General features: G+C 42.2%; 2 protein-coding genes across 8 annotated transcripts in view; both read left to right on the top strand.

The window, feature by feature from the left end:
- The first annotated feature begins 1,704 nt into the window (after positions 1-1,704).
- On the top strand, positions 1,705-130,968 carry LOC126176644 (integrator complex subunit 9). Its single transcript, XM_049923805.1, has 13 exons — positions 1,705-1,939; positions 2,137-2,328; positions 2,418-2,620; positions 10,988-11,189; positions 17,686-17,819; positions 47,343-47,455; positions 47,530-47,710; positions 47,787-47,919; positions 48,421-48,523; positions 58,951-59,156; positions 74,421-74,606; positions 111,481-111,681; positions 130,212-130,968. Exons 1-13 carry the CDS (start codon positions 1,931-1,933, stop codon positions 130,329-130,331), a joined length of 1,983 nt encoding a protein of 660 aa, XP_049779762.1. The 5' UTR covers positions 1,705-1,930; the 3' UTR covers positions 130,332-130,968.
- Positions 130,969-219,652: 88,684 nt separating this feature from the next.
- LOC126176655 (nucleolar transcription factor 1-A-like) overlaps positions 219,653-243,793 on the top strand; it is a 204,461-nt gene continuing 180,320 nt past the window's right edge. For 2 of the 7 annotated variants that reach the window (XM_049923850.1, XM_049923824.1), the window contains exons 1-3: positions 219,665-219,805; positions 220,150-220,278; positions 221,246-221,338. The gene's annotated coding sequence lies outside the window, so the exon portion shown is untranslated. Of the gene's footprint in view, positions 219,806-220,149; positions 220,279-220,659; positions 221,071-221,113; positions 221,133-221,245; positions 221,339-243,793 lie in introns of those variants that run through there. The other 5 variants (XM_049923844.1, XM_049923816.1, XM_049923857.1 and 2 more) reach the window with 3 other exon arrangements.

The following is a 243,793-nucleotide window of genomic DNA, read 5'->3' as shown; positions in this document are numbered from 1 at the left end:
GTGCATCCGTGCGTCGCTGCGGTCCGGTCCCAGGTCGACGGGCACGTGCACCTTCCGCCGACGACTGGCGACAACATCGATGTACTGTGGAGACCTCACGCCCCACGTGTTGAGCAATTCGGCGGTACGTCCACCCGGCCTCCCGCATGCCCACTATACGCCCTCGCTCAAAGTCCGTCAACTGCACATACGGTTCACGTCCACGCTGTCGCGGCATGCTACCAGTGTTAAAGACTGCGATGGAGCTCCGTATGCTACGGCAAACTGGCTGACACTGACGGCGGCGGTGCACAAATGCTGCGCAGCTAGCGCCATTCGACGGCCAACACCGCGGTTCCTGGTGTGTCCGCTGTGCCGTGCGTGTGATCATTGCTTGTACAGCCCTCTCGCAGTGTCCGGAGCAAGTATGGTGGGTCTGACACACCGGTGTCAATGTGTTCTTTTTTACATTTCCAGGAGTGTAGTTGCTAGTCTCATTTTATTGTTTCACCAGTACCTGATAGGGCAACTCCTTTTTTCTGTTGTGTAAGTAAGATTCTAGTCAAGCAAGCAATTAGTCGTTGATGCCATAGAGTGGAAGTTTTCTCACTAATGTGATATGTTTTACCCAGTCAGAAGCGTTGGCAAAGTTTCAGAAATCTCCGTAGGATATTTTCTACAGTTCAGCTCATCTAGAATTTATTTTATAAAACTAAATATTGCTCCCTCTGGGGAGAATCCTCTGCGACAGCTGAGCCAGGAGTGTGTCAGTAACTCATCTTGTGTTAGGTTTTACACAGCGTGCAGTACAGTAGCCTCTAAAATATTTTTGAAAGAAATGGCATTGGAGAGATAAGCCGATAAATAATACATGTTTGGCACCATCTTCGCGTATTGGAACCACTGTCCTCTATCAACTTAACACAATGTTCTGAGCAATTTCTTCTGTAGAATAAATATTTTTTTCATTTTGTCTACATTGCTTCAATAGAGTATGGCATGGTACAGTACTGAGGGAATGTGTGCTGACAATCCCTTGTGCTGGTAAATCTAATGAGAGAAATTACAAAACGCAAAGGATGTGTGACTAATAATGTTAGTTAAGTCTGCAACGATATTTTTAAATACAGTATTCCCGTTTGCCATAGGATCAACTGCTGTTATTCTTTCTGTTAAAGAATTAGAAGCCATTGCCTTCTTATCTCGATCGTTGTAATTCCTGGTATTAACTTTCTGCGAGTGTATGTGAGTCCTATATATTCTAGTAAATTCAGCAATGAACGCCCGAAAGCGCTAACATGTACCAACCAGTTTACAATTAGCTATATACTCATGGACGACAAACGCTGTATTGAACGAGCAGCTGAATCGATCACAATTTGCTCGTTAGATTTGTGGCGATCGCCTGTCTGCGCGCTACTATTTGTTTCCGTAGATGTGACTGTTGCCCATACATTTAAGCAATGTTGTCCAAACCTCGGTTCCAACTTCCAGGTTTGGCGTACGGTATATCTCATTTCTGCGCATATCTGCTGACGACGCGCTACTATCTCTTGGCAGATGTTACATGCTCAAACTTTCTTGCGCAGAAAGAACATTGTGTGCAGAGGACTCTATCTTCAATAAACTCACCCTCAACCATTCTTGCGCAGGTATAGTTGCGCAAGTATTCAGTTTCTTGTGTGACCAGTGAGCTCTGTACTGTAGTGGTAAAGATGATCTCTTCCGGCGGCTACACTCAGGGAGCTTAATACTTAAGTCTTTACCACTGTTGTCTTTAATACCGCGAGTTGTGAAAAATTTGGTGTTGTGTGCTGTTTGCGTGTGTGTGTGAAAAGATGTAGAGGAAAGTACTCTTTGTTGGATTGGTTTAGCTGTCAGGATGTGTTGTACAAAGCATGCAGACTTGAAACGTTGAAAAAACAACTGCAATTTTTGACAGTTACTGAAAATGAAGCTTGTGAGTGTTAACATTTATCAGTGTTGGAATAACTTATAAGTTTTTTTATATTTGTGTCATAATTTTTGCCCAGAACTGGGTGGGTGTCGAATTTATGTTTTTTATTCTGATTAATTAAATATTATGTAGAATTTTTTAAAATAACATGTTGAAATTTTTGTTCTCTAGTGTAAAGTAGATTATTTACTATTTTGCAGTATTGCTTGAGCAGCGATCCTAACAAGCCTTGCCATATATTGAGGTTCAAGGAAATCACATTAATGCTTGACTGTGGCTTGTCAGCTCAGACAGTTCTTAATTTTTTACCTTTGCCATTAGTACCGAGTGCAAGGCTAAGTAATTTGCCAGGATGGATGCCAAGAGATGTGTCCGATCCGCAGTTGGAGGGAGTATGTATCTTCTGTTGTTGTTTTCTATCTTTAGATCTGTCGCGTGTATGAATTAATCCAGGACTCTCATAACTATGTTTCCATTCCAGGAACTGAAAGAGTGTTGTGGAAGAGTTTTTGTGGACTCTGCACCGGAATTTTTCCCACCACAACCGAAGATTGTAGATTTTGCTGAAGTTGATGTTATACTTATATCAAATTATTTATGTATGTTAGCTCTCCCTTTTATTACTGAAGGCACAGGATTTGCTGGGGTTGTATATGCCACAGAACCGACCCTCCAAATTGGAAGGTAAGAAATAGTGAGTCAGTTGATTTTCAAATATATTTAATCAGATGTTTTCAGCAGACAGCAAGATTAGCTAATAATGTTTCAATGTAACAAGGAAATGGGAACAGAATTTCTTTTTTTAGCCACTATATTTACAAACAGTAGGCATATTTAACTGATTGCAAACTGACAACACCTCAAAATCCTGCACCGGAACTGTAAGCACATTTGAATGAAAACATTTGATAGTCAGTTTCAAAGGCAATGTCCCTCATGAAAATGGCTGTGGTACATACACCAAGTTACAAATGGAGCTAAAACTCTACAGAAATTCATGCATGTTTCTTATGTACATTCTGTCTGTACGTTCTGTTTCTACTCCACCCATCACTGTATGAGTGCGGCAGCAACATCTTTAAAAACTATGTAACTGTGAAGAATGTCTCTTCCTATTCACATGATTGTGAATGGGGCTGGGGTGCTGTTCAGCAGTAAGTATGATGATATTGAATAATGCATTTGTTTTTTTAAGGACCAATTTCAGTTTAATACAATATTCTTTACCATGGGAAAGAGTGTATGCTTGGTAACAATACAATAATAAACTGGATAACTGTGTAACACATTACTAAGGGTGAAAATAACTGACAATTTAACTACAAAGTGTAAAAGTTAAAACATAAGGGCTTCCTCTAGGCAGTTCATATTATTTAGGTGTAGTGAACCAAATTGTGAGGAAAGTGTTTTTAGTCTAATCTCCCACAATATAAAACACTTAAAAAGGTCCTGGGAATGCAGTTTACGGAGCTACGCACACATTCAGTATTTCAGAACCCAATCATTATGTTATTCTTAAGGAAAATATTATTGGTACTATTCAGGGGATTTTAAATGGTGTTGTTGTTGTTGTTGTTGTTGTGGTTGTGGTCTTCAGTCCTGAGACTGGTTTGATGCAGCTCTCCATGCTACTCTATCCTGAGCAAGCTTCTTCATCTCCCAGTACTTATTGCAACCTACATCCTTCTGAATCTGCGTAGTGTATTCATCTCTTGGTCTCCCTCTACGATTTTTACCCTCCACCCTACCCCCCAATGCTAAATTTGTGATCCCTTAATGCCTCAGAACATGTCCTACCAACCAGTCCCTTCTTCTTGTCAAGTTGTGCCACAAACTCTTCTCCCCAATTCTATTAAATATCTCCTCATTAGTTATGTGATCTACCCATCTAATCTTCAGCATTCTCCTGTAGCACCACATTTCGAAAGTTATCGTCCATGTTTCACTTCCATACATGGCTACACTCCAAACAAATACTTTCAGAAACGACTTCCTGACATTTAAATCTATACTCGATGTTAACAAATTTCTCTTCTTCAGAAACGCTTTCCTTGCCATTGCTAGTCTACATTTTATATCCTCTCTACTTCGACCATCATCAGTTATTTTGCTTCCCAAATAGCAAAACTCCTTTACTACTTCAAGTGTGTCATTTCCTAATCTAATTCCCTCAGCATCACCTGACTTAATTCGACTACATTCCATTATCCTTGTTTTGCTTTTGTTGATGTTCATCTTATATCCTACTTTCAAGACACTGTCCATTCCGTTCAACTGCTCTTCCAAGTCCTTTGCTGTCTCTGACAGAACTACAATGTCATCGGCAAACCTCAAAAGTTTTTATTTCTTCTCCATGGGTTTTTATACCTACACCAAATTTTTCTTTTGTTTCCTTTATTGCTTCCTCAATATACAGATTGAACAACATTGGGGAGAGCCTACAACCCTGTCTCACTCCCTTCCCAACCGCTGCTTCCCTTTCATGTTCCTCGACTCTTATAACTGCCATCTGGTTTCTGTGCAAATTGTAAATAGCCTTTCGCTCCCTGTATTTTACCCCTGCCATCTTTAAAATGTGAAAGAGAGTCTTCCAGTCAACATTGTCAAAAGCTTTCTCTAAGTGTACAAATGCTAGAAACGTAGGTTTGCCTTTCTTTAGTCTAGCTTCTAAGGCAAGTCGTAAGGTCAGTATTGCCTCACGTGTTCCACATTTCTATGGAATCCAAACTGATCTTTACCGAGGTCGGCTTCTACCAGTTTTTCCATTCGTTTGTAAAGAATTTGTGTAAGTATTTTGCAGCCATGAGTTATTAAACTGATAGTTCGGTAATTTTCACACGTGTCAACACCTGCTTTCTTTGGGATTGCAGTTATTATATTCTTCTTGAAGTCTGAGGGTATTTCGCCTGTCTCATACATCGTGCTCACCAGAGGTATAGCAATAAATATAATTCCTGTACATGTCAGTGTTACAGTGGTATTCATCCAATGTATACTTATACAGCTCTCATTGCATAAATAATTTTTTTTTAAAGATATAGCTATGGCACCACATTTCTCAAGATTTCATGTCACATTCATTGGCTTCCATTGCAAGCTGGAGCATGGACTATGCTACAGATCGATCTCACCTTGACCTACATAAAAAAGCTGTACAAGCAAAATAACTATTGTCAACATTCAGTTAAACTGAACATGCTGACGTAAGATGTTGACTTCATCCCATGATGTAATCGTGTTGTGATGTTATGAGTTGCACGTACAAAAAGAAGACAACAAAATACTGACAGATTTTTTGCTTTCCCTGTGTATTATTTTTTGGAAAGTAGATTGTGGTGACAGATTGATACATAGTGTAGCCCAAAGTGTAAGGTATGTGGAAAGGCAACAATTTGGTTGTGAATTGGCAAAGCCAATCAGTTTTAGTCCTAATTATCTCACTTGTGGTGACATCCAGTTCTGTAGTCTAGCCCAAGGTCTAGGGTAGGTTGAAAAGTGTCAGGTTGTGAATTGGCAAAACAGTATCAAAGGCTTCATTTAATGTCAGCTTTCTCTTCTCTCTCTCTTTTTCCGCATATAATAATTCACGCTACAACATTGTTACATTGCAGGTATACGAATGACGAGTATTTAGGGTCAACTACTACTCTGTTCCCTGCTCTCAGTTAAATTAACACATGGTACCAGTAAGGCTAGAGTGTTTTTTGGGATATAAAATAGCAGCTGTGTCTCATTTACATCATACAACTCATGGTTGCAAGTAAGAGTGAAAACCACAGTACATATGTCGTTTATACTGCAAAAACATTCTAATGTATTAAGGGGGATAAATGTCTATCTCAGTATTTCCTCAAAATTCTTCATATTTTAGAAGCAGTGTACTACTCTGTCTCAGTATTTCCTCAGAATTCTTCATATTTCAGAAGCAGTGTACTACAAATACAGAGGCCCGTCCTCTTTACTTTTTTTAATTTTGCACTTGGAGTCGGGACAGGTTCCATCAGACTGGACAGAAGCAGTAATCACACCAATCTTTAAACATGGAAACAGAAAAGATTGTAACAACTACAGAGGTATCTCTTTAATCAGTGTTGTGGGTAAAATCTTCTCAGGTATTGTTGAAAGGAAAGTGCGAGTATTAGTTGAGGACCAATTGGATGAAAATCAGTGTGGGTTTAGGCCTCTTAGAGGTTGTCAGGACCAGATCTTTAGCTTACAGCAAATAATGGAGAAGTGTTATGAGTGGAACAGGGAATTGTATCTATGCTTTATAGATCTAGAAAAGGCATATGACCGGGTTCCTAGGAGGAAGTTATTGTCTGTCCTACAAGATTATGGAATAGGAGGCAAACTTTTCAAGCAATTAAAGGTCTTTACATGGATAGTCAGGCAGCAGTTAGAGTTGACGGTAAATTGAGTTCATGGTTCAGAGTAGTTTCAGGGGTAAGACAAGGCTGCAACCTGTCTCCACTGTTGTTCATATTATTTATGGATCATATGTTGAAAACAATAGACTGGCTGGGTGAGATTACGATATGTGAACACAAAATAAGCAGTCTTGCATATGCGGATGACTTAGTTGTGATGGCAGATTCGATTGAAAGTTTGCAAAGTAATATTTCAGAGCTAGATCAGAAATGTAAGGACTATGGTATGAAGATTAGCATCTCCAAAACGAAAATAATGTCAGTGGGAAAGAAATATAAACAGATTGAGTGCCAAATAGGAGGAACAAAGTTAGAACAGGTGGACGGTTTCTAGTACTTCGGATGCATATTCTCACAGGATGGCAACATAGTGAAAGAACTGGAAGCGAGGTGTAGCAAAGCTAATGCAGTGAGCGCTCAGCTACGATCTACTCTCTTCTGCAAGAAGGAAGTCAGTACCAAGACTAAGTTATCTGTGCACCATTCAATTTTTCGACCAACTTTGTTGTATGGGAGTGAAAGCTGGGTGGATTCTGGTTACCTTATCAACAAGGTTGAGGTTACGGATATGAAAGTAGCTAGGATGATTGCAGGTACTAGTAGATGGGAACAATGGCAGGAGGGTGTCCACAATGAGGAAATCAAAGAAAAACTGGGAATGAACTCTATAGATGTAGCAGTCAGGGCGAACAGGCTTAGATGGTGGGGTCATGTTACACGCATGGGAGAAGCAAGGTTACCCAAGAGACTCATGGATTCAGCAGTAGAGGGTAGGAGGAGTCGGGGCAGACCGAGGAGAAGGTACCTGGATTCGGTTAAGAATGATTTTGAAGTAATAGGTTTAACATCAGAAGAGGCACCAATGTTAGCACTGAATAGGGGATCATGGAGGAACTGTATAAGGGGGGCTATGCTCCAGACTGAACGCTGAAAGGCATAATCAGTCTTAAATGATGATGATGATGCACTTAGTTAATGAATGGCGTAGCTCCTCTAGTAAACTCCATGAGCACATAAATTTCTTGTGCCCTGTATGTCAAAGTATGAAGCATTTGCTTGTGCTGAGCTTGTTGACAGTAGTTATTAGCCTGTAATAACTGACCACAATATTATTTTGCATGCCCTCCCATGGCTGTTAAGGAAAACAGTATTGTGGTAAGAAAAATGTCACAGTGTGAATGCTTTTGGGACAAGCGTGCATATGCTATCAAGTGGTACAGCAAATCCTCTTGAAATATCATTGTAAAAACTCGTCATAAGCCAACTGAAGCACCCTCACTCCCAGGTGCAATATTATTGTGGTCAACTAATAGATAAAGATCAGTTTGTGTTGCCAAGATATAGGTGCTATATCCTTGCATACTTTCACAATTTGTTGTGACCAACGAATACACAGGGTAAGGAAGTTGATGATATGCAGGAAAAAATACAAACTTTCTGAACTACAAAAAATTACTACATAATGAAAGTTAGTATTACTTCTAAGGTTTCTGGAGACACCATGGTACCTGTGCCGGTTTGTGACAATAGATACACCTGCATCTATTGGCAGTTTTATAGTAGAAGTGACAAGACGAACCTTGTTTTTTACAGTTACAGTGGATGTGGTGCAGTTGCTTGCTGTATCTACCTCAACCAAATGCGTAATATGATTTTGTATATGTGTAAATGGTAAAGCCACAGTCTTGTTGTTCACCTGTAGTTGACAATTGTTTTCACCTGCGGCTGTTTGTACTTTGCAGTTGGAAGCAGGCAACATGGCTACCCGTAAACAGGGATATTCTTGCTCTTATCTGCTACTTAGTGACTTGGACATGGAATGCACCTGTGCCACTTCATCACTGCAGCTTAAAATGTGAGAAGAAATTTCGATAGTATTTCAAACTCTCATTCTTCTTCAGGTTAGAAAGGAAAGGTCAAGTGCCTTGTCAGCATTGTGTTTCATGCAGTCACCTGCCACTCCACACTTTGTGTTAAGGATAAATCAGTGGTCTGTTCTCTCCCTCTTTCCTTTAACTGCTCAGAAGTTTTCATTTTTGTGTGTTGTTGTTGTTTGAATCCATCGTAAAATGTGTCGAACTAAGAAGCTAAACAAATTTTAAGTATCTAAATTGTCTGTATAAATTAATACAGTTGCAGCATCCCCCATCAGCACTTCTTGATGTATGTTTCAGTGACAAGTCTGTCATTGGTAACTATGGGGAGTACATGTTGTTCACAATATTTGCTGGTTTTGATACATTATAGTTTTTTTGGTGGTTAAATGAATCTCTAAATTCCTGGCATGAACAAGGTTTGCTTCATGCTAGATAAACTGGAGATGAAACACAATAAATAATCAAGGTTGTAGGATAGCAGGCTATATAATCCAAGGAATAATCCTCCAAATAGCATCATGCACAACTTCAAAATCACTTCAGATATGTGTAGTCAGGTAATCCATGATATTTATGCTGCAGTTTGGTATTCCTGTGGCTAACGCCAATGCATTATAATAGATGAGCTCAGCATGAGATGAATTACAGCAAAGTTCTTTCTTAATGTTTTGAATGTTATAATTAAAAAAAGGTTCAGTTATGTATTAAACTGCAAGCATCTCTTTGAGATGACTGAAATTTCCTGTGCATGGTCATAACTCACATTAAAATGCAGCAGCAATCTTGACAGTGTACTGAAAGTGGAGGAACAGGTGGACTTAATTTGGGAGAAACAGACATAAATCCATTGTTGGCAATTCTTATTAATATTTCCCATGGTTTCTCTAAATCAATTAAAAAACACCCAGAATCATAAACCCCTCACCTCATTCAGATTCACTTATGACATCTTTGTGATCTGGATTGAGGGTGAGGACATCCTGTCCACATTCCCCCAGAACCTCAACAGCTTCTCCCCCATTCGCTTCACTTGGTCCTACACATCCAAACAAGCCACCTTCCTAGATGTTGACCTCCAACACAAAGATGGCGACATCGGTACCTCCGTCCATATCAAATCTACTAACCACCAGCAATACCTCCACTTCGACAGCAGCCACCCATTCTATACCAAGAAGTTCCTTCTACCTAGCCACTCATGGCCGTCACGTCTGCAAGGACGAGCGGTCCCCCTTGAAATATACCGAGGTTCTCACTGAAGCCTTTACAGACGATAATTATCCTCCCAACCCTGTACAAAAACAAATCTCCTGTTCCTTATCTTTCCAGTCACCCACCATCTCCCAAAGTCTCACATTGCAGCCACAGAGGAGCATTCCCATTGTAAATCAGTACCACCCATGACTGGAGCAAGTGCATTACATTTCTTTGCCAGGGTTTCGACTACCTTTCGTGCCATGAAATGAGAACTGTCCTGTGCCCACTATCCTTTTCACACCTCCCACAGTGGTATTCCACTGTCCACCAAACCTACACAGTATACTCGTACATCCCTACACAACCCCTGATCCCGTCCCCTTACCTCAAGGCTCATATTCCTGTAATAGACCTAGATGCAAGACCACAAACATCACCCACCCAACAAAGGCAGGGCTATCTTTGAAACCAATTGTGTGAAGTGCAAACTAAACTGCAACCCTTGTGCTGTGTTCTATGTGGACATGACAACCCTGTCTTCGTGAATGCCCACCAACATACTGTGGCCAAGAAATAACTGGACCACCCTGTTGCTACCACCATCACCCTACACGACATTATTTATTTCAGTGACTGCTTCACAGCCTGTGCCATATGGGTTCTTCCCACCAATACCCATCTTTCTGTAACCCTCCTGGCCCCAACCTTTGTTAGTCATTGTTCTCACGCATCTAGCCCCTTCCCTGTTCCCATTCCAGCACTACACAGCCCTCCATTCCACCAATGAATCCTGTCTTTTTACTTCTCTCAGACTCTCAGACTTTTCCGCTGCCCCCCCCCCCCCCCTCGCCCACCCCCCTGCCCTCCGTCTTACCTCATGACTGCACCTAGCTGACCTACTCTCCATCTCGTACCAGCACACTCCCAGCAACGCATTACCATCCCGCACTCCTACACTGCCATTTCTCCCCCTCTCTGCCCTAGCCTCCTCCTTACCCCTAGCCAGTTGCCTCTCCCATCATGCAGTGCTGCTGCTGCTCGTAGTCTGCCTTTAGCTGCCAGTGACTGGCTGTGTGAGACAGTTGAGTTTGCACATACGCGTGTGTGTGTGTGTGTGTGTGTGTGTGTGTGTGTGTGTGTGTGAGTGAGTGTGTGAGACAGCTTCTCTGCTATATGGTGAGTAGCATTTACCCATTTCATAATATTGTTGCATTCCATGCTGGATTTTTCATTGTTTGAAGACACAGATAAGAGTATAAATTAGGGTAGTGTCATTACTTACGTGTTTCGTAGACCAGTAATGGCACCATTCACAGTGAAGTGTGATGGGAATGTGGGGGGGGGGGGGGGGGGGGGGCATCCTTCTGTAAGGTGAGCAGCAATCTGTCCTTTCCATAATACTGTCTTAAGAGTGCTTGTTCGAATAAGGCAGTCACATTTTGAAAAGTTACTTAGGATTTTATCATACTTGTCAACATTCAGTTAATTTAATTTTGTCATTGTATGTTGTGATTGATCTTTTCTTATTTATTTGCTTTATTTTGATGTAGGTTGTTTCTTGAAGAGCTGGTTCAACATATTGAACAAACACCAAAGGCCACAGTTGCTACACATTGGAAGGAACAGCTGCATGTCCTACCCCCACCTTTATGTGACAGTCAAAAGCCTCGAAACTGGAAGCATATTTACAATATGCAAACAGTAAATGACAGTTTATCAAGAATACAAATGGTGGGGTATAATGAGAAGTTGGTAGGTCTGTCACTTACTACATTGTATTTTTGCTATCAGAAAAAAAGTGATTGAAAACATTCGAAAATTATGCTTTACAAATAGGTATGAGAAATGGAGGATTTCTAACAAATTAGACATACAATGTTTCTATATGTTTTATTTTATCTTTATTTATTAATATGTTTGTTCAGAAATTTCCTGTACAGTATTTCATTTGGTCAGTTGTAAATATTTTATGTTTTATAATTCTACATTGTTGCTGTAGTTGTTTTTAAGCTTGGCTCAAACAAGTAGAGGAATGTGGTAAGACCTTTAGTATCAACTTGCTCAGAGTACAGTTGTACTCTGCAAACCACTGTACAGTATATTGTGCACTGTTCTAGTTTTGCCTCTTTCTGTTCCATTCACAAATTGCTCTAATGTTATTGCCATAGTCAGTTTAAGATGCAAGATTAGTAATATGTTACTTAACTCTTTTTGGAAACTGCATTCTTGAAATTTTTGCTGTGTCTTACACACCCAAGAAGAAACTGGATGAGCATCTTAGTGACAATTTCGTGTGGAACAAACCTGTTACGAAATGCGGCTCGTCTCTGAATTTTCTCTATCTCCGCTGTCAGTTTTACATAGTAAGGTGTAATGGTGACAAAAATTCCTCATGGGTTTTGTCCAATTTTCTGATTGCAGTATAAACTCAAAGACAACTACAGTTAAAGAGAAGCAGAAAATCACACAAACAGACCTCACAGAAAATATTTACTTAAACCAATGCTCTTGAAAATGAGAATAAACCCTCAAAACACATTCTAAAAATAAGTAACAGTTACAATTTTTCATTATGTAAATCATACTCTGAAATGGTTGAAATGAGTTTTCGGAGAGCTACCTCCTCGTCTATGAATTACGGTCCTATAGAATTTTACAAGTGAGTCTCCATATGAAATTTGCCTTTCTTACAAGCAGATTTGTATGTTCATGACACATTAACCCATTAGTGCTCCGATGATGGATTTTTTAAATGCATTGATAAATAGGTATTTACACTTAAAAAGCAGTGTCCTTACATTTCTAGTTTTCATGGAATATACTGTACTGTATTTGTAACATGAACTACTGTTGAGAACAAAACATCCATATATATGAAAGGGTTATACCTGTTTTTGCTTGAAAGGAAAAAGTTAAACGTGAGTACAAAATACAAATAAGAAACAAAAACAACAAATTATTTGGTATGACAGGCAGCAAAACATTAAACATAAAGAATCACATCACATTTCTTGCAAGCTGATATCTTACTGTGCTGTGCTGATATCTTACTGTTTATTCCAACACATCGTCTTCATTTGAGAGTCCATATTGTCACAACCAGATGGTTCATTCCATCGAACTGCTACATTACTGGAGTGTGGGGTTTTTCCAGGTCCTTTCAGTGGCTTCAAATACCTCCCCTATGTCTACATCTAGTCTCTGCAAATCAATGTGAGGATTCATGGCAGAAGGTACATCCCCATTGTACAGGTTACTAGGGTCTTTTACCCTTTCATTCACATATGGGGTCCGAGCAAGGTAGCGCAGGGGCTAGCACACTAGACTCACATTTGATAGGACGGTGGTTCAATCCTGCATCAGGCTGTCCTGATTTAGGTTTTCCGTGATTTCCCTAAATTGCTCCTGGCAAATGCCGGGATGGTTCCTTTGAAAGGGCTCGGCCGACTTCCTTCCCCATTCTTCCCTAATCCGATGAGACCAATGACCTAGCTGTCTCATCTCCTCCCCCAAACAACCCAACCTACATATGGGACATGGGAAGAATGATTGTTTAAAGGCCTCTGTGCATGCTGTGATTAATCTAATCTTGTCCCACAATACCTATGCAAGTGATACATAGAGGTTTGTAGTATACTTCTTCAATTGAAGCAGGTTCTTGAAATTTCATAAATAGGCTTCCTCGGGATAGTTCATGTCTATCTCCGGGTCTGCCAGTTCAGTTTCTTCAGCATCTCTGTGACATTTTGCCACATGTCAGACAAACTTGTGACTATTTGTGCTGACCACCTCTGTATACGTTCAATATCTCCCGTTAGTCCTATTCAGTACAGGTCCCACACCCTTGAGCAATATTCTGGAATGGGTTGTACAGGTTATTTATAAGCAATCTCCTTTGTAGACTGATTGCATTTCCACAGTATTCTACCAGTAAACTAAAGTCTGTCACCTACTTTATACACAAATGAGCCTATCTGATTGTCTCATTTCATGTCCCTATAGTGTGTTGCATCCGGATATTTGTATGAGTTGGCCTATTCCAACTGTGACACATTGATTTTATAGTCATAGGATTCTATGTTTTTTCATTTTGTGAAGTGCAAAATTTTACATTTCTGAACATTTAAAGGAAGTTACCAATCTTTGCGCCGTTTTGAAATCTTGTCAAGATCAGACTAAAAATTTATGCAGCTTCTTTCGGGCAATTCCCCAGGATTTTAGTTTGTAAACGAATATTTGTAGATGTAGTTATGCATTTCAGCTTTTGGTTTGCTACCCCCAACTTCAGTTCCTGTCTCATTCACTAGGAACTGGATACTATCATTGGTTCACAAACAGTCTGTACAAGCATCACAGTTGAAAATTTCCTTCTTACCTCCAAGACCTCCAGAAACATTGGCAACTGTGTATAGGTAGCCTTGGGAACTACTTCGATAGAAGCTAGTGCAATTTTCTTAAAAAAAAAATTTTGGATGGTTACAGCCTCCACTGATGATTACAGTATGGTTGGGGAGCTTATGGAAAAGTGAACTGAGCTTTGTTGAAACTGTGCAAGGCTGCTATTCTCAACCTCCCATGCCAGTTAGTGGAATGACATGAGTATGAAATCGGAGCCCAGATGAAAGGCATTGTTTTTTCCAATGTGCGCCACAGGTTGCAGTTGGTTGCATCCTGTTTCCTCAGTAGTTTCTGGAATAGCTTTGTGAACATGTCGAATGTGGTTTTCAGGGGTACACACGTATTGCACCTGTTGTTCTTTGCTGTCATTTCCCTAAGGGTACCATTATTTATCTTTTTTTTTTAGTGCCAGTGATTAATAGACTCCTACCCTTTGAGTTTGCCTTATCTTGACACAGGACAGAGCAGGTTTCGCCAAAACATGGAGTGAGTCCCACTGGCTCAGTTTCATTGAAAGGCAGCATCTGAAACCTGTTGATCATGGGGACGGTAACACACCCTTTGTCCTCCCGTGTTAAGAAGTATGGCAGGAGCCAGTGCAGTGATTACTAAATGCTCATTCCATTCCTTACTTGTTCCTGCTGCCGCTCCTTTGCGGGCTGCAATAACATGTTGACTGGAGCTAGAGTCCTCAGCATGATCATCTGTGTCAAGGGTTTCATCCCGAGTCTTTCACACATGATGATATTCAGAAGACTGCCATCATCAGGCCATTCACTTTGTACAAGAGCGTCTTCATGAGCTTCAGCCTCCGTAATGCTGCCGAAACGTGACGGCACTTTCTGGATACCATCTTGCAAGGCTTGGCCTGGTATTTTGTGTATGTGGATGAAGTCCTCGTTTTCTCCATGATGCCCAAGGAACACTTCAAATGCCTCCATACAATCTTCAAATGCCTCTGAGATGCCAATGTCTCATCAAACAACAAAGTGCTTCTTTGGAGTTAGTAAAGTGGTACTCCTGGGTCATACCATCCTCACTGATAGCTCACATCCCCTGCCTGATAAGTGCAAGCCATCCTCAATTTTTTGTGCTTTGAGATGTTAGGGGACTCTGACAATTTCTTGGCATGTTAAATTTCTTGCACTGCCACATGACACAGAAGACTCCAAATATTGAAGCAAGACTTTAGAATTGGATGCGCTAATATCTTTTATCTGATTTTCTTTACAAGTGCAGTCCTTTTTCCAGAACCCTCCCAAAAAATCCACATCTTATGTTTCATTTCCCAATACTGATTTTGCGTGTTTATCCCATTTGATATCGATAATTAGTAGTACCCCTAAATACTTACATGATGTGGTATGCTTGAGATGATCACTGCTTATCTTGTAATACAATACTATTGTTCTTCCTCCTTGTCGTGAGCTTATCTTATATCTATTCATATTTAAAGAGAGCTAAATGGGAATATTGTGCAAGTACTTCTGCATGTCCACGAAGTTGGCCACTAATGATACTTTTCTGTAGATGCAGCATTGTCATAGAATAATCCTTTAGTAGTGATAATCACTGATTGTGTAATCCAACAATAATGGCTATTTTCAACAATTTACACGCAATGTTACATTTTTTAATTTTGAGAATCAAACGTCTGCCCATGTACCGCACATCCTGCCATAGTGCACTGAGAATATTGCCATGTATGCATCAGTCGCAGTGACAGATGGACCACACTACCCGGAAGCAGCGCCCTCGCTGGTGGAACTGTGACGAGTACATTGGAATGAAATGGCATAAGGGATTCCTTGCGACTCCACAGGTGCAGTGTATACCATACCACTGAATCCCAGGGTAGTAGCCTGAGACCTGTTGACTGTGGTAAAGGTATCTTCCAGCTGTTTCTGGAAGGTGGCTAATTTTCCTCTTTCGTTGCACACAATAGGAACAGTTTCTACCCATTTTGAACTGTCTCCTACTACAGAACAAAACCAAGCGATTGAACATGAATGAAGGAATTATAGTAAACCAGCTCTTGGATGAACAGTTAAAAGTAATTGATTTGTGTGGCTCTTAGCTATGCGAGCCCCAAACTACATGACTGCTGCAGAAAGTGGAATATAATGCTTTGTAGTTTCCTGATTTGAATTTTGATTTGAATATTTGGTGAAGCAGGCACAAGTGTCAAGACTAGTGTGTTTAGAGGATTAGTGCAGTGGAATTTTGTACCTACATAAACTGTTTGTAGCTTACATTAACTGTTGATTAGTGATATCAGTGTAGAAAACTGAACAATGTTTGTGCACCAGTGTACACATAGGCTGATGAGCCAAAATATTATGACCACTGCTGACTGCCAGATAGACTGCTACCTGCTGGCATTGCACATGATGTGGTAGGAATGTATGTAAGTGGCCCAGAGGTGAATCATTTTAATGATGATGTGGGCTACAAATTGAGATATCCTCTGGTAGAAGCAACTTTGATAATGAGGTGATTGCTGTTGCCCAGCACTTGGGAATGACCGTTTTGGAAATGGCAAAGTTGATGAGCTGTTTGCCTGCTGCTGTTGTGAGCATCTTTAGAAAGCAGTTGAATGACAGCAAAACCATGAGTAGATGACAGGTTGTTGAATGTCCATGCCTCGTCACAGAAAGTGGTGGTCAGAGACTTGCTCACACTGTAAAGCAAGATAGGTATCAGTCTGTGAAAATCTTACAACAGAGTATAATGCTGATGCAGGCACAACTGTTCTGTAGTGCACTGTTCAATGCACATTGTTGAACAATTAGCCTCACAGCAGAAGACCCCCTGTGTGTTCACCTGGTGAGATACTGACATTGTTGTGTGAGGATCGTAATAGTCAACTCACGTTGATGTCTTGGCCACCAAATTCACCTGATTTGGGCTCAGTGGAGCACATCTAGTATGCCATCAGGCACGAGCTCCATACCTGCAGGCCATTGGTCCATAATCTACAGGTATTACACAATTTGTGTTTAGATATTAGGTGCCACATACCTTCAGAAACCACCAAGGACTTGTCAAATCCTCGCCATCCAGAATTGCTACTGGACTGCATTCCACAATCAAGCAGATAGTCATAATGCTTTGGCTCATGAGGATGTTATCACATCAGCCCTTGATTTGAAGAAATAAGTATTGCCAGTGATGATGCTGGAATAGGTAGTGGTGAAAAGATCAGTAATGTGAAGACCATCACAAACTCAGCCAGAACAGAAATAAGTTGAAGAGGAGCACAGGGGTTGGCCAGGTTGTTATGGGAAGAGTAATGGTTTTGGGGTATAGTTTCAGAAAATCGCCACCCAGGAGGAAAGTTCATTGGTTTATTCAAAGCAGGGATCATGTCGTGGGATGAAAGATACATCCCATTCTTTATTTTCAGAAGAGTCAGTAGTTTTGGAATTGGTTTAGGTAGCAGTGAAAATGTGCTTGTGAAGCAAGGCGGTGAGGTAACTGTGAGAAAAGGAGATAATTAATAAGAGTAGCTGTGTGTTTGTGTAGCAACCATTTGTACATATTTCTGCTGTCCATCTGATAAATAACTACTCTTCAAAAATAATTGAATAAGTGTATAATATATTATCAGTTCTTTTGTGCTCCTTGTTTCAGTTGATTTTATTGTGGTGAGTGTGTGAAAGTGATTCCTTCAAATATGAGTGTTATTTCTTCTGCACTTGTATAATACGCAGTAATTCTGCCATTTCATTGATCAGCCTCCGTTCTGTGTGTTGCGCTATGGTGAACATTGTTTGTGGTTGTCACTCCATTAATTAGTATTATTTTATCATTTATATATTTTTTTCAATGTTTTCTATTTGTTTACTAGGATGTGTATGGAGGTTTGGGAGTAATGGCTGTGAGTTCAGGTTACTGCCTGGGCTCCAGCAACTGGGTTATAAGTTCGCATTATGAGAAGATTGCCTATGTGAGTGGATCCTCAACACTTACAACACATCCAAGGTAAATTATGGCCTTATAAATTGTAGCTGAAGCCATGAGCAGTTTTTGCATAAGAAAACACACAAAAGCTCAGGCATGTCAATTGATACTTCCCAGCAGTACACATTTAATAATTATACTTAACATGTCTCCCACTGAAAAGAGTGTTTTAAATAATTTGGTTTGTATCAAAATTTTCACTGATATGAATGAAGTTATTGTGATACTGTAAACAGTCTGTCCAAATCATTTATAAATATCTTGCCCATTATGTGAGCAAGTTGTACTACAGTTTCACAGTGTTATGATCATTGATGTGCTTGCTATCAGCAGTGTCCCCTGTTGTATTGGACTGTCAAACATAGGAAAACTGCACACTGCTGTGATATGCTCCTACTGATTGATTGTGCAGTAATATCATCCTTACAGCAAGTTACAGTTGCTCATCAAAATGGAAATTAATTTGAGGAAACTGATGTTACATGGAGGAAGTATGGCTGCCCACTGCTTACTTTCATGAGGTGAAATTCCTTGTAGGAAAAAATACCTACCTTTCGGAATATTTATGCTCCTTTCTCGTGAAGGAAAGAGGGATTGATTGTGGAAAGTTGGAGAAGGGAAGGGGAGGGAGAGGAGGGGTGCAGTTCACTCAGGTCGTGTATTAAGAAGGGACCTGCCTGGTGAGAGAATGAGGAGGCGTTTTCTGGTTTCAAGCATTTTTATTGACAATGCCTGAATTTTCACATCCTAAAGATACGCAATGTTGGGCCATGATAAAAATATCTTTTGCATAGTGGCTTTCTGGAGTGGCAGGAGGGGTTGATTTAGCCCCCACTCCCTCCCCATTCTCCCCCTCCACATCATTTATTAATAAAGAAGTAAAAGTCTGAGCTAAAAAGTTATGTGATAGGTTTAACTGCATACTGTTGCTAGACCTAAGTAAAATGAACCATAATGAACACTTAAGCCATGGACTGCACTTCAACAGAAAAGGAAAGGCCAAGCTACAAGTTAAATGAATCAGGCGAGAAATCTTTAAAACAGGATGACCCTGTTACCCTAGATTAGAAGCAAGAGGCTTATATACACTCCTGGAAATGGAAAAAAGAACACATTGACACTGGTTTGTCAGACCCACCATACTTGCTCCGGACACTGCGAGAGGGCTGTACAAGCAATGATCACACGCACGGCACAGCGGACACACCAGGAACCACGGTGTTGGCCGTCGAATGGCGCTAGCTGCGCAGCATTTGTGCACCGCTGCCATCAGTGTCAGCCAGTTTGCCGTGGCATACGGAGCTCCATCGCAGTCTTTAACACTGGTAGCATGCCGCGACAGCGTGGACGTGAACCGTATGTGCAGTTGACGGACTTTGAGTGAGGGCGTATAGTGGGCATGCGGGAGGCCGGGTGGACATACCGCCGAATTGCTCAACACGTGGGGCGTGAGGTCTCCACAGTACATCAATGTTGTCGCCAGTGGTCGGTGGAAGGTGCACGTGCCCGTCGACCTGGGACCGGACCGCAGCGACGCACGGATGCACGCCAAGACCGTAGGATCCTACGCAGTGCCGTAGGGGACTGCACCGCCACTTCCCAGCAAATTAGGGACACTGTTGCTCCTGGGGTATCGGCGAGGACCATTCACAACAGTCTCCATGAAGCTGGGCTACGGTCCCGCACACCGTTAGGCCGTCTTCCGCTCACGCCCCAACATCGTGCAGCCCGCCTCCAGTGGTGTTGCGACAGGCGTGAATGGAGGGACGAATGGAGACGTGTCGTCTTCAGCGATGAGAGTCGCTTCTGCCTTGGTGCCAATGATGGTTGTATGCGTGTTTGGCGCCGTGCAGGTGAGCGCCACAATCAGGACTGCATACGACCGAGGCACACAGGGCCAACACCCGGCATCATGGTGTGGGGAGCGATCTCCTACACTGGCCGTACACCACTGGTGATCGTCGAGGGGACACTGAATAGTGCACGGTACATCCAAACCGTCATCGAACCCATCGTTCTACCATTCCTAGACCGCAAGGGAACGTGCTGTTCCAACAGGACAATGCACGTCCGCATGTATCCCGTGCCACCCAACGTGCTCTAGAAGGTGTAAGTCAACTACCCTGGCCAGCAAGATCTCCGGATCTGTCCCCCACTGAGCATGTTTGGGACTGGATGACGCGTCGTCTCACGCGGTCTGCACGTCCAGCACGAACGCTGGTCCAACTGAGGCGCCAGGTGGAAATGGCATGGCAAGCGGTTCCACAGGACTACATCCAGCATCTCTACGATCGTCTCCATGGGAGAATAGCAGCCTGCATTGCTGCGAAAGGTGGATATACACTGTACTAGTGCCGACATTGTGCATGCTCTGTTGCCTGTGTCTATGTGCCTGTGGTTCTGTCAGTGTGATCATGTGATGTATCTGACCCCAGGAATGTGTCAATAAAGTTTCCCCTTCCTGGGACAATGAATTCACGGTGTTCTTATTTCAATTTCCAGGAGTGTATATATACCTCACTTCTGTTCACTTGAAGGAAAGCTGTAACTACGAAATAAGTGACCAGTCATTGCAATACGTTACTAAAGACCCAGTTAACGCTACAGGTGATTGTAAAAATTGTAACCCAAATAAATGTTGATGGTGTTAGGACAGCAACCAGCCACAAATTTACTTTGAGTTCCTTTATTCAAAGGAAACCGTTACTGGTTTCGAATCGTTGCGATTCATCATCAGACGGTTTACACGCTTTCTTTCTGACATTTGGTGTGTTTTTATAGATTAATTGTCCTAAAATATAAATAAAACATAATTACAAATACGCCACGCACAGATGGTTGCGTTACAGATTTTCGTTGCGTGTGAATTACGTGAAACATCGGTTTCGAGTGATTGTTTTCATAACGTTCGTCCATTCAATGTAAATGCATTCCCACTGCATCCTCATTGTTGCACACATAATAGTTCTCACTGTACACTTTAGATTTGTCGCTGAGATCATTTCAACCACGCACCACATGTTTTGATACATACAAAGAGCTTACAAACAATGAGTGTCACAGATGCTATGATATATCGTAACATTTGACGATGATGTCCTATGTTTGGAAAGGATCATATATTCATTTACAAAACTGTAATGCCTTTTATATTAGTACAGAGAGATTGATTTTTTTTTTTTAAATCTGATATTGCTAATTTAGTTATATAGTTTTTTTATATATATTTAGAACTATATAGGTGAAATAGTATATTATTTTATTACATTTGGCAGCATGAGAATTATAGTAACATATAAATTTGCTACTTGATCTGCAGATAGGTGTATTAATATTATTTGCTTTGGAGGCTGGAAAGTAATTTTTGGAAATTTTTCAGGAAAGGGGTGTTAGCCAATGTAATTTGTGCAAGGTGTTAAATCAGCAAGATGTTCTGTTAATGAAAACGCGTTTTAATGTTTGATATCTCAGACACAGATTGAATTTATTGCAAATATTCATAGAGGAACAAACCACTCTTATGTTGGTTACAGATTCTAATCTATAATAAATTATGGATTAGAAGGTGACTTATTAGCAAACAGTTGTTGCAGTCAATGCCATTAAGATGGTGGTGTGGAGTTTGTTAGCAAACATGTAGTAGTTAAAAAAATCTTTTCTTGAACACCGCTCTGCAGGTGGTTCAGTTGAAATGACACATGTCATGCTCCACAGTAATGATCTTAAGTAAATAAGCATAAAGTGATTGGTGTGTATTGTCCACCAAATGTAATATGCTTTGTTGAGAGATTTATTAGAATAGGTGGCCAGACTGGTCCTAGTGACCTTACTATATTTGGTGACATTAACACAGATGCAAATTCTAATAATGCAGTAAATTTGAAGCTCACTGATGTATCAAGCTCAGATAATTTTGTAAATATAGTACGCTCGGACAATAATGACACATGCTCCATTAGAATAGATTATGTTGCAATCATCAGAAATATTATAGATAAGGTAAAGTGTAGTAACCTAGACTTTAATTACTCTGACCACTTTTTTCAGGTGGTAGAGTACATAAATTGAGCTACACCAAAAATAACAAGGGTTGTTCTACAGAAACAAACTGAATATACCAGAGGAGAATAGTGACTCTGTGTACAAGCTGAAAGGGTCTGACAGCAAATGGAATGAGTTCTATTTAAGCCTGGTGAGCAACCTAAAAGGTTGTTAAGCATTGCTGAAATGCAAATAATCGTAGGCTGTAGCTTCCACTGTGTCAGATAGGCTCAGCAAGAATATACATGATCTAAACCTGCTTTATATAGCTGCTATGGAACAGATTTTTAGGGAAAATACAAGCAGGCAAAGAAAACATTTAAAAGTGAAATTACAGACAATAGGAAGTAGATTAACCCCTTAACTTTAAACCCCAAGTTCTCATTTTTATTACCTTAGCAGACCTTGATATTCTTCCACCTGTAAGCTCTCAGGTTTTCAAATCTCGTTCACTGCAGTCCTTAACAAACACCTGCGGTAAGTCTCCCGAGACCCACTGTTGTGGGTGACTTTTCTGAAATCTAGCCCTTTTCCTAGACCTCTCTATCCTTTTCCTTCCCCTTCAACCCTTCTGCCTGCTGAAGGAGCCACTGGCTCAGAAAGATTGCCTAATTGTACCTTTCTTTTATGTGTGTGTCGTGCCTCCACTCGATGAGTAATTTTTTACCTAACTTTTGTAGTATGTGACCTATTTTGTAAATATAATTATTTTTCGTATTATACTGCTAGCTCCAGGCAAAAAAATAATATAAAGAAAGTAAATGAATAAATAAGACTTTGTGAGGATATGAGCAGTGAGGGGAGAAGAGTGTCGATCCCTTCCCCTCGCCTATTCCCCCTACCTGATGCTGACACCATTACAAATATTTTGTGCTTATACAAAAGTGGAGGTGACACACTCAAATACAAAAGAAGCTCTTCCAATTAGTGCTGATCTTCTCCACTACTGGCAGAACCAGTAAAGAGTCTTCTCATTGTGGGCAAACTGTATTCCATTCTGTTACATCAGCATTTCTGTGTTCACTGTTGTTCATCTGTAACTGCCAGCATAGCATTTAATTACTATTATAGTATATGATTTATGATCGATTTAGCCCAAATACCTCAATAGCAATATAGACCACTGAATAAAATAATGGAATCCTATTATAAAATCCAGTTGCAGTTGATTTTACTTCTAGGTGTTGTAGCCCTCAGAGATTAATGGGATCACTTTCTCAGAATATGTCAGTTTAATTTTTATTTATTTATTTATTTGTTATGAAAGAGTGCCTGTCGTGCTTTTGTTGGGGCATAATGTAAAACTGATAAAGCAAAGGATATAATCATTCAAAGCAAGTATCTTGTTTCGGCAAGTACCTTGTTTGTGAATGAGTTTGTGTAATTTCAGCACCTCCTGGTTTCAGTGAAATATTTAAGCATTGTGTGAACTACAGCAGACATTGCCACAGTAAGAAGTCCATGCAGTTTTGTATTTGTCATCACTCATTGTTACTGTACCACAGCAAGACAAACAAAAATACACCATGAAGAAGTACATGGTAAAATAGCTCTGATGCCAGTGGAAGTAGTTGACAATTCTTCCCTGGGTCGATGCAGATTCTTTATAATAGGAAATTCTAAGGAATTGGCAAATTTTGTAAATGACCATTTCCATGGTATGACAGAGGAGTTGCAGCAAAATCTTTCTAAAACATATGTATCACTCACAGTGACTTACACAGCAAGCACAATAATGATGTTTCCCACAACAGAGATTTAATTCGAGAAGGTAATACAGAAATTAGAAATAAGATGTCAGCAGTGATAGATGAGGTCACCAGTCTGTGTTCTGGAGGCACACATAGGCAGCATACGAGACATATTAACTGAGTTCTTTATTTCATTTTTTTCCAGAGTACCTAAAGCATGCATTAGTTGTATCCTTACTAAAGAAAGGTAATACAGAGAGTATTGAAAACTACAGGCTAGTTTCACTACTGTCGCCATTCTCAAAACTGGGTCATGATAGACAGACTAATGAATGACATAAATAAATACATCCTTTTCAGTGAATCACAATTTGGTTTCTGAAGTGGGAAAAATACAGTATTGATTGTTTCAGAGTTCACATAAGTGATAATTGAAGCTCTTAAGGGGCTCCGGAAAGGCTCAAAATCATGAAAAGTTCAATTTTTACTTTTTTGCGTTTTCTGAATCTGCAGACTATTACCTTTTAATAGATATATAATTTATTCAATTCCGAAGACTACAACTATTTTTAAATTATTTTTGAAATGTGTTCTACATGGGCGTGACCCACTGTGGCGCTGTTAAACTGCTGTCAAATGGTGTTATTATTAACGTCCGTGTTCATCAGGTACATTTTAGTGATGTGAGATAAAGTATGTGTTGTGGCTAACCTGTGATGGTTCAATATATATCGCTGGTGTGATTGTCGATTGTTTCATGTTTATTTACTCTGTCGTTATCTCGAAAATATTCGTAATTAATTCTGTTTCTTGAGTCTCTGTTTTGTTGAAGTATAATAATGAGTAAAAGTAAAGTTATTAGAAATCCTCTGAAAGCTTTTAAGAAAAGGAGAAATGTTGGAAAGCCAAAGGTATGTGTTATTACTGTAAACAATAAAGACGATAACCAAGTGAGTGAACCTAACCTCTCAAGTACACTTGCCCATAGCAGTCAAAGTGGGAAAGAAAATACTTCACAGAAGAAGCTTGGTTCAATGAGTGAAAACTATGAATGTTTTATGGGCGAATCGGAAGTGAATGAAATATTTGATATGTCGGTTCTCAAAGGAATTTTTTCAAACTGTGTAAGATGTATTCATTGTAGTGAAGTTGGTCTGGAACTCTCCATAATAAAGCACGTAGGACTTGCTAGTGAAATACAACTGAAATGTGATAAGTGTTCATACATGACCACCTTTTGGAACAGTGTTGCAGTAACTGCAACTGAAGAAAATGGTAGCAAAATCTACGAACCCAACATTGGATTTGTTTATTCCTTGCGTTCAGTTGGTAAGGGTGCTACTGCAGGTGCAATTTTCTGTGGCATAATGAATCTTCCAAATCCCCCAACCAAGTTTACGACCTATAATAAATTAATAGGGTCTAAAGTAGAAGACGTCTGTATAGAATCTATGAATAACGCTGTGGAAAAGGCAGTAATGGAAAATAATGGTAACAGAGATTTGACTGCAGCGTTCGATGGTACCTGGCATAAACGGGGACACACATCTCTTCATGGTGTAGTATCTGCCACCAGTATGTATATAGGGAAAGTTTTAGATGTAGCAGTAATATCAAAGTATTGTAGATGTCCACAAAAATATAAAGGTACACATGAAAATAATTGCAAAGCTAACTATAGTGGCAGTAGTGGAGGAATGGAAGTGGCTGGTGTTGCCAGTATATTCCAGCATTCTAAGGCGTGTGATAAAGTGCGATATGTTAATTACCTTGGTGACGGTGATTCTAAAAGTTTCAAACATGTTCAAGGACTGAAGCCCTATGGTGATGATGTTGTAGTGCAGAAATTTGAGTGTATTGGACACGTACAGAAGCGAATGGGAACAAGACTTCAGTGACTGAAAGCTTCGTACAAAAAACAAAAACTCAGTGATGGTAAAGGGTTGGATGGGAAGGGAAGGTTAACTGACAGTGTAATTGACAAAATACAGACCTATTATGGAATGGCTATTAGGAAAAATACACAAAGTGTCGACGAAATGAAGAAGGGTGTTTGGGCTCTTTTTTTTCATACTTCTTCAACCGATGAAAATCCCCAACATAGCTTGTGTCCCAAAGAAGAAGACAGTTGGTGTAAATATAACAAAGGATTGCTAACTGGTGAAGTGTACACTCATAAGCATAGTCTGCCTCATGCAATAATGGAGGTGATAAAACCTATTTTCAGAGACTTAGCAGCACCTGAATTGTTGAAAAAGTGTATTCACTGAAAAACTCAAAACCCCAATGAAAGTGTAAATAGTGTTATATGGTCGAGAATCCCCAAGACTGTATTTGTTGGAATAGAAACACTTCACTTTGGTGTGTATGATGCTGTTGCGACTTTCAATGATGGCAACATTGTAAGGTGCAAGGTATTTAGAAATATGGGAATGAAGATAGGTTCTAACATGGTACGAGCGATGCTTGCTTTAGACAAGGAACGCCTTCGGGCTGCAGACAGGGCTGTAAAGAGTCTAGAAATACAAGCAAGAGTAAACAGGAGGAGGAACAAGAGGAAGCTGGAGGAGGAGTTTGCAGAGGATGAAGATAATCCATCCTATGGACCTGGAATGCACTAAAAAGTTAATCCAATCTTTGTCGCTCGATTCCCAAAACTTTTATTTTCTCATACTAATTACATGTTTTCTAAGTATCTTCCAAACATATTTGTTTCAAACTTTCAGTAAATGTTACACAGTACCTTCTGCATAATTTAACACAGCCTTTTTCCAAAAAACTGTATATTTTTGAATATATAAATAAAAAATTGCAAAAAATGTTGTGAATTTTCATTACAATTGAAAAAAAATCATCTTTAATAACTGAACTAAAATTTTGTAAAATCCCTGTGTTAAGTTGTAGCCCATATTCCAATAAATAATCTGTAAAAAGTTCAACTTCCTACCTCAAATACTTTGTGAGGAAAGATGTAATTTATAAGCGTTATTTTAACATTGCAAGTATAGGGCGTTCCGGAGCCCCTTAAGCAGGGTAACTGTGTTATCTTAATATTTCGAAGGATTTTGATGTTATTGACCATAAAATACTTCTAGTTAGAAGCAGTAGGTGTAAGAGGAACAACAAACTAGTGGTACCAGTCTTACCTGAGAAACTGGTTGCAAAAGTTAGCGACAGCACAAATCTTCTGATGCTAAATTTTTAGTAAAACAATTGTTAGCCAAGAAACATATATTGGGTAGAGTGTTGGGTCCAGTCAATACTATCTGTAGAGGGGAGTTGAACCATATTACTGCACAGAGCAGCTGGTTTTTGGGTGCGGCAGAACTATAAATTTTAATATGGTTCCAAAATGATGAATTGAACAAGACAATTAAGATACAATTCAATCATAAAATCAAGTGCCTTACTGGAAATTGCCTACAGTATTGTGAAACAATGATAAATGAAGTGCTGGAGTTGGTCACCATGCTAGCATCTTTTAAAATAGTAAAGCTTGCTAGTGACGTGTTACCAACCAAATTTCTACCATATTCCTACACAGCCCTTGGAATGTATGTATGAGGGTCACTCCAAAAGAAATGCACACTATTTTTGTAAAAATACAGTTTCCATTCATCATGTGTGAAAGTTTTGCAGTGTGTAGATAAATCTTTCCTGTTTGTTTTCAAACTTAGTTCAACCTGTTCCCTTGAGTGGCGCTGTCACAGCACGTCTTTAAGATGGCTGCTACACTTGACGTTCGTCAGAAGCAACGTGCTGTCATAGAATTCCTGTGCTGTGAAAACGAGACAGTGGGAAACATCCACAAGAGGTTGAAAAAGGTGTATGGAGATGCTGCTGTCGATAGCAGTACAGTTAGTCGGCGGGCAAGCAGGTTACGTGATGAAAGCGGGCACGGCAATATTGAGGATTGTCCTCCCAGTGGCAGGCCTTGTACTGCACACACTCCAGACAATGTGCAGAGAGTTAATGAATTGGTGACTGCTGACAGACACATCACAGTGAACGAATTGTCATGCTACGTTGGGATAGGGGAAGAAAATGTTTGCAGAATACTGAAAGTGTAGGCGTTAAAGGTTTGTGCCAGGTGGGTTCCCAGGATGTTGACAGTGGCTCACAAAGAAACAAGAAAAACGGTATGCAGCGAACTTTTGGAACAGTACGAGAATGGCGGAGACGAATTCCTTGGAAGAATTGTGACAAGTGATGAAACATGGCTCCATCATTTTTCACCAGAGACAAAGAGGCAATCAATGGAATGGCATTCACCCAAGGAAAAAAAATTTAAAACCACACCTTCTGTTGGAAAAGTTATGGCTACGGTGTTTTTTGATTCCTGAAGGACTCTTGCTTGTGGACGTCATGCCAAGTGGAACCACTATAAATTCTGATGCATATGTGACGACACTGAAGAAACTTCAAGCTTAAGTGAGTCGTGTTCGACCACATTGGCAAAAGCAGGAGGTTTTGCTGTTGCACGACAATGCACAGCCACATGTCAGTCAAAAAACTATGGAAGCGATCACAAAACTCGGATGAACAACAGTGAAACACCTGCCTTACAATCCTGATGTGGCTCCATGTGACTATCATCTCTTTGTGAAACTGAAGGACTCTCTTCACAGAACAAGGTTTGAAGATAATGACTCCCTTGTGCACGCTGCCAAACAGTGGCTCCAACAGGTGGTCCAGAATTTTACCGTGTGGGTATACAGGCGCTGGTTCCAAGATGGCGTAAGGCAGTTGAGAGGGATGGAAATTATGTGGAGAAGTGAAAATATTGTTCCTAAAGGATGTATCTACACACTGTAAAACTTTCAAACATGTGAATAAAAGATGGAGTTAAAAAATAAGTGTGTGCATTTCTTTTGGAGTGACCCCTGTACATCAGCTTGAAAGCCACTAAAAAAACAAAAAAAATTTATAATTCATAGTACGATATAAATTTTATGATATTATGATAAACACTCAGATGGACATGTGAAAGTGTGTGTGTGTGTGTGTGTGTGTGTGTGTGTGTGTGTGTGATATATATAATAGAGGGAAACAATCCACGTGGGAAAAATACATATAAAAACAAAGATGCTGTAACATACCAAACGAAAGCATTATTATGTTGATAGAGACAATAAAAAACACACAAATTTCAAGCTTTCACAACCCAAGGTTGCTTCATCAGGAAAGAGGGAAAGATGAAAGGATGTGGGTTTTAAGGGAGAGAGTAAGGAGTCATTTCAATCCCGGGAGTGGAAAGACTTACCTTAGGGGGAAAAAAGGACAGGTATAAACTCGCACACACAGACATACCCATCCGCACATATACAGACACAGGACAGGTATACACTCGCGCGTGCACACCACTCCGCGCACACACACACACACACACACACACACACACACACACACACACACACACACACACGAGTGTGTACGCGTGAGTGTATACCTGTCCTTTTTTCCCCCTAAGGTAAGTCTTCCCGCTCCTGGGATTGGAATGATTCCTTACCCTTTCCCTTAAAACCCACATCCTTTTGTCTTTCCCTCTCCTTCCCTCTTTCCTGATGAAGCAACCTTGGGTTACGAAAGCTTGAAATTTGTGTGTTTTTTATTGTCTCTATCAACATACCAACACTTTCGTTTGGCAATAACAAAAAGCAAGGTTCAGTGTCAGGGAGGGGTGGTTGAGAGGGAGTTGGTTAGAGGTGGCGGGGGAATGGAGGAATTAGTGGACAGAGGGAGTGGGGAGGAGAGTAAATGTGTATCCAATTCTCATACGTATTTAGTAACTGCAAAGCATTACCAAGTTCGCCAGTAAAGAAATAAAGATAATTGTCATCATATGAGGGCCTGACCATTCCTAAGATAACTATAGCAGTATTACTGAGAAAAACACTTTGTATTATCTAAATCTACATACATACTCCGCAAGCCACCATATGGTGCATAGCAGTGGGTATCCTGTATCACTACCAGTCATTTCCTTTTCTGTTCCTCTCGAAGATAGAGCAAGGAGAATTTGACTGTCAGTATGCCTCCATGCATGCCCTGATGTCTCTAATCGTATCTTCAAAGGTCCTTAAGCGGAATGTATGTTAGCAGCTGTAGAATCACTCTGCAGCAAGCCTCAAATGCTGTTTCTCTAAATTTTCTCAGTAGAGCTCCTCGAAAAGAACATCACCTTCCCTCCAGTGATTCTAATTTGAATTTCCGAAGCATATCCATTACACTGGCTTGTTGTTCGAACTTACCAGTAACAAATCTAACAGCCTGTATTTGAACTGCTTTGATGTCTTCCTTTAATCCAAGCTGGTGTGGATAGCAACCACTCCAGCAGAACACAACAATGGGTCACGCTAGGGTCCTGTATGCGGTCTCCTTTACAGATGACCCTGACTTTCCTGAAATTCTCCAGATAAACCGAAGTCAGCTATCCCCCTCCATACTACAGTCTGTACATGCTTTCTCCTTTTCATATTGCTTTACAACATTGTGTGTAGATATTTAATTGATGTGACTATGTCAAGCAGACAACTGAAAGGAAGGGGAAACTACAGCTGTAATTTTTTCCGGTGGCATGCAGCTTTACTGTATGGTTAAATGATGATGGCGTCCTCTTGGGCAAAATATTCCAGAGGTAAAATAGTCCCCCATTCGGATCTCTGGGTGGGGACTACTCAGGAGGACGTTGTTATCACGAGAAAGAAAACTGGCGTTCTATGGGTTGGAGTGTGGAATGTCACATCCCTTAATCGGGCAGGTAGGTTCGAAAACTTAAAAAGGGAAATGGATGGGTTAAAGTTACATATAGTGGGAATTAGTGAAGTTCGGTGGCAGCATGAACAAGACTTCTGGACAGGTGAATACAGGGTTATAAATACAAAATCAAATAGGAATAGGTTTAATAATGAATAAAAAACTAGGAATGTGGGTAAGCTACTACAAACAGCATAGTGAATGCATTATTGTGGCCAAGATAGGTACGAAGCCCACGCCTACCACAGTAGTAAAAGTTTATATGCCAACTAGCTCCGCAGATGATGAAGAGATTGATGAAATGTATGATGAGATAAAAGAAATTATTCAAATAGTGAAGGAAGACAAAAATTTATTAGTCATGGATGACTGGAATTCAATAGTAGGAAAAGGAAGAGAAGGAAACATAGTTGGTCAATATGGAATGGAGTTATGGAATGAAAGAGGAAGCTGCCTGGTAGAATTTTGCACAGACCATAACTTTATCATAGCTAACACTTCATTCAAGAATCATAAAAGAAGGTTGTACACATGGAAGAAGCCTGGAGATACTGGAAGGTGTCAGATAGATTATATAATGGTAACACAGAGATTTAGGAACCAGGTTTTAAATTGTAAGATACTTCCAGGGGCAGATGTGGATTCTGACCACAATCTATTGGTTATGAACTGTAGATTAAAACTGAAGAAACTGCAAAAAGATGGGAATTTAAGGAGATGGGATCTGGATAAATTGAAAGAACTAGAGGTTGTAGAGAGTTTCAGGGTGAGCATTAGGGAACGATTGACAAGAATGGGGGAAAGAAATACAGTAGAAGAAGAATGGGTAGCTTTGAGAGATGAAATAGTGAAAGCAGCAGAGGATCAAGTAGGTAAAAAGACGAGGGCTAATAGAAATACTTGGGTAACAGAAGAGATATTGAATTTAATTGATGAAAGGAGAAAATACAAAAATGCAGTAAATGAAGCAGGTAAAAAGGAATACAAACGTCTCAAAAATGAGATCAACAGGAAGTGCAAAATGGCTAAGCAGGGTTGGCTAGAGGACAAATGTAAGGAAGCATGTATCACTAGGGGTAAGATAGATACTGCCTACAGGAAAATTAAGAAACCTTTGAGAAAGAAGAACTACTTGCATGAATATCAACAGCTTAGATGGAAACCCAGTTCTAAGCAAAGAAGGGAAAGCCGAAAGGTGGAAGGAGTATATAGAGGGTCTATAAAAGGGCGATGTACTTGAGGATAATATTATGGAAATGGAAGAGGAGGTAGAAGAAGATGAAATGGGAGATATGATACTCTGTGAAGAGTTTGACAGAGCACTGAAAGACCTAAGTCGAAACAACGCCCCGGGAGTAGACAACATTCCATTAGAACTATTGATAGCCTTGGGAGAGCCAGCCCTGACAAAACTCTACCACCTGGTGAGCAAGATGTATGAGACAGGCGAAATACCCTCAGACTTCAAGAAGAACATAATAATTCCAATCCCAATGAAAGTAGGTGGTGACAGGTGTGAAAATTACCGAACTAGCAGTTTAATAAGCCACGGCTGCAAAATACTAACACGAATTCTTTACAGACAAATGGAAAAACTGGCAGAAGCAGACATTGGGCCCCCCCTGCAGGTTCGGGGGTAAGAATAGGCCCGCAGTATTCCTGCCTATCTAAAAGGAGTCTCAAACGTTTTGTCGTTATGTGATGGTCCCCTCTCGGGATTGACCTCCGTGTTTCTAAATTTACCGAAGAGCGAGCCAATTGGGGAAGGGTGCCTTACGTGGTGCACCTTTAGCCGGCTTTCTCGTTGTTGCTTTGCTGTCCTGCTCGTTTTCCATCTCTTGGGCGAGGATATGTCCTTGGGTGTGATTACCTCGCTGCACTGTGCAGTGTTGCTTTTAGCTGCGACAACGACCTTGGACATTTTTGCTCCTAAGATCCAGCACGGTAGCCAGTCCGTTGTGGTGGGGCTGCCATGTACCCTGTTGGTTGTAGCCCCCTGACAACACAGGGATCGCTCTACTGATGCCTGAGCCGTTAACTCCCCACGTATGCCAAGGAGTAGATGCCCGTCTCCCTGGGGCATCAGGACTCCCAGCAATGGCTATCCTGCCAGGTGGCTATTGCTGCGGCTGGGTCGCGCCCGTGGGGAGGGCCCTTGGTCGGAGTAGGTGGCATCAGGGCGGATGATCAGCAATGAAGTGTGGTACATCATCTCTCGCTGGCGGCCAGCCGTCAGCAGTTTCTAAGCGTTCCAAAGCTCACTTTAAGGCTAATGTGTATGACCCCAAATCGTTCCCCTCCCTGGCCACACCATGGGAGGAACGAAAGGCTATGAATGACAGCAAAAGGTATTCGCCCCGGTATCTCGTCTGTACCAGAGCTGATGGGGAATCGTTTGTGTCTGTGAAGCCTCAGTTCTTTGTAGAACATTTAGAGGACAAGTTCGGGGAGGTGGAGGGCTTGTTCAAAATGTGGTCAGCATCAGTCTTAATAAAAACAGCATCCTCTGCCCAGTCACGAGCCTTGCTCGCTTGTACGAAGCTGGGGGATGTTTCTGTTACTATCACCCCGCATAAAAGCTTAAGTATGGTCCAGGGCATTATTTTTCACAGAGATCTTCTTTTACAGTCCAATGACGAGCTGCGTGCCAACTTAGAGCGACGAGGTGTCCATTTCATCAGGCGCATCCACCGGGGTCCGAGGGATCATCAGGTTGCCACCGGTGCCTTCATCTTGGCCTTCGAGGGTGACACATTACCTGAGAATGTCAAGGTGATGGTCTACCGTTGTGATGTCAAACCCTATATCCTTCCCCCGATGCGGTGTTTCAAGTGTTGGAAGTTCAACCATATGTCTTCTCACTGTGCTTCCACCCTCATCTGCCGCGATTGTGGTCGACCATCCCATCCTGATTCTCCATGTGCCCCGCCTCCCATCTGTGTCAACTGCGGGGAGCACCATTCCCCTTGCTCGCCGGACTGTAAGATTCTCCAGAAGGAGCGGAAAATAATGGAATACAAGACCCTGGATAGGCTGACCTACACTGAGGCTAAGCATAAGTTTGAACGACTGCATCCAGTACACATGATGTCCACTTATGCTTCCACTGTCACTCCTGTTACAGTTCCCATAGCTGCACCACACACCGTTAGCTCTCAGAGCCAGAGAACCACACCTGCCCCCTGGATGGTGGGGGGGGGGGGCACTAAACTCCCTGTTGCTCCTGCTCCATCTACTTCAGGAGCAATGCCCCCCCAACCATCAGTGACATTAGCTCCCCCTTCCCAGCCGGAGAAGCGTAAGACTTCTTCAGCTCCTCTTGCAAGGAAGGGGTCCCTTGTGGACCTCCCTTCGCAAGTTCCGACCGGTACACAAGCGGACACTCTCAAGTGGCTCAAACAACCACCGGTCCCTGGTCCTAGGGCCTCACAGTCGTCGTCTGTCCCTAAGACTGGCCCAGTGAAGCCCTCCCAGCCTGAACCACCGAAGGCACAGCGAAATAAGCCGAAAAAGAAAAAGCTACCCAAGAATCCCAACATTGCGGTGGCACCCGTCCCACTGCTTCCTACAAGCTCAGCGTCTGAGGACGAGGTCGAGGTTCTGGCATCTGCTGCAGACCTGGATCTCGCTGGCCCCTCAGACGCCATGGATGTCACTCGCGCGGGTACTGAATCGGTGGCAGCGAGTGAACAAGCGGCGTAAATTGCCTTCCCAGTCCCTTCACGCCTTTCTCAGCCATGGACAATATCATCCTCCAGTGGAACTGCAGCGGTTTCTTCCACCATCTAGCTGAGCTCCGACAACTTATCACCCTTCACCCTTTCTTCTGCATTGCTCTTCAGGAAACTTGGTTTCCAGCAATGCGAACCCCTGCCCTCCGTGGCTATAGAGGTTATTATAAGAACCGGGCAGTTTATGAAAGGGTGTCTGGTGGTGTCTGCATCCATGTCCTTAACTCTCTTCACAGCGAGTCTGTCCCTCTACAAACAGCTTTAGAGGCTGTCGCTGTTCGGGTGTGGACGCCACAGGCTGTTACCGTCTGCAGTCTTTACCTTCCAACGGATGGTGATGTTCCACAGCATGTCCTGGCTGCACTGATAACCCAATTGCCACCACCTTTCTTGTTACAGGGCGACTACAACACCCATAATCCTCTGTGGGGTGGGTCAGTGGCAACAGGTCGAGGCGCCACAATTGAGCACATATTGGCACAGCTCGATCTTTCCATTTTAAATGATGGTGCCGTCACTCACTTCAGCATGGCACATGGCACGTACTGCGCCATCGACCTTTCGATCTGCAGCCCTAGCCTCTTACCTTCTGTCCAATGGAGAGTGCATGACGACCTGTGTGGTAGTGACCACTTTCCGATCTTTCTGTCACTGCTACAGCGTCACTCTTCTGGGCGCCCTAGCAGATGGACTATGAATAAGGCTGACTGGGACTTGTTCTCCTCCATTGCCGCTATTGAGCCTCTCTCTAATGACGCCATGGATGTGGTGGTTCACTCGGTCACCATCGGCATTGTTACTGCTGCAGAATCTTCCATTCCCCGTTCCTCTGCGTCCCCTCGGAGGAGGACTGTGCCTTGGTGGTCGCCTGAGATTGCTGAGGCGATTAAAGATCGCCGGCGGGCGCTACAGCGTCACAAGCGACATCCCTCCATTGAACACCTCATCACCTTCAAACGGCTGTGTGCGCGGGCCCGCCGTCTTGTCCGCCAACGCAAGCAGGAGTGCTGGGAGCGGTATGTGTCCACCATCGGCCTCCATGTCTCTCCATCGCATGTCTGGGCCAAGATCCGACGCCTCTATGGCTATTGGACCCCTGTCAGCGTCCCTGCGCTCTTATTGAATGGAGCAGTTTGTACAGACTCAGATGAAATTGCCAACAGCTTGGCAGAGCATTTTGCTCTGAGTTCCGCTTCTTCCAATTACCCACTGGCCTTCCGCTCCATTAAAGAGCAGATGGAATGTCGGCACCTTTCTTTTCGCACCCACCATCCTGAATCCTACAATGTTCCATTCAGTGAGTGGGAATTTCACAGGGCCCTCGCTGCTTGTCCCGATACTGCACCTGGCCCAGATAGCATCCACTGTCAGATGCTGAAACACCTTTCAGTGGACTGCCAGCGACGGCTCCTCGACCTTTACAACCGTATTTGAGTCGAGGGTGAGTTTCCGTTGCAATGGCGGGAAAGTATTGTTATCCCCATTCTGAAACCAGGCACGAACCCTTTGGAGGTGGACAGCTACCGTCCCATTAGCCTCACCAACGTTCTTTGCAAGTTTCTTGAACTGATGATGAGCCGGCGGTTGAATTGGGTACTGGAGTCTTGGGGCCTTCTGGCTCCGTCTCAGGGTGGGTTCCGTAAAGGCCGCTCCGCCGCCAACAATCTGGTGAGCTTGGTGTCGGCCATCCGTACTGCCTTTGCCCGCCATCAGCACCTGGTCGCTGTCTTTTTCGACATGCAGAAGTCGTACGATACGACATGGCTTCATCACATCCTTTCTACGCTTCATGAATGGGGTCTTCGGGGCCCTCTGCCGATCTTTATCTGAAATTTTCTGTCATATCGTACCTTCCGCGTGCAAGTCGTGGCCTCCCATAGTTCCTCCGAGTCCAGGAGAATAGGGTACGACAGGGATCTGTCCTCAGTGTCTGCCCATTTTTAATTGCAATAAACGGGCTCGCTGCAGCCTTGGGAAATTCTGTCTCCGCTTCCCTGTATGCTGACGACTTCTGCCTTTACTATAGCTCTATTGGCATTGCAGCTGCTGAACGTCAGCTACAGGGCGCTATTTGTAAGGCGCAGTCTTGGGCTGTCGCTCATGGGTTCCAGTTTTCGGCAGCCAAGACCTGCGTTATGCATTTCTGCCGGCGACGCACTGTTCACCTGGAGCCACGGCTCTATCTTGACGGCGAATTTCTTGCTGTGGTAGAGTCACATAGGTTTTAGGGGGTGGTTCTTGATGCCCGGTTGATTTGGCTGCCTCACATTCAGCAGCTTAAACAGAAGTGTTGGCGGCATCTTAATGCTCTGCGATGCTTGAGCCACACCAGCTGGGGCGCTGACCAATCTACACTCTTACGGCTCTCCCAGGCGTTAATCCAGTCTCGTCTGGATTATGGGAGCCTGGCTTATGGCTCAGCTTCCCCATCTGCGTTGTGGGTGCTGGACTCAATCCTCTACAGCGGGATACGCCTTGTCACTGGTGCTTTTCGGACCAGCCCTGTGGACAGCATACTTGTGGAGGCGGGTGTCCCTCCACTGCGGTCCGGCACCAACGTTTGCTGGCCGCTTATGCTGCCCATGTTTTCAGCTTGCCCGGGCATCCTAACTATCGTCTACTGTTCCCACAGTCACACGTCCATCTTCCAGAACGTTGGCCCAGGGCTGGATGTAGGATCGCGGTCCACATCGGAGAGCTTCTCTCCGGGCTTGGGGCTTTACCTCTTCCGCCTTCTTTCCGGGCACCTCTGTGTACACCCCCGTGGTGTGTGCCTCACCCTCGCCTTCAGCTGGAATTGGCACAGGGCCCGAAGGACTCAGTCCCTCTGGAGGCCTTCCACCGCCGCTTTCTTTCCATCCTTGCAATGTATCAGGGCTCTGGCATTGTTTACACTGACAGCTCGATGGTTGCTGGTCATGTTGGTTATGCTGTAACTCTAGGGGACCATTCTGAACAACATTCATTGCCGGCTAGCTGCAGCGTTTACACTGCTGAGCTGGTCGCCATCTTTCGTACCCTAGAGTATATCCGTTCCTGCTCAGGTGAGTCTTTCGTGATCTGTAGCGATTCCCTGAGCGGTTTACGAGCTCTCGACCAGTGTTTCCCTCGTTCTCGTCTGGTGATGGCTATCCAGGAGTCCCTGCATACTCTCGCCCGTTGCGGCCCCTCTGTGGTCTTTGTTTAGACCCCAGGCCATGTTGGGATACCCGGCAATGAAAATGTTGACCGCCTGGCGAAAGAGGCCACCAGTAAACCACCTCTGGACATTGGCCTCCCGGAGACTGATTTGCGAGCAGTCCTCCACCGTCAAATTTTCTCGCTTTGGGACGTTGAGTGGCGCGATCTAACCATGCCCAATAAACTCCGTGTTATAAAGGAGACAACGACTGTGTGGCATTCCCCCATGCGAGCTCCTCGCAGCGACTCCATTGTCCTTTGTCGGCTCCGTATTGGCCACCCCCGGCTGACGCACAGCTATTTACTGCATTGTGAGGACCCGCCTCTATGTCAATGCGGGTCTGCTTTGACGGTGGTCCACATTTTGTTGGACTGTCCACTTTTAAGTGTGCTCAGGCAGACGTTTGCGCTGCCTGATACGCTCCCTGCCATTTTAACTGATGACTCTGCCATGGCATGCTTAGTTTTACGTTTTATTCGGGCAGGGGGTTTTTATCATTTAATTTGAGTGTTTGTTATGTTTTTTGTATTGATTCGGGCCTTTGGCCTACGATTTTAAACTGAGTTTTTAATGTGTCTCTCGGTGGTTGGCTTCTCCTTTTTTTGTTTCTATGGTCGGCCAACCACCGTCACACTCTGTGTGATTTTATTTCGTTTTGTCTGGTCCTTGTCTACGTTTCTCTTGTTCTGTGTCGTCTGTCTATGTTTCTCTTGTTCTGTGTCGTCTGTCTACTATTCTGTTGCACGTTTTTTATTCTCTGTGTGTATTTTTAGTATTTGGAAAAAGGGACTGATGACCATCACAGACTGGTCCCTTTAACCCCCACAAACCAACCAACCGACCTTGGGGAAGATCAGTTTGGATTCCATAGAAATGTTGGAACACATGAGGCAATACTGACCCTACGACTTATCTTAGAGAATAGATTAAGGAAAGGCAAACCTACGTTTCTAGCATTTGTAGACTTAGAGAAAGGTTTTGACAATGTTGATTGGAATACTCTCTCTCATATTCTGAAGGTGTCAGGGGTAAAATACAGGGAGCGAAAGGCTATTTACAATTTGTGCAAAGACCAGATGGCTGTTATGAGAGTCGAGGGGCACGAAAGGGAAGTAGTGGTCGGGAAGGGAGTGAGACAGGGTTGTAGCCTATCCCTGATGTTATTCAATCTGTATATGGAGCAAGCAGTAAAGGAAACAAGAGAACAATCCAGAGTAGGAATTAAAATCCATGGAGAAGAAATAAAAATTTTGAGGTTCACTGAGGACACTGTAATTCTGTCAGAAACAGCAAAGGACCTGGAAGAACAGTTGAATGGAATGGACAGTGTCTTGAAAAGAGGATATAAGATGAGCATCAACAAAAGCAAAACAAGGGTAATGGAATGTAATCAAATTAAATCGGGTGATGCTGAGGGAATTAGATTAGGAAATGAGACACTTAAAGTAGTAAAGGAGTTCTGCTATTTGGGGAGCAAAATAACTGATGATGGTCGAAGTAGAGAGGATATAAAATGTCACTGGCAATGGCAAGGAAAGTGTTTCTGAAGAAGAGAAATTTGTTAACATTGAGTATAGATTTCAGTGTCAGGAAGTCGTTTCTGAAAGTATTTGTATGGAGTGTAGCCATCGATGGAAGTGAAACGCGGCCGATAAATAGTTTATACAAGAAGAGAATAGAAGCTTTCGAAATGTGGTGCTACAGAAGAATGCTAAAGATTAGATGGGTAGATCACATAACTAATGAGGAGGTATTGAACAGAATTGGGGAGAAAAGAAATTTTGGGTACAACTTGACTAGAAGAAGGGATCGGTTGGTAGGATATGTTCTGAGGCATCAAGGGATCACCAATTGAGTACTGGAGGGTAGCATGTAGGGTAAAAATCGTAGAGGGAGACCAAGAGGTGAATACACTAAGCAGATTCAGAAGGATGTAGGTTGCAGTAGGTACTGGGAGATGAAGAAGCTTGCACAGGATAGAGTAGCATGGAGAGCTGCATCAAACCAGTCTCTGGACTGAAGACCACAACAACAGTGACAAGCAGCACATTACTAATACCGTATTTGAACATTATGGTTTTTAAAAGTGAGCACAAATAGTCTCAAACAGAATTTATTTATTTATTTATTTATTTTTTTGTGGTAACTGGTTTTGATCAGTTTTTGACCATCTTCAGACCTCATACTATGACGGTAGGCAGTGGCAGTGAACGGGCGGCCGTTATAATTCAAATAAATGTTTTTGCGATTGAGACCATTAGTGCTCATTTTTAAAGTACTTTTGCCACACCCATGCTCTACACGAGAAATGTCCTAAAAAATTACATTATGGATTTGTTTTTCCTACTCATCTGCATTAACTTACATTTTTCTACATTTGGAGCTAACTGCCATTCATTACACCAACTAGAAATTCTGTGTAAGTTATCTTGTATCCTCCTACATTCACTCAAAAATGACGTCTTCCCATACAACACAGAATCATCAGCAAACAGCTGCAGACTGCTGTTTACCATGTCTGCCAAACATTTATGTTCATAGAGAATAATAGTGGTCCTGTCACACTTCCCTGGGGCAGTCACTACGATAACCTCGTCTCTGATGAACACTCGCCATCGAGGACAACAAACTGCATTCTGTGAGTTAAGAAGTCTTAGAGCCTCAGTTTACCTTCCATTCGGAAAGTGGGTGCACTCAGTGACTGTATGTGACTTATAAATTATAGAGTGCAGCAATCAGTCATCCCTTTTAGATTTTATTATGCAAATACATATTTCAGCTAGTCGCTAGCCATTCTCAATGTGCTATTTTTGTTCTCAATGTGTGTAAGGCCCTGTTGTTCGGGCATCAGTCACAGTATTCAAAGAACTGTGACTGATGCCCGAAGAACAGGGCCTTACATGCATTGAGAATAAAAAATAGTGCATTGAGAATGGCTAGCGACGAACTGAAATCTGGATTTGCATAATAAAATCTAAAAAAGACGACTGCACTCTATAATTTATAAGTCTTAGAGCCTCTCGCATACCTTGGAACCTATTCTGTATACTTTGCCTTCATTAACCATCAGCAGTGTTGTGCCACGTCAAATGATTTTGGAAATGGAATCTGCCTGTTGGCCTTCACCCATGGTTCGCAACATCTTTTGAGAAATGGGCAACTAGAGTTTTGCATGAGCAGTGCTTTCTCAAACTGCGTTGATTTGGGGACAGAAGCTTTCCTTTCTTAAGGAAATTTGTTGTGTTCGAACTGAGAATATGTTCAAGAATTTTACAGCAAACTGATGTTAAAGATATTAGCTTTTAATTTTGGTGATTTGTCCTTCTACCCTTCTTATATGCAGGCGATACTTGCACTTCTTCCAGTCACTTGGGACTTTGTGCTGGACGAAAGATTCACGATAAATGCAGACTAAATAAGGGGCCAGTGCTATAACGTACTCTTTGTAAGACTGAATTGGGATTCCATCAGGACCTGGTGAATTATTTGCTTTCAAATCTTTCTGTTGTTTCTCCACACCAGCAATGCTTAATACTGTGTCCCTACATACAGCAGTCTGTGCAATGACCAAATGGTAGTATGTTTGTATGATGCTTAAGTATGAAATTTAAAACTTCATTTTCACTTTTGCTGTCTTCCACTGCCACACCAGACAGGTCATTGAGAGACTGGATAAAAGCCTTAGACCCACTTTGCGGTTTATGTAGGGTTAGAATTTTCTCAGGTTTTTGGCAAGATCTGTTGCTAAGATATGATGGTGGTAGTAGTTATAAGCTTTGTGCATCAATCTTTTTACAGACACACAAATTTCTATTAACTTTTGCCTCTCGTTGTGTGCATGTTCTCTTTTGAACTGAGAGTGTAACAGCCTTTTCTGCCACAGCATTTTTCAAATTTCTTTGTTAAACCATGATGGTTTTTTTCCATCCTTAATCAACTTACTTGGCACATACTACTCCAAGTATGATTTACAGTCTGTTTAATCTCTGCCCATAATTCCTTGTCTGTTGTATTGGAACTAAATAATGTCAATTCCTTTTGGCAGTAATTCTCTCCTATTCTTCTTGATTGATTTATTATATTTAGTAACCAAAGTCGCTGTGATGATATCATGGTCACTAACCGCTATCTCTATACTGATGCCATGGACTAGGTCAGGCCTGTTTGTAGCTATGGGGCCTAAAACATTTCCAGTGTGTGTGGACTTTGAACCAGCTGCTCAAGACAGTTTTTAAAAAAGTGTTCAAAAGAACTTAGGAAGACTGTCTGTATCCACTGCAATAAATCCATACATGCCCCAGTCTATACACGGTAGGTTGAAGTCATGTCCAACTAAAATTGCGTGATATAGGTATTTCCACATTACTGACTGTATATGTCTGGCCAATGGCTAAAACCGTCACAGCAGAATTGGGTGGCTGGTAAAAACATCCAACAATTGACTTAATTTCACCTGGACCTGTTACACATGACCAGATAACTTCACTGTTACACTCAAAATTAACCTTAATAGAGACAATATTTTTGTCATCTACAATGAACACATTCCCTCCTATGGTGTCTAATCTGTGTTTTCGATATATGTTAAATGAATTGCTAAATATATCGGAGGCTCCTATTTCAGGTTTGTCAGCTCTTGGTCCCAAGAATAAATTAAGCATGAGAAGTATCCTGGAAGGCAGTAAATCCAGGGACTTTGTTATGAACACCTCGACAATTTACTGATAAAATTTTGTCAGTCAGTGTGTCTTAACTCTGAACGTGATCTGATTTCACTATCTGTGAGTATCTGGTGAGTGTTCACCAGAGAACCTCGACTTAACCACCTAGCCTTCAAAAAATTATAAATAAATAAATAATGGATCTGCTTTTAATGCTATTTACATTACTATTCTTCTTGTTGCTCTCCTCTCAATTTTTTCTGTTCTGTATGTATCTTCCTGTAAGTTTTCCCACTTTCCCTTTCCACACTGTGTTAAAGCAGTGCTTGAAAATTCCACATGGGTGGCAAAATCTGTGGAGCAAACCCTGAGTCCAGTTCTATTATTAATATATATCAGTGACTTTCCAGACTGTATAAGACACAGAGAAAAGGTTTTCTTCACTGATGACAGCAACATTATAGTCACTGATAATACACCAAAGCCCCTATTGTGGTTACTTACTACACCTATGTAAACCAATTTCTTACCTGTAGGATTCTCTTTGGGGATTTGAAGGCACAAAATGTGGACAGAATTTGTGAATAGTACATCTATTTAAAAAAAATAATTAAAATAGTGTTCATACGTAATGCATTCTACATATTCTAAGATTAGTGTGCTTAGAGGACTCAGGGTAGAAGTTGATGATGAAAGGGTATAACTGCAGTGCCTGTCACATTACAGTACTTCATCTCGGTGTAATGCTTTTACTGGAAAATTGTGTGTAAAGATCTAAAGTTCATGATAGTAATTTACTGCTGTTCTACAGAGTTCAACATCTCACTTATCTTTGAGGGTGGGGGTGGGGATGGGGGGAAGGGGTATGTTGCCTCAGAATTTCAGGTGGATTGAGGGGAAGGCATAAAAATGCAGATTTTGGGGTATAGATGCAGTTTTCTGAACAGACTGGACTTACTGCAAGGGGCATAGCAGCAAGTTCATGGTCCATTAGTCGCCAACAGGTGTCTGTAGTGTAGGTAGCCATGCTTGCTAAACTATGTTGTCTGTTGTTTGTTTTCTGGGGCAAATTGTCTGTAAATCAGAGAACTTTGCATGATAAAGACTAAATGAATAAAGCACTGCAGGCGTTAAAACACTGATCATATATTCGGGTGGATGGAGTTTGCTCTGTCCGGCCATCCTAATATAGATTTCCTGTGGTTTCCCTAAAACATTTCAAGGGAATGCAGGGATCATTATTTCATCAGAGTGTGTGTGTGTGTGTGTGTGTGTGTGTGTGTGTGTGTGTGTGTGTGTGGAGAGAGGATTACGGACATTTTTAAAATGTTAACAAAGAACTATTTTTTTTTTTTTTTTTTTTTTTTTTTTTTTTTTAAGTTACATGACTTTACATTTGTTGTTGTTGTCTTCAGTCCAGAGACTGGTTTGATGCAGCTCTCCATTCTGCTCTATCCTGTGCAAGCTTCATCATCTCACAGTACCTACTGCAATCTACATCCTTCTGAATCTGCTTAGTGTATTCACCTCTTGGTCTCCCTCTGCGATTTTTACCCTACATGCTGCCCTCCAGTACTCAATTGGTGATCGCTTGATGCCTCAGAACATATCCTACCAACCGATCCCTTCTTCTAGTCAAGTTGAGCCACAAATTTCTCTTCTCCCCAATTGTATTCAAGTTATGTGATCTACCCATCTAATCTTCAGCATTCTTCTGTAGAACCACATTTCACTTCCATACATGGCTACACTCCATGCAGATATTTTCAGAAACGATTTCCTGACACTTAAATCTATACTCGATGTTAATAAATTTCTCTTCTTCAGAAACGCTTTCCTCGCCATTGCCAGTCTACATCTTATATCCTCCCTACTTCGACCATCATCAGTTATTTTGCTCCCCAAATATCAAAACTCATTTACTACTTTAAGCATCTCATTTCCTAATCTAATTCCCTCATCATCACCCGGTTTAATTCAACTACATTCCATTATCTTCGTTTTGCTTTCATTGATGTTCATCTTATACCCTCCTTTCAAGACACTGTCCATTCCTTTCAACTGCTCTTCCAAGTCCTTTGCTGTCTCTGATAGAATTACAATGTCATCGGTGAACCACAAAGTTTTTATTTCTTCTCCATGTATTTTAATTCCTACTCTGAATTTTTCTTTTGTTTCCTTTACTGCTTGCTCAATATACAGATTGAATAACATCGGGGATAGGCTACAACCCTATTTCACTCCCTTCCTAACCACTGCTTCCCTTTCATGCCCCTCGACTCTTGTAACAGCTATCTGGTTTGTGTACAAATCGTAAATTGCCTTTCGCTCCCTGTATTTTACCCCTGCCACCTTCAGAATTTGAAAGAGAATATTCCAGTCAACATTGTCAAAAGCTTTCTCTAAGACTACAAATACTAGAAATGTAGGTTTGCCTTTCCTTAATCTATTCTCTAAGATAAGTCGTAGGGTCAGTATTGCCTCGCATGTTCAGACATTTGTATGGAATCCGAACTGATCTTCCCCAGGGTCGGCTTCTACCAGTTTTTCCATTCATCTGTAAAGAATTCGTGTTAGTATTTTGCAGCCGTGACTTATTAAACTGATAGCTGGGTAATTTTCACACCTGCCAACACCAGCTTTCCTTGGGATTGGAATTATTATATTCTTCTTGAAGTCTGAGGCTATTTCACCTGTCTCATACATCTTGCTCACCAGATGGTAGAGTTTTGTCAGGGCTGGCTCTCCCAAGGCTTTCAGTAGTTCTAATGGAATGTTGTCTACTCCTAGGGCGTTGTTTTGGCTAAGGTCTTTCAGTGCTCTGTCAAACTCTTCACACAGTATCGTATCTCCCATTTCATCTACATCGTCTTCATTTGCATAATTTTGTCCTCAAGTACATCGCCCTTGTATAGACCCTCTATATACTCCTTCCACCTTTGTGCTTTCCCTTCTTTGCATAGAACTGGGTTTCCATTTGAGCTCTTGATATTCATAGAGGTGGTTCTCTTTTCTCCAAAGGTCTCTTCAATTTTCCTGAAGGTAGTATATATCTTAGTGATGTATGTCTCTACATCTTCACATTTGTCCCTGCTTAGCCATTTTGCACTTCCTGTCAATCTCATTTTTGAGACATTTGTATTCCATTTTGCCTGCTTCATTTACTGCATTTTTGTATTTTGTACTTTAATCAATTAAATTCAATATACGTTCTGTTACTCAAGGATTTCTACTAGTTCTCATCTTTTTACCTACTTGATCCTTTGCTACCTTCACTATTTCATCTCTCAAAGCTACCCATTCTTCTTCTACTGTATTTCTTTCCCCCCATTCTTGTCAATCGTTCCCTAATGCTGTCTCTGAAACTCTCTACAACCTGTGGGTCTGTCAGTTTATCCAGGTCCCATCTCCTTATATTCCCACCTTTTTGCAGTCAGTTTTAATCTACAGTTCATAACCAATAAATTGTGTTCAGTGTCCACATCTACCCCTAGAAATGTTGTCTTACAATTTTGAAACCTGGTTCCTAAATCTCTGTCTTACCAGTATATAACCTATTTGAAACCTTCCATTATCTCCAGGCCTCTTCCATGTGTACAACCTTCTTTTATGATTCTTGAATGAAGTGTTAGCTATGATTAAGTTATGCTCTGTGCAAAATTCTACCAGGCAGCTTCCTCTTTCATTCCTTAACTCCATTCCATATTGACCTACTACGTTTCCTTCTCTTCCTTTTCCTACTATTGAATTCCAGTTATCCATGACTAATAAATTTTTGTCTCCCTTCACTATTTGAATAATTTCTTTTATCTCATCATACATTTCATCAATCTCTTCATCATCTGTGGAGCTAGTTGGCATATAAACTTGTACTAATGTGGTGGGTGTGAGTTTCATATCTATTTTGGCCACAATAATGTGTTCACTATGCTGTTTGTAGTAACTTACCCGCATTCCAATTTTTTTTATTCATTTTTGAACCTACTCTGTCTGGCCATCCTGATTTAGGTTTTCCGTGATTTCCCTAAATCGCCCCATGCAAATGCCAGGATGGTTTCTTTCAAAGGGCACGGCCGACTTCCTTCCCCATCCTTCCCTAATCCGATGAGACCGATGACCTCACTGTCTGGTCTCCTTCCCCCCAAAACAATCAACCAAACCTACTCCTGCATTACCCCTATTTGATTTTGTATTTATAACCCTGTATTCACCTGTCCAGAAGTCTTGTTCCTCCTGCCACCGAACTTCACTAATTCCCACTATATGCAACTTTAGCCTATCCATTTCCCATTTTAAATTTCCTAACCTACCTGCCCGATTAAGGGATCTGACATTCCACACTCCAACCCTTAGAATGCCAGTTTTCTTTCTCCTGATAACAACGTCCTCCTGAGTAGTCCCCGCCCGGAGATCCGAATGGGGGACTATTTTACGTCTGGAATATTTTACACAAGAGGACACCATCATCATGTAACCATACAGTAAAGCTGCTTGCTCTCGGGAAAAATTACAGCTGTAGTTTCCCCTTGCTTTCAGCCGTTCGCAGTACCAGCACAGCAAGGCTGTTTTGGCTAGTGTTACGAGGCCAGATCAGTCAGTCGTCCAGACTGTTGCCCCTGCAACTACTGAAAAGGCTGCTGCCCCTCTTCAAGAACCACATGTTTGTCTGGCCTCTCAACAGATACCCCTTCGTTGTGGCTACACCTACGGTACAGCTATCTGTATCGCTGAGGCACGCAAACCTCCCCACCAACGGCAAGGTCCATGTTACGTGGGGGGAGGGATTTTACATTTATGAATGTATAATGAATGTCAGCATCTTCTGTGCACAATAGCTGAATACAAGTCTCATACTCATGCATGATAAAATCAGTTTAATTGTTTTTCAAGTTTTTGTACCAGTACAACATGGAAAAAGCAACTGGTGTGACTGACTAGTGAACTGTACATTATAGTTTAGTTTCCTCACTGTGTAAGAAAAAAAGGCGATCAAAATTTAAGCCCACTTGGGTCATTAATTCCTCCTCTTTCATATGACCTGAATTGTATCAGTGAGCTCAAAAACTGCTTATTTTACAGGGTCACAACTTAGACAGAAAACAGACTTTAAAGAGGTTTATTTACATGCTACAAAACATGAATGAGCTCTGTTGTCTCTGAACTTCATTGACATGGTCATCATTTAGTGTGTCATAAATGTGCTACAGTGGAACTGGCCATGAGGATTGAAATCACTGTTCCTGTGACAACAACTCATTATTAAAGCTTTTTGATCTTTTTGAATAAACTGAGAGGACTTAAATTTTCAGTACACTACTCTCTGGGTTGAAAGACTACATTTGGAGAGTGTTTGTCTTACAACAATTTTTATTACTTCTGCAATAGCCTCCTTTGTACCCCTTCTGTAAAATTTGAACTGGATTTGAAATAGCTATTGAAAGATCTATATAAATTCATTTACTAAATGATATCTAACTTTACAGGCCAATGGATCAAGTTGCTTTGAAGAATTCAAATGTTCTAATATTGACAGGCCTAACACAGACACCAACTGCCAACCCAGATTCAATGCTAGGAGAACTCTGCATGACAGTTGGTAAGTGTTTCATATGCTTTTGTGTATGGAAATACTATGTACAGCATTATTATTTTTCATTTCAACTTTCACAGCAAATACATTACGATGTGGTGGCAATGTTCTGATACCGTGCTATCCTTCTGGTGTTGTATACGATCTTTTCGAGTGCCTGTCAAGTCATCTGGATAATTCGGGGATGTCAACAGTACCCTTATATTTCATATCACCTGTTGCAGATACATCATTGGCATATTCTAACATTCTTGCTGAATGGTAAGTATAAATTGGTAATAATTAGCACTATTACATTGTGAACAACATAGTTGTTGAAAAATTTAATGAATTTCAGGTTATCAACCACCAAGCAGAATAAAGTCTACTTGCCCGAAGAGCCATTTCCACATGCATTTCTTGTTCGAAATGGGCGCTTGAAACATTTCAAACATATTTTTACAGAAGGTTTCAGCACAGACTATCGTCAGGTTTGTTTGTAACCCTTTCCAATAAATCATCTAAAAGAGGCGTTGAGTCACAGACAGGCATGATGAAAAAGAGTGCTAGAGATCTTTAAGATTTTGGACAAAGTCCTTCTACAGAAGTAGAAAATTCACACACGCCCACACTCACAAACTCATGATCCCTGTCTCTGGGCACTAATGTAGTGCATGTATTACTTTTCTACTTCTGGAAACTGACTTAGTCTGAAAGCTGATATATTTCCAGTGTTCCTTTTTGTTGTGTTCGTCTGCAACCCAACATCTCATCTGTGTGGTGAGTAGCGACCTATCCTTTATGTAATGTTGTTATACCATCCTGGACTTTACATAGTTTTATATCAAGCCTAGATCACATGAAATTAAAATGTCTGTTATTAGCAAATAAAAACTTAAAAAATAATTGTTTATAATAATAACTACTCAATTAAATATTTAAAATTTTAGATTTCAAGGTGTACAAGCTAATTTCCCCTCCTTTTACTGCAGCCCTGTGTTGTATTTTGTGGACATCCCAGCTTGAGGTTTGGAGATGCAGTACACTTCGTGGAGTTGTGGGGCTCCAATTCTCTCAACACTGTAATTTTTACTGGTGAGAAAAAAATTATGTACAGTATCTGCTTCATAATTACCCCAGTTTTTGATCTTTTTATAATTTGATATGCAAGCTGTCAGTTGCTGTTGATGTTTGCAAATCTGCAAATTGTATTGAAACATTAGTGGTATTGATTTGTTTATCATATTTTAAAATTTTAGTTGCTTGCTTTGCTGAAGTTAATAGTGCATTCCACCTAACTGACAGATATCACCTCAGCTTTGGTATTGAGAGCTTCAGTTGTTCTCAGTTTAGGCATTATAGTTAAAAATTGGCACAAATAATCTTGAAATAATTGGCAGTTCATGTATTTATAGCATCTTGGTGGCAATACTGAGCAATATTGTACAGTGCGAAGATCGTATTCAGGAGGACATTGCTCCAAATTCCCTCTGGGCCATTAAGATTTAGGTGTGTTCCTTAAATATCTTACAGCTAATGTCGGGATGGTGTCTTTGAAAAGCAGATGGCCCATCTACATCCACAACTAAATGACTACTCTGAATTCACACTTATGTGTCTGGCAGAGGGTCCATTGGACCACCTTCAGATTACTTATCTACTGTTCCACTTTTGAACAGCGTGTGGGAAAAACAAACACTTAAATCTTTCCCTTTGAGATTTGATTTTTATTCTTTTATTTGATGATCATTTCTCTCAATGTAGATGAGTTCAACAAAATATTTTCGCATTCGGAGGAGACAGTTGGTGTCCAAAATTTTGGGAAAAGATTGCATCACAATGAAAAACCCCTTTGTTTTAGTAACTACAAGTTGTGTACCATGAGACACTCTCCCCTGTTTTGCAGTAATACAAAATGAGCGACCTATCTTTGGAATTTGTGATGTCATCCATCAATACCATCTGGTAACTATCCCATACCGCACAGCAATACCGTCGCAGAGGGCAGACAAGTATAATGTAGGCAGTCTCTTTAATGGACCTATTCCATTTTCTCTATTATTATTATTATTATTATTATTTATTTATTTATTTATTTATTTATTTATTTATTTATTTATTTTTTTGCCAATAAAATGCAGTCTTTGGCTCATCTTCCCACAACATTATCTATGTGATCATTCCAGTTTAAGTTGTTCATAATTGTAATCTCTGTGTATGTAGCTGAATTTGTGTGATTTATTGGGATTTGACAGATTCAGTATTACCGTAAATGACCCCACACTTTGCTATTCAATCAGTTGCCACTTTTCGCATCACCTTGTCTAAATAACTTTTCAGCTGGTTTTGATCCTCTAATGCAGGCCGGACATGGGATGCCAAGCTTCACTTGTGCAGTGTGTGTGGGCCATGAGCAGGCCAAGGCCTGGCCTGTCACGTGGTTTTGCTTGGTCCTTCTCAGAAATATATGGGACAGCACGACATCTCATTCAGTATTCCAGTGTGACATTTTTCAGTTGTCACAAGTGTCTAAGCTTGTCAGAATCATTCTGTCAGTGCTGTTTAACCTTCGCTATTTGTTTGTTGTATAAAGTATGTTCACAGGTTGTGTGGCTGTTTGCACAAAAAGAGGCAGTCTAGCAATCTATCATCAGTGCTTGAAAATTAATGGGAATGACGGAAAAGAACCTAAGTGAGTGGCACTGCATATTTGCTATGAAACAACATTGCAATACCATGCAGAAAGAATTTAAAGATTTAGTTCACAATAAAAGAGCAAAAAATCACAGTGACAGATGAGATTCATTGTTCTGTGCATAAAAAAGCACTTTGTGCTAAATTTGCAGTCCTGGAACATGTGAAGAAATCAGTGGTATGAATAGTAAAATTTATGAACATGCACATATTATTCCGCTGTCAGATGCAAACAATTTTCAGTGGAACTGAATAGTGTGCATGGAGACTTCATATATTGCCACAAAGTATGTTGTTTAAGTCAAGGGGCATGACCAGAATGATATTTCGATTTAAAATTTGCTATTGCTGAATTTGTGACGGAAAAAGGAGTGCAGGAATGAAAGTTAGAACACTCGGAATGGACTGCAGACTTAGTGTTTCAAGTGGACTTGACTGCACACTGCTCACAGTAAAATGTTGTGTGGGGTGGCAGGTTAAGTTTAATAAGAAATATTGTATTTATTCATTTGTCGCCGTCTTTTACAGGGGGCGGGGGGGGGAGGTAAAACGACCAATTAATGGTTTAGTCCGATTGTGAGGTATAACCTCCATGAATACTATTACGTAGGAACTATCTACTTCAATTTCACTACAAGGCAAACTACTTCTGACAGCAATAAATACTCCACCACCAACCGTACTTGATCTACCTTTTCTGAACACTGTTAGATCGTTTGAAAAAAAAATTTGACTGAACTTACTTCCGGCTTTAGCCAGGTTTCTGTACCTGTAAGTATTTGAGCTTCAGTGCTTTCTATTAGGGCTTGGAGCTCTGGTTCTATCCCAACACAGCTATGACAATTTACAACTACAATACAGATTGTTTCTACAACTACCTTACTATGTTTTACCCTCTAACCTAAAAAAACTGCCCAGTCCCTTCCACACAGCCACCCCTACATGTGTAGCCGCTTCCTGTGTGTAATGGACTCCTGACCTATTAAGCAGAACCTGGAAACCCACTACCCGATGGCACAAGTCAAAGAATCTGCAGCCTATGTGGTCACAGAACCACCTGGACCTCTGATTCACACCCTCCACTCAGCTCTACACCAAAGGACCGCAGTTGGTTCTATCTATGATGCTACAGATGGTGAGGTCCGCCTTAATCTCATAGGCAAGACTGGCAGCCTTTACCATTTCCACAAGCCACCTCAAACCAGAGGGAATCTCCTCCGATCCAAAGCAACACACTTCATTGGTACCGACATGAGCCACCACCTGCAGTTGGCTGCACCCTGTACTCTTCATGGCAGCCAGAAGCACCCCTTCCCACATGCAGAATGACTCCTCCCGGTATGCATACGGAGTGCACACTGGCTTCCTTCCCTCCTTGGCAGCCATGTTCCTAAGGGGCCCAATTATGCACCTAACATTGGAGCTCCCAGCTACCAGAAAATCCACCCTCTGTGAATGCCCAGACCTTGCGAGCTGAGAAGCTTCCTCTGGAGCAGGGTGGATGACCACAAACAGCTTAGAGACTTTGTCAGCCACAGATAGCGGCCAAAACCTGTTCGTGAAATGAACCAGGGAGGTCCTATGATTGGCCCCTCGGAAAGTCTTTCACTGCCTACAAGACTTTGGAATGCTCTCCCACTCGACAACGGGTGAGAGGTCAATCTTAAGTGCAGACAGTACCCGAAGTGGCCACAGCTGTGGACCGACTGGGGGACACGTGGAACGTGCTCGATGTCCCTCCCATCCCCGCGTCCGACACCCCCCCCCCCCCCCCCTCCTCTGCCCACCAGCGATGCCCCTTAACAGCAACCTCAAGCTGTGTGATGAAAACCAATGCAGCCTGGAGCTGTGAGCAAAGGGTCACCAACTCATCTCGCATTTGTACACAGCAAGCACAGTTCCTATCCACTAGTGAAGTTGCTCCTGTTTGAAGCTCGTAAAAATATGCAGAAAACTAACGGTGAACTCAGCTTATTAGCAGCAGGAATTCGAAGTGCTCTCTCACTGACGGTCTAACCGACACTGAGTTACACTAACTGAAAGAAACAAAAGCCTATACGACATGAGGGTCGATAACAACGGCGGTACTGTACACTACACTGTTATTAAACTAAAAGGTTGTGCCTGGTAAGCACTCGAACACACAAGAAATTACAAAAATAAACTAGTAACTACGCAGGAATCTGTAAATAAGACACTCCTGTTGACAGCTTGTAAAAATATATGACAAACGAATAGTGTACTCACCTTATTAGCAGCAGGAACATGAGGTGCTCTGTCACAGACGGTTTATTCGACACTCCATCCACTGCATTTCGCCACAGTATGTGCAGATCACAGAATTCTTATTCTGCGCTCATTTTCATCGCCCTGTTGTGGTCCGTTTAATAAGAGTGCTACCATGTTTTTTCCACGCCAACTCCTTTGTGGCCACCTTTACCCCCACACAACACTGGTTCACGCACGTTCACCTCAACATTGTCAGCCCACTACTCTCCTCCAACAGGTATGATATCTGCTGACAATTATTGACAGACTTACTCGCTGGCGGGAGGCCGCAACTATCCCAAACATTTCAGCCGAAACTGTGGCACCAGCCTTTGTTCAGACCTGGGTATCATGCTTTGGTTGCCCATGCAACATCACTACGGATCATGGGCACCAGTTCACCACGCCACTCTTGCGATCTCTGGCAGCCAACTGTGGCTCCAATTTCTACCATACTGCAAGCTACCATGCTGCAGCTAATAGCATGATGGAGCGGTTCCACTGCACACTTAGAGCCCCTCACATGTTATTCTCCTGAATGGTCTGTTGCCCTACCCCTGATACTTCTAGGCCTGCAGATCAGACAAAACTGATCTGGGAACTTCGGCTGCTGAGCTGGTACATGGACAGCCACTCGTCATTCCTGGTGATTTTTTATGGAAGTGACCGTGCTCCCTCCTGACAGCACCATCGCAGGTTTCATGATGCAGCTACATGGCCAACTGCGACCAACACCTCTGCAACGGCACGGTGCACACCATACCTTCATCCACTGTGATCTCTCAGCATGCACACACGTCATGCTTCAGATGGATGCACACCAGCCTCCACTTTGCCCTCAGTATTCAGGCATGCACCTGGTGTTGCGATGCAGGGACAAGAAAGATTCTCCATTCATCTGAATGGAGTTGCGACAACTGTCTCCATAGTCAGGCTCAAGCCAATCTAAGTCCTAAAGCACCCTCCAGCCAATGACCACAGCACCATCAAGGTACAGTTGCCCCAATGTACCTCCGGATGCAGCCACAGCACCATCAACAATTCACCAGATACAACATAGGCCTACACTGTCCCCTCTGGTGTCCCTGACGTGCCACCAGCTGTTGCCACTGACAGTGTGTCCGACACACCACCAGCCAATGCTGACTCTGGTCCACTTCCAGCCGACTACATGAGTCACACTCCTCCCAGTGCCTGGGACTCTGATGTCACCACTGCACTACCCTTCTCACAGCCTCCACTTGACAGACAGTGCCCCATCGCCACAGGCTCCCGCCAAGCTCAATAGTTTCGTCACCACTGCTGCTAGCACCTGCACCACTGAAGCAGCGACACTACTTCACATGCTCCTAACGCTGCATGCAGGGGCTGCCCATGACCCTCCTTTCAACGGAAACCACAGCAAGGGCACAGCAACAACAACCCTTGCAGCCCCTGAGCAACCATCACCAGTCAGCTTCAAACACCCCTCTGCATAGCTGATACCGCTGCTTTTCTCATGAAGGGGGAGGGGGGACGTGTGGTGACTCCTTTCCTCACCTTCATCTGTAGCAGCAGATGACTGACTGCTTAGACCGGCAACCAGCCCTACAATATCCTTGCTGGTCACTTCCGCCAGAGGGAGAACTTAGATAGCCATGCTTTCCAGAACCTAGGCATGCCAAACCATCGCTCGACCAGTCTCTTGTTCTGCTCCAAAAAGGCAACATCCCTGGCCATGCTCTCAGCAGCTCACCCATGCCATGTGGCCTGCATTGTTGTGTGGCATATTTTGCCGAGGTGTACACGAGCCGCAGAATTCTTATCCTGCGCTCGTTATTGTCATCCTGTCGCCATAAGAGTGCTACCATGCTTTTTCCATGCTGCCTTCCTGAGCTGCATCTTCATGAAGCGATTCTACTGATTACACGAGTACAAAGCCTGATGTCAGATGGCTGGTTCATCATCCCAGTATCAGCAATTGGAATACTGCTCACAGTGTAATGCGTATAGTGCAGTGAAGTGCAGTCCATGCCAGGACTACCAGGCTGATTTATTACTATTCTGTGCCTGGCCATGTTGACATCCCTTTGGCACCAAGTGCACCACTGAAGCAGGTTTTTCCACACCACCAGATGAAGCCGAACAAAGGTTATAAGCCATCCATGGTCCAATCAAAAACAAGAAGAAGAATAAGAAGAAGAATGACCTATAGATTTACTACAAAGCCAGAGGGGGGGGGGGGGGGGGGGGGGGGGGAACTGGCCTCAGCTATAAATAAGCAGCCATGAAGGGTTGGTTCAAGTTGATAAAAGATTATTCAATCTCCAAAATGACAATATGAGCAAGTAGATGGGTAGCAAAATGTTGCATTTCGCTACTATATAACAGGGTGCCATTTTTAAATGATAATCAGTAAGCTTCATAATTATTATAATAATAGATTAAGTTGATTGTTATGAGCATGGTAGTTGATACACGACATGAATATTGCCATAAGAGGGTCACATACTGCAAAGCAAGTTTCAGCTGTGATGACTCCCTGACTGTATGCAGCAGTGTTTTGTTAACTTCACAAGAATTCATATCCCTTATGTTCACTGTTCACTTTACAGCCCTAATTACTCCTGTGAACACCTCTTAATCCTCAGTTCTCAACAAACTACCCCATTTCTTTTCTGTTTTACCAGTCAACCTCCTGCTCTTCCTTCTCCCCGATTTCATCTCCCTTTAATGGACGTGAATTTTAAAAACTTGAAATTTATTTAAAGTTCATATGCTGATGTCTCCCATGATTATATTTGTTTGTTCAGTAAGTACTGTCTTCTCGTCAATTTGTTCATAGCCTGAACTTTTCATGGATGGAACAGCAATGTCTTAAGATTAGTGTGTATCCAAGCCTTCATACAGTGTATGAATTAAATGTTCAGCATAGAAAAGTCACTAGAAATGGAGCACAAGCTTATATGGAGGAAGAATGGGAATGAAATCTTCTAAGAAATAAAGCAAAAAGTGATGGAAGCCAAATAAACCAAAAAGTGATACCCTGTGGTACGTAAAACAGATCAAAACAATGTTGCAAAAGTAACATAAAAAGCATGTCAAATTTAAAAGAACACAAAATCTCCAAGATTGGTAACATTTTACAGAGGCTTGAAATTTCGTGCACACTTCAATGTGAGTGCTTTTACTAGTTTCATAGTGAAACTCTGTCTAATAATCTTGCAGAAAATCCAGTAATTCTGGTTGTATGTAAAGTGCAATGGTAGCAAAACACAATCAATGTCTTCGCTGCACTATGGCAATGGTAAAGCTACAGAAGACAGTGCCACTAAAGCATAGTTACTAAACCAAGGTGTATATGCGGTCAAGGAAAAAAAATTCCCAGATTTCCTCGTTAAAAAATACGCTTTTTCCGTGTTAAGTGACGGTATAGATTCCCTCTTGACTACAAAACTTATCAACCCTTTGAATGGTTAATGTTTTATATACTGGTGTAGAACTTCCAGGCACTTTAGAAAACAAAACCCAGTTTAAAAAAAGTTTGACCTTTGATGTGCAACAACATGTACACTGTGTATTTTCATATTGTGAAACTATAAATTAAACAGAATCCAGGATGGAATATAACAATATTACGAAAAGGAAAGTTACTGTTCACCACATAATGGAGATGCTGAGTCTCAGATAGGCACAACAAAAAGACTCTCACAATTAAAGCTTTCAGACATTAAGGCCTTTGTCAACAATAGATGAAGGCTTTAATGGCCAAAAGCTTTATTTGTGAGAGTCTTTTTGTTGAAAGTGTAAATTCAAATTCCAACAAACACAGCACATTAAATACCTCACATTTATGTCATTATTTAAAATAATGACACAAATATCTGGTCTTTTGGGCTCGAAATTCTTCTAAGTGGCTGGGCCTCAGAGCACCAAGATTTAAACGAGATCCAAATGGAATGTGATTTAAGAAATTCATCACACATTCTCATACACAACATAATTCATCTTTCATAAAAGGAAATTTACTTTGAAAGTAATGCTTTTCAAACCACCATACCCAAAATTTTCCCAAAGCCAATCAGAAATATGTTCATTTCAGCAGTCGTCAGAAAGCGACAGAAAACAGGCGTTACTGTGTACGTGCAGCTATTACTTACATATTTATAAAGCATTAAGAGGTCTTACATTATGTCACAACAGAAACAGGACATCAAATGACACTTCAAGAGCATCGAAATTTTGTAAACCGTAAAAAATTCATAATTCGGCTTGAAGTGCACTTTTGTAAGTCCAGATTTACAATGAAGAAGCCCCCAAGCTAAAATTATGCTTTTCAGTGTAGTTTTCATACCAGTACTGTATTATCTCAAATTTGGTTCTTTATTATGTCATAAAAGCACATGTGCCAGAAGATGAAAACATGCACTTGAAATTCGGCAAACAGTTGGAACTAGCCAATACTGTGGAATGGAACATTTCATTTGAAATTGACTGCCTTCATGAAGAAGATTAATAAAAGCCAAATTTCTTTAGCAAAACGGCAAAAATAACTTCATTGTTGAAGGCAATTAATGCTTGACTGCCAACATGGAAATAAAATAAAATCAGCAAACAAACTAATAATATATTTTAGCCTTCTGTTTATGAGAATGTATTTTAATTCACTTGATAGCTCCTGGCCACAGAAATCTGTTTTGTTTTCATCTGACATGGGAGCTGTAAACGAAGAGGAAACAGAAAAATCACTAAATGTAAACACTGGTCACATGGAAACTACCTCCACCCCTGCCCCCCGCCCCCACACACACACACACACACACACACACACACACACACACACACACACACACAACCTTCTCAGACTGCTCTGTGCAAGCGCAATCTGGCAGCCTCGGTGCGCCAGGAAATTTTCCCAGTTAGTATCTGGCTGCTTGCTGCTACTGCTGATACAGCAAACAGCCACACTTCAAGTAGCCAGACATGGGAGACACTGTTCATACGCCACTCAGCTGCACAAGCACATGAGTCCACTGGTCAAATGAACCTTAAGTAAACAGTTATGACATCACATTCACTGAAAGAGGTTTGTTGTTACGATTGCACAGTCTTCATTCTAATGCCATTGACATCTTTTGCTGCTGTAAGACACTTGTGTGTGCACAGTGTTTGGTTGTTGTAACTAAAGTTTTATTTTGGTTTTTTCTCTCATTTATGTTTATTGCTGCGGTATTATTCTGCAGCAATGTGATATAGTATTATTCCTTGTTAGAATATAAGTTCTTACCAGCGAAAATTACAAAAATTTAACTGAATATTGAAACAAAGAAAAATTCCCAATTTCTGAAAAATTCCCATGTTTTCCCCGATTTTTTCCCAGATGAGAAAATTCCTGGTTTTTCCGGATTTCCCAGTTGTCCTGGAGTGTATGCACCCTGTAAACATAGTTCTCCAAAACTCATTCACCAAAGCAGACTAAGTAAATGTTCTCGAATTTGACTCGAGAGTCGCTACCAACACTAGTAACTTATCCTCAGCTAATGAAGCAGCTTAAATCATTTAATAAAGGCAAGTCTTCCAGTCCAGATTGTGCACCGATTAGGTTCATTCCGGAGTACACTGATACAATAGCTCCATACTTAGCAATCATATACAACCATTCACTCAATGAAAGATCCCTACTTAAAGACTGGAAAGTTGCACAGGTCACACCAATACTCAAGAAAGAAAATAAGGGAAATCCACTGAATTAAACACACAAAGGACTCAAGTCAATTTGCAGTGTGCTTCTGGAACGTATACTGTTTTCAAACATGAATTAACTCAAAGAAAATTACCTATTGACATAGTCTGCACAGACACAGAAAATACCATTTATGTGAAATACAACTAGCTCTTTATTCACACAATGTAATGAGAGCTATTGTCAATAGTCTCAAGTTTATTCCAGATATCCAGAAGACTTGACACCATTCCTCACCAGTAACTTCCAATCGTGTTGCGTGCCCATGGAGTATCATCTCAGTTGTGAGAGTGGGTTTGTGATTTACTGTCAGAAAGGTCATAGTTCATATTATCTGAAAAACAGATTATTCCTCAGAGAAGTTTTATAGGTCTTCTGCTGTTCCTGACCTACGTAAAAATTTAGGAGACAATCTGGGCTGCCCTCTTTGATTGTTTGGAGCTCATGCTGTCATCTACCATCTAGTCAAATCAGAGCAGGAGCAGCCAAGATCTTGGCTCACAGGCCGTGCCTGTGCACATGTGCCAAGTGCTCAGCCTCACTTCACATTTTCCCCATTGCCACATCACCCTGTCAGAGTGTGAGGATGACAAGAAGGGAAAACTGAGCGCACCACTTTTAAACAGCTGTACAGTCTCACTGCCTACTACTTGCTTTTATTTTTCACATTTGTCAACAACATAGGTCACAAACAAAACAAATTTTCAGTTTTATTTAATTATTTTTGGCGCACTGGAGACGTAATTTTTTTCTGGTACAAACTGTCTGCATGTGGATAGATACATATTATTAATATGGTTCTTATCCTCTTTTAACATAGTTTGATTTTCTTTTTCAGAGCCTGATTATCCATATCTTGAGGCACTTGCTCCATTTCAGCCATTGGCTATGAAAGCCGTGCATTGTCCAATTGACACTAGTCTAAACTTTACACAAGCAAACAAACTCATCCGAGACTTAAAGCCAGGAACATTAGTGCTGCCAGAATCTTACAAGCAGCCTCCTATCACTGCACCTCATCGACTGGATTTGGTTATTGATACGGTATTGTCTTTTTATTTTTTTATCTATTTATTTATTTATTTATTTATCCACATACTTGCAGGAATTTCAGTCACACCAGATAAGAGCTTCATTATCATTACCATGATATATTGCTTAAGAATGGTCATATTTCTTGTGGAGATTAAAGTTTATTGCTTATTGCTGGCATCCAAATGTCTTCAATTGCTGCTGATCCTGTTACGAAATCATTACAGATTATCAGTTGTTCAAATTGTTAACTTTAATTTTGCTTATCGTACTACAAAGGCTTTCACAGTTGGTATTTGCGTCCATTGTGGTTTTTTGTTTTATGGACATTGGCCCATGGTCCAAGGAATATTTCTCTCCCTAACATTTTGCTGTCCAATGCTGGAGACATCGTGAGAGACTATAAAAGACGCAGACAGCAGTAGCAAATTTAAACACTCAGCAAGCCAAACTGTTTGTATGTATTCACACAACGGTCAGTTCATGACATCACTAGACTGCTACGTAAGATATTGCAGGTGTGCCAATATATGTTAGGGTGGTTGTGATGGGGAAGAATTGGTACTGTTTACCTTACTTCACACCTAAGTGCCAGAACTTGTCTAACTTCTATCTTCCTCTTTTTCTCTAAAGTTACGTGTATGCATGTGGGTTTCTATGGCCCCTCTGTACATTCTAGCATAGTAGTAATTATTGGATGTATATAAAATCATATTATCGGAGAAATGAAGTTGCTTGTTCCCTGATCTTACCGCATGTTGTGCTAGTGCCGATTTATCTGTGTTTCCCAGGCAACATTTGTTCTTGTTCCTTAAACCTGATGTTTAAGCCTCTTTCTGTAGTTCCTGTGTGCACTTGACTGTATGTGTAAGGAATTTTATAAATATCTGTCATGGAAAGTGGTGGGTGTAGGTCCTTTACAGTGTTCTAATACTAGTGCATCTTTCTTCTTGGTTTAAACACTGTCTTCTTAGCACTCTGCTAATGCAATCTGTGACATTTGTACAATTGGGATGTAAAATCTCCTTTTAGTTGGCTCTTTTTCATTGGGAAAATGCAAATCTTTTAGTGTCAAAATAATTTAATTGGATAGATAAAAAATCTACTCACCAAGTGGCAGCAGAACACACACGTAAGATGGTTGTAATTAGCAAGTTACGGGGCTAAGTGGCTCCTTCTTCAGGCAGAAGGGTGGAAGGGGGAGGAAGAGGGGTGAAGGAAAAGAACTGCAGAGGTCAGGGAAAATTGTTAGATTTCAGAAAAGTCGCCAGAACTGCAGTTCAGGGGAGACTTACCGCATGGGATGAGAAAGAAAGATTAATTGTTGAGGACTGCATTGGACGAGATTTGAAAACTTGAGAGTTTAAAGGTGGAAGACAGGGTAACGTGGAGACAGATTACTGCTTATACATTGTACACGGGTTAATAAGAGTGAAAAAGCTTAGTCCGTTGTACATAACAGAGGTGGGAGGGTGTGGTGAAAAATATATGGGTAAGACAATGAAAGATGTAGAAAACTAAAATTGAGCGGAGAAAATAGCAGTTACTGTGAAGAAATTCTGAGATGGAAGAAATTAACGTAAATTAAGGCCTGGTGGGTGGTGAGAACCAAGGACATGCTGTAGTGCTAGTTCCCACCTGCAGAGTTCTGAGAAACTGGTGTCTGGGGGAAGAATCCAGATGGTATGTTTGGTGAAACAGGTGCCAAGATCACGATTGTCATGTTGTAGAGCACCTCTGTAACAGGATATTGCGAGTAGTCAGTATACACCCTCTTCCTATGCCCATTAATCCAAATTGACAATTTGGTGGTAATCACGCCGATGTAGAAGGCCAAACAGTGTTTACACAACAGCTGGTATTTGACGTGTGTTGTTTGATAGGTGGCTCTCCCTGTGATAGTATATATTTTGCCTGTTACAGGGCTGCTACAGATAGTGGTAGGAGGGTGCATAGGGCAAGTCTTGCAGTGGGGACAGTCACAGGGGTAGGAGCCATAGGGTGAGAAGATGGGTGAGAAGGAGCGTAGGGTCTGACATTGTGGAGATTGGGAGGCCAGTGGAAAACTATTCTAGGTGTGGTGGGCAGAATTTCAGACAGAATGGATCTCATTTCAGGGCATGATTTTTGGAAGTCAAGCCCCAGTCAAAGTAGCTGGTTAACTTATTCCAGACCAGGATAATCCTGAGTCACCAGTGGTGTGCTATGAAGTAGTTTTTTGGAGGGATTAGCGGTATCAGGATTGGATGTGATGGCGCAGGAAAGTTGCTTTTTAACTAGGCTGGTGGGCATTTACGTGTAGTGAAGGCTGAGGTGAGAACGGTGGTGTATTGCTGTACAGAGTCTTTGGTGAGGACGAGATCAACATCCAGGAAAGTGGCATGGGATTTGGAGTAGGACCACGTGAAATTTAATTGGGAGAAGGTGTTCAGAGATTCCAGGAATTTTAACAGGTCCATATGGTAAAGATATCGTCAATGTACCTAAACCAAACCAGGGGCTGAAGACCTATGGGTCCCAGGAAAGTGCCTTTCAGGTGACTCCATGAAAAGGTTGGAATAGGAGGGAGCCATCCTGGTTCCCATGGCCGTACCCCAGATCTGTATGCATGTCTGCCCCTCAAGGTGAAGTAGTTGTTGGTAAGTATAAAGTTGATGAAGGTGAGTGGATGCATGTTATACGTTTGGGATCAGGTCGTTGCTGACTGAGGAAATGTTCACCAGCAGACCGACCACGTATGTAGGGGATCTTGGTGTAGGGGGAAGTGGCATCAGTGGTGACAAACAAGGTGTGTGGTGGGAGTGGGACGGGTAAGGACTTCAGACAATTTAGGAAATGGGTGGTGTCTTTGATGTAGAAGGGGAGTCGTTGTACTATGTGTTGCAGGTGTTGATCAACTTAGGCAGATATACTTTCAGTGGGAGCTTTGAAGCCAGCAACTATAGGACAGCCAGGATGTTTGTGGATCTTAGGAAGGAGGTAAAATGTGGGGTGCGTGGTTTGGATGGGGTGAGAAGTTCTATGGATTGAGGTGTTAGTCCTTGTGAGGGGACTGGGTTTCAGGGAGGGACCACTGGTCAGTTTGAATCACAGAGATGGGATCTTGATGGCAGATGCTGTATTTAGGGGTGTCAGACAGCTGTTTTTGGCCTTCACTAACATACTCCAGTATCAGTCTTTTCCCAAATATCATGATGCAACTTATTATTGAGGAAAATGTGTAGCTGCATCAACTTACAGTTCACAGCTGCCAGATCATGTTGCATGTGATAAATGCACTTGGAGTTGCTCTGCCTGTGAATGGTCATAGATCTGATGCACAGCTGATGAAATTCTCATTGTCAGTAAATTCAATGTTGTCGAGGTGTGTGTACATTGTAATGAAAAGGTGAGAGAACTAAGTAAAAGAGATCTCGTCTTTGTGTGCCATCCAGAAGTTTAACGCTTCTTGGCATCTTTTCCTCATAAAGGCATTTAATCATTCTTTGCAGGTGTCATTGCTAAGTTTTTTATTTTTTATATTTTAGATCTTGCTCCAAGGCATATTTTTCTTTGATTTTCTAATGCTGCAGACATCATCAGAGACTATAAAGAATCAGCACTAGTGATTTCAAGCAAGTGCAACAAGCCAAACTGTTTGTATATATCCATGCACTGGTTAGCTAGTGAAATCACTGGACGGTATTACAAAATATCAGACGTGTATGGTGGAGCTTGTGGTAGGGAAGAGTTGTGTAGTTTAAGTTGTACACTGATAAGGAAAAATTGCGGGAAGTCATCCCTTCGGACACTGAAGATATTTAAGATAAAGAAAACTGTGATTGCGAGCCACTAAGGGCTGCTCGTTACTTGCATGGTGCAGGTTGCAAAAGGGACTCAGTTTTCTTTATCTTAAATATCTTTGTGACTAATGTCCTTTTGGCATATTATTTTATAAATGACATATAAGTACTGTCAGTCTTCTACGATGATTCCGTACTTATACCCTATCATACGTTTTTAGTCATTATTCTGTGACCATGTTATAGAATATAGACCATTCTTTGTTTTAAATTCTGAAGAACACACTCCTAGCAGTGTTGAAACCAGGTTAATTTGTCAAAAATAGTGACCGAGGGCTGTTTCTCTTTCAATTGTAACTATTCATGGTCTCTGAACGTGCAGCCATGTACAAAATTTTGTGAAAAAGAAATTTTGAGTTAGTTCAAAGAATCTGGATCAGAAATTGATGCTGATGATTTTGAAATTGACAACGGTATTTCAAAAACAGACAGTAAATATAAATATCATCCAGTGTGAATAAGGATCACAGTTATATTCACGGTAGCTTTACTGACTCACATCTTGTATTTTGAAGGTAACGATGAGCGTCCTGAAAATGGAAATGAGCTACCAGATGAATTAGAAGAATGTTATTTGGGTAAATGACAATGTTCGACCCCAATTACTTTTCTTTGAAGGTGCAAGTAATGTTTTAGCACCTTAGGACACTGAAAGCGCCCAATTTGATTGTTGGGGTGTGTTTCTTGACGAATAAAATAACCCTCAGGTTGCTTTGGGCCAATTGGTCTGCTGTGAAGCTGCATTGGATGCATCAGTTTTTTGCTGTGCTTATTCAGTGTGCCTTGTGCACAAAACAAATATCACTGACTATTTGAGCAACAAGCTAATGTTAGATTCCTCTTTATCTGAGAAAATTGTGAAGAGAGACTGATTTAGATCAATTTTTTAGTGCTTCTTTGTGGATAACAGTGACAATTACATACACGGGGAGCAACCGAACCATTATCTTTTACACAAAAACTTTGTATTAAAAAACAAGAACAGTTTTTTTTCCTGAGAATTGAACAGTTCATGGAAGTTTGCGTCCTTTTAGCGGAAGAATTCGGATCAGAGTGCATATCAAGAGAAAGCCAAACAGGTATGCTCTAAAAATGTATGGAAAGGTCTGGTTGAAAATTACAAATCATTTAGGAAGCCAAGCTCCATACATTTTGTTTGTGTGCTCAACAGCAACACAGCGCCTGTGCCTTTCGGTGAGTCATCTCCTTTGTTCCTAAATAATAGATATGCTATAAAGCTTCTCAGTCTTAGTAATTCTGCAACAAGCAATGTTTTGAACGGTGTAGTATACTGGTGCACAGTAAAAAGATAATAGTGCACATTCAGTAGTTTTGTTTGGGTGACACATTATATAAGGACTGGTTTTGTACAAGTATAAGGTTATTTGAAAGATTATTTGATTAGGGCACATGTGCTGTTGGCACAGTTATGAGGAATAACAGGCTTGCCACAGGAATTCAAACAAAATAAACTAAGAAGAACTGAAGTGGTATTAAAAAAAAAAGCCATGTTAGCAATTCACTGGAAAGACACTAGGGATGTGTTTGCCTTGTCTACAAAAACACAGCCTAACAAGTAGTGTCACTAACATAAAATCAAAATTTGGAGTGGGAGAAAAGCTGAAGCCTGATCTCATACTTGATTATAAGAAAAATGAAATCAGTTGGTGATTTCCAACCTTTCTACTGCCTCTTAGTATTCCAATTTCCAAAATTATACTGTAAATATATGATGAATATCAGAACACCTTAAATAAATGTGGGGATAAAGGATTATGATATATGTTTCAGTAAAAAAAGTTTTGCTTTTCTCTTTCATCTTGTAAACAGGAGCCATACAAATAAATCAAAAAAGTGTGTGACTTAAGATGGACTGCAAAAGTCACTTTGGCCTGACTGGAGTGTGTTAAACCAACAATAAATGTGCATGAACATTTGAACATAGCAGAAGATCTGTATATAAAATTCCTACATATGCAGTCAAGTTTACATAGGAATTACAAAAAGGACACAAGAGCAGTTGTTGTCTGGGGAACACAGATAAATATGCAGTAGCAGAACATGCACTGGCATTGGGAAACACCAAATTTGTTCCTTTTTATCTAGAGCTAATCATTACTACTATGTTTGGATGTACAGACAGGCCACAGAAAGCTAAACGCATATAAATAACTTTAACAGAAAAGGAAGAGGATTAAAATCTGACAAGGTGTGGACATTAACACTAAATAAAGCAAACAGTAATAATCCTTCTCCACCATAAGCTCTGTAACACATCACTAAATTCTATGATCTTGGATATGGTGATGTCACCAGCTGACTATTGCATGGATATGTACAAACAGCTTTGCTTGCTGAGTTTGTTTAAAGTTGCTACTGCTATCTGAGTCTGTATAGCTTGTGATGAGATCTCCACCACCAGAAGATGAAATGATAGCTATGGAAATATGCTTTGGACCACGGCCTAAAGCTCAAGAAACAAAAATCACAATCAATTGTGGTAGTTTATCTTCATGGTGTTGCTTCTTGGTACTATGCACAAAAAATATGTGAAATCTGCAACTAGATATAAGGAATTCCAGTTGCATAACCAGTCCAACATTTTGACATGGCTGCATTAAAAATTTGTTGTTAATTTACTATATTAACAAATCCGGCAGTGCATCACAATTGCTAAATATGTATGGGAATTGGATGATACATATCCTCCTCCCCCCCCCCCCCCCCTATCTCTCTCTCTCTCTCTCTGTTCATTTGCTTCTTGCCTGCCTGCCCCCCCCCCCTCCCCCCCGTCCGTGAACCACATTTATTACCAACAAAATGTTGATTGGGAATCGAAGTCGTTTGTACTGAATGGGTACTTCATTTGGGATTGTTGGTATATTGGGTGTGAGAGACCTCTCCAGCTATTGGCTCTGTAAGGATAGTAGCTTCAATGACAATATTTGACATAGTTTTAACAATATAAGGAAGCAGTTAGAGACCTGCTCACTGTAAAGATGACTCACTGAATTGCATTCCAGTTCGAACTGCTGGAGATGACGATCATGTGTGAGTGAGGTGTTCTTGCTTGTGTGAATGAATGTGGGTGTGTTTTTTCTTTTCTGAAGAAGGCTTTGGCAGAAAGTTAAATGTGTAACAGTCTTTTTGTAGTGCCCGTCTGCAATGCATTGTGTCATCTGTGTGTTGAGTGGCAATCTGTCTTTTTCCTTATATTGTTGGTGTTTCCTGGGTTTTCCATTGTTCGATTGCACATAGTTTTTGTCCACAGTAAGTAAGATTACAAAATTCCAGATGATTCAGATTCCTCAGTAATATTCCAGTCTTAAGCCAGTAAACCGTAATAGAACTTTCCTGTTTTCTTTTAAAACTGGCTGTGAGGTTGAATCTGAAACAGCTTGTATTTGTGTCTAGAATTTTTGTTTAAAACTATATAAAAGGAGAGAGAATTATATGCGAGAAAAAAATTTGTCTTATGATTTAAATGCAACCTGTTGCAGTTAAAATTGACTGAAAAAAAATCTGATACTGAACATTTTCACAGCACACCGTAACACAACATTTTCTTTCTCGCAGTCTATTTTAATGGGAAACCTGTAAATTGTTGTTTAAGACAATATATAGCCTATGGCCGTCTGAATGTTTGAGTATTGTATAAAAAGTTGAATTAAGAACTTTTGAAGATTCTGAAATTTCTGCTAGTACTCTTTCCCCTATAAGTATAAGTGATTGTTAGAGTGTTGTGTAAAAATTTGGTGTGAATCGGTCAAGACTTTTCTATATATATCTAAAAAACATGTAGCTAAAAATAAAGATGCTGTTACTTACCAAACAAAAGCGTTGGTATGTTGATAGGAGACAATAAAAAACACACAAACAAATTTCAAGCTTTCGCAACCCAAGGTTGCTTCGTCAGGAAAGAGGGAAGGAGAGGTAAAGACGAAAGGATGTGAGTTTTAAGGGAGAGGGTAAGGAGTCATTCCAATCCCGGGAGCGGAAAGACTTACCTTAGCGGGGAAAAAGGGACACACACACACACACACACACACACACACACACACACACACACACACACACACACACCCATCTGCACATACACAGACACAAGCAGACATTGTAAAGGCAAAGAGTTTAGGCAGAGATGTCAGTCGAGGCGGAAGTACAGAGGCAAAGATGTTGTTGAGTGACAAGTGCTGTACGAGGGGCGGCAACTTGGAATTAGCGGAGGTTTAGGCCAGGTGGGTAACGGGAAGAGAGGATATATTGAAGGACAAGTTCCCATCTCCAGAGTTCTGATAGGTTGGTGTCAGTGGGAAGTATCCAGATAACACGGACAGTGTAACACTGTGCCAAGATGTGCTGGCCGTGCACCAAGGCATGTTTAGCCACAGGGTGATCCTCATTAACAACAAACACTGTCTGCCTGTGTCCGTTCATGCGAATGGACAGTTTGTTGCTGGTCAGTCCCACATAGAACGCTTCACAGTGTAGGCATGTCAGTTGGTAAATCACGTGGGTGCTTTCACACGTGGCTCTGCCTTTGATCGTGTACAACTTCAGAATTACAGGACTGGAATAGGTGGTGGTGGGAGGGTGCATGGGACAGGTCGTACAAGGGTAGGAGCCAGAGGGTAGAGAAGGTGGTTTGGGGATTTCATAGGGATGAACCAAGAGGTTAGCAAGGTTAGGTGGACGGCGGAAAGACACTCTTGGTGGAGTGGGGAAGACACTCTTGGTGGAGTGGGGAAGATTTCATGAAGGATGGATCTCATTTCAGGGCAGGATTTAAGGAAGTCGTATCCCTGCTGGAGAGCCACATTCAGAGTCTGATCCAGTCCCGGAAAGTATCCTGTCACAAGTGGGGCACTTTTGGGGTTCTTCTGTGGGAGGTTCTGGGTTTGAGGGGATGTGGAAGTGGCTCTAGCTATTTGCTTCTGTACCAGGTCGGGAGGGTAGTTGCGGGATGCGAAAGCTGTTTTCAGGTTGTTGGTGTAATGGTTCAGGGATTCAGGACTGGAGCCCATTCGTTTGCCACGAAGACCTAAGCTGTAGGGAAGGGACCGTTTGATATGGAATGGGTGGCAGCTGTCAAAATGGAGGTACTGTTGCTTGTTGGTGGGTTTGATGTGGACAGATGTGTGAAGCTGGCCATTAGACAGAGGGAGATCAACATCAAAGAAAGTGGCGTGGGATTTGGAGTAGGACCAGGTGAATCTGATGGAACCAAAGGAGTTGAGGTTGGAGAGGAAATTCTGGAGTTCTTCTTCACCGTGAGTCCAGATCATGAAGATGTCATCAATAAATCTGTACCAAACTTTGGGTTGGCAGGCTTGGGTAACCAAGAAGGCTTCCTCTGAGCGACCCATAAATAGGTTGGCGTACGAGGGGGCCATCGTGGTACCCATGGCTGTTCCCTTTAATTGTTGGTATGTCTGGCCTTCAAAAGTGAAGAAGTTGTGAGTCAGGATGAAGCTGTCTAAGGTAATGAGGAAAGAGGTTTTAGGTAGGGTAGCAGGTGATCGGCGTGAAAGGAAGTGCTCCAGCGCAGCGAGGCCCTGGACGTGCAGGATATTTGTGTATAAGGAAGTGGCATCAATGGTTACAAGGATGGTTTCCGGGGGTAACAGATTGGGTAAGGATTCCAGGCGTTCGAGAAAGTGGTTGGTGTCTTTGATAAAGGATGGGAGACTGCATGTAATGGGTTGAAGGTGTTGATCTACATAGGCAGAGATACGTTCTGTGGGGGCTTGGTAACCAGCTACAATGGGGTGGCCGGGATGATTGGGTTTGTGAATTTTAGGAAGTAGGTAGAAAGTAGGGGTGTGGGGTGTCGGTTGGGTCAGGAGGTTGATGGAGTCAGGTGAAAGTTTTTGTAGGGGGCCTAAGGTTCTGAGGATTCCTTGAAGCTCTGCCTGGACATCAGGAATGGAATTACCTTGGCAAACTTTGTATGTAGTGTTGGCTGAAAGCTGACGCAGTCCCTCAGCCACATACTCCTGACGATCAAGTACCACAGTCGTGGAACCCTTGTCAGCTGGAAGAATGACGATGGATCGGTCAGCCTTCAGATCACGGATAGCCTGGGCTTCAGCTGTGGTGATGTTGGGAGAAGGATTAAGGTTTTTCAAGAAGGATTGAGAGGCAAGGCTGGAAGTGAGAAATCCCTGGAAGGTTTGGAGAGGGTGATTCTGAGGAAGAGGAGGTGGGTCCCGCTGCGACGGAGGACGGAACTGTTCCAGGCGGGGTTCAGTTTGGATAGTGTCTTGGGGAGTTGGATCATTAGGAAAGGATTAGGATTATTTTTCTTTGTGGCAAAGTGATATTTTCAGCAGAGAGTATGAGTGTAGGACAGTAAATCTTTGACGAGGTCTGTTTGGTTGAATCTGGGAGTAGGGCTGAAGGTGAGGCCTTTGGATGGGACAGAGGTTTCGGATTGGGAGAGAGGTTTGGAGGAAAGGTTAACTACTGAATTGGGGTATTGTGGTTCCAGATTGGGTTGATTAGAATTTTGAGGTTTTGGGGGGAATGGAGCTGGAAGTGGGAGATCGAGTAGATGGGAGAGACTGGGCCCGTGTGCAATGAGAGGAGGTTGAGGTTTGTTGGAAAGGTTGTGGAGGTTGAGTGAGTTGCCTTTCCAGAGGTAGGAAACCAGGAGATTGGATAGTTTTTTGAGGTGGTGGGTGGCATGCTGTTCTAATTTGCGGTTGGCCTGTAGGAGGATGCTCTGAACAGCTGTTGTGGATGTGGGAGAGGAAAGATTTATGGGTCGCTTAGAGGAAGCAGCCTTCTTGGTTACCCAAGCCTGCCAACCCAAAGTTTGGTACAGATTTATTGATGACATCTTCATGATCTGGACTCACAGTGAAGAAGAACTCCAGAATTTCCTCTCCAACCTCAACTCCTTTGGTTCCATCAGATTCACCTGGTCCTACTCTAAATCGCATGCCACTTTCCTTGACGTTGACCTCCATTTGTCCAATGGCCAGCTTCACATGTCCGTCCACATCAAACCCACCAACAAGCAACAGTACCTCCATTATGACAGCTGCCACCCATTCCACATCAAACGGTCCCTTCCCTACAGCCTAGGTCTTCGTGGCAAACGAATCTGCTCCAGTCCGGAATCCCTGAACCATTACACCAACAATCTGAAAACAGCTTTCGCATCCCGCAACTACCCTCCCGACCTGGTACAGAAGCAAATAGCTAGAGCCACTTCCTCATCCCCTCAAACCCAGAACCTCCCAAAGAAGAACCCCAAAAGTGCCCCACTTGTGACAGGATACTTTCCGGGACTGGATCAGACTCTGAGTGTGGCTCTCCAGCAGGGATACGACTTCCTTAAATCCTGCCCTGAAATGAGATCCATCCTTCATGAAATCCTCCCCACTCCACCAAGAGTGTCTTTCTACCGTCCACCTAACCTTCCTAACCTCTTGGTTCATCCATATGAAATCCCCAAACCACCTTCCCTACCCTCTGGCTCCTACCCGTGTAACTGCCCCCGGTGTAAGACCTGTTCCATGCACCCTCCCACCACCACCTATTCCAGTCCTGTAACCCGGAAGTTGTACGAGGGCAGTTCAATAAGTAATGCAACACATTTTTTTTCTGAAACAGGGGTTGTTTTATTCAGCATTGAAATACACCAGGTTATTCCCCAATCTTTTAGCTACTCAACACTATTTTTCAACGTAATCTCCATTCAATGCTACGGCCTTACGCCACCTTGAAATGAGGGCCTGTATGCCTGCACGGTACCATTCCACTGGTCGATGTCGGAGCCAACGTCGTACTGCATCAATAACTTCTTCATCATCCGCGTAGTGCCTCCCACGGATTGCGTCCTTCATTGGGGCAAACATATGGAAATCCGACGGTGCGAGATCGGGGCTGTAGGGTGCATGAGGAAGAACAGTCCACTGAAGTTTTGTGAGCTCCTCTCGGGTGCGAAGACTTGTGTGAGGTCTTGCGTTGTCATGAAGAAGGAGAAGTTCATTCAGATTTTTGTGCCTACGAACACGCTGAAGTCGTTTCTTCAATTTCTGAAGAGTAGCACAATACACTTCAGAGTTGATCGTTTGACCATGGGGAAGGACATCGAACAGAATAACCCCTTCAGCGTCCCATTGCAGGAGTCACAGCTGTGCACGGCCGGCCCGCACGCGGGAGATCAGACAGTCTTGCTTGACCTTGCGGCGATGATGACACACGCTTTTCCCAACGACTCACCGTGCTTTTGTCCACTGCCAGATCACCGTAGACATTCTGCAAGCGCCTATGAATATCTGAGAGGCCCTGGTTTTCCGCCAAAAGAAACTCGATCACTGCCTGTTGTTTGCAACGCACATCCGTTACAGATGCCATTTTAACAGCTCCGTACAGCGCTGCCACCTGTCGGAAGTCAATGAAACTATACGAGACGAAGCGGGAATGTTTGAAAATATTCCACAAGAAATTTCCGGTTTTTTCAACCAAAATTGGCCGAGAAAAAAAATGTGTTGCATTACTTATTGAACTGCCCTCATACACGATCAAAGGCAGAGCCATGTGTGAAAGCACCCACGTGATTTACCAACTGACATGCCTACACTGTGAAGCGTTCTATGTGGAACTGACCAGCAACAAACTGTCCATTCGCATGAACGGACACAGGCAGACAGTGTTTGTTGTTAATGAGGATCACCCTGTGGCTAAACATGCCTTGGTGCACGGCCAGCACATCTTGGCACAGTGTTACACTGTCCCTGTCATCTGGATACTTCCCACTGACACCAACCTATCAGAAGTCTGGAGATTGGGACTTGCCCTTCAATATATTCTCTCTTCCCGTTACCCACCTGGCCTAAACCTCCACTAATTCCAAGTTGCCGCCCCTCGTACATCACTTGTCACTCAACAACATCTTTGCCTCTGTACTTCCGCCTCGACTGACATCTCTGCCTAAACTCTTTGCCTTTACAATGTCTGCTTGTGTCTGTGTATGTGCAGATGGGTGTGTGTGTGTGTGTGTGTGTGTGTGTGTGTGTGTGTGTGTGTGTGTGTGTGTGTGTGTGTGTCCCTTTTTCCCCCCTAAGGTAAGTCTTACCGCTCCCGTGGTTGGAATGACTTCTTACCCTCTCCCTTAAAACTCGCATCCTTTCGTCTTTACCTCTCCTTCCCTCTTTCCTGACGAAGCAACCTTGGGTTGCGAAAGCTTGAAATTTGTGTGTGTGTTTTTTATTGTCTCCTATCAACATACCAACGCTTTCATTTGGTAAGTAACAGCATCTTTATTTTTAGATATATTTTTCCCATGTGGAATGTTTCCCTCTATTATATTCATAAAAAACATGTAGTCCGTATTTAACAGAGTGTTTATTGGAACATTGTATAAAAATTTGAGACAAATCAAGTAAGAGCTGTTCAAGAATTTTGGTGACAAAATTAAATGAAGACTTGTCTTTGTGTAGTAGTAGAGGTGAATACCAAACTGAAAACAGTAAAATGAGCGCTTAAATAATAAATGCTTTTATAACACGCAGTTGAAGTTTTTGTGTCAAAGATGTGATCCATATTTCTGTCAAATCATTATAGAAATGAGTAATGTAGGCACAATATTGATGATGACTTTGGGTAGTAGCTACTCTTGGAAATAAGTTACTGTTGCCTGATAGTGCTGTGATGGGTCTTGGTTTTTTGATGATAGTCTCTCACAAAATGTTAAAAGTAACTTCAAAACATTTGGGAATAAAAAGATCTTTCTCTAGTAAGTTATTGTGCTTATTATAGAACCAGTATTCATTTCATTTGGGTAATACTGCACCTCAGTGTAAAGACTGATATCTGACCATTAATAGTGAAAAAATTTATCAATTTTTCTTCAGTTCATGCAAGGACTTCTACACATGATTGAAACTCAACACACTATTTGATTACTGAACTGATGCACAACAGATAATTGTACAAATCATTTAAATATCAGGTAATTCAATTGTGAAGGTATATCAGATGGAATGAGCACATGATATTATTTGTACAGAAATCAGCGTTGATTTGTTGATGTGGTACTTAGAACTCACAGTTCATCCAAAAGGCCAGCTATCAACAATACAGTTGTTAAATATATTCTGTTTGTCCAAAGTATCTGTGGAATAATTACAGAGTTTCAATTAAAACATCCATTATTCTCTTAGTCCAAATGCAGTATTGCAATGTCGATCATAAACTATGTCTTAGAATTAATATAGTCAGATTCTAGTCATTCTCTCGATATCATATTATAATAAACTGATATGAGCAACAGTAGCCCTATCCATCATACTACCCACAATATTATAAATGCAGTAACTGCTCAGAACAAAGAGACAAGTGAAATTTTTTGTTTGCATTCACAATGTAAGATTATAGATTTGTTGATAATTTTTTGTACCTTACACAACCTAATTTCTGCAGAAAAATTACAAATCTTCTATGAGCTACATCTGAATAAAGAGACCATTAATAAAAGTTCTGTTTGAACTTGACAAAATTTTATTGTGTATATAACTATGATTAATGTGTAATGCACAGAGTAATCTGAGTTCTTTAGTTATCTGCTCTATAATGATGTGATAAGAATTAGGTCCATTTTGAGTCATGGAATTCTCACATATACATTGGCATTCCAGTTCTAAAAATAACATTGGAGTCTGATAAAATTTTGGCCATTGTGATTACCATCAGGGACCTTTCGATTAGATGCCTTCTTGAACCAACCTAGAAAGTAAAAACATTACAAAAAAATTGTGCAAATAGTAGATATGTTGAGTTGTTGTTGGGCACATAAACAAGTCTGAGAATGGGAAATTTGCTAGCTTTTGGGTAAACCTCTCTTCAGTACACACACACACACACACACACACACACACACACACACACACACACACACACACAGAGAGAGAGAGAGAGAGAGAGAGAGAGAGAGAGAGATTGTGTTGGCCCAGTGTAGGTGTACAGAAGAATGTGTGTGTGTGTGTGTGTGTGTGTGTGTGTGTACTTAGTACTCTTAGCTTACAGAACCAGGGGCTTCACCTTCAGGCAAAAAAAGAAGATATTTTTGAGCAAGATTACACGGGGGGAAAGGGGTGCCAAATCACTCAGATACTGGCTTAGCACCTAGCTACAATGAGGAAGAATATAAATAATGGCCAGCCACTTGCCCCTTTACCAGTTCAGTAAATTTCTAAATGGGTTTTCCGTTTTTGCTTAGTAATTGTGTTGCAAGCCAAATAATCAGTAGAATTGTTTGTAATCTATACCACACACCACTAGGGTCATGTTTGTCAGTACACTATTTTTATAATTTTATCTGCTTGCCATTTTTATTGCCTGAAATATAGTGTTAAGTGAATGCATAAAAGATCAATTATGATTTGTTCATCTTAAATTTTGGTTCCATTTGCCTGTTTAGTAGGACCGTCCATTGATAACATTCAAGCGAGATGAAGTTTTGACATTACCTTTGAAGAGGAAACAAACTCAGGTTGAGTTAAGCCCAGAACTGGCAGAAAATTTACTCCCGAGTGAAGTGAGATCTGGTGTGGCTCTTGCAACATTAACTGGAGGAATCCATGTCAGAGATAACAAACACACTTTAAAAGTGAGTATTGCGGTTTAATGGCATCAACTGTGTATTGATTTCATTTTGTGTTGTCATTACTTTTAACTGTGATAGTTTTTTATTTTTTCTCATTTTATTCTTGTGTTTGTTATTGCTCCCCCCCTGCCCCCCTTTTTCAGATCATTTTTTATGTTTTTATCAGATTGCATACATGTCTGCTGTTTGAAGCAAATTTATTGTGAAGGCAAGATGTAAAATGTAAGAAATGTAAAACTTTTGTAGCAAGTGATAGGAGGAAGGGATCATGGATTTGTTTCATCAAGAGAAAGGTTATTATTATTTTCTGCAGGCCATTTATTGTGTCCACACCAACTAATTTTATGCACTTACCATGAGAAGAATGTGGCTCAGTAACTCATCTACTGGAACAAGATGCTGCACAATAACATGTTCGTTTGTGGGACCTAAATTGATGATAATAACCATAAACATTGAAGGTATATCAGCCAGCAAAGAACGACTTCTACAAATTTTATGTCAGGATATAAATTGTGATGTTTTGTGTGTGCAAGAAATGCACAGAGATACTACTCAGCAAAGACCAAAAATAGCAGGCCTGCAGATTGCCATTGAGAGACCCCACAGGCAGTATAATAGTACCACTTTTGTGAGGCACAGTATAGCAGTGCTCTGTTTCTCTATCAAAGGAGAATGATATTGAATCTTAAAATTGAGTTGAGCAGTTGTACAGTAACATCCGTTTACAAGCTTCTTGGTGAAAAATTTAACCTCAGTCCCCCATTGAAGTTTCAGATTCGGGACACTCACTTCGTCGTGGGCACCTTTAATAGCCATACTAGTAGTACATGGGGCTCCAAGAATGATGATGTAAACAGAGAGGAGGTACTGAAGCGGGCTAACTGCAGAAGATTAACTCACTCACATGACAGCAAGTTACCACCTTCATTTAACAGCAGCTACTGGGAAAGGGGATATAACCCCGACCTGCTTTTCGTCAACAACACTGTTTCCTGCCACTGTGTGGAGACTGTATCATTACCCAACATAGGCCAGTCTGTTGTCAGGTGTCTGCAGCAATCAAACCACAGGTGATCCCGTTCTCTAGGTCATTCGGCTTTAAGAGGCCAACTGCAGGAGTTTTGCAGAAACTCGGGATGAGGAAATACTAAGTGTCGAAACCGTGACAGACTTCTAAGACCATTTTGTAGATGTGGTGAAGAGATGCATTCACACTTCGATCCCCAGAGGCTGCTGTACAACATACTTTCTGGGTATGAATGAAAAATTAATGTCAAAACTCCTAGAATACCTTAGACTGCTTGATGAAGATTCGTTCAACAAGGATACAGTAAAATCAGGACAGACTCTATCCAAGGAATTGGAGAAAGCCAAACAAAATCGATGGCTTGAAATGTTAGAGAGTATTGACATGTCTAAGAACAGCAGAAAAGCTTGGAAACTGCTCAAACAACTCAGTAATGGCCCTACTGTCCTCGAAGTTAGACCCAACGTTATCCCAAATGAGGTCTGCCACCAGGTGCTGCTGAATGAGAAAACTGAAGGAAGAAAGAAAAAAGAATAATATGGCAACATCCAAAAACAAAAGTACTGTCTACCAAGTTTACTTCGGAAGAACTGAAAGCCGCTATTAAAAGTGTGAACCCGGCAATCTGCCAGGACTTGACAATTTATTGGTGGAGCACATGAAGCGTTTTGGACCTGCAATTTCGGGGTAGCTACTGCAATCCTATAACAACTGCCTAACATGACAGCAGATTCTTTAAATGTGCAGGATGACAAGGATCTTTGCTATACTGAAACCTGGCAAGCCAGCTTGCAATATGAAGAACTTCTGCCCTATATCTTGTTTGTGCCATCTATATAAAATACTTGAAAGAATATCGCTTTATCATCTCAGCCCTGTCAACAAGCTACAACTGATTTCACAAGAAGCTGGATTTAGAACAAATAAAAACTGTGCAGCACAAATACTCAATCTGACACAGAATATCAAGGATAGTTTTGAGAGGGGTTTGGTCACAGGAGCAATATTTGTGGATCTCTTTGCAGCTTATGATACCGTGCAGCACAGTATCACGTTGCACAAACTGTATCAACTAATGAGAGATTATGAATTTAAGACCTTCATAGGAACTCTGATTCAGAACTGTAGATTCTATGTCAAACTAGATGGCAAGAATAGTAGAAATAGAATGCAAAAAATCAGTCTGCCTCAAGATAGCATCCTAGCACCAACCTGGTTTAACATCTATTGTAGTGCTCAGCCACAATTCTTAACACAATAAGCTTCATCTGTGCTGATGATCTGGTGCTAATATCTCAAGCCAAAGACTTTGAAACAGTAGAGAGACATCTAACAAATGGACTTCACTCTCTTGCAGCATACTGCCAAAATAAGTATGTGAAACCAAATCTGGCCGAAACTCAAGAATGCACTTTTCACCTGTGAAACAAAGACATGAACAGAAAATTAAAAGTCGTACGGGATGGTGTGGAGCTGGCGCACTGTCGTAATCCAAAATATGCTCCGGTCACACTGGATTATGCACTGACATTTAGGAAGCACTGACAAAATACAATACAAAAAGTATCTGACTGCAATAATATCATCAGAAGGCTCACAAGTAGCAGATGGGGTGCCCAGCTGACAATACTCAGAACATCGGCACTTGCATTATGTTTCCCTGCTGCTGAATATATCTGCCCTGTTTGGTTCAGTTCTGTTCATGCCAGGCATGTGGATGTTGCCCTCAACAAGACAAGCAGAATAACATCAGCATGTCTATGAACAGCCCCAACCTAACAAATGGCAGGGATAGCTCCACCAGATACAAGACAGGAAGTTGCTGCAAACAGAGAGAGAAGCAAAGCAGGTCTAAACGTAGCACACATGCTGTGTGGACACCAACCTCCTCCCCCCAAGCAGGCTGAAATCTAGGAGAGCTTTCTAAAAATTTCCGTCAAAGACAGTACATCACTGTCAATGGCACAACAAAACCTGTGGACTACCAGAAACACAGACACCACATCATGGATCCTACCTTCAGAGCCCCCCCCCACTCCCCCCCCCCCCCCCCCCCCCCCCACACACACACACACACCTGCAATGGCAAATATGGAGGTCCCTCAACAGACTAAGAAATGGTGGGTAGAACAAAGGATAATATGGGCAAAGGGAACTGTCTGGGGAACCCATCAACTATATGCGATTGTGGAGCCAAACAAACCACCAAGTACCTGTACATCTGTCCTCAGTGCCCAGTTTCCTGCATGTCGAAGGACCTGTTGTGAGCCAGGGACAGTACCATTGAGATCGCTAATTTTAGGTCTGATAGTATTTAGTGTTTGTAATCTGTTTGTATACAACTGTTATTATATGGGTCTATTGTCTCACATTGTACCCCTGTTTCCTTTGTATGTATTAATTAATAAATAAGCATTTTGTAACAGTTCTTATTCCTGGAACACTCCATGCCAAAGAAGTAAATCTTAGGAAGCCATTATATTTTGCTGCCTTGTGTCCTATTCACAAAGAGATGTTTATATATAGTCACTGATTCTGCCACACTGTAAGAGAAAGCATTAGGCAACAACTGGTGACTTCTGTCATAAAATGATGGCTAACTAAAGCTAGAAGTGCAGAACATTATTTTATTTTCCGTGTTGAACTGAAATTCAGAAACTTGGTTTATTTTTGTGAGATGAAGTTTTTATCATAATCTGGAATGACACTGCTCCATACCTGCATACATAATACGAGGTACATTCAAGTTGTTAAACCTCAGTTTTTTTGGTCCGGGCTGGAAACAGACATAAATGTGCGGTTCGTTCACTCATGAATACATGACAGAGATGACGGCACTGTACAGCAGACAGTACTCTGGCAGCAGCAGCAAGAGCGAGCAGTGTATTTGACACTTAAAAACTTTCACATTTTCATTTCAAGAACAGTATGTAATAATGTGTTTTCTCCGTTGGCATAGTATGACACTGATTGAACCTCATCAGCAGTTGAGTGAGACATGATGTGATGGTGTAATGGCTGATTTTAATGTGTGTTCATAGGTGCTACAGTTCAAAGAAGGCACAGTGTCTTGTGACAATATAAATCAAGACAATCTTGGCCTCGCATCGACCAGTCTGACATCATGATCGAGTGAATGCAGAAAGTTGTTTTGGAGGATCACAGAATAACTGTGGAACATATTGCCTCAAAAGTTGGTATTTCTGTGAGATTCTTGCACATACTCCAGCATGAAGATCTGAAAATGCAAAAAGTGTCCTCCAGATTGGTTTCAACAAATGAGCACAAGACTGTGCTCATGGTATGTTGTTAGGCAGCGTTGGTGATGATTACATGAATGACATTTTTTTCCCACCAATTGTGACAAGGTGTGAGGCATGGATACCATTTTTCAATCCTGGAACAAAATGCCAGTGAGTTCAGTGGAAGCGCACACTCTCACGACCACAAAAAAAAAAAGAAAATTGGGTAAGTGCCAGTGCTGGTAAAATGATGATGGCCAAGTTCTGGGACAGCAATGGCATAATCCGTACTCATTGCATTCCAAAGGGAACTGAGGTGAGAGGTGCATTCTACCAAGGTATTTTGAAAACCAAGCTCCATACAGCATTGCTTGAAAAGATGGCGAGAAAGGCTCTTTCACTGAGAGACAGCACTGACACATCGGGCGCACTCAGTGCTGCTGTTTCTTTGTCACAACAACTTTGAAATGATTTCTCATGCTGCTTACTCAGCAGATGTGGCTCCTAGTGACTTCTGGCTGTTTCCAATGATGGAGCGCTCTTCATCGTCACTTAGTCACTAGCTGAGTTGCTATTGTGTCAGCGCTTCTCCAGTGCTCAAACCAAACACCTAAGGAAGAGTTCATGGTGGCCATGGAATCAGGACACTGATGTTGTGAAAAATGTGTATGGCTGCTGGGAGATTGCATTGAGAAGTAACACACCGTTTTGTGAGAGATTAGTGTGTGAGTAAAAAAAAAAAATGTTGTTGTTGTAACTTGAATGCACCTTGTTAAGAGGGACTCTGCTGAATTGTTCTTAGGTGATGAACAGGGAATTAATAAGTGTGACAGAGATGATGAAAATAGTATCCTAAAACTATTTTAGCTATTACGTGTTGTTCTCTTCTTACTCGTTTATAGAAGTATTATGATTAGTTTGTAAATAACTTGTGTTTTCAATTGGTGGGCTTATTTCAAGTAATTACTGTGGTCATAAGGGTAAATTATTTATCACATTCTAAGATTCATCATCTGTAAAATTAAGACGACAGTGGACGAGAGCAAATAATGGAAGACACAAAGCTTGCAATGAGAGATTTGCCAATAGGGCAGAACATATCATCATGATCATGATTACAGTTGGGAAAACACTTAAGGAAGTATTTCAACTTCTGAAGCCATTTCACAAAACTTATATTGTGGATGGAACACAGTGGTATGAATTGTAGAAAACTGGTTGTCATCATTATAAGACGGCCGAGCCTTCAATTGTGATGCTTGTAGCCAGAAAAGATAGAGAGCTGACTCACCAAGGTCCTATGAACATGTGTCCAGAAATGCATCCTTGCCATGGTAGATGATGCTGACGAATAAAAGTTTCTCTGACCATGTGCCGTGTGTTCCTTGTGCGTTGCAGGCTGTCTGATGTTGTGTACTGTAAGCAGCTGAATGATCTGTTAGTCATGTCAGGAACAAGCCAAGATAGTGTTTTCATATGGCCAAGCAGATGGAAATGGCCGAGTCAGTACGGCAATACCAAAACAAGTATCCTCGCAGACACCAACCACATCACACAACACTTCAAGCCGTATTTGAGCATTTGGTCATAGGCCCTTTCAGACAGATGAAAATGCAAGGAGATGGTGGACTATGCATACATCACATTTGAAGGTCCGGGTTCTACACGATATTAAGACAAATCGTAATACGGGCACCAGGCAAGTAGCCCACCAACATGGTGTAAGCCAAAGTATGAGGATGTGTATTCTGGATGACAATCACTACTGTCCGTATCACCTACTCCAAGTGTTAGGGTTTCCAGCCATGGATTTCCCTCTGCTAGAAGGAGTTTGTCGATGACTTTAGCATCAGACTGTCAAAATTTAAGGGATTTTAGTCATCAGTCATCTTTACCGATGAAGCAGCCTGTATCAGAATTGGCATCCTCAATCTACAAAATCATCATTTAGGGGCTACATACAATCCTCAGTAAATGGTTGAGATGTCTCGTTTGTATTGGTTCAGCATCAGTGTGTGTCCAGGGATTCTTGGCAATCACATACTTGGACCACTTATTCCATAACACCTCGACAGAGGAACGTACCTGGACTTCCTGTGGAATACTCTGCCTGGACTGCTTGAGAATGTGCCTTTGGCAGTACAACAGGTTGCGTGGTTTCCGCATGATGGAGCACCACCCCACTTCCATATTACCATTCATCATTTCAACATCTTCCTCAGACATTGGATAAATTGCGGAAGCCTTGTGGCATGGCCAGCTAGATCACCGGATTTAAACCACTTAGATTTTTACCTCCTGGGGCATCTGAAAAGCATTGTATATGCGGAACAATTTCCTGATGTGAAGACCCTTCAACATTGTGTTCACGATGCCTGTGATGCTATTCGGAGAGAGGCCACAGTGTGCCAAAGAGTGCAGAAATCCATGACGCGACATGAGAGTCAGTGGATTGCATCTCATGGAGGCCATGTCGAACATGTGTTTTCATGTGGATGCAATTCAGCTCTCTGCTGTGTTCCGGGATGATTTGTTGTCATTGCACACACAATGTCCGTTTACAAACACATGTTCATAGAACGTTTTTCTCTCCATTTCTGATCCTGCAGTTTGTCGGTTTTCTTAGTGTTCACCCTGTGTATATAAATAATGTAGTGGATGTTGGTGGAAGTTCCATGAGACATTTCACAGGTGGCGCTGCTATGTATGGAATAGTTGCGACGATAGAAAATTATACCAGACTCCAGGAAAATCTGCAGAGGATCAACACTTGGTGCAGGAATTGATAGTTGATCCTCAACAAATTGGCGGAAGACCCATTATTGTATGAATACTCAATTGCAGAACAACCAGTGGAAGCTGTCAAATCCAAGACATATTTAGGAGTAAGCATACTACAGTTCGATTTAAAGAGGAATGACCACTTAAAAGTAATTGCAGACAAAGCAGATGTCAGACTGAGATTCATTGGAGGTATTAAAAAAAAAAAACCGTTATAGGTTACATTAGTAAGAGCAAAAGTGCTATGGAGATGCTCAGCCAACTCCATTGCCGAATACTGCAACAGATAGTTAGATCAGGGGTGTGGTTTACCATTCAATTTTTGAGTGTGTACATTCCTAAAACAATCAACAAATATATAGCTTCCTCCTGCATACGTCCTGAGAAAAGATCATGAACATAACATTAGAGTTAGACTTACATGGAGGCTTACTAACAATTGTTCTTCCTGCAAACCATGTGTGACTGAAACAGGAGAGCTGGAAAATGGCAGTGGTACATAAAGTGCACTCTGCCACACATCATAAGCTATCTTGCGTAGGTGTAGATATAGAGAATCAAGGATCTGATGTTCCCCAACTCTTAGAAAACTTGCTGAAGAGGCCGGCCTCTCAGTTCGATTATAACTTGGGAATATGACAGAAAAATTGAAGCTGCATTGATTTGCAACAAAATTTGTTACTCATTTGATAACTGAGGGACAGAAGGGACAGTGAGATAATATAATATTTTTGTGTAGAAGAAGGTGTAATTAGATGAATGATGGACACCAACTTTACTTAATGAAGGTGTATTCAGCACTTGCACATACAAGAGCGCGGAGCGAACTGCCTCTGGCTGGAACACATACAGTATATATACAGCTACAGAATATTCCACTACAATGATTTTTGATATTTGTGGATACTTCTAGAATGTACTTGAACTGAATATAGAAATTAAAATTATACAGTCCATGTTAGTTTGGAACTCGCGACCCTCCATGCAACAGTTTAGTATTATAAACTACTACACTACGGTGCTACTCAGCTTCTTCTGCAACATTGCTCTCTCCTTAAGAGGACAACGTCAGGGTGTTATGTCCTCCTAGTCTGGGAATGCGTCATTGGTCCTGCATACTCCGGTTCCTGATGACTGATTCCCGCCCTGGCGGTGATCTTCTTACAACTTCTTTCTCTGCTATGCTCTAAGTCACCTTTCCGCTTGTTGCCTGTTGTTAGAGCTTCGAATTTACCCTGGGTTGCAGGATCCTTGCAGGGCTTCTTTCGGATGTGGACCGTATCTCTGATCTTTCGTTGTCTTGTGTCGGTGTCGAAATCTTCAACTTCATAAGTAACATCAGACAACTGTCTTACAACCTTATAAGGTCCAAAGTGGCATCTGAGGAACTTCTCAGAGAGACCAACCTTCTGAACAGGAGTGAAGATCCACCCGATGTCACCAGGCTGGTAGACAACAGGGCGGTGGATCGCATCATACCTTCAACGATAGTTTTCTTGAGCCTGCAGCATGCGGAGTCGAGCTAAGTGCCGAGCGTCCTCAGCTCTGGTTAAAACGTGGCCGATATAGTCATCGTCCAAGTCATCAGAATGTAATGAGAACACAGTGTCCATCATGGTAGTCGCCTCACGCCCATGCACCAGAAAAATGGCATAAATCCTATGGTGTATTGTTTGGCGGTGTTGTAGGAAAACGTCACGAAAGGTAGCACCTCACCCCAGTTGCTCTGCATCGCTTGGTGTAAGGAGTGCAAACATTGGATGATTGAACAGTGGAAAAACATTGTGTGATCTTTTGATCTTTGGTGTGATGTCATGTGTGCTGGACTGCTGTTGAAATTGCTTGTTAATATTTTATAAAGTTTTAGTCTTCAGTTACTTATTTTAAAGTTTATTTGTGTTAATATTTGCTGTAAAAGTAACTTATTAGTGGATTTTCATTAATCTCAGTTTTTCTTCCTGTGTTATTGACTCGAGTGGTCTGTTATTTGTGAGTGTGCTTAAGTCGTTTGTCTAAGCCTCATGCCTCAGTTGTGTGTTTACATTTTGCGGCATGCAGTTGCAGCTGTAGCGGTTATAAAGCTAAGTACTGACAAAGTGCACTGTTATACAGTTATTAAATTTAATAATTTTCAACAGTGTTTTGTGCTGTTCGTGGCAAAATAGCGACTTAATTAAGTTCTGGAAAAGTTCTCTCGCTGTGTTTTTTAGAGTTTTTTGTGCATTTAAGTCGTTCAGTAAATTTCGTGTTTTAGTTTTCAGCTAACATTTCTTATTGTTTCTAGTGAAATATTTCAGTAAATTTTCATTTCGGTGTTTTAACTTCACTGAGTGTTCCAGTAGCCTCTTGAATTTTTGGTTTTAGCTAATAATTTTGTGAGGTTTTGTTGGTATTTGGTATTAGCTGTGGTGTAGTAGTATTAATATAGTTGCTTTCTTTATAGACAGAGAATTTAGATACCGCCATTGTTAGTTCTATAAATAGTTCCACTGGTGTAATAACTAAGCTTGGTAACATAGACGTATAGTTTTCATATATATATATATATATATATATATATATATATATATTTCCAGTAACTGTAAAATTTTATTTTACCACGAGTGAGAAGTGTTGGCTCTGTCGTAGGTTTGTGAGTAGTGGGTTATGATGTGGGATTTGTTCAAAGTATTTTCATTTGGGGGAATGCATTGGGGAAGCCAGTGGGCATTCTAGCGAGATGCTCTCCTGGGAATGCAGAATCTGTAGTAGAAATAAATTGATAGAGGAGAAGGAGCGTAAGATCTGTGCCCTTCAGGTGCAGTTACAATGCACAAAGGAGGAGCTGGATAGGTTGAGGAGGGTGAAGAGTGGTGGGGAATGGGAACTTGCAGTTGGCAAGAAGGCAGCTAGGAGGAGGAGGTATTCAGACAGTTGTACTTCGTGTATATGCAATAGATTTGAGCAACTGTCAGAGTTGAGTGGAGAGGAGCTTCTTGCAGTTGTAGATGTAAGGAACATGCAGCAGTCATCAGCAGTTAGGAGACCTAGGTCAGTTGCAAAGTCTAATAGAAAGTAGTAGTTTCTGCCGCTAAGTAGTTCGCACGGTAGAGGTGTGGGTCAGCAGTTGCAGGAAGTGTTGGGGAGTGAGTACCAGGTCACCAACATTGTGAAGCCTAGTGCGGGGTTAGCTCAGGTGACTGACAGCATAGGGGAGTTATGTAGGAATTTTATGGAGGAAGATCAGGTAGTGATAGTGGGTGGAGTAGGGAACAGTCTTGATAGGGACGGGGAATATGATGTAAGTGGTGACCTGGTAAAGATAGCTACTCAAACTGGTAGCATTAATGTGCCATTTCATGCTACTGTTTCAGCATCATGATTGGCCTCATCTTAATGCGACTGTTAAGCACGTTAACATGGGGCTGGAGAGGATGCCGATGGCAGAAGGAATGGGTCACATTTCAGTGGTGCCAGTTGGGTCTATATTCTCTTTTCTCTTTGAGGTACTGGATGGGTTAAACAAAAGGTTTGAAATGCTAGGCATATTTTTTTATTTAACTAAGGCGTTTGATTGTGTTGATCACAAAATATTGCTTCAGAAGTTGGATCATTATGGAATATGGGGAGTAGCTCACAATTGGTTCACCTCTGCTTTAGCAACAGACCGGGAAAGGTCGTCATTATACACAATGTTTAGAATGGCTGTGATGTGGGGTCTGAGTGTGGTACAGTCAAGTGGGGGAGGGGGGGGGGGGGGAGGCGGTGCCCCAGGGTTCCATGTTGGGGCCACTCCTATTCCTTATTTATATAAATGATATGCCCTCTACTATTACACATAACTCTACAATATTTCTGTTTGATGATGACACTAGCTTGATAGTAAAGAATGTTGTGCGCAAAATTGGCTCGGTTTCAAATAGTGCAGTTCATGACCTAAGTTCATGGCTTGTAGAAAATAAACTAACACTAAATCACAGTAAGACTCAGTTTTTACAGTTTCTAACACACAATTCAACAAAACCTGACGTTTTATTTTCACATAAAGGACATATGATTAGTGAAACTGAACAGTTCAAATTTCTAGGTGTTCAGATAGATAGTAAACTGTCGTGGGAAGCCCACGTTCCGGATCTTGTTCAGGCAGTGGTGCCATTTTTACTATTCAAATGGCATCGGAATTGAGTGAGTCGTTTGACACAAAATGTAGTCTACTTTGCTTATATTCATTTGCTTACGTCATATTGTCTTATATTTTGGGATAACTCTTCCCTTTCTAAAAGGGTAACTCTTTCCATTCTAAAAGAATATTTTTGTCTCAGAAATGGGTGGTTCGGGCAATAAGTGGTGTAAGTTCACGAACCTCTTGTTGACCCCTGTTCACGAGTCTGGGTATTTTGAAATTGACCTCTCAATATATATACTCCTTACTGTCATTTCTTATTAATAATATTACCTTTTTCCCTAGAATAATCAGCTTTCACTCAGTTAATACTCGGCGGAAATCAGACCTGCGGACTTCCTTAACTCTTGTGCAGAAAGGTGTGCAGTATACTGCTGCATCCATTTTCAGTAAGCTACCACTCAAATTCAAAAATCTTAGCAGTAATCCATGCACTTTTAAATCGAAAATGAACAGTTTCCTCATGGGTCTGTCCTTCTATTCTGTTGAGGAGTCCCTTGAAAAATTAAGCCGATTCTTGTTGTATTGTTGATTGCGTTTACTTAAACGTATGGATTGACTTTTTTTGGGTCCATAAACATTTTATTTTTATCTGTTATTACTTTTATGTTGTAATTTCAATGTTCCATGACCTTGGAGATTTGCTCCTCAATTTGTTCCAATGTGTAAATAAAAAAATAAGTGACAAATCATGGTACACAATGTGGCGATCAGATGGCAGGGTTTGGGTTTGGTCAGTGTCTGGTGAACATATCTACCAGCGTGCGTAGTGCCAACAGTAAAATCCCAGAGATGGTAGTGTTATGATAGGGTCGTGTTTTTCATGGAGAGGACTTGCACCCCTTGTTTTGTGTGGCATTATCACAGCACAGGCCTACGTTGATGTTTTAAGCACCTTCTTGCTTCCCACTGTTGAAGAGCAATTCGAGGATGGCTATTGCATCTCTCAACATGATCAAGCACCTGTTCATAATGCGCGGCCTGTGACGGAGTGGTTACATGACAATAACATCACTATAATGGACTGACCTGCGCAGAGTCCTGAGCTGAATCCTATAGAGTACCTTTAGGATGTTTTGAAATGCCAACTTTGTGCCAGACCTCACCAACCGAACTCGATACCTCACCTCAGTGCAGCACTCAGTGAACAATGGGCTGCCATTCCCCAAGAAACCTTCCAGCTCCTGATTGAACCTATGCCTGTGGGAGTGGAAGCTGTCATCAAGACTAAGAGTGGGCCAACACTGTATTGAATTCCAGCATTACCAATGGAGGGTGCCACAAACGTGTAAGTCATTTTCAGCCAGGTGTCCGGATACTTTTGATCACATAGTGTACATAGGGTAGACTGGCAGCAATTTTCATACTAGATACACTGGACACTTCAGCTGTTACGGATGTAAGGAATTCACAAATACAGCAATAGCAATACACACAAAAACATTGGACACCCTTTCAAAAACATACTTGATCTTAAGGTAGGTACTTCATCACTTCCAGAAATCACATCAGTGGAATTATTGGAGGAGCTGGAAATTGCTGTATGGCACAAAAACAAGGGAAAAAATTCTCATTGACAAACTTTTCAAATGTTTCTCCTGCATGTAACAGCTATAGTAAATACCACAAATGGATTCATTCTTCAGAGACTCTACCCAACTTTGCAACAAAATAGAATAAAAGCATAATTGATCATTTATAAGTCAATAACAGAGAGTGTAGGTAAAATAAATTTGTAACTTACAACTTTATGTAAGTAACATAATCTGCAGCAAATATAGTGATGTTGACTGCTTCCAAGCTTTTTGCGAAACCATGCTGTAATAGCTTAGTAATATGTTTTAATTTCAGGAACAAATAGTGTCAATGATGATTTGCATGTGCATGATATCCTGGATAATGCTTGTAAGCAGACAGACAAATAGACTATTTCTAACATTAGCATGTGGAAAAACAATCTCAAGATTGATTTAATCTGATTTTTGGTTTCCAGTGCAACCTAAATGGATGACTGTCATGCAAGAGAGGCTGAAAACATACAAGCATACATCACACATAATACTAAAATAAATATTTGCACTTGACAGTGAGAATAAATTCTCAAAACATGTGCTAAACATGAAAAAATACTAACTGGAGCATATTTCATTATTTAAATCATGAATAAGATAATTGCAGGCTTTCCAAAAACATCAATTATAAAATTAATTTTATGGTTGTGGTCAACCAACCAGGTGTCTTAGCTGCTCATGAATCTTCTGGATTATATTGTCGCAGAAGAAGCTCAGTAGCACCGTGGTGTAGTGGTTATGATACTAAACTGTTGCATGGAGGGTTGTGAGTTCAAAACTCACCTGGACTGTACAATTTAAATTTCTATATTTGGTTCGAGTACATTGTAGAAGTATCCACAAATGGTAAGAATCATTGTACTGGAATGTTCTGTAGCTGTATATATACTGTATGTGTTCCGGCCAGAGGCAGTTCTCTCTGCGCCCAGGTATGTGCAAGTGCTGAACAAACCTTTGTTAAGTGAAGTTAGTGTCCATGATTCAGCTAATTACACCTTCTTCTATGTAACATTATTCTGGTGGAGGCACTGGGTATTGGAACTTGTGATAGTGCACATTATCGACGACATAGTGGCTCCCATCAGGCCACGATAGAGCCGCCGTTTACATGCAAGAAGCCAGAGTTCGAGCCATATTCAGCAGATCACAATCTACTGGAGACAGAAGAAGATGACGACATTACGATGACGGCAACTGTGTGCTACCACATGAGACATCCTTCTGGGTTCTCTGGTGACAATAGCAAAGAAGCTGAAGGTATACGAGCGTATAGCTAAATCTAACAAATGGGATGACACTGTGCGTTTGGCTAACACATTTTTGTACTTGGAGGGCACTGCCAAGCAATGGTATGATAAAAACGAGAAGTTCGCAAGCTGGGAAGTATTCCAGGCGGAACTGCGCGAGTATTTTGGCTACACACGACGACAAAGTGCAAGGCTGAAGATAAATTAAAGTGCAGGGCACAGCGTCCAGGAGAAACCACAGCATCCTACATTCAAGATGTCTTGGAGCTGTGTAAAATAGTGGATCCTAGAATGGAGGAGGAAGATAAGGTTGCACAACTCATGAAGGGTGTTACTGATACACATATCAAGCCCTACTCCTGAAGGAGATTTCGACAGCAGAAGACTTAATAAAATGGTGCCAGTATATCGAGAAAATGCATCAAAAAAGAATTACATGCAAGAAGTTTGAACAGCTTCTAAACGTCGTATAGATCTCTGTGATGGAGGAAGCAACTGATTTCACAAGTGTTCTTCTTCAGATAGTGAGAGAGGAAGTTCAGAAGGCACTTGGATTGCACGGTGAGCAAAAAACAGAGACGCTTCAAGAGGTCATAAGGGAGGAAGTGGAACATACACTGAACCCAATCTCCTGTCCTTCATTTCCCTTTAAAACGGTGAAAAAGTTGAGACCCAGGCTGAGTTATGTACCTACAATGTCACATGAGGAACCTGTTTGGGCACCAAGGAAGACTGACGTCTCGATGACCCAGGATAACCAACTAGTATGTTTCCACTGCAGACGACCAGGACATGTGGCGCGCTATTGTCGAGAAAGGCGGCGGGTATTTGATTATGCCCACGCCAGAAGACAGCAGACTGATCTTAGCCGACACCAACTCTGGGACAATGAAAGATTAACAAGATGATGTGGGTGCAGGATGACTTAGGTCACAATCGCAGCAAGCTAGCCGCTGGAGAGGACACTCCCAAGCACCCCGATCAAGGTCTCCATCGCTGTTTAGAATCTCCAGCCCATCACCTAGCCACCACAACCTGGAAAACTAAAGGGTGTGAACTTCCTTGGGGGTGAGGCTGCCAAAGAGAAAAATCCTCTGCCGTCGATCACTACAAAAATGATAGGAAACTATGCCAATATCCTCATGGATGGCCAACCAGCCTAAGCTCCTGAGGACTCTGGAGCATCATATTCAGTCATTTTGGAGAAGTTCCATCACCAGTTGCAGACAAAAAGTATTCGTCAACAACAAAACATCTCTGCTGAAGGTGACATATGGGAAATATGTAAAACCTACTGGAAGATCTACCATTTGTATGGGTGAAGGGGTCATACACAGCCCTTAGAATTCATCGTCTTACAAGACTGTAGTCATGGTGTCATTCTCCGAGTGGACTTTTTGAAAGCTTCTCAGGCAATCGTAGATTGTGGTCGCTCAAATATTATGCAAGATGAGATGAGATGAGATACTGTGGACAGGTAGATGCGCATCCGAGTGTGTGGAGACTGTGTGTACTGGATGAAGTGATCATTCCTGCAGTCAGCGCTATAAACCCCCCCCCAGGGGGTCCTCATCTCTTTTGTGGATACGTGCGTAGCGAGCACGGGATCCCGAGCTAATGTGGCCCTCCTTCCTTTCCGGGCTGCATACCTTCCTTTTCCACATCCTTCCCTATCCCCCATCTTCGCCCCCCCTCCCCTCACCTCTGGCTCTTTCCATCCCTTTCTCCCCCTCTGGGAGTATGGTTTGTGCCTACGTCCGGAGACGGACGCTCGTAAATGTAACACATTCTTCGCCTTCTCTGCTTGCATGTCTTCATCCTTCCTTTGTCCTTCTCTTTTCCTTACGTCTTCTCTTTACCCTTTTCTCCGCTGCGGCGTTTGAGACCTCTTTTCTTTCCTTTCCCTTTCTTTGTTTTTCCCTTTCTCTTTCTTCCTCCCTGTGCGTGTCTGAAGGCCGACCCACACATTTTCATGCGTAGCCGGTGACGGGGTAACGCGTAATTCCCTGCCCCGGGTAGACAGTTAGGACATGTACATACCCCCTGGTAATGGCCAGGCCCAGGGAGGGGTGATTACCTGAGCTGATACCTTCCGAAAGTGCCGATTGGTCCCTCCGTCCGTTTCTCGGGAGGTGTGACCTGAGGTGTGAACAATCACCTAAGGCGGGAGTGCCCTCAGAGAGGGCCCCCACAAGGGAGGAGCACGCCATTGGAGACGCCGGTAATCATGGGGGATTCTTCCGCAATGGTTTCCTCATCTACCACTATGTCTGCTCACAAGCGTAAGTTTACTGAGTCTCAGCCACAGACAGTTCTTCCATCATTGCCACAGTTCCTTGTTGTTTCTCGGTCTGACGAAGGTCACGACTTCTCCACGGTCAACGTCAGTGCTCTCCAGGCACAAAAATTGCTGCGTACTTCACTGCTCCACACCTTCCCTGTCCGGTTGGAAGTGCACCGCACCTTAAATTCCTCACGTGGAGTCGTTTATACTCGCTCCCTCGACGGATTGTCTGACGAGGAAATTCAACACTACCTGTCTGACCAGGGCGTAACGGCTGTTCATAGAGTCATGAAACGGGTTGACACGATCATCATTCCAACCCGTACTGTCTTCTTGACATTTGACAAAGTTCAACTCCCATCGAAAATCAAAGCGGGCTATGAGATAATTTCCGTTCGCCCTTACGTCCCAAACCCTACGCGTTGCTATCGGTGTCAACAGTTCAATCACACCAGCCAGTCCTGTTCCAATCCGGCCAAATGTGTTACGTGTGGCAAGGATGCCCATGAGGGTGCTTGTCCACCTCCATCCCCTCGTTGCATCAACTGTATGGGTGACCACGCTGCTTTCTCTCGAGTTTGCCCCATTTTTAAAGACGAAAAGCTCATTCAGGAAATCAGAGTGAAGGAAAAGGTGTCGACCTTTGCTGCTCGAAAATTATTCGCCAGCCGAAAGCCCACTGTGCCTCAGACAGGAAAATACAGCACTGTCCTTGCCTCTCCTCAGCCAACAAAGGAGGCGGCCACGCAGACTTGTGATCTTACCTTTAGTGACACGGTCGTCAGATCGGCCAGCGCAAAGATCGCCCGTTCAACCTCCCGACTTTCGCCTGCTCCATCTATGGCTCACCCTTCATCGGGTTCAGCTAAATCTCGATCCCAAAAGTCAGACACCCGGACTTCCAAAAAAGAGCATACTTGTGAAGATTTTTTACGTACCTCAACTTCACAACCATCTGTTCCTCCTTCATCTAAACATTATGTTTCCAAGAAGGCTAATAAGAAACCCAGTTCCTCTCCATCTCCCCCACGGCGTGTCTCATCTACAGCACCACCTGGCGGTAACCGCTCTCGGCCGTCTTCTGTGTCACCGAGGCGCACTGCCGGCGGCCGATCAACCGGCCGATCGCTTGTGGCAGGAGCTGATCCTGAACAACCTATGGATCTGGATCTTCTGCCTTCGGCTGAGTGCCGTTCCACGCTGTCGGTCGCAAGCTCTGAGCAGTCGTTGAGTTGACGGCAACCTTGGTCACATTCTTCCATTTTCTGTCCACCCTATGTCCATTATCCGTTGGAATATCCGCAGAATTCGAGCCAGTCGGGATGAATTGACGATCCTCTTACGATCCTACTCACCGGTCATCTTCTGTCTTCAGGAAACAAAGCTGCGTCCCCACGACCGCTTTGTCTTCCCCCATTTTCAGTCAGTCCGATTTGATCTCCCCTCTGTTGAAGGCACTCCAGCACATGGAGGACTCATGATTCTTCTCCATGATACTCTCCATTATCACCCAATCCCCTCAAACACTTCCTTCCAAGCAGTCGCTGTCTGTCTTTCCCTTTGTGGATACACCTTCTCTCTTTGTACTGGATACATTCCATCGTCCACATCAATGGCACAAGCTGATCTCCTTCATCTTCTTGGTCAGCTTCCACCCCCCTATTTGCTGGTTGGGGACTTCAATGCACACCACCCACTTTGGGGATCTCCACATCCTTGTCCGCGTGGCTCACTATTGCTAGACGTCTTCCACCAAGCGGATCTTGTTTGCCTCAACACTGGGGACCCTACATTTTTCCCTGCCTCCACGACAAATTTCTCTCATTTGGACCTTTCAGTCGGTACTGTTCCGCTAGCTCGGCGTTTTGAATGGTTCGCCCTTGCTGATACACACTCGAGTGACCACTTTCCATGTGTCCTTCGATTGCAGCCACAACTGCCATATATGCGCCCGAGACACTGGAAGTTTGCCCAAGCCGATTGGACACTTTTTTCGTCTCTAGCGACATTCGATGACCGTCACTTTCCTAGCGTCGACGATGAGGTCACTCATATTACAGACTTTACTCTTACAGCTGCAGAACGTTCAATACCTCGCACCTCCGAATTGCCCAGGTGCCCCCCAGTTCCTTGGTGGAACGAGGCATGCCGTGACGCAATACGTGAGCGGCGACGTGCTCTTCGCGTTTTCAGACACCATCCTACATTGGCCAACTGTATCCGCTATAAGCAGTTCCGTGCACGGTGTCGTCGTGTCATCCGCGATAGCATGAAGGCAAGCTGGGACTTCTTTACTGGCTCATTTAACAACTTCACTCCCTCCTCGGAAGTTTGGAGTCGGATTCGACGATTATCAGGCCCGCCTAGGTTCTCTCCAGTCTCTGGGCTCACTGTCACGCATGATACATTAGTGGACCCGGTCGTAATTTCTAACTCATTGGGTCAACACTTTGCTGAGATTTCGAGCTCTTCAAATTACCCGCCAGCGTTTCCTCCGAAGAAACGTGCAGCGGAAGTGCGACCTCATGCTTTCTCCTCTCAAAATCGCGAAAGCTACAATACTGTTTTCTCCATGCAGGAACTCCAACATGCACTCTCCTCTTCTCGCTCCTCCGCCCCAGGACCGGATGGTATCCACATCCAAATGTTGCTGCATTTATCATACCATAGTCTGCGTTACCTCCTTCGCCTTTATAATCGAATTTGGATCGACAGTACTTTTTCCAGACGATGGCGGGAAGCTATCGTCGTTCCTGTTGCGAAACCTGGCATGGACAAACACCTCCCCTCTAGCTAGTAGTGTATGTAAGGTTTTGGAGCGTATGGTGAATTGTCGTTTAGTTTGGTGGCTGGAGTCCTGCAGTCTTTTAACACCTGCCGAATGCGGTTTCCGAGAGCATCGTTCTGCAGTTAACCATCTTGTTTCTCTCTCCACTTATATCATGAACAATTTTCTCCGGAAACGCCAAACAGTAGCAATATTTTTTGATCTGGAGAGAGCATACGATACCTGTTGGAGGACAGGCATCCTCCGCACACTGTTCTCTTGGGGCTTTTGCGGTCGGTTGCCCCTTTTTCTTCGTGAATTTATGGCAGAGCACACATTTAAAGTGCGGGTGAACACTACTCTCTCCTGTACTTTCTCCCAAGAAAACGGGGTACCCCGGGGCTCCGTGCTAAGTGTTGTATTGTTTGCCATTGCCATAAATCCAATTATGGATTGTCTCCTTCCTGATGTCTTGGGCTCCCTCTTTGTGGACGATTTTGCGATCTACTACAGCTCTCAGCGGACCAGCCTTCTTGAATGACGTCTTCAAGGCTGTCTCCAATCTCCTCCACTCTTGGAGCATCGATTTTGCGATCTACTACAGATCTCAATGGACCAGCCTTCTTGAACGATGTCTTCAAGCTGTCTCGATTGCCTCCACTCTTGGAGCATCGAAACAGGCTTCCGCTTTTCTCCCAGTAAGACCGTTTGTGTTAATTTTTGGCGTCGTACAGAGTTTCTTCCACCTTCCTTACATTTAGGGCCTGTCAACCTTCCGTTTTCTGACGTCTCTAAATTCTTGGTTCTTATGTTTGACAGAAAACTGTGCTGGTCCTCCCACGTTTCCTATCTTTCGGCTCGCTGTCTGCGATCCCTCAACACCCTCCGTGTCCTGAATGGTACCTCCTGGGGAGCGGACCGAGTGGTCTTTCTCCGCCTCTATCACGCCTTAGTGCGCTCGAAATTGGACTATGGAAGCATAGTTGACTCCTCTGCTCGGCCGTCTATTCTTCGGCGTCTACATCTACATCTACATCTACATCTACATCCATACTCCGCAAGCCACCTGACGGTGTGTGGCGGAGGGTACCTTTAGTACCTCTATCGGTTCTCTCTTCTATTCCAGTCTCGTATTGTTCTTGGAAAGAAGGATTGTCGGTATGCCTCTGTGTGGGCTCTAATCTCTCTGATTTTATACTCATGGTCTCTTCGCGAGATATACGTAGGAGGGAGCAATATACTGCTTGACTCTTCGGTGAAGGTATGTTCTCGAAACTTTGACAAAAGCCCGTACCGAGCTACTGAGCGTCTCTCCTGCAGAGTCTTCCACTGGAGTTTATCTATCATCTCCGTAACGCTTTCGCGATTACTAAATGATCCTGTAACGAAGTGCACTGCTCTCCGTTGGATCTTCTCTGTGTCTTGTATCAACCCTATCTGGTACGGATCCCACACTGCTGAGCAGTATTCAAGCAGTGGGCGAACAAGCGTACTGTAACCTACTTCCTTTGTTTTCGGATTGCATTTCCTTAGGATTCTTCCAATGAATCTCAGTCTGGCATCTGCTTTACCGACAATCAACTTTATATGATCATTCCATTTTAAATCACTCCTAATGCGTACTCCCAGATAATTTATGGTATTAACTGCTTCCAGTTGCTGACCTGCTATTTTGTAGCTAAATGATAAAGGATCTATCTTTCTGTGTATTCGCTGCACATTACACTTGTCTACATTGAGATTCAATTGCCATTCCCTGCACCATGCGTCAATTCGCTGCAGATCCTCCTGCATTTCAGTACAATTTTCCATTGTTACAACCTCTCGATACACCACAGCATCATCTGCAAAAAGCCTCAGTGAACTTCCGATGTCATCCACCAGGTCATTTATGTATATTGTGAATAGCAACGGTCCTATGACACTCCCCTGCGGCACACCTGAAATCACTCTTACTTCGGAAGACTTCTCTCCATTGTTGGTGGTGACTGTCTTTTTCGAAACCCATGCTGATTCCTACAGAGTAGATTTCTCGTCTCCAGAAAAGTCATTATACTCGAACACAATACATGTTCCAAAATTCTACAACTGATCGACGTTAGAGATATAGGTCTATAGTTCTGCACATCTGTTCGACGTCCCTTCTTGAAAACGGGGATGACCTGTGCCCTTTTCCAATCCTTTGGAACGCTACGCTCTTCTAGAGACCTACGGTACACCGCTGCAAGAAGGGGGGCAAGTTCCTTTGCGTACTCTGTGTGAAATTGAACTGGTATCCCATCAGGTCCAGAGGCCTTTCCTCTTTTGAGCGATTTTAATTGTTTCTCTATACCTCTGTCGTCTATTTCGATATCTACCATTTTGTCATTTGTGCGACAATCTAGAGAAGGAACTACAGTGCAATCTTCCTCTGTGAAACAACTTTGGAAAAAGACATTTAGTATTTCGACTCTGTCCACCACCGTGGATTACGTTTAGTGTCTGGAGCTTTTTACACCAGCCCTGTGGAAAGCCTTTATGCTGAGACTGCTGAACCTCCACTGTCCAATCGGCGAGCTGTCCTTCTGAGTCGTTATGCTAGCCATTTATCTTCCATGCCTGCTAATCCAGCCCATGACATTTTTTTTTTATGCCTCCTTGGATTTAGGGTATGCAGGCCGCCCTTCCTCCGTACTACCACCGGGAGTCCGCTTCCGTCAACTGATCCATTCTCTTTCCTTCCGCTTTCCTAAAACTTTCTTGACAACTTGGGGTACAGCACCGCCTTGGCTCCATCCCCGGACCTGCCTGCTCTGTGACCTTTGTCAGTTTCCCAAGGATGGTACCCCTTCACTTGTTTATCGTCGGGCATTTTCTGCTCTATGTGCACAAATGAAGGAAGCCACATTTATTTACACTGACGGCTCAAAAACATCGTTAGGTGTAGGGAGTGCCTGTATTGTTGGCGACACCCCAAATCGATTTCGGCTTCCTGACCAGTGTTCAGTTTATACTGCAGAGCTTTACGCTGTTCTCCAGGCTGTCCAATACATCCGTCGCCATCAGCGGATACAGTATGTTATCTGTTCAGATTCTCTCAGCTCTCTCTTCAGTCTCCAAGTTCCATGATGTTCTTATTACCATTGTATCGTCAAAGACTTTTGTATCAAAGCCCTGCCACTCCAAGAGTTGTTTGAAGTCGATGCTAAATTTATCTGGGGTGGTGCTCAACAAGATTCTTTCAATGTGCTGTGAAAAGCTCTGACAACTGATCCTGTACTTGGTCTGTATGATGAGAGAGCACCTACAGAACTACACACAGGTGCCATTGGGTATGGGATCGGTGCTGTTCTGGTGCAAATTTTGGATGGTAAACAGAAGGTTATAGCCTATGCTTCTAGTACACACACAAAAACTGAGAGAAACTACTCAGCCACTGAAAGAGAAAGTCTTGCTGTGATCTGGGTCATGTGCAAATTTCGGCAGTATCTGTATGGAAGGCAACTCACATATGATTAGATGTTCTACAGAAATTCCATGACACACCTAAGGCCGTAGGTTTAGTATAGAATCTGCAAGAGACTTTTCTGGCTAGGTTTTTTTTTTTTTTTTTTTTTTTAAGAGTGTCTGTTACTATGTATCACACTGTCGAGAGTGCCAGAGGATAAACCATCTGCCAGACTCATTCCAACTCCACCAGCCGAAACATCTTTCCAGCGTGTTGGGATTGACCTCCATGGACGATTTCCAATGTCTACTAGTGGCAATAGATGGATTAGTGTTTGCAATGATTATCTGACATGCTATGCCATTGCAAAAGCCGAGAAAACAGCCGAAGCATCTGAGGTAGACAAATTCATTGTGGAATTCATTGCATTAAAACATAGTGCCCCAAGGGCACTAATTACGGGTTGAGGGAAAGTTTTTAAGTCAAATCTTGTGACAGAGATAAACTGTCGGTCCAATATTACTCATCACATGGCGACTGTCTACCATCCAAAAAGTAACGGGCTTTCTGAACACCTTAATAAGACCTTGGCCAACATGCTATCAATGTTCGTCAATGTTGAGCAGAGCAACCGGGATGAGGTGCTACCTTTCGTGACATTTCCCTACAACACCACCAAACAATACACCATAGGATTTACGCCATTTTTCCTGATACATGGGCGTGAGGCGACTACGACGATGGACACTGTGTTCTGTCGTGATGGTGTAGACGACGACTATATCGGCCACGTGTTAACCAGAGCTGAGGACGCTCGGCACTTAGCTCGACTCCGCATGCTGCAGGCTCAAGAAAACTATCGTTGAAGGTATGATGCGATCCACCGCCCTGTTGTCTACCAACCTGGTGACATCGGGTGGATCTTCACTCCTGTTCAGAAGGTTGGTCTCTCTAGAAGCTCCTCAGGTGCCACTTTGGATCTTATAAGGTTGTAAGACAGTTGTCTGATGTTACTTATGAAGTTGAAGATTTCGACACCGACACAAGACAACGAAAGATCAGAGATACGGTCCACATCCGAAAGAAGCCCTGCAAGGATCCTGCAACCCAGGGTAAATTCGAAGCTCTAACAACAGGCAACAAGCGGAAAGGTGACTTAGAGCATAGCAGAGAAAGAAGTTGTAAGATGATCACCGCCAGGGCGGGAATCAGTCATCAGGAATCGGAGTATGCAGGACCAATGACGCATTCCCAGACTAGGAGGACATAACACCCTGACGTTGTCCTCTTAAGGAGAGAGCAATGTTGCAGAAGAAGTTGAGTAGCACCGTAGTGTAGTAGTTTATAATACTAAACTGTTGCATGGAGGGTCGTGAGTTCCAAACTAACGTGGACTGTATAATTTTAATTTCTATATTCAGTTCAAGTACATTCTAGAAGTATCCACAAATATCAAGAATCATTGTAGTGGAATGTTCTGAACTGTATATATACTGTGTGTGTTCCAGCCAGAGGCAGTTCGCTCCGCGCTCTTGTATGTGCAAGTGCTGAATAAACCTTCGTTACGTGAAGTTAGTGTTCGTCATTCATCTGATTACAGCTTCTTCTACGTGACAATATTTGATGTTACTGATGGTTGTTCAAAGCTTTGTTGGGCGTCTACTGAGCTGCTCCTGGTGCCCCTGAGCCTTTCCGACTGATAGATTGGATGTTGGAGAGTGACATAAATAAGGAACAGGATAGGCAGAGAGAAATTATTAAGAATAGCTGATCAGATAGAAAAGGTTTTACAGAAACATGGCATCAGACCAGTTTTTAAAAGAAAACAAGCCAAGAAACAGTGATACATGGGCAATAGCTTTACAGAATCAGTGGAAAAGTTCTCTCTTAGACAGGCAACAGTTAAGTAGTAAAGTTTTATCTCTGACAGTGTTAATCTCTGCTAATCATGGCACTTTTTCGCAGTATTTGTGTCACTCTCTGACATCTGACATTCAGTCAGCAAGATTCAGTGGAACTGGGAGAGCTTTTGATGTCCAAAAAAGCTCGTTGCCTCACAGTCTCCAGAACTTTTGTTTCACACGTGCTTTATTTGCACTGTTAAGTAACAATGACCTTAAATAGTAGTAGCTTTTTTGTTACACTGAATTGGTTATATTGGAAGACCATTTGTCCACTTTGTATGTTGGGTAATTGTAATATTTTGTGTAGAAATAGGGTATGATGCTTAGAAATGATTAGGTAATAAGTAATTATCATAACATTGGAAAATATAGTCCATGACAGATTTTTCTTTCACAAAATTGATGGCATTTGGATCCAGAGGTGTTAATAGTCATCAAAGTGGTAGTTCAGTAACTAGCTGTCAGTGCCTGCAAGAGCCCTATCAACACAAGCTGCAATGGAATGAGTGGTCACCAGACATGTATTCATGTATTCATTATTTGAGCTAGGGAGAAAAACTTTATATTTAGGTTGTAATAATGAGAAGCAATTTTGAATTTATTTGTTTGTAAGAAATGTATTGTAGTGTTTAGAACTTATAAGTTGTTTGGAAAGTTTATAACAATAAATATCCTGATATAAACTAAACTGAAGCAATCTGTGTTACCAAATGCTAAAGTACATCAGTAGATATTCACTTTTAACGTTTCGTTATACATTTTGAAATCTGTTTGTCTCAGATATAAAGTACAGTATGTAACAATGTCTGTTTTCTGCAATCCAAATACTGAAATAACTAGAACCTGTAATTTAGTTTTGCTCTGAGGCACACAAAATTAATTTTCATCGAAAGAATATTTTATTTATTTATTTATTTATTTATTTTGATCTCCACAAATATATGAAAGATATATTTTTGGATTGTTTTTGCACGTGTTACAGCTCATGCCATAACTTTCTGATTTTGATTTTTAAAAACCCCGTATGTCTCAATCGCTTGTAAATATTATTATCAATATGTAGTGAACCTAATTCTCTGAGAAGAATTTTTAATACTATTTAAATGTGTATGGATGAGGCACTTGGCCTTAAAGAAACACAGTTACCATCTTGTAATTTTGTTTAATATATATTTCGGCATCTTTTCAAATAAGTGATATCATTTTATAGAAACTTGTCAAATAATCTTACAGTATCTTTGTAAGAAGTCAAAACTGACAATGGTAAAAAACTTGAGTGACCTGAGGCTGAAATACTATACTGTGTAAGTATAAAAACCGTAATTAGTAAGATACTCCCTCGGAGACACTTCATAGCATTTTTCCCTTTTAACTTTTCATGTACTTCAAGAGTTGAGCAATTTGGTGTCCCCATGTATATCTGCATGTACAGTGGCTGTTGGCTGCACCTTTTGTGTTATTCCTTGCCAGGTGGTTATCACATTATTGTCTAGTGTTACAGATGTATACATCTTTGTTTAAACTACTCTTCTGCTTGTATCTTGAAATGAGTACATAGTTTTAGAAATCTATATTGGTGGCAGTGTAAGTAGTTGTTTACCCTTGACCATCACTTTACATGTCTAATTATATCTGATATTGCATAGAACCCTAACTGGCCATCTGTTATGTTGGACAAATCTTCTACTTGTGTGTTTATCATAATACTTGTTTGAAAAGAAAGTTTTCTAATTTCAATGCAATAATTTTTTTCTAACACTTTACTTAACTTTGCTCAACATAATCAATGTTTTAGGAAAGCTCGCAGCTGTGTCACTAATGATTTAAAAAATAAAAATCACACCACTTACTTATTTTCGAGCTTAGTGTAGGGCATTTCAACAATTAGTTTTCATTTACAAGTACATTTGTTTACATGAATATTTTTGATGATGTTTGTTTACATGAATATTTTTGATGATGTTTGTGTGTGTAATTTTCTGGCTCTCCTAAATTTTAGATGTCTTTTTGAAGTTATATCGCAATGCTAATGCTAGAAATGGTATCTTTATTTGGGTACTTACAGGTATGTGCCGCCTCCATTGCACAGAATGTCACACACATGCAAATTATCATGTACACTGTTTGTGTTTGTACTCAAAACATGGTACAAATATATTATGACACTACAGTTTCACAAAGAATTTGTACAAAGTCAGAGGTTCTGCAGTATTCTTGGATTTCGTTACATACATAATGTTTTCATTTATAAAATTTATTTTTATCACTGTTAACTACTGGACTAAATGTACATTAACCAAATTTCAGAGGCCAATGACTTCCCCAGCTCAGTAATAGACAATATGTAGAAACATGTAACAAAAAAGAAAGGAATCCATGGCTCTTTAGAAGGATCCAATAATACAAACAAGTGTATGGCCTCATATCTAATGTAGGTAACATTTCTCAGAAGATAGGAAACCTAATTAGGTCATGTAAAGTGAAAGTAGCTTTCACAACAAACTACAAAAGAAATTATCCACACCTTAAGTAATAAAAAAAAAAAAGAGATAAATTCTCAGACGTGGGAATATACAACATTACATGTAAAACTTGCTGCACGGGAAAAAGCAGGCAGAAATTTTCAAATTATATGCACTGAACACATCAGCTGTTAAACATGCAAGGAGTTTACAAAATCAGCAGTAGCAATACTCTTAAAAACCACTGGACACCAATTCAGACACATTGAAGAAGATCTTAAGCCATTCCACCACACCCTAAAATTACATACAATGGAGTTAATGGACGAAATGGAAAATTTTGTACACCACAAAAAGCAAGGAGAAAAATTCTCACTGACAACCTAGATAGTAAACCAGTTAATACATTGGAGCCGATGAACATATTAGACACGTTCACTATCTAACCATGAAATCCGATGGACGTATGTCATACATTCTTCACTTCTGGCTTGTTTGTGATTTAAACGCATGTTTTACCTTTTTTATGTGCAAGACTAATTGTTTGGCTTGTCGTAAGTGCACTATTTATGGCTAGTGCGCATCAGCCTCTCGTGAATGGTACCATTGTTATGTGAACTGTGTATGCACTTGGAATATTGTTGAATGTTGTTTTGTTCTATGTTGACTGTCATGTTGTGCTATTGTGTGAATCCTTCCCGTTTGTAAAAGCATATAAATAGTGAATATGGCTAATGGGCATCACTTGTCAAACTTGGAGATTGAAGAACCCTTGAACAGTGGCTCAGAACTTGACAATCTTTTGGACGATATCAGCGATTTTTCAGAAGATGATGATGACTCATGTGAGCTGGAGAGTGAAACCTGTGCTGCTGATAGAAATGATGGTAGTGAGTATGGAGAATTTCTATTAGTTAGGTTTGTCGTTCAGTCCAACAGCCTGCCCTTAATAATGAATGGTGTCATTTTGATGCACTCTCTGAATTACCTCTGTTTGAAGAAACAAGTGGAATTAAGATTCCTGTCAATACATTATCAACATAACTAGACTGTTTGTTGCAATTTTTTGATCACAGCCTGTTTCTAAAACTGAAATCAGAGGCAAATATGTGTGCTACTGATACTATTTCTGAACTTCGCCATCAGAACAGAAACAAACCAAAAGCTTTATTGAAGAAATGGGGGAGCAATGAGGATAGATGAAGTATATCAACTTTTTGCAATTGTTTCTCATGTATGTGGTGTAAAGTAACCTAAACTTAGGGGTTATTGGTCCGTAGACCCTGTGCTTGCTTCATCATTTGCTTCTCAGATAATGTCACAAGACAGATTTTATGCCATATTCAGGATGCTGCATGTGAACAATGTGCTATGGATACCTCAACAAGAACCATGCTGTGCCCCTCTGTGTAAAATAAGACCTGTTTGGGACTTTCTCATAGAAAGACGCAGAAGTCTTTTATCCATTGCGGAATCTGACTGTGAATGAAGCAATATGTCCTTTTTGTGGAAGAATTGGATTCTGTGTTTATATGAAAGACAAACCAGAGAAATACGGGATAAAACTGTATGTTGTAAGTGATGCTCAAAGAGGTCAGGTTACATGTGCAATGTTGAAGTTGATACTGGAGGAAAAGGAAATGTTGACAATTCTGTCAAATCCCTGCTGCTGAGGTTATGTTCCTCTTACTTGGCAAAAGGACATGTGGTATACATGGACAGATTTTATACAAGTCCTGCAGTCATTGAAGAACTATGGGAAAGAAATACAGTGGGAGTTGGAACTTTGATGATGAACAGGAGAGGTTTGCCTAGAGACCTAATAAATCAAAGACTAAAGAAAGGAGAAAAGACTTTTCATTGCAAAGGACACCTTTTCTGCTTGAAATGGAAAGACAAATGTGATGTACACTTGTCAACACAGTACGCTTGTTATCAAAACAGCATAAGATGACTGCTTTGCCAGTCAGTGTAAAATCCAGGAGTGGATATGTTGAGGTACTAAAACCAGACATAGTAGTAGACTACAACTTGTCTAAAACAGGTGTTGGCAAAGGAGATCAGCTAATGAGTTACTATCCCTTCCAGCTAAAGACTGTAAAATTGTGGAGAAAGATTTTCTTCCATATTTTTATGAGGGCAGTTGTGAATGCCAATATTATTCACAATATCAAAAAGTGTGCATTAGCAGATTTTATCTGTAAATTAGCAAAGTAACTGGTTCAAAAAGGAGTGGAACTAAATAAAGACACACATTCAGCATCTCCAGTTGTGAGTGCGAACAGTCTCGCAGCATGTCATTTTCCTGAGGAACTGCCAACAACAGAAAAGAAAACAAACCCAGCTAGAAGATACGAGGTCTGTTGGGAACAAAGGAAAGCTGCAGGAAAGGGAGTGAGGAAAGAGACCAGATACTACTGTAGGCCATGAAACATAGGTCTTTGTGTTCCTGTGTGGTTTGAAAGTTTTCATACTCAAGTGAACTCTAATTTGTAAAAGCGAGGAAAAAATTTCACAATAAAGCACTTAGTATTTCTTGTGGTCAAGTGATTTTAAATCAATAGCCTACCATTCCTTATGACTTATGAAAATTTTGTCCACTTTGGGGAAAAATAAAAATACTGAAAAACTGTATCTTTAGAGTAATATCTAAAAATCCCTGTATAATTTATTTGTGCTAAACATACACATATACATATTCATAAAGAGGAAGGATGGAAGGTTAAGCTGATATACTGCCTAAAGAGGTAAGGGAATTAGTAAATTCATTAAAAAATTGTAAATTGTAGAAAATTTCCTTAGGATCCGGGTATTAACTGGATTGCTGACCTGTTAGGCTCCGTTGTGTTAACTTTTTCAAATGTTTCTTCTGCATATGATAACTGCAGTAATTTTCATAAATATGTAGGTTATATTCTACCCCCCCCCCCTCCTCCTCCTCTCTCTCTCTCTCTCTCTCTCTCTCTCTCTCTCTCTCTCTAAACAAACAGTGTAAGTGGTGATTTGCATGTGTGTGACATTCTGTGTAATAGAAGAGGCATAATACCTGTAAGTAGACAAACAAAAGTACCATTTCTAACATTAGTATATAAAAACATGCCAAGATTCATTTAGTCTGATTTTTTATTGTAGTGTAACCTCAAAAAAACATCTTCATTGCAGGAGAAGCACCAAATCACACATGCAAATATCACCAAAAATTTTCTTGTGAACAAATGCTCTTGAAAATGGGAGAAAATTCTCGAAATGCATTGTGCAAGCATGAAAAAAATAAGGAACTGGCGTAGTTTTTCATTACCCACTTTAATTAAGATCGTATTTAAACTAATTTGTTGGTAGTTTTAACATTTTCCAGTACTGCCCTTTTTCTGCAGTAAATCAACTATTTTTAATTTTAATTCATATGGGGATATGACTTCTTTTTAAACTTTCATTTAACAGGTGAACTAAAAAAGGAATGAGTAAGTCTTCATTCATCCTTAAAAAAATTGGGGAAATTTCATCTCATCAAATTGAGACATTAATTTGCATTTTATTTGTAATTGTGTCTACCTCATTTGTATTGGTCTCATGCGTAAAAACTGATTCACTAGTTTGATAATCACCAAGACTTGAGATCGTACTTATGCTCCCTGGGTTAATAATTGTTGTTGCTGATGTTACATTTTGATTTTCTACCAAGTCTTCCATTTACGCAGTCCCATACTTAATTTGCTGTGTTCTTTGAGTTAAGTATTTGTTGTTGTATGATTTCTTTGGTGCGTATAGGATGATTCAGTTAAGATGTTTGTCTTAATTTCTAGAACCATTTAAAATATTGTAATTCTGTTTCCACCCTAATGAATTTTGACTTCTGTCTTTTCATAACTGTATTAATTACAGAGAGATTGGTATTGATTTCACATTTTTCGATGAAACCAGAATAATTTCTGCTTCTAGCTTCTTAGTTGCAAAGCAAATGTATGGCAAAGCTTTTCACTTTTCAAAATCCAATCACTGCTTTCTGAAAAATCACGGTATTTAGATCTTAGGCTCATATCTACTTTGATCATGAAACCAAGTGCTGTTTTATGCGGAAGGTCATGTTGTTATACATAACTTTTGTGTCAGACTGATGGGGTACTTGAACTTGACACAACTAAGAGAACCTACTTACAAAAATGGAATAGTGGAAAAAACTTTTAGCTTAAAACTGTTGATAATCACATTTGGCTACATGTGGTTGGGCTGACATACCAGGTTGTGCAAGGCAATGAATTTGGCATTGAAGTGTGATTTACCATTATACTGTGCTGCTCTTCTTTCTGCAGACCATGAAAGAAAGGAGCGAGTCAAAAATTGAATTACTTTGTAAACCAGAGAATTGTATAAAGATCGTCAAATAATAGCTTTGTGTAATTGGTTTAATGTCAAAATACCCACTTATTCTGCAAAATTGCAACAGCAACAAATAGAAAATCACAAAAGAATAACAATATGAAAAGGATAGATTGCTACTCATCACATAGAGGAGGTGCTGAGTAGCAAACAAGCACAACGAAAAGACTGCTAAACACTAAGTTTTGGTAAAAAAAAAAGTCTTCATTCTGAAATAGAAACACACACACACACACACACACACACACACTCTCTCTCTCTCTCTCTCTCTCTCTCTCTCTCTCTCTCTCTCTCGCTCACTTGTGTGTGCATGTGGCTACAGTCGGTGGCTACTGGGGCCAACTACGAACTGTGCCTGTGTCTGATGTGTGCAGAAATCTAGGGTGATTGGAGGGAGTAAGGAGATGGCATGGCATGGGGGGGGGGGGGGGGGGGGGGAAGGATAGCAGTGTGTATAGGTGATGTGCTACTTGTGGTAACATGTGAGGATGTGATGGGGACAGGATTGGCTGCTAGGTGCACAGTCATATGGCTATGCTGGGAGGGGGAGTTGAGGGGGGGGGGGGCAGGAAAGGGAGAGGAGAAACATAGAGAATGGGGAAAAGACTGTAGGTGTATTGGTAGAACATGATGTGCTTAACTTCAGTGGCTGCTTCACAGCCTTTGCACGTTCCCACCAACACCATGTTTTCTGAACTGCGATGGGGGGAATGCTCCCGTAAACCCCTTAAACTCAACCATCAAGTGGTCCTTGTCCTCTCCCTACCTATCTTTCCCTACTCCCACTCCAGCAATGCACATGCCTTCTATTCCACCAACAAGCCTCCTGCTGTACGTCTCCTCCCACTTACCCACTTCCCCTTCCTCTTTCCCCTCCCATAACAGCCTCATGACTCTGCACCCAGCAGCCAGTCCTTTCCCCACTAGGTGTGCGTGTGTGTGTGTGTGTGTGTGTGTTTCTTTCTACTTCAGAAGGAAGATTTTTTTGTCCGAAAACTTAGATGCATAGCAGTCTTTCTATTGTGCCTGCGTGCAACTCAACATTTCCTCTATGTGGTTAGGAGCAATCTATCCTTTTATGTCCTTGTCATTTCATCCTCAAAATCACAAAAAAATGAAGTTATAAACATTGCCTTTAACTTCTGTTTATGTTATCAGGTGTTCAAAATGTCGCCATCTGCTGCAACACACATTTGCAGCCTCTGGTGCTTTTATATGAACTAAAGAGCTTCCTTTAATATTATTGTGCGTACTGCAACAAAGCAATATTTTAAGTCATCATTGGAACTTGTGAATGGATTTCATCTAAGAGTGTGACCAGAGAAAAGAGTCCAGTGGTGTCAGATTAGATGAATATGCAGGCCAACTGATAATGCCCTAACATCAAAGATTTGGACGACCTCTTTCCAAGTAACAAGTGAATAATTAGCTGAGCACCCATCATGCTGGTACCACATACATCAATGTATTTAAAATGGTACTTCCTCTAGGAGAGCTACACTATGTGATCAAAAGTATCCAGACACCTGGCTGAAAGTGACTTAAAAGTTTGTGGTGCCCTCCATTGGTAATGCTGGAATTCTTGGCCCACCCTTAGCTGCGCTGACAGCTCCACTCTCGCAGGCATATGTTCAATCAGGTACCGAAAGGTTTCTTGGGGAATGGCAGCCCCTTCTTCATGGAGTGCTGCACTGAGGAGTGTGAGGTCTGGCACTAAGTCAGCATTCCAAAACATGCCAAAGGTGTTCTATAGGATTCAGGCCAGGACTCAGTGCATGCCACGCCATTATTGTTCAATCATCCAATGTTTACGCTCCTTACACCAAGTGAGGCATAGTTTGGCATTTACTGGTGTGATGTGTGGCTTATGAGCAGGCGCTCGATCATGAAATCCAAGTTTCCTCACCTTCCACATAACTGTCATAGTACTTGCAGTGGATCCTGATGCAGTTTGGAATTCTTGTGTGATGGTGTGGATAGATGTCTGCGAATTACACATTACGACCCTCTTCGGCAGTCTCTGTTAGTCAACAGATGAGGCCGGCCTGTATGCTTTTGTGCTGTACGTGTCCCTTCACATTTCATTTCACTTCACTATCACATTGGAAACTGTGGACTCAGGGATGTTTAGGAGTGTGGAAATCTCACGTATAGGCATATGACACAAGTGACGCCCACACACATGACCACATTCGAAGTCCCTGAGCTCCGCGGAGTGCCCCATTCTGTTCTCTCACAATGTCTAATGACTACTGAGATTGCTGATATGGAGTACCTGGCAGTAGGTGGCAGCACAATGCACCTAATATGAAAAAAAGTATGTTTTGGGGGGTGTCTGGATACTTTTGATCACATAGTGTAGTTGCACTCCAGTAAGAAATGTTTTTATCTTTTATCTGTTTACGTTTCTTCAGTGAAGTAATTACCAGTCACTAGTCTCCAATAATCCCACAACAAATGTTCACATTACACCTCCTCTTATGATCAGCTTGCCTCGGTCAATGATAATTCTCACACCCAAACCTCCAGATATCAGATACTCTGATTGGTACCAAATATTGTGTGTCGATAGAGTATCAACCAAAACACCAATTTAGTTCATGCTGTGCGCTGTCGTCCAGTAGAAGATGCATAAACAGTAATTAAAAGTAACACCAGAACTACGGAGCATAGGCAAACTGTGTCATGAGCTCTGAATGTGAAGATCTCTGGAAGGTGAGTTGGTAGAGTGTCAGATCATCGTGCTAAATGTCAGTAGTTTGAAACCCATTGATGGTGATTTTTATTTACTTTTTATTTATTTATTTATCTATTTAATTTTTTTAACAGATTACGCGTGAAACTGTTGAATGGGAGAACATTTTTCTGCCATGTAAAAGGACATTTCAGAGTTTGTAGCAATGTTCTTTTGGCAGTCTGCTTTCGCTTTGTTAGTTGAAAGTAGCAAACCCGTAGCGTACATTTGTATAGATAGGTGTGGTGTTACTTATACATATGTATGCTATAGGTTTGCTACTTTCAACTTATGAAACGAAAGCAGACTGCCAAAAGAACATCGCTACAAACTCTGAAATGTTCTTTTACACACCAGAAAAATGTTCTTCCCCATAACAAATTCACGTGTAACCTGCTAAAAAAAAAAAAAAAAAAAAAAAAAATCACCTCCAGTGGGTTTCTAACTCATGACCTTTAGTACAACGATTTAATGATCTGCCAGAGAACTTAACATTCAGAACTTATAGATATGGTTTGCCAATACTCCGTAGTTCGTGCTTTTCTTTTAATTACCATTTACACATCTTCTACTGCACGACAGCACACAGCACAAACTAAATCGGTGTTTGGTTGATACTCTATGAAAACACAGCGTTTGGTACCGATCAGTGTGTTGACATCTGGAGGTTTGGGTGACAACGTCTCAATAACATACATTTCTTACATTTAATTTTCCGTGATTGGTAAAGGTAACTCCATTGATAGAGGGAATTCTTTGAAGAAAGAATCTGTTGTGATCCTACATCAGAACTGAACTACAGAATTCCAACCAACATTGTGCTGACATACCAGAGGCACTTGCAGTTTCCTTGGAAACAACATGTAGATTATGAGCTTCATGGTCCAGAACATCTACTCCATCCTCTTCACCCACTGCAGGCCTGCTCCTTACACTCTGCATAGTATTCCAGTGCCCCTCCAATAACAATTTTTTGCACATTCCATAAGTTGTCATTCTTGTTGGACACCATATGTCAGAATACCATTCTACATACAACTGAACTGTTCTCTTCATGTTCCATCTGCATTCTCCATAAGTAGAAAATATAGTTTCTCCCAGTTTGTAAAATACATTTATTTTTTCAGAGCAACCTGCTCTTGACACATGTGTAAGCCACAAACAGAATGTGCCTGTTTGATATCAGTATAGTGGCAGTGCAATACTCTGTGTCCTCCATATCCAGCATGATTTATTTTCTTACTTGGGTATGAAATAGTGAATTTATGCAGAAGAAGCAATCAGTGTCATATTCAAAGTAAATTCTAAATATTTTAATTATCCCAAAACTTGTAATTACTCCAACACTAGTTACCAGATTATGAAGAGTGAAACTTTGTTGAATTTGTCTCTTTTAGAATAATGATACTAGCATCAGAAATTCCTATAGTTCCATTTGGGAAAGCTAAGTTGATACCACTATCTCAGTAAGTAATGTAGCTATGAAAAGAGACTACTTTGTTTAGCAAAGACTTTCTCACATTTCCTATGATCGAAAAGGATTACAATAACTTCAACAGTTCCAGATATAATTGAGGTGAACAGCTTAGCTGAATCACTCTGTTTGCTCAAGGCTTATTTATGGCATGTTCGACAAACTTGATATCTGGAAACTATTTATATTTTTCTCTCGATGTGGACATTTTCTCCTTCAGTTGTTTTACTTTTTTATGGCAGATTGACATGGTCCTGAAAATTTATTCTCACGTAGCATGTGTTCTAATAGTATGCACATGCTGCTGAGGTAATGAATATTTTGTTGCAGCACTTTTTTTGTTTCTTCTTTGGCTCCACATAGGTCTTACCATTTTTGTTACAACTCACTGTTTATCATCCCCATTGTGTCTTTTTACTTTCCCTTATTATTTAGTATGTTATACATTCTATCAAAATTTATTAACAAAGGTGCATCAGGCATAGATATACCTATATTACTATACTCGTGTGTTGAACTTTTGGATGTTGTATGATATTATTTGTACCAGGATATGTGACAATTCTCAGTTTCCTTATCATCATTAGCAGATTCTTCTTTCACATTGTTTTTGTTAGAAATTAAGTTGTCTGTATTTACAAATGCATAAAAATGCTGCAAACTACTGTTAACTTCACGTTAGAGAGAACTTATCGTTGTACTACATTTTTGGGTTTCTTCCCTGACCAGTCGGCTGTGTATTGTGCAAGAAGTGACTGCTTTATTACGTCTGTGTGTACTCAGATTAGTCTAATCTTGATTTTGTCATCTCTACAGGAGCAGTACATATGGGGCTGAAATACTTTTCTACATTCTTCACTTAATGCCGGTTTTTGGAGCTTTGTAAGTTGGCTTTCTTGGGGTAATTGGTGCATATCATCAAGTGTGTCCCAATTCAGGTTTTCAGCGTTTCCATGATGGTCTCCCATAATTGAAACAAATCTGACAGCCCTTCTTCGAATACATGCAGTACTCACTGTTAATGCCATTTATTGTAGGTTCCACTTGCTTCAGCTGTATTGGAAGGTGGGACGCAGAAACTTATCCTGCCTTTCAAGTTAGAAGTTCCAGAGAAAGTTATTAGAGGCTGCATTGTTGTGTGTTGTATTGTCAAATTGGTATGCTTACCAGCAAATGAAGCCTCCTATCAGTTGGCCTGTATGCTATTAATTGATTTTAAATTTAAATTATCCCTGGTAATACGCTAAACTACAGCAAAAAGCCTTTCATTCCGAGTGCCAAATTGGAGGAGGCTAACTTTGATGGAGAATAGAATTTATATACTGCATTTATAATTCTCAGAGAACAGTGTGGAGATGATGTCCAAACTCTTCCATTAAAGTAAATTTACATTTAAGGGTAAAACGTTTTTCCAGGTGCTTGTGGATGAAGTTAAACCACATTCATCAGTGTCCAGCAAGAAGCGGATTAGAGGTGTTGAAGAAATGTTAAACAAAAAACCTACAAACTACACCTGGGGATCTTTAGATATTGATGAATTTGTCCAAAAGATAACACAAGAAGGCATAACAGACGCAAAAGTGGAGCAGGTCTCTAGTGGATACATTATTCATCTGGTAAATATTAGTTTTAAAATTAATTTGAGTACATCTTATAAACCAGGCACACACAAGGATGGTAAGAGAAAAAGAAAGGAAGGAACAAACAAATGAAAACCACTGCAAACATTCTTTACCTGTGCTTTCATTCATTGTTGAGTCCTGTACTGGTCATTTGACCAACATTTGCAATGCATAATTTTTGCAAATGTTCATCTGTATATTTGGGCAATTATTTCGAGGAGTCATACTGCTTATTGGATTGTTTCATTTGAAGTCGTCTAGTAGTCTCAACCTAATTGTCTCAGATGCTGTTCAAGTTTTGTTTGTAGATGATTATACATGTCATAGGTAATTTCATAAATCTATGACTCTCAATATGTAGTATTTAGCATTTGAGAGCCCATAACTTCTCAGAAATTTCCATTAATGTATTTCGGATAATTTTAGCCACATCTGAAAATGTAGCAACAATATTAAGGTTACTTCTAAAGAAAAATGTATTGTTCCTAATTAATGTTGAATGAATTGCATATAAAGTGGTGTTTCTCAGATACAAGACTTCAAAATTGCTAAAACATCAATGGAAAATTTCCTGGAGCCAATTTTGCCACTGGTTATCAGAAAGCTCATCCACTTCTGAAAACTGTATTTTCAAGATCCAACAAAGAAACTAACACAGCACTTTTTATGACGGGTACTTCAAGAAATAATTCCACCTACACTTTTTAGTGTTTCTTATTATGATGAAATTTCTTGATGACTCTTGACTGCCTCCGGTGTGTTGAATGCTACATCAAAACTCTTTAACAGCTGTATGCCTCGCATGATTCAAGATATTGAACTAGTGACCCCACACTCAGGGGTGTAGTTTAATTATTCAAGGAAAGACAAATATGTAGCCTTGTTGTTGAGAACTTTTGTGGAGAACTGGGAACATCATGTCCGTAATTCAGCAGATTTTGTTAGTAGGTTAAACACTTTGAAAGTTAACAGCTCTGACTTATTAGATACCTTTGATATCATCTCCTTGTTATCTAAATTATGTTTGTAAGAAAGCTCATGACTCACTAATTTTGTGACAGGACGACAGACAATGCACTGACTAATAGTCACAGTTGCAATACCTTTTACTTACCACCTATGTCTCATTAAAAACGTGTGATAAAATTTTTTAGCATGATTGAAGAGAGATTGTGCCATGAGTGTTGCTTTCTAATGTATATTATTTCTGTATTCTGTGCAAAAAATTAATTTAGGAATGCAAGTACCAAGATTTCCAGTTCTGAAGAAAGTGGCCACTGTAAAAACTGCTCTACCATGTCACAAATAGAGGTGAAACTTGTCAGAAGTTCTTATAGGTACCTTATGTATATTATATACAAATATTATCAAAATTGAGTATGGTTGAGACGGGTCCCCAAGGTTGCTTAACATAGAATGATTATTTAGTCAAGACATTCCAGCAGTAAAACTCTCTTTTTAAAAAAAGTTACAGTTCTTATATTTAAAATACATGTAAATGCAAAACTTCCTGATATATTAAAGGTGTGTGGTGTACCAGGACTTGCCTTTCATGTGCAGTGTTCTTATGGACTACACATGTCTAAGGAATATTGCACAACGCAATTTTGTCCATTTGTATGCAATATTTCCAGTCCCGGGAATGAATCTTTGATGATTACTCGAGTAATTTGAAATCTGTTTCATTGTTCCACTTACTAATGAGAAATATCTTGCTACCATTCATAATGTTCCTATTGACACCTGTATTCATTGATGCTGTAACTACCTTATGATCACTGATTCCTGACTTAGCATTAACTGAATCCAAAAGTTCATGTCTGTTCCAAAGTCTCTACCCTTACAGATCAGTTCTCTGTAAAACTGCTAAAGATAATTTTCAGATAATTTATTTGGTACCATATTGCATGAATCTGTCCTTACCAACCACTCTAATTGCTGTAGCCTTTAAGGTGAAATCTCTCCCTAGTATTATAACATGATTGGGAAATTTATTTCAAATTTTCCCTTAAATATTCTGTCATAGTGGCTCCTGATGTAGGTGGGATCTATAATAGCTTGTGTGCCGCTTTAACACTTCTGTTCAACCAGATTATTTCACTTTCAGAATCTCTGCTAACCACACTATATTTTGTCATATTATTTACTGCTGTAAACACACCTTCACCATCAGTTTCCAGCCTATACAGGGTGACCCAAAAAGAATGACCCGATTTTAACTTGTAATAATATTGAGACAAATGTCACTAGGTAACTGAAACAGTGCAAGATGTAATCGGCATGGTCTAGAGTTTCAGAAAAAATCTGCTAAATGTCACTACGAGCGCTGACCTGGAGCCTGCAACCAGTCTCGCACAATATGGTGTCCGCGCAACAGAAGGCATAATATGTTATTGAATTCAGTCGAACTCAATCAGTGATCGCAGTTCAGCGGGCATTTCATATTTGATTTCATGCTAAACCATCATCACCAAAGAACTTTCAACGGTGGTATAAACAGTTTGAAGAAACAGAGTGCCTCTGTAAAGGCAAACATCCTGGCCTGCCACGCGTTCCTGAACAAATAGTAGAATAAATTTGAGGAAGAAACCGTAACAGGACAATCATATCTTGCAATGCTACAGAACTGGTTATTCCCACAACTTGACTCTGACAATTTCATCTATCAGAAAGATGGAGCACCACCACACTGGCACAACAACGTGCGCAGTTTCCTCAATGTCAACGTGCCTCAACGTTGGATAGGGTGTACAGGACCGCGAGACCAGGCTTTACACTGTTGGCCTCCTAGGTCCCCTGACTTAACACCATGTGATTTCTTCCTGTGGAAATATGTCAAACAATATTTTTACATTCCTCCCTCGTGACACTGATGAACTAAAAACCAGAATATCAGCTGCTGTAGCTTCAGCGACAAAAGACACCTTACGCTCAGTTTGGGATGAATTCAGCTATCAGTTAGATGTCATCTGTGCAGCCAACAGAGGACATATTGAACATTTATGATGGATTTTTTTAAACTCGTGTCTCTTCTCAGTAATTTAGTATGCAATTTGTTGGTGTTAAGCCCTTCTTCCTAATAAATAATTATATTTAAAATCATTTTTTTACACCTCGTATTATGCAATATGTATTCCAACTAAAATTTAAAATTTTATTCCTCTCAGCTTTTGATTTCAGCCACCTTACTATCTCTAGTACTTCTTTTCCCTAGTATTTGTTACATCTTGTATGAGGCCCACTTTTTAAGGTTTTTGGCATATTTTGTAGCCAGATGCCTCTCCCGACACCAGTGTCAAGATAACCTAAGGGAGGGAAGTTGTGTGCACCATTTGTCTTGTGGATCGTGTAAAGTTTGTTCTGTATGTTATCATATATCAGTTGTTTGTGTCCAAGGTGAAATTTGGGGACCAGCTCAGCATTTGCCTTAATGAGCATCAGTAAACGCCTAAAAACCACACTCAGGCTGGCCAGCCCATAGTCGTTAATCCATTGCGTGAATTCAGCACCTCTCTGTCACACAAGCTAGAGCACTGCACATTATCCTACACAAACAGGCTTCTGTCCCTGTCACTGTGTTGGTATTATCATCAGTTATAAGCGAGACTAGTTATTAGATCTTTCAACCGATGGTTCTGCAGTGAAGTAATACTATATCACCATTTTCTTTCTGCGACTAGGTGATGAATGCTACACTCTGAAATTAATGAGCTGTGTATTCTCCCCTTTCTGAAATCAGTTATTGGGCGTGTGGAAGGGTTTCTCAATTCTTAAAAAGTGCCACTCGTACCCTGCTACCCTACTAGCCAATTTCTGATGTTCTTCGTTCCTGACCTATTAAAACTACAACTCTCCACCCAATAGTGGAGGATCAGAAATCTGCTTGCAGGCTTGTCACAGAATTGTCTCTGTTTTAAGCCATCTATTCGGTCTGTGAATGATACTACGAAAAACTAGCTCAGTTTCCACCCCGGTGCAAGACTAACTACATTCAACAGTTCAGTTGTCTGCTATTAGGAACTGAGGATGACCTCTTAATCCAGGTGGTTACATTAACCATGATTTGCAGCCGGCTGCAACCAAGTGTGTTGAACAGTCACTGGGAGAGGAGATCAACATCTTGGACGAAAGTCCCCATTCCCCTCTCAGCAAACATGCCCGTCAGCCATTAGTTTTCCTTCTTGACCTGCTATCTACTTTGCTGAGGGGCATCATTACCTACCTAAGAATGCTAATGACTGACAGAAGCAAATTTCTGTGCTTGTCTGTATCTTTCAATTAGATTAGCCCCAATCCCAGTGGACAGTGATGCAATATTTGCAAAACCTCAAAGTGTAAGGAAACCATTTTGTAGCCAGTACCCACTTTTGCGTTCCTTCCAGATAACTGTGCCTTCTGCTGCTTGCTGGTCACTCCAGGTGGATAAATCAGTCAGGTCAATATTATCAGAAGGTTCTTTGTCATAGGGGATCCGAGATGATGCTACAAGCACAACAGGTACCAAAGCTTTCATTTCAGGCGCTTTAACATCGCCACAGCCCAGGGCAACAGCCAGAAATCTGCCAACTATTTCTGGAAAAGTGACCTGTTCACCTTGCATTTGTACAATAAGTGAAGTCTGTATCCATCTTTATCTGTGATCAAAAATATGGAAACGATAGATTGCTGCTCACCAAATAGAGAAGGTGTTGAGTCATAGAAAGGCACAGTGAAAAAGAATGCTTATTTTAAGCCTTGATGCTAAGTCCTTTATGAGAGTTAGACAACTCACACACATTCACCCACACATGGTCACTGCTAATCTGGGGGACTAAGGCCCGATTGTTTTTGCTGGGGTTAATAATGGGGGTGAGAAGGGATAGCAGGGTAGAGGTGGGGAAAGATGTTACTGCTGCCTGTTGGAACATGCAGGGATGAATGGGTACAGGATATAGATGATAACTGCAGCATAAGGCAGTTGTGCGGAAGGGTGGGGGAAGTGTAGAGAATGAGGAAGGACTATGCAGAGGCATTGGCAAGATAGAAAGCATGTGTACTAGTGTAGTGGGAGCAGCAAAGTGATAGGCAGGTGGAGAACAGGGAGCGGCAAAGGTTACGGGGACAAAAGAATATGTTGCAGGGAGAGTTCTCACCTGCACAGTTCAGGAAAGATGCTTTTGATGAGAATAATCCAGACAGCAGAGGCTATGAAGCAGTCGTTGAAGTTAAGGTCATTGTATTGGGTAGCATGGTCAGCAATTGGATGGTCATCTGTCTCTTTGCCTCTGTTTGGGAGTAAACATTGATGCAAACAGCCAACTTGTTAACACTAAGGCCCCTGTAGAATGTGGCACTGCGGTTGCAGCTAAGTTGGTAGACCACATGGCTGCTTTCACAGTTCGCCCAGCCTTTAATGGGGTAGGAGATGTGTGTGACAGGACTAGAGTAGGTCTGTTGTAGGGATATGAACAATGACTCGGCAGTCACCTTTTGTTGCTGAGACTTCAGGAGATTAGAAAGTCATATATTTAGCTTATTTGCTTATATTCACAGTTTAATTCTTAGTCTTTACATGTTTTGTGTGCTTGCACAGTTTAATTCTTAAATTCATTGCATATTTTTATATTTGAGAGGTGTACATTCATACAGTCTGTAGCATAGTAGTCATTTCTTCACTTGTTTCGAACGGCCGGTGACTATTGGCCACACATCTGTCAGCTACCAGTCTCCATTGGTGAAGCGTCAGGAGATTGGCAAGTCACATATTATGCCTGTTCCGTTTGTTTTCATAGTTTGTCTTAAGTTAGTAGTGGCAGGGTGGATATGGTGTGTGCATGCTATGTACAGATGCAGGAGCTGGTCACATTTCACAGATAACAGAAGATTCTTATGGCAATTCCAATCCCAAAGAAAGCAGGCATTGACAGATGTGGAAATTATCGAACTATCAGTTTAATAAGTCACGGTTGCAAAATACTAACGCGAATTCTTTACAGACGAATAGAAAAACTGGTAGAAGCCGACCTCGGGGAAGATCAGTTTGGACTCTGTAGAAATATGGGAACACGTGAGGCAATACTGATCCTAAGACTTTCTTAGAAGCTAGATTAAGAAAAGGCAAATCTACATTTCTAGCATTTGTAGAGTTGGAGAAAGCTTTGACAATGTTGACTGGAATACTCTCTTTCAAATTCTGGAAGTGGCGGGGGTAAAATACAGGGAGCGAAAGGCTATTTACAATTTATACAGAAACCGGATGGCAGTTATAAGAATCGGGGGACATGAAAGGAAAGCAGTGGTTGGGAACGGAGTGAGACAGGGTTGTAGCCTCTCCCTGATGCTATTCAATCTATATATTGAGCAAGCAGTAAAGGAAACAAAAGAAACATTTGGAGTAGGTATTAAAATCCATGGAGAAGAAATAAAAACTTTGAGGTTCGCCGATGACATTGTAATTCTGTCAGAGACCGCAAAGGACTTGGAAGAACAGTTGAATGGAATGGACAGTGTCTTGAAAGGAGGGTATAAGATGAACATCAACAAAAGCAAAACAAGGATAATGGAATGTAGTCGAATTAAGATGGGTGATGCTGAGGGAATTAGATTAGGAAATGAGACACTTAAAGTATTAAAGGAGTTTTGCTATTTGGGGAGCAAAATAATTGATGATGGTCAAAGTAGAGAGGTTATAAAATGTAGACTGGCAATGGCAAGGAAAGCATTTCTGAAGAAGAGAAACTTGTTAACATTGAGTATAGATTTAAGTGTCAGGAAGCCATTTCTGAAAGTATTTGTATGGAGTGTAGCCATGTATGGAAGTGAAACATGGGCGATAAACAGTTTGGACAAGAAGAGAATAAAAGCTTTCGAAATGTGGTGCTACAGAAGAATGCTGAAGATTAGATGGGTAGATCACATAACTAATGAGGAGGTATTGGATAGGCTTGGGGAGAAGAGGAGTTTGTGGCACAACTTGAGTAGAAGAAGGGATCAGTTGGTAGGACACGTTCTGAGACATCAAGGGATCACCAATTTAGTATTGGAGGGCAGCGTGGAGGGTAAAAATCATAGAGGGAGACCAAGAGATGAATACACTAAGTAGATTCAGAAGGATTAAGGCTGCAGTAGGTACTGGGAGATGAAGAAGCTTGCACAGGATAGAGTGGCATGGAGAGCTGCATCAAACCAGTCTCAGGACTGAAGACCACATCAACAACAAAACAATGATCAGCCATCTGCAGTCTGCTGCGTTGGGGTGTAGCAGTGGTGAAGCATCTGTCATGTCACATGGGACATCTCAGGTATCGCTTGTTTTGCCCACGGACTTCGCTGTCGAAGCACTGTGCAGTATGCCAACAGCTCCTGTACACAAATCAGAGCAGATTTAGAAAATGTCACTCATGTGAAACTCAGCTTGCCCTTTTCTCACATGATATCCAGCAAGCCCTTCCATGTGAACCATGGATGAAAGGCAACAGGCAGATGCCATATTGTTAGATTTCCAGAAAGCATTTGATGTTTGACCCTGTGCTTCACTGCAGGCTGTTAACAAAGTTTACTAGCATGTTGTAATGCCACTTCCTTGGACGAAAAATGAAAAAAGAAAAAATAGCAACCGATACCTCAAAAATTTCCCCAAAACAAGTTCCAAATTCCATGAAAAGTGAACAAGTAACCAAAGTTCCATTTAACACTATTATTCGGATAATAACCAGTAATTGAAACAAGAACCTTATACTTAGTAATTTATCAACTTACAAAAGAAAGATAGAATCTCAGTAAGCTCAAACTCAAAATCGTAGTAAATCGCAAAATCATTATAATTAAAATTAGCAAAGTAGAACCAACAATCTCAAAGAATACTTCGTGTGAGTACTCTTTGAGAATTGTGAGTAATGGCTAAGGAAAATTTGATCCATTGACACTACGTTACGAGAATTAGCCGAAGCTGGTCAGACTTGTTTCAATACTCGCATATATAGGCGTGGTTAGATTGTTTTTCGAGGATTGATAATTGCAATCTACTATGACGCAGTGAAACGAAACATTGACTTTAACTATAACATAGTTTAGAATTCAGGTAGGGGACTACCTTATATTAGACTGAAGTGAACTTTTTAATTAGATAACTCAAACTCAACTCTAGTTAGGCATTGAACAGTGATAGACAATTAACTTCATTCGTTATTGCAAATGGACTCTGGAACTTGGCAATAGCTTAAAAGCAGACAATTTATAAATCCTCACCACCACCTGGGAAAGCTTCTTCCTCACGGCCTTGTTAGTAAGTGATTGTTGTTGTGAAATAAACCACCCTTTCGTGCCAATTTATGCATTTGTGATTCCAAATTACAAAATTGTTTAGAGACATAACTGTGATCTTTTGTGTGCTGCGATAATATTTGACTGAAGGGCTTGGTGCATATATAGAAACTCTTTGACGTTAGAAAGCAACCGCAATGTTACGACTTGTTAGAGATTTGAAATTACAACCAAGCTATGGGGAAGTTGGTGTTGGTGGAACTGAATTGAATTTATTATTAATATTTTAATAGCAACTGTTAAACCATCAAATATAAACGAGTTAATTACGACGAGTAGCGTAATATTGGTCACAATTGGTGAAGTAAATATCACGCACACATCGAGAGTTCAGTTCAGCACTGTTTTTTGTAACGTCTTCTTTACCTAATATCAGTATCATCGCTCTACTGACTATCGCTGAGTTTTAGCCAGGGCCGATCAATACTAATCTATCAACTACCGACTAGAAAAACCGGTGACGTTACAATGTGAAATAGGTTCTCACACATGTGAGTGGCATGAAGACTTCTTAAGTAAAAGATGCAGTACATTGTCTTTGTCGGCAATTGTTCATCAGTCAAGGGTATTATGAGGAGTGCACCAGGGGAGTGTGATAAGACTGCTCTTATTCTCTTTGTACATAAATGAGCTGACTTACAAGGTGAGCAGCAATTTATGGCTGTTTGCCGATGACACTGTAGTTTGCGTGAAAGTGTCATTCTTGAGTGACATGGACAGAATTTCTAGCTGATATTATAAATGGCACATTGGTCTAACTGTGGAAAAAAAAAAAAAAAAAAAAAAAAGAAAGAATGAGTTGGAAAAACAATTTTTTTCTTCCTCTATTTGCAAGTGAAACAGGAAAGGAATGACTATTAGTAGTTCTGGGTTCCCTCCACCATGCACCTAACAGTGGCTTGCAGAGTATATATGTAGATGTAAATGTAAATATAGATGCATGTGGATTGGGAGCAGGGGTAGAATGGACAGAGATTGTATGGCTGGGATGGACAGTGGAATGCCACCATGGGAGAAGGGGCGAGGATACTTGTCATTTCAGAGCATGATTTCAGGTAGTCTGAATTTATGGTGGAGAATGAGACTCAGTTGCTGCTCCGGCAACAGGTGATACTGAGTCACGTGAGGGGTGTTGCTTTATGGCCGGACAGTGGCTATGTGGGCTATGGTAGGTAAGGTGGTTGGGAACTCAAAGCAGGGGCACCTCAGAAGATGTTCAGCACAGCTCTGGACAAAACATGTAATGCAAAAGTTTTATGGACCATAACCATACAACATGAAAGATTTACCAGCAGCTAAGATATCTAGTTGTGAGAGACTTTATATTATTTTTAAGCTATCATTAATTATGTGAAGAAAATTCTGACTTGATTGGGAGTTATCACTCAAGATGCTAAAAATTGTCCAAGGTGGAAGATAACATGCAAACCATCAGTCTCTGATCTAAAGTGGGACATAAACTGAGAAGAAGAAAAAAATAAATTTTTCAATTTTAAATTTTATCTGAGCTCGAACATTTAAACTACATAATAGTTATTATTTACTTAAAAATATTGTTAACATGTGTCCTTACTTTCCTTGCTTATTTTGGAAGGCAAAAGTATAGTATTTTGTTTGTCAGGACGTGCACAGACTAACTCGATCATGCTAAGGTGTCCTGCAATTATTGAATGTTATAGAGATCACTGCATTTTGAAGCCAGAAAAATCTATCAAGCTCAAGAATCTCAAGTATTTGAATCTTCTTTTGTTTCATGGCCCAAAATGTTTTGCATGAAGAGGGTTCTAGATTTTACCAACTGAACCACTGCAGCTGCAATGGAACCATTAGTAATGGAATTGCAGTAGAATCTGTTCTCTCCTATACTGTCAGCAAAGGGTGCAAACAAATTTTTATTGTAGCTCACAGTTCGGTTCTTCCTGATAACCGCAGTAAGTCTTCATCATTTCCACTGAAGTAATAAATGAAGTAAAGAATCAGAAAACCAGGAGGGGTCATATTACCTATTTACAATTACTTGAATATACAGATGTTATGTACTGTGAGAATGAAGGTTTTGTTAGAATGGAGGTTTTGTGAGAGAATGGAGGTTTTGTGAGAGAATGGAGGTTTTGTGAGAGAATGGAGGTTTTGTGAGAGAATGGAGGTTTTGTGAGAGAATGGAGGTTTTGTGTGAGAATGGAGGTTTTGTGTGAGAATGGAGGTTTTGTGTGAGAATGGAGGTTTTGTGTGAGAATGGAGGTTTTGTGTGAGAATGGAGGTTTTGTGTGAGAATGGAGGTTTTGTGTCAGAATGGAGGTTTTGTGTGAGAATGGAGGTTTTTTGTGAGAATGGAGGTTTTGTGTGAGAATGAAGTCTCTGTGAGAATGAAGATCTTTTCCTACTGTCATAATGGAAATTTCCAAATAGTCTGATAATGTGTAGAAGGAAGAACACCTTAGAAGTGATAGTGATGAGGGGGTGTAAATAGGGTGAGGTTGTGGCTTGGTCAACGAAGTCAAACATTCAAATACAGTGAAGGTATCAACAAAATGCTCTCTTCTTGAAACACAGGTGTTCGACACCATGGTGATTATGTTGACAAATGCACGTGTAGACACGAAGAACAAAGATGTAGAATGTTAATAATGTTTGTTTTATTTAAAAAACTTACAGTTTCCCCATATAAAATTCAGAGCCATTACTTTTCAGCATGTCCTCATATACGTGAGCAAAAAACACACACACACACATATATATATATATATACAACAAAAGCGCTGGCAGGTCGATAGACACACAAATAAACACAAACATACACACAAAACTCTAGCTTTCGCAACCAACGGTTGCCTCGTCAGGAAAGAGGGAAGGAGAAGGAAAGACAAAAGGATTGGGTTTTAAGGGAGAGGGTAAGGAGTCATTCCAATCCCGGGAGCGGAAAGACTTACCTTAGGGGGAAGAAAGGACAGGTTTACACTCGCGCACACACACACATATCCATCCACACATACACAGACACAAGCAGACATTTGTAAAGGCAAAGAGGAAAGGGAAACTCTTTGCCTTTACAAATGTCTGCTTGTGTCTGTGTATGTGTGGATGGATATGTGTGTGTGTGCGAGTGTAAACCTGTCCTTTCTTCCCCCTAAGGTAAGTCTTTCCGCTCCCGGGATTGGAATGACTCCTTACCCTCTCCCTTAAAACCCAATCCTTTTGTCTTTCCTTCTCCTTCCCTCTTTCCTGACGAGGCAACCGTTGGTTGCGAAAGCTAGAGTTTTGTGTGTATGTTTGTGTTTATTTGTGTGTCTATCGACCTGCCAGCGCTTTTGTTGGGTAAGTCTCATCATCTTTCTTTTTAAATATATTTTTCCCACGTGGAATGGTTCCCTCTATTATATATATATATATATATATATATATATATATATATATATATATAAACAAAGATGATGTGACTTACCAAATGAAAGTGCTGGCAGGTCGACAGACACACAAACGAACACGAACATACACAAACATGAAATCCTCCCCACTCCACCAAGAGTGTCTTTCCGCCGTCCACCTAACCTTCGTAACCTCTTAGTTCATCCCTATGAAATCCCCAAACCACCTTCCCTACCCTCTGGCTCCTACCCTTGTAACAGGCCCTGGTGTAAAACCTGTCCCATGCACCCTCCCACCACCACCTACTCCAGTCCTGTAACCCGGAAGGTGTACACAATCAAAGACAGAGCCACGTGTGAAAGCACCCACGTGATCTACCAACTGACCTGCCTACACTGTGATGCATTCTATGTGGGAATGACCAGCAACAAACTGTCCATTTGCATGAATGGACACAGGCAGACAGTGTTTGTTGGTAATGAGGATCACCCTGTGGCTAAACATGCCTTGGTGCACGGCCAGCACATCTTGGCGCAGTGTTACACCGTCCGGGTTATCTGGATACTTCCCACTAACACCAACCTATCCAAACTCCGGAGATGGGAACTTGCTCTTCAATATATCCTCTCTTCCCGTTATCCACCAGGCCTCAATCTCCGCTAATTTCAAGTTGCCGCCACTCATACCTCACCTGTCATTCAACAACATCTTTGCCTCTGCACTTCTGCCTCGACTGACATCTCTGCCCAAACTCTTTGTCTTTAAATATGTTACACACAAAATTCAAGCTTTCGCAACAAACTGTTGCCTCATCAGGAAAGAGGGAAGGAGAGGGAAAGACGAAAGGATGTGGGTTTTAAGGGAGAGGGTAAGGAGTCATTCCAGTCCCAGGAGCGGAAAGACTTACCTTAGGGGGAAAAAGGGACGGGTATACACTCGCGCGCACACACACACATATCCATCCACACATATACAGACACAAGCAGACATATTTAAAGACAAACAGTTTGGGCAGAGATGTCAGTCGAGGCAGAAGTGCAGAGGCAAAGATGTTGTTGAATGACAGGTGAGGTATGAGTGGCAGCAACTTGAAATTAGCGGAGATTGAGGCCTGGTGGATAACGGGAAGAGAGGATATATTGAAGAGCAAGTTCCCATCTCCGGAGTTCAGATAGGTTGGTGTTGGTGGGAAGTATCCAGATAACCCGGACGGTGTAACACTGCGCCAAGATGTGCTGGCCGTGCACCAAGGCATGTTTAGCCACAGGGTGATCCTCATTACCAACAAACACTGTCTGCTTGTGTCCATTCATGCGAATGGACAGTTTGTTGCTGGTCATTCCCACATAGAATGCATCACAGTGTAGGCAGGCCAGTTGGTAGATCACGTGGGTGCTTTCACACGTGGCTCTGCATTTGATTGTGTACACCTTCCGGGTTGAAAGAAACTGCAACATCAAAAGATAACATAGAGTTAAATTTTGGGAACACATTTGCCCAGGTAACATACTTTAACGTACTTAAGTAATTAACATTGTAAGCTCACAGGTTAATGTAAGTGTGACATAAGCCCTTGCAATTGTGAAATGCTGGTGCATTAATAATGGGTGTAACTGCCAGAATGTTGAATGCAAGCTTGCAGACTTGCATGCGTTGAGCTGCACATGTGCTGAGTGTCTTTGTGGGATGGAGTTCCATACCTGTTGCACTTAGTTGATTAATACAGGGACAGTTAATGCTGTTTGTGGACGATGCTGGAGTTTTCATCCAATAATGTGTTCTATTGTAGACAGACTGGGTGATCGAGCAGGCCAAGGCAACATTTCGACACCGTATAGAGCATGTAAAAATTTAAAAATGGAAATGGATAGGTTAAACTTAGATATAGTGGGAATTAGTGAAATTCGGTGGCAGGAGGAACAAGATTTCTGGTCAGGTGAATACAGGGTTCTAAATACAAAATCAAATAGGTGTAATGCAGGAGTAGGTTTAATAATGAATAAAAAACATAGGTGTACGGGTAAGCTACTACAAACAGCATAGTGAACGCATTATTGTGGCCAAGATAGACACGAAGCCACGCCTACTACAGTAGTACAAGTTTATATGCCAACTAGCTCTGCAGATGACGAAGAAATTGAAGAAATGTATGATGACATAAAAGAAATTATTCAGGTACTGAACGGAGACGAAAATTTAATAGTCATGGGTGACTGTAATTCGTCAGTAGGAAAAGGGAGAGAAGGAAACATAGTAGGTGAATATGGATTGGGGGAGAGAAATGAAAGAGGAAGCCATCTGGTAGAATTTTACGCAGAGCATAACTTAATCATAGCTAATACTTGGTTTAAGAATCATGAAAGAAGGTTGTATACATGGAAGAACCCTGGAGATACTAAAAAGTATCAGATAGATTATATAATGGTAAGACAGAGATTTAGGAACCAGTTTTTAAATTGTAAGACATTTCCAGGGGCAGATGTGGACTCTGACCACAATCTATTGGTTATGAACTGTAGATTGAAACTGAAGAAACTACAAAAAGGTGGGAGTTTAAGAAGATGGGACCTGGATAAACTGAAAGAACCAGATATTGTACAGAGTTTCAGGGAGAGCATAAGGGAACAATTGACAGGAATGGGGGAAAGAAATACAGTAGAAGAAAAATGGGGAGCTTTGAGGGATGAAATAGTGAAGGCAGCACAGGAGCAAATAGGTAAAAAGACGAGGGCTCGTAGAAACCCTTGGGTAACAGAAGAAATATTGAATTTAATTGATGAAAGGAGAAAATATAAAAATGCACTAAATGAAGCTGGCAAAAAGGATTACAAACGTCTCAAAAATGAGATCGACAGGAACTGCAAAGTGGCTAAGCAGGTATGGCTACAGGACAAATGTAAGGATGTAGAGGCTTATCTCACTAGGGGTAAGATAGATACTGCCTACAGGAAAATTAAAGAGACCATTGGAGAAAACAGAACCACTTGCATGAATATCAAGAGCTCAGATGGAAAACCAGTTCTAAGCAAAGAAGGGAAAGCAGAAAGGTGGAAGGAGTATATAGATGGCCTATACAAGGGCGATGTACTTGAGGACAATATTATGGAAATGGAAGAGGATGTAGATGAAGATGAAATGGGAGATATGATATTGCGTGAAGAGTTTGACAGAGCACTGAAAGACCGGAGTCGAAACAAGGCCCCCGGAGTAGACAACATTCCATTAGAACTACTGACAACCTTGGGAGAACCAGTTCTGACAAAACTCTACCACCTGGTGAGCAAGCTGTATGAGACAGGCGAAATACCCTCAGACTTCAAGAAGAATATAATAATCCCAATCCCAAAGAAAGCAGGTGTTGACAGATGTGAAAATTACCGAACTATCAGTTTAATAAGTCACAGCTGCAAAATACTAACACGAATTCTTTACAGACAAATGGAAAAACTGTTAGAAGCCGACCTCGGGGAAGGTCAGTTTGGATTCCGTAGAAATACTGGAACACGTGAGGCAATACTGACCCTACGACTTATCTTAGAAGAAAGATTAAGGAAAGGCAAACCTACGTTTCTAGCATTTGTAGACTTAGAGAAAGCTTTTGCCAATGTAGATTGGAATACTCTCTTTCAAATTCTGAAGGTGGCAGGGGTAAAATACAGAGAGCGAAAGGCTATTTACAATTTGTACAGAAAGCAGATGGCAGTTATAAGAGTTGAGGGGTATGAAAGGGAAGCAGTGGTTGGGAATGGAGTGAGACAGGGTTGTAGCCTATCCCCGATGTTATTCAATCTGTATATTGAGCAAGCAATGAAGGAAACAAAAGAAAAATTCGGTGTAGGAATTAAAGTCCATGGAGAAGAAATAAAAACGTTGAGGTCCGCCGAAGACATTGCAATTTAGTCAGAGACAGCAAATGACTTGGAAGAGCAGTTGAACGGAATGGACAGTGTCTTGAAAGGAGGATATAAGATGAACATCAACAAAAACAAAGCGAGGATAATGGAATGTAGTCGAATTAAGTCGAGTGATGCAGAGGGAGTTAGATTAGGAAATGAGACACTTAAAGTAGTAAAGAAGTTTTGCTATTTGGGGAGCAAAATAACTGATGATGGTCGAAGTGGAGAGGATATAAAATGTAGACTGGCAATGGCAAGGAAAGCGTTTCTGATGAAGAAAAATTTGTTAACATCGAGTATAGATTTAAATGTCAGGAAGTCGTTTCTGAAAGTATTTGTATGGAGTGTAGCCATGTACGGAAGTGAAACGTGGACGATAAATAGCTTAGACAAGAAGAGAGTAGAAGCTTTCGAAATGTGGTGCTACAGAAGAATGCTGAAGATTAGATGGATTGATCACATAACTAATGAGGAGGTATTGAATAGAATTGGGGAGAAGAGGAGCTTGTGGCACAACTTGACTAGAAGAAGGGATCGGTTGGTAGGACATGTTCTGAGACTTCGAGGGATCACCAATTTAGTATTGTAGGGCAGCATGGAGGGTAAAAAACGTAGAGGGAGACCAAGAGATGAATACACTAAGCAGATTCAGAAGGATGTAGGCTGCAGTAGGTACTGGGAGATGAAGAAGCTTGCACAGGATAGAGTAGCATGGAGAGCTGCATCAAACCAGTCTCAGGACTGAATACCACAACAACAACAACAACAACAACTTAGAGCATGTTGGGTTAAAACAGCTGTATGTGGGTGATCATTACACTGTTGGAAGTAGAATGCTCTCTGGAATGTTGTTCATGAATGGCAGCACAACGGGTCGAATCACCATATTGATGTACAGATTCGCTGTCAGGTGTGTGGGATAACTACAAGAGTGCTCCTTCAGTGATATGAAATTGCACCCCAGACGATAACTCCAATACAGACCAGTGTGTCTGGCAAGCAGACAGGTTGTTTGCAGACCCTCAACTGGCATCCCGCTACATGGCCATCACTGCCACTGAGGCAGAACCAGCTCTTATCAGAAAAAAAAGCAAAGGACTTCCACCCTGCCCTCCAATGAGGTCTTGCTTGACCCAATTGAAGTCACAAATGGCAGTGATTTGGGGTCACTGGAATGCATGTGACAGAGCATCTGGCTCGGAGCTGTCCTTGAAGTAGTAGATTTGTAACAGTTCATTGTGTCACTGTGCCGACAAGGGCTGCAAAAATTGCTGCTGCAGATGCAGTACTGTTCAACAGAGCCAAACATGGTCTTCTCTTTTAGTAGCGCCACATGGCTGTTCGGAGCCTGGCCTTCTTATGACTGTACATTCTCATGACCACTGCTGCCATCAGTAATGTACAGTGACAACATTCTTGTTTGTAACATAGTTACATAGTTATTTTCCTGAGTTATAAGGGAAAGGGAGGCTATAATTGAATCTCTAAGTTAGCATTGAGGGCTTTATGAGTGGATTAATTGTGACTGTAAAAACTTGTTCAAATTTCAATTTTACAGTATTGAAGTTATGTTTTCCATGATCGCCATTTTATCAGTGTAATTTTTTTCTTCTGTTGTGTGCCAGTACTGCAGTGCCTCTTACTTTTGTTAGTTTTTTTTTTTTTTTTAATTATCATGCAGAAATTGAAAGTCATCAGAAGCTTGTTGAAGTAGAGCATCCTCAGTGTACTTCAGTCAGTAACATGAAGTAAAGATAGCTTTTGTGCAAGTTATTTTGTGGACCCACACAGTCAAAGATCTATTCATTTTGCCCGCATCTCTGTGCAAAATATGGTATCTTTCCAACAAATACTAATTACGATATATGCCAGTTTATGATGACAACATCAAAGCCATGAAACCAATTCTAATGACTGTGGTTAGCACACTGGATTCGCATTTTGGAGGACTATGGTTCAAATCCCCGTCCGACCCTCCAGATTTAGGTTTTCAGTGATTTAACTAAGGTGCTTAAGACAAATGCCAGGAACATGCCTTTGAAAAGGCATGGCCAGTTTCGTTCCCCATCCTTCAATATCCAAGTGTTCAGTGTCTAATGACCTCGTTTGTGATGTTAAATGCTATGTGTTATCTTAAATACAGCATTGTACATATGAGGAAAGGTTATCATTGTTCTTACTGAGGGCACAAGCTAAAAAGTTGAACAATAGTGTTTAACGTTAACAGATTTCTCTGTTGTTACTGACGGATCATTGCAGTAATATGAAAAAGAAAAATAAACTTTCTTTTGTTGTACAGCTATTTGTGCCAACTTAGTTGAAGTATTAGTGATACAGATACAGAATATTTAGAGAGAAAGCAGTGCATTTTTGTATGTTTCACAGGAAACAGTTACAGTAAAAAATAATAAATTTTGTTTTACTGTTGTAACCTAACATAGGTAAATTATGATTGTTCATTTTAGATAAAAGAAATCTTAATAAGTATATTGTAGGTCAGGACAAGCAATCACTAATACGCAGAATGGTAGGAAGGTGGCACAGAGGATCAAGTATTCTCACTAACTGTTGTAGCTCATGTGTGGGTACCACCTTTATTACAAACAGCCTCATACACAGACACCAAAATGCTGATCTATATGGCAGTTCCAGTATGCGTGGTCATGGAAGTAGGTGCAAGCATATACCTGTGCCTATATCCCACCCTCCATTAATCAGCATGCGAGTGATCGTTGCTCATCATTTTCATATTTGTTCCCATCCCAGAATTTCGGCTAATGCAATTATTTTTTCTAATCTTTTAAGTAGTATTTTGAAGCTGAATTTATTTTAATATGATATGGTGTGCTGTTATGATGATGTATAACTTTTCCATGGATGTGCATTTTCTGTGTGGTAGATGTGATTATCAGTTTCACATGTAGAAGTTGAGCGTAAATATATGTTCTCTTTTTGTTGCAGCCAAATGAAGATACTTTAATCCAGGTGGAGGATGCATCAACTCATATAATTTGTGATGGAGACATACAACTGAGGCAGAAGCTGCGTACCATTCTTCTTCAATGTCTTAACAAATTTTGATCATTTGTGGTGTATTTCATCATTCTAAGTTTCATGAATACAACAATTTTTTTTGTAGTTCTTATGACAAAGTGAATGATTCATCTTGTATATGCAACAATTTGTGTCAGATAGAAAAACTGTAAGTAACTTTTCAGATTCAAGTACATTCGAAGACATGCATGGGAAAATGGGCTAATCCTGAAATGTAAAAGCTTAGAGAAAAGTGTTGCCATCTGTTGCTGGGTACATTGGTCTCACCAGTAAATGTCCTAATGTGATATTTAGTGTGAGACCAATGTCAAGTTTGATAGTTTCCATATCTGGCAACAGATGGCAACACTTTTCTCTAAGCTTTTACATTAATTTGAGGGTCAACCCATTTTTATGTGCATGTCTTCATTTATTCAGCATCAGAAGAAAGGAACAAAAACACTTGATCTTTCTGATTATGATTGAACAAAAATTTATTGACATGCCTTTTTTTCTGATGAATCACTTTTTATTTCCTCACTCAGTTTTTTTTGCAATACAGATAGCTATCAAATTTTCCTTTACAGATAAAATCTAATACATTTTACTTATATGTATTTAGGTATAAGACTATTTCAATTATACGAAGTTTCTCTGACAAATTTAACTTCAAATTTGTTGTAAATGTGTGGGTTTGTATAAAATTGCTGTACTTATCTGACAATGTAATAAAATTGTTGCAAATGTATCATGTATTTTCTTGACTCTTAATAGAAATCGGAAACTCTGGTGACATTCTGAGAATCATTTGACATTGAATGGCGTTCCTGAAATGCTGGCTAACCCATGGAATTCCTGTGTTCCCACCCTCCCCCCTTTCTGCCTTCAATGGCCTAACTATCAAAATTCCAGTTTTTGGACTAAATCTCTCCTTTCAGAACAACCTCCGATCCTTCGCAGTCTGCTAGGCCCAGTCCATCTCAAACCTGATCCTACAGGAACAAAATGCTGTGTTACCACATTGCTGATGTACATGTGCTCCTTCATAAGATACATTGTAAATACACTATCATGCTCCTGCTCTAGTTTTGGATTGAAACTACCCAACAAGATCTGCACTACCCTCAGAGAATGTCCTTCCCATTCACTCCTCTCAATCCTGTACAGAACCCATTCTGTTCCTGTCTGGGCTCCTTCATCCGTTACACCCAAAAAGAAACTCTCTTCCAATATATCATGAAACTCGGAACCCAAATGAAGTTTGAGCACATTTTTTAACCTATCCACTAAGACTGAGAAGTGATTTCCAAAGATGCCACCTAAAGCCATATATCCAGATTCAGTCGTGTTGGACTGGTCAGAGATCCAGCCTCTGATCTTTACAGTGGAAATTTTATTTTACTAATAATCCTTCTTAAAAGTTGTGAACATTACTGAACCTTCCCTCTCCGAACTCAAATCACCAGCCGTCTGATTTGTGCACCTATAAGCCCTGTGACAGAGATCTCATCCCAGAAGACCAACCCTACGTCAAATTCATAGATCCATCCTAGAACCCATCTTTCTCACCCAACCACCACCTGCACACCCACCATCTATTATGTTTCTTAAAATCCACAGAATCTCTTCCTTCGTTACCCAAGATCTCCAACAAATTATGCAGAGCCTAACTTCCTATGTAAGGACTTCTTTAAATACCTCTCTACCATCCGTATCCCATTGCCACATGGTTCTGTCACTGTTGACATCACTTTATTTTCCAGTTACCACCCTCCATTCCCTTGGCTTTGGCCCTATCAAGTAGTGCCACAGCCATTGTCCTGCCAACTTAAAATCTGTCATCTTATCCTTAAATAGGTGAACAATTACATACTTCTAACGACTTCTTTTCCTTCAAGGGGAAGACAAAACATCTTTGGCCGAACTATGAGCATCCATATGGCACTTTCATATCCAGCCTGTTTGTGGTCCACTGAAAGGAGTCCTTCCTCAGGGTGCATAAGATCCGAGAAAAACCCGGGAATTTTTTCATTCGGGAAAAACCCGGGATATTTTTAGATTTCCGGGAATTTTTCATTGTTTTAGTTTTCAGTTAAATTTTTGTAATTTTGACTGGTAAGAACCGATACTCTAACAAAGGATGTTACTGTATCCCGCTACTGCAGAATAATACTTCAACAATAAAACATAAACGGGAGAAATAAAACGAAAATAACTTAAATTGAAAAGGAGATGCGCCATATACAACAACGACACGCAGTGCTCATGCAAGCGTCTGTCAATTGAAAATGTGTCTAAGGCATTAGGAAGACTACGCAGTGCTTCATAACAACAAATTGCCTCCAATGAGCGTGAAGTCGCAGCTGTTTACATTCGCTTTGTTTTAGCAGTTACGCGCGGTCTCATGCGCATGCGCAGTTGGGTCTCGTTTGAGTAGTGGATTCTCCCGCTTCTGGCAACAGGAATGTAGCTGTTGGCTGTGCAAGCTGTCGCAGCTAGATGCTACTGGGAAAAGGGGGCGCCAAATTCATATTCTTGAGGGGGAAAAAAACATCTTTCACAAAGCACCTAGCATCGATTATTCATATTATTTTGAAACGCTTCCCTGTTGGTTTTGGAACATTTTTGAACACATTTTAAGTTGATTTCTGAATGAATCATAAGTTGACTTTTGAATGCATGTATAGTGTACGTGATGTCTGTCAGGAGAATCCTCGTCGCATCTAAAAATAAACTTTCCGCAGACAAAAGGGGACGGGGCTATACTAGCTGAGGGAGTAAAGCCGAACGGATGAATGCCAATCGCTCTCTGATTATGTGGTTGATTAGATTTGCGAATGATCAACATTGTTACAATAACTAGCGAAATCCATGGATTCAGACTAACAGAATGGAAATAAACGACTAACAGGAATAACAGGTCAGAAAGATTACGTATTATCTATATTCTCGGTGTATCCAAGAAAATGAAATTTTGACAGAAAATTTTTGGCCAGATCGCTACACTAGTAAGGACCAGTAGTACAGTCCCCGGCTAGCAGCCACGTAAATTCTATTCTGGAAGCAGGGTTGTGATATGTACGAGAATTCTCGTACGCATACGAGAATTTCGTCATTTGTACGATGTACAAGGCAAAAGTGAATATCATACACGAACATACGAGAATTTTGCCAATTTTTTTAAAGCGTTTAATCCGATCGATAACCGGAGTCGTTACAGACGACTTACTCTACCCTATCCTATCCCAACTTAGTCTACAGACATCACAGGAACATACATGCCCACGGGGGAACTCGAACCTTAGTAGTTGCGGGCTCGTGACACCACGCTAAGTCGTGTGGCAATGGAGGCGGGTCCAAATTTTTTACCAAATATGCATTATACACATTTGTTTGGAAAATAATTCATCTGTTATATTTTAAAAACTATTAGAAACTGTTACGAATCCATGCAGTCTCTGTCAATCAACAAATTTCAGGCAGGAGAGAGAGCGCCAAACTACCGACATGACAAAACGATTGAAGTCGAAAATGAGGCTTAGTTCAAAGCCTGGCACTGGAAAATAAATTAAATAAGCTAACAATAACGAATCACTTTGCTTTGCATGACATATTTCACTCAGTTCGAATTGTTAAGTTTCAGAAATAGAGCGGCCAACGAATCTCAAAGCACTAAATGGAACTTTAATCGAATATTATTGGAAAGCAATTAACAGTAGACGTAATTACCCTACAATAATGTGGAATTGTTAAGTACAAACGAAAGACACTTCATCAGACGGTATTGTTTCGTCTTCAACAAACGATACTCTTAACAATGCGTATTTCGCGTATAGTCATTACGAGTACGTTCAGCTGGATTCATTTACTGTGTAGTTTCTTTTTGTAAGTGTTTCTGGTTACTGTGTGTTACTGTGAGTGGACAAATGGGAAGTGACAGTGAATATGAAAACACAAGCACGAAGCATTCGTGCACGCCGGAGAAAAAACGTCTAAAAAGAGGTGAAATCTCGAAGACAGAACGGCCTACCCATCGACAACAAAAATTTCGTGATGAGTGGCTACATATGCCAGGTTTACGTAACTGGCTGGTGCGCGATAGTGATCCGCTCAGGGCGCGATGCAGATATTGCAATACCAGCATGGTTTCCGAAATCCAGAATATTAAAAACCATCCCAGAAGTAAGAAGCACCTAAACATGGTGCAGTCTGCTACCGTGCGACAGCCTTCAGTTGCTCAATTTGTCGCAAACGCACAACCAGTTAAGAGGAAGGTTGCTAAAGCTGAAATCAAATTATCAGCATTCTTAGCAGAACATAATTTGGCATTTTTAGCTGCTGACCATTTACCCGGTTTGTTAAAAGATATTTTTCCAGACTCGGATATTGCAAGGGCAATGACTCTTAAACGGCACAAAGCACGTGTCATTGTTTCTAATGTTATTGGGACGTCACACAAAGAAGTGTTGGCGAAAAAACTACAACACGCCAAATTTAGCATAATGACGGACGAGTCCACCGATATCGGAACTGTGAAAAATTCCTGCGTGGCGATCCGCTTTTATGACAAAGATTCAGGTGAGTAATAATAAGAGCTAGTTTTGAAATAATAACAATATTAATTCTAAAATAAATTTTCCTGTTAAGTTACCACTTTGTATCGCTTCTCCTTTTACAGGTTGTATTGAAAGTAAAGTTTTAGGAGCTATATGAAGTTTATGAAGATGGAGACTTAAATGTTGAGAAAGCTTCTACTGCAGAAAATGTCTATAATGGTGTAGTAAAAACGTTTCAACAGCATAACATTCCATTTGCCAATATTATTGGCTTTGGAGCAGATGGTTGCAATACTATGATGGGAGTTAGTAATTCTGTAGCAAGCAGATTCCGAGATAGCTGCCTGGGAATTTTTGTAATGAAGCGTCTTTGTCATTCGGTGCATATATGCGCAAGCGAGGCGTGCAATAACCTTCCAAGAGCTTGAGAGGACCTCACGAGGAATATTTATGGTTTTTTCAAACTCAGTGCGAAGAGGCAGGCAGAGTTCAAGGAATTTCAGGTATTGTAGCATTCTGTATCTCATAGACTTTATTTTACGTCGTATCGTGTGGAAATAGGCTAAACATTATGTTTTATTCCAGGTATTTTTAAACTTGGAACCACACAAATTACTACATCCTTCACAGACACGTTGGCTGTCAATGATCGCGGTTGTTACAACAGTGCTGGAAAACTGGGATGCTCTAATGCTGTTTTATAACCAAAAATGGCTTTCTGAGCGAGTTCTAAGTGCTGAACAAGTTTTTAACTGTTTACATGACTCCTTTGCAAAAATGTATTATATGTTCTTAGAGTGGATTCTACCAAAATTTACTACTTTCAACGAGTATTTCCTGTCTAGAGCAGTAGTAATTGTTGACCTTCATGGCAAGATTAGAGCTTTCTATACAGAAATACGTCTGTATTTCATGAAATGCACTTATGTTATGGGAAAAAATCTCAGTGATGTTGACCCAAAAAATGTAGCTCATCATCTGGAAGATTCACAACTGTATTTGGGTGTGAAAATTCTGAAGAACGTTGGCACACCAGAGATAAAGAATCACCCACATCTTATCAAGGATTTTTATCATCGATACAGGAACTTCCTTGTGGTGAGTATACCTCGTTGGCCTGAAGTCACATATAATTTGTGTTTTGTTGTTTTCTATACATTTGTGTGTTTATGTGTGGCATACCTAATGAGAGCTATTAATTCTCAAATATTACAGACAGCTTCGTGCCAGATCAAATTACGGTATGATATGGAAGATAAAGTGCTGTCCCAACTAGCGGCACTCAAACCTACAAATGCCCTGTCACAAAGTTTCCGAGATGCAACACCTTCACTCATGCCTTTAATGGAACTGTTGCCACGTATAATTCCTCCCTCAGATCTCGATTTAGCACAAACTACAGATGACCAGTGGAGGCGTCTCCCTCTGGTTTTGGCTTGTCTCCCAGACTCACTACAAAAGGAACAATCACCGGATAAAATGTGGAATATATTAAATAACGAATCTGAAGAATTTAAGAAACCGAGTGTTTTCGCTCTCAATTTTGAGTTTACCTCATTCAAATGCAGACTGCGAAAGAGTTTTTTCCAAGGTATGTAAAGCAATGAAGCTAATAACTAGTTAATAATATGATTTCATACTTGTCAGGTTATTGAAGTTTCATGTTCAACTTCAGGTAAACCTCATGAAAACCAAAATTAGGAACAGACTCCAAACCAGTACACTGAATGGAGCACTTCTTGCCTCTAAATGCATTAAAGAACGACCAGGAAAAAACGGAACATGTGTAACTTTTGAGCCAACACACAAAATGTACGAGAAAATGACGTCGGACACACTTTATAAAACGAAACAGGAAGAAGAAGATGTAGACATCGAATTTGTTTCATAATTACAAATTCTTGTTCATAGTTCTATTCATTTGTAAATAAGGTTTTGTAAAGCTATATATATATATATATATATATATATATATATATATATATATAAACTACAGAATAAAAAATTTTCAAAACGTACGAGTATTTTTACTAAAATACGAGAATTTCATGAGGTTGGTATGAGAATCGCGCTGTCTGGGTATCACAACCCTGTCTGGAAATAACGTGGAAAACATGTTGTTCGAACACGTAATAACGCCTAACCGGAAAATAATCGCGGTATAACTAAACCTGTGATTCTGGCAGGGTTAGTGAAGTTAATCGGCGAACAAATTTTGACAGTGGAAGCAATAGTTACAGAATTGGTGATGAAAAGATTGTTTGTTAGAAGGAGGAAGGAGAAGAAACGGGGACATCATACAAATTATGGAAGAATTAGACGATTCCAAATTTATATAAAAATTTCGTAATACTACTTTTCGATCTCATGCTTGAGAATCTGGTGGTAACATAAAGCTTTTTGCTTGTAATAGGTCTAATAGGCATTTGATATTGGTACTTATTGGATTATATTCTGTTGTGTTATAAAAATGGCCATTTGTGCCAAAACAGTCTCGTTTATTTGGTGTGTTACAAAACTGCTGCCATATTAGAAAGGCCTGTTTTATCTAGCAGGCAGTGACAAAATAGACGTAATCAGATCGAGAAACCACACCACTCTTGGGTATTTTTTGTATTAACAGCTTTTTCAGTATTAGATAACGACATTTCGATTTTTCATGTAGCAAAACGTTTGCAGAAAGGAAAGCACGCCATGTAAAGCTGTAGCAAGATTAGAGAGAAAAAAATGCTAGGAGCCAAGGTTTGAGGAAATGCGTAATTTCTTGCTTATCTCTTGTCAGTATTGGTTTTATATATCCTATATTTAATTTCATGTCACACAAAACAGCAATTTATTAACTAATAGACAATAAAGAGTTCACATTTTCTGAAGAGTTCTTGTACTCTCGATTACAAATAATCCCATCCGCTATAAATTGCGAGATTTTTTTTAAAGAGGGGCAGGCTGTCAAATCGGCCGACTGAGAGCAGGAGACGCACCACAGGACATTTCAATTTCCACTCTCCTGAATATAGTTTGGACGCGCGGTAAAAAAATGCTTTATGAAGAGACGTGGCGCTGCACTTTGGCATACTTAAGACCAAATAATATGTCTTACATTTCCTCGAATACATATGTTTCATGTTTCAGACTTTCCAGAAAGATGTGCGCCACAAGATTAACATATTTTGATAATTCGATTTTTTTTAGTAGTGACCGGGTTCGCAAATGTAGATCCGGGGCTGAAGCGCAGAGTTATAGTGGGTAGTCTCCACGTGACCCGTGTTTACGTTTAGTGATTTTGGTGTTTCCCCTTCGTTTACTCTCACGTCAAATGAAAACAAAACGGTTATCTGTGGCTGGGAACTATCAAGTGAATTAAAATACACTCCTGGAAATTGAAATAAGAACACCGTGAATTCATTGTCCCAGGAAGGGGAAACTTTATTGACACATTCCTGGGGTCAGATACATCACATGATCACACTGACAGAACCACAGGCACATAGACACAGGCAACAGAGCATGCACAATGTCGGCACTAGTACAGTGTATATCCACCTTTCGCAGCAATGCAGGCTGCTATTCTCCCATGGAGACGATCGTAGAGATGCTGGATGTAGTCCTGTGGAACGGCTTGCCATGCCATTTCCACCTGGCGCCTCAGTTGGACCAGCGTTCGTGCTGGACGTGCAGACCGCGTGAGACGACGCTTCATCCAGTCCCAAACATGCTCAATGGGGGACAGATCCGGAGATCTTGCTGGCCAGGGTAGTTGACTTACACCTTCTAGAGCACGTTGGGTGGCACGGGATACATGCGGACGTGCATTGTCCTGTTGGAACAGCAAGTTCCCTTGCCGGTCTAGGAATGGTAGAACGATGGGTTCGATGACGGTTTGGATGTACCGTGCACTATTCAGTGTCCCCTCGACGATCACAAGTGGTGTACGGCCAGTGTAGGAGATCGGTCCCCACACCATGATGCCGGGTGTTGGCCCTGTGTGCCTCGGTCGTATGCAGTCCTGATTGTGGCGCTCACCTGCACGGCGCCAAACACGCATACGACCATCATTGGCACCGAGGCAGAAGCGACTCTCATCGCTGAAGACGACACGTCTCCATTCGTCCCTCCATTCACGCCTGTCGCGACACCACTGGAGGCGGGCTGCACGATGTTGGGGCGTGAGCGGAAGACGGCCTAACGGTGTGCGGGACCGTAGCCCAGCTTCACGGAGACGGTTGCGAATGGTCCTCGCCGATACCCCAGGAGCAACAGTGTCCCTAATTTGCCGGGAAGTGGCGGTGCGGTCCCCTACGGCACTGCGTAGGATCCTACGGTCTCGGCGTGCATCCGTGCGTCGCTGCGGTCCGGTCCCAGGTCGACGGGCACGTGCACCTTCCGCCGACCACTGGCGACAACATCGATGTACTGTGGAGACCTCACGCCCCACGTGTTGAGCAATTCGGCGGTACGTCCACCCGGCCTCCCGCATGCCCACTGTACGCCCTCTCTCAAAGTCCGTCAACTGCACATACGGTTCACGTCCACGCTGTCGCGGCATGATACCAGTGTTAAAGACTACGATGGAGCTCCGTGTGCCACGGCAAACTGGCTGACACTGACGGCGGCGGTGTACAAATGCTGCGCAGCTAGCGCCATTCGACGGCCAACACCGCGGTTCCTGGTGTGTCCGCTGTGCCGTGCGTGTGATCATTGCTTGTACAGCCCTCTCGCAGTGTCCGGAGCAAGTATGGTGGGTCTGACACACCGGTGTCAATGTGTTCTTTTTTCCATTTCCAGGAGTGTACATTCACATAATTACGGAAGGCTGAAATTATGTCATTAGTTTCAGATTTTATTTTATTTCCACCTTTCTGACGGTCAAGCATTAATCGCCTTGCGGAACAGTGAAGTTATTTTTGTCTGTTTGCTAAAGAAATTTGACTTTTGTTAACCTTTTCCGCAGAGGCAGTCAATGTATTTGAAACGAAACGTTTAATTCCACAGTACTGGCTAGTTTCAACTGTTCGCTGCATTTCAAGTGCACGTTTTCATTTTCTAGCATGTATGGCATTATGCCATAATGAAGACCCAAACATAATATGATACAGTACTGGTGCTCCAAGAAAATTTACATCCCGGAAACCACGCTGAAAAGCTTAATATCAGGTCGAGGTCTACTTCATTGGGAATCTGGACATACGTATGTGAACTTTAAATGTGCACATTTTAATATGGTTCACGAAATTCCGATGCTCTTGCAGTATCCTCTGATGTCTTGTTTCTTTTATGACATAATGTATGATCTTTCAATTTTTTACATGTACGTACATAGGGGCTTCCTACGTCATGATAGCTACCAAAGCGCGGTGTCGCCTGTTATCTGTGCTCTCTGGCAACTGCTGAAACGAACTTATTTCTAACAGGTCGCGGGAAAATATTGCGAATAGTGGTTTGAAAAGCGTTACATTCAAAGTAAATATCCTTTTACGTAAGTTGAACTATGTGCAAGAATGTACCATGAATTTATTAAATCACAGAGCGTTTGACTTTCATTTAAAAATCAACTCTCTGATGACGAGCCATTTAGAAGAATTTCGAACCATGAAGATGAGACATTTATGTCATTATTAAAAATTTTACTGGCACATTTGTGTGATATCTCGTAAAGTGTAACACGCGCAAAGAAGATCAACAGTATATGCGAAAGCTTAGCTTCTCTTGCAGCTTGAGACCAATATTATATGTGAAACATATGCAACACTATGTATATTAATTTAAACTATTAACTTTCCCTGTTTGTGTGTTCGTGCTACTTAACAGTGATGTTGCTGTTGGCTGACTACATCACGTGTCCTATGCTCTGAATATCCGCTGTCATCGGCTGGCGAGATCACGTGACATGAGCTACGAACGGCTTACAAAAGCGCATCGAAATCTCGATTTCAATGATTCAGAAAGTAACATGCGGTGTTTGGTGGAATCGCAATATATGCTTACGTAATACGAAAATACGCAGCGTACATGTTGCTGCACATCAAAGATATTTCCAAAACGTGTCTTTTCCCCTGAGTTTCGTTTTCTGAAGTGCATGGAAATTGTACATCCGTGTATAAAACCATAACCACTCAAAGGATTGATAACGGAAAATATACTGTCACCCAGAAGAAAGTATTTTTAACCAGGAAATCCGGGAGAAATCCGGGAATTTTTTTTTCCTTGTCCACGTGTACACCTTGTCCCTGGCCACAGAAATTGTAAACCCCCTTGCCTGTGTCAAGTTAATTAATGACATATTAGATCAATTTTATCCTATATCGCTCAAAGGCTGAGCACATTTTCTGCTCTCTATTTCACATGATCTTCAGCTCAACATGGTGCCTCTTTGGGTGTTGATCTCCTTCTTTGTAATGGCAATGTTAAAACCACTCTTCATAGGGGAACTACTAACCAGCTACAGTACCTCCACATAAAATAGCTGCCATCCATTCCAGACTATAGAATATGTCTCATACAGTCTAACCAACCAAGGTCCTCATATTTGTAGTAATGAACCAATCTCTTGTCCAGCGTGCTGCCAGTCTTAGTAAGTTTATCATGGAGACGACTATACCCCAAACCTAGTCCAAAACAGATAACAGATGTCCTGTGCAATATATAGCTACCCCTTACTAAACAGCCCCCCCCCCCTTTTTTTAAAAATCCAGTTACACCTCAAACTGGAATGCCTCAAATGTCCCTCCCAGGAGCTTTCAGTAACTTCATTGTGCCCTGAAATGAAGAATGTCTTTCCCAAAATCCTATCCTTTTCTCCAGAAATGGATTTCTGTTGTCCACTCAATCTACGAAATACCCTATTCCATCTTTATGTCACAGCTACCCACAGCCCCTTGCCACATGAATCATATTCCTGTGAAACAGTCTGATGTAAACCCTGTCCCATGCACCCACACAGTGCAGCTTATTTGCATACATACTGTAACCTATCAGGGTCAAGACCATCTGCTGAAATTGCAATTGTGCCACAAATAAGCTCTGTTGCAGTTTCCACACAGTTTTCTAAGTAGATGAGACCACCAGTTTGCTATCCACCCAAATGAATGGAAACCATTTAATTATGACCTAGAGTGAACATGACTACCAGGGTTAGAGAAAATGCCCTTGAGCTAAACATGCTGGCCTCAAATGGCTGCTCTTTAAAAACATCTACCTCCTTCTGTCCAATACCACCTTCTCTTGGTTGTGTTGAATGTAGCTGTCCTCATGACATACCCTTCAATTCCTCAGTCCTTCTAGCCTCTGTCAGCTACTCTGTGTCCCACACTCACCCATCTCTGCCTCCATCCACCCCCCCCTTCCCCCTTCCTACATCACTCTTTTCAGCTCCTTAATCTACACCCACACTGGTCTCTCTGCATTCTCCTCTTTTGTTGTATTATGTTTACTCTCCTTTTGCCAACTCAGTTCCATTCTTTTGTATATCACATATGACTTTTCTGTAACCAAATGAGTTTACCATTGTCATAATCATTTTCTGTTCATTGCTGCCTCTACCTCCTAATGCCACCAGCCTCCCTTCTCTTCAACTCCCACCTTCTTGCTCCTCTAACCAGCTACAACACCTCACCCTAGTTGGGCTGCGGTACCAGAACAGTATAGTCATAAGGTATTATTTCCTATTTTAGCTCGGAGGAGTGTCATTGTTTAGCTTAGCTAAGAGTTCAGTCTTGTTTATGTGCCTGTCTTGTGTTCAACTATGTGTGCAGTGGATACTGCTAGCATTACTTGTACTCCATACTGGAATTTCCAGAATAAATCGCTTCCATTTGTCTCATGTATTGGTATTTTCTGTTTGTTGAATGAACTGATTATTGATGTAAGTAAATTTTATTTGGTGAATAAAAATGCATCATAGTTATTTACATTTTGCAGAACCTATTTATATATTTAGGTGAACAATGTTAATATATATAGTAATATGGTAAAGCAGAGAAATAGCTACACAAATGTGGTATGAAGGTAAATGATAGAATATAGAGGGAATAGCTACACTCCATGTTAATCTCCCTTTGTGTCATTGCAAAACAGTTTTGAAAAATTCTCGTAGGTTCTTCCTCCCATCCATCCCTGCTGTTTGCATTGTTGTCAGTGGCTTTACTAATCATTGCCAGAGCATTAGTCTTATTTCTCTGAACTCTTTGCTCTCATTTACTGGGTGAAGCAATCTGAGGTGATGTAAACTGATGCCTATGTGCCTCTCATATCAACCAGATTGCAGTAAGTGGAATTTTTATCTATGTGTATTTGTAGTTGGTTTTCCTTGCAAACTGTCTAGTGACAGCTATGCACAGAGCTCACTGCTACACATGAGACACTATGTAAACTTTGGTACCAGGTTCACTTTTTATATAAGCTGCTCATAAAAGTTTTTCACTGTCTTTATAATGGAGAAAAAAGTAATTTGTGCTGTTGGTTTTGTTCAGGAATGTGTACTCTCTCTCCAGTTGTGACTGGGACAATTTTTCTTCTGTATATTGTTTAGTCTGCCAGGGTGTCCTGAAGGGTCACTTCCAGCTTAGACAATGTGTGCATTGCATACTATTGTAAGGAGGATTGTCAACACAGGAAATTACCAGCTGAATTAGCTTATATATCTAAGTGACACACAAATTCCTTGTCTCGAGAGGATCAACAAAGGAGGGTTTATAACATTCTGCCTCAAATATTTACAAAGATAGACTTGCTTGGATTTTCAAAACATGGATCATGTGAAACCCAACTTTCACTTTCCTCCCATGCTACGCTGAAAGCTTTGGATCAAGGTAACCAAGTAGATGTAGTATTTCTTGATTTCCGAAAAGCATTTGACTCAGTACTGTATTTATGCTTATTGTGAAAAGCCTGATCATATGGGGTACCAAGTGAAATTTGTGACTGGACTAGGGACTTTTTGGTAGGGAGGTAACAGCATGTTGTCTTGGATGGAGAGTCATTTTCAGATGTAGAAGTAACTTCTGGTATGCCCCAGGGAAGTGTGTTGGGACCCTTGCTGTCCATGTTGTATATTAATGACCTTGCAGACAATATTAATAGTAAAATCATGCTTTTTACAGATGATGCAGTTGTCTATAAAAAATTACTATCTGAAAGAAGATGGAGAAATATTCAGTCAACTCTTGATAAGATATCAATGTGGTTCATGGATTGGCAACTTGCTTTAAATGTTAAGAAGTCTAAAATTGCACACTTCACAGTACAAGAAACGTAGCATCCTATGACTATAATATCAGTGAGTCACTGTTAGAATCGGCCAACTCATACCAATACCTGGGTGCAACACTTTGTAGCTATATGAAATGGAATGATCACATAGGTTCAGTTGTGGGTAAAGCAGGTGGCAGAATATTGGGGAAGAATACTGGGGAAGTACAATCAGTCTACAAAGAAGATTACGTACAAATCTCTTGTGTGACCAGTTCTGGAATATTGCTCAAGTGAGAGGACCCCTGCCAGAAAGGAGTAACAGGGGATACTGAACATATACAGAGAAAAGTAACAAAAATGGTAACATGTTTGTTTAATCCATGGTAGAGTGTGACAGAGATCCTGAAGGAATTGACTAGAAGACTCTTGAAGATAGACATAAACTATCTCGAGAAAGTTTATTAACAATGTTTCAAGAACTACCTTTAAATAATTGCCTTAGGTATATGCTACAACCCCCTACGTATCACCAACATAGGGATCATGAGGATAAGGTTAGAATAATTACTGCAAGCACAGACACATTCAAACAATTGTTCTTCCTACACTCCATATGTTAATGGAACAGAAAGAAACCCTAATAACTGGTACAATGTGACATTCCTCTGTCATGCACCTTACTGTGGTTTGCGGAGTATAGGTGTAGATTTTTTTAAGCCCTAACCATAAAGGCTGGCATGCATGACAAGTATTTCGTGTGGGAATAGTGTCGACCTGCTTTGTGGGGAAGCCTAGATGCAGCCTCCGATGCAAGCTACCTGGCATAACAGGCATGTTGTGTTGGAGAAATATCACCCTGCTTTCCACAGCAATCTACATGTCACGGGAATAAAAGGGTTTCCAAGGCACTGACACACAGTTTTTGCTGCACAAGAGAAAAGGGGCAGGAGGAAATGGGTAGGGAGAGAGGGGGCATGAGGGGATTTGTGGAGAGAGAGAGAGGAGGAGGAGATGGACAGATGGAGGGGAGGACAAGATGGACAGCATTGGAAGAAGAGACAAACAAATAGGAAATTGACTGAGAGGTGGGAGGAGGAGACCGAGAGGGAGACAAGAAGATGATGGGCAGAGAAGGGGAGGGGGAAATGGACCAAGAGAGGCATGCATTGTATGTGGCATAGATGAATGCTGGTGAAGCCATGGGGAAAAGGCTAGTATATAATAAAGCAGACTATGTATGCCTTGGATCTCCTCCCAAACATGTAGATCAATTTCAACCAAATTTGGCACACAAACAGCTAACGTCCCAAGTATCAGCCCTGTAGGGTTTATAACCTCCTAGCTCCAATAGGACTGGAGATAGGACGAAACATCCTCTTTTTCTGCCCCTGGCAGATAGGCTGTCCTGCACAACACATGTGTTGGAGTAGTATTGGCTTGCCTTATCAATTTGCTTTGCAGGGTAGCCTACATGTCTGATGCTGGAAAACGATATTCTTCCCACTCACGTGTAGGTTGTCCTGCATTACAGGCATATTGTGTTGGAATAGTATCAGCTGCATTATCAACCAATTTCACTGGGACTATATATGTTGATAGACATGATGGAAGAGGTTGAGATGAATAGAGGATGGGGTGACACAGAGGGTTGTTGGAGAGGATGGACATGGAGACAGGGTCATGAAGGAAGGAATAGAAAGAGGAGGGGATGGTCAGACAGGAGTGGAAGAAATGGATACACAGTGGTAAGGACTGGGAGAGGAGTTGGTGAGAAGTGATGGACAGTGGAAATTGCAAATTTGTGGTAAGGTCTTATGGCACCAAACTACTTAGGTCATTGGTCCTTAGCCTACACATTACTTAATCTAACTTAAACTAACTTACGCTATGGAGAACAAACAAACACATGCCCGAGGGAGGTCTCGAACCTCAGACAAGGGGAGTCACACGGACCATGACAAAGTGCCTCAGACCACATGGCTACCCGCACAGCAGATGGACAGTGGGAGCAGGAGGAGATTGATAGATAAGGAGAGTGGGAGCAGTAATAATTGTGAGAGGAAGGGAGAGAGGAGGGAGGAAGAGACTGACAACCCCTGTTGTATAGGCTTGCCTGCACGACAGATGTGTTGGGGGAAGAGTGTTGACCTGCTTTATAGGGCAGACTACATTTCAGGGCCAAGAAATGGTTTGGAACTTGTAAGCTCCATATCATAACAGGCATATTGTGTTTGAACAGTATCAGCCTGCTTTACATGTCAGCATATGTGTCATAGAAAAAAAAGTGTTTCAGACCCTTGACATGTAGGCTGTGCTCCACTAGAGAGAGGTGGCAGGCAGGGATGGATACGGAGAGAGTGGGACAGGAGGTGATGTGTAGGGAGATGGGCAGGAAGGGGTGTACAGAAAGAGAGGGGAAGGAAGATGGACAGAGATAGAAGAACAGATGGGGTGATTAGTTGGACAGTGGGAGGGGAATAGACAGAAAGAGGGGAGGCAAGAGGAGATGGGATGAGGATTTTGACAGACTGGGTGGCAAGAAGGTAATAGGTAGAGAGGGGGAGGAGGAGATGGATCAAGAGAGGTGTGCATTATATGTGACATACTTGAATGCACACAAAGCCACAGGGAAAGAGCTGGTCTTAAAATATATAAAGCTGAGAATGTGTATGTATGTCTGGGAACTCCTCACAGACTGCTGGACGTAAGTGGACCAAATTTGGCATACAAAATTCCTTGTCCTGAGAGGCCTAACATAGTGGTGCTGATAACACTTTAATATGTACAGAGATACGTAATTAAGCAGTTTTTTTAATCCACTATCCTGTAAGTACCTCTGTATGTTAGGTGTGTTGTTTGGGAATATGGTGCTCTATGAGGCATGGCAGCCTACATGTTGTGAGCAAGAAATGGTTTTCCAGCCCCCTGCATGCAGCCTGCCCTGTATGATGGGCTTGCTGTGTTGGAGTAGTATTGTCTGAATCACGCAGTTTTGCAGTGGCTACATGTGCAGATGGGCATGGCTGGGGGAAGATTGATTTGGATAGAGGATGGTATGGAGAGAGAAGGGAGAGGTTGGAGACAGAGAGGAGAGGAGACGAGACAGACAGTATGGACGAGAAGAAGATGGACAGAGAAAGGGGGAGAGGAGGAGAACAGTGAGGGTACATGGAGCCAACAGATAGAGAGCAGGAAGAGGAGGAGGTGAAGTTGGACAGGGAGGAGAAGGGTATGGGAAGAGAAATATCAGGATGAGAGGGATACAGGAGGAGGAATTAAACAGAAGGGGGGAGAGAAGGAGGAGCAGATAGAGGAATTGCAGGAGGATAAAGACAAGTAAGGTGGAGAGTGATATTGTCGGATAGGAGGAGGAGGAGCTAGACAGAGAGGGAGAAAAGGAGATGCAGAGAAACATAGGGAAAGTGGAGGAGATGCACAGAGTGAGGAGGGGGTAGATGGGAGATAATATTTATGTGTAAAAACTCCAACCAGGCCCCTGGACCAAAGCAAGCCACATTTCACACACAAACTCGTTGCCCCAAGAGGACCACTGTAGGGTTGTTTATAACACTCTAGTTCTACTATTTGTAGATACATGGGCACATTTTTAAGCCCTTGCTGTGTAGGCTACCCTGCACAACAGGTGTGCTGTGTGGGAATAGTATTGAACTTCCTTATCGATCTACTTTGCAGAGCAGCCTACATGTTGACAAGAAACATTGTTTCATCCTCCCAGCGCAACAGGTATATTGTGTTACAGCTGTAGCCGCACCACCGTTTAGGATAGGGAAAGTTAGTTTTGTGTGATATTCCGAGTGCAAGTCACACCCAGGTGTGGGCCAGATTGCAGTAAGTTACGCTGGCCAGCAGTTGCGAAATGGAATGGAGGTCACAGGGCTGTTGAACCACTGAAAAGAGTAAATGCAGTGGTTCGCATGGCGCAAGCTATAGGCAGAAGGGGCCCACTGGCTCAACCAAGGTGTGGGGCGTACATGACTCAGAGCAGTGCGTTAGTGAAACAGAGGCATGCAGCCTAGTATAAATAGGTATTATTTTCTAACGAGAGTCATTCAAGTGTGGTAGCTCTCCTGGACGGTGGGGCGTGACACTCTGCTGGGCTACACGCAGAAACAGGTGGGGTGACAGTGTCCCAGTCCACAGCGGGTCGTCGGTTCGACCCTCTGATGCCAATGAGGGGTCTGCAGCCAGTTAGGGTGGGCACTCTTCGGCTCTCTACCATGGGCAGTCGTCTCGGCTCCCGACACACGCTGGAGACTTACGTGGCGAGGGCTGCGGATTCAGACGCCAGATCACAGGCGGTTGTTGCCGCCGCGTTCCCTGCTATGCCAGCTGAGGAAGAAGCAGGAGTGGGGCCGGCCTTCGGCTCCCAGCAGAGCAGCGCGGAATCAACAGAGATGGTGGCCACTGAGTTGGTTGCTGGCGCAGCCATCCTGACGTAATCGGAACTCAGCAGCTGGCGTACAAGGCTAGCATGACACAGTGTTGCGTTGCACAGGCCACTGGGGTGGCTTCCTCAGTGTTGCGGGGCCATGTGACGCAGACCAAGGTGAACGGAGCATTGTAGTGGAAGCAAATAAATCGTTTGGATTGTTCTCGCCGAGTTTTAATACGGCACCTCCTGGCACCCATCCACTACGTTTGGTGTCATACACCACATTTGGCGTGTAATGCCACAACATTAGGTGTCAGAATAATGGACGTCGACTCTCCAGTATGACGTTTGAGCCCACCACCTGCAGTACAGTCACAAGATGTGGTGAGTGCTGACAAAATTGTTTTTTTAGTGTGTTGGACGTTTTCTTTCTTTTTTGTTTTTTTCTTCTGGGAAGCCACATTGTAGAAGTTTAGCGTGGGCATAGTATTTTTTGTTGGCAGAGTAAGTGTTTGGGGCAGTAAGACTTATTTTTTTCCATGGCATTTGACTACTTTTGTATTGGTTTATGATGATACTGAGTATGAGATGTAGGAAGTCAGATTATTCTTGTACTTAATCCCAAAACAAAACGACCAACTGAGAACAAAAGCAACACAATGGCAGAGTCAAGGACGCAAGGTGTTTCGGAAACAGAAGCGGTGCAGATTTTTATGGAAAAAGTAGCACAATTGACAGCAGACAATACGCAGTCGAGAAATGAATTAACATCAAGAAGGGAGCGTGAAACCGCATCTGATCAGTCGTTGTTGCCTAGGGTACAGAAGACTGATCCAGCCGCCGCAAGTTTGATTATTCGGTTCTTTGGCAAGGCATCTGAGAATATGCTTTCGTTTGTGCAGGACTTGGAGACTTCAGCGGTGATGAATGGTTGGTCCAATGCACAGTTGTTACATTAGCCAAGATTAGATTAATCGGTGAAGCGAAAACATATGTAAGGTGTTCTGAGGCCTTAAGGAAGGCAGGACAGTTTAAGCAGTTAAAGGAAGGGCTTTTACAAAGGTACAAAAAAACAGAATAGCGCTCGGTACTTTAGAGAGAGGTTAAGTACAATGACAAAGAGACAGGGGGAGACGGTGGCGAGATTTGCGGACAGGATAAGGGAAACTTATGAGTATACTTACGAGTTGGGTGAGAGCGATAAAGTGAATCGTGTTCTATTGCAGGATGCCGAGCAAAGGGCACCTGATGTGTTTTTGAGAGGGTTACCGGCGCACTGGTCACGGAAAGTGCGTGAAGGGAATCCGAAAGATTTGTATTCGGCCATTCAGATGGCAAATCAATGTGAGGAAAATGATGTAGCAACAGGGGGAACGCGAGAGGCAAACAGTATTTGCAGCGGGTATAAAATGTTATAAGTGTGGTCGTACACGACATGCGCAGAGGCAATGTACCCAGTCACCAAGGAATAGAGGAAGGGGTGGAAATCAGCAGCGTGGAGGATGGAGAAGTGGAGATAGGAGAGGTGGACAATCGTTAAACGACAGAGGGCGCCCAAGGCCCACCTAAGAGAGCTACTGTTTATTTTCAACGCTACGAATACGTATGCAGAGGTGGAATGTTCAGTGGTAGGATCCATAGGAACTAAAAAGTTTAAGATTTTGTTGGATACAGTGGCTACTAGGAATATAATGGGACGAAGGAAGTTAGACCCACCACGTTGTAGGTTGCGTGGAGTGGGGGATAAGGAGGTCTCGCCTTTGGGGTCGGTGACAGTTGACTTTCGCATAGGAAAAGTCAGATGTAATGCATGCATGGGGTGGTACCATGGGTAAGCGAGAGCTACGACATGATCCTAGGAGTAGATTTCTTGCATCAACATCATGCCAAAATTGACCTTGGACAACGAACTGTGGAACTCTAGGGGAAACTGTTGTCAATGCAGAGCAGTTGTGAGGGGCGTTCAACGTAATGAACAAACCAATTGAACCATGTACATTAGCATTAAGGCTTAATTCTCATGAGTGTGTGTCTAGTGGCACCGGGAAGTCGCTTTGGGTAAGTGTAGAGTCGAATCTACCTGTGGGTACAGTGTGCGATACTGAACCATTGGAGGATAATGAAGTTTTGGGTCCATTGGGTTGTTCTGTGAAACGTGTGTTGTACGCGTACTGGAGGGGAACGACGGGCGAGTAGTTCCCTTGAACGTGGATAATTTTAGCGCTGTAGACTTGAATTTGAGGAAAGGAGTTATAGTAGCAAATTTGGATGTGCCAGATGACGAAGACTGGTGTTTGAGAGGTAGGCGAAGGTATCAACCACTAACTGCCGATAGAACTGCATTGCGTGACAAAATTAAGCATTTGAAAGGAGGAGAAAGAGAGCATCTGGAAGAATTATTGTGGGAATTTAATGATTTGTTCTTTCCACAAGGGCCGTTACCAGCAACTCAATTAGTTCAACATAGAATACCGAAAGGGAATGAAGCACCTGTTTACCATAAACCATACAGAATACCGAGGTATTTTCAGCCGATTGTGGAGGATTTCATTGATCAGCAGCTTGCAGACGATATTATAGAGCATAGTAATAGTTGCTGGGGAGCGGGCATTGTCGTTGGGCCTAAAAAATCTGCGGATTGAACTAAGAAATATAGGTTCTGTTGTGACTTCCGATACATCAATAATCAATAATAAGACAGTAACGGAGGCATACCCCATTTCAAATATATCGGAGATTTTGGATCACTTAGGACAGTGCCAGTACTTTTCTACGATAGATTTGACAAGTGGTTATCATTAGTTAGAGGTGGCCCCAGAGCATCGTTCAAAAACTGCTTTCTCTACACCTGGAGGCCATTAACTGGACATTAGAATGCCATCGGTTTGAAAAACGCTCCGGCAACGTTTCAGAGGTTGCTAGACAATGTCTTGAGGGGTTTGAAACCACGGCAGTATTTGGATGACATTATAGTGTTTTCAAGTACCACAAAGACAGTGGTTAAGGGAAGTCTTTATGAGGTTAAGAGCAGCTCGTTTGACGTTGAGCCTGGAGAAGTGTAATTTTGCATTAGAAGAAGTAAAATATTTGGATCTTATTATCAGTAAGGACGGAGTGCGAACAGATTCGAGATTGGTATAGACTGTATGGGGTTTTTGGGGAACCGAAAACAGTCAAGGAAGTGCAGTCATTCATCGAAATTTGCAATTTCTATTGAAATTTCGTGAAGCGTTTTGCAGATTTAGCACAGCCATTGACGCTATTGCTATGGAAGGGTGTGAAATTTGAGTGTCAGAAAGCGTTTGACAGACTGAAAGAAGTGTTAACATCAAGTCCGGTTCTTGTGTTTCCAGATTTTGAAAAGGAGATTGTACTAGCATGCGATGCATCGAATCAAGCATTAGTGTGTGTTCTTAGTCAGGAAATTGATGGGAAAGAACAGCCTGTAGCCTATGCTGGATTTTGAAGTTTGGTGTACCGAAGACAATGGTTACTGACCAAGGGACCAACTTAATGTCAGATTTAATGAAGGAACTGTGTAAATTGTTGAACCTACAGAAGTTGAGGACGAGCGCATGGCATCCACAGGCGAATGGAAGGACTGAACGGGTACACAGAGCAATCGGGAAGATGCTGAGTTTTTATGTGGATTCTCATCACCATCAGTGAGACGAGTATTTGGAGCATATTGTATGCGCATACAGTGCACAAGTCCATACAAAGACCTGGTTGTCTCCATATGAGGTAGTGTACAGGCGAAAAATGCCGTCACCGCTTGATTTAGTGAAGCTACAGAAAGGAAGGACTGGTGAATCTGTGCGTCAATTCGCGAGAACAATTCGGGATGTTTGGAAATGGATACAAAAGGCAAATACAAAGGCTTTGGAAAGGAAGGAAGACACAGTAAAACGGGAAGGAAGTTTACCGCCGTATAAAGTGGGGCAATGGATAGTGCGGTCCAGCCCCTATACGCAAAAAGGGAAAAAGAAGAAGTTACTCACAAGGTATCAAGGGCCATACCAAGTTGTTGAAAGCACATCTCCCGTTAATGTTTAGCTTCAGCTGCGAACAAGAACGACGATAGTACACGTTGGGCGGTTACGGCCATTTAAGGGTTGCCCAGATGTGATTCCAGGCGTGTCACAGGAAGGAGAGAGGAAGAAAGAGAGAGTGAAGAGAGGTGCTAAGCACAGAGAAAACCAGGAAGATAGAGAACAACATGAAGTACCATATGCTTTGCGATCTCGAAAGTATTAGAGTATTTGTAGTTGTTGTTGTTCTTCTTGTTGTGTATCATTGGGTTTGCATAGAGTAATTAGGCATTGTGTTTCTATGTGTTGTATGTGTTTTCTAGTATTGTGAGCCTGCTAGGGGCAGCAGTCCTTTTTGAAGAGGGAGGAAAGATGATGGTGATCCCTGTCCTCAGGTCACTGAAAAGGGAAGTGGAGCATCTGACGTATGTGGAGTGTTGGAGGAGAAATCGAACGCAGTTCTGGAGGAATAAATGCGTCAGAGTAAAGTCTGCGGCAAAGCTGTAATAAATATGTGTTGAACGATGTCAGAGTTGTACGATTTCTTGCTTAAATTTTTAGTATTGACAATGCTGTGTCAGGAAAGTCGTGTTTATTGCACCAGTTCGTATTATGTAAATTTAGGGATGAAAGTAGTCACACAATTGGTGTTGAGTTTGGTTCAAAAATAGTGGATGTTGGAGGACAACCTGTAAACTACACGTGCGTGGTGCAGTTATTTTTAGTTGGGAGGAAAGGAATAGACTGTCCAAGGGACATCATAGAGCCAAAATTGAGCATGTTTTGGATTTTCTTCACCTACAAGAATTTGGTAGTAGTAGCAAGTTGTTTTGAGCAAGGAGTATTTAGCAATCAAAACGTATAGAGCTCAAGGGGAGTGGAATTTTAATCAATGCAACTAACTGTAACTTAATAGAACCAACCTTCCATCTGGCAGCGTCAGTTTCGGGAGTCTCACATTTGAATGTTACGCAGCCACAGCTGTACTGGCCAGAAGCCACTTTGGAGTTTTTGCCATGGCAGAATCTGACCTTGTTAAGTCAAACTCAGGGGCCAGGTCTGTTGAGATCCATAAACCACTTCATTTTAGAGCAAGAGGGGTGCATATCAGCCGAACAGCTTGTTCAACATATCGCTCAGTATAGGGAAAGGCAATGGCAAAAAACGATCATTTTCAGCACCTCTGTCATGGCAGTCTTAACTTTGTTATGTGTTGTTTTCTTTTTGATCAGGCGGAGAGCCAGTTAACAAAAGGGGAACCAAGGGTAGTCCAAGTCCCAGTAGAATGGATACCGAGGGCGTGAGACGAATAGGTAAGGGGTTGATCGAGCAGTGGTCGTCCAGTAAGGAATTTTTACGTTTTGTTTTAAGAGGGAAATAGGCCACATTCAAGTTTTCTAATAGGTGCCGGCCCAAACAAGTTTAAAGAAAGTCAAGGGTTGACCCGGGGACTGGGTCTTTCCGAAAGGGGAATAATGTAGCGGCAACACCGTTTAAGATACGGAAAGTTAGTTTTGTGCGATATTCCGAGCGCAAGTCACAGTCAGGTGTGGGCTGGATTGCAGTTAGTTACACTGCAGTTGCGAAGTGGAATGAAGCCCACAGTGCTGTTGAACCGCTGAATAGAGTAAACGCATGGCGCAAGCTATAGGCAGAAGGGGCCCACTAGCGCAACCGGGGTGTGGGGCGTATGTGACTCTCAGCAGCTCATTAGCGAATCAGAGGCATACAGCCTAGTATAAATAGATATTATTTTCTAACGAGAGTCATTCAAGTGTGGTAGCTCACCTGGACGGCAGGGCGTGACACTCTGCTGGGCTATAAGCAGCAACAGATGGGGCGACAGCATCCCAGTCCACAGAGGGTCGTCGGTTCGACCCTCTGAGGCCAATGCGGGGTCTGCAGCCAGCCAGGTTGGGCACCTTTTGGCTCGCTACCACGGGCACATGTCTTGGCTCCTGACACACGCTGGAGACTTAAATGGCGAGGGCCGCAGATTTGGACGCCGGATCACAGGCGGTTGTTGCTGCCACGTTCCCACTATGTCAGCCAAGGAAGAAGCAGCAGCAGGGCCAGCCTACGGCTCAGAGGGGACGGTAGCCGCTGAGTCGGTTGCTGGCGCAGCCATCCTGACGTAATCGGAACTCAGCAGCTGGCGTACAAGGCCAGCACTACACAGCATTGCATTGCACAGGCTGCTGGGGTGGCTTCCTTAGCATTGCAGGGCCATGTGATGCAGACCGAGGTGAACAGATCATTGTAGTGGAAGCAAATAAATCGTTTGGAAAGTTCTCACCGAGTTTTAATATGGCACCTCCTGGCACCCACCCACTACATTTGGTGTCAATATGCCACATTTGGCATCTGTCGCCACAACACAGTGGTATCAGCCTACTTTGCAGAGTAGCCTACACATCACAGGAAGAAATGGGTTTTCAAACTACACAAAGAGATGTGTTGTAATGGTAGTTCCAGACTGTGTTGAGGATCTCTGTTGCAGGGCTACACATACCACTGGGCATGCCTAGGGAAAGGTTTAGAAGGGTAGAGGAGATGGGGTGTAGGAAGGAATGGATAGCAGGTGAGGGGGCCAGTAGGGGATGGGTAAGGACAGAGGAGGCAGGAGGAGATATAAAGATGGGATAGGTTGGAGGATGAGATGGACAGAAAGAGGGGAGGGGATGGACTGAGAGGTGGCATGATAAGATGGACAAATAGTGAGTGGCTCTTCTGCCAACACAACACACACTACCTCCATTTACAGAGATGGCATTATGCACTTTTTTCGTGCCCTTACTGTATAAGCTGTCTTGTGCAACTGGTATTTTGTGTTGGAATAATATCGATTCTCTGGGCAGAACTCCATCACCATCTCCAGCCTGGCACAACAGGCGTGCTTTGATGGAGTATGGCAGCATACACAACATGGGAAAAAAGGGTTTTCAAGTCCTTGACATTTTTCTACATGAGTGACGGTGACAGTACGGGGTGGTTGGGGGAGAGGGGGCATGAGGGGATGTACAGAGAGGAAGGGGGAGAAGAAGATGGACAGAGGTTGAGTATCAAATTGAGGGATGAATAAGATGTAGAGAGAGAAGAAGAGACTAACAGGAAGAAGAGTGGGATGAGGAGGTCAGCTGAGAAGTGGGAGGAGGAGATGAACAGGTAGGGTGGTGTGAAGATGATGGGCATAGAGGGGAGAGGAGGGTGCAGATCTGTCCTGCAGTGCCATTCAGATGAAGTATCGATCTTCTCTAGGGATGTCCTCGGTCACAGGTTCAAATCTCACCACTGCTTAAATTCCGAATGAAAATCATTAGCAGTGGCAGCCGAAGACTTCTGGCATTAGAAGTTATCCTCATTCTGCCAATGGCTGAGTCAAAGAGTACGAAGGAGTGGACAGATGTTCAGGGCAGTCTCTTTCCTTTGGGGTGGGATATTGGCCCTAAAAGGCCGAAGAATCAGCAATAATCAACAATACAAGACAGTAGAAGGCAATGGAAACCATTACATTAGACACACAATGTTTAACTACTGGACGTATGGCCTGTAATTGAAAAAATGTCATTATGATCTCTCTATTGGTAAAAGATTCTGGACTAGTCCCCCATTCAGATCTCTGGAAGGAGACTCTTAAGTGGGAGGTGACCATGAAAACAAGACTGAATAACCAATGAAAGGAATTCTACGAATCAGAGCATGGAATGAATTTTAAAATGGTAGAACATCTAGGAAATCTGAAAAGAGGAGTACTAAGGCTCAACATAAAGTGGGGATCAGTGAGGTGAAATGGAAAGAAGGCAAGGGTTTCTGGTCAAACAGGTAGAAGGTAATATCTACAGCAGCAGCAAATGGTATGACGGGAGTAGGATTTGTTATGAATAGGAAGGTAAGGAAGAAAATTAATTACTGTGAACAGTTCAGTGTTATGGTTGTCCCCATCATAATCTGCTGACAACAATAGTTTGGGTACATACGCTGATGTTGCAAGTCAATGATGAAGAGAGAGAGAAATTGTATGTGAGGATATTAAATGGTTAATTCAGTATCTAAAGGGTAATGAAAATCTAATAGTCAAGGGGGATTGGAAAGCAGTTGTATGGCAAGGAGCAGAAGAACGGATTATGGAAGAATATGGGCTTGGTACTAGGAATGACAGAGGAGGAAGACTAATTAAGTTCTGCAATAAAAGTCAGATGGTAATAGCAGATACTCTGACCCAGACTCACAAGAGGAGGAGATATGCTTGAAAAAAGTTGGGAGATTTAGAAAGATTCTAGTCAGATTACATCATGGTCAGCAGAGACCCTGAAACCAGATATTGGATTTAAGGTGTATGCAGCAGCAAGCACAGACTCAGATCACAATTTGGTAGTGAGAAAGAGTAGGCTGAAGTTTAAGAGACTGGTCAGAAAGACTTAATGGACAAAAAGGCAAATACAGAGGCACTAAGGATGAAGAGATCACTTGAAGTTCTCTGAGGCTATGGATACCAAGATAATTAGAAGCTCAGTAGACATTTCTGTTGAAGATGAATGGCCGTCTCTAAAAGGGGCAGTCACAGAAGTTGGAAAGAAAACTGTAGGTATAAGTAAGTTAACTGTGAAGAAACCATGGGCAACTGAAGAAATGCTTCAGTCAGCGATGAAAGAAGGAGGTACAAAAATGTTCAGGGAAATTCAGGAATATAGAAATAAAAGACATTTAGAAATGAAATAAATAGGAAATGCAGGAAAGATAAGGTGAGTGGACTGCATGAAAAGCGTGAAGAAATCGAAAAAGAAATGATTGTCAGAAGGACTGACCCATGATACTGAAAAGTCACAAAAAAAAATCGGTGAAATTAAAAGGAAGGGCGGTAACATTAAGAATGCAATGTAAATTCCACAAATGCAGAGAAGAGAGAAGATAGGTGGAAAGAGTACATTGAAAGCCTGTTTGAGGGAAGGACTTGTCAGATGACATTATAGAAAAAGAAACAGGAGATTACAGGGAAGAGATAGGGGATCCAGTATTTGAATCAGAATTTAAGAGCTCTGGAAGACTTATGATCAAGTAAGGGAGAAGAGATAGACAACATTCCATCAGAATTTCTAAAATTATTGAGGGAAGTGGCAGCAAAATTACTATTCTCATTGCTGCTTGGATTGTACGAGACTGGTGGTATACCATCAGACTTCTGGAAAAACTTCCAAAGACTGCAAGAGCTGACAAATGCAAGAATTATTGCACACACATCTTAACAGCTCATAATTACAAGTTGCTGACATAAAATGCACACACAGAAGAATGGGAAAGGAAATTGAGGCTCTGTTAGATAACGGTCATCTTGGCTTTAGCTAAAGTAAAGGCACCAGAGAGGCTGTTCTGACATTGCAGTTGATAATGGAAGCAAGGCTGAAGAAAGGTCAAAACACGTTCATAGGATTTGACTACTTGGAAAAGTGTTTGATAATGTCAAATGGTGCAAGATTTTCTAAGAAAAATAGGGGTAAGCTATAGGAAAAGGTGAGTAACATACAATATGAACAAGAACCAAGATGGAATAATAAGAGTCTAAGACCAAGAGAGAAATGATCAGATTAAAAATGGTGTAAGACAGGACATATTCTTTTGTCCCTCTACTCAGCCTATACATCAAAAAGCAATGACAAAAATAAAAGATATATGAATTATTTGGGAATAAAGGAGACAACTCACTGAAAGGCAGAACCACTGCATCATCGATAGATATGCAAACAAAAGGTACAGTGTGTAATGGGACACCATTTTCTAACATAAGTTTTTTTTATAAAAGTAGCTGATTCCAGGATTAATCTCGAATCTCATATAACATTATCTCAGCTGTTTCACTGAAAGAATTTCAAATGATTTTGTATACAATGTATTATATTTTAGGCTAAAATGTAGAAACAGAAATTAATTTGTTACAATCTATACAGTTAAAATTACTTTTCTTTTAAAAATATTTGAAATTATGAAATATCTGGCATACTTAAAATTCATATTATTAATTGCACAACCTAATTCCAATTGTTATATTTGTTTCTGGATTAATTTATAAAATAATGATATAACTTGGTGAAGATTCTCCTTTTGTCAAGGAAGTATGCAAACTCTTTTGTTTGGTAAACTCTTTGGAATGTGTGAGTACCGCTGAATGAGTTTGTAGTAGTGAGAATGCCTCTGATGAAATCAGAAGAGTTTTTTAATTTTCTCAATAACAATGTAATTGTTGGTTTTATGGAAATGGAGATTGGGAAGTCAGTGTGACATAGAAAAATGGGATAAAATAAAAAAAAGTCATAGGAACAGAAAGTACTTCATCAATTATTCAAAACTACTGGAATGCACAAAATCAAAATTTCAGTCTCAAGAATGTACTTCTAGATGTGAGAACTGCAGCCAACAACAAGAGAAAAATGAATATAATTAAAAAGTTTTTCTTTTGTATATCTTACACCTCTCTAAGCTTTCGAAACTTTTATAGAGACTGAGAAATTTAATGGTAATTTGTAGGAGGGTAAGATGAACATGCCTGTCTCCCTACATTGTGCTCAGTCGACTGCCAGCTCTTTCATGGCTCACAATGAGTGTACTGGGATGAGGAGTAGGGTGGGATGGGGCAGGGCTAGAAGCTTATGGGAGGGTGGGAAGCCATCTAGATGCCACGGGTTGTGAAGCAGCCATTGAAATCTTGCATGTTGATCTCTACTGCGTGTTGTGCTACTGGGTGGTCCACCTTGCTTTTGGCAACAGTTTGGCTGTGGCCATTCATTCTAGTTGACAGATGGCTGGTTGTCATACCAACGTAAAACCCCATGCAGTGGTAGCAACAGAGCTGATATATAATATGGCTGCTTTCACAGGTGGCGTGGCCATTGATGAATTGGAATAAGCCTGTGACGGGACTGGAGTAGGTGCTGCTGAGTGGATGGACTGGGCAGGTCTTGCATCTGGGTTGCACGGAGAATGATCCCTGTGGCAGGGGATTGGGTGTGGGAGTGGCGCAGGCATGGACTAGGTCGTTGTGAAGGTTGGGTGGGCAGTGGAACACCACTTTAGGAAAGGGAGGCAGTATCTTGGGTAGGATGTCCCTCATTTCAGGGCATGATCATAGATAATCAAAGCCCTGACAAAGGACATGGTTCAGTCAGTCCAGTCCCAGGTGGTAGTGGGTGACAAGAGGGTGTTCCTTTGTGGTTGGTTCTTGGGATGGATATAAGGATCAGGTGTGTGTGGGGCTATGGTACAGGGGATTTGTTTGTGAATTAAGTCTTTAGTGTATTGGCTGTCTGCAAAGGTCTTTCTGAGGCTTTTAGCATACTGAGCAAGGAAGTTCTGATCACTGCAGATGCATCTACCATGGGTGCCTAGGCTGTATGGGAGGGATGTTTTGGTGTGGAAGGGGTAGTAGCTGTCGATTTGCAGGTACTGTTGGTGATTGGTGGGTTTGATGTGGACCAAGTTGTGGATGGGGCCAACCAAGAGGAGAAGATTGACATCTAGGAAGAGGTTGAGGAGGACCAGGTGGAGTGGATGGGAGAGAAAACATCGAGGTTGTGGAGGAATGAGGGTAAGGTGTCCTGGTCTTGGGTTAAGATTACGAAAATCATCAATAAGCCTAAACCAGACCAGATGTTTGGGGTAATGGGAAACTAGAAATGTTTCATCTAGGTGGCCCATGAAGAGGATGGCATAGGAGGGTGCCATGCAGGTACCCATGGCTGTGCCATGAATTTGTTTGTGTACCTTCCCATTAAAGGTGAAGTAGTTATGGGTCAGGTGCACGAAGAATGAAATGGTGGGTTTGGAATGTGCAGGATGTAGGGAGAGGTAGTCTTCAATCACAACAAGTCATGGGCATGAGGGATATTGGCGTATAAGGAGCTCACATTGACAGTGATGAGTATTGACCAGGCAGGTAAGGGTGTGAGGATGGTGGAGAGCCAGTGCAGAAAATGGTTGGTATCTTTAATGTGGGAGACTAGGTTCTGGACAATTTGTTGCAGATGTTGGTGAACAAGGGCCAAGATTCTTTTGGTGCGGGCACTAAAACCAGGCACCAAGGATTGTTAGGTTTGTGGGTTTTGGGGAGCATGTAGAAGATGAGTGTGCAGGCTGTGATTGTGGTGAGTTGGGGGATGGATTCAGGGCAGAGGTTCTGGGAAGGTTCTAAGAATTTCAGCAGGGATTAGAGGTTTCTCTGGTTCATCACAACAGTGGTGGAACCTTCATTTGCCAGGAGGATGACCAGGTCAGGATCCGGTTTTAGGTTGTGTAGGGCAGTCCTTTCTTCTGCTGAAAGGCTGTTGTTCACAGGGAGGGACCTGGGGAAGGATGGTGTGGCCAGGATGGATGTTGGGAATTGCTGTAAGTGAGCAGGAGATGGTTATGTGGAAGTGTTTAAGGGTCATGATTTGATCGTGGTATGAACTGAGACAGGCAGGGTTCGATGTAGGGATTGGATAAGCTTTGGTTGGAGGGATTGATGGCACATCAAATCCACCAATCACCAACAGTACCTGCACTTCAACAGCAGCCACCCCTTCCACACCAAAACATCCCTCCCATGTAGCCTAGCCACTCATGGAAGACACATCTGCAGTGATCAGAATCCCCTTGTCCAGTATGCTGAAGGCCTCACAAAGACCTTTGCAGACAGGCAATACCCTCCAGACCTAATTCACAAACAGATCTCCCATACCATAGACCCACACACACCTGATGCTCACATCCATCCCAAGAACCAAAGACAAAGGAGGGCCCCCCTGTCACCCAATACCACCTAGGACTTGAATGACTGAACCATATCCTTTGTCAGAGCTTTGGTTATCTATTGTCATGCCCTGAAATGAGGGACATTCTACCCAAGATACTTCCTTCCCCTCTCAAAGTGCTCAAATTGTGAGATTTCAATAGCTGCTTCACAACCCATACCATCTAGATCCTCCCAGCCACCACCAGCTTTTCTGAGCTGCACAGATGGGAGCTCTCCTTGCAGCACATCCTTCACTCCCGTAACCTGCCTGTAGCCCCCCCCCCCCCTCCCCACCCAATAGTGAGTGTGTGTGTGCCCCAGGATCATCCCCCCCCCCTCCCAATTTGTGTCAGCTAATTGTGTGTTGCTGTCTCCTGCACTAGTATGTGAAATCAAGTGCCCAGCTGTCTGCCACCTGGCTTTCTACCTGCACTCCTAGCTAGACCACAGGCGGCTTCCCCTCTCCCATGAGCCACTAGAAGCTTCCCTCCAACCCTCTCCCTGCCTTCCACTTATCTCCACTCCTCACCCCACCCATCACCCCACCCCACCCCACATCCCACCAACCCCACTCCACCCCACCCTACATCACCCGACACCCCTGCTTCACCCCAGCACACTCACCATGAGCCAGGAAAAACTGTCAGTTGACTCAGCACAGTGTAGGGAGACGTGTGTGTGTGTGTGTGTGTGTGTGTGTTTGTGTGTGTGTGTTTGTGTGTGTGTGTTTGTGTGTGTGTGTTTCCTACAAGGTTAGAAAAGAAAGTTAATTCAGAAAGCTAGCAAAACTCCACCCGTGGTCTAGGGGTAGCGTCTTTGATTCATAATCAAAACGTCTTCGGTCCCAGGTTCGATCCCCGCCACTGCCTAAATTTCGATAAATAATCAGCATTGGCGGCCGAAGACTTCCAGCATAAGAAGTCAGCCTTATTCTGCCAATGGCCTTGTCAAAGAGGGCGGAGGAGCGGATAGAGGTTCAGGGCACTCTCTTGTCCTAGGGGTGGGAAATTGCCCCTAAAGGCGGAAGAATCAGCAATGATCAACGACATGAGGATGGAGAAGGCAATGGAAACCACTGCATTAAAAACACATAACGTGTATCCACAGGACATGTGGCCTGTAATTGAAGAAGTGTCATGATGATCTCTCCATTGGCAAAAGATTCCAGAATAGTCCCCCATTTGGATCTCCGGGAGGGGACTGACAAGGGGGAGGTTACCATGAGAAAAAGATTGAATAATCAACGAAAGGATAACGTTCTACGAGTCGGGGTGTGGAATGTCAGAAGCTTGAACGTGGTAGGGAAACTAGAAAATCTGAAAAGGGAAATGCAAAGGCTCAATCTAGATATAGTAGGGGTCAGTGAAGTGAAGTGGAAGGAAGACAAGGATTTCTGGTCAGATGAGTATCGGGTAATATCAACAGCAGCAGAAAATGGTATAACAGGTGTAGGATTCGTTATGAATAGGAAGGTAGGGCAGAGGGTGTGTTACTGTGAACAGTTCAGTGACCGGGTTGTTCTAATCAGAATCAGACCAACACAGACAACGATAGTTCAGGTATACATGCCGACGTCGCAAGCTGAAGATGAACAGATAGAGAAAGTGTATGAGGATATTGAAGGGGTAATGCAGTATGTAAAGGGGGACGAAAATCTAATAGTCATGGGCGACTGGAATGCAGTTGTAGGGGAAGGAGTAGAAGAAAAGGTTACAGGAGACTATTTTACCTACAGAATATTTTACCCAAGAGGACACCATCATCATTTAACCATACAGTAAAGCTGCTTGCTCTCGGGAAAAATTACGGCTGTAGTTTCCCCTTGCTTTCAGCCGTTCGCAGTACCAGCACAGCAAGGCTGTTTTGGCTAGTGTTACAAGGCCAGATCAGTCAATCATCCAGACTGTTGCCCCTGCAACTACTGAAAAGGCTGCTGCCCCTCTTCAGGAACCACACATTTGTCTGGCCTCTCAACAGATGCCCCTCTGTTGTGATGGCACCTATGGTATGGCTATCTGTATCACTGAGGCACGCAAGTCTCCCCACCAATGGCAAGGTCAATGGTTCATGGAGGGGGGGTATACATATGTACATGTAAGAATTCCTCCCAGGCCTCTGGACCAAAGTTGTCCAAATTTGACACACAATTTCCTTGCTTTGAGTGGACCAACATAGGAGGTTTTATAACGCTGTAGCTCTAATATCCACAGAGATACAGACATGTGTTTTCTTACGTCCCTGCTAGACAGGCTGCCTTCCATGACAGGTGATTTATGTGCTACATGTGCACATGAGCATGTCTGAGGAAAGGTTAAGATGAGAGAAGCAAGAGAGAGAGAGAGAGAGAGAGAGAGACAGAGATAGAGAAGGAGGAGGACAGAATGGGATGGAGCATGTGAGAGGGGGCAGGGAGGGTGGTAGGAAGACAGGTGCAGGAAGAGGAGGAGATGGATGGAGAGATGTTGGAGGACGAGACGGTCAGAAAGTAGGGAGGGGATGAATGGAGGGAGATGAAAGGATGAGATGGACAGATAAGATGCTGAGGTGGTGATGGACAGAAGGAGAGGAGCAGATGTACCAAGAGATGGGCACATCGTGTGTAACATACATGTACACAGACCAATGGTCTGAGAAAGGTGGGAAGATGAGATGCTCAGATAGGGAGATGAGGATATCATCAACAGGTAGTTGTGCCAGTGAATCAGTACCCCTAATTCCATTTTGTAGATTGCAGATTCTTGTACAATTGGCATTTGCCATTAAAATAAATAAAGCACATGGTCAAACGACGAAATATGCACCATCAACCTTAAAACATCCATTTTACTGCATAGCCAGCTCTATGTGGCATGTAGTGGAGTTAGCTCGCCAAACAATTGACAGATCATGAGACCTGGGAACAATGTGCCTAATATTGTGTATAAGACTGTACTACCATGGAGGAATGTACCCCAACATTTGTTCTATTATGTCTTCATTTCATACCTATATCGATCTCAGACAATCACTGGTAGGTGGGGATGTTGGCATGCAAGGATGGCTGGGTGAAGTATTACCGCACAAGTGCAGTTGGGGTATTCAGGTTGGGAGGGGGGGGGAGGGAAGTTGACAGAAGTAGGTTGGGAGATAGAAGACAGAGGTTGTTTGGAGGTCAGGGGGAAGGAGCATAGGTTGTGAGGAGGCAAGTGGTAGAGGAAGTAATAAATACCTGTGTGAAGCGGAGGTGTTCAGCTACCATATTTTTCCAGAACTCAGATGCGTCTTACAGGTATACTCAAGATTAATATAAAATGTACAGTGTTTGATTTAAAACTCCCACCAATCTTAAAAGTGTTCATATGTTTGATGCTGCAGGAAACCTATCTCTATCTGGCAACATTGGATTCGACTGGCAGCAGCAGTGCACCGATGTGATCATGAGTTGTGAGGATTCACAAGCTTGCTAACACTGTATCCCTCCTACCCCGCCATTATAAATTGTCTAGTCTATGATGCGCCATTACAGTCTATGGTGTCAGTGAACTTGAATTGAAAGTGATCTGTGTTATCGGTAACACTGCAATATTTTTGTTAGTAGCTAGTTTTGTAATGAAAAAAATAAAAGGTATTCATATGATGCAGGCTATAAATCAAAAGTAATAGTATATTCAGAACAAAATGAAAACAGAGCAGCTGAGCCGCATTTTGGCCCTGCACTAACAGAAAAGAAAGGTTCAAGTTTGGCGGGCTAGTAAAGAAGAACTGAAAAAATGAGGAAGACTAAATATTCAAATAGAAGACTGAATGCAAAATTGCCAAAACTAGAAGATAACACATTGATTTGGATTCAAAGACACCATCAAAGTGGTATTCAAATTAATACAAAAATGAATGAAATGCTTGGTGTAAGGTAGAGCTACAGTAGAACATGACTGACTTGTTGGAGGAGGTGGCTGTTGCTGCAGGTTTAGAAAGCCTCATGGACTTAAAATGTGAACCAAAATCAAAATATCTCAGAAAATGCCACAAGAGTATGAAAAAATACGAAGAGAAAATATTATCTTTCCATCGCTTTATTATTCAACATCGAAAGGAAACCAGTGTGGAACTCAGCCAAATAGTGAATCTAGATGAAACACCTGTGACATTTGATGTACCAAGTAACAGAACTGCCATGAAAGTTGCTAAAACTGTAACTATAAAAACAAGTGGTCATGAAAAATATGCACTACACTGTTGTCCATTCATGTTGTGTTGACAGTACTAAACTTAATCCAACAATCAATTGCAAGCACAAAACAATGCCAAAACATTCTGAAATTCCCCCAGGTGTAGTTGTTCACTTACACAACAGGGATTGGATGGACAAGGCTGGTATGAAATAATGGATTAGCACAATCTAGGAGAGAAGGAAAGGTGCTAGATCAGTTTAGTAGTCATTTGAAAAATTCTGTAAAAGAGAAATTCATACAGGGAAGTACAAAGCTTTCTTTCATTCTGGGAGGACTTACTTCACAATTGAAGCCTCTTGATCTCAAAGCAGAGCATATGCATGTGTAAACATATGTGTAAGATAATGATTGAAGCAGACGAAATGAATTAAAATTTGTGCTGCATCTGGTACTCGAACCCTGGTCTTCTTGCTTGCTAGGCAGAAATGCTAACTATTACACTACCACATCACAACAGTCAACAATGCTGCATGAACTACCTAAGCTGAGTGCCCCCTCTGAGACCCCTGGACCAAAATGGCCCAAATGTGACGCACCAAATCCTTGCTCCAAGATGATCAACATAGGAAGCTTTATAATACTCTATTTCCAATATTTATGGAGATACAGATATGTTTTAAGCCCCTGCCATATAGATTGCACTGCATGACAGGTGAGTTATGTGGAAACAATTATGATCTGCCGGGCCAGCTGAGGAATGGAATACAACCGGTCAGCTTTGACCAATGACGTTATAGTTTACTCATGACTATTAATGTCTTTATTTTCGAGCATAGACAATAAATTTGTTATCTTCAGTGGATAAGCGCCATCATTTTAAATTGAAGCAAATGAATGTATTATTAAAAAAAGGGCTAGACATTGTGTAAGATTTTTATTGTTTGCATGCATTTAAGTCATTTGTTCTTTACAATTCATTCGGTACTTATTTCCATTGTTAATGAGTTTGAGAAAATTTAGGACAATTTTTACTTTTTGATTTACGTTTGTAGGTACAGATTTATCTATTCCTATGAATATGGAAGATGTAAAGCATACTTTGGGTGTAGATACGTTGTCAACCATTCACATTTTGCAATTGCAATGTGGTCTTCTTGCTGATTATGTTCGATGTGAGCGTGAGGAGGGGTTTGCTGCAGAAATGGTGTAACCCAGAAGGCTCCTGTTTTTATAAAAAAGGAATTGCTGCTACAAAAATTGTTCTTTGTAGTTGGAGTGAAATTATTAAATGTAAATATTTGCTCCCTACATGAACTTAAGAATTGCATTTTCAGTGCCAAAATTGTGGTTTACACCATTTTACCTCCAAGAAAAATTTGAAACTTTATTGATGTATACCATATTTTTGTACTCTTATACGTCATTGTTGGTCTCTGCGAACAAAATATGTATGTACTGCCCAAATGAAGTAACGTACAATATTACAGTATTAAGAAAAATGATGGAAATAACAATATTTAAATTAAATAAACAGTATGTATTAAAGAAAATAAACAACATTTATTTCACTTTTTGCTACAAACATGGGATGCAAAGTACAACTTCTTCCTTTACTGACATTAGTACTCAAAATAATGTAACTTTTTAAGGTAATATGACAAAAATGAATAACCTATACTAGGTGACATCTGTCCCTCGATGTATGTTGGAAACGGGGTTGGATGACCTTGAAAAGTAGTTGAAATTAGGTATTTGAAAGTGTGGCGAACCCCTTTTCTTACCTATATGAACACTGACGGCCTAGTAAGCACTGATATTTCAGCCTCTTGTGGTTACATCGAACTAAGTTGCTATTGCTGTAGGTAGATAATAAATTGAAACAAATTATATTCGAATTGAATCAGCCGCCTCTAGTGGGGGCAACACAATACTAACTCCAGTCAGCTGCAGGAGTAAGCTCTTAGAGCAAAAATTAATGTCTACTTTCCAAGAGGATGGCGCACACACATGATGGTGGTATTGGTTCTAATTGTTTAAATAAAGACTTATGTCCAGTTCCTAGGAAGAGGTGACTTAGGTTAGTGAAGGTAGCCCAAGTGCCCTTTGTTTCCTTCCATTTTCTTAGGGTAATAGAGGTAGCCCAATTGACCTACCTTCCTGTCAAAATTCAAACTTCCCACCAGTTCCTAGGACAGGTTAGTGGAGGCAGCCCAAGTGCCATCTCTTTCCCACCATTTTCTTAGGTTAGTGGAGGTATCCCAAGTGTCCTTTCTTTCCCCTCCCAAATTTAAACTTGCACCAGGGGGGGGGGGGGCACTTTCTTAGGTTAGTAGGTGTAGTCCTGTTGAGCTATCTTCCCTCCAAAAATTCAAACTTCCCGCCCTCTTGAATGACGTCAATCGCGCCATCAGCTGACGTCATTTGACATCACGTACTTGCATCATGGCCACCATCTTGGATAATGGTACTTTGGGGTGACGCCCTCACTAGGGTGACGCTGCCCTTCCGCCATCTTGGATAAGGGTACTTGGGGTGACACACAGGTTGCCCTTCTACTGGCATCCATCCTAGCTCCGACCAGTTTGATTTCATCAAACACCTTCCTCTCCCCAGGGACTACCATAAGGTGCGCCGGTTTCTTGGCATCATCAACTTTTACAGCTGACACATTCCTCATGCTGCATCCCTTCAGGCCCCCCTCACTGATGCACTTGCAGGCAAAAACACTTCTGTCACCAGGAAATTTCCCTGGATGGAAGACACGCATCAAGCTTCCGACGCATTGAAGTCCTCTTTCCCGCGCTGTCATGGTGGACCATCGTATCCGAGACGCTCCTATTTCCATTACGAATGATGCAAGTGATTCGTCAATAGGTACAGCAATATCTGGACGATGCAACACAGCCTTTAAAATTTTTCCCCAACAAAATTGACAGCCTCTCACTTTTGACCGCGAATTACTCGCAGTGTATGAAGCGGTGAGATACTTTCGTGATGACATTGAGGGCCGCGAATTCATCGTCTAAATAGACCAGTTGCTAATAAATTTAAAAGACGAGTGTGAAAGTGAGCCTGATATACTGTGTTTCTCAGAACATCACGTTAAGAATGGGATCCACATGATACAGATTGAGAACTTTAGTTTAGCTACTCATTACTGTAGATCTGTTATGGAAAAAGGTGGTGTTGCAATATTTATAAAAAATAATATAGTGTATAAATCCCTAGATTTAAGCAAATACTGTTATGAACAACATTTTGAGGTGTGTGGCATTGAGTTAACAGCAGATAGTGCAACTGTTATTGTTCTGGCTGTTTACAGGGCACCTGCTGGAAATCTAAATGTATTTCTAAGACAAACTGAATCCCTTCTGGTCCACCTATGTAGGAAAACTAAATCTATCATTGTTATGGGTGACTTCAATGTGGACCTTTTAACAGAAAATAGAAACAAGACAGATTTTGAACATTTAATGTACTGTTACAATTTAGTACCACTTGTGAACACTCCAACTAGAGTAACTGCCAGCTCTAGCACTTTAATAGATAATGTATTTGTAGATAAGGATATTTGCAATAATTTAACCATGAAAAATATTATAAATGGTCTCTCTGATCATGAAGGGCAATTCCTCACTCTAAACCAAATGAATGTACAAAGAAAAGAAAATTTCATTTGGAAAACATTTAGGATTATAAACAGACACACCACTGAAACCTTTAATCAGCAATTACGGCTTGTGGACTGGTCTCCTGTATATGCTACAGTTGATGTAAATTCAAAATTTAATATATTTATCAATGAAGTTACAAGCCTTTTTGAAGAAGCATTTCCTAAAAAATCAGTGAGAGAAAACCTGTGCAAATCTGGAAACAAGCCTTGGATTACTAAAGGCATCAAAATCTCTTGTAAAACAAGAAGAGAACTATATACTGCAGCCAGGAGTTCAAATGATAACAGTAGGATTACACACTATAAAATCTACAGTAAAGTTCTGAATAAGACAATTCAGGCAGCAAAGAACATGTGCTTGAAGGCAGAAATTGACAACTCAGGCAATAAAGTAAAAACTATCTGGAAATTTGTAAAGAAGGAAACCGGGAAAAATGCAGTTTGTAGTGAAAATATCCAAATCAAAAGTGAGGGTAATCTTGTTAGCGATCCAAAAACAGTTGCAGACACATTCAACTACAATTTTTTAACAGTAACAGAAAAAATAGGTTTACAAGGGTCCATGAAGCAAGCCATCAATCTTTTGAAAGCTAGAGTACCTGGTTTAGTGCAACACATGAAGGTAAAAACAGTCACTGTTCAAGAAATTGAAAGTGTTATTAAATCCCTGAAAAGTAAAAACTCTGCTGGAATTGACAACATTTCTAACAAATTATTAAAATACTGCTCCAGCCATGTAAGTAAAGTCCTTTGCCACATTTTTGATGCATCACTTAAGCAAGGAATAGTTCCTGAGAGGCTTAAGTATGCAGTTGTAAAACCGCTGTATAAGAAGGGGGATAAGACGGATACTGCTAACTATAGGCCAATATCACTACTGACAAGCTTTTCAAAAGTTTTAGAGAAACTAATGCATGCCAGGATAGTTAAGCATCTCAGTGAACACAATAGCTTCAGCAAAAGTCAATTTGGATTTCAGAAAGGTTTGTCAACAGAAGATGCAATATTTGCATTTACTGGCAAACTCTTGGAATCTATAAACAAAAAACTGAAAGTGATTGGCATATTTTGTGACCTAACAAAAGCATTTGACTGCGTAAATCACCAAATTCTTTTACAAAAAGCTGCACATCTCGGTATAAGTGGTGCAGCAGGGAAATGGCTCGACTCATATCTGTCAAACAGAAAACAAAAAGTTGTAGTAGATAGTCAAGATGGTGTTCCTATATCTTCAGAATGGGGTACCATCTCATGTGGAGTGCCGCAGGGCTCAGTTCTGGGCCCCCTACTTTTTATTATATTTATAAATGATCTTCCTCTCTCTACGGAATATTGTAGATTCACCATTTTCGCGGATGACACTACACTACTTATTGATAATTCGGAAGATAAGCTTGAGGTAACGGCAAATAAGATTTTAAATGAAACGGTGAACTGGTTCAACATTAATGGTCTTATTTTAAATTACTGTAAAACAAACTACATTCAGTTCCACAAAACATCCAAAGATGAGGAAATATTTGTAAAGGTAGGTGAGCAGACAATAAACAGGGTAGATTCCTCAAAATACCTAGGCTTGCATATTGATAGCAAACTGAATTGGTCCAGCCACATCGTGGATCTGTGCAAAAGACTAAGTTCAGCAACATATGCATTGCGCATTGTTTCTTCTTATAGAAATATGGAAACCATGAAGTCAGCATATTATGGTTACTTTCATGCAATTATGGCATTTGGAATTATATTTTGGGGAAATCAGCCACTGGCAAAAAAAGTACTGTGTGCACAAAAAAGAGCCATAAGGATCATGTGTGGAGTCAATCCTAGAGCCACATGCAGGAATCTTTTTAAGAAGCTTGAAATACTTACATCCACTGCGCAATATATATTCTCATTGATGTGCTTCATAAGGAAAGAAAAATCCATCTTTAAGCTGAATAGTGCATATCACAGTCACAATACTAGAAGGAAACATGATATCCACTATGAACAGCCAAATCTAAGTATGGTGCAGAAAGGAGTCCATTTCAGTGGCTGTAAGATTTTTAATGCCCTCCCTTCAAGAATTAAGTGCTTGATAGATGATGATCTCCTGTTCAAAAAAACCTTAAGGCAGTTCCTATTGCAAGGATCATTTTATACATTAGAAGAGTTCCTGAACTACAGTGTTTAACATCTCTTGTATTGTAAAATGCAAATGTATGCCCAAATTTGTAATACCGAATATTTTTATTGTGAACATATATTTTGCAATATTTATTTCTTTGTAACACTTATTATTTTGTAATCTTTATCTCTGTCTAAAATGTATTTTTGTAGTGGGACCTAAGTTACTGTTCACTGTTTTTTGTTTTGTAATCTCTATCTATATCTAAAATGTATTTTTTTGTAGTGGGACCTAAGTTACTGTTTACTGTTTTTGTTTTGTTTTATGTATTACCATAAATTCTGGCCAAAAGCTTGTAAAATTGACACGTTCCATATCCTGTGATACTGTCACAACATGGATCACCGGAACAAGAGATAAATAAATAAAAAATAAATAAATAAACAGGAGTAGCATTGTTAGCTGCAGCAGGAGGAAGACGTGCTTTGTTGGTGGGGCAAATTTTAGCGATTTGTTCGAGATAAACTCGCGCTGCAGTGTTCTTCTTTGGCACGCCAGTGCAGAACTGTGCACAGAATCACCTAAGTGAAAAATCTGTGCAATACACTCGTTTATTTATACATAAAAGCCAACTTAGGAATTTTCCTTTGTGTGAGTCCGTGTGTAAAAGACTGTGTACCGATTTAAAGTCCTAGATTCCCATATTTAACTGTTCGCGTCGTCCCTGCGTAATCTTTCATTGACTCTATCAATAACCGTTTGTATGTATAAATTTCGAACATTCGCAAGTGGCGCGACATACTCGTGCTGTTATTGTTTATTGTACACTTAAACGTTATTGTGCTCTTTTAAAATTTTGAGAACAGCATGCCTATCCTCGTTCAAAACAATCGTTCTCTAATTTCGTTGTACAATTACGTGAGAAATAGGTTACTAAGTGAATTTTAGGATGCTTACAAAACTGTATTTTCGTACGTTACTGGTACCGTTGTTTTCGATACGTAATTTGTTTTGTATCAGCGTTTGTGGTTCGCAGTTCTACTAGATAATGCATCACCCCTAAACTCCATTAAACATCAAAGCAAATAAACGTGAGTTTTTGAGAGTTTTTGGAAGCTACCATTGTCCTTTGCAAATTCTATGAGCAGTTTGTACCAAAGCGGCGTTTGTGATTTAGTTACTGTATCAGTTTTTTTAACATATTGAGTTACATCTTGTTTTTTTTTTTTTTTTTTCCTTGAAGAGGAGTAGCTCTGTATGGTATCCAGATTTATCATGAATGAACTCTGTTTTCGAGTTTGCTAATGTGGTGTTTTCACGGTATTGGCGATACAATAGTGAAATGTTACCAAATGCGCTGCATTCTGTACACACTGTTTCATTTCCCCTTAGTACAATGCATAGAACACATAGCGTCCGTTCGATAAGAAAGCATAGATTGTACTAACTATGGCTCTGGAAGAGAGTGTATACATCGTACACCAGCGATATTATTGTTTAGAGTGCCCACAGAGGCTCCCCCCCCCCCCCCCCCCAACCTTTCACCGTGGCGTGTGGAACACAGATGGAGACAACTTGAGCTTCAGCGTTATCACTGTGATGAGCGACTGCCACCGCTTATGTGAGTTCGTAATACCTGAGGCGTCGCGGGCCACGTTGTGGTCGGTCGAACACCGAGATTGGAGGTCGTGCTTTATTGTTCACTATCGTCGGCCGTTGTGTGGGTGACGCCGGTCGTTCACCTTCCAGCGACGTGTGCAGAGACGACGAAACTGATGTGGAGTCGGTGCAGAGATCTTCTAGGGCCAAGCCCGCTTTAAAGGGTTGATGGCTACCATTGTCGGTTTGCCATTGACCTCGATTTGGAAGGCGTTGCCACTGCGGCTGATAACTTGATATGGGCCCTTGTAGGGGAGTGTGAGCTCAGGTCGTACCACATCGTCATGCACCATATTGAAGTGCATTGTGGCCACGCATTGCGTACAAAGATAGGTGGCGCTGTGTGGGGGCCATGGCAGTGGAAGGGCGATGCGCTGAATTCTTCTACACATGGCTTGTAGTAGTTCTGGTAATGGTTGTGGGTCATCGTCCGTTGGAGGCATGAAAAGATTCGCTGCTAGTCACAGTGTCTTCAGTATTGCGGTTTGACAAGTGACACCTGCACATCCTCTTGTGTGGTGGTGCACACCCCTGGCAAGACCCAAGGGACCGCTTCTGTCCATTCATTGCCATGATACATAAGCACTGCTTTAATTGTCCTGTGCCACATTTCGACAAATCAGACGTAAGTCTGTGCTTCCTATATGATAAATAGGGAAACCACCTGCAAGTTAAAGATAGAAACGTCAGGGGTTAACCTGGAACACTGTGACACTGCAAAATACCTAAGAATACTCTCATTTTTTATGCAGAAATAACACTTGACAGATCTCCAACGTTCAAAACACATGGCACGAATTTCAAATCAAAAGTCCTCATCAGGAACAACATACTGAGAATGCAGATCACAGTGGGACAAGTCAAGCTGAAACCATTTAAATGTCTGCAAGGACATTATGCTGTTTTGCTGCAAAGTATGTCTGTCCTCTTTGGTATTAGTCGACACATGCCAAACAGGTGGATATTGCCCTAAACGACGTTTCTGGCTGCTTAAAGTCAACTCCAGTGGAATAGCTCAACTACCATGCAGGGATAGCACCACCTCCTCTTCAGAGAGAAATAGCAGCAAACCGGGAAAGAACGAAACTGGAACAGGAAAAAAGCATCCCATGCAGTGGCAATAACCCTACCCACAACGACTAAGGTCAAGGAAAAGTTTCCTCAGAACATCAGAGAAACTAACAACCACTGATGAAGAAGCCAGGCTGCAACTATGGAGACATCGCACTGACCCAGTTGGTAAAGCTTTTGAGAATCTTTCTGCCTTGTCATGATGAGAATTGGCCAGTCTGGAAGTCCTTGAACAGGCTGAGGACAGGAGTTCGCAGATCACGAGTTAACCTGGCAAAATGGGGGTATACTGAAGAAAACAAAACCCAATGTGACTGCGGGGAAGAACAGATTGTTCAACGTATGCTTTAGTGTCGACTATGTCCAGCCAGTTGCACAGAAGATGATCTTCACCAGGCAACGGAAAATGCACTGAACATAGAAAAATTTTGGTCAAAGATTATATAAACTGTGCCAATCTGTCAACAATTGTATAAACTGTGTTTTAAGTATGTTTCTGACACGTGAAAAGAATCTTGACAAGTCCATTACTCTGTGGGCGACACACTGTCGTACGCCAGAGGTCGATGCTGCACATGTTGCATAATACTTCAAATAGCGAAAACTCGAACTGTTCTCCTTGGTCCATCGTTATTGTGAATGGACAGTCGAACTGGATGTTCCATGTATGCACAAATACCATAACTGTGGCTTCCGCTGTCATGTCGGTCATTAGTTTCACCTCCTCCCATTGTTTCACATGATCAATCATGGAGAGGATATATTTTTGACCTGACGATTCTGGTAAAGGGCCGACGACATCCTGACAAAATCGTCCCTGTAGAAAAGTGCCCTAGTGGCAGTTGTGCATGATGGCTGACTGTGCTTTGATAACAGGCAGTGTATGCGCATGTCCATACTTTGCAGTCTTTATAGCATTTGGCCTTATGAAGCCGTCAATGACAAGCTTCTTTGTGGGTCATATTTCTGGATGGGAGAGACTGTGTAGTGACCGAAAATTGGCTTCACAGAAGGACCCTGGAACCAGTGGCCATCGTTTTCCAAGAGCATCACAGAGTAGAACAGCGTCCATCTCTGGGTAGCTGACATTGTTAAGTCTTCAAACTGCTCGCCAAGTCAGAAATGAGTGCCATAATCGAAACATCCGACATGTGTTTCCATGTCATTTGGAGAAGTCCAGTTGAAGCAATATGGTACTGATCTGTGATAGATAGACCACCACAATGTTATCCGCTTCCTGTAAGAAGCAGATGTTCACAGTAAACTGAGAAATGTCCATGATTGGTTTATGGTCTGTATAAATCACAACTGCTCACCTGTCGATATCTTCATTGATATAGTGGATGGCTTCGTAGATTGATAAAAGTTCTCGATCTACTGCAGAATACTGCATTTGGGCTTTTGATAGCTTTTTGGAGAAAAACCTCGCTGTCATTGGTAGTAATTGTAAAAGGCGCTCCCAGCATGGGGTGGGCTAAAGGCACTGCTGAAACTAAACGGTCAACTCAACATGCAAAAACCATTTGCCTGTCTTCGGTCCACGGGAGCTGACGTCTATGGGTGATTTGTCCTTTTAATGCATCAGTGAGAGGAGCCTGGATGTCCGCTGCATGTGGGGTCTTTCTTTGGTAAAAATTAAAGATGCTGAGATACCACCGGAGGTCGTGGAATGTTTGTGGTCATGGAAGATTTCGTACAATTGCTAACCAGTCGTCTGTCGTTCGTATTCCTGAAGCGGATATAGTATATCCTAGAAATGTGACTTGTTTCTTGTAAAGCTGTAGTTTGTCCTTGCTGATCCGACCCCCACTTCTTCTAAGGCACCGAGAACTTGTTTGAGATGTCTCTAGTGCATTTTGTGGCTGACTGTGGGCCCCATACAGCAGCGTACGCATTGCTGTTTTAACGCAACGCTAATATACCGTTAATGTGGGCTAAACAATTAGGGACGTTAAAAAGCAAATGGTCGATGAAACACTGCCTCTTCTGTGTGGCGTTTTTGAGTCCGTATGGCATTACTAAGAACTCGAACAAACTGAAAGGCTTGTTGATGGCAGTTTTCTGAATATCGTCTGGGTACATGAGAATCTGCTTGTATGCTTTCTTGCGGTCTGTAGTGGAAAACACAGTAGCCCCTGGTAGTTTGTGTGTAAAGCCTTAACTGTTCGGTACTGGTAGCAATCATGAATAGATCGAGCGTTTATTGTATGATAATCAGCACACACACTTATTGGTCCGCGTTCCTTCGGAACCACTTTTATTTGCGAGGCCCAAGGGCTCTCACATTGTCGAACCACGCCACATGATATCACCTAAAGGCTGCTTGTTTTGCAGCATTGAGTTTTTGAGGATCTAGTCTATGCATCTTAAATTGTACCGCAGGCCTCGGTGTCGTAATAATCCTATGGACCATTCTGTTCCATATGGCACATGAATACACCATTTAGGGGGCACTGGAGGGCACTGAGGAGGCAGGCGAAGCAGAGTGCAAAGTCTTTACCTGTGTCGACTTGTCTGCCCGGATTGGCTGAGGACATGGTACTGGCTCAGCCGACAAGGAAGCTGTTGGTTCCATAGAGCAGCGTGTGCATTGCTGTTTTAATGCATAAATTGTAACGCAGGCCATGTTGACTTCCTGTGTGACTGAAGTCGTACGGGCAATGTTGTATCCAGGAGGAGGTTTGTTGGCAGCTTTTCCAGTGCAGTGAAGATTTCCTGCATTATGTGGCACTGATGCCAGGTGGACTGGTGGACCACCAGTGGTACATCCTGAAGATTTAGTGTCAGTAGGTGCGGCCCTGGTGACGGTGTGTGTATTATGGTGCTACAATGCAGACAGTTGAAAGCCAGGGGAATAATTTGAAGTGTCACAAGAAGTCCATACCAAGAACTGGTTGTGTGAGATCAGCTGTGTAGAAAGTCCACTTGCTTTGTGCTCTGCCAGCGAAAGTCACTGTTCTGGTCATGGTTCTGCATATCCATATAGGAACATCATTGGCAGCCAGAAGGAGCAGAGGTTCTGAGATGGGACACTCTGAAGTGATATGATGTGGTAGTAGATTGATGTCGGATCCTGCCTCAGTCAGGAAGTGGGGGTTGTCTACGACATCTGTGACAGAAACACATCACCTCCTGTTGTGGTAGTCATGGCCAGAAGGTGACTTGTTGTAGTGGGCAGGCGAATACACCTAATCCTGCCTGTCAGTGGCATTTGTATGCCAGCATGGAGATCTGCATTTTTGTGCCTTAAAAATCACCGAACATTCAATGGTACCAGCATGCAGTGTCAGCTTTGTCTGATTCAGCAGTGGTTGTTCATCATGATGGCTGAACATCGATGGTGCTGTAGTGGGTTCTACACACTAACGTTGTGGTGTAGCATGTTGTCGTGGGGCAAACTGTCTAGACAGCAGTATCCCAACACATGAGAGCATACATTCTATTGGGCACTGTAAGTCTGTCTTCCATTGGTTGCTGCTCGTGTCCTATCAGTAACATCTGGATAGCAATCGGCAACTTTGCAAGCCAGATAGTCCACATTGTATTATCGTTGATGATCTTTGTGTCAGAAGGTTGCAAGTTCAAATCACGTCAGGGCCACCAATGTGGTGGTTTTCACAACAGTGCCGATATGGTAGCAAAATATTACAAGCACGTTGCATTCTGTACTCACTGTTTTATTTCCACTTAGTACAATGCATGACGTCTGTTCGATATGAAAGCACTGATCGTAGTAACTATTGCTCTGTCAGCGATATTATTGTTCAGAGTCCCCATACTAACAACTACACTTAACCTCAAAATGTTTTAGGAAACTAGTAGTTTTTACCACAAGTTTTTGTGTTACCTTCACAGAAATCTCGTTTTGTGTACTTTCTTCAATTCTTGTAGCGAATTAGTAACTTTTTAGTTCAATAGATTAAAAGATAATCATACAGCTTAATTTAAAGTTATTTGTTCACTGCCTTCTAATACAGTGCACCAGCCAAACTGCACTCACTGTGAATGCAGTTCTCGAACATGAGATGAGTTGATCAAAGAATCTACAGGTATACTGCCGGTTCATAGTTCCCAATGGGCATAATATTTCGGCAATCAGACATGTCGCCATCGTAAGGTGCGCTGACGAACAGAGCTCCTGACGTGGCGGCATGGAGGTATTCTTACCTCCATGCGTGGCGGTCACCTTATATCCCCCCCCATGGGTCGTTCCCTCCGCGGTCCGCACCTGCGGGCCAGCATCGGCAGTCGCGGAGACGTAGGGGTCGCAGCCTGTGGCAGAATCGGTATAGTTGCTACATCCGCTTAGCTCGCCAAATCGTTTTCGTTGCTGTCTTCTTAATTATACTCAATGCTGGTTCCCATGCCTTACTAAGATTATAACCGCATTCTCGATTGACGAGTTCGTCCCTGGTGTGAATTTCGATGGCCTCTCTGACACCGCTGTCCCAGTCTGGGCCAAGATCTTGGTAAGCTCGTAATCCATCTCGTGTTTTTCGGACGAACAGTGCTCTGAGACCACCGACTTGTCAGGATACTTCGGTCGTGTGTGCTTGTGATGTTCTCGGCAAGAATCATCGATGGTGTGCACTGACTGTTCAATATAGGTCTTACCACACTGACAGCATATCTGGTATACGCCGGCCTTCCGCAAGCCGAGATCATCTTTCACACTTCCCAATAACGCTCGTGTTTTATTTGACGGGCAAAAGACAGTTTTAACTCGGTGTTTCTGTAATACGCGTCCGATTTTCACCGATAGTGCGCCAGTGTATGGAATAAAATTTGTGGCTACTTCTTCCTCCGTGACTTCTTACTTCTCCAAAGGTTGTACTGTAGTGGTGGGGTGGAGAACGCGTCTAATCTGCCGTTCTGAGTACCCGTTCTTTCGGAATACGGTTCCGAGGTGTTTCAGTTCCTGGTTCAGACTCTCTGCGTCTGAGATGCTTTGCCCTGTACACCAGTGTTTTTAGAACCCTGTTTCTCTGAGAAGAGTGATGACAACTGTCTGCGTGCAAATACAGATCGGAGTGCGTTTTCTTCCTGCACACACTGTGACCCAACGTACCATCAGCTCTTCTCTTGACCATGAAGTCCAGGAAAGTTAATCTTCCTTCTGCTTCGGTCTCCATAGTGAATTGGATGTTGGGATGTATTGAGTTCAGATGTCTAAGGAAGTCCAGGAGCTTGTCCCTACCCTGAGGCCAGATGACAAACGTTTCATCCAAATAACAGAAAAAACAAGTGGGTTACCATTAATGTCGCCAAGGCTTCCTCCTCGAAGTACTTCTCAAAGTACTTCATACACAAATTCGCGACCACTGGTGAGAGTGGGCTGCCTATGGGGACTTCTTCCGATTGTTCATAGTGTTCTCCATTAAACCGAAAATACATGGAGGTCAGGAAATGCTTGAAAAGGTCAAATTTCTGTCCAATAAACTCGACTGACTCTCGTAGAGGTACCCTGGTGAATAACGAAATGACATCAAAGCTCACCAGGATATCTGAGTCTTGCAGCCTGAAACTGTCGAGATGTTTTACAAAACCCACAGAATTACGGATGTGATGAGGGCATTTACCAACATAAGGGCTTAGTATTTCTGCTAGGTATTTTGCCAGTAAGTATATAGGTACCCTAATATTGCTGACAACCAGGCGTAACGGCACCCCCTCTTTGTTGACTTTAGGGAGTCCATAAAGTCTTGGTGGTACAGGTCCTTGAGGTGAAAATTTCTTGGCGACCCCCTCTGGTAAATTCGTGTCCTTGAGAAGAGCCCTTGACTTGTTCTCTTCCTTCTTCGTGGGGTCAGCGTTGATCTTTCTGTAGGCATCAGGAAAGAACAACGTAGCATTGCCTTTGTCAGCTGGTAAGGTCACATTGCGGCAACACAAAAACTGCTCCGACGACGACTAGCAAGGCTATGACGAATATTTCGAGGGAATCCTCATCATCATTAGTCGGTCATGGCACTCACATGAGTACCCGCAACCAGAGTAGAGCCACGCAAACAGCATTTGTAAACAAAGGCAGGGCTAGGTTTTCATCGGTACGAGAGGATAGCAGGTCAGACACCGACTCAAACGAGGACAAAGTGTGCATAACCGATCCTCGAAGGGAATCGAAAGGGGAGGGCGATTCAGAAAGACAGAGGGCGATAGCCAACGAACCGAGGGAGAGAGAGGGGGGAGAACAAGAGATAATTGCAAATGTGCCGACTGCAAACGCGTTTTATGTCTTGGAAAACGCGGACCTAGAAGGCGAGGGGCAAATGCAGACAGTCAGGCGGAGGAAGGAGAGCATTCCGCTTATCATTATGTACATTAAGCAAGGCGTCTCAGCTCTCGTAAAGGAACTGCGCGGAGGCGTAAATGCCAAATTAACGGCGGTGTTTCGAGCCAAAACTACTAAAATACGGGCAGAATCGATTCGTAATAAATGAACTGAGAAGAGGGGAGTAGACTTCCACACATGCTCGATACAACCCAAGCAGGCTTTGAGGGTAGTTCTGAAACATCTTCATTGACGCGGAACAGGTTGATCTCAAGCAGGAACTCATAGGCGAAGGCTTTGTAATGCCAGAAGTACACCAGTTTTCGAAGTCAGGGGGAGAAACAGGAGGCCACAAGAAGGAGCCGTGTTTCTTGGCCGTCATAGAAAATAATGAGAATGCGAAAAGAGTCTTTAGTCTTCGCTGTATGCTAAACTTTAAAATTATGGTAGAAAAATACAACAGAGCAGTACCACTGCTGCCAGAGGTTCAAACACACGAGTAAAAACTGCGAAAAACAGCCAAGATGCGTAAAATTACCGCAGGAGCGAATTTTATCAAAGATTAATACAAAACCAGAGACAAAGCAAACCTGCCACTGCAGCCATATCTGTTTGTGACAACCAAACTGGGCAGCAAGAAAAGTTTAGGTTTCAGCCACGGCAAATGCCGGCACTGAAGCCAGGACAGAACGCGTGGGCTGTCCCCTCCATTCCCAACTCCAGAGTACCCCCCCCCCCCCCCCACCAGTGGCACCATAAGCGAGCGCTCCCGCACCACCGAACCCCACAGTGGTCACAGAGGCAATCACGCCACCACAAGCGCATCTACCAGCAACCCAGTTGACTGCAAGTAGCTGCGCCCCCACCACTAGACCATCCGCTAATGAAGCCAGCCAGCTACACCAGTGTCACCTCAGGCGACGCCAACCACTAGCGCAACCTTTTTAGTTTGCTGAAAGAATTCAGGGAAATAAAGGAGCTGTTTGTGGGACTGAACCTGACACACTTGTGCAAAAAACTAAATAAACGCTGATAAAGGTCCGAGTGGAACCAGATAGACTTTTCAAGCTAATGATAATAGTTGAAGCAGCTATGATGTTATTTGCCGATGGACCTTAATAACAGAAGATCCTTCCGGATTTTAAATTGGAATGTCCATGGCATGCTAGATAAAACCCTGCAGCTACAGTCCTTTCTTGACCGGCACGTTATAGATGTCGCCTGCATCATGGAGACGCATCTATTGCCGACCGATAGATTTAAGATGCCCAGTTACTCAATCCACAGGGTCAATCGACAAAACCGGCCAGGCGGAGGAGTAGTGGTCCTTGTGAGGGAGAGGATTTGCCACCAAACAATCGACATACCAGACTTGGTCACGGTCGAGGCGGCCGTGATACAACTAAAATTACGCAACTAAGTATTTAAAATAATATCGGCCTATAAACCCGCACGGCCAACCATAAACGCTGCGTCTTGAGGCCTTGTTCGACAATGGTGAGTGAGTCATAGTAGAGGGGGACATGAACTACAAGGATGGGTGCTGGGGCTGCGCCACCGAAAACGGCAGTACGCGGAAACTGAGACGATTTATCGAGATCAATCCCTCTCTGGGGGTTATCGCTCCCCAAGAACCGATTCATATCCAATTCCGAACCCAGCACAGGCCAAATATCCTGGATATCTTCCCGTGTAAAAGTCTGACATGGAGGGCTGCAGTAACAGTTCACTATGAGCTGGACTCAGACCACAACTCAGTTGACCTTGAATGTGCCAGAGTCGAAGACCAAATCTGGAGGATGGCAACAACAAACATAGTTACTAATCAGAAACAATATAATGCCCTGGTAGAACATCATCTGGAAGACATCATGCAAATGCGGAACAAAGCAGAGGTGAATACAGCAATAGAACATTTTACAAATGTCCTGCAGACCTGTGCCTGGGAGACTAGCACCAGGCAAACCACCAATCCTGGCGGCAGGGACCTGTCCCTTGATATCTGCTTAGAGGACTAGAAGCCCAGGTAAAGCGAAGGTTACAGGAGCACAGAGGCCTCAGCTGGGAACAACGGCTCAGAGAAGTAGAACAGGACACAAGAGAAGTATGGAAGCTCATGAAATTGCTGAAGGCTACACCCAGGGTAGAAAGGCCACTCTGAGGAGAAAACGGATTAGTTTATCAAAACGAGGAGAAGCAAGAAGTGTTAGCAACATCACTGGAGTCACAATTCCGAACTCGCGTCATCGACGGTGACATGAGCGATAGGCAGGCAGAAATAATAATTGGACGAGTGGCTTAGTGGAGGCAACAGAGGATAGAAACAGAATTTATGCCGGTTCCTGATCGTGTTGCATGTGCCTACATCAGAGAACTAGGGAACAACAAATTCCCCGATCCTGACGAGGTCCATGTCCCGTACCTAAAACACCTTACTCCTACTGCAATCACTCAGCTCACAGCCATATGTAACCAGTGGCTTTCCCTAACCTACTTCCCAACCACGTGCGAAACAGCTCAGGTTGTAACCCTACCCAAGCCCAATAAAAAACCCATCCCACCCAAAAGTTACAGACGCATTTCACTCCTGTGTTTTCTGGGGAAAGTACTGGAGTGTCTAATCCATGGAGCCCTGAAAGACAATAACATAATCACCCCTGAGCAGTTTGACTTCCGTCCTGAAAATAGCACTGTCCATCAATCACTACATCTGCTGGAACATGTATGCAAGGCAAGAGACATAAAATATAGCACAGGAGCAGTATTTCTCGACACCAAGAAAGTGTTTGACAAAGTATGGCCTGATGGCTTAATAAATAAGCTACTCCACTTAGACACTCCATGACACATAATACACATAATTGACTCGTTCCTGTCAGGGATGCAATTCTCTGTTAGGTGTAGCAATCATGTTAGTACACTCAGGGATGCTGTGGCCGGTGTCCTTCTGGGGTCTGTTCTGGGCCCCATTCTATATTCGCTATTTACAAATGATGTACCAAAATTGGCAGGCAATGAACTGACGCTTTATGATGATGATACAGCGGTATATAAAAGTAGTAGCAACCTCAACTTCATGGTGAGAAAACTACAAGGTCATCTGGACGAAATAGTAAGCTGGTATAACACATGGAAAATTAAAATAAATGCAGGAAAAACAGTAGCGATAATGTTCACCAGATTGTTAACTCCCCCAAGCAGGCAGATTGCGGTTGCAGGCAGAGGCATCGACTGGAGCGACTCAACAAACCTACCTAGAATTAGAATTAAATAAAAAGCTGACATTTGGGAAACAAATAAAAATGACGAGAATAAAGGCAGTACAGCATTTAATCGCTTGTACCCACTCCCAAAGTGTGGGGGGCTGACAATAGAAACGAAGCTGCAACTGTACAGAGCTATTATCCTCCCTACTATATTATATGGATCAGAAGTTTGGTCAATGGCGGCAGACGCCCATCTGAACAAGCTTCAAACACTCCAAAACCGTATCCTCCGTACCGTGGAGGATGCTGATAGATACACGCCCAACACACACATCAAAAAATTATTATGCAAACCACAATACTCAGATACATTGAAAGAAAGGCGGTAACTTTATACGAAAAGACTTCAACTTTGCCCAACCAACTAATTCACCAGCTAGGCACACAATACCCCAACGCTTCAAATAATAGATCAGTATCCATAATAAACAGACAATTTAGAGAATAACAGATACAGACATACAGTCATGCATACAATCACTTCGACAAATAAATAAAAGCTAACCTCAAACACACATTTACCCATGACAGAAGTTAGACAGGCAAAGCCCTTTGGTGCTTCAAATGGAAATATATATAGATATCAGATAGCGGCAGGAGCTCAGTTCGTCAGCGCACCTGACCGTGGAGACATGTCTGATCGCCGAAATATTGTGCCGTCGTACACTATGAACTGCCAGTACATCCGCAGACCCTTCGAACAACAAATACGCTGGGAGAAATTGAAGAATCCCATGAGGTGTGTTGGTTGACGTTCGTAAGCAGTAGGAAATCACCCTGACTACAGTCAAACGATTGGCAGCTGCTGCAAATTGGTGTGTTGGAAAAGTTCTTGAGAGCCGTGTACCTGTGATACACGTAGCTGAAGTACAATCCTCTCCCTTGGATCCTGCCTCCTCTGCAGAAAGTTCTCTACAAGTGACTTGTCACTGGTGGATCTAAGTGAGTAGTAGAAAAAAGTTCGTGTCAGCCCAATCTCCATTGTTGCCAAATGTATTCAAAATGGCGGATTCAAGATGGCAGGGAAAGATATGACAACGTCGCAATGACATCAAGGTGGGAAGTTCAAATTTTGGTGAGAAGATAGGTCAATTGGGCTACTTCCACTAACCTATCCCCTCCCCTCCCCACCCCCAGAACATGGCGGGAAATTCAAATTCCAGTAGGACAATGCAACAAACCATGGCTACCTGCAGTAACCTAAGTAAATGGCGGGAAAACTCACTTGGTTACCTCCACTAGCATAAGTCATCCGACTGCCACCTCTTCCTAGGAATTGGCGGGGAAATGAGTCAGCCTGTGCTGGATAGGATGGACATCAATCTTTATTTTCAGTCTTTATTCACACAATTTGATGCAGTAGCTCCATCCGGTGCGTTCACCATGAAGTCCGGAATCCAACTGACCTAGTACACAGTACTGCCATCAGATTCTGCTGCCATCCCTTCCGTGATGTAATCCAAGTTGGCAGTCTCGAGGGGGGGATGGTGGGAAAAGGACCCAGCCTGTGATACACTGCTGGAGAGAGGAAGGAGTGTACTTTATTTATTTTGGAACAATTCATTTAGCGATGGGTTTCACGGAGTTTATTTATTACACTGATACAAAACACTTGCTCTGATGTGCTTGGGGTCACAATATACAGCCTACGGACCTGCAAACTACTCATAGATCACCGAAATAATGCATGTAAAACGCTCTACAGACACGCTTGCTAATTGTAAACTGTAGAAATAATGCATTGCACAGCCTACAGACCAGCAAACAACTCGTAAATCTCCAAAATAATGCAGTTCACTGATGTGCAGACACGAAAACAACTAATACTTTGTCAAAATATTGCATGTAAAAAGCCCTGCAGACACGTTCGCTAACTATAACCGAGCGAGGTGGCGCAGTGGTTAGCACACTGGACTCGCATTCGGGAGGACGACGGTTCAATCCCGTCTCCAGCCATCCTGATTTAGGTTTTCCGTGATTTCCCTAAATCGTTTCAGGCAAATGCTGGGATGGTTCCTTTGAAAGGGCACGGCCGATTTCCTTCCCCATCCTTCCCTAACCCGAGCTTGCGCTCCGTCTCTAATGACCTCGTTGTCGACGGGACGTTAAACACTAACCACCACCACCGCTAACTATAAACTGACGAAATAATACATTGCAGAGACTGCAGTCCTGCAAACTACTCGTAAATCACCGAAATACTGCAGTACACAGATGTTCAGACACGAAAACAACTCGTAAATTGTCATAAAATAATGCACGTATAACGCTCTGCAAACACGCTTACAACACTTAAACAGCCAAAAATAATGTACTGCACAAACACTCATTGCACATAAAAGACACTTTCGAACTATTGTCAACCTCAACTATCAGATGCTCCAATGCACGCACGCGCAGATGCTGTGTGAGCTACCGCCGGACGCAAGCCAGAGCCGGAGTGCAAGCCGTCGCTCTCACGCCACTGCCGCCTACAGCAAGCAGGTAAAAGTCACGTCTGTTTTTGGGTATAAGGTTAGAGTTCTTCGAGTGTTGTACTGACATCATGTGTCTATGTAAATAAGAGCCAAGTCACCCACTGGATCATATGAACGTGTTTACCATTTCTGGTACGAAACCTCTCTACCTGTGGATACTGACATCACAGGTCGCGCTATAGAAATCTGTTCGAATGCTTGCCAGAATAGCACAGGGTGCATTGTTCCTAGCAATCGTACTGGGACATGCGAGCTGCTTGTCTAAAAGGTTGTCAAGTGTTACACTGACGTCACATGGCAATGTAAATAAGAGCGAAGTCGACCTCTCGGAAGGTGTAAATTGCTGCAGATATAGTTAACGGTCGCTTATATAGAAGCTTTCGTGATGTCTCTATTTGTCTGTATGGAAATTCTTGTCCTAACAGGACCTGTTTATGAAAATATCCCAGAATAACACAGACTGCTCTCTCCCTCGCGACCCTAATGAGGCACCCTGTTTCCAAGATGCAAACCGCTATGTAGAGGCTCCTAAGTCCCAGTTCACAAAATGTCTTGTGAATAAATGGAGCATTCTGATTGGTTCTTACTGAATTTACCCGCCAAATTACTGATGCTGCCGGTGTGGAAATACTGTCCGCCTTTTTTTTCTGCAGACGAGACTTTCAGCGGCAAAACTATTTTGTACAGATCGCCATATTGCACTGCCAATGAAACCCTGCGAAAAGTGGTGCACAGATCGTCAAATACGTCCCACGTATCCATCATACTGCAGTGCAGTGCCGACGAAGGAAACTGCCACTGTAAACACGGCTCATGACCGCAGCCACAGAAGCGCTTGTCAGCCAGCAGAGGGCAGTTGGCCGTAAACTAGCGCCAAGCCCAGGAGAACCTAAGTGGTAGGAGTTTCAATGATATCAATCCTCCCAGCAGGAACACTAGTGGTATTGAATCTTCTCAAATACACACGGAGTATACACGCGACACACGCGATCCCAAAGTCACATCAAAGCAAACAGGGTATTAGTTCAATATTCACCCACCCAGGGGTAACTGCGAGCCAATCGTCATAAGCCACAAGCTTTCTGGGACTCTCTGCACTGGTGTACATATGATGGGCAAGCCCCATCTTGGAACAAAGGCGTTACTGTTTCCGGCCCTGACCTGCTTGCTTTCTGCTACGCTTTCTACGGCCATCTCCAGACTCACAAGAATATTGGGAACCAGACACACATTTATCAGTGTAACTACAATTAAATATTATGATTGCTGCTGCAGTCTGACACCGAGCAAATAGTGGATGATTCTCCCCTTTGTGACTGTGGTTCTGGAACGAATCTCAGTATCTATAGCACACAAAATTTTCCACATAAAAAAACTATTTTTCCCCTTACGGCTATCGATGTGCTGAATCTATACCTCACTCATGATAGGACAAGTGGTAGCAACCGCCAGATACTCGCACATATATCGCGAAGACTGTTGTACAAATGCTGGGTCGGTTCCCCTCGGCAAAAGGTGTCACTGTGTTTGGCCCCAAACTATTTGCTTGCTTGCTCGCCTTCTACACCCATCTCCAGACTCTGGGATTACAAGAACACATGTATATTCCCATGATTTGCCAGAATATTGTACCATTTACGCGTTACTTCTCGATATCAAGCACACAGCAGGATGCTACCAATCGCTCGCGCAACGTAATTCCGAAGATATAGACTGGAAATGATTTCTTTACAAACCCGAAACTTCAGCGAGGTGGAGCCTGCTGTAAACCATTGACTAACTAGAAACTTTTCCTGTCTCCAAAGACCTTTACTCGGAAAATTGAAAAAATAGAGGAAACTGATATTTTCACTTACGAATACCGATGTCGCTGATATAACAGATTCCAAATCATCATTATAATTTACGAAGTCAACTAAGGTGTTTCTCATGGCTTGAGAACCAGGAAATGTGTCCTCCACCCGTCTTTAACCTATTAGATGCACTCAATAAACAACGCAATCGGCTTCTCTTAACCAAATAAAGACGGGAAATGTGAAGAAGCAGTGAATCAGACAATTTTCATGGGACAGAATAATAGCCCAGCACAAACACATGTCCGTATTGAATCTTCTCAAATTTGCACACCATCTCGAAAGGTGTCCTACACATACTAAGTATTAGTCCGCTATTCGGGCGTCTAGAGGAAGACATGGGTAAGTCAACTACATTCTTGCATCTCAACAGGCGTCTCCAATCAGACGGCTCCTGTCGTTAGCAGGAAATGTGAATCATTTCCAGCACAGGCCACTGGCACCGCTGCGCCAAGCACGCATATACAGAATCGTCCTACGAAAATCGGTCACATATAGACTTGATCGCTATGCTTACAATTAAATGCTACAATTGCAGTCTCAGGCGAACGACATTCGAGAGTGAGCGAGGTATCGGAAATACACCCTGCTGACGGCTGTGGCTCTGGAAATAGAAATATCCGTACCATATTATGACTTTTGCTTACACTGGACATTCTCATTTACTTTGCACATGTCGTAACACAAGCACATACTTCGTAAGTGTGATGCTCAAGGCGAACCTATCACACATCCCCCACTACTAAGTGTATTATTCGCCAATAACTGATTGCTAGCGATACGAAATAATACTGACCGAAAATTAGCTGTGGGTGGACATGTCTCATAAGCTTTTCTTGCGAATGGTACCACAGTGTCTTAGAACGAGAGGCATAATCATCTTACAAATCGCCAGGTGTTAAAAAACACGAGCGCAACAACTAGGGTTTGTTACTGTCACATGCGGTCTTGGTTCTACAGGTGCATACAAAGATCCATGTTAAAAGCTACACTCCTGGAAATGGAAAAAAGAACACATTGACACCGGTGTGTCAGACCCACCATACTTGCTCCGGACACTGCGAGAGGGCTGTACAAGCAATGATCACACGCACGGCACAGCGGACACACCAGGAACCGCGGTGTTGGCCGTCGAATGGCGCTAGCTGCGCAGCATTTGTGCACCGCCGCCGTCAGTGTCAGCCAGTTTGCCGTGGCATACGGAGCTCCATCGCAGTCTTTAACACTGGTAGCATGCCGCGACAGCGTGGACGTGAACCGTATGTGCAGTTGACGGACTTTGAGTGAGGGCGTATAGTGGGCATGCGGGAGGCCGGGTGGACGTACCGCCGAATTGCTCAACACGTGGGGCGTGAGGTCTCCACAGTACATCGATGTTGTCGCCAGTGGTCGGCGGAAGGTGCACGTGGCCGTCGACCTGGGACCGGACCGCAGCGACGCACGGATGCACGCCAAGACCGTAGGATCCTACGCAGTGCCGTAGGGGACCGCACCGCCACTTCCCAGCAAATTAGGGACACTGTTGCTCCTGGGGTATCGGCGAGGACCATTCGCAACCGTCTCCATGAAGCTGGGCTACGGTCCCGCACACCGTTAGGCCGTCTTCCGCTCACGCCCCAACATCGTGCAGCCCGCCTCCAGTGGTGTTGCGACAGGCGTGAATGGAGGGACGAATGGAGACGTGTCGTCTTCAGCGATGAGAGTCGCTTCTGCCTTCGTGCCAATGATGGTCGTATGCGTGTTTGGCGCCGTGCAGGTGAGCGCCACAATCAGGACTGCATACGACCGAGGCACACAGGGCCAACACCCGGCATCATGGTGTGGGGAGCGATCTCCTACACTGGCCGTACACCACTGGTGATCGTCGAGGGGACACTGAATAGTGCACGGTACATCCAAACCGTCATCGAACCCATCGTTCTACCATTCCTAGACCGGCAAGGGAACTTGCTGTTCCAACAGGACAATGCACGTCCGCATGTATCCCGTGCCACCCAACGTGCTCTAGAAGGTGTAAGTCAACTACCCTGGCCAGCAAGATCTCCGGATCTGTCCCCCATTGAGCATGTTTCGGACTGGATGAAGCGTCGTCTCACGCGGTCTGCACATCCAGCACGAACACTGGTCCAACTGAGGCGCCAGGTGGAAATGGCATGGCAAGCCGTTCCACAGGACTACATCCAGCATCTCTACGATCGTCTCCATGGGAGAATAGCAGCCTGCATTGCTGCGAAAGGTGGATATACACTGTACTAGTGCCGACATTGTGCATGCTCTGTTGCCTGTGTCTATGTGCCTGTGGTTCTGTCAGTGTGATCATGTGATGTATCTGACCCCAGGAATGTGTCAATAAAGTTTCCCCTTCCTGGGACAATGAATTCACGGTGTTCTTATTTCAATTTCCAGGAGTGTATACTGACTTTATAAATCGAGGTATGGCACTACCTCAAAATGAAGTGATTTTTCCATACAAATATTACGACAGTGAATATAGACGGTGATCGCCAGAGTGTATATTATCAGATCAACAGTGCGGCCACACGTCGCCGACGGTGCAACCTCGTAATAAAATTACAGAATTTAGAGAGTATTGCGGCTAAGGAACGTGGTATGACACCGGTATTTGCAACTTCCTCACGCCACCGCTCGATATTTCTCTTGTATTTGTGATACATTCTGTCTCGATGCCACATCAGAGGTTTGGTGATATGTCGATTGGGTTATAGGCAATGGTTGATTGAGAAGGACCACAAACAGTAGATGGTGTGCTGACTGAGGTCGTAAGAAATGTACACTAGCTTTCCAGACATCTAGTGCTACGCTTCCCGGTAGAAATGATGTCTATGATTTGGAATCAAGTCTTTCCATTCAACCACATACCTGCGTTGTATCCGATGGAGATTTCCTTTAATGATTATAGCCACTAGTGAATCATGTTTCTGGCACTCTCGTATCTCGAAACGAGTCACCTTTTCGAACCTATCTGCTACAGTAAAATTTTAGCCAGTCCCTATACCTCTTGCAGCTACTTCCATTTCTTTGTGCATGTGATCGTCCAATTTTAGTCGGAACCGAGCAGAAGTCGGAGAGAGCCATATCCACCAACTTCTGCAACCCATGCAGAAACAGAGTTATCCGAGTTAGTGCGACAGGACTGTGTTTTGACCATTAAGTGGAAATGCGAACAGGTTGTCGTAGCTCCGCCAACAATGTACGATGTGTAAGGTCAGCGCCAAACGTAGCCTGCTCCTGCAACACGAGGTAGTTTAAATGACAGTACGGGAACTGGGAGAAGGATGAGAATTTTGCTACTGCATTGTGGTGCGTCCCCAAACTTCATACATATACTGCAGTCTGGAGAAGATCCGCGTCCCTCAGGTCCCATTCACGTCTATCACCCCAACATGCTATCATCATTATTCTGTACCATCCAACAGAGAAAAACTACGAACTATAAAAACTACACTAACTTCATCCGATAGAGAATTCCACAAGATTTTTACTGCGTCTCTCTCCTCCCATATATCGAAAACAAATACCATCTGCTTGAAGGCATTGAGCACATACAGTTATTGATTCATTGCACAGACCAGTGTAAAGTTGCATCGCCTCTACTGTAGGAGGATGACTGTATCCCACAAACTATACAATAAGTCGCAAGAGACGCTCCCTGTGACCCTGTGTCGTAGTTTCAAACATTGCTCCTGCGATCGCAGGTTCGAATCCTGCCTCGGGCATGGATGTGTGTGATGTCCTTAGGTTAGTTAGGTTTAATTAGTTCTAAGTCTAGGGAACTGATGACCTCAGATGTTAAGTCCCATAGTGCTTAGAGCCATTTGAACCATTTGAAACATTGCTTTTTCTGCTGTAACTCGCTTTGTACACTGCCATACATTTTGTATTTCATCCACGACTTTGAGATCCATGTCAGGTGTTAAACTGACAGTAACACGTTCTGATCCATTGCTTCTCACAGAAAACTAGACGTTGCATTGTGTAAATGTTGTTGTTGCTGCTGCTATCACAACACACCACACACAAGATGATTTTAACTAAAAGACAGTTACAACATAAGGAAACTGGAAGAGTTTGGTCGCATTGTGGAGCGTTTCCAAACTGCTGTACGAAGGTGATTGACGACCACTACATTTAAACTCATCTGTCACAGTGACGGAATAGCTGATGGCTCTGCGTTCTGTTTCGACTGATTCCTCATTTAAACTCATCTGTCACAGTGACAGAATAGCTGATGGATCTGCATTCCATTTCGACTGATTCCTCATACTGCAATCATCTACGCGATCACTGTTTTGGTGCTAGCCATCCCCAGAAGGTGTTGCCCCTCCACCAAAAGTCTTTCTCCATCCCAAACAAGCGATGTCAGTCAATCATTATGTGGTAACCAACAGCGTACCAGTGGCCGGATGGGGTGGGAAAGACACCATCGATGTACTGTAATAATAAGCATCGCAGTTGATAGTGCGAACAATTTTAGCAATTTTACAGTAATTTCAACACCAACCAATGATGTGACAGCATGTTTTTCCGTATAGCCACTAAGCCGTCCCTTCTCTACTTTGCGAGTATCATTGTGAATATAGATAGATGACCACACAGTAGCTCCATTCATTGTTAATTCTCGAACATATACACCATCAAAGTATACCAGACAACACTCTACATATTTCTAGCACCTTGAGCATAGTGCATAATTTACGATCTATCTCTGTGCGGATGAGTGTCACAGAGCATTCTCACAGTCTCAGGATAAAATTAGAGACTGAAAGACCTCCTCACACTGTCTTTGACCAACCCACTCTGCAGCACCGTTACTAATTTAATCTGCAGCTGACCAGAAGTAGACCGCTACATTCAGCGTCTCGTGAATGAATAGAGCTTGCCGAGTCCTCGGCCATCCAAGTGCACAAGATTTCTCCAGATGCGTCCATATCGATGAGGTTAGCAACCGTTATTGGTGTATAGTAGTAGATCTGAAAGTGCTGTGATGTAATAGCAGGGGGTTAAGAAGAACAACTAACAGGTGGTTTTTATGCATGATGGAGCTCCAGACGGATGGAGTTCGAAGCATTTTACGTAAATCAACTACGCCATCAATTTTGAAGTATTGTTCTTGTGTCTGGGATCAGTACCAGGACGGTTTGTTAAGAGGGAACATAAACACACGCACTCCTAAGACTACATGGTGCCGCACTTAAAACAGGCTATAATGTTAGATCGCTTCAGTTTCCAACCTATGAGTCATGTGGAAAGCAGCGCTTTTAACATTCCATTGTAACAAAGATATTTCCAGCGCATGACATACATCCTTCCTGCAGGTTTCTCTACGATAAACTATGGTAACAAATTGTAAACTGAAAAAACTACTTCCTTAAAATATCGATTCTGTGTTAAATACGTGCACAAAATAGCTTTCCAGAGATGTATAGCGTCCACTGTTCACATACGATCAATGTTCAGAAATTATACTACACTCGCATTGGTCCTATATAAAATGATCGTTAGTAACAGAGAATACCTATTACAAGGAAACAGGGAAACGCATAGCAGCGGCGTCCGACGTGTGAAATTACACCGCCACTAACACTGTAAACAGGACATCTGTCAAGCAGATGTATACATGGGGATTGCAGTGTTTAACAAGCACCTATCGCTAACTTAGAATCATCTTAGTTATGAAACTGAAGTCTCGATTTTATACCCAAGAAGCTACAAGGGAATGTAGTACATCGCATAAATTTTCGTTCGTTTAGAGAAATGTGTCGAAATAGGATGGTCACGTTTCATCACACGTGGGATGGAAGTTCTCTGATGAAGGAGAGGTTTGCTGTTAACGATCGCAAGTAGACAGCGCTCTAAGTCAAATACAGAACACGTGGTTGTACACGAGTCGAACGCAGGCTATGTCATGCAACTGATGCATCCTGATAGAACAGCAGAAAAAATGGTCAAATGACCTGCTCCAATATCTCCCTCCCTCTCTAGAATGCATCATCAGTCTGCCATTAAATCGTACCTCGTTACAGCTCCACCTCAATCGATCATCCTGTCCACACTCTGTTATCCTTTAACGCAGACGCATGTAAGTTTAGAGGCAGATGTTTCTCTGTTTTCCTTAAAAGCGTCAAACACAATAGTTAACTCGCGTGTATCACTGTTACCTCGGTAGACTTACAGTAGAATGCTGCCTCGATGGGGGAAAAAAACTGTTTCAATTGTTCCCTTCGCTTCCATGTCGACGTTTTCCTGGATTCCTCTTGCTGTTGCATACTTGTTACTATGTACAAGAATTGTTCTGCGCCAACCAGAAGAGACGCAATTACTTCCTCAATTTCCCCGAATTTCAGCATAATTTTTCCGAAAATTTATACGTATTTTTAGCAATTCTATCGACAATTTATGTCACTTCTACCCCTGCCATTATGACATAACCTCTCGTTCGGTGTTCTGAAACGGCTTCTAAATGTAGTACGGCTGCCAACACCTAGTGCAAACTCACTATTTTTCTGATCCGGAGGCTAACATAGCACAGTACTCGATTCACTAGTGGCTGTAAACAATAAAGAAATTTTACATCGGATACAATGCAGGTAGTGGTTGAATGGAAATTCCAATTCATAGACATCATTTCTACCGGAAAGCGTAGCACTAGATGTCTGGAAAGCTAGTGTACATTTCTTATTACCTCAGTCAAGACACCATCTACTGTTTGTGATCCTTCTCATCAACCATTGCCTGTAACCCAGTCGATATATCACCGAACGTCTGATGTGGCATCGAGACATAATGTGTTACAAATACTGGAGAAATTACTAGCGGTGGCGTGAGAAAGTTACAAATACCGGTTTCATACCACGGTCCTTAGCCGAATCACTCTCTAAATTCTGTAATTTTATTGCGAGGTTGCACCGTCGGCGACGTGTAGCCGCACTAGTGTCTGATAATACACACTCTGGCGATCACCGTCTATATTCAGTGTCGTAGTATTTGTATGGAAAAATCACTTCATTTATAGGTAATGCCATACCTCAATTTATAAAGGCAGTATAGCTTCTAACATGGATTTTTGCATGCATCTGTAGAACCAAGACCGCTTGTGACAGTAGCATACAGTAAGTAGTTGTTGCGATCGTGTTTTTTAACATTTGGCGATTGGTAAAACGATTATGCCTCTCTTTCTAAGACACTGTGGTACCACTCGCAAGAAAAGCTTATGAGACATGTCCACCCATAGCTAATTTTCGGTCCGTATTATTTCGTATCGCTAGCAAAGAGTTATTGGCGAAGTATTATACTTAGTAGTGGGGGATGCGTGATAGGTTCGCCTTGAGCATCACGCTTATAAAGTATGTGTTTGTGTTCCGACATGAGCAAAGGAAATGACAATGTCCAGTCATAAGCAAGTTATGGATTTGATGTGGAATACTGTGATAGCAAAGGGAAGAGTATGTCAAGTCATAAGAAAAAGGGACAGATATTTCTATTTCCAGAGCCACAGCCGCCAGCAGGGTATATTTCTGATACTTCGCTCACTCTCGAATGTCGTTCATCTGAGACTGCAACTATAGCATTTAATTGTAAGCATAGCGATCAAATCTACAGGGTGTTACAAAAAGATACGGCCAAACTTTCAGGAAACATTCCTCACACACAAATAAAGAAAATATGTTATGTGGACATGTGTCCGGAAACGGTTAATTTCCATGTTAGAGCTCATTTTAGTTTCGTCAGTATGTACTGTACTTCCTCGATTCAGCGCCAGTTGGCCCAATTGAAGGAAGGTAATGTTGACTTCGGTGCTTGTGTTGACATGCGACTCATTGCTCTACAGTACTAGCATCAAGCACATCAGTACGTAGCATCAACAGGTTAGTGTTCATCACGAACGTGGTTTTGCATGTCAGTGCAATGTTTACAAATGCGGAGTTGGCAGATGCCCATTTGATGTATGGATTAACACGCGGCAATAGCCGTGGCGCGGTACGTTTGTATCGAGACAGATTTCCAGAACGAAGGTGTCCCGACAGGAAGACGTTCGAAGCAATTGATCGGCGTCTTAGGGAGCACGGAACATTCCAGCCTATGACTCGCGACTGGGGAAGACCTAGAACGACGAGGACACTTGCAATGGACGAGGCAATTCTTCGTGCAGTTGACGATAACCCTAATGTCAGCGTCAGAGAAGTTCCTGCTGTACAAGGTAACGTTGACCACGACACTGTATGGAGAGTGCTACGGGAGAACCAGTTGTTTCCGTACCATGTACAGCGTGTGCAGGCACTATCAGCAGCTGATTGGTCTCCACGGGTACACTTCTGCGAATGGTTCATCCAACAATGTGTCAATCCTCATTTCAGTGCAAATGTTCTCTTTACGGATGAGGCTTCATTCCAAAGTGATCAAATTGTAAATTTTCACAATCAACATGTGTGGGCTGACGAGAATCCGCAGGCAATTGTGCAATCACATCAACAGAGATTTTCTGTGAATGTTTGGGCAGGCATTGTTGGTGATGTCTTGATTGGGCCCCATGTTCTTCCACATACGCTCAATGGAGCACGTTATCATGATTTCATACGGGATACTCTACCTGTGCTGCTAGAACATGTGCCTTTACAAGTACAACTCAACATGTGGTTCGTGCACGATGGAGCTCCTGCACATTTCAGTCGAAGTGTTCGTACGCTTCTCAGCAACAGATTCGGTGACCGATGGATTGGTAGAGGCGGACCAATTCCATGGCCTCCACGCTCTCCTGACCTCAACCCTCTTGACTTTCATTTATGGGGGCATTTGAAAGCTCTTGTCTACGCAACCCCGGTACCAAATGTAGAGACTCTTCGTGATCATATTGTAGATGGCTGTGATACAATACGCCATTCTCCAGGGCTGCATCAGCGCATCAGGGATTCCATGCGACGGAGGGTAGATGCATGTATCCTCGCTAACGGAGAAAATTTTGAACATTTCCTGTAATAAAGTGTTTGAATTCACGCGGGTACGTTCTGTTGCTGTGTGTTTCCATTCCATGATTAATGTGATTTGAAGAGAAGTAATAAAATGAGCTCTAACATGGAAAGAAAGCGTTTCCGGACACATGTCCACATAACATATTTTCTTTAGTTGTGTGTGAGGAATGTTTCCTGAAAGTTTGGCCGTAGCTTTTTGTAACACCCTGTATATGTGACCGATTTCCTAGGAAGATTATGTCTAGTGGTGCGTGGCGCGCTGGCAGTGGCCTGTGACGGGAATGATTCACGTTTCCTGCTAACAGCAGGAGCCGTCCGAATGAAGAGACCTGTTGGGATGCAAGAATGTTGTTGACTTAACCATGCCGTCCTCTAGACGGCCGAATAGCGGACTAATACTTAGTATGTGTTGGACAGCTTTCGAGATGGTGTGCAAATTTGAGAAGATTCAATATGGACATGTGTTTGTGCTGGGCAATTATTCCCTCCCATGTAAAATGTCTGATTGACTGCTTCTTCACATTTCCCGTCTTTATTTGGTTAAGAGAAGCCAATTACGATGTTTATTGAGTGCATCTAATAGGTTAAAGACGGGTGGAGGACACATTTCCTGGTTCTCAAGCCATGAGAAACACCTTAGTTGACTTCGTAAATTATAATGATGATTTGGAATCTGTTATATCACCGACATCGGTATTCTTGAGTGGAAATATCAGTTTCCTCCATTATTTCTATCTTTCGCGTAAAGGTCTTTGGAGACAGGAAAAGTTTCTAGTTAGTCAATGGTTTACAGCACGTTCCACCTCGCTGAAGTTTCGGGTTTGTAGAGAAATAATTTCCAGTCTATATCTCCGGAATTATGTTGCGCGAGTGATTGGTAGCATCCTGCTGTGTGCTTGATATCGAGAAGTATCGCGTAAATGGTATAATATTCTGGCAAATCATGGGAATATACATGTGTTCTTGTAATCTCAGACTCTGGAGATGGGTGTAGAAGGCAAGCAAGCAAGCAAATAGGTTGGTGCCAAAAACAGTGACGCCTTTGTGCCGAGGGGAACCGACCTAGCATTTGTACAACAGTCTTCGCGGTATATGTACGAGTATCTGGCGATTGCTACTACGTGTCCTATCATGAGGGAGGTATAGATTCAGCACATCGATAGCCGTAAAGGGATAAATAGTTTTTTTATGTGGAAAATTTTGTGTGCTATAGATACTGAGATTCGTTCCAGAACCACAGTCATAAAGGGGAGAATCATCCAGTATTTGCTCGGTGTCAGACTGCAGCAGCATTCATAATATTTAATTGTAGTTACACTGATAAATGTGTGTCTGGTTCCCAATATTCTTGTGAGTCTGGAGATGGCCGTAGAAAGTGTAGCGGAGAGCAAGCAGGTCAGGGCCAGAAACAGTAACGCCTTTGTTCCAAGATGGGGATTGCCCATCATATGTACACCAGTACAGAGAGTCCCAAAAAAGCTTGTAGTTTATGACGATTTGTGTCGCAGCTACCCCTGGGTGGGTGAATATTGAACTAATACCCTGTTTGCTTTGATGTGACTTTGGGATCGCGTGTGTCGCGTGTATACTCCGTGTATATTTGAGAAGATTCAATACCACTAGTGTTCGTGCTGGGAGTATTGATAGCATTCGAACTCGTACCACTTAGGTCCTCCTGGGCTTGGCGCTAGTCCATGGCCAGCTGATCTGTGTCTGGCTGATACGCGCTTCTGTGGATGTGGTCATGGGCCTTGCATGCAGCGGCAGTTTCCTCTGTCGGAACTACACTGCAGCATGATGGGATGTATATGACGATCTGTGCACCACTCTTTGCAGGGTTCATTGGCAGTGCAATATGGCAATCTGTACAAAATAGTTTTGCCATTGAATCTCTCGTCTGCAAAAAGAAAAAGGCGGACAGTGCTTCCACACCGGCAGCATCAGTAATTTGGCTTGTAAATCAGAATGCTCCATTCATTCATCGACATCCTTTGTGCCGGGACGTAGGAGCCCCTACATAGCGGTTACAACAATTGTGTTTCAGAGGTTTTTGTTGAAAGCAGTACTTAATGGTTTCCATTAAGGGTAACATGTGATGGACGTGGTGTCACGTTAGGGTCACGAGGGAAAAAGCCGTCGGGGTTTTTCTGGGCTATTTTCACAAACAGGTCCTCTTAGGACAAAAATTTCCATGCAGACTAACTGAGACATCACGAAAGCTCTTATAAAAGCGACCGTTAACTATTTCTGCAGCAATTTCTATGACGTCGACTTCACTCTTATTTACATAGCTATATGACATCAGTATAACATTGAGAACCTATTAGATGGTGAATCGCTACCTGAACATTTTATGGCAATGCGTCAACCACACTGGGCAGGTACGCACACGTGCATAGCTATATGCAGCTCGCATGTCGCATTAGGATCGCTAGGAACAATGCACCTTGTGCTTTTCTGGGAAGCATTAGAAGAGATTTCTATAGTGTGACTTGTGACATCAGTATCCACAGGTAGAGAGGTTTCATGCCAACAATGGTAAACATGTGCATGTTGTCCAGAGGGTGACTTGGCTCTTATTTACATAGACATGTGATGTCAGTAGAATACTCGAAGAGCTCTAACTGTATACCCGAAAACTGACGTGACTTTTACCTCCTTCCTTTAGGCGGCAGTGGTTTGCGGGTGTTGGCTCGCGCTCCCGGGCTGGTTAGTCTCTGGCAGTGACTCCTAGCAGCGTCTTCGCGTGTTGTTGTTGGAACCTTTAATAGTAGTGGTTGACTATAGTACGAAAGCGTTTTTTACGTGCAATGAGTGTTTGTGCAGTGCATTATTTTTGGCTGTTTAAGCGTTGTGAGTGTGTTTGGGTAGCAATACACATGCATTATTTTTTGGCAATTTACGAGTTGTTTTCGTGTCTGTTGCATTATTTTGTGAGCAGGTATGCAGGCTGTGCAATGAATTATTTCGACAGTTTACGAGTTGTTTTCGTGTCTGTACATCTGTGTACTGCTTTATTTCGGTTATTTTCGAGTAGTTTGCAGGTCTGCAGGTTGTGCAATGTATTATTTCGACAGTTTATACACTCCTGGAAATGGAAAAAAGAACACATTGACACCGGTGTGTCAGACCCACCATACTTGCTCCGGACACTGCGAGAGGGCTGTACAAGCAATGATCACACGCACGGCACAGCGGACACATCAGGAACCGCGGTGTTGGCCGTCGAATGGCGCTAGCTGCGCAGCATTTGTGCACCGCCACCGTCAGTGTCAGCCAGTTTGCCGTGGCATACGGAGCTCCATCGCAGTCTTTAACACTGGTAGCATGCCGCGACAGCGTGGACATGAACCGTATGTGCAGTTGACGGACTTTGAGCGAGGGCGTATAGTGGGCATGCGGGAGGCCGGGCGGACGTACCGCCGAATTGCTCAACACGTGGGGCGTGAGGTCTCCACAGTACATCGATGTTGTCGCCAGTGGTCGGCGGAAGGTGCACGTGCCCGTCGACCTGGGACCGGACCGCAGCGACGCACGGATGCACGCCAAGACCGTAGGATCCTACGCGGTGCCGTAGGGGACCGCACCGCCACTTCCCAGCAAATTAGGGACACTGTTGCTCCTGGGGTATCGGCGAGGACCATTCGCAACCGTCTCCATGAAGCTGGGCTTCGGTCCCGCACACCGTTAGGCCGTCTTCCGCTCACGCCCCAACATCGTGCAGCCCGCCTTCAGTGGTGTCGCGACAGGCGTGAATGGAGGGACGTATGGAGACGTGTCGTCTTCAGCGATGAGAGACGCTTCTGCCTTGGTGCCAATGATGGTCGTATGCGTGTTTGGCGCCGTGCAGGTGAGCGCCACAATCAGGACTGCATACGACCGAGGCACACAGGGCCAACACCCGGCATCATGGTGTGGGGAGCGATCTCCTACACTGGCCGTACACCACTGGTGATCGTCGAGGGGACACTGAATAGTGCACGGTACATCCAAACCGTCATCGAACCCATCGTTCTACCATTCCTAGACCGGCAAGGGAACTTGCTGCTCCAACAGGACAATGCACGTCCGCATGTATCCCGTGCCACCAACGTGCTCTAGAAGGTGTAAGTCAACTACCCTGGCCAGCAAGATCTCCGGATCTGTCCCCCATTGAGCATGTTTGGGACTGGATGAAGCGTCGTCTCACGCGGTCTGCACGTCCAGCACGAACGCTGGTCCAACTGAGGCGCCAGGTGGAAATGGCATGGCACGCCGTTCCGCAGGACTACATCCAGCATCTCTACGATCGTCTCCATGGGAGAATAGCAGCCTGCATTGCTGCGAAAGGTGGATATACACTGTACTAGTGCCGACATTGTGCATGCTCTGTTGCCTGTGTCTATGTGCCTGTGGTTCTGTCAGTGTGATCATGTGATGTATCTGACCCCAGGAATGTGTCAATAAAGTTTCCCCTTCCTGGGACAATGAATTCACGGTGTTCTTATTTCAATTTCCAGGAGTGTAGTTAGTGAGCGTGCCTGCAGAGCGATTTACATGTATTATTTTGACAATTTAGTAGTTGTTTTTGTGTCTGCACATCAATGAACTGTGCCGGGGCCCTACACAACGCGGGACCACACAGAGTGTTCATAGAGGACAGGCACCTTCGACAGTCTACATAATGGAAAGAAGCAAACAGTGTCAGTTAATCAGTTCAAACCAGCATGGTGTTTAGCTGGTGCCCCACCTAATAGGGATGGCAGATCTGATTCTACAGTTGTCAGTCTTCAGGGCGCTTTTACTTCTGATTGATTCCTCTAGGGATCCTTCACTCCCCCAGTGCAGTATCTCTGCCTCTGTGTGTGGTTCTGTTCATTTACATAGGTCAGTGTTCCACAAAGATGTCTACAATCTTACCATCGACGACCTATCTATCAGATTGTGAGACAGCACCATCTTCATCTTCAATGGTCCTTCAACCCCACCATGGGACACACCACCACATTTCGACGTCACCCCTCTCGCCATGTTCGATGTCCCCGACGACACCAAAACGACTGTCTCACAGCTCCTGTCTCAGGTAATGATATCTTTTCAATCTACATGCCGCCCCGCTCAATGTCGACTGCTCTCCCCTCAACTGCTAGGGACCAACTCTACTCTCACCCTGGGTATCACCTACGTCCTCCCAGATGGCTTTAAGACTTTGGCGTTGACACTATTTCCAGCTTGGCATCTACCTCATGCTCTACACTACCTGTGGGAAGGGGAGGGTGGAGGACGCCTCTGTGGTGAGTGTAGACCACGTAATGTATAATCGCTGGTTTTGTATTCTCGTCTATGCTGACTTCTTTGACTTGCCTATCTTCTCTGTCATTTTTCGCTCCATGCTTTGTAAAGTTTCGTGTTGTATTTTGTTTTCATATTGAATAAATCTACTCAAACCATTATGTGGTTGACTGTTACCAGTGTAGTCTACATTACTACCATTTGTAATATCTACAAGTAAAACTAGTGTCCTACCCATTGTCCATCAGGATCGGTTACATCCCTATCACATCCCTCTCCATCGCGAACTGCACTGAAATGATTACGAGAATCGCGTTAACTTTTGTACATGGGCATTAAGACAGGATACTCAAGAAGTATCATATATCTTGTGTAGCGATGAAACCACATTTACCAATCACAGCCTGGTAAACAGCCGAAACATGCACTATTGGTCTTTTGACAATCCTTGTTGGCATCGTTAGGTGGAATGTCAACGTTTGTGGTGTAGGATAGTGAAGCATCAGTTCATAGGCCCATTTTTCATATACAGAATACTGAATGAGCAGCCTCGAAAAAGATCATCTTCCACAGATGCTAGATGATGTTTGGAAGAATGTGTGGTACCAGCAAGATGGCTGTCCAGACCATAGCACACAAAGTACTACAACTGGTCTTCGCTAGTTGTTCCCTGAATTTCACGCCGGTCGTCTTTTTTCTGTGGGGAAAGCTGAAAGACGCTGACTGCTCGGACAATGCTGCTGAAATGTTTGTATATGTGCAACAGTCGTTCATACCAGACCAGAAATGTGTATTGCTGCTGCCAGTTGTCATTTTGAACACAACCTATGATGGTCAGCTGTCTTTTCACAGATCAGAATCCACATAACTAGCATATGCACTTTTGTTGTTCTTTAGTGTATGTTATCACAAATATTGTACAAGTGTCAATGTGGGACCTTTTCAAAATACGATATCTCGTAAACGACTCGCATTAGAATCCTACAACAAATACCTCTGACATTCTAATTCACCCTAGATTTAGTTTATTAATGTCAATAGACATTGTTCCATTTAAAAAAGTGCATGTTTGAACGAAAAATAAACTTTCAAAATCTTATTACAACCTGTTACTTGGCTAACAATACGAGTCTCTTACTACCAATCCATTCTGTGAAAATCATATGTGAATAGCACTTCCATTTCCACAATATTTGCGGTGAAACTTTTAGGTGATTCATCATATATATACACTCCTGGAAATGGAAAAAAGAACACATTGACACCGGTGTGTCAGACCCACCATACTTGCTCCGGACACTGCGAGAGGGCTGTACAAGCAATGATCACACGCACGGCACAGCGGACACACCAGGAACCGCGGTATTGGCCGTCGAATGGCGCTAGCTGCGCAGCATTTGTGCACCGCCGCCGTCAGTGTCAGCCAGTTTGCCGTGGCATACGGAGCTCCATCGCAGTCTTTAACACTGGTAGCATGCCGCGACAGCGTGGACGTGAACCGTATGTGCAGTTGACGGACTTTGAGCGAGGGCGTATAGTGGGCATGCGGGAGGCCGGGTGGACGTACCGCCGAATTGCTCAACACGTGCGGCGTGAGGTCTCCACAGTACATCGATGTTGTCGCCAGTGGTCGGCAGAAGGTGCACGTGCCCGTCGACCTGGGACCGGACCGCAGCGACGCACGGATGCACGCCAAGACCATAGGATCCTACGCAGTGCCGTAGGGGACCGCACCGCCACTTCCCAGCAAATTAGGGACACTGTTGCTCCTGGGGTATCGGCGAGGACCATTCGCAACCGTCTCCATGAAGCTGGGCTACGGTCCCGCACACCGTTAGGCCGTCTTCCGCTCACGCCCCAACATCGTGCAGCCCGCCTCCAGTGGTGTCGCGACAGGCGTGAATGGATTGACGAATGGAGACGTGTCGTCTTCAGCGATGAGAGTCGCTTCTGCCTTGGTGCCAATGATGGTCGTATGCGTGTTTGGCGCCGTGCAGGTGAGCGCCACAATCAGGACTGCATACGACCGAGGCACACAGGGCCAACACCCGGCATCATGGTGTGGGGAGCGATCTCCTACACTGGCCGTACACCACTGGTGATCGTCGAGGGGACACTGAATAGTGCACGGTACATCCAAACCGTCATCGAACCCATCGTTCTACCATTCCTAGACCGGCAAGGGAACTTGCTGTTCCAACAGGACAATGCACGTCCGCATGTATCCCGTGCCACCCAACGTGCTCTAGAAGGTGTAAGTCAACTACCCTGGCCAGCAAGATGTCCGGATCTGCCCCCATTGAGCATGTTTGGGACTGGATGAAGCGTCGTCTCACGCGGTCTGCACGTCCAGCACGAACGCTGGTCCAACTGAGGCGCCAGGTGGAAATGGCATGGCAAGCCGTTCCACAGGACTACATCCAGCATCTCTACGATCGTTTCCATGGGAGAATAGCAGCCTACATTGCTGCGAAAGGTGGATATACACTGTACTAGTGCCGACATTGTGCATGCTCTGTTGCCTGTGTCTATGTGCCTGTGGTTCTGTCAGTGTGATCATGTGATGTATCTGACCCCAGGAATGTGTCAATAAAGTTTCCCCTTCCTGGGACAATGAATTCACGGTGTTCTTATTTCAGTTTCCAGGAGTGTATATATGTGTGTGTGTGTGTGTGTGTGTGTGTGTGTGTGTGTGTAAGAATTTTTTCACTGGACCTCCTCCTAAATGCCTGGATCAATTTAAACCACATCGGCACACAAACAGCAAGCTTCATGACTATCAGCACTCTGAGATTTATAATATCTTAGCTCCAATAGGAGTGGAGACATGGGAAAGATGTGCTTTTCAGCCTCTGCTCTGCATCACATCTGTGTTGTATTGGTGTGCATTATCACTTTGCTTTGTGGGGCAGCCTATACATCACAAGAAAGAAACAGTTTTCCAACCCTCGACATGAAGGCTGCTTTGCATGAAAGACGTGTTGTGTTGGAGCAGTACTAGCCTTCTTTGCCCGCCTGCCTTGCAGAAACTACACATACAGATGGGCATGGCCAAAGAAAGAGTTGGGGACAGAGATGTACAGTGAGAGAGAGAGGGAAGTGTGATGTGGGCAGAGAAAGGGCGAAGGAGACTGATTGAGAGGGGAGATGAGGTAAGAGACAGAGGGTGGGGATGAAGGTGGGTGTAATGAAGGTAGTATTGAATGCCTTGCAGGGGCTACATCTGTAGATGTGCATGGCTGAGCAGAGAGCTAGGGGAGGTAGGAGATAGATTGTGGGAGAGGATGGAGATGAATAGTGAGAGAGGGGAGATTGATTTGGGCAGAGAAAGAGGGAGCAGGAAGCGGACAGGCATAGAGGCCATAGTAGGTGATGCGTGCCGACGAGGGAGGAGCAGATGTACAGAGAGAAGATGGAGTAGCGGATGGGCAGAGAGAGAGGATGAGGAAATGTACAGAGAAAGGGCGGAGGGTACATGCAGGTGTAAGGTGTAGATGGGTAGTGTGCAAAGGTGGTCAAGGAAGGGGGGGAGGAGGCGATTGAGAGACATGTGAGGGCATGGACAAATGGAGGAGCAATGTATAGTTTGAGAGGGGGCAAATGACATGGACAAAAAGAGTGGGGGAGGGTGTGGAGAGAGAGAGAGAGAGAGAGAGAGGGAGTGAGAAGGAATTTGACAGATAGAGGTGGGAGGGCATAGGGACGGACAGAGGGGGAGAAAGAAGTTGCCACAAAAAGGTGCTGAGGAAGAGAGAGGCAGGGAGAGGGTCAGAGACAATTGTGTGGAGAAGATGGCCAGACATGGGACGAGGAGGAGATGGACAGAGAGGGAGGAGGAGGAAGAAATGAAAAGTGTCATGGGCAAGATTGTCAGTAAGATGGAAGAAGAAAGAGATGGGAAGAGAGATGTAGGAGGAGGTGATCAGCAGAGAGAAGGGCAGGATGAGATAGGCAAGTTGGGGTTGGGAGGTGGACCAAGAGGGAGTGACAGAGATATATGTGCAATATACATGTTGAACAAATATATGAGCAAAACTATAAAGGGTAGTACATATAACACAGACTGTATGTATGTATGTATGCACATGTGGAGGAGGAGATGCAAGATTGGGAGAGTGGAGGCAAGAGGAGATAGATAGTGGAGGAAAGGATGGGCAGAAAGCTGGGCAGAGGTGTGGATAGGGTAGGTGAAGATGGACAGAGGTATTGGTGAGGAGAGGATGGGCAGAGAAGTGGAGGAAAAAGGAGATGGAAAGGAAGAGGGTGTAGCTCCAAATGGTTAGAGAGAGGCGGATATGTGTGCTACATACGTGTCATAAGCATGTACAGGTGAAGCTGTGGGGCAGTGGCTACTGTATATAAAAATCAGACTGGATGTCTGTCCAAGATCTCCTCAAAAACACTTGGATCGGTTTAAACTAAATCTAGCACACAAAAGAGACAAAGTACCAGCATAAGCACTTGGGAGCTAGAACTTCCTAGCTCCAATAGGACAGAAGATATGGAAAAAAATTGTTTTTCAGCTACTGCCATATAAGCTGCTCTGTATGACTTGTGTGTTGTATGGAAATAGTATTGGCTTGCCTTATCAACCTGATTTGCAGGGCTGTCTACATGTTGGGGAATATACGGTTTTTCAGCCCTTAGCATTTACGCTGCCCTACACAAAGGGTGGGTTGTGTTGTAGTAGAACTGGCCTGCCTCATCAACTTTAGTCACAGGGCAGTCAACACATTGGAGGCAATAAAAGATTTTCATGCTCCTTGTATTAGGCTACTCTGCACAACAAGTGTGTTGCTGGAGAAGTATTGGCCTGCTTTATTGATCTGTTTTTCAGAGGCTACATGTGTGGCTGGGCGAGGCTGGCCTGTGGAGGAGTGAGAGGAGGAGGAGATGGATAGTGAGAGATGGAGTGGTTGAAATGTACACAGAAAGGGGGAGGAAAAGATGGACAGCTAGAAAGGGGGAGAGAACATGATGGATAGAGAAGGGGGGAGAAGACGAACAGAGAGAGAGAGAGGGGAGGAGGAGTGTTTTACGGGGGTAGTCATGAGATGGACAGAGAAATGGGAGAAGAAAGCAGTAGACAGAAAGAGGAAGGATGTGGAGATAGGAAGAGAGAAGGTTCAGATGGTTCAAATGGCTCTGAGCACTATGGGACTTAACTTCTGAGGTCATCAGTCCCCTAGAACTTAGAACTACTTAAACCTAACTAACCTAAGGACATCACACACATCCATGCCCGAGGCAGGATTCGAACCTGTGATCGTAGCGGTCGCGCGGTTCCAGACTGTAGTGGCTAGAACCGCTCGACCACCCCAGCCGGTGCAGATAGAAGGGGTAGGAAGAGATGAACATGAAGAGTGGCAGTGGGACACATAGGGGTGAAGCTGCATGGAAAAGGACAGTAAAAGCAAACATACACACGTGCAAACAGAGCAGTCTATGACTATGTGTATGTCCAGGATCTCCTCCTAGACCCCTGGAATGACTTCAACCAAATTTCGCACACAACAGCAAACTTCAAAAGTTTCAGTTTGGAGATATGCAAAAAAAAAAAAACTTTTTCCAGCCCCTGCCATATGGGCTACCCTGTACATAATGCTGGCTAACAGCACAATAGGTGTGTTGTGTTAGGCTAGTAGTGACCTGGTTTGCTGGGCAGCCTGCACATCAAGGAGCAGAACACGGTTTTTAAGGTCTGACACATAGGCTGCCCTGCATGACTGGGGCATTGTGGCAATAGTATCGGTGTATTTTTGAGTGGTGAACACATGGCTTGGTAAGTATGAGATGGAGAGATGAGGAGGAAATGGGCAGAGATGGGAAGATGAGAAGGAGATAAGCAGAAGTAGGGGCAATGGACATAAAAAGAAGGAGAGGAGAACATTCGTTGTAGAGGGGCAGATGGGTAGCGGAATGGACAGAGGGAGGCGAAGGAAGGTATTGTCAGAGAAGGGGGAAAGGAAATAAAGAGGGTGGAGAGGAACAAATAGAGACAGACAGGGGCAGAGTAGGAGATGTGTGCAATATATATGTCACATGCTTACACAAGTGAAGCCACGAGGAAAAGCCTAATATAAAGTTTAGCTTAGGTATGTATATATAAGAACTGCTCCCGGGCACATGAACCAAAGTGGGGAAAATTTGACACGCAAACTCCTTGCACCAAGAAGATCTTCATAGGTGTGTTTATAGAGACACAGACATGCATGTTTCTCAAGCCACAGCAATATAAGCTGCCTTGATGTCGTGTGTTGTGTGGGAATAATATCGAGGTGCCTTACTGAACTGCTTCACAAGGCAGCCTACATGACGGGGAAAAGAAATGGTTTTCTAGTCCACAGTGTGTAGCCCAGCACAACACACGTTATGTTGGAGTAGTACCACCCTGTGTTATCAGCCTACTTTGTATGGCAGCTAGCACATAACAGAAAAAAATGATTTCAAACCCCCCCCCCCCACCCAAAAAAATAGGCTGTGCTGCACAAGAGAGAGGGTGAGGGAGTAGTTAGAGAGAGGAGGTAGGAGGGGATAAGTAGAAGGAGAGGGTACAGGAGGGGATATAGAGAGGGGAGGGGGAAATGGTCAGTGATAGAGGTATAGACAGAGGGGGGATGAGATGGACAAAGGGGAGAGGATGAGATGGACAGGAATGGGAGGGAGAGAGAGAGAGAGAGAGAGAGAGAAAGAAAGAGTGGGGGCTGGAGGAGATGTAAAGACAAAGAGGGATGGTGAAAAGTAGATTGGACAGAGAGGTAGGATAGGGGATGAGATGGACAGACAGAGGGTAGGGGGTCGACAGAGAGGTGGTAGGATGAGAGGGACAGATAAGGAGATGGAGAGGTGTTGGGCACAAAGAGAGTGGTGGAGAAGATTGGCCAAGAGATGTGCACACTATACATGCCATATCTGTATGCAAGTGATGCTGTGGGGAAAAGTATGTGATGTTAAAGAATGTATGTATGTATGTCCAGGATCTCCTCCCAAAACTCTGGGTAGATTTCAACCAAATTTGGCACACAAATAACAAACTTAATGAGTAGCTCCTAGCTCCTATATGATGAGATACAAGGCAAAAACGTGTTTTTTCAGCCCCTGCCATATAGGCGACCATACATGACAAGTTTATTATGTGCAGATACCATCGACTTGTATTATGGACCCCTTCTTGCAGGGCAGCCTACATGTCAGAGGCAAGAAATGTTTTCAAACCCCTGACATGCAGGCTGCCCTTCACAACAGACATGTTATGGAAGTAATAATGGTCTGCTGTATCGACTTGTGCAGGGGCTACACATGCAAATGGGTTTGAGTGGGTTAAGGCTGAGATGGATAGGAAAGGAAATCGACAGAGACAGGGGAGGCAGGAGGGGGTGGACAGAAAGGAGGGGGAGAATGAGATGGATAGAGAGAGAAGGGGAGGAGGAGGTAGATAGAGAGATTAGTAAGTAAGTGAGGAGGTTTGGAAGGCAAATGGAATGTGTGAAGGGGTACTAGGCAGATGGAAAAGGAAGAGGGGTAGGCGGAAATGGATGGAGATAGTGGGAAGAGAAGACTGAGAGATGCTGGAGAATCCATGGGAAAAAGTCGAGCTATTTGAAACAGCATGTGTGGTCATATGTCCAACATCTCCACCCAAATGCCTTTATCGATTTCAACCAAATACAGTACAGAAACAGAAAACTTCACGAGTATCGCTATTATGGGTGTGAGAACCTACCAGCTCTCTTAGTAGCGGAGATATGGAGAAATACTTTATCTTTCCTTGTCATGTAGGCTACCCTATACAACAGTTTGTTGTATGGGTATAGTACTGAGCTGTCTTATCGACCTGCTTTGCAGGGTAGCCCATACATCAGAGTCAATAAACTTCTTCCAGCCCTCAATATGTAGACAGCCCTGCATAACAGGCATATTGCGAGAGTAGTATCGGCCTTTTTTCGTTGACCTGTTTTTCAGAGACTATACATTTTTTGTTGACCTGTTTTGCAGGAACTATACATGTGGGGGGCACAGCTGTGGGAAGATTGTGATTGATAGAGTACGGGATGGACAGAGAGAGAGGGCAGGGGGACGGACAGAAGTAGCTGGGGTGGAAGAGTTGGAGAGTGTGGGAGGGTAGAAGGATACAGAAAGAGTGATGGGGTAGAAGGAGACTGACAGAGTGTAAGGGGGAGGAGGGGACAAATAGAGGTAGATATGGAGATGGGATGAAAGGGTTGAATACAGAGAGGGGGAGCAGGAGATCTATGAAGCATGTGAGTCGAAAATGTGTGCAAGTGAAGCGGTGGGGAAAACCATGTGCGTGTATGTCCAACATCTCCTCCCAAACCCATTTATTGTTTTCAACCAAATTAGACGAACAAACAGCACGCTTCATGAGTATCAACACTGTGGGTGTTATAGTCTACTAGATGCTAAAGGAGCATAGATGTGGGTGAAAATGAATTTTCAGCCCCTGACACTTTAGCTGCCCTGCAAGACCCCCTTCTTGTGTGGGCCTTTGTTATCGATGTCCTTTGTGTCGCAGCCTAAATCTCAGGGGCAGAGAACGTATTCCAATAGTTGATATGTATGCTGCCCTGTGTAATTTGTTGGTGTAGTATTGGCCTCCATTATCGACCTATTTTCCAGGGGTCAGACATGTGGATGATAGAGAAGGGAGTGGACAGAGAGATGGGGCAGGAGGTGATGGATGGATAGAGTTGGGCAGAAGAGGATGGACATAGGGAGAGGGATGGAAACACAGTGTGTGGATATTGTCAACATCTCTTGTAGGAGCGATATTTGCATGTATGGGCACAGCTGAGCGGTGAGAAGTGATGGATAATGAGAGATGGGGTTGGAGGGAATGGACAGAGAAAAGGGGAGGGTGTGATGGACACCGAGAATGTACAAATTAGGAGATGGACAAGAAGAGAGGGAAGAAGGTGATAGAAAGAGAGACTGTGGAGGAGAATGAAATGGTCAGGGAGAGTGTGGATGAGAATGAGATGGACAGAGAGAAAGAGAGCGAGGGGGAGGCGGAGGAGGTGGATAGAGAGAGGGGATGGAGGAGATGGACAGAGGGAGAGTCAGCTAAGGGACAGTCAGAAAGGGGCAAGGAGGTGATGGACAGAGAGAGGAAGGAGAAGGTGGAGAGACAGAGTGAGTTTGGAGGAGGAGATGTACTGAGACTAGGGGAGGAAGATGTGGATAGAGAGGGGCAGGAGGAGATTATATATTGTATGTGTCAAACTCGTGCAAGAGAGAAACTGTGGGGAAAAGTCTAGTAATCTAATATCTGTCATTAGACATTTTTTATACATTGGTCTAGTAATCTAATATCTGTCTTTAGACATTTTTGTGTACAGTCTTTACTGTCTTTTGCGGCTTAAATCCAATTATAATTATTATTTTCCTGTTCTACTAGTATTGAATATTCAAAAAGAATTGCCATACTGCTTATCTGATCATATACTGTAGCTAACCATAGTAATTTTACCATGACAAATAGCACTATCTTTTGCGGTACTTTTTTGGGAGATTTCAGCTACATTATTTGAGTAAAAGCTCATCCTGCAAATTTTTTGTTCATGCTGATATCTGTGTTTGTGACACTGGAGAGCAGAAAACTGACTTTCGCTTTTTTTAACTGATCTAGTTAAGAGTTATGATCAGACTCTTCAGCAACATCGACTACTGTACCAGTAAAACATACAGACACACTGTTAAGAATTGAGGCAATGGATATTGCCACCCAAGTGTCAATAGCGTCACATGTTTATTTCCACCCTGTTTGCATCCTGGGCCATAGAATAGGGTTCATTATATTCAATAATTCAGAAATAATGATGGAGAAACTAAACTGTTTTGTGTATTCAGAAACTATCGGTATTGCATAGACTATATACGATGAGATTTTAAAAAATCCTCCGAGAAACGATAATTATAAAATTATGGAAATGTGACGTTTCGCTTAATTTCTTGCTTCAGTGTTAGCAGAAAACTTGTAAACGGCAATGTCACGAATTCAGAGTCCTTCAGAGTCCCATCAGAACCAAGATGTCAGGGCACTTAAAATATCAAACAGATTGTTTCCTTACACTGATCATGAATTTACGGATTTCACACCATCTGCCTGCTGACACTGACCTGAGCCAAGAGATTTACTATTACTGCAACTTTCTAGTGATAGTCAATGTAAGTCTTTAGTCCTCATTATTTGCGACTGATAAGCGTAAGGGATTGCTATTACACACGCCACTGGCCACAGAACCAGAGCAGGATGTGTACCAGACACTCATAAAAAAAGAACATGAATATGTTGCCATCTTACATCCTAGGGGCCTCTCATTTCTTTTGTGAGTGTGTGCTTGACCACCATTGGTCCTGCTTGGATTTGGTTTATTATCCTGAACACTCGTTTTCCTTTCTCTTCCAGCACTTTATACAAATTTTCGTTTTTCACTACATGGTCCACATTGTTGGTTTTGACCTACCATTCCTCTTCCAAAATTAACGTAAGCGCAGATCATGTGGGGAAGGTCACTAAGTGTGGTGTACATTCATCCTTTTCTGCCTTCATACCCTTCCTTTCCACTAAAAGTAATGTACCCAAAACCCAACATGGTAGCCACCCCATTGTGGTGGAGAGGGAGGGGACTGGGCACTGTGGTAGCCCCCTGACCGTGCAGGGATTTCACTATTGGTGCCTGAGCTGATATCTCTCCACCTATGCCAAGTATTATGTGTTCATTGTGGATGAGACACAGGGACTCTGGTCAGCAGCTGACTGACCAGGATGCTGTTGCCACAGCTGGCTGGCATCCATGAGGGAAACACTGTGTGGAGTGGGTGACACAAAGGTAGATTTCTCACAAATGAAGTGGCTCAAACTTTCTTCTGCTGGTGGCTTCACAGCCCCAGCAATTTATTCTGAAGGAAAGAGTTACTATAATGTGGTGAGATATGACCCTGCTTCCCTGGCTACATCATGAAGAGAACATAGGGTTAAGAGACAAGAAGGGAAATACTTTCCATTATACTTTGCTTGCTCTAGAACTGATGGGGATACCTTTTTAGCCAAGAAGCCATTTCTCTTTATTTGGCGGCTTGAGGGCAGGTCTGAGGAAGTAGCAGTGATTTACAAGATGAAAAGTGGTTCATTTCTGTTTAAAATAGTATCCCAGCTCACTCGCAGGTCCTGCTTACCTGTGACAAGCTAGGTGATATTCCTTTCACTATCTTCCTCCATGATAGTCTTAGTATAGTACAAGGTATAATCTTCCACTGTGCCCTCCTTTTACAGACAGATCACAAGTTACATGCCAGTTTGGAGCGATGGGTGCACATTTTATCCATTGAGTCCAGTGTGGACCAAAGGATAATAGGTTTGATACTGGGACCACCATCTTGGCCTGTCCCTCCCTTAGCATCACTTGCCTGGATGTCCACCTGGATGGGCTCTCAACAATGCTGACTAGGATCCCTTTGCATCTACCATCGCCCTTAGCACCCTGCCACATGGAGATATTGATGTGGCTGTCCAGACCACAACCACAGCCTTTCTATGGGCAGCAGACTTAGCATTCCCCAATTCCTCATGATACCTTCATCAGCATACAGCATCTTGGTGGACTTCAGAAATCTCCGTTGCCATTAGAGATCACTGACAGACTCTCAATGCCATAAGTGACATCCATCAATGGAGCACCTCATTGCTTTAAAATGGCTCCATGCCTGGGTCTGCCAACTAATAAAAAGTCAGAAACAAGAGTGCTGGGAATGGTATGTTACTACCATTGGACTGCATACCTATCCTTCACAGGTTTGGGCAAACGTTCAACACCTATATGGATACCAGTCTCCCACAGTGTACCTGACATCTCCCTGAATGATGTTGCCCACAATGACATGATGCTGTCGCTGAGCATTTCGCTCTGCATTGCACTTGAGCCTTTGCCTCTAAAACCATCAGTCTGCATTCTGTGTCTTCATAACACATCGCCTAGAGCAATACAGGGTGATTCAAAAAGAATACCACAACTTTAAAAATTTGTATTTAATGAAAGAGACATAATATAACCTTCTGTTATACATCATTACAAAGAGTATTTAAAAAGGTTTTTTTTCACTCAAAAACAAGTTCAGAGATGTTCAATATGGCCCCCTCCAGACACTCGAGCAATATCAACCCGATACTCCAACTCGTTCCACACTCTCTGTAGCATATCAGGCGTAACAGTTTGGATAGCTGCTGTTATTTCTCTTTTCAAATCATCAGTGGTGGCTGGGAGAGGTGGCCGAAACACCATATCCTTAACATACCCCCATAAGAAAAAATCGCAGGGGGTAAGATCAGGGCTTCTTGGAGGCCAGTGATGAAGTGCTCTGTCACGGGCTGCCTGGCGGCCGATCCATCGCCTCGGGTAGTTGACGTTCAGGTTTCATAACTAACCTTTTTCGTAGGACTCTCCATACAGTTGATTGTAGAATTTCCAGCTCTCTGCTAGCTCTGCGAGTCGATTTTCCTGGGCTGCGAACAAATGCTTGCTGGATGTGTGCTACATTTTCATCACTCGTTCTCGGCCGTCCAGAACTTTTCCCTTTGCACAAACACCCATTCTCTGTAAACTGTTTATACCAACGTTTAACACACCACCTATCAGGAGGTTTAACACCATACTTCGTTCGAAATGCACGCTGAACAACTGTCATCGATTCACTTCTGCCGTACTCAATAACACAAAAAGCTTTCTGTTGAGCGGTCGCCATCTTAGCATCAACTGACGCTGACGCCTAGTCAACAGCGCCTCAAGCGAACAAATGTACAACTAAATGAAACTTTATAGCTCCCTTAATTCGCCAACAGATAGTGCTTAGCTCTGCCTTTTGTCGTTGCAGAGTTTTAAATTCCTAAAGTTGTGGTATTCTTTTTGAATCACCCTGTATAATGCTCCGTTCAGTGAGTGGGAACTCTTCAGTGCTGTAGCTCTTTGCGCTGACATGGCTCCAGTGCCAGACTGCATCCACATCCAATGCTCAAACACCTGTCGATGAACTGCCACCATCATGTCCCTGCCATTTTAACCGTATCTAGAGAGAGGGTGAGTTCCCATCTCAATGGCGAGAATGTGCAATCGTTCCAGTACTGAAACTGGATGAACACCCACTTTAGATGAACACCTATTTCCCAGTTAGTTTCATTAATGTTTTCTGCAAGCTGCTTGAACTAGTGGTAAGCCTGCAGCTGTGTTGGTACCTTGAGTCATGGGGTCTTTTGACTCCATCCGAGGTCAGATTTTCTCAAGGCCATTTTACCTCTAACAATTTTGTTTCCCTGGAGTCTGCTATCTGCTCACCTTTTACACAGCTTCAACACTTTTTCACTGTCTTCTTCGACTTACAAAGGCTTATGACACCACATGGCATCATCACATCCTCCTTATCCTACATGGGTGGGGTCCCTGGGGCCCACTCCTTATTTTTGTCCAGAACTTCTTGTCGCACTGTACCTTCTGGGTTCAAATTGGTGCTTCCCACAGTACCCTGCATACGCAAGAGAATGGGGTCTCACAGGACTCTGTATTGAGTTACTGAGCATGTCCTCTTTTGAGTGGCTATAAATGCCTTAGCTGAAGCTGTGGGGTCTACAGTGTCACCCTCCCAATAGGATGACGATTTTTGCGATTATTATTGCTCCTCCACTGTGGGTGTTGCTGTATGCCAGCTGCAGGGTGTAATAGAAAAGGTGCAATCCTGGGCTCTCACTCATGACTTCCAGTTTTCTGCTGCCAAGGTATTCATTATGCACTTCTGTCACTGGTGTACTGTCCATCCACACCAGAACTCTACCTCAACGACCAGCTGCTCAATGTGGTGTAGTCTTATCACTATTTGGCAGTGGTCTTTGATGCCCAGTTGACGTGGTTTCCCTAACCTTCATATTCTTCATTGCCTCTGTACCACCTGCAGGGATGCAAATCACTCTATACTTTTGTGGCTATATAAAGCTCTGATACTATCCCATATTGCACAGCATCACCGTCAGTGTTGCAATGTTGGGTCTGGTACACCATTGTGGGATTTAACTTGTGACAAGTGCCTTTTGGGCCAGCCCCATGAACAACCTACTTGCAGAGGCTGGAGTCCATCCACTACAGCTCAGGTGCCAACAACTGCTGCTGAAGTATGATACACACATTCACTGCTCCTCTGAAGATCTGAACTGCTGTATCCTTATTCCTGGGAGGGTGGTCACCTCCCACAACATCGACCCAAGACTGGAGTCACAGTCGCAGTTATCTTACCAGTGTCTCTGCTCTAAATTCCAACTTCCCTCAGAGACGCCTCTTGTCAGGAAGCAACAACATACTACCTGATGGTATGTATCCCATCTTCAAATCTGTCTCGATCTATCTTTTCGACCGTAAGGCTCTTTTGACCCTATGGTTTTTCGCCATTATTCGTCGCCGTTCTTCATGCAGTTCCAGGTTTTGATGTGATATGCACTGACAGCTCTATGGTCGACAGTCAAATCAGTTTTGCCCTACACGCCCGGAATAGGGCGGACTATCTTAGTGTAAGCAGTCTCTTTGGTAGACCTGTTGCACCTTCTAAGTGTTCTGCCAATGAAACGCAGTCTTTGGTTTGCTCTACCCACAATATTATCTATGTGTTGTTCCAATTTAGGTTATTTGAAATTGTAATCCATAAGTATTTAGTTGAATTTACAGCCCTCAGATTTGAGTGACTTATCGCGTAATCGAAATTTAGCTGATTTCTTTTAGTACTCATTTGAATAACTTCGCACTTTTCTTTATTCAGGGTCAATTGCCACTTTTCTCACTATACAGATATCTTATCTAAATCATTTTGCAAGTCGTTTTGATCATCTGATGACTTTACAAGACAGTAAATGACACCATCATCTGCAAACAATCTAAGACTGCTACTCAGATTGTCTCCTATGTCGTTAATATAGATCAGAAACAATAGAGGGCCTATAACACTTCCTTGAGGAACGCCGGATATTACTTCTGTTTTACTCGATGACTTTCCGTCTATTACTACGAACTGTGACCTTTCTGGCAGGAAATCACGAATCCAGTCGCACAACTGAGGCGATCCTCCATAGGCATGCAGTTTGATTAGAAGACACTTGTGAGGAATGGTGTCGAAAGCCTTCTGGAAATCTAAAAATATGGAATCAATTAGACATCCTCTGTCGACCCTTTATTTCATGAGTATAAAGAGGTAGTTGTGTTTCACAAGAACGATATTTTTCTGAATCTGTGCTGACTATATGTCAATAAATCGGTTTCTTCGAGGTACTTCATAATGTTCGAATACAGTATATGTTCTAAAACCCTACTGAAAATCCTCATAGGGAATCTTCAGTTCACTGTTGGCTTCACACTGACCACGCTTGGTTGACTCATGGCCACATCCTACAACATGAGGATCCATCCCACTGTCAGTGTGGTGCCCATCTAACAGTGGCCCACGCCCTACTGGACTCCCCCAATTTGGCCACTTTACAGTGAAACCTTAAACTTGCTGTCACACTGCCCCTAGTGCTAACAGATGACGCCAAAATGGCTGATCCAGTTTTAAATATTACCTATGAAGGTGGTTTCTCCTTCTCCCTGTGAGGTAGGGCACATTGGCCTCATCAACCACATCAGGGATTGGAGGGGTGCCCCTTCACCTGTTCTGATGCAGGGTGCCCATAATGGCCCTTGCTAAGCTGTCTTGCTTGCCTCTTGCTCTTCCCACCTTTTCAATTCTTCTTATTACTGTACATCTGTTGTTGGTTTACTGTCTTGACATCGTTGTTCTGTTTCTTGAGATTTTATCAGCTTGTCCATGTTGCTAGTTTTCTTGTCGTAATGGAGAGTGAGGACACACCAGTTCGGTGCAGAGGGTACATCTGCCATTATATAACGTACCTCCAGCTGGTTTCTGTGCAGAGAAACTCATTCGCCTTTACCCTCTTACCGCTATCTCACTTCCACTTGCTTCTGTTCATTGGCTTTATTGACAATCGGCTACAATCAGATCCATCAGGAATTTATCATCTGTGCTCTCCCTCTCTGAGGACTGTTCCTGGCTTAATGCATATAGTTTGGAGGGGCTGATGATCTCATAGTTTGATACCTTTAAATCTATCAGTCCAATCCACTCATAAATACAGAATACATAGGCTGCAGCTTATGACCACTATCTCGATCTGCGACAGTTCATAAAAAAAAAAAAACTGAACTGAAGTGCTGGAAGTTCAAGCTGTTCAATCAAAATAATGTCTTGAGCTCCATGATTTCAAAAGTGATGTTTGTAGAATATTCATCATACATGTGTGGGCATTTGTGACCATGCATACACAGTAGATACTAGGTGCATTTTCTAAATGCATACCATTGCCGTTTATGGGTTTCGTGTTAAAACTGACTGAGAAACCAAGCAAAACGTCACATTTTCATAATTTTATAATTATCGTTTTACAAACGATTTTTTTTTCAAAATCACTACATCACTTATAGCCTATGTAATACCTAGTGTTTTTGAATACACGAAACAGTTTAGTTTCTTCATGATTATGGCTGAGGATGTGATAAGAGTGGGATTATCCATGTGACCCTATTGCCTCTCGAGTGGCATTATCCACTCTTGTAAGATAGCTTACATGTCTAGGTTGCTGTGTAATTGGAAGTTATTGTCATCTTTTTCCTCATGGGAAATCTTTACTACGTAGAATGTTCTTTGAGTAAATATGCTGTTAGATAGTAGCGTTCTTTGTTCACAACTTCACTACATCTTAGTTTAAATCAAAATTATTTGACCTCCAAGAAACGAGCATTTTGCATCCAGATGCTACATGTGTAGCCTGTCGAGGTTGTGGCATCTTTAAAGAATCTTGCAAATGTTCCCATTTAAGGTCTGAGCAGCGTGCTTGCATAGAGCCACCGACTGTTGGAAAGCGAAAGTTTGTTCCGTATTAAAATATTACAGCCCTTAGTCGCTACTTAACTACACGAGTTTAGCAGCAGCAGCAGTAGTGGTAGTAGTAGTATTCATCTGTAGATCACTTTTACAAGATATTGGACATGTTGCGGTATTAGAATTTAAGAATAACAAAATTAACTTAAGTCATATGACAAACATTTACAAATTTACAGGTCTAGTTTGTCAAGTATTTTATGAATGAAAGTATCGTATTTTAAACTAATGCGGAAAATGAAAACTGTTGGAGTCCGTTGCTACCCTTGTTGCTGATTATGGTGGTTCTCTTTTTCAAATTACTTACATTTTATTTCGCAATATGTATGAAACTAGAACAAGTAGTTCACACTGAATGATTTACCGTTATTTAATTACTGATAGGCTGTTTGAGAAATTTTATTTATCGTACTATACATCAAATGCTTGTTATGTTGGTTACACCCTGTGCTTGTAATACTTTCAAATGTTGTTCAATATAGTTAGCAACAAGGTGTTTATGTGACAATAACCTTTGACATTTTGGTTTTCTGTGGGACAGCGGCAAATCAGAGATAATCCATTACAAATGTTTGCGATTATGTTCGCGATGTTCGCATATGTAGTTGTTTGAATGGATTCTAACCTCCTTGGTTGTTGTATATGTTGTCATGGTGATACCTCTGCTGAGAAGCCACCTGGTGTCAGATAGTGATACTACCAGTAGGAACGAGTGGAGAAAGAGCTGTTTGTTGTAAACATTGAGGTGTAAACATAAATACCAACGAAGCGATTTGGTTGATATAGTGTTCATTATCATATCGAATTCTGATATTGTAATTAGGTAATTTACATTTATTTTGTATTTCCTTCACTGTTTCCGGATTATCACTCAGCGCAATTAATATTTTTAAATTTTGCTTTTTGTGTTCTGAAAATCAGTATTATTGTGAATTTGTTTAAAATTTTAGCACTGAATCTTTACTCATTGGGAATGTGTAGTTTATTAACCTGTGGCCGATATTCAGTAATGTCGTTACCTACTTTCGATGAAGAGCAGGAATTAAATATAACTTAATTTTATCCTGGAGCATTGTCATGGTAATTTTTATCGACAATAGTTTCTACAGCATGAGCGCTTTTCTTAAGTGACGATCTTGCCGCATAACTTTACTGCATGTGGTACAGAACGGGAAAGTGAGGTTGCGGGCGAGGGCGGGTGGAGATCCCGGCCAGTGACGGGGGTCTGGCCGCCATGTCCTGCGTTGTCGTACTCGGACTCAACTGCAGCTGGAAACAGTGACGAAACACACTAAGGTACTTGTGTACAGGCCTTGTAATTGCTAATTTTTCAGTGTACATGATGTAGGTTATCATAATATTTCGCGAATAGATGAATGTACGTTACAGAGGAGACACAGAACTGAAGGCTACTGTTTAGGGTCGATTAATGTGATCTTCGCCTCTAAAGTTTGCAAGGCAAACTCCAAGAATTTTGCACTTAATTTGGTTTTCTGTCGCGAGAAGTTACAATTTTCGGTGTTACAACAGCTTGTTCCTTGTTACTGAGCGGTTAACGAGGCACGACGTGTCATGTAGAAGCTGGTGACGGGGTCATTGAGTAGCGGGCGAGGCCGGGGACGGATCCCGGGAAGCGCAGGGGGTCTGGCCGCCATATCCTTGCGGTGACTGCCCGTGATATTTCGGCATCGTATTATTTGTCTTACAGGCTTCAAGTGTGTGCCAATTTTGGTTCTATGGAACGTCTTAAAATTATGTGTGTTTCTGTTACAATCAGGAGATGATTGATGGGTCTTTCGACTGCTCAGTAAATTTATCCAGAATGTAACTTAGGTGTTTGAGTGTGACAGCCAACACATTACATTTATTGTAATTGAAGTTAGCATTAATGAGGAAAATCTCCAGCTGAAGGGAAAATACGAACGAATTATGTGAAAATTCTCCATTGCGTTACGGACTTCGTATGGGAATTCGTTTCAAAACACGAGGCCTTTTTATAGTTATGAAGGACTAATTGAGCTTGTTTATCAACGCCCTGGCCCGATGACAGCGATCATTGTGCGTGTTTTGATGACAGTTGAATATTGTGTAAGGGATACAGCTTAGTAATACCGGCATTAAATGCTTGCATTCGTTCTGTCGGGGAACAAGTTTAGTACACTTATAATTTGTTATTCAACATTTTGCTTTGCATTTTCTGAAAACTGAAGTCGAACATGATTAGTGAGGTTTTCTAAAAGAGTGTTTCTTGTTCTGCTTACAGTGTTTTGCACAGAAATAAAATGCAAGTTTTCGTTCCAAGTGCACGGTGTATATTCCATTTTTTCAAGTATTAAGTGTGCTTCAGGAAAGAACCGTAAGTAGCATGTGCCCAGTACTAATACTGTAAAATTAGTTTTCCTTTTTTTTTTTTAAGCATATATTTCGATATTGCTGTATTTGGTTGTTTATTGTGCCATTGTTTATTGCATTATATTTTCGTTTTCTAATTTCATGCTGTATTGATTTATTTTCCCAGTGCTTGTAATATATGAATGAACCTGTTATATGCCAAAATACTAGGAACTATTTTTCTTTTTCATTTTGTCAAATTGTGTAATGCTATGATGAACTGTGAGCAGTCTTCATCCTGTTAGACATTTGAATTTAATTCTAATTTTTATCATGGTTGAACTACTGTTTTTATCTATTTGTGATTTCCTTAAGACACTGGAGAAGTTTCCAATGTTTGATGTGCAAAATAAGATATTTTTTCCCCCTCCCTTACTACCTTCGCTCAGCCACAGATTCTGATTAGTGTATGGTTGTGATCGCTATTGAAATCTTGGTTATGTCAGACTAGTCTGTGCTGTAGACTGAGGTCAGTGTAAGGTTGACAGTTGATAATTCGGTTTTACGGAGCATGTCTAATACTCTTTTTCATTTAAAAATGGCAAACTGTAACATAAATCAGAGAAGCCAACTTTCATGATGGACAAATTTCTGGCTAGTAGGTGTGTATACAAAATTACATGAATAAAAGGGAAATACTTAGGCTGCTTTCACACAAGTAATATGTGTTTGATCAGAAGTAATTGTCATGTTCTTAAGGTCAGGTTTTGTTTTTACAACCATCATTTTCTTCCTGGTGCTTAATTTCCTAATAGGTTCAGAATCTATCATTTTATTGAAATTTTCAATGTAACATCTACTGGCTGTACCTCATATTCTTGCTACTTGCTATTTTGTTGTAGATTATGGCCTATCATTTTTGTTTCCCGTTGCTCCAGTACTTTGAGGTTTTTTTTCCCATCTGCTGGTTTAAGAACTTGATTTCTTTCATGTCAATTTGATTTTAGTTACTTTCCTCCATATCTACATTTCATTGGTCTCTTGTGACCTTTATCTTTCCTGTGTATTATCCAGCTTTCACATTCATATAGGATATTGCCCAGCAAAAACTTGTGTAAGAAGTATGCTTGCAACATAAGATTTGGTGAAAATCTTCCTTATTTTGGTATTCATGAGATTGTTTGATAACAATTTTGATTCATGAGGATGCATAGCAAGTGTTACTATTTTGATAGCTTTCTGAGCTACCAAATTTTTACATCTGTAGTAGCTGTTTGATGACTCTTATTTACTATTAAACTCTCCAAACAACTGTTGTAAGTGTAAAAGTAGGTAACTCTGTTGTTGTTATTTAGTATGGCTTTAAATACAGCAACACATTACATCAGTACTACAGCATCAGATTACATCTAGTACATTTTAAGATAAAAGATATATGTATAGTACATACTGATTATAAAATAAAAAACTGGTAATGACGAATGTGTATATCAATTAACATGGAGTAAAATAACAAGTGATGTATAATTCCATAAGGTGACCATGTAGTTGGCATTACTGTACTGCTCAAGCATGGATGTCCAGTCCTTTCAGCCAGGCAGTAGCTTCTCCCTTAAGCAAATGAAGATCCTGGAAAGTGCCTTGGAATTTCCTGAACGGCCATTCAGTGACGATGTGCCGTAGTGTCTGTTTGTTGTGTCCACAGTTGCAGTCAGGTGTATCAACCATGCCCCATTTATGCCTCCAGTAGTGACAATTTCCATGCCCTTTTTGGAACCGGTTGAGTGATGTCAAGGATCTCCTTGGTAGCTCAAATCTGACAGGGTGTTGGCTTGGACCTTTGATTAGATTATTTGGGTCTGGGTTGGAGGAAGACCAATCTTGGCACTTCATCATTGGTGTTAAAATTGTCTCTTACTAAACCCTCTCCCACTTTCCATGATGGTTTATGAGACCTTAGTCAAGATTGGGAGATGAGGTCTTGATGGATAGGAAGTTGGCGGTTGTCTAGGCATTCTAGGCATTTTTGCCACTCTTTTTCTCAGTGCTAACTGTTTTAGGAAGTGTGGAGTATGGATGTTGGGCAGAACAGAGTGTCACTGGGTTGGTGTTGACTTGATGGCTCCTCATAGTATTATTAAGTTGAGTATCATGATGGCTATCAACAGTGGATTTTATTCTGTTAAGAATGAGTCTCTTGAGCAATTTATAGCAGACACTCAGGAGAGCTATGGGTGTGTAGTTTTCAGGGTGCTTTCCCGATTTTAGGATTGCTATGATTTTGGTTCTCTTAAAAAGGGCTCGCAGCCTTCCAGTCTGTAAAATGTTGTTGAAGAATTCTGTCATCCATCATAGAGCAATGGGGCCACAATGCTTAAAAAATTCCAGGTATATGCTGTCGATGCCTGTGGCATTCCCTGTTTTTGTGTCCTTAATGGCCTTGGAGGTCTCGTATGTCTCAGAATTCTTTGAGGCATCAGTTTCACGTGTTCTTCCTTTGACGCTGTTCAGTTCTGCTCTGATTTCACTGGTTTTCTTTTTGTCTACCTCTGGTGTTCTACGTGTAAGTTTCAAAATTCTGTTGGCAACATCATTGGGATTTATGTAATCACTGTTGTGTACTGTTTTAATTGAAGTTGCACCCTCTTGACAGTAAGTGCCATGCCTTTCTACTGAAATGTTCAAAACTCATTTCATTCATTAATGTGTGCAATTTTTTTCGGCCAGCTGAGTCCAAACATTGCAAAAGCTCGTCAAGGTTAACATTTTCTTGGTATTCGTTATAGAGGTCAGTGCATTCCCGGCCCCATCCAGGAATGTATATTTTTCCAATAGCCTCTGGGGGCATGCTTTCTGGCGATAGATAATAGCAGGCCCACAAATCGCCCATAATTTTCTGCTTTTGGAAGAATCCATTGAATGTTAAACTCTAGCTGAGAAGTATAGTTCTCCCAGTTAGATTTAGCAAAATTCCATCAGGGTGTAGGAGTCAGTCTGATAGGAATATGTGTCCCCATGTTGAGCAGAACAGGCCTATGTTGACTGCAAGGGAAATCTTAGAGGGCTTTCTTGTTGCAATAATGTGTAATTTGCACATCTTTTGTGATGAAGCACAAATCTGGGCTGTAGTCTCTACCCCATCTAGCAGAATGGAATGTGCCCCTGTCTTTGGGGTCATACATTATAAATGTGTTCTGTCTCTCTGCCCATTTGGATACTTCTTCGCAGTCTTGGTTGGTGTAGTTATATCCCCATTGAGTGTTGTGACAGTTGAAGTCTCCCATGATCACTGCAGAGTGTTGGATATCTCAGATTGTATTGTCATTCTAAGCTTGGTCTGGAGGCATATAGAGGTTTATAATTTCAATATTAGAAATTTTAATGCGTGTAACATCCATGTTTCCTTCTGTAGTGAATACCACGTTATTCACTGCCTCGATGTTATTCGTGACATAGGTGGCAGTGCCATACGTCGTATGGTATGTGGCAACAGCTAGGGTGAAACTAGGTACTTTGCATCTGTTTCTTAGTTGTGTTTCATCAGAACAGTGTGTTTCCTGAAGTAAAACTACATTGACAGAGTGACTTCTATTTTCAGTTGTGATATTTTCAGGATATCTCCATTATCCATTGTCGGCTGGTTCTGATAAGAGTTGTAGGTTTTAGCATTTGATTTGGTATTCATTACGCTGTATTTCTAGAAAGCTGGGAAATCCACTTTAGGTCTAGTAGCGGGTATTGTAGACTATTTAACCATGATAAGCAACTTTGCCTGGGATGAGCCATGTGGAGGCTAGTCTACTTTACACCCTATTAGGTAACTGAAAATTAAGAAGCATTATATTACAAAACATGAGTGTTGTCTAAGCTAATGACCATGAATTTCAACTTCACAAAAGAATTTACAGTTGTATCTTTTATTGTAGACTATCACCAAACACTCGTTGTCTTTCAAGGGTTACACATGAAAAAAGCTAGCTTATTTATACTTCCGTAGGTGCTGTTATGCGGTTTATGTACCCTACTATTGTCTCAGGAATACTCTGTAGGTGTCTGCAGATTGGTTCAGGTTCCCCAATGTAGAATATTTGTTGAAGTTTTGTAAATTTGTAATCATCTTTTTATGTATGTCTATGTGTTCACCAAACTCAACAAATTAGGAAAAGGTAGATAGCTACTTATTGTAAAAAAGACATGTTAAGCTGCAGATAGGCACAATTAAGACACTTACATAGAGCTTTTGGCCACGGCCTTCATTGGCAAAAGAGGAGTGTGTGTGTGTGTGTTTTGTGTGTGACTGTATTTCTTTAGTGACAAAGGCCGCAGCCAAAAGCTCTATGTAAGTGTCTTTCAATTGTGCCTGTCTCCAGCTTAACATGTCTCTTTGCAGTAAGTAGCAATCTATCTTTTCCTACATTGTTGGTATTCTTACATGGAGTTTCCACTCTTTAATTCATCAGATTCAATGTTACTTAACATTCTGACATAGGTGACTGTCCATTAAAAAATATGTAAGAGCTTAAATCAGGGACAGTGCCATTACTAGCATTTTTTGCAGAGCATTGTTGTCAGCACTGGTTGTGAAGTGTGATGGTGACACAAAGATATCTGTTGACATCTACTGGTACTTCTAAATACACAAATGAAGTGTCAGCAGACAGGTTGTGTGTATTTTGTAGCAATAAAATGAAATCTTGACATGAATGTAACTGCAGAATGCTTAACATGTTCAGAAGAATAGTGGCTGTAACCCCACAAGTTTGCAAGAAATTTGCCATAACATAAAAGTACTTTCACAGTTCATGATATAGAGCAAAAATAGGTACTTGAACTGTGCAATAACTGAAAATAATATTTTTTCTTTTCCCATTTTACAAATTGTAGCAGATCTTCCGTCAGTGAAGCAAATACAGTGTTAGAAGGGAGTACTAAGAGCAACATACTAAAAATCCTGACTGGTGAGGTGTGTATGTGACAGCGGTGGGCCATTTAAAGGTCACTTTATAATGTTTTTTCTTGATTAACTCAAAAAATGCAGCTTCCAGAGGAAATGTTTCCTAGTACAAAATTAAATTACATTAAATTTTTTCCAAAATGATCTTATTCATTTTTTCTGTAGGACTATTAGTTTCCAGGTTGCAGAGAATGGAAAAATTGTGCAAATTATTAAAAACTGTTTTAATGGTATAAAATGAATGCTTACTGTTAAATGAACTGAGTTAAGAACAAGTATTAGATGTTTGTACAACATCTAAATGCAATGGAACCATATCAAGGGATAAATTGTGTTTTGGATGTGTAAAAAGACAGGTGGGATGGAGTGTTGAAGGGGCTTTAGCTATCAGCTGTCTACCACTCAGAAGAGCCTGCCCTAAGTGTAATATGCTGGCAACATGTATTCAACACATGGATTTTGTTGCCTCCCTTTGTCAGTGGCTGGAAAACATAGTATGAGGGGTAATAAAATGCACCACCTTAGACTCTGCTCTCCCAATGCTTAAAATGGCACAGAGGCTTAAGTGTCTCCCTCTGCAACAGAAGTAGGTCATCTAGGTGTTACAGAACTTCAGTTATTTCAGGATAAATCAAACTATGCATTACAGCAGATTGATGTTCTAGACTTGTGCATGATCAGATCTGTTCCATCAGACATATTCACACCCATCATGCAAGATGTACTAGGAAAGTGTAGTATGAGGGTGGTCCCATAAGTACTCGATCCAACGAAGAAAACACAAAAATTTTTAAGAAAAGTATTTATTTTTCAGTGTTATCTCCTTTCAGCTCTTTGCCCAAATGTTGCAATAAGTTCATATAATACTTGCTGGTGATAGTTTTTCCTTTTTCTAGGTAGTCAGTGAAAATTATCCCACACACATCCCAAAAAACCTATGCCATGACCTTTCCTGCAGATGAAATGGTCTTTGCCTTCTTTGGAGCCAGTTCTCCAATTTGTGTCCATTGTTTTGACTGTTCTTTTGTCTTGGGATTGAAGTGGTGGACCCATGTTTCATCCATGGTTATGAAACAGCGCAAAAAAAAAAAAAAAGCTTTGTTGCTGCAAAAATTCGCTAAACACTCAATTGAAACATCTTCACGACACTGTTTTTGCTTGAGCAAACGCGGTACAAACCTTGCCCTCGGTTCACTTGTCCAAATTTTCAGATAATATGTGATGTACTGCACTTAGTACCCCTTTGTGGATTTTCTTCGCCATTTCTAGAGTCGTCATCTCATTTGGCCGACCACTGCGATGCTCATTTTGGCAGCTTGTACAGCTTCATTTAAACTCAGCTACCCAGTATTTTACTGTTGTCACCGAAGAAGCAGACTCTCCCAAAGTAGAATCTAGCTCAGATTTAATATTGGTTGCACTGAGACCTTTCAGAAAAAAAAATTTGTATTACATAACAATGACCAGTTTTCTCCATTTTCACAAGTTCACTCCCAACATTCACTAGTGATGGCTGCCAAACAAATACTAAACAATGTGACATCTTCAAATGTGAAACATATGCTTCAGAGATCTTATGCTTTCTAATCCACAGATATTTTTCAACAATGACTGCCATCTCTCGGTCAAGCCGGGTGCTTACGGGACCACCCTCGTAAGCGGCTGCACTCAGAGTAGCCAACTCTACAAGTGCCAGCAATCTCTGAATGGGAAGAGGCTTGTGCATACTACCAGCAATATAAGGCCAAGAGAAGTGCAGTAACTCTCTGGTCATTCATTACTTCTCCATCAAGTGACTACAGCATGGTTATATAGCTTTACAGTATGCTGTCAACAATAGACAACAGGAGGATCCCACATTTACTAATTCAGTACCTTTCTGTCCAGCACTACAATGGTCACAGACAACATTACACAAATGGAAACACTTTGTGCCATTGTGTATAGGATTGTATTATACATAAAAGCTTATTTAGCAATTGCAGACATGTTATCAATAAACTGAAAATGACTGCACAGGCCCAATGAAGTTATTTTGTCTACATACAAAGACATGTGAACGGGAAATGCTCGGAAGTATAGTCTGTGTGTAAACTGAAAAGTGAGCATCACTCATGGTGGGGGGGGGGGGGGGGGGGGGGGAAGTCACCTTTCCCAGAAGGACGCTATCACTATCTTATAGTATGTCTCGGACTCAGTTTCTCCTCTAGCAGTGTAGAAGAATGTACAGTGATTTACTTAGAATCTGCCCATATGTTTTTCTTGTGTTAGTGTTATTAGTAACTCGTATCTGAACTCCATGTACTGCTACTGAACTTTCTGTTATACAAATACCCCCAGGTATTTTGATGCACTTCATTACGAGTGATTCACTTTGTGAAATGCCCTGTAGTTGCTTCTTGTAAAGTAGTGGGATAGAGAGAGGGGGGCGGGGGGGATGCACCTGCTCATTCATCAATTTGCAGACCTATGAAGAACGGAAGTGCATGACAACAATCTAGTGACCTATCTTCCCTCACGCCTCCACACTGTCCCCTCTCCCTCTTTGGAACACAATTTACCTCTTCATGTGACTCAACTGCATGTAGATGTGATACACATATTAAATGTTTGTTCTTAACCCACTTCATCTAACAATACACTAATCTTGTATTGAAACATTGTTTTTAAAAATGTAAGACTTTCCATCCTATGCAATGCGGAAACTGTTAGTCCTAGAGAAAAAAGTAATAGGAACTTTTTTGTAAGAGGTTTAATGTAGTTTAATTTCATACTGGGAAACATTTTCTCCAGGTGCTGAAGTTTTCTAGATATTCAAGAAAAACTTAAAAACTTGACATTTAAATGCTCCACACACTCATGACCAACACCGACTCAAAGGAAGGCCTCGGTGCTTGTTCGTGACGTCATGTCAGCTAGGCACGGCGAACGCCAGGTCTGTTTCAGGCATATTCATAATGGTGGTGTCCTCCTCTCTGACACAGGAAAATGTGAAAACTATTGGCGGTAGTTGACCAACACACATTGTTCTGAGAGAGTTCTACAATCAATTAATTGTGAAATTTATTACACTTCCTAACAATTAGTGTACTCCTGAACTTAAATTTCCACCTGTTTTAAGGATTGACATACAAAAACAACTTCATGGTCCAGCAGCAACAGAATTCGTGCTTCTTTACCGTATTTGTAAATCTGAGGTTGTACTGGGTTGCGTTTACAAGAAACTGTGAACATCTTGGTTGACTATGGGGTGAGGAGCACTGAATGTTAATGAAATATCTTGCGATTGTACACGTTGGGGGAGGGTGTGGGGGACAGAAGAAGAGGCAAAAGAGAGATACTTGTTTTATCAAATAAAATTTTATCTTATAAAGTTTCTCCTTTCAGTTGCAAGAGGGGAATATTTATCTTTTCTAATGTGCATGTTTAAAAAGGTTTAAGCTCAGCAGTATTTTCGATGTATGAAGGTATTTTGTTTCCTGTTTAGAATTCCTTTTGTTGAAAACGACTGTAATCTAATGACTGGCAACAGTTGGACATTTACTCATGTAAATTAGTTCACATTTCCAGTGACGATGTCAAGCGAAAATAAATTAAAAAAATAAAAGAAAGTAGTTCATTGTAAGGGGGTTGGGGTAAGTTTCGATAACAAAGTGGATCAAGTAAATATAGTTAACAAACTGCCTATTGGCTTCTGTCTTGGGTTCTTCGGCCGACATTCATCTAATGATTTTTCTGACGTTTCGCCAGCATGAGTGGCTGGCATTGTCAAAGCTTCACCCTCCATTGCCGGTGGTGAACTGGACCCGAGCTCGCGGGCGCAGACTATATGTACCTGGCGCGCTAACGTCCGAGGGCTTCTCCGCGGTCATTTCCGGTGTGGTTCTCCTCTTGCTACTTGCGACGGTCGTTCGCTGCAGTACGGGAAGCCAAGATCAGTTTACTTTAAGGCTTTCCTCTTTCTTGTTCAAACTGTTTGCGTGTTTTTGTATTTCTACAGCTTCTCTGAACAAGCGCGTGTGATAGTGCTTCTCTACGGCCAGAACTTCCGTGTCGGCGAATTTTATTATGTGGTTGGTCTCATTCAGTGCGTGCTCTGCCACGGCCGATTTCTCCACCTGCCCCAACCTGCAATGTCGCTTATGCTCTTTGATCCTGGTGTTAATGGATCGTCCAGTCATTCCGACATAAACTTTTCCGCATGTGCTTGGTATGCGGTATATTCCCGACATTGCAAGTGGGTCTCTTTTCTCCTTCGCCGATCTAAGACACTCTTTGATCTTCCTTGTCGGTTTGAAAATCGTCTTTACGCCATGTTTGCGCAATATACGGCCAATTCTGTCCGTCACTCTGGCAATGTATGGCAGAAAGGCCGTACCCGACATTTCTTTTTCTGGTTCCTTACTTCACCGAGTGTTTGGCTCTGTTACACCTCTAATATAATTTGTGGAGTACCCATTGCTCCTCAGGACAGTTTCCAGGTGTTGCATTTCTCGTTTGAGGTGTTGCGGCTCACATATTCGTCCTGCTCTCATTACGAGCGTACTAATCATGCCTCTTTTTCTGGCTCGGGTGGTGGTTTGACAGTTTGTGCAGGTATCGGTCCGTGTGAGTCGGTTTTCGATACACGCTGTGTCCCAGGTTTTTGCTGTCCCTTGTGACCAGCACATCTAGAAATGGCAGTTTCTTGTCCTTTTCTACTTCCATGGTAAATGTTATGTTGGCATGGAGGCTGTTCAAGTGTCTTAGGAAGTCACCGAGCTGTTCTTCACCATGGCTCCACACCACGAAAGTATCATCGACGTACCTGTACCACACCTTAGGTTTGCAAGTTGCCGAGTCCAGTGCCTGTGCTTCGAATTGTTCCATGAAGAAGTTGGCCACCACTGGACTGAGAGGACTACCTATGGCGATGCCTTCCAGCTGTTCGTAGAAATCGCCATTCCACGTGAAATAGCTTGTGGTGAGATATGCATGGAAGAGCTTTCTGATGTCTAGCGGGAAAATGGAACCGATGTGCTCCAGAGCGTCACTGAGTGGCACTTTCGTAAATAACGAAACAACATCAAAGCTGACCAGGATGTCATTTTGTGCAAGTTTCAGTTTCTTCAGCTTCTCAATGAAATGTCCTGAGTCCTTAATGTATGTGTCGGTCTTCCCCGCGTGTGGCTCGAGCGGAGAGGTCAAGTGTTTTGCCAGTTTATATGTCGGTGATCCAGGAGCGCTCCTTCTACGAACAGCTGGAAGGTGTCGCCATGGGTAGTCCTCTCAGTCCAGTGGTGGCCAACTTCTTCATGGAACAATTCGAAGCACAGGCACTGGACTTGGCGACTTGCAAACCTAAGGTGTGGTACAGGTACGTCGATGATACTTTCGTGGTGTGGAGCCATGGTGAAGAACAGCTCGGTGACTTCCTAAGACACTTGAACAGCCTCCATGCCAACATAACATTTACCATGGAAGTAGAAAAGGACAAGAAACTGCCATTTCTAGATGTGCTGGTCACAAGGGACAGCAAAAACCTGGGACACAGCGTGTATCGAAAACCGACTCACACGGACCGATACCTGCACAAACTGTCAAACCACCACCCGAGCCAGAAAAAGAGGCATGATTAGTACGCTCGTAATGAGAGCAGGACGAATATGTGAGCCGCAACACCTCAAACGAGAAATGCAACACCTGGAAACTGTCCTGAGGAGCAATGGGTACTCCACAAATTATATTAGAGGTGTAACAGAGCCAAACACTCGGTGAAGTAAGGAACCAGAAAAAGAAATGTCGGGTACGGCCTTTCTGCCATACATTGCCAGAGTGACGGACAGAATTGGCCGTATATTGCGCAAACATGGCGTAAAGACGATTTTCAAACCGACAAGGAAGATCAAAGAGTGTCTTAGATCGGCGAAGGAGAAAAGAGACCCACTTGCAATGTCGGGAATATACCGCATACCAAGCACATGCGGAAAAGTTTATGTCGGAATGACTGGACGATCCATTAACACCAGGATCAAAGAGCATAAGCGACATTGCAGGTTGGGGCAGGTGGAGAAATCGGCCGTGGCAGAGCACGCACTGAATGAGACCAACCACATAATAAAATTCGCCGACACGGAAGTTCTGGCTGTAGAGAACCACTATCACACGCGCTTGTTCAGAGAAGCTGTAGAAATACAAAACCACGCAAACAGTTTGAACAAGAAAGAGGAAAGCCTTAAAATAAACGGATCCTGGCTTCCCGTACTGCAGCGAACGACCGTCGCAGGTAGCAAGAGGAGAACCGCACCGGAAATGACCGTGGAGAAGCCCTCGGACGTTGGCGCGCCAGGTACATATAGTCTGCGCCCGTAAGCTCGGCTCCAGTTCACCACCGGCAATGGAGGGTGAAGCTTTGACAATGCCAGCCACTTGTGCTGGCGAAACGTCAGAAAAATCATTAGATGAACGTCGGCCGAAGAACCCGAGACAGAAGCCAATAGGCAGTTTGTCAACAAGTGGCCACAAAAGCCTCAACAATTTTGTAAATATAGTTACTTGAATGTAAAATTTTAGAAGCATGCAATGGGGCAAACCATCTGCTCATATCGATCTACGTTTGTTTCGACAGTATTCATTAATACAGAACTGTGATCTTCATTTGTAGCTTTACGATAGTAAGAAAATCTTTCATCTAAATAAAACTGCAGAATCCAAAACAATACCAAACATTTTGTCTAAAAATAAGAGATTTTTAGTGATAAGCACACCCAGACGTTTCTGCCTGCAACAGACCTGGCATTCGCCGTACCTAGATGACGTGACGTCACGAACAAGCACCGAGGCCTTCCTTTGAGTCGGTGTTGCTCATGACCCACTGGCATGTTGTTCATGGCACTCCTTCTTACCACTGAACAAAAATTTGCGACTGTATGAATTTTTTCCCGTAGACAACCATTTTTGGCCTTCGTTGACTGTGCTGAAGAACATAATGCTGCACAGATTAAATCTGTCACCATAGCAGTCACTCCATAAAATAGCTTCTTGTGGTGTCACATTTGTTGATTTTTGTCAATGCAAAATAAAACTCTCTCTTTCCTTTCTAACCTGGGCCTCGAGTTACGCTACAGACCAGCCTGTTGTCACACTCTTCATTACAAAGAATAATAGAAAAGGAGTGTGATATCCATTTTGGCAGCAACTTATGACAACTTATGTCTAGAGTCTATGAAGGAGATTGCTTATAAAATATTTGTGCAAACCATCCCAGGCTATTTCTCAAGTGTGTGGGACTCTACCACATGGGACTAGCAGAAGACACTGAATGTATGCGAATGGTTGCAAATTTGTTTACTCCAAGAGAGAGCATCACTGAGATGCTGAAAAACCTGAACTGACAGAGATGTGATGGTAGACAGCAACTGTCCTGCAAGTGCATACTTACAAATTTTCAGGAAACAGTATTGAGTCAGAGATATAGAAATATCGTACAACACTCTAGTCTTGTACCATGGGAAGTAAGGAGAAGTTGTTGTTTGGTGGCTGGTAGCCTCTTTCTATAACACAAACTGCACGTATGTATTAACAGGGTTCTTTATTCATTAAACCAAGAAGTTACTTAAGTTAAGATAGTCCATGTGTTGTGGTAAAAGCTCTTCTGTAATAGTCTACGTTAGCCTCACTGCTGGTTATTTATTTATTAATTTAGCTTATGGCGTGAGAAACTACATTGAAAACAGCATAAAAGAGAATATACATTGTTAAAATATAGGGGGTAAACATAATAAAATAATGTAAATTGAACAGTGACACACAACAATAAATGTCTAACTACATTACAAGACAAAAAGATTGCATAAAGTTCAGATTCCAGTATTTTCAGCAATCACAGTTCCACACTTAGATTCTGTTGCCACTCCACAGCTTGTGGTGTTGCCCTCTGGAAGTCGTCGTCAGTGCCAGTGAACGCCCTCAGTGGACACTTGCTGGTGGATGGTTTGTTCTTTGACTCCACAGTCGCACCCTGGGTCAGGTCTCAAGTTCCATCTGTACATCAAGGATCCGCATTGGCCATGACCTGTCCTTATTCTGTTCAGTGTTACCCAGGTTTTCCTTGGGAGGTGAAAGCCCAATAGATGGTTGTGAGTTTCACATAAAGTATGCCATTGTGGATTGGCTCTGTTTCTCCAGTCCGTCCGCCAGGTTTCAGCGCCATAGTAGTTTTGGCTCAGAAGTTGCTGTGCAGTCTTCACAGGAGGATTTCTGGATTTAAGTATTCTAAACACAGTAAGGTCCTGGTGGATTACTGTAGATCTTTTTAAACTCTCTTATGAGTGTGTTGCATCAGCATATATAAGACGGTTCGGTGTTACTGAGGACTGTTAGCCAGTAGAGTGGAGTGGTTTTAATAGCTCCAGCAATTGTTCACATCGTCTGATTTGGCACCACATCTACTTTTCCCATGTCCACGCTCTTTAGCTGCATCGATGTGCAGTATTCAGTTGTTGAGTAGACCAAGCTTAGAGCGGTGGTACGGAGTGTCTCTGCACCAGCTCCCCAGGTCATTCCCGCTAATTTGTGGAGGATGTTGTTTCGGCATTTCAGTTTTGCAACCAGGTTTGATAGGTGTTTTTTATGAGAGAGAGTGCAATCCAAAGTTATGCCTAGATATTTTTGATGAGAATTGTAAGGAATCACAGTACCATTCAGATATATCTGTAGAGGTGTTCCAGCCAGCCTATTATTTAGGTGGAAGCATGAGATCTCTCTGATTTAAGTGTGCGTGGGATTAGTCGCCATTTACTGAAGTATTCAGCCATTAATTCCAGATCTTGGGTAAGAGTCTGTTCAAGAGCAGTCATATTAGTATGTTGGCATGCAAGAGTGATGTCATCTGCGTAAATAAATTTTCCGGATGTGGGAGTTGGTAGGTCAGCTACATAGTGATTGAACAGCAGAGGTGCAAGCACTGATCCTTAGGGAAAACCATTACTCAGGAGTTTTGATCCGCTGAAAGAGCCACCCATTGAGATTTGCAAGACTATTTGACAACATATTCTCTTAAAGAGACATCATCGTTTTACATCTAGTAGCTTTTAGGAACTTATATGTTAGACCCTCTTTCCAGACAGTATCATATGCTGCTGTCAGATCGACGAAACCACACTAGTTTTCAGGCGTTGTTCATAGCCCCAATCAGTGAACATTGTTAATGCAGTTTCGATTGGGTCTGGAGCCGGCTTGGTCGATAGGCAGAGATTACAGTATGACTGGATTTAATCTGTTGTGAAGGAGACGCTCAAGCTGTTTATATGCTACACTTAAGAGAGCGATGGGTCTATAGCTTTCTGGTTTATAATCTGGCTTTCCTAGTTTGATGATGGCAATGATCTTTGCCCCTTGAATTCTTTTGGCAAAACTCTTTTTTTTGGTCCACAGCGTGTTAGAACTCTGGGTGTATGTTGTCGAGACCAGGGGCCTTGCCATTTCTTATGCCTTGTAGGGCCTGTAGCATTTCTGTGACGGTAAACGTTTTTTTCAAGTCTTGTTGTTCACAACTGTTTTTCTTTAATTTGTTTAGTTCTTCCTTTATTTTACATGAGTGTTCTTTATCACCAGGTGCTCTAGACGTTTTGACTATATTGTTGGCAATTTGGTCTGCTGTAATACTTGGTTTAGTTTGTGGTATATGTGAATTAGCTCCTAGTTTCTTCAGAAGGCTCCATGCTTTTCTGCTAGAGCATCAACAAAATCCAGTTTTTCAATGGTGTTCCTCCACGTGACCCTCCTAGCTTTGTCCAGGCTATGCAGGAGGTCATCTGCGACTTCAGATCTTCTGCTCTTCTCGTAGTCCTCATCAGCCGTTCACAAGCTTCACTCCATCCTGGTATATACTGCTTTCTAATACCCCTAGGAATGTATTTTTAGCGGTCTTTAAAACAGTGTCAGCAAATTTTTGGTAATGCTGATGATGAAGGGGTATGAATTGTATGTTAGAGTCCAGGTCTCTAGAAAAGCCAGACCAGTCAGCTTCGGAGAAATTCCACCGGGGCAGTGGAGGCATAAGGATCATGGGGATCTGTAAGCCTACCTCAAGAAAGATTGTTCTCTGCTGGCTGTGCGGGAAGTGTTTAACGATGTGACAGTTAACAGGGATTGGCTTAGCTCTCGGGTCGGCGGAAACAAAACATAGGTTGGGGTTTGTCTCCGACCCCCATTTGTGTATCTCAGCCCATTCCAGAATCCTGAGCCCGTTTGTGTTGCTTTCCCTGTACTTCCATTCAGTATGGTGGCTGTTAAAATCACCTGCAATTAGGGCAGAATGGCCGACGAGTGGAGGCTGATTTGCTGGCCAGGAAACAACGGGGGGTTATAGATGTTAAAGATAGTTAAATCTCCCACTTTTATAATGGTGTTAACAGATATTATCGCTGTCAGCTGCAGAGACAAGCTTCTTATTATCAATATTTGTCTATGTGTAGGTATCGGTGCCATAGTTTGGTTGGTATGTTGCGCCAATCAATCTGTACCCTGAGATTTTTCCTCTCGACTGGAGCTGTGCTGCGTCTGTAGTGTGTGTTTCTTGTATTAAAATGATGTCAATGTCATGGTCTAAAGGAAGCTTTGATAAGCATTCACTCTTTGGTCTGCGTATGTTTTCCATATTAACCTGGCAGACGCGCAAGATTGGTTCCACGGTCTTTGTCCTAGGGCCTTGGGAAAGGCCATTAGGGTGTTTCGCTTGACTTGTGTCCTGTTATCCTTGAGGTTGTAAGACAGTCCAGATTGCCTAGGTTCCTAACTCTTGTAGTGTCAATGCGGGACGTGTACTTCATTGCTGGCAATCGAGAGGGTGTTGGCAGCACGTTGCCTGTGAGTCTGTTTTCGGTCTCTCTCCTGATAGGCGCGTTCCTTGTGCCTACTATCGATCTCCTCGCAACCTCAGTGCCGCCTGGGGTGGTGGCAATAGCTTATGCCAGCACAGTACCATTCCTGTAGGGACGATGGAGACAAGAGAAGACTAATTGCATTGTTTAAAGAGGTGTTTAAGCAGGCATTCTTCTTGTGTACCAACATTGTTAATGCAGTTTTGATTGGGCCTGAAGCTGGCTTGGTCGATAGGCAGAGATTCCAATATGACTGGATTTAATCTGTTGTGAAGGAGACGCTCAAGCAGTTTATATGCAACACTTAAGAGAGCGATGGGTCTATAGCTTTCTGGTTTATCGTCTGGCTTTCCTGGTTTGATGATGGCAGTGATCTTTGCCCTCTTGAATGCTTATGGCAAAACACTTTTTTTTTTGGTCCACAGTGTGTTAGAACTCTTGGTGTATGTTGTCAAGACCAGGGGCCTTGCCATTTCCTATGCCTTGTAGGGCCTGTAGCATTTCTGTGACAGTGAACGTTTTTTTCAAGTATTGTTGTTAACGACTGTTTTTCTTTAAATGTATTTAGTTCTTGCTTTATTTTACGTGAGTGTTCTTTATCAACAGGTGCTCTAGATGTTTTGACTATATTGTTGGCAATTTGGTCTGGTGTAATACTTGGTTTAGTTTGTGGTATATGTGAATTGGCTCCTAGTTTCTTCAGAAGGCTCCATGCTTTTCTGAAAGAGCAGAAGAAACATTGATTTGTGCTGCAGTAGAAAGCACCCTCTGCCACACACTTCTTTTTGATTTGCAGAGTGTAGATATAGATGTAGAACCTGCCATGACCTCCATAATTTGTTGGACTTCTGTAAATCTCCTTTACATAACCAGTAGGAGCTGCACGACATTTTTCCATTGGGTCTACTGTGTAGATTCCAAGGACCACCAGTAAAGCATTGCTTGGCATGGTGCCAAAGTCTCCTGTGAGCCTAAGGGGCACATTCCTTTGTGCACATCACAAATTTGCCTGTTCCTCATGAACCAATGCCTGTGTGCTCAGACCGTTGATGCATAGCTTGTGATGGAAATGAAAATAGCATCATGACAGCTTGTCACTACATGCAGTGGTAGCTTGTAGTTAGCTGTTGAGACACAGGCAGTTTTGTGCATACTGTTGCTTGCTTTGTTTACAGTTGTCTGTATGTGTTGTGTGCAGTTGTGCTTTTCATCCATTTGGACTTGAACATAACATGTGATGGGTTGTCTGATGATAGAGATGCTTTCTAATTTAACTGTAGGATTTCTACATGATGAAAATTGTTGTTTAAGGTGTATGCTTGTGGGTTTCTGTGTTGCCGTGGTTAATTTATTGTTTATGGCTATCACAGCATCCAGGGAAGAACACCATTCACCATTTCCTCCAACTCAGCACTTCAGTTTCCCAATACCACAGCCAAGACATGACAGGCATACACCACTACCCCACTACCCTATCAACACGGTGATCTTCTTCCCTGTTAGTTCTTTTTATTACTTTTTGTCTGCTGGCAGAACATCCCACATCTCTATCACTACAGTAATCTATAAAGCTGTAGTATAGACACTGGGGGACCCGTAGTTCACACATCCAGCTAAACAACACAGGCCACCATAAATGATCAAATGCTCCTGCGATGTCAGTTAATATTGCTATTGCATATTTTTGTTCTTTAAGTCTGCTCTTTCTATTGCCTTAGTAGATGCATCTTCAATACATTTCCCTTTTCTTAAACAAAATGGGCATTGATTAAATCCATTAAGCTCCCTGCGCGAATGTACCATGACCTAGAGAAATCTTTCCTCAGTCTTTGCAAGTATGTCAGACAGACTGATTGGTCTGTAGGTTTTGGGATTAGCTGGATTTTTATCCTTGGACTTTTTCATTATTACAGCCTCTTCTAATTTCTTGCTGGCAAGCACCCTACCCAGTGTTAAGGAATCATTTAGTAGTCTGGTTGGGAATGGCATAATTTTTATTTCTATTTGTGTAGGGAGCTTGACATGAAAATCATCTGGTCCTGGAGCTTCTCAGTTTTTCAGTTTTGTTATGGCTTGGGCTGCTTCACTGGACAGCGCAATTGTTAAAGTATTCATGTATTTATTGTTTAGGGCATATCTAAGTTGTCTGAGGAATTGGTTGTCATGTTGATCATCGTCTGGGAGTAGTTTTCCAAAAATGTATTCTGCTTGGCAGTCTCCATCCATGGCTCACTGATCAATCTTCAGTTTACATTGTGAATAAAGTTTGTTTTCTTTGTAAATATTTTATGCAGTTTGCACCACACATCAGTCATCAGCTGCTTAACTTGGTTAGCTTTCTGATTTTGCCTGTTGGTGCTGATCAAGCAATTCTTGGTGTTGGGACTTAAGACTTCTGTATTGCGCCAATTGGACTATGATGGTCTTCACTAGCTCACCTTGAGCACCATCTAATGTCCATCAGTTTAGGTGACCATGCCATCTTCCTTAATGATTTGACAGCACATCCAGGCACACATTCGAGTTGCGCATTTTGTAATATTTCATGCAATGCATGACCCTTTAGATTTACACTGCCTTACATTCTATTGACACTGTATACTATTTCAGATAGCTTGTTTAAGTTTGCTTGCTTAAGGTTAAACCTTTCTGCCATAATTAAGTTTATTACTTCTATTGTTAACTGTGAATGTAATTATATTGAAATCACTACCGAGTAGTCCAGAGTGAACTGTTGTTGCTGTTGTTATGGTCTTCAAGTCCAGAGACTGGTTTGGTGCACCTCTCCATGCTACTCTATCCTGTGCAAGCTTCTTCATCTCCCAGTACTTACTGCAACCTACATCCTTCTGAATCTGCTTAGTGTATTCATCTCTTGGTCACCCTCTGTGATTTTTACCCACTGCACTGCCCTGGAATACTGAATTGGTGATCCCTTGATTCCTCAGAACATGTCCTACCAGCCAATCCCTTCTTCTAGTCATTTGTGCCACAAATTTCTCTTCTCCCCAATTCTTTTCAGTACCTCCCCATACATGGCTACACTCCATGCAAATAATTTCAGAAAATACTTCCTGACGCTTAAATCTATACTCGATATTAACAAATTTCTCTTTTTCAGAAACACTTTTCTTGACATGGCCAGTCTACATTTTATATCCTCTCTACTTCGACCATCATAAGTTATTTTGCTCCCCAAGTAGCAAAACTCATTTACTACTTTAAGCATCTCATTTCCTAATCTAATTCCCTCAGCATCACCCGATCTAATTTGACTATCCTCGTTTTGGTTTTGTTGATGTTCATATTATATCCTCCTTTCAAGACATTGTCCATTCTGTTCAACTGCTCTTCCCTTCTCCATGGATTTTAATTTCTACTCTAAATTTTTCTTCTGTTTCCTTTACTTCTTGCTCTATATACAGATTGAGTAAAATCGGGGAGAGGCTACAACCCTGTCTCACTCCCTTATCAATCACTGCTTCCCTTTCATTCCCCGTGACTCTTATAACTGCCATCTGGTTTCTGTACAAGTTGTAAATAGTCTTTCGCTCCCTTTATTTTACCTCTGCCACCTTCAGAATTTGAAAGAGAGATTCTAGTCAACATTGTCATAAGCTTTCTCTAAGTATACAAATGCTAGAAATGTAGGTTCGCCTTTCCTTAATCTATCTTCTAAGATAAGTTGTAGGGTCAGTATTACCTCACATGTTCCGACATTTGTACGGAATCTGAACTGATCTCCCAGATGGTCGGCTACAACCAGGGTTTCCATTCATCTATATATAAATTAATCAGTGTTTTGCAGCCGTGACTTATTAAGCTGATAGTTCAGTAATTTTCAAACCTGTCAACACCTGCTTTCTTTGGTATTGGAATTGTTATATTCTTTTTGAATTCTGAGGGTATTTCACCTGTCTCGTATGTCTTGCTCACCAGATGGTGCAAGTACATCACTCTTGTATAGACCCTTTATATACTCCAGCCCCCCTTCTGCTTTGCATTCTTTACTCAGGATTGGTTTTCCATCTGAGCTCTTGATATTCATACAAGTGGTTCTCTTTAATTTTCCTGTAGCCAGTGATATATGCCTCTACATCTTTACATTTGTCCTCAAGCCATCCCTGCTTAGCCATTTTGCAATTCCTGTTGATCTCATTTTTGAGACGTTTGTATTCCTTTTTGCGTGCTTCATTACCTGCATTTTTATATTTTCTCCTTTCATCAGATAAATTCAATATCTCTTCTGTTACCTAAGGATTTCTACCAGTCCTTGCCTTTTTACCTACTTGTTCCTGTGCTGCCTTCATTATTTCATCTCTCAAGCTTCCCACACTTCTTGTACTGTATTTCGTTCCCCTGTTCCTGTCAGTCGTTCCCTAATGCTCTCTCTGAAAATGTCTACAACCTTTGGCTCGTTCAGTTTATCCAGGTCCCATCTTGCTAAATTCCTACCTTTTAGCAGTTTCCTCAGTTTTAACCTACAGTTCATAAACAATAGATTGTGGTCAAGGTCCACATCTGCCCCTGCAAATGTATTATAATTTAAAACTTGGTCCCTAAATCTCTGTCTTACCATTATATAATCTTATTTGAAACCTTCCAATGTCTCCAGGCCTCTTCCACGTATACAACCTTCTTTCATGACTTTTAAACCAAGTGTTAGCTATTATTAAGTTATGCTCTGTGCAAAATTGTACCAGGCGGGTTCCTCTTTCATTCTGCCCCCATTCCATATTCACCTACTACTTTTCCTACTATTGAGTTCCAGTCTCCCATGACTATCGAATTTTCACCTCCCTTAACTATCTGAATAATTTCTTTTATCTCCTCATATATTTCTTCAGTCTCTTCGCCATGTGCGGAGCTAATTGGCATATAAACTTGTTCTACTTTGGTAGGCGTGGGCTTCGTGTCTGTCTTAGGTACAATAATGTGTTCACTATGCTATTCTTAGTAGATGATGCGCATTCCTATTTTTTTTATTCACTATTAAACCTACGCCTGCATTACCTCTATTTGATTTTTTTATTTATACCCTGTATTCACCTGTCCAGAAGTCTTGTTCATATTGCCACCAAACTTCACTGGTTCCCACTATATCTAACTTAAACCTATCCATTTCCCTTTTTAAATTTTCTAACCTATCTGCCCGGTTAAGGGATCTTACATTCCATTCCCCGATCCGTAGAATGCCAGTTTTGTTTCTCCTGATAACGATGTTCTCCTGAGTAGTCCCCACCCGGAGATCCTAATAGGGGACTATTTTACCTTTGGAATATTTTACCCAAGAGGACACCATTGTCATTTAACCATACAGCAAAGCTGCATGCTCTCAGGAAAAATTATGGCTGTAGTTTCCCCTTGCTTTCAGTCATTCACAGTACCAGCACAGCAAGGCCGTTTTGGTTAATGTTACAGGGCCAGATCAGTTGCCCCTGCAACTGCTGAAAAGGCTACTGCTCCTCTTCAGGAACCACACATTTGTCTGCCCTCTCAACAGATACCCCTCCGTTGTGGTTGCACGTACGGTACAGCTATTTGTATCATCGAGGCATGCGAGCCTCTCCACCAACGGCAAGGTCCATGGTTCATGGGGGGCCTGTGCACTTTTAAATTTTATTTACAACTCTGCTGTTTGTTAGTGTAATGTCTGTGTAAGCGCCTGTGCTTGCTCTGTTTTAGTATGTTCATGTTGTACCAGGTGATTCGCCACTAGCAGTTCAAGTTCTTGAATGATATCTGAAACCTTCTGGGATCTTTGATGTGTGTGTCTGCTGAACCAGAGTGCATTTTTCACATTGATATAAGTGGCATTCAAATGAAACCTGGTCACTAGTGTAAAGTAACTCTAATGATTTTATTAACTCAAAAATGTAGTTTTACACGGTATACATACTCAGAAATGGTCGCCAAAACTGTTGGCACATTTATCCCATTGTGACACTAGCCGGTCGATTCCATCCTTGAAGAGGCTACTAGGCTGCTGTCAGATCCAGGCTTGGACCCAGTCACACACTTCGTCATCCGTTGCGAATTGATGTCTGCAAAAAGCTTGTTTTAGAGGTCCAAACTCATGAAAATCACATGGTGAAAGGTCGAGACAGTATGTTGGAAGTTTCAGCAGTTTCCCACTGAAACTGCTGCAATGTTGTCTTCACAGCATTGGCCGTGTGTGGGTGGGCATTATCATGCAGAGGATAGCGTCATTGGACAACATGCCTCGGCATTTCAACTTGATGGCTTGTCTAAGGTTCTGTAAAGTGGCTTGATAACGCTGGGTATTGATGGTGGTTCCCTGTTCCAGGAACTCGACAAGCAGTGGGCCCTTGTGGTCAAAAAGGTAGGACATCAAGACCTTACCAGAAACAGTGTGCATGGCCTTTGATTTCCGTGGAGGTGGTGAAGTTGCACTGCTTGTTCTGACGCTTGCTTTCCAGTTCAAAATGGTGACACCATGTTTTGTCACCTGACAATGCGTGACAGAAAGCCATATTCCTCTTCATGATAACATTGCAGATGATTCGAAGACAGCGCCATTCGAGTATTGCACTGTTCGGCAGTCTGTTGGTGGGGTACCCACTGCGCACAGATTTTTCGAAAGTTCAAGTGTTGATGTATTATGGTACGGGCAGTGCCCACACTAATACCCAGTAACCGATGG

The sequence above is a fragment of the Schistocerca cancellata genome, chromosome 1 (genome assembly GCF_023864275.1).
Source record: "Schistocerca cancellata isolate TAMUIC-IGC-003103 chromosome 1, iqSchCanc2.1, whole genome shotgun sequence".
Classification (NCBI taxonomy): Eukaryota; Metazoa; Arthropoda; class Insecta; order Orthoptera; family Acrididae; genus Schistocerca; species Schistocerca cancellata.
The sequence above is the reverse complement of the archived record's forward strand: the minus strand, read 5'-3'. Positions and strand labels throughout refer to the sequence as shown.

Excerpts from the sequence above, each read along its gene's own strand:
- LOC126176644 (XM_049923805.1), top strand. Across the intron at positions 11,190-17,685 it reads TGGGGTATAATGAGAAGTTG|GATGTGTATGGAGGTTTGGG; the intron begins GTAGGTCTGTCA and ends TTTGTTTACTAG. Across the intron at positions 47,711-47,786 it reads TCTAACATTCTTGCTGAATG|GTTATCAACCACCAAGCAGA; the intron begins GTAAGTATAAAT and ends AATGAATTTCAG.